This window comes from Podarcis cretensis (genome assembly GCF_951804945.1).
Source record: "Podarcis cretensis genome assembly, chromosome: 8".
NCBI classification, from domain to species: Eukaryota; Metazoa; Chordata; class Lepidosauria; order Squamata; family Lacertidae; genus Podarcis; species Podarcis cretensis.
The window spans coordinates 49,690,515-49,969,068 of record NC_137177.1 but is presented as its reverse complement, the minus strand read 5'-3'; the positions used below and the strand labels follow the sequence as shown (position 1 = coordinate 49,969,068).

The 278,554-nt window shown below is 47.9% G+C and overlaps 15 protein-coding genes and 4 long non-coding RNA genes across 47 annotated transcripts in view; 11 read left to right on the top strand and 8 right to left on the bottom strand.

Moving 5' to 3' along the window:
- WWP2 (WW domain containing E3 ubiquitin protein ligase 2) overlaps positions 1-30,484 on the bottom strand; it is a 37,723-nt gene extending 7,239 nt beyond the window's left edge. The window contains 18 exon segments of the mRNA XM_079988548.1: positions 311-470; positions 1,053-1,141; positions 1,258-1,329; positions 1,508-1,586; positions 1,936-2,064; positions 2,546-2,627; positions 5,040-5,094; positions 7,244-7,418; positions 8,623-8,712; positions 11,256-11,448; positions 12,478-12,599; positions 16,827-16,923; positions 17,958-18,095; positions 24,011-24,132; positions 24,688-24,835; positions 27,205-27,268; positions 30,424-30,439; positions 30,441-30,484. Of these exon segments, the coding sequence (XP_079844674.1) occupies positions 311-470; positions 1,053-1,141; positions 1,258-1,329; positions 1,508-1,586; positions 1,936-2,064; positions 2,546-2,627; positions 5,040-5,094; positions 7,244-7,418; positions 8,623-8,712; positions 11,256-11,448; positions 12,478-12,599; positions 16,827-16,923; positions 17,958-18,095; positions 24,011-24,132; positions 24,688-24,835; positions 27,205-27,268; positions 30,424-30,439; positions 30,441-30,469 (1,860 nt within the window). The 5' untranslated portion in view covers positions 30,470-30,484.
- Positions 30,485-30,662: 178 nt separating this feature from the next.
- On the top strand, positions 30,663-36,376 carry NOB1 (NIN1 (RPN12) binding protein 1 homolog). The gene is made up of 9 exons (XM_079988549.1): positions 30,663-31,009; positions 31,574-31,706; positions 32,157-32,290; positions 33,105-33,176; positions 33,659-33,808; positions 33,934-34,140; positions 34,820-34,917; positions 35,074-35,218; positions 35,780-36,376. Exons 1-9 carry the CDS (start codon positions 30,878-30,880, stop codon positions 36,047-36,049), a joined length of 1,341 nt encoding a protein of 446 aa, XP_079844675.1. The 5' UTR covers positions 30,663-30,877; the 3' UTR covers positions 36,050-36,376.
- A 4,032-nt stretch (positions 36,377-40,408) lies between these two features.
- NQO1 (NAD(P)H quinone dehydrogenase 1) lies at positions 40,409-45,279 on the top strand. 4 transcript variants are annotated; one of them, XM_079988550.1, is made up of 6 exons: positions 40,409-40,645; positions 41,088-41,252; positions 41,495-41,690; positions 42,611-42,724; positions 43,139-43,240; positions 43,715-45,279. In XM_079988550.1, exons 1-6 carry the CDS (start codon positions 40,548-40,550, stop codon positions 44,021-44,023), a joined length of 984 nt encoding a protein of 327 aa, XP_079844676.1. In that variant the 5' UTR covers positions 40,409-40,547; the 3' UTR covers positions 44,024-45,279. The 4 variants fall into 4 exon arrangements, with proteins under 4 accessions (XP_079844676.1, XP_079844677.1, XP_079844678.1 ...); XM_079988551.1 differs by having other exon boundaries at positions 41,088-41,287; positions 41,495-41,625; XM_079988552.1 differs by having other exon boundaries at positions 40,511-40,645; positions 41,495-41,625.
- Positions 45,280-45,872: 593 nt separating this feature from the next.
- NFAT5 (nuclear factor of activated T cells 5) lies at positions 45,873-112,510 on the bottom strand. Of its 10 annotated transcripts, none has more exons than XM_079989146.1 (14): positions 112,196-112,510; positions 85,846-85,971; positions 73,435-73,999; positions 68,541-68,733; positions 67,019-67,209; positions 63,519-63,691; positions 62,345-62,479; positions 62,098-62,150; positions 58,676-58,808; positions 58,204-58,281; positions 56,001-56,146; positions 52,504-54,919; positions 51,524-51,764; positions 45,873-50,692 (listed from the first exon to the last, which is right to left on the bottom strand). In XM_079989146.1, the coding sequence occupies exons 1-13, from the start codon at positions 112,422-112,424 to the stop codon at positions 51,532-51,534; spliced, it is 4,671 nt and encodes a 1,556-aa protein (XP_079845272.1). In that variant the 5' UTR covers positions 112,425-112,510; the 3' UTR covers positions 45,873-50,692; positions 51,524-51,531. The 10 variants fall into 10 exon arrangements, with proteins under 10 accessions (XP_079845272.1, XP_079845274.1, XP_079845275.1 ...); XM_079989148.1 differs by lacking the exon at positions 112,196-112,510 and adding an exon at positions 101,789-102,734; XM_079989149.1 differs by lacking the exon at positions 112,196-112,510 and adding an exon at positions 74,468-74,529 and having other exon boundaries at positions 85,846-85,924.
- Positions 112,511-116,362: 3,852 nt separating this feature from the next.
- CYB5B (cytochrome b5 type B) lies at positions 116,363-131,065 on the bottom strand. Of its 3 annotated transcripts, XR_013842053.1 has the most exons (6): positions 130,804-131,056; positions 125,020-125,148; positions 124,454-124,480; positions 117,586-117,617; positions 116,883-117,026; positions 116,363-116,673 (listed from the first exon to the last, which is right to left on the bottom strand). XR_013842053.1 is itself a non-coding variant. In XM_079989180.1 (5 exons), exons 1-5 carry the CDS (start codon positions 130,963-130,965, stop codon positions 116,622-116,624), a joined length of 402 nt encoding a protein of 133 aa, XP_079845306.1. In that variant the 5' UTR covers positions 130,966-131,065; the 3' UTR covers positions 116,363-116,621. The 3 variants fall into 3 exon arrangements, 2 of the variants coding, with proteins under 2 accessions (XP_079845306.1, XP_079845305.1); XM_079989180.1 differs by lacking the exon at positions 116,883-117,026 and having other exon boundaries at positions 130,804-131,065; XM_079989179.1 differs by having other exon boundaries at positions 116,363-117,026; positions 130,804-131,054.
- A 789-nt stretch (positions 131,066-131,854) lies between these two features.
- LOC307223265 lies at positions 131,855-137,577 on the top strand. Its single transcript, XR_013842055.1, has 5 exons — positions 131,855-132,053; positions 132,294-132,558; positions 133,108-133,290; positions 134,352-134,528; positions 136,851-137,577. It is a non-coding gene; the product is annotated as an uncharacterized lncRNA (long non-coding RNA).
- Positions 134,411-146,150, bottom strand: LOC307223264. The gene is made up of 4 exons (XR_013842054.1): positions 146,017-146,150; positions 145,105-145,281; positions 142,711-142,842; positions 134,411-134,506 (listed from the first exon to the last, which is right to left on the bottom strand). It is a non-coding gene; the product is annotated as an uncharacterized lncRNA (long non-coding RNA).
- On the top strand, positions 138,646-142,520 carry LOC307223267. The gene is made up of 3 exons (XR_013842058.1): positions 138,646-138,755; positions 140,750-140,917; positions 142,425-142,520. It is a non-coding gene; the product is annotated as an uncharacterized lncRNA (long non-coding RNA).
- LOC307223254 (polycystin-1-like protein 2) lies at positions 142,876-155,682 on the top strand. Of its 8 annotated transcripts, none has more exons than XM_079989158.1 (23): positions 143,035-144,144; positions 144,521-144,649; positions 144,773-144,858; positions 145,157-145,229; positions 145,875-145,930; positions 146,150-146,209; positions 146,455-146,616; positions 146,737-146,861; positions 147,127-147,256; positions 147,792-147,920; positions 148,273-148,480; positions 148,596-148,780; positions 149,010-149,240; positions 149,780-149,884; positions 149,966-150,123; positions 150,456-150,605; positions 150,805-151,007; positions 151,448-151,641; positions 152,629-152,773; positions 152,861-153,080; positions 153,169-153,355; positions 154,128-154,210; positions 155,109-155,682. In XM_079989158.1, the coding sequence occupies exons 1-23, from the start codon at positions 143,712-143,714 to the stop codon at positions 155,125-155,127; spliced, it is 3,471 nt and encodes a 1,156-aa protein (XP_079845284.1). In that variant the 5' UTR covers positions 143,035-143,711; the 3' UTR covers positions 155,128-155,682. The 8 variants fall into 8 exon arrangements, with proteins under 8 accessions (XP_079845287.1, XP_079845284.1, XP_079845283.1 ...); XM_079989157.1 differs by having other exon boundaries at positions 143,278-144,144; positions 146,734-146,861; positions 149,969-150,123; XM_079989156.1 differs by having other exon boundaries at positions 143,280-144,144; positions 146,734-146,861.
- Positions 155,683-156,582: 900 nt separating this feature from the next.
- On the top strand, positions 156,583-173,404 carry PKD1L3 (polycystin 1 like 3, transient receptor potential channel interacting; the record flags this gene model as incomplete). Its single annotated transcript, XM_079989390.1, has 31 exons — positions 156,583-156,871; positions 157,532-157,621; positions 157,953-157,993; positions 158,146-158,751; positions 159,055-159,186; positions 159,400-159,564; positions 159,783-159,916; positions 160,696-160,822; positions 160,948-161,073; positions 161,291-161,519; positions 162,324-162,508; positions 162,687-162,917; positions 163,166-163,267; positions 163,563-163,741; positions 164,542-164,688; positions 165,136-165,329; positions 165,731-165,927; positions 166,025-166,193; positions 166,391-166,583; positions 167,527-167,779; positions 168,118-168,220; positions 168,366-168,509; positions 169,665-169,850; positions 170,287-170,578; positions 170,937-171,070; positions 171,243-171,367; positions 171,920-172,080; positions 172,183-172,393; positions 172,508-172,609; positions 172,862-172,993; positions 173,154-173,404. 31 exons carry the CDS (start codon positions 156,583-156,585, stop codon positions 173,265-173,267), a joined length of 5,493 nt encoding a protein of 1,830 aa, XP_079845516.1. The 3' UTR covers positions 173,268-173,404.
- A 1,324-nt stretch (positions 173,405-174,728) lies between these two features.
- On the bottom strand, positions 174,729-182,512 carry IST1 (IST1 factor associated with ESCRT-III). Of its 2 annotated transcripts, none has more exons than XM_079989171.1 (10): positions 182,221-182,512; positions 180,424-180,523; positions 179,563-179,743; positions 179,334-179,421; positions 178,981-179,064; positions 178,436-178,546; positions 178,141-178,347; positions 177,820-177,912; positions 176,205-176,253; positions 174,729-175,807 (listed from the first exon to the last, which is right to left on the bottom strand). In XM_079989171.1, exons 2-10 carry the CDS (start codon positions 180,509-180,511, stop codon positions 175,608-175,610), a joined length of 1,101 nt encoding a protein of 366 aa, XP_079845297.1. In that variant the 5' UTR covers positions 180,512-180,523; positions 182,221-182,512; the 3' UTR covers positions 174,729-175,607. The 2 variants fall into 2 exon arrangements, with proteins under 2 accessions (XP_079845297.1, XP_079845298.1); XM_079989172.1 differs by lacking the exon at positions 182,221-182,512 and adding an exon at positions 181,590-181,891.
- Positions 182,513-182,596: 84 nt separating this feature from the next.
- On the top strand, positions 182,597-188,169 carry ZNF821 (zinc finger protein 821). Of its 4 annotated transcripts, XM_079989167.1 has the most exons (8): positions 183,259-183,329; positions 183,450-183,515; positions 184,319-184,443; positions 184,537-184,695; positions 184,823-184,965; positions 185,492-185,596; positions 185,930-186,096; positions 186,398-188,169. In XM_079989167.1, exons 4-8 carry the CDS (start codon positions 184,581-184,583, stop codon positions 187,065-187,067), a joined length of 1,200 nt encoding a protein of 399 aa, XP_079845293.1. In that variant the 5' UTR covers positions 183,259-183,329; positions 183,450-183,515; positions 184,319-184,443; positions 184,537-184,580; the 3' UTR covers positions 187,068-188,169. The 4 variants fall into 4 exon arrangements, with proteins under 4 accessions (XP_079845292.1, XP_079845294.1, XP_079845293.1 ...); XM_079989166.1 differs by lacking the exon at positions 184,319-184,443 and having other exon boundaries at positions 182,597-183,329; XM_079989168.1 differs by lacking the exons at positions 183,450-183,515; positions 184,319-184,443 and having other exon boundaries at positions 182,598-183,329.
- Positions 188,034-192,937, bottom strand: ATXN1L (ataxin 1 like). Its single transcript, XM_079989164.1, has one exon. It carries the CDS (start codon positions 192,879-192,881, stop codon positions 190,896-190,898), a length of 1,986 nt encoding a protein of 661 aa, XP_079845290.1. The 5' UTR covers positions 192,882-192,937; the 3' UTR covers positions 188,034-190,895.
- A 2,085-nt stretch (positions 192,938-195,022) lies between these two features.
- On the top strand, positions 195,023-222,553 carry AP1G1 (adaptor related protein complex 1 subunit gamma 1). 2 transcript variants are annotated; one of them, XM_079986551.1, is made up of 23 exons: positions 195,023-195,320; positions 203,136-203,339; positions 205,668-205,792; positions 206,390-206,531; positions 206,898-206,994; positions 208,240-208,316; positions 210,921-211,016; positions 211,196-211,276; positions 211,384-211,482; positions 211,787-211,842; positions 212,304-212,417; positions 213,247-213,387; positions 213,856-213,910; positions 214,841-214,963; positions 215,101-215,190; positions 215,296-215,423; positions 218,889-218,993; positions 219,535-219,676; positions 219,981-220,107; positions 220,256-220,345; positions 220,473-220,633; positions 220,992-221,090; positions 221,460-222,553. In XM_079986551.1, the coding sequence occupies exons 2-23, from the start codon at positions 203,139-203,141 to the stop codon at positions 221,559-221,561; spliced, it is 2,451 nt and encodes an 816-aa protein (XP_079842677.1). In that variant the 5' UTR covers positions 195,023-195,320; positions 203,136-203,138; the 3' UTR covers positions 221,562-222,553. The 2 variants fall into 2 exon arrangements, with proteins under 2 accessions (XP_079842677.1, XP_079842678.1); XM_079986552.1 differs by having other exon boundaries at positions 195,023-195,363.
- A 2,793-nt stretch (positions 222,554-225,346) lies between these two features.
- Positions 225,347-228,081, bottom strand: MARVELD3 (MARVEL domain containing 3). Its single transcript, XM_079989173.1, has 2 exons — positions 227,798-228,081; positions 225,347-226,609 (listed from the first exon to the last, which is right to left on the bottom strand). The coding sequence occupies exons 1-2, from the start codon at positions 228,036-228,038 to the stop codon at positions 225,996-225,998; spliced, it is 855 nt and encodes a 284-aa protein (XP_079845299.1). The 5' UTR covers positions 228,039-228,081; the 3' UTR covers positions 225,347-225,995.
- Positions 228,082-228,092: 11 nt separating this feature from the next.
- LOC307223266 lies at positions 228,093-234,869 on the top strand. Of its 2 annotated transcripts, XR_013842057.1 has the most exons (4): positions 228,093-229,018; positions 229,442-229,615; positions 229,735-229,795; positions 234,738-234,794. It is a non-coding gene; the product is annotated as an uncharacterized lncRNA (long non-coding RNA). The 2 variants fall into 2 exon arrangements; XR_013842056.1 differs by lacking the exon at positions 229,735-229,795 and having other exon boundaries at positions 234,738-234,869.
- A 4,081-nt stretch (positions 234,870-238,950) lies between these two features.
- Positions 238,951-247,054, top strand: TAT (tyrosine aminotransferase). Its single transcript, XM_079989165.1, has 12 exons — positions 238,951-239,105; positions 241,127-241,366; positions 241,461-241,565; positions 241,662-241,729; positions 242,230-242,388; positions 242,808-242,946; positions 243,059-243,111; positions 243,374-243,526; positions 244,076-244,204; positions 245,246-245,329; positions 245,430-245,528; positions 246,414-247,054. The coding sequence occupies exons 2-12, from the start codon at positions 241,129-241,131 to the stop codon at positions 246,555-246,557; spliced, it is 1,371 nt and encodes a 456-aa protein (XP_079845291.1). The 5' UTR covers positions 238,951-239,105; positions 241,127-241,128; the 3' UTR covers positions 246,558-247,054.
- Positions 247,055-263,408: 16,354 nt separating this feature from the next.
- LOC307221845 (carbohydrate sulfotransferase 4-like) lies at positions 263,409-267,834 on the top strand. The gene is made up of 2 exons (XM_079986565.1): positions 263,409-263,538; positions 266,490-267,834. Exon 2 carries the CDS (start codon positions 266,503-266,505, stop codon positions 267,697-267,699), a length of 1,197 nt encoding a protein of 398 aa, XP_079842691.1. The 5' UTR covers positions 263,409-263,538; positions 266,490-266,502; the 3' UTR covers positions 267,700-267,834.
- An 8,955-nt stretch (positions 267,835-276,789) lies between these two features.
- Positions 276,790-278,554, bottom strand: part of TERF2IP (TERF2 interacting protein) — a 4,669-nt gene continuing 2,904 nt past the window's right edge. For both annotated transcript variants that reach the window (XM_079987905.1, XM_079987906.1), the window contains exon 3: positions 276,790-277,671. In XM_079987905.1, coding sequence (XP_079844031.1) covers positions 277,210-277,671 — 462 coding nt within the window. In that variant the 3' untranslated portion in view covers positions 276,790-277,209. The remainder of the gene's footprint in view (positions 277,672-278,554) is intronic.

Here is a 278,554-nt window from a genome sequence, read left to right as displayed (position 1 = left end):
AGACACAGTGCCGCTGAGCTATGGCCCTTGCTGTGCAATGACCTGCACTTCTTGGTTGGAAACCTGAGTTTAGAGAAAAAGTTGCCTACACTGTGAGCAAGCACCCACGAAATGCAAGTGGCGAAGCTTGTGCAAATGCTACGGAAAGCCAATGATTTTGCAGTCAAGGTGAAGGGCAGAACTCCCGAGGTAGTGAGAGGCAGCAGAAGCCCCAGCCAGCCCCACGCCGCCCCTGCACAAAAGCCCTCAGAGGCAGAGGCGGCCTTGGCCCCACCCGCACCCCCCAGATGCTAGTACAGGAGATGCTCACCATGGCGATGAACCTGCCAATGAAGCGGAAGTAGGTGAGGTGGTCGGGGTTGATGGACGAGGCAGGGTTGATCTGCAGGCAATAGTTGTTCTTGCCAGCGTATTCAAACAAGCAGTACATGGGGTTGAGCACCTCGTGGGACAGAAGGAAGAACCATTCGCTGTTGGGGTGGAGGGGGGGGGAGAGAAGGATGGCTGATGAGAGCCAGCCCAGCCTAGCCTAGCCACTCAGGCCCAACCATTGTCACCCGTCCTGGGCAAGGGTGGGCGGGGGCCTGCGCACACACGCTCCTTTGGCAGCCACAATCACTGCTCTCTCTTGGCTATCTCCCTCCTTTGGTGCAGAGAGCCCCCGCATCCTGTCCGTGGTTCTACCCTGTGGTAGAACAGCATGACGTAACCTACCATAGGGTAAAACCACTGGCAGGACACAGGGAGATGCGTCAGAAGCTCCTGCAGGGCGGGAGTGGCTGCCGTCTGGAGCTGAAGTGGCAGCCCGTCTGGAACACGCTGGACTCGAAGCTCTGCAGAGGAGGCCACCAGGAGGCCTCTCAAGTCTCAGGCTGCACAGCCAGCCAACCAAGGGACCCTCTCATGCTCTCTGCAGAAGGCCAGGCCCTGTTGATCCCACCCCGATGTCCTGCTGCTTCAGCAGTTTTCCCAGGGGGGGATAAATCCCGAAGGACCAGGGAGGGTGGAAATTTGAAGCTCCCACCCCACCCCACTGTGCTGTGCCGACTCACCGGGCAATTCCACCGTAGTCCAAACCCTCCTCCCCACGCATGATGATGTACAGTCGACGCCGCAGATCGTAAGGCTTCATGTTCATGATCTGAGCAGAGAGAAGTGAGGTTGGCAGGTGCAGTGGGGAGAGGACAAGGGTGCTCTGCCCAAGGGATGACCAGCCTCCCCTCCCCTCCCCTCCCTCTGACCCAGGCTTCACATCACCTGCTGGAAGGAATCTTCGAAGAGTGTTTGCCGAGAGACACTGATCTTGACATGGCTGGGCAGCGCGTTGGACTGTGAAGGAGATAGAGGTTATGAGAGGCCCAACAACCCACATTTGGTCCCTGCATCCTGCCTAGGTTCGGGCATGCTCGTCCCCACCCACTGCCCGCCACTGGGAGCCACAGATTTTCTGGGAATCTCACAGTTTCTCCTCCTGCCCTGCTGGGAACATGGTGAATGAGCAACTCACGTGGCAAAGGAAGCGGAACTGGTGGAACTTCCATCGAAAGCTTCGGTCGTATGCTCCGGGTGACCCACCTTGCTTACTCCTGCAACAGTAAACATGGCCTTAGTGGGGCCCTGGCCACATTCACATTTATTGGCTCTTGAGACTGACTGGTTTCCTTCTCTCCCACAGTTTAAGTTTGTGTGAACATTCCAGATTCCTTCCAAGAATACAGAGTGGATATCCTACAATCTTCAGCACTGTATCTGGAAGGTCCTAAAAGCTCCCACAATGCACTGCACCACCCCTCAAAGCCTGGCTGGCAAACAAGGCTCAGATGGCCAAAAATCCCTCCTCGCAAGGAATCCTCCATCTGGGAAGAAACCCACAGGCACCTGGAGGCTATGCTAGGCAGTGCCGAGAGGGCAGAGCGCCACGCCAGAGGGACTTACCCTGACTCAAACCCGGGACGGGGGTCTTTGAAGGTGGTAGTGCGGGTGTTGTGGTCCACAAAGTAACGCACCCGCTCGTTTGTATACTTCATCTCCCAGCCAGGTGGCAGCGCTGGCTCCTGGATCATTCTGAGCAGAGTAAGAAGTTCAATGGCAACACACACCTTGGCCTGATCTCTTTCCCCTGCCCAGACCCACCAACTGCAGCAGGAGGCAGCGGCAGCTTCTGCTCCTGGCGGCCTCAACCCAGCTCACAAAATGCTTCACCCATGCCCAGTATGCTAGCCCCAGTTCAGTCTTGGGCAGGAACCAGGAGCAGGCAGAGACAGTCTTGCTGGGCACAGTCATTCTGCCTGCTCACCAGGCTTGGAACTCAGGGCACATGCCCAAGGGCCTGAGAAGGAGCCTCCTCTGCCTGGTCCCAGGAGGAACATTCCTTCAGCCGCTGGGAATGATGCAACTCAGGTCCATCTGTGGGGCCTGGTGGACAGCTTGAGACCCCTTGCAGGCTTCCTATGCCCCTCTGCAGGCTGAAGAGACCTCACAGTTGCCCCAAGGCTACTAGACAGGAGTCCCGGAGTGCAAACCAGCAAAAGGAAGCCAAGCCTACCCCTGGGTGCGGGGGTCCTCCCATTGTGTGGTGCGGGTGTTGTGGTTCACGTAGTAGATTCGCCTGTTGTCCTGTCTTTTTTCTGGAAGGAGAAGGAAAGAATGGAGAGGTAATGTTAGTTTCCCTCTCTCTGGCCAGGATGGATTGGGGCCCAGCAGGGAAATCTAATGGGGAATCCAGAACCAGCAGACACACAGCAGCCAGGCTCAGATGGGATGAGCCTGACATGCCAGGGTCTTCCAACATGCTCCCTGTCACAGCAGAGAATAGTGCCTCCAAGTCTTGCATGGAAGAGGCCCAAGACACGCCAGCCTCTTCCCACAAGGAATCCATCTTTCCCCCACCTGGCACCCCTCCAGCTGGAGGTACCCTCTACTCCGCTGGCTAGGGCTGATGGGAGCTGGAGTCTCAAACATCTGGAAGGTCTCAGGTTGGGGACCACTTCTCCTCCTCCTCTAGGGGAACACAACTTGCATGCCAGTCAGCACCCCCTTGGCTCAGGCACAGCTCATCTCCCAGCCTCAGAGGCCTAGCTTTAGGTGCCCATTTCCCAGAGAGGGAGCTGGCGCCTATGAATGAGGGTCTGTGATAACCTCCTTCCTCTGCAAACTCACAAGCAGGACAGCCTCTCTCTCACCCTTCCCTGCTCACTCAAGCTCACCTCTACACCACTACAACACTTTCTCATTCCCCCCGTTTCAGCTCTGAAGCCCTTGATGGTTCTACGACAGCAAGCAACCTAATGCCAGGCCTGCAAAAGGTGTGTGGGGTGTGTGTGCACTGAGCCCTGAACTGCCCCCAAACAGCTGGTCCTTCCTCTGACCTGGCAGCCCCAGCAGGGCTGTCCTGGAGACTCCACTCAGCTACTTGGGTAGGGAGCCTGGCCTGTGTGTGCAGGATCAGCCAAGGGCAAAGCAGATTTGTTGACTCCTAGGGAGAGAGTCTGCTCCCACCCCCCACCCCCATCACCACCCTGAGAGAGCAAGAAGAACCCACAGCCGTGGTAGCCTGTGCTCTTGAGGATCCAAACAGCAAGAAGGTGCATCACCACTGCCCCTTCCCTGCTTAACCCCAGGGCCGTCCTCTCTGTCTTTCCCTGCCCAGGATGAGGGGCAAAGGGTCACATAAAACCTTTCAGGTCCTCATGATGATCTGGCAGATGGCCAGCAGGTGTCTGGCTACAGGGAACTCTGACAGCTGTGTCTGTCCATCCTCTTCAACCTCCCCTGACCACCACAAGGGCACTAGGTCTGCAAGACTGCCAAGAGCCAAACCTTGACATCTGTCTCTCTCTCAGACACTGGGACCCAGTTTCAGTGAGGCTGGATGCTCAGCCCTCTGTAGTAGTAGCAGCAGCAGCAGCAGCTGACAACCTCTCCTCCGTCTCCAGCAAAGGGAAGTTGCTGTTGATGCTCAGGCAAAGATCCCAGCAGCCCACAGTGGCATCGCTGGCCCAAGCCGCAATGATTTCTCTCGAGACTGCAAAGGGTCCCCCTGGTGAGAGCTGTCCCTTTCCAGGCATCCAAGAGCATCTCTCCTCAAGTCCATCCAGTCCTGTTTCTCAGCTCCTGAATCCTTGCAAGCAGTCCCTGCCTCTCCTGGGGCTGCTCTTGCCAAGGTCCTGAGTCCCAAATTGGGTGGGGTGGAGAACTGACCAAACACACACTAAGTTTCAAAAAGGAGCTCTCAATTCCGGATGTTTGGACTTCCAGACCCCACTCCCCCAACCCGCTGGACAGTCCAGTGGCCTCCCACAACATTTCTGCTAGGCCTTTTACAAGAGCACAACACACACACAGTCCAGTGTCAGCAACACAGATCCCATCTGGCCCCTGCAGCCCCTCTGGGCTTCTTCTGAATTTCCTCGCAAAGGTAGGGGGCAGGGGGAGGGAAAGAATGACTGTTGACATCCCTTGGTTTCGTTCTAATTGTCCCAGGGTCCAACAGGAGGCAGCATCCTCTCCCCATGCACACACACTTCCCTCCTTCCCCAGGTGTTAGGAGCAGATCAGTGAGCCCTGACTCCTTTGGCACATCCCAAGCTCCACAGTGGCTCTACATCCCAAGAATCACTTCTACCTGCTTCTCAAAGCGTCTCCACCATGGACAAGCTCTCTCCATCCCCTGTGCTGCCTAGCATCACCTCCCCTTCTCCCCCAGGTACAGCAGGGACAAGGCAGGCTCCAAGGGGAGCCCAGCAGAAGCTCCCACCCCCCCTCCAAATAAGAGAAAGAGAAACAAATGAAGCCAGGGTTGGAAATGCACCACCGGCAGCAGAAGCATTGCTGGACTTGGGAGATAGTTTTGCCATGATATCAGGATTTGAACTCAGAGCCCAGGCAGGTCTCGCTGGCCGAGTAACACAAACTATTTGTGCCTGCCTGCCCTCAGCATTAAGGAAGAGAAGTTCACCCACCCCACCTACACCAAAGGCAGATGCAGTACAAGCAGCAGGAAGGGCAGCCCCAAGCCCAAGAAGCCAGGCAGTACTTACCCCAGCCAGGAGGAAGGGGGCCCAGCGGGTCATTGTCAGACGGGGCACCCGACGACTGGAGGGGGCAAAACAAACACCACGGGGGTTAGCAGAGAGAGTGCTGGAAGGCAGGATGGGGTCCAGCCGTTTTGCCCTCCACCCTGCCTTCTCTTCCCACCGCCCGCCAAGGCTGGCTAAAAAAACAACAGCACACACGTCCCAACCAACTGTGGGAACAGCAAATGCCTGAATGTGTGTGGCTTGGGGCAGAGGACAGGAGCGAAGGAGCTGCAAAAGCCCAGGTGGCAGGCAGGCAAGGGAGGGAGGCAAGAAAGCAGCTGCTGCTGCCCCTGTGCTGGCTGAGGCGACTGAGAGCCCCACCACAGTCCCACCTCCAACCTCCTCCAAGAACCACACACAACCAGGGGGTGGGGGGGAATATTGCAGGCCTTTCCAATGAAATCATTCCCACAAGCCCTGTCCACGCCCAGAGCTTCCTGGCTGGGCCTGCGGGCTGCTTGCCTCCTCCTCCTCCTCCTCCTCCCTCTCCTCCCTCCCTGCCTGCCCTGCCTCCCTCACAGAGGACCGTGAAACCCAACGGCCGGGCGCGAGATGCTCACGGACTGAGGGAACATTCATGCCGCACAGACAGGCGTTTCCCCCACAGCCCCCCACAGGTCCAGGCCCCATACAAAGCACCTTTATCCAACTCCAGGCAGGCTGGGCTGGGGGACCCATTTCAAGCCTGCTGGGCAAGCTGGGGAGGGGGAGACAGTTCCTCAGCAGCGCGCTGTTTAGATTAGGCCCCCTCCCTCACGCGTCTCTGGAGAAAGCCAGGCCAGACAGAACTCCTGGGACCTGGAGGCTCACGTCAAAAGACTTTTCGCTCAGAGTCCCATTCCTGTCACATCCCTCAAAAAGCTGGGGTCACCTTCCTGGGAACAGCAACTCCATTACTGGCCAGCAAAGTCACTACAAGGCCAACAATGGTGCCCTCTGAACACCTTTCCACGTGGAGGGAGCTGCTCTGGTGTGGCAAAGAGCAGTTTTCTCCACACTGTAATGTGTGGTCGGCTGTGGGGTGGCTGTAGAGGCAGAGAATAAGCCATCGGCCCAACAGAAGGGAATAACAACAAGATGCAGGCCTCTATTTTGACCACCACGGTGCTGCCAGGGTCTTGTGCCTCCTGCGTTGTGGAGTGGGGATCAGGTTCCCAAGCCAAGGAAGGCCAGCAGGCTCTCACAACAAGTCCTGACCCTGCAGTGCATCCAGACTGGGGTCCGCATGATATATTCTTGGAGAGTCCTGCCCATCACCATCTAATGCAAGAGTGGCAGGAGGGGAGCCTGACTGACATCTTCCTTCAGGACAGCCAGCAGTACTGGCAATCAAAAAAGGGAGCTTCACACCAGATCTGTTCACAGGACTAGGGAAACACAGTCTCTCCTTACCCCAATTCCCTGAATTTCAACCAGACATTTCTAGTCGCTCATGCCTAAATGAAAACCGGCCACTTTCCACCCTCCAAGCCACAGGCACCACATTCACAAGGCCTCCTTAAGGGCACATTAGACACAGAATAGTGGTGTTCTTACAGGGCCATTGGGCAGAGGGATTGTGCAGGGCCCCACGAGCTCAGGAGCTGTGCCTGCTTCTGGCCTCACTAAGGGGCAGGGGGGTCCTGTGAGTAGCAGCCAGGAGGGGAACCTCAGGGCCTTCTCTTTCAGTTTCATGTTGTTTTACTCTTGGCTGCTCCTTTTTCAATATATACTGTTTCATTGTCTTTTATTACTTGCTGTAAGCTGCCCTGGGATCTCTGTTACAGGGCTGCCTATGGGTAGTGACAATGAAACAAACAATATTAGTAATGGAATCAGGCTCTCAGAGCCCTCAAGGGAAGGCTCCAGAGCAACACTAGACTGCGGCAGGGGCAGGACAGAGGCAGCCAGCAGGCAATGGCTACCAAAGCCACAAAAGGAAGGGTCCTGTCTGCAAGCTAACCAAGTCCCCTTGCAGCTCTTCCTCTGGGTCTCTTCTGCTGTAGATACCAGCAGGTATCAGTAGGCATTTTTGATGCAGCTCCTCCTGGTACCCAGTTCTCCTGGGCTATTTCTCTGCAGCCTAGAGCATTGCTCTCGCAGCCTAGCAAAGGGACTGGTGGCTGTGGGAAGGCGGCAGAGCCGCTCTGTGCAGTTTGGCTGGCTGGGGCTGGGAATACCCTCACCTGGTAGAGAAATCTTTGGCTGAATTGCTGCATGGCTCCTTGAAGCTGGTTGCGCTGGCTCTGCCACTGCTCATAGTTGCGCACGTACTCGGCGGTGGGGCGCTGCCACGTGGTCGTGCGAGTGTTGTGGTCCACATAGTAGTACCTGCCACGGGGATCCACTCGTTTCTCCCAGCTGCAGGGGCGAAAGAAGAGCCTAATCTTTCTGTTTGTCTCTTTCTGTCTTGCACACACAAACACATACGTGGCAGATGAATCCTCTTCTACCATCATGGGAACTTCTTTTGCCAAGGAGCGTTTCTGGGCCAGAGGTGGCTTTTGGGGTTGGATGAAGAATTTTCCCTTCTTCAGGCACCCCAGATGTTCTTCCATAATTCTGTCAGTATCCAAGCAATTAACCCTCTTCAACCCACACACCCCTTTAGGGTAACAGATTTGGGAGGTGGAGTTTGGCCTTCTTTGGCCAGAGCTGCACTCCCCTTACAGGATTAGGTTTGAAGGATATGGGGGGGGCATGTCCTATTAAATCCAGCCCCGTCCTTAGAACCCCGAGCAATTTTCACAGCTTGAAGCACCTTTCACCAGTGATAGCTACAGCGCCAGCTTGATGCCCCTCTTGGAAAGAGAGTGAGCTGGGCTCAGGTACCGCACTGTTTGGCTATGTGCCCTTGAAGAAGACTCAGAAACTTTGACTAGTAAAGAACAAGGCAACAGCGACCAGGTATATGGAAGACACCTGGCCAGTCTTAAAAGCATCTGCACTGGGCACAGCTCAAGGTGTTAGTTCTTACCTTCAAAGCCCTAAACAGCTTAGGGTCCTGTGCCCAGTGCAGATGCTTTTCCAAGCTCCCCCATCTTCTGAAGCAAAGTTGGTAGGTGAGGAAGGAAAGGGCCGTCCAAGCAGTGGAATGCTCTCCCCAAGGAGCCTTGCCTGCTAGACACTCTTTCCAGTGCCAAGTGGACCTTTAAGCTGATTGAAATGTGTTCCAAAGCTGGTGTTTTGTAGGCGTGCTTTTCACGACTATTCCACTACTGCTATTTTAATTAATTAATGCTGTTATTTGCATTTTTTAAAGAGCAAGTAGCTCTAAAAGCCTTTGGACCAAAGAGCAAAATGTGCACTTTTGTAATGAAAACAATCAAGCAGGTTGTCCTTGTACCAGCTGTCTTTGCGAGCCCTGGGCAGCTGAACACTGAGCCTGCCGTAGAATTATGGCCTTGGAGATATACGGTATAAAGTGTGTGTATGCGTATATATAAGTTATCACATATGTTAGGATCTTGTGAAGAGCATCTGCTTCCCACAGCACACCCAGCCACCCTCCTTGGAGTATCTCCAGACCAGATCCTGCAAAGCATGCTCATGTCAGAGCACCTACCCTGGTGGAAGAGGGCGCTCCCAGGTGGTGGTCTTTGTGTTGTGGTCTACGTAATACACTCTCCCATTTGGCAGCTCTCGTTGCTCCCACCTGAAGGACAGAAAGAAAGAGAGGAGACACAGAGTGAGAAGGGGACGGAGGGCCCATTTTGTAAACCAGGGCAACCCTTGTTGCTATTACTTATTTCTAGCATTTTCCAGAGCATGAAGAACTTTGTGACGCTCACTTTGTCTATGACTCCAACAGCCCTGTAAAGTAGGCACAGTGGCTTACTCAAGCTGCCCTATGAGCAAAGGCACAGGACCCCCTCCTATGCACCCAGTGGCTCCAACTGTATAGCAATACTCCAGCCAGATCCAAGGGTGCGTGTCAAGGTTTGGGGGCCCCAACAACTTCTGCAGGACCTACAGCTTCCAAAAGGCATCAGCAGGCACACATAACAGCCCATCTTTGTTTTGCTTTGGCCAATCACAGCAAGATTAAGGAGCAATCCCTGATTGGACAACACTTTCACCAAGAACAGTCTGCCATTTAAACAACAACTCATAAGGGCTAGAAACTTTATTTTTAAAAAAAAACAAAACAGGATATATGAGACGATGTTACTGTGGAGATGCAGAATGCACCTCTTAAATATCCCCAGCCAAACTCCAGGAGGCTCTGCAGAGGATCATAAATGGCCACCAATCTGCAAGAAGGAATGCCTTCCACTCCAGAGGGCAGGGCACTGCCATGCCATAAAGCCAAGACGTGGCTCAGGAAGGTGGCTGCCCAGGCAATCAGCTCGCCATCCTCCCGGGCTACCTCTGCTCTGAATGGAGACGAGGCTTGCTGGTAGCAAAACAGCAGTACTGAGGTCACCTTGCCGTCCAAGCGAGACGCCCTGCCTTACGTAAAGAACCACAGCCCGCGCCTGCTGCAAGGGAGCATAATGCACCTCTTTGTATGCACGAGACGAGGCGCGAACTGGTGTACACGCCGCCGTGTTAATGAGAGCCGCTGTCCCCGACGCAGGAGCAACGCTGATAGGAACCAGATGCAGGTCGGGGAGGGGCGGGGGGAGAGGAGGTGTCTGTTCTGCCGTCAGCCCAGAGGAAGAGGGAGTGAGCAAGAGAGCCTGTGTGGGACAGCAGGATGCCCCTTCCCCACAAGGACCCCAGCTTTGCACAGCAGCACCCCTTCTGGTCCTCCTCACTGAGGGCCATGTCGTGGGTCTCCCAGGAACATGAACACCCCACCCCCACCCGCATATGGAACAGTTTAGTCCCATGGCTTTCCACAGCCTCCTGCACTCCCCGCTCCAGCTGTATGTATGTGAGAGGCTTTTGTGCTTGCCACGTTGAGTGCAGATGTTGAGGGAGAGCAGCATAAAGGCAGTCTACAGCACCCCCACCCCTCTGATGGGCTACCTCCCGGCAAGCCTGTTTATGCCCATGCAAATGGAGTGGCCTGAAGCAGGCGCCCGACGCAGCCAAGCAAAACACTGCCGGGCTGCCAACAGGAGGAGCTGGAAGCGGCCTGCATGCGCGCGCATTCACACCAGGGCTTGGAAGGGCCTGTGGACTTGCCACACCAGAGGCCCTGAGATCCCTCAGCCACAGAAGCAGGGGAAACTTGGCTTGTACACAGCGCAGTCCCCACCCAACACCCACACAAGCTTCTCACTATATAGCAGGCAACCGTCAGCACCAGGATCCTTAAAGGAAGGGTGTCTCGGCCATAGGCTGTGGGATGCGCCCTCCATTTCAGGAGCATCTCTGCATAAAGGCATCAGGTGCCCCCCTTGCCTCCTGGACCCCAGACACACCGCAGTACGTGAGCAGGAAGGGAGGAGAGCTCCAGCAGGAAGAAAGAGCCTTTTGAGACGCCCTGGACTTTTCCAGCTGTCTGCAAACAGGAAGTGGCTGAGGCCTGAAAACAGTAGCGCTCACACGCCCGGCATAAAGGCGCTCTGAGCTGCTGGCCCCCCAATTACCTGCAAGTGATGCAAACACACACATGAGACTCTGAACCAAGAGGCCAGAAGGAAAACAGATGGCTCCCTTCATCGGAAATGCAGGAGTCAGGAGGTGGTGTTTGGGCATTGGAAGGCTCAACAGAAATAGCCACATTGCAGGACCAGAAAGGATGGAAGGAAGGAGAACAGGTGCAGCTGAGGAGCCACAACTGTCGAGTTCACAACTGAATCGTAACCCTGGTAATCCAGAGACTGCTCCCAGATCAGGCATCCTCAGAGCTGGACCTCAGTCACAGCCAGTCCCCTTCCTCCCTAGAACTCCAGGTCTTGCAAAAATACTGTAACATTCCTCTAAGGATGATAATACTTAGCATTCGTATTTCTTAAATGCAGAAGGGGATTCACAGACATGATCACAGGAATCACTGCAACTGTCTTGTGAGGTAGGCCTGGGGCCCCATCCTGCTTAGAAAGAGAGAACTTTGGAAGAGACAAGAGAGCAGGAGTTCCCGCAAGGATAAACTCTACTCCCAGCGAACAGCCTCTAATTCAGAAACATACTTTTTAAAGGTTTCAACTCCCTGGTGACCCATCCCAACCTCCCCCTAGTTGGCTAAGGCTATGGGCATTCATGCTGTAGCCAAGGTGCCCAAACAGAGAGCAGGACACCACTTACCCAGAGGGCAGCACCTCCAGAGTCTGTGCTGCTGGCTGAGAAGGCTGGGCCTCTGAGCTGGGGGCAGATTCCCCTGCCCTTGGAGAGTCATGAGCTGTGCCAGAGCTGGAGGTCGCACCTGACATAGCCTCAGGTGGCACAGCCTGTTCATCTTCAGGGACATCGAGGGTGGAACTGGCAGGTTCACCATTCACTGAAAGAGAGGGGAGCAATTATGGCAGAGTTGAGGGGATGCTGATGCCTCCTAAGAACATAGCAGGAGCCATCAGGCCAAGGGCCCATCTAGTCCAGCATCCTGTTCTCTCAGTGGCCAACCAAATGCCTGTGGGAAGCCTGCAAGCAGGACCTGAGCAAAAGAGCACTCTGCCCTCCTGCAGTTTCCAGCTGCCTCTGACAGTGAAGGCAGAACATAGCCACTTGGGCTAGTAGCCAGCTGTAACCCTGCCCTGAATTTGTCTAATCCTCTTTTGAAGCCATCCAAGTTGGTGGCCACCACTGCCTATAGGGGAAGCAAGTTCCATAGCTTAACTGCCTGCTGTGTGAAGAAGTCCTTCTTTCTGTCTGTTCTGAATATTCCACCATCCAGCTTCATTAGGTAGCCTCATGTTCTTGTGTTGAGAGGGAGAAAAACCTTTCTCTACCCAATGTCTCCATGCCATGTGCAGTTTTAGAAACTCCTTTTGCATCACCTTCTACTCATTTTGTCTCTAAACTAAGCAGCCCCAAATGCTGCAACCTTTCCTCACAGAGGAGTTCCTCCATCCCCTTGATCATTCTGGCTGCCCCTTTCCCAACCGTCTCCAGCTCTACAATATCCTTTCAGAGGTGAAGCGTCCAGAAGTATACACAGCATTCCAAATGCAGTTGCATCATAGATTTTGATAACAGCATGGGCCGTTTTAGTATCAATTCCAGCTACCACGCACTGGGCCAACATCTTCATCAAGCTCTCCACTAGGACCCCAAGGTCTCATTCCCTGTCCATTGCCATCACCCTGAAAAGGGCCCAGAGTTTCCCAATGGCAACCTCTGTCTGTAGAGCATAGCCGGTCAAGTAAAACTGGGGAAGTGACATGGGAAGATAATCTTTCATCTACAGGTAGCACCTCAAAGTTATATCAATGCACGTGGGAGAGCACAAGTGAGGTGGCACACAGGGCTGGCCTTACAGCTTCAGAGGAGAGACCATCACCTCCTCCTTCTCCTCTCTCTCCACTCTCACCTGTGCCATTCACTGTGCCACTCTGGGTCTTGCCTGCTGGCTGCTGCTGGGCTCTGGGACTGGGGCTTTGCTCCCTGTTGGCCGTGCTCTGCCTGGCCACTCCAGCCACATGTCTGTGTGCCCTGCAGAAGAAACAGTCGAGAGGTGAGGGGAGTGTCTCCTGAGTTTCCACAGATCATTATATTCTTTGTAGGCAGGAGGGTGGAAGGCTGATGGCTGGGCCTGTTCTCCATGACATTGCATACCTCGTCCTGCACAAGAATAGCACAGATCAGTCATGCAAACCGAGTCCATGGACATGTAGTTGCAAGATCATGGCGATTATGGTTACATAATTGTCACAACTGCAAGTGGAATGGAGGGAAGAGGGTAAGCAAACATTACAGGGACCTGACACACGCCCCCCCCCCCCCCCGGTTTTTGCGGTTTCATCAGGTTTCTGTCAACAGACATAAGGACTAGAAACATGCCAGGAGAAAAACAGAAGACAAGAGGAGTTTGCGCTGGTTTGAGACATTCCGCATCTCTGCACACAGCAGGAGTGTGTGGAAGTCATACTATGTTATCCTCACAACAAACCTGTGAGGTAGGTGAGGCTGAAAAAGAGAATGACTGGCCCAAGTTTGTAAGAATGTAAGAACGCTTACATTTCTAAGACTGTAAGTAGAACCCTGCTGGATGAGGCCAATGACCCATCTAGTACGGCATCCTGTTCTAACAGCGGCCAACCAGATGCCTGTTATGGGAAGTCTGCAAGCTGGATCCAAGTACAACAGCCACACTCGGCCCACCTGCAATTCCTAGCAACTAGTATTCGGCAGAGGTGGGTCGTTCTGGGGGCTCCACGGCTGGGTGGGAATCTGAGCCTGGGTCTCTCCAATCCTAGCCTGACATCCTCTAGCTGCTATAATACTACCTCCACCTCAGCTGGAAACTCTCCATGTGTCTGTTTTCATAGTGCTCTTATACAATGTTCAAAATGTGGAGAGCAAGTTTATTGGACCTGCGTTAAGCTTCCATGGGCTTGTCTGAATTTTCTTTTCCTTTTTAAAGAAATATATTAAGGGTTAGGAGAACAACGCAAAACCAGGACAAAATCCTGGACAGTTTCATATTAGTGCGCGCAGAGCGAGGTGGTAAGGTTTTTGGCACAGGACTTGCGCAGACATCACTAGGAATGGCTCACCCACCCCACCCTCTGGGGATAAACAACCTCTGGACCTCCAGGGGTGTTTTTTAGAAACCCAAATTGCCCATTTCCGCTGTGTTGCGCAGGTCGTGTAGGCCCAAATTAGCCGTCCTGCCAAGGCTGTCTTCCTACGGGGCTCCTAACTTGGCATCATCTTTTAATAGACGTGTGGAAATAAACCAGAGGAGGTCACATGGCAGAGCTCATGGGGAACAGCAGCTGCTTAAAATAGGAGCCTGGAAAAGGGGGCAGGCAGCACCAGTGCAAGGAACAGGCTGGGGACAGCAGGCGATGGGGCAGTTTCCCCATAAGTAGAGTGAATGTAGGGGGCAGGGAGAAGGCTGATCCTGGGTAGAGAGCGGAGGCACGACCTGTAATAGGCCCTAATCCCCACTTCCAACACACATGCAGAGAAAGCTCCAGAGATTCTGGCTTGGGGTCCAGAGAGTCAGGCTGTTTCAAAGTCAAGGAGGCGAGATCACAATAAGGGCACTGCAGCAGCTGGATCAGGTCAAACAGGGCCCATCTACTCCAGCATCCTGTTTCCACAGTGGCCAACCAGAACCAAGGGATCCCCAGGATATGCTGGCTGATCAAGACACTGTCTAAGCATCTCCCTCCTGCCGGTTTCTCTCCAAGTGCAGTTTGGGGTGGGGTAGGAGCAAAGGGCATAAGGGGGAAAGGAAACCAGCACCAAGCTGACCTTGGGAGGAATGAGCAACCCCACTGGGAGAAGGACTCAGGGAAGTAGCAAGGGGAAGGGGGCACAATGGGGAAGGAGACACCAAGGACAGCAGAGAGCAAGGAGAAGGTCCCCTGTCCCCCCGCCCAAGGAGAAGCAGGAAAAAGACAGCGGAGGAGGGGCAGCCCATGAGGGGACCCAGCAGTGAGAGGGCCCATCTCTGTTGTGCAAATACAGGGAAGCACTTTGCAAACAGGCATGAGTGATCAATCCTGGTCACAGGGTGGTGTTGCCAGCCCTCCTCAGCCAGGGAACAGCTAGGCGGGCAAAGCAAGGCTGAGAAATTCCTCTGATCTGTGCAAAAGGTGGTGGTGGTGGTAGAATGGGAGGGAGGACCACCAGCCACAAGTGTTTGTTTCTGAAAACGGAGCCCAAGGTCCCCCCTCCCATCCCCTTTTCCCCTTTCTTTAGAAACTGTTTCCCAAGACACACAGATCGGGGGGTGGGGGGGGACGGACACACCACACACTCACCCCAAACACGTCACCTTGGAACCTCTCTGATCAGAGGCAGCACAAAAATGAGAGAGCAGGCACCTTTGTTGTAGCCTGTTTGCGAATTGCCCTGAGATGTTCCTCAGCTGCTTATGGAAGCAAATCCCACTCTAATCCCACCCACACCAGTTTCACCCCAAAGCAGCCATCCAGGGAGGGAAATGCTGCTCGTTAGGGAATTTGGCATCCCAGCATCAAAGTTTTCCTGCAAGGGCCCAATTTTGCAGAACAATGAAGAAACAGGCCAGGTACAAAAACTAAACTCCTTGTTGCCTGCCTCCGACCAGCAATGTCAGTAGTAGTAGTGATGATAAATAAATAAATAAATAAATAATCTTATTTCGCCTGGAAGCAGAGGCTTAACCCTTAGAGTGGGTCATGCAGCTAGCTGCCTGGAGAGACCAGGATGCAAATCAAGGTTGCTCCAGACCCTCTTGGCCCATCACTCAGCCATCCCTGCAAAGGGTCTTGTGATCCAAAGGTCAGCTTGAACTTTCCTTTGCAAGAGCTGCCCATTCCATGGGAGACTAAATAAGGCCTAGGAAGGCTCATGGCCCATTCATGTGTCCAACGGAGAAATCATGGGACAGACAGAGGTTTTCACTGCTCCAGAGAACTCATCCAGAATCTGTCCAGCACCCTGATTAGATCCAACAGCTGCACAGGGCCAGGACTGAAAGAATTTGCTGTGCCCCTCGGGGCATAAGGTTCTTTACACCGTTGCCCTTTTTAAAAAGAAGCAAGTCTCTAGACCTTATGGCATCAAGGAGAAGCCTAGAATGTTGTGAGTGCTCTTGCCCTCCTATCCAGCTTGTTGGCTTCCCAGCGGGGCAGCTGGTTGGCCACTGTGGAAGCCAGAATGCTGGACTAGGTGATCCACCGGCCAGGCTCTTCTGAGGAAGTTCTTCTGAGCAGAACCACATGAAGGCTGCAGAAGATGCCTGTGTCTGTTTGGAAGGGCCGTTCCAGGAGCTTGGTGAAGGCCAAAAGTTCAACTCCCTGAAAGCTCTTCCCACCTGCAGAAGCCAATATGTTTTATTCAGGGGAATCAAACTTCTTTTGGTGGAGGATTCGGGGGCTTCTGGGGGCCCTGCACAAACAGAGCCAGGAAGGCACAATGAAGCAGCCAGAGGAAAAGGAGACTGAGGAAGAGTCCTCCCTGGATACGGGACTGAGTGCTACAATGCAGGGAAGAATGGAACCTGGTGAAGGAAGCTGGTCGGCTGGCTGGCTGGCCACCCATCATCTCGGGAGAAGCAGTATGGTTCCCTTGCCAGTGGGGTGCTAATTTCAGCACCACACCGGCAATAGTACACAAACACGACACAGCTGTGGCCAGAGAGTGGAAGGAAGAGCCAAGCAGAGCCCCCTTGGCAAGCCCCTTGCCCTGCTTTCTGGGCAGCTGCTCAGAGCAAGCATTTTTTGCCAGGGTCAGCAGGCTCTGATTGGAAGGAGACGGAGAACTATCAGTCTCCAGGGGACTCTTCTCTAAAGCCAAAGTACCCCTCAATGATTGCCTGCACTTTCCACACACCAGATAATGGGTGGCGCGAGAGCAAGAGTACCAAATGTAGCCCACTACCAACAGTGTCCTGGAGCTGCAATTCCCCTGCTACCAAATGCTTCTCTTGCCACAGAGGGATGCAGTAGCCCTTATCTGGTCTTCCCAACTCTGACCCACATGCACATGGCCCAGCCTGACTCCTCAAAACCTTGCAAGGCAGTCCCCAGTCTCCCCCTGCCCACCCAGGCCTTTCTGGCCTCTTTCCTGCCTCTGTCCTGGCTTACCTCCCAATCTCCCTGTCCTCTTCTTTGTCTCTTTCCATCATGGCTTACACTGCCCTGTGTGCTTACCATCAGAGGCTCCAGAGTGGCCACCTGCAGCCATCCAAAATGCCACAGCAGAGCAGAGGGGAACCCTTACCTGGACCTGCTGCCAAAGCAGTTGGTGCTGGGGGCCTGGGGCCTGCTCTCTGGTGACGAGGCCAGACCACAGGGGTCCCTCCCAGCTGCCTGGGACCCTGAAGGAACAAGGAAGCAAAGAACTGGTCAGAATAGGACCCTGGCAGGCAGGCCAAAAGCCAATCCCTGACAACAGCCAGTCAGCTGTGGGGAAAGGGGACGGATGGCTGGACAAGGATTGAGGCAGCTGCTTGTTCTAAGCCTGCCTTTGTATATATACAAGCAGCTGTAATCTGGAGCTGAGGTGGAGTGGAGGGGAGGGGTGCAAACGATAGCAAATGATACAGGTTATTGTGACAGTTGAAACATGGGAGTCCTCATAGAATCATAAAGATGGATGATCCCAGGGGCCACTGGATAGCTGAGCTCTCCTGCCACCTCTGAAGATTTAGGAACTATAGCAGAGGCTGGTGGGCAACATCCACAACACAGCTTTGCCCATGTGGACCTCCTCCATCTGCCAGTGGTGTTGTGGCATCTTTGGGTTTAATCTCTCAACTTCTCTCTCATCCCATCAAATGCAGTTCCTCTCACTTTCAGGAAAGACTTGGCTAGGATGGGTGAGAAGGAGCCCTGGGTCCCTTCGGGGGGGGGGGCAGCAGGAAAAGACAGACCAGCACCTTGGGAAGGAAGAGAGGTGGCCTCCCCAGGATGGGAGGACCTGATTAACATTTTGCATGCCTGCCAGGTGAGGTTCACTTCCCTGGACACAAGAGCTCCTCGCCATTCTGCCTGACAACTCAGGCACTAAAGGTCTGAAGAGCAACATTTGCTGTGGAGCTCAGTTCAGAGTCTGGGCCCAGCCTCAGAACCTGCTCCCATTCTCTAAGCTGGGCTCAAGGACCTGAGATGCTGCTGTAAATACTGCCTCTGCACATCTACAGAGTGATTTCCCTTTCCTGCCACCAGACCACACATGGCTGGGAGTAGAGTACAGGGGCGGTTTGGCTCAGACCTGCCTGCCCCCCCCTTCGGCTTGAACCCGTCTGCCTCAGCTCCTGTCTTTCATAGGACATACCTCCATCAAAGGCCCCGCTGGCTGCCCAGGACCCTAGTGGCAGGCGGCTCCCCCACCCCACGCTGCCACACTCACCCTCCGTCACGACGTTGCCGTTAGGCAAGCTTCCCACATCAACACTGGGCCCATCCAGGAAAATGGTCAGCTCCCCACCAGAGACAAGGCAGCCTTTGTTCTCCATCTGTAGGTTCAAGGTCAGCTGCTTGTTTTCCGCTGTGAGGTACAGAGAGTGACAAGAGGGGGCAAAGCCATTACACCAGGAGAGTGGCCCTGGTAGACACAGGCCCATAAGTGGGGGCAGTTAGGCAGCCTCATTCCCTAGACCTCCCTAGACCTCCAGCCCTAGCTAGCCTCACCCCAACCCTTTAATCACACCATTCCTCCAGTGGCAGAGTTGGAGCTTAGCCCCTCAGCAGAGGGAACTGTAATGTTGGGGGTTGGGGAGGGCAGGAGCGTATGCTGAGTGCCTTGCTCCCCACCCCGGATGACAGAACCATCTCTGTAACCAGGGAGCAGCGCAGGGAACTCTCCTCTGTGACATTAAAGGCTTTCCAACGTGAGGGAGCTGAACCTACATCCCTGCTCTGCCCAGAAATGCTCAGCAGAACAGTCAGGCTCAGGGCCGCCCACTTCAGGCCCAACACTTTTCCCGCTGCTGCTGCAGCTGCGCTTACTCCCCAGCACATTTCTTAGGCCCAAATCTGCCCTCAGAGCCTCAGTCTCCTTGTGCTGGCTGAAAAGGAAGGCAAGGAGCACAAATGCCCCGAGAGGAGGCTGACATCAAGCTGACCTGGGCCCCTCTATGGGAGAAGGAATTCCTCCTCCCCAGCACCCAGGGCAGGAAGACAAAGAGCAACTGATGTTCAGCCCCTGGAGAGAGAGGGCCAGGCGCCTTGGGCAGGCCCCCAAAGTTCACACCTGAGCTGCCTGGGGGCCTCCCTTTCACCAGCTGCACACGGGGCTCCAGCCTCTCTGTCCGCAGTGGCAGCGGCAGCTCCTGGTGTGTGAAGTGCAGCGCAGCAGAGTCAGGGAGGGGGAGGTTTTGAGCCAGAGGAGCAGGAGGGTTTGGCCTTCCATCTCCCCTTAGGAAGACCCACAAGGAGCCAGGCCCAGCCACGGGGCCATCAGCATGCCTTTGGTGATGCAGGGAGCCTGCCCTCACCCCTTTCTCTCCCTGCTGCCCCACCTTGGCAGCCCTCTGCTCCTGCTGCAGGCTGCACAGAGCCCTTTTGTCCCCTGGCAGACAAGGTGCCTGTGTCTCCAGGCAGGGCAGCGAACACCACTTTCCCCTCCCTCTGCTTTCTTTAAGAAAATAAACACACACGGGCCCCTCCACCACGGCCCATGGCCCAGGCACACATAAAGGGACCTTGCTGTTGCAGCAGCTGAGGGTCCCTTTGCGGCCGCACACAAAGCCAGCTTGTGTGCAGGGGGGACGGGCTGTTATCATTTTGGGGAAGGGGCCGCCCCAGCCTTACATAAGCCTCCTCAGTTCACTACCTCCGTTGCACCGCTTGGAGCCTCAGCACTCCCGTTTGGCAGGGAATTCCTAGCCAGGACATGAGAAGGACCTGCGCTTTCCAGCAGTCAGGCCAGCAGGAGCAGGAGCAAGGAAGGGAAGGAAAAAGGAAGGAAGTTCCAGCTGCTGGACAGGCTCCCCAGTGCCCAGGGTGGACATGCCTGGAGCGATGTGAACAAGACAGCAAAGAGGAAGGCAGCCCAAGGCTTAACATGGATGAGAAGCGATGCTGAGGGGAAAGGAAGGAGAGAGCTCCGCCTCCACCTTCTGGGCACCAGGAGCAGGGATCCCTCAGGGAACAGAAGGAGCCTGTATTTGTGATGTTTAATACGTTCTATCATGTTCTAATTACTTATTGTTTGTAAGCCACTTTGGGATTCATTTGAATGAAAAGGAGCATAGAAATATAATAAATCAAATCAAGATGGTGGCCAATCGAACAAAGGCCAAAGGCTCTCTAGCCAAGGCAATCCTTGTCAGTTTGCACAGGCTTGGGGTATAAGAGCTTTCCAAGCAAAAGCAAGGGATGCAACCCCAGAGTTCCTGCCTCTTTTTTCTAGAAAGGAAGAAGGGGAGGCCTCTTTTTTCTCTGGCAGGGCCTTTCAGCCAGTGGCTCCCTACAGTAAAGCAGTCGCCAAGGGAAAGCACCACTCTAGCCAATGAGGGGAACGCTTCTCTGGTTGGGTGCATAGGAACACATAGGGGAAAATAGGGTCAGAGAAAGCTGTCCGATGAGGGAAAGAAAGCAGAGAAAGTTGGTTTGTGGAGTTCAGGATTGTCTACATTGATTGGTCATGGTTCTCTAGGGTGTTGTAGACACCAGGGGCTGAACCTGGGACCTTCCACATGCCCCTACTGGGTACAAATCCATCAAGCAGTAGCTTCATTTAGCCTACATGCTAGCAGTCTGTCAACCAGAATAGAAGGTTTGGAAGGGAGTTCTGATAGGGAAGGGGAAAGAGCCCTCCAGGCTCGCCAAGGACACTCGAGGGTTTAAAGAGGACAATTGCAGAGATGCAAGGCACCTTTCCGGAAGAAGCCTTGTACACCCAGCAGAACAAGCTTTGCCAGCTGGCTTGCAAGGAGAGGCGCTACTATTACAGGGCTAGCCAGAGGAAGGGGCAAAGCAGGACATGGGACCCCAAAACATGGTTGCCCACACAACTCTTTCCCAGCATCGGCCTGGCCACAGTTCAGTGAAGCCGTCTTTGAGGTTGGCTTTCCAACGAGGAGCCCATCCATCCATCCAGCCTTACAACTTCCTCCTTGGATCCTGCTACTACTTTGTGTGGAGCAGGGAGCAGAAATCAGGACTGGCTTCCTTCTGAATGACTTCTTTGTGGCTGCAGCTCCAGCATGCCTGCCTGGGGCCAGGCAGAATGAGAAGCAAAGTCACAGACCTTTGCAGGAGCTGTAAAAGCATGGGGGGGGGAGAAGGGGGGGCTCCCTAAACAAGAACCTCTTGATGCAACCTGAGAACAAGGGTGATGATTGTAGGGGCGGGGGGGGGGGGGGGAGGTGTTGTTTGCACACTGCAGCCTGAAAGGCTCCAGGCCCCTTGTTTTCACACTCAATTGGTGCAGCCACATGAGGATTTGTTTTTACACACAGAGAGAGATTTCTTTTGAGCCACACCCCCTGCTCTGGGTCCGGCCTTGATTCAGATGCTGGCTGCTTCAAGAGCCTTGGCGGAAGGCCCCATTCCCTGCCTGGCTGGCAGGCGAGAGGACATACGAAGGAAGCTGCTGCACTCACACAGTAAAAATGGGATCAGCCTTCAGGTTGGGGGGGGGCGGGTTGTAAACCTGTGCCCAGAACAGGCTTGAGAACAAAGCGTCCCTTGCGGGTGGGTGGGAATCTGGAGCTGCAATCAATGCATCCGATGGGGGACTTGGGAGCTGCTGCAGCCAAGGCAGTAGCCGGCTGGCTCTTATTGAACTAATTTGCACCCCACCCTCCATCTCCCCAAACAGCCTCTCCTACTGTAGCACTGCTGGGGCTGCCTGGCCAAAACGTTGGTTCTGGCAGAGCGCTTCTGCAGCAGATGTCCAAGGAGCACAGCTAGGCTGGGAAGAACTCTCCACCCCACCACTGCCATTCTGGTGCAGCAAACAGAGCCCACCCGTGGGCCAAGGACAGAAGATGCTCAAGGAACATGCAGGGATCTTCAGGACACACAAAGGCTGCTGACCCAGCTGGAGATCCCAAGAAAACTTCAGATGTGGCCATCCATCTGCTCCAGGAGGCCTAAAGGCAGCTGGCAAAGTGCCAGGAAGGAACTGTGACTTCCTCCTCTCCCAGTGCAGCCCAGCAAGGCCAGTTCAAATCATTCTTCAGCCCTGAGGCTCACTGGGCAGTCTCAGGTAGGCCTCTCACCAAGGCTACTTTGCAGGGAGGAAGCCTCCACTCTCAGCTCCTCAGAAGAAGCGAGGCCACACATGCCACCAGTCCTCAGTGCCTGAGAGATGAGCCACATGAGTTTCCCGTCTTGTGCCTTCAAGACTGTATCCACCCCCAGCCAGAGCATCACAGAGAAAGGCATTTGGATCTGAGATGCCTGTTGGTACAATCAGGTGGCCATTGTAGGTGGTTTTGCAGAGGTCTCAGGGTATTGCTTTCTCATTAGCTGTGCGTTGCTTATCCTGAAATGGGTGCAGAGCCCTAGCAATGAGGCAGGATAGAAATTAAACCAATAAGACCAGCCCCCCACTCACAAGGGCTGCCCTTTCTCTCCTGCCCAGCACAGAGAGAAAGGGAGGGTGTTGTCTTTGGGTGCTTGCTCAATGGAAGGCTGTTGGGGAGCAGACACTCACACCCATGGCAAGGAGAAGTGAGAGTGGCCATTCTCAGTGCCAGCTGTGAATCTGCTCTACCTGGAGTCACTTCCTCTCCTCAAAAAAGATATGGTAGAGTTGGAAAAGGCAAAACAATCAAAGGGATGGAGCAACAGCCCTATGGGGAAAAGTTACAACGTTTGGGACTTTTTGGTTTAGAGAAAAGGCAAGAAAGGGATGGTAGAAGAATATGGAGTTATGCATGGCATGGAGAAAGTGGACAGAGAAGTCCCTCTTTCATAGCACTTGAAATTGAGCACATCTAATGAAGTGGAATGAAGATTCAGGACAGAAAAAGACACTACTCCTTTGCACAGCACATCTTTAAACTATGGAACTCACTCCCACAAGAGGCAGTGATGGCCAACAACTCAGGTGGCTTTAAAAGAGAGTTACACAAATTCATGAGGGACAATGCTATCAACAGCTCTTAGCCATAATGACTATGTTCTGCCTTCACCATCAGAGGCAGTAACTTCTGAATATCAGCTGCTGGAAACCACGAGAGAGGAGAGTGCTCTTTTGCTCAGCTTTCCCACAGGCATCTGGTCACCCACTGCGAGAACAGGATGCTGGACTAGATGGGCCACTGGCCTGATCCTGCAGAGCCTTTCCTATGTTCTTATGCAATTCATACAGGAAAACAACCACAGCAAGCAGCCCTTGCCTCAGAGCCACAGGGAGAAAGAAAGCCTGGTCTTCTGACACTCACCGGCAGTGGCTGTGCTGTCGCTTTAAGAAGCCTCCCCTCACAGCCAGCGCCAGGGAAAATTCCATCCTTTTTGGTACCGAGCGGAGCCTTTTCCATTTGCCGCCCAAAACTACGCCTTGCCTCATGAAAGGAGCATTGTGTCCGGCACACAAGGAGGAAGAGGAGCAGCTCAGGTGGGTGAGGAGAGGGCGGGAGGGCGACTCAGGCCCGCCAGGCAGGATCTCAAACATTTGTCCTCCAACCACACCACAAGGCCCCAAAAGGGCAGCCCCAATGTTAACCCCCCCCCCCCCCCCCCGCACACAAAAGCCACTTCCAGCAACCATGAAGCCCTTGCCACCTTTTGCTCGGAGGCACCAGTGCGACAAGGAGCTCTGACAATGCAAGGGAAGGTGCAGGTAAGCCTTCGCTCATTTTCTTGACCCAGAGCAGGGGGTCTCTCTCCACTCACCTCCAGTCAAAGCCTGCTCACCAAGGCCCAGACATCTCAAAGCTAGTGGACCAGGCCTAAGCCCAGGGAGAAGAGACTGCCCCAGAAAAGTAGCGGGCTGTTGCTCTGACATTGCCCCCACCTCCATCTGCTATCTCCAGGCCCGGCACCTCTCAATACGAGGTCTGTATTCTGTGAGGTGGGGGCCATGCGGGGGGCAGGGGAGCAGTTTGGGCTGAAGGAGATGGAGAGAGCCTTTCCCTGCCGGGAGCCCCCTGAATAGAGGCCTTTATGTAGCAGCAGCAGCAGCAGCGGCTGCCGCCACCGGCCACTCCAGCAACCACAAATGGCAGCAGACAGCCAAGGGCCTCGTGTTGCTGGGCGGGCTGCTCTGCTTTCCTGGCTGGTGAAGGGGTGGCCTCCATCAGACACACCAGCAGCAGCAGCCCTGTGCGCCTGACAGGCCTCCCAGCCGCTCACAATGAGGCCTTGTTTTCTGCCAAGGCCAGAGCATTTCCACCACCAGGTATGCCTTATTTCCCCCTGCCAGAGGGCGCAGAAAAGCTGGTGATGCCCAAACAGGAAGACAGGCCAGCGGAGGGGGCTGTGGAGAGTCTCTGCCATGGGACATACCTTTCCCTTTGCTCTGCTTCAGTGCACTGGGGAGACTGATGGAGGCTGTGCCCAGCAACTCGTTCCGCAGGGTGTGGTAGCTCCAGAGTTTCACGTCAAGGTGGCTTTGTGAGGTGACATTCCTGCAGCGGGGTTGGGGGAGGAAGAGGGTGCAAAAGAAGACAGGTTGGTGAGGCGGTGGGATCAAGTTTGCCTTGCGCCAAGCATGAGGGATGTTCAGTAAAAGCCAATTTGGGGGCAAAACTAAACGTTAAAAGGTGAAAAGGGGGCTCTGCAGAAATAAATGAAAAGAATGTGAGTGCTCTCGACCCGTCATTAGGCTTCCCAAACATAAGAAGAGCAAACTAGGTCATCCCAGGCCCCAGTGAGAGGCCTTCCAAGGCCTAGTCATTTCGGCAAACAGGCTTAAGATGACAGGCAAGGGGAAGCCAAGGGCCTTCCCTTGTTTTGAAAGACAGCTGATAACATGCAGATGCGTCCCTTGCAAGGGCTCCTGCTTCACCATGGAAAGAGCAGCTGCTGCAGCCACAGAGCCCATCCCACCACTTTTGCTCCTACACAGCTGCTAGCCTGGGCAAGCCCTTGGGGCTAGAGCAGACCCACCTGGGCAAAGCCAGTGCCTGCCCCAGCTCTGTTTCACACACACACCCCAATTCCCTAGAGCCCCAAATTCTTACACCACAAGATTCTCGTTCCAGAGCAGCTCTGAGCTCCCGATCCGCTTTGCTGTTTTCTTGGTCTCGCTGGTGAGCCCATCCGCCGTCACCTCCACGAAGCAGGTGATCCGAGCCTGGCGCCCCTGTGCCTTGGGCTTTGCTGACACCACTGGAGGGAGGAAGTGGAGGAAGTTCAGTAGTTGCTCCTCGGCTGGAATGGTGGGTGACGCCTGCCCCAGGCTAGCCTGGTAGGGATTTTGGGGTAGCCAAATCTACTTGCGTGCCAGGGAGAGTGGCAATGCCACCCAACTGTGCCCTTGTAACTCCTCCACTTTACACAGGAGGCTCCATTGCTGGTTCCACCCTTTATGCAAGCACAAGACTGCCAAAGGAACAAGCAGGGCAAAGGGCATATCTATGGCCTACATTGAAACCTCACTTGAAAACAGATGAAGAGCCCTGGATTCCCACAAAGAACCCTGGGAAGGAAACCTGCTGGCTCGTAGGGTGATAGAAGTCCCATCCCATCCAAACAAAGGCTAGAATATGGGCAGCTCAATGTAGTGCCCTCCAGATACTGCTGGACTCCAACTCCCATCATGCCTGACCACTGGCTATGGTGGCTGCCGGGGTTGACCGGAGCTGGAGCCAAACACCACCACTTTGGCTACTGCTGGTTCAAACAGCCACTCTCCTCCCCTCCCCTCCCCACCTTGGGAGCTTGCACTGGACAAGGAGATGAGAGTGCCCCCTTGGCATTACCGAGGGTCTCTTACTTGAGACCCAGAGCCTAGCCCTAGCTGGAGAGTGCCAAGGCTGACGAGTGCAGACTACAGACCCAGGGGCTGACATTTCAGCCAGGAGAGGAAGGCAGAGCAGTGCAGAAACGCTCCTGTAACTGCCAGTGTTGGGAGCCCCCTGGTGGCACAGTGTGTGCAGCTGGCCAGACCCAAAAGCCACAAGAGGCTGCCGTCTGGCCCATCATACACTCCCCCCCTGCAGCTGCTTGAGGTGCAACCAAAGCATTCATGGGGGGGGGGGGCACCAGCTAGCCAGAAAAACAAGTCTGGGGGGGAAAGGGGAGAGTTGCCTCTCAGTCCTTATGAGCAATGACCCAATGGCACATTGCTGTTACAACTGGCCAGAGGACTGTGGGTCTCATTTTTAAGAATGGAGGGCAATGTGAAGAGTTAAACACTCACATATCAGTAGAGTTGGGAGATACCCTTGCCTGAAATCCAGGAGAGCTGCTGCCACTCAGTGTGGACAATATTAATCTATATGGACTCAGTATAAAGCAACTTCCAGCCTTCCTCCTTGTAGAATGAATTTAAGCAGTTGTAGTTAGTTGAGTTCCTGCAGTGTGATGGGGTGGCCTGCAGTGGTGGCTCTCAGGGTGCAGAAGGACCCAGTAAGTAACCCTAACACAGCCATGCCTCTCTGGCCTGGATCCAAAGTTTGCAGGATCAGCAGGTAAAAGTCCATTGCTGTTATGACTAGACGGTAGGGAACACACACACACAAACAAATACTGATGAGAGAACCCATTTGTTCCCCACCCTGAACTGACAGTAGTTAGGAGTGGGGACTGCTAAAGTTCAGGCCATCTTGGCAAGCTGTAGGGAAAAGATCAGAAGGTCACACAGTCATCCTGTTGGCAGGGGTTTTCTCGCAGGCAAGGAAATTCTGGGTCATGCTAAAAAAGAATAAGTCATCCCTACGCTGGGGACAGGACAAGTGGGAATGACTGGGAATGACTGAAAGACCACAGCAAACAAGTCAAGGAACTATCATGGGACCACCCAAATGCTGGCTACAGTGCTTTCTGGAGCTCTTCTTAACTCGCAGCTGCTTAAAATAAAAGCAGTGTAAAGGGGGGGAATCTGTTGCCCTTCAGATGACAACTCCCACCATCCCTGACTACTGACCACACTGGCTGGTGCTGAGGGAAATGAGAACCCAACAACCTCTGAAGGGCCACAAGTTACCCATCTCAATGTAAACTAGCCTCCTCTTCATTTTAGAGAATATTTAGCACCTCCTGGGATACATGAAATGTTCTCATCCAGACTGCTCTGCTCCCTACTGTTTTTTTTAAGCTTTTGCTCAGCATAATTATTTGTGAGTCCGAATAGCTCAGAACAGCACCCATAAAGCAATATAAATGTTTGTTCGGCTCATAGGAAGAATCTCACTTGTTTTGTGGGTTCTATAAGCTTCCTAATATTCTGATCTGAATTTGACTGATAACCAGTCAGTATCTTTAATGCATCGGAAATTGTTTTTTAATATGTGTGATTGTTTTTATATGTGTTTTTTAATGTGTTATTCCTTTAAGATGCTTTATGGAAAGAGATTTGTAAATTAACTGAACACAACCCCACGGCGCAGCTACGCTTACACTAAAAATCCTTGCAGCTGATGGGAATTTCACAGGCTAGCCAAGGAGAAAGGACATCCAGAGCTGACAGAGGGGCAGACCAGAAACAACGATTGCTGCCAAACTCCACAGAGTTGCTCCTGGACCAGAGGACTCACCTTTCACAGTAAGTGGAGATTTCTCTCCAGGCAACCCCACAGAAGCCATTTCATCGCTGGATGCCTATGAAAGCAAGAGAGCAACAGGTGACACATTGTCTGAAAAGTTGGGGCGAGTCTCCTCCAAGTTCCGGTACTGGACACAGAGCTGGGAGCATCAGCACTAGGGAATGGGAGGAAACCTGGTTTATGGGCTCCACCTTCCATCTGCCACAGACATGGGCGTAGCCAGGGTTTTTGTTAGGGGGCAGGCTTTTGTTAGGGGGGACAGAACCTCAGATTTGTATTGCTTGGGGGCAGTTGCCCCCCACGCCTCCTTGGCTATGCCCATGGCCACAGCTAGCATGGCCTGATGGAGATGCTAGGAGTTTGGCTACTTCCTGCTGCTTCTTTAAGTTTGCCCGTTTGGCTCAGGACAGGAAATACCTTGCTCTCACCAACCATACAGATAACTGCACCCTCCAAACTTAGAACTTTTCCAGTTGTTGAGTTCTGAATTCTGGAACAGATAGAGCTCCTTGAAGAGAACCATCAGAAGCCCCAATCCAGCAACAGTTCCGGAAAAACCAGGCCCCAGGGGGTAGAGTGGGAAATTCCCCTCACTGAGTAAGACAGCAAAGACAGAAGGAAGAAGTGAGCTTCAGAGCACAGACACAAAGAGGAAGTGGGTGCAGAACAGCTCAGTTAAGGACTGCTAGCATTTGTTTGCACACAGCAAGCTCTGATGAAGAGGAGCAGCAGCAGCAGCAGCAGCCCTACGGGAACTTTTCATTCAGCAAAGAGGAGGAACTTCTTCATGCTTGAGCTTCTGGATCATAAAAAGTTTTGTATTTTAAGTCTCTGAATGACAAGTGGGCAGGTAAGGTTAGAAGAAGAAGCAGGAACACCCCCTCCTGAATGAGTTTCCTCGCTCACTTTCTATCCCCCACAGAAGAGTGAGTTTGTTGATTTGCACTAGCTACAGATCTCCAAGAGCAGGAAGACAGAGTTGGTTCACAACAGAGTGTGAGTCTAGCAACCACGCAAGCTGCTCAGGAGGAACCAAACCAAGTCAGCTAATCATTAACACATTCAATCATTGCATATTTATTACTCTCCTTCAAACCCAGCACTCTGTGAAGGTGATAGGTGACACACATACTAATTCACTTCATTCCCTCCATGGTCTCAGATGCATTGAGAATGAGCCCAAAATTCAGTTAAACAGAACATAAGGTAAATTATAGGTGGATGGTGTTAGATCAATCCCACATATGGGTACAGTTCTAGTGTACCCAGAGAACATCAATGTTGGTAGTTCCTTTCAACAAAATGAGCAAGATGGAAACAAGAAGTCCAATAGTTGTTCACACACAGCAATGCAAGAGGCAGTGGCAAAAATCACTCAACATGCCTCATGACGTCTCTACATCAGCTGTTATCTGCATGACAGAGAGAGCTGTCGTCTCTCCTTTGTGAAATACTCCCATACTTCTTTGTAGAACTCTCTGGAGCTCCTTTAAAGAGTCCCTATGTTTCTCACAGCAGTCCTTGCCACAACCAGGAAGAATCTACACAATTCATTTACACACACACACACACACACACACACACCTTTGTTTAAACAGTATCACTTAGGCTACAGTAAATCTTTACAAGTAGCTGCAGCAGTCAGCCAATTCAAGAAGCAAACCTGTCTCAATCCTTGCGCTTATGTATGGTGAGCACATAAACAGCAGTTCCAACAGAAAAGCTGAATCCCAAACAATAAGCAACGCAATAAAAGAAGCAATACAAACTTCCCTATAATCTGAGCAAAGCAAATAAGTGGATGAACCTCCTTGCATGTGTCCAAGGAACGTCATGGTGCCCCTAGTAGAGCCAAAGCCTATTCTGTGGGTACCTTAGAAAAGGAGGAAGGGCACCCAATGGTTTGATGTAGCCTCATCATACAGCAAGGCACTGTAGAGCAACACAACTGAAAAGCACACCCTATACAGACCGTCTGGACACTTCCACTGGCACAAAACGTAGCAATTTGTCCCACAGCTGAGTAGGTTAATGGCAGCCCAGCTCTCTGGGGAAAACTCTACAGTGACTGCCAAAAAATAAGTCCAGGTGTCCATAGTCATATGCAAGCAACTCTTACCCAGTGTTAGAAACTGAGATATGAAGCTAGGAGCTAAATGGCATCTTAAACCTAGGTTGTGGGTGCAACAACAGCACACTTTTAAAATAACAATGCAAAGCTGAAAATGAACAAACTGCAGCTAAAATATTATGTTCATTTTTCACATTGTTTGTTGCTTCCCCTGCTCACCCCCCCCCCCGTATTCTTAAGAGGGTCTCTTCTCCAGTCTTCAGAGAGTAGCTGGAAGTGGGGAGGCAGAAAAAGGTCCTTCTTTCCTTCCACTCCGCAGTTTTAATCTGAAATCTTTGGTGCAGTACTGTGCCCAGAGCTCAGAAACTGTTCACACTAATGAAATTCCGTCACAAAATGTGCCTAAAACAATGGGAGTTTTGAACACTGCTCTCACCAACCTAGTATACTCCAGTTGTTTTGGACTACAACTGTACTGGCTAAGGATGATGAGAGTTGTAGTCCAAAACTGCTGAAGGGCAGGCAGCAAGCTAACGTAGTCTGCCTTAAAGGGCCTGAGGCCCTCTTCACCGTAGAGCAGTCCGCCTCATAGAAAGTACGTATCTTAAGGGCACCTTCTGAACAGACGAGCTCAGCTGCTGAGGTACTCAGAGAGACAACCCCTGCCCTCTTTAAAGCTTTCAAGGGACAAGGCAGGCAGGCAGTGGGGCTGGAGACCCAGGGTGCCTGCGGTTTCCAAGCCTGTCGACATTATATACACACACATACAGCAAAAATATTTGGGGTTTGCTCAGGCCTTCCGTTTCTAAAGGTTTTGGCTGACTACTTCATCCCTTTATTTGCCACCTTCGCCTTTTCTGTAGCTTCGCGGGGCGAGGGTTGTTGTTGCTGTTATAACCTGAAAAGCGGGATGAAACTAACAACCCCTAAAAACAAACAAACAACGAATGTTTGTTTGTTTTTAAAAAGAGAAACTCAGGAGTGTTTTGTTTTTTAAAGCTGCCCGCTGATTTTCAAAATGTTGGAGAGAAGGAAGCCAGGCAAGCAAGCAAGCAAGCAAGCGGGTGTGGGTATCTGTATGTGTCAATCACAGCAACGGCCAGAACCCCCGCTTCCCACCCTCAAATCTCCAGACTTACCGGCGACGGTTCCCAGCTTCTTCCCACTTCCACCTCCTGTAGTCATGGGTCATGTGACAAGTGACACGTCACGTGACACATACTTCGGAAGTGGAAAGGGAGGCTACGGAGCCAGGACGGCTAGAGCGGAAAGGCGGAGGAAGCGGTGGCTGCAGGGGCTCCGACTTCCGGTTGTCGGGATGAGGCAGGAGTGGAAATCACGTGTTCCCTTTCCAAGTTATGAGGTCTTGTCGGACTGGAAGTAGAAGTTTATTTCTCCGGGATTCTTTGGAGGCGGGTGGGCGGCATCAAAAGTATTAGATTAAAAGCCCGCCTTCAAACAATGCAATGCTCTGTCTATTCTTTTTTAAGTCTAGGATGAAAGGCCGGTTTTAGAGGGGAACTACAACTCCCAGCATGCCTTTCTTCCTCGAACTATCCTGTGTGAGGCTCACAGTTCCCAGCATGCTCTACAATGGAGAGCGGGGGGGGGAGACTACACTTCCCAGAGTGCCCTGGGAGTCACAGTCTAAAGTGGGGCAAAATGGCTCCCGTGGAGCACGTCGTGGCTGATGCTGGAGCTTTCCTGCGTGGAGCCCCGCTTCAGGTACAGTGGGAGAAGGCTGAGAACGGCTGCCTAGCTTGGCCAGTGGCCCACTGGGGAGCCCCGCGAGAAAGGACCACAGGCCCAGGTGTATGCTTTACTTTGAAGTAGATTTTTGTTGGACCTGGAGACTTTTATTAGGCCATCCCGAGTAGAGAGAGAAAGCTGCTAGACAGAGACTCTCCTTACGGCGCATGGCAGATTGGGGTTGTGGGCCTGGAGATTGTTCCCTATCCCTTGACAGCTTCAGGCAGTTGGGAAGGGACACACACACACCCGCCTACCAAGCCAAGGTGGCTCCTCAGAATGTTGCATGGGACTCCTGGTGTCTCCTCCCTTGTTGCAGGTGGCCCTGTTATGCTTCTCGGTATGTGGGCATCCCAGAACCCCCAGATTAGCTTTTGCTCCTAGAATGTGAGTAGTAGGTCAGGAGAAGTGTGGCTATAGGTCTGCCTCTCTCTTCCCTAACCTAGTTGCACGCGCACACACCCTGGCCCGGCCCCCTTCCAGCCCTCAGGTTCCCGACCCACTTGCAACAGCTCTCAGCTGTGTCTTCCCCACTGGCAGGACATTGGCAAGAACATCTACACAATCCGAGAGGTGGTGACTGAGATCCGAGACAAGGAGACCCGCAGGCGGTTGGCAGTGCTGCCCTATGAGCTCCACTTCAAGCAGCCTTTTCCTGAATATGTAAGGCTTGGTGAGTAGCCTCTATTTCGTGGTCTGTGCTTCCTGCCCCTCTCCCACCCCATCCCCTCTTCCGTGACTTGCCTTTTTCTTTTTGTAAGTAACTTTGAGCTCTTGACTGGAGAGCAAAGGGTGGTATTCAATTCTAGTCCTACTCAGGGTAGACCCATCGAGATTAATGGACATGACTTATTTTCATTAATTTCAATTGATCTACTCTGGGTGGGGCTTTGTTGACTATAACCCCAGCTAACATGTGATACACACACACACACACACACACACACACGCGGTTAGGAGTAGAAATCAAGTTGATCACCTACAATTGCTTCATTGTTACTTGCTCTTTGATGTGTTTTCCTGGTGCCCTCTGGAATTAGAGAAGCACTTTTTCCTCATGACCGGTTGTGATTTCCTAGTTTTGCCTCTGGGCTTGAACACTGAAATCCTCCTTTGTTTCTAGTGACAGAGTTTTCCAAGAAGACGGGTGACTACACCAGTCTTTCAGCCACAGACATCCAAGTCCTGGCCTTGACCTACCAGCTGGAAGCAGAAAATGTTGGTGTGGCTCACTTGAAGAAAGAGCCAGAGCAGAAGGTGGATCTTCCTTCTTTTCTTATTTCTCTTTTGAAGGGGCCTTTTCCAGCAAAATATTTATTTACTATGATGTTGGTTTTGTATCCTGCTTTTTAGGCAAATGTTTTCTTCCAAACAACTCACATTAATTAAAAGACAGACAGAGAGAGGTCCTGCCCTTAGGCTTACACACTTTAAAAAACAAGACACACAAGAGAAGGGGAAATTAGGGAAGTGGGGGGGGGTGTTGACCAGATGGATAATGCCAGGAACCAAGTGGTGGGATGGACACAGGCATTACTGTCTAGTTGGGGCCCAGATAATATTTCCTTGCTTGGACAGAGATGCTGTGTAAATGACCCTGCAGCCCTTGTTCCTCTGGCTCATGTCAGCATTTGCTCCTACCTTTCATCTGTGCACTCCCAGGGCAATTGAAAAGGGTTCTTTCTGCCAGTGAGGAGGGAAGTCAACTCCCTCTGTGGCTGATTGAGGAGGCCCCTTGTTGCAATATTCTTCCTATCCAGTAGGAGGGGGCAATCCAGTTCCACATGAATGCAGGACACTCTTGCCACCAGCTGCATGTGTTAGCAACCTATGTTTTGTCTATGTCTGTTTCCTGCTGCTGCAAATGCCAAACAGACTGATTATGCACTGCCTGAATCCTGTCCTATGCTCTGCTGTGTCTTGAATGCCATTCTTCTTGCCATTACTGCTCAAAAGCTGATCAGACTCTGGGATGGTAGGTTTTGTGAGGTTGCTGCTGCAAAAATCAACACTATGCCCTTCCTGACCCACATCCCACTTTCTTTTCTCTCCCCACCCTGGATCCTTGCAGGTAAAACTCAGCTCAACAAAGCAGCACCCTGAGACACCTGTTCACGTTGCTGGCTTCCATCTACCTTCCAAGGTAATTGCCTCTGTGAGCAATCTGAAACTCTGCCCCACTATTCATGGAAGGAGTATGAGCAGAGGGTAGCACACCTTGATGACTCACTGTCCCTCCCCTCCTCCTGGTTGCACGGGGTGTAATCTGGGAATGACCAGGTGTGCCAGTTGAGCCCTTGTGCTGGGAGTCCTTGATAGGCAGCATCTCCTCCTTGGCTTGTGTGAGGATCCAGTGACCATTCGGCCTCTACCAGAAGCCTAAAGGAAGAGGTAGCCACACACGGCTTTTCTAAGAGGGCCATGGAGGATGGGCAAATCGCTCAGTGGTGGAGCACCTGCTTTGCCTGCAAAAGGTCCCAGGTTCAATCCCAGCCAGCATCTCCAGGTAAACACCCCAGAGAGTCATTGCTGTCAGTCAGTGTAAGCAATCTGGAGCTTCTATATGACTGTTTCTTCTGGCAATTCATACATGTCAGCTTTTCTTCTGCCCAACTTTTCTTCTAGACCAAGTGCCCAGGAGGTGAGAAGAGTCCTTCCATGGTGGGAAGCAGAAACTCTGCAGACTCCACAGGCCCTGAAACCTCTGAGTTTGGTTCCTTCCTGTTCTGGAGGAACCCTCTGCCCAGCATTGAGGAGGACCTACAGGACTTGCTGGTAAGAAGTCTAGCATTCTTTCCTTTCTTCCTGCCTCACTGGGACACAGGCACCACCTTCATCTCTGCAGCCTGGGAAGGTTCCGTGCTCAGCGGATCCTCTCCCAATTGGTCTGTTTTTCGCAGAAAGCGGATGCTGTTGTTATTGTGCCGGAGGACCCCAAAGGCAACAAGAGTAGTGGTGAGGAGGAGGAGCAGAGTGGAGAGGACAGCAATGACGAGGAAGGCTGGATCACGCCTAGCAACATCAAGCAGATCCAACAGGGCATGGGCCAGGCTGATGAGCCAGCTGGTGTGCAGGTTGGCTGTGTCACCACCGACTTTGCCATGCAGGCAAGTGTGGGCTGTGAGAGACCAGGTGGTCCCCAGGGCTTGAGGGGAGGGAGAAGGATGTATGCTTACCTTTTCGTCCTTGCTTCCATGCATCCAGTCTAGTCCTGTAAGCCTCCTGCTACATTCTTGTGCCTGCTACAGCTGCCTAGTCCAGGCTTCCTGGAGGCCTAGCAGAGGTTTTATGGTCTATGTTGGAAGAACATGATGAGAATAGGAGGGACAGAAAGGGTGGCTCATGAGCAGCAAGGGGTGACTTGGGTGGCAGCAGGAAGCTGAGAAGAGGGAATGGAAGTGGCCAGGTGAAGAGCAGAGGGATGAGAGAAAGAGAGGAGAAGCTCCAGGAGGTGGATTGAAGGCAAACAGGCAGTGGGACAAAAACAGGAAGGGGAGAGGGGAAGCAGCCCTTTGTGCTCCGAGTTGAGCAACCTGGCAGACCTGAAGGAGAGGAAACTGGGGACTCTCTTTCAACTGGAGAAGCTTGGTCAGCCCAGCAGCAAAAGAAGAGCAAGCATTTTGTGTTTTTTAAAAAGGAGAGCAAGCATTGCCTTATTTTAGCTCCAGCCCTTTCCAAGACCCCAGCCGATGGAGTATCCAAAGTCTGTTGAGAGGGACTTGCCCTGCACCAGCATCATGGGTGCTGATTGGGCTCCCTTCCCCTTCTCTGGTCTCTTTCCCACAGAACATTCTGCTGCAGATGGGCCTGCATGTGTTGGCAGTCAATGGCATGCTGATCCGGCACACCCGGAGCTACGTCCTGCGCTGCCACGGCTGCTTCAAGTATGTGATGAGTTGGTGGCTGGGCTGCAATCTCTGGCATATGGGCAACAGCTGGGCCTGTGTCTAGCCGTATTCAGGAGGTGCCCCCTGGGCTTGGGCAATGGGCTGCTGCCAAGGTTGTCAGGCTGCTGACCTGGCTTCTCTGCTTTCCTCCAGAACCACATCAGAAACGACCCGGCTCTTCTGCCCCCACTGCGGGAACAAGACACTTAAGAAGGTGGCAGTGAGCGTGGATGATGATGGCAGCATCCACATGCATTTTTCCCGGAATCCCAAGGTCTTGAACCCCCGTGGCCTTCGGGTGAGCAGCTCTGCTCTGGGCTTCAGTGTTCTTATGGGCTTCCCGCACTTGTTGTCCTCTCTGTTGGCTGCCTGTGCTCCCAGCTGAGCACCTGAGGCAAGAAGTAAGAGTCTGCAGCAGGCCATGATGGCTTCTGGGGCCAGCAGAAGAATCTTCTCTGGGCTTATTTATTTCCTCCCAATGGCAAAAGTTGTGTGGCCAGTGCTATCCAGTGTAGCTTTAAGGAACTTGTTCCACTAGCACAACGATTTATGGTTGTGTAGCAATATTTCCCCCTGCATGTGTCCTACGCCTTCCCAAATTTTCTCCAAAGAGTTGGGGGAACCCCATAACAGATTATGGGGGGGAGAAGATGTGGGGGAGTCTGTTGTGCAGCTGTCACTCCTCATGCTACAACCATGAGTGGATTGGATACTACTGTAGGTAAAAATGTAAAACCGTAACTTGGAAAAAAATAGAACAAGGATGAAAGTCAAGTGTGAGGTGTCTTTCCCTGTCAGGAATGTGGGGCAGGGTGCATTGGGCCTTTTGGCTTCACTGTGTGCCTCTTTCTTTCCACAGTACTCTCTCCCAGCTCCTCAGGGTGGGAAGCATGCAAACAATCCCCACCTGACAGAGGACCAGCACTTCCCCCAGCAACGGCTCTCTCGCAAGGCCAGGCAGAAGACAAACGTCTTTGACCCCGATTATATTGCAGGAGTTTCTCCATTTGCGGAAAACGACATCTACAGCCGGGCGGCCAATCTACAGATCCGGGATACGGCGCTGGGTGCAGGCAGGAGGCGTCTGAACCCCAACACAGCCTCCAAAAAATTTGTGAAAAAGAGATGAGGTGGGGAGAGATGCAACCACCCACCTGTCCCATTTGTCAATGAAGGGAGGACAAGACTTTTGTTTCCTACAGCTTGTGTGAAGGCAGGACTTGGCCCCTTGGCGCTACTTCCTGACTGCTTCCAAGGCAACAGACACTAGTGTGAATAAACGGCAAGCAGCAGAAGGTGGGAGGCAGACTGACAAAGTGATCTGGAAAGTGAGAGTGGCCCTCGTGTGGCAGAATCCATGTGCTGTGCTCAGGTCTTGGGTGCATTCTAATGCAAAAGACTCGGCAGCGGTGGCTGCATGTTTTGTTTTGTTTTTTAATAAACCAGGGTGTCTGCACATTTGGTATCTGTGCACAGCTCCTTGTGGTTTAGCTTGTCCCTTTCCTGACAACTAGACCCCTTTTCTCCCATGAGCCTTTCCCTTGTAGTAGTCAAGAGAACAAGCCTTGGCCTTTTTCTACCAGGTCTTCAGCCATACAGTAAGCTGGTTGGGATGGCTAGACTGGAAGCACTGCTCTTTGACTGTCTTCTATCACATTGCTGGCTGCAAACTTTTGAGTTCCACAAAGCTCTTCTGACAAAGCTCTTCCTCAGAAGTGGGTGTTCAAAGCAAAAACAGAAAGGTTTACAGCCTAATAGCTGATTAACCCCAAAACACACATCCATGTGGACTAATAAGAGTAGGAACCTGTAAAAGCCTGTTTAACTCAAAAGATCACTTCCACTATTGTCAAAACATATGACAATAGGTTGCCTAAAATCTTTTCTCTTTTGTGAAAAGGGGTTAAAGAGCCATGAGAAGGACAACTGCAGGAATGTCACAAAAAACTGCAAAAATGCCTGGCAATGAGCTGGTGGCAACTCCATAAGGCCACGTCCTACTCACAGAGAGAGCCGCAGGTGTTCTCCCCCAGCCCTTTGGTGGGTCTCCTTGCAAGACAAGTTGTGTCACATTTTCTACTGCTTCCTGCCTTGGGCTACGGCAAATCCTCCTTGCACTTTTCCTTGTAGAGGAAAGGTTAACGGCCAGTTTGCTGCAGACTGGCCCCTGTTCCATTCCTCCTAACTATGCCCCAACATGCAACAAAGGCCTACTATATACCTGGGAGCAAAACTGACTAGTAAATGAAATTTGATTAGATAGATTTCTAGTGCAAACAAAGGGCCCTGCCCAGTCCTTGCATAGCTCTAGTTAAGTCGCTAACAGTGCCCCACCCTGGCACCACACAAAGTTAATCTGCTCATTTGCAGCTTAAATGAATGGGCTGTCAAAAACATTCTTTGCCATCTTCTAGGGAGGCAGTTGCCAACCTAGCCTGCTTGCTTTGTTCTGAATCTGCCGTGCAAACACCAAAGACCTGCCCTTGGTGGCTAGGACTTAATAAACACAGGAGTGGCTTACACACACACACACACACACACACACACACACACACACACTTTTAGCAAAGTTTGGTGACTTGTACCTTTCTCTTTTACCTGTTCCCATATACCTTTCGCCAAAAGCAGACACTGCTGCTTCCTATTGGAATTGTATTCTACTAATTAATTAATATGAATACCCATATGTATTGAAAATACTCCCAGGAGGTGTGTGATCTTGCCACAGAGCAGAGCATTCAGAGAAATGACCATCGCCCAAAATTCATGTGACATTGCTGCCTCTGGATCCATCCCATTACAGTACTGATATAGAAGATAGCCATGGTTAGCAACAGAAGCTAGTTTGGTACAGCCTGAAATCATTTTACTACTTCCAAATACTGTCCACAGGATTCTTTGTAGTGGCACCCAGAGGCTGTTGGGGAACACCAGTAGCCTCACAGTAAACGGATTCAATGTGTTTGTGAGGACCCAAGTGCCACGCCGAGCACAGAGATACCTCTTAGCAAAGCTCTTGGCCTGCTTGGAGTTTAATTAGCATGTTGTTCTCCTTTGTTTATGACTGGACTAAGAACTACAGCAACATCTAGGGCCCTGGGGACCCCCTTAAAGAGTCCTAGTTCTCTCTGATTGCTTTGGATATCATTTGCCTGTTGTCAATGCCAGCAGTCCAGTAGTCCCTTGATAGGAGCCTGAGCTGGTAAGGCTTTGTGTATTTGCCTAGCCTTCACCCCTATGTGGCAGAAAGAGCAAGAGCTAATTCTTACTATTTCACATGCTCCCATTTTTTCATTTGGTAATTTCTCCCTCCAAAGATCCAAGCAGTAATCTGAACTGTACAAAGAGCTTGATGAATGATGCAGTGGATGGGTGGCGGGAATAAGTTGTTGGCATCGTCTGTCTTGGGAGGCAATGGAAAAGGGCACCTTTGGGTAAAATCAAACTGCTGGAGAGTTACAGCACTTTGGGTGTAGAGACCAATGCGGAAGAAACATGTTTTGTTGCAGCAGGGGCAGATGAAGATGTCTGGTTGTGGTACTACAGAGACACCATGGCATTTCTTCTCTCTGCGCCCCTCCCAGCGGTCATTTCTCCTCTGCTCACTGCTGTGGATCCATGCCCTGACTGTCGTTTTAGGACAGACAAAGGAAGAGACTTCTCCACACAGCGCATAGTTATGCTATGGAATTAGCTTTCACAAGAGGCAATGATTGCCACCAACTTGGATGGCATTAAATGAGGATTAGACAAATTCATGGAGGAGAAGGTTATCAATGGTTATGTTGTACCTGCACTATCATGCCTCTGAAAACCAGTTGCTGGGAATCACAAGTGGGGAGAGTGCTTGTTGCACTCATGTCCAGCTTGCAGGCATCTGGTTGGGCACTATGAGGACAGGATGTGGGACTAAATGGCTCACTGACCTGATCCAGCAGGCTCATCTTTTGTCCTTCTGCCCTGCAGAGTAAATACTGCTAGGCTTGAAGGACCAATGGTCTGACTTTGTATATAAGAATAGCTGCACATCATCAGATGTCCCAAACAGTATAAATTCAAACACTAACTGACTAGGCTATTTGGTGCCTCTGAAGAGGATTAACAGCAGCTGTTTTCACAACTTGTATTTAAATGGGTTTTTGCATTGTCTACATTTCAATTTTCATTGAATGAAAATGCCGTATCCTCCAGAATGAATGCCCATCTCTAGACTTACTTAAGTCTTTGCACTAATGTAGGATTTTTTACATTCATTCCTGTACTGTATGTACCACTAACTTAGGGCATGAATTGTTTAATAGGGATAGCCTTCATTCAATAATTGAGGGATTCTGCTCATTTCAAAAAAAGAGCTAAAAGTCCTTCCCCAAAATGCTGTGGGCAAGGGAAGGGCTGCTGAGATGTCAAAAGCCACCAGCAAGAATGCCTAGCTGGAATCCTGTGAGCGATTCTTGTAAAATTCACATTCTGTAATTTCATTACCAAAGACAAGTTCAAACTGCATCTTTCTAGCAGCTTGGCTTAACACTTCAGCACTGAACCAACATGGGTATCTTCAACTAGCAAGGTGCTTTTTTTTTGCAGGGGAGGGGGTTAAATTGTGCAGGCCTGCTGCATGGATCTGCAAATACAGTAAGAGATCCAGAATGGGAGGAGTCCTTGGCAAGCACTGATCCTTCCCCAAAGCTGCCATCTGCACACGCCTTCTATAGCATCTACCCTGGTACTCACCTTTGCCCCATCCTGGACCAAGCAAACACTCCAATGACTCTTATTAGGAGGTGCTAGAAGGGCAATTTCTCCACCCTTTCAACATATGTTTTTCAGAAAAGGCAGCTGAGGCAGGGCTGGGGCTTGTGTCTTCATTTGCAGCAGGGGTCGGGAGTCATGCAGAATTAAGAAAAGGCAGAGTACAAGGCTGGGTTCATGTATTTCATTTGCACTATGTCAGGTGTTCCAGGTTCACTTTGCAGAAGGCCTCCTATCGTAATTTTCTCTCTCCTTTCTGCCAGCAAATGGGCAGGTGAAGCAGCATGGCATACTCTGGTGCCCTTTTATCTGCTTTCCAGTGAGATAAATTCTGTCTGTGGTTTTGCCTTGGATAGAGCCCCAAGCTGGGACTCCATCAAAGAAAAAGGCACATTTCATGTTGGAAACCATGGGCGTAACCGGGTGTCGATCCTGCTCCCCCCCACTCACACAAAATCCTGGCTACACCCACGTTGGAAATTAAGCTACTGTATTAAGCATTGTCACCAGTCTCCCCTGTAAGGGCTATGAGTGGACGCTTGCCCCTAACAGCATGACAGCTGAATGGACCCTTCAGCATCAGAGACAGTCATTCTCTGAATGCCAATGGCAGAGATGACAGGAGGTTTTGCGTCTTCCTTGTGAGCTTCGTTTTCGGACATCTGGTGGTTGGTCACTGGGAGAAAGCGGGATGCTGGGCCGGAGGCGTGTCTTTAGATGGAGAGCTGCCAAATTAAGGGAGAAGTGAATTGGCTCTCGATGGCTCCTGGTCATGAGTTTCGCGATACAGAGGCAGTCTCCCTCGGGGCGAAGCCTTCCCGTCGGGGCACCAAGATGCAACATGCTGGGTCTGGCCGGAGTGTGGTTTCCCCGCCCCAATGACTCAGCAAATCCGCGCCGCCTCCTCCGCCTCTTATAAGACCCGCGGCGCCGACGGCTTAGTTCAACTGCTGCCCGGCTTGCATCGCTATGGCTGGTAAGTAGCTCGTCTCCTCGGCCCAGCCTTACTCTGGTGGGCCCTAAAGTGCGCACCAGGCTGCCTCGCGGAGCCAAGCGGGCAGGTCGAAAAGAGAGGAAGGACGGGGTGGGTGGGATCGATCGAGTTGAGTCTCCAAGGCACAGGCTCCCCCGAGCCCTTTCCCGCCTCGAGAGCGCCTCCCCTCGGGTTCCCGAGGCCCTGCGGCAGCGCCGGCAGCAACTTGCAAGGAGGCGGGTGGCGCCCACCTGGCAGGGCCCCGGAAAGGCAGGCCGGGGCCTACGAGGCTGCGCTGCCCCGGTGGGAGGCGCCGAGGCGGGAATCTGTCCACTGCAGGCTGTCCGCCTCTGTTGCAGCCCCGGCGGCAGGGCGGCTCTCCCGGAGCTTTGGCCGCCCGAGGCGCCTTGCCTTGCCAGGCTCTGCCCTCCTGCTCTCCTTGCAGCTCGGCAGGCGCTGATCGTGCTGGCCCACCCGGAGCGGACATCCTTCAACTATGCCATGAAGGAGGCGGCTGTCGAGGCGCTGCAGAAGAGTGGCTGGAAGGTGACCGTCTCGGATCTCTACGCCATGCGCTTCAACCCGGTCCTCTCCCGGGACGACGTCACCGGTACATAGGTCTCTGGGTCCCTGTTGCTCCGCTAGGTGTGTCTGCACAGACTGGGGGCGGCGCCAGCTCGGCTGGGCTTCAGGCCGGCTGGTAGGGGGCGCTTTCCCCCAGCCTTCCTGCCTGGAGGAACTGTCGTCGGGGCGAGTACCCGGGACCTTTTGCCGCTCCTTTCCCGGAGCCCCCCGAGGCTCCGCCTCGCCTGCGTGCCTGGACCCACCCTTCCCCCTCTTCCCCTCCCTCAGGCAAGCCGAAGGACCCGCAGCACTTCAGCTACCCGGCCGAAACGGGGCTGGCATGGAAAGAAGGCCGCCTGAGCAAGGACATCGTAGAGGAGCAAAAAAAGCTGGACGCTGCCGATCTTGTCATCTTTCAGGTGGTTCCCAGATCACAGGACGCTGCCTTCTAAGGAGTCAGACCACCTGGTCCATCAAGCCCAGGGTTGTTTAAGTGAACTGTTTCTCCAGGTTTTCAGGCATGAGTCTCCCCCACCCCTTCTACAGCCCTTCTCCAACTATCATAGATGCACACTGGTTTCCTGGGAGGGGATTTAAAGGGGGGGGTGACTTTTCACCTGCATCATAAGTCTCTTCTTGCCTTAGGCTTTTAGTGTTTGACCTGAGTGTGGATTTTGGCCATGAATCTTGCTGGCCAATGAACTCTGGAGAGGCAAAATTAGGAAGTCCTAATTCAGTAAAGAGGGCGGGAGCAACACTGGCAGCTCAGGCTTTAAAAATTGGATTCTGGCAAACATGGAAATTGTCCACAGAGGGCCTTTACTTCACAGGGGGGAAACAATATGCTTCTAACCCCCTGCTAGAGCTTGCCATTGGAACAAAGTTCTGGAACTAGTGGTTCTAAGGGAATGCCATGGGCACTGAAGAGCTTTTGGGGAATGTCCTTTTTGGGGAATGAGCTTTTGAAGGGACGCAGGTGGCGCTGTGGGTTAAAGCCTCAGCGCCTAGGACTTGCCGATCGAAAGGTCGGCGGTTCGAATCCCTGCGGCGGGGTGCGCTCCCGCTGCTCGGTCCCAGCGCCTGCCAACCTAGCAGTTCGAAAGCACCTCCGGGTGCAAGTAGATAAATAGGGACTGCTTACCAGCGGGAAGGTAAACGGCGTTTCCGTGTGCGGCTCTGGCTCGCCAGAGCAGCGATGTCACGCTGGCCACGTGACCCGGAAGTGTCTCCGGACAGCGCTGGCCCCTGGCCTCTTAAGTGAGATGGGCGCACAACCCCAGAGTCTGTCAAGACTGGCCCGTACGGGCAGGGGTACCTTTACCTTTACCTTTTACCTAAAGTACCATGAAATGAATGTGCAACAAGGGCCTCAACCCTTAGCCTGTGGCTCTGCTTCTGTTCCAGTTCCCTCTCCAGTGGTTTGGTGTCCCAGCCATCTTGAAAGGGTGGTATGAGCGTGTCCTCACTGGTGGATTTGCCTACTCCTACAGTGCCATGTATGACCAGGGGCCCTTCAAGGTAGGTATGCAGTGGGGATTTGGTGGGAGTGAAGTCTTGCTGCTGCTGTAGCCGCCGCCACCTTTCATTCTCTCCCATGTTCAGCTCCAACTGGCCAGTAGCTGCAGCCTGTCTGTTGTGCATTTGAGCCCTGCAGTCAGCCTCTTTGGTGCTCTGCATGAAATAATATGGCAGACTCTGGTGGTAGTGGGAAAAGACAGAGGATTCTGATAATGACCCTGTCTCTTGGTATTTTAGAGAAGGGTGTTCTGTGGGACAGAGAAGGTGCAGTTCCTTTCCTCCATATTGTGGCAAGATGATGATCAGCTGGGCTTTCACAAAACTCTGCAAAATGACCCTTGTTCACTAGCTGCTCTCTGCATGACAGTGTCTCAGCTGAAGTGTAAAACATAACTCATATTTGGTTACTTACAGAATAAGAAGACTCTACTTTCCTTCACTACTGGTGGGATGGGCTCCATGTACACCCCTGAAGGCATCAATGGGGACATCAACATCCTTCTTTGGCCAATACAGGTAACAAGGCAACATTTATTGTCAAACCCATAGTTATTTCTAAGAGAGTTTTAAAATTATTATTAAAAGGTGTAAAATACTTAAGTAGATGGTGCAAGCTTCTGCCTTACACAGAATTCTTACAGGTTCCTATACTTGTCTGGTTTGAGAACCTTTGTGTAATCCAGAGGTTTACAATCCTGCATTCCAACCAATTGGCGAGATGACTGTTTTTTCAAGAGCTGTAGTTTACTGAATCCTAGCAGAAAGCCCACATCCCTTGTGTGCAAAGTTGTAGACAAATTTTAGGTTTTTAAAATGAGTAAAAATGTCATAGCAGACATTTAGTATGGAAACAAAAAATAAAATAAAATACTGTACTGGAAATGTCACTATAGAGCTCTTTATTGGTCCTGAACTTGTTCTAATTACATTCCTCCTGCCCTATTTGAATATGTATTTGATTTGCAAATGTTCTTTCTTCCTACTCCCCAGAGTGGCACTCTCCATTTCTGTGGTTTCCAAATCTTGGCACCCCAGATCGCTTTCAGTATTGGCCATACACCACCAGAGGCCCGCTCCCAAATCCTGGAGATGTGGAAGAAGAGATTGGCCACTATCTGGGAGGAGACGCCCCTCAGCTTTGCCCCAAGCAACAACTTTGATTTGAGCTTTGCTGGGGGCTTTCTTCTGAAGAAAGAGGTCCAGGAACAGCAAGAAGATAAAAAATATGGGCTGACAACTGGCCAGCATCTGGGAAAGCCACTCCTGCCTGATAATCAAGTCAAAGCCCAGCAGAAATAGTAAATTCTGTTGGTAAATTGGGACAAAAAAAAGGCCTTTCTGTAGAAATGCTAACAGTTGTTTCCTACTTTCACTTTCTCTGGGTTCATAGGGTCCCTGTAGGGCAGACCTTCCCCAAACCGGCGCCCTTCTGCTGTGTTTGATTCCAGTCCCATCAGCCCAACAAGGATGATGGGAGTTGAAACCCAAACTACCTGGGAGCACACCAGATGGGAAAGCTGGTTGGGCACTCTACCATTAAAAACAGTTAAGTTATACCTTGTGTATGTAATGCAAGGCATATACTCCACAATGGAGCCTGCATTATTACTGTTCTACTCTTTGCAGCCTTAAGATCCTAGCCTATAATCCACGGGTGGGCAACCACCACAGCCTTTCACATTCCTCTTTGCAGCCCCCATCTCAGCAAAGATTACCACCATACTGCCTTGAGCAACAGAAGAGTTGGCAGGAAGGTCCAACCCCAGAGCAAAGTACTTAGAGCTTGGGTCTTGCACTTCTCCAAGTGCATATGCCTGGAGAGCACCATAGGTTGTATCCAATGTTAGTGCTACTTGGAGCAGACCCATTGAAAGTAAAAGGCATATCTAACTTAGGCACACTCATTTCAATACGTCTACACGGAGTAGAATGTAGTTGGATAGAACTGTATGGATCCACCTGGCTGCTTTCTTGCCAGCTCTTCAGTTTCTTGTCATAGTAGCCTCAAGGTAGTGTGGGTGGGTGGGTGGAGTACATTGCCTTTACTTCATTAGCAACCACCAATCCACAATGGGTAAAACAAGCTACTTGGCAGTCAATACCACTTGCACCAGACTTGAGCTGCCAGAGGAGAGGTGCAGTGGCAATCTGTCTGAAGACAAAATAAGCCACAGATGCAGCTGAAAAGAGGGCAGCTGGGAAGAGTGGTGAAGACAACTGGGCTCCCACCTTCCCCAGCTGGAATCAGCCACAGCACAGGAAGGCAGGGCCAGAGTTCCCTGGCAATAAATGGTGCTCCAGGGGGTGGGGGTGGGGAGTGTAATTAACTGGCGGGGAAGGTGAAGGGTTGCTTTAAATCCTTTTAGTTTACTTGCTGGTAGTAGGGATTAATACTACTTGAGATTTTTGTACTTTGGTAATAACTTTCACATGTACTAACAACAAAGCCAGGTGTTGCCTCTATTAGTCAGGTTTGTTGGAATGTCATGTGGATTTATACAAATGTCTCTTGCGCCAGCAGAGAAATTTAGAATAAAATACTTTTTTAAATCTTTCTCTTGCAGCTGTCTATTGAGTCAAGGGCCACATTTTGTGCTAGGCATTTATACAGTTTGAACCTATTACAACTCGCATGACAGCACTACTCAGAGGGGAGGGGTGCCTGTTTGTGTCTCCATGAGAGGTGGTGAAAGGAGAAGCCTAAGTCTGCTGCTTTACCATACACAGTTAGTAATATGGGACAAGCCAGCCCAGACATGGTGGGTTCTGCAAAGGAGGTATTTACACAAAGAAGGTTCTACCTTCCCATCAGTCCAGTGAAGGGAAACCCCTCTCCACCTGCTCCATATACACTGGTGCTGGCTTGCTTATCGGCCACAGAGCAAAAAGGGATGTATAGAATTGTAGGGTTGGAAGGGACCCTGAGGATCATCTAGTCCAAATCCTCTGCAATGCTGGAATATGCAGCTGCCTCTTAGGGGGATCAAACCTGCAACCTTGGTGTTACCAGCATCATGCCCTAGCCAACTGAGCTATCAATTAGTAAACTTCTAGCTAGTGTGTGCAGGGCTCAGCAGACAACACACTAGCCTTGCACTTCAGAACCAAATGACTCCAAGATACTGAAAAGAATGGAGCACAGTAGCAATACACTGCAAAATGAAAACTTTCAAAGTTTTATTCTTGACTGCAGCTGTGTACAGAAATATAGTTGCAAGTATACAAATGTCCCAATAGAAGCAAAATATCTCTCTCTTAATATTCAACAAGTTATCACAGGATAGCTAAAAACAAATGCAAATGAGTCCCCCCCCCGCCCCCTCCAATAGAATAAACAAAACCATTATCAGTGCTCTGAGAAACCCACCTACACAAGCCAGGGACACAAAATGCACAAGGGGCCATCTGAGGCTACATTCACATTGCAGGATATTGGAAAAGGCGGCTTGGTGGCTGGCTGGTCTTGAGTGCTGTTCTAAGCGAGCATGGCAAGAAAGGGGAGGGGGAGGGAGTGTGTTAGGACTGCAGCGATATTAACAGGCCGAGCTCTGGGAGAAAACCTTCATTAGTTGCACGCAAATTGCTGTTGGGACAGGGGGGTGCAATGAGATTCTTGGTCTCAGCAGGTGCAAGCCCAAACTGTTCAGAACAAAACCTTGCCCTGTCCAAATGGGACTTCATTCCAAACAAGTTGGACTCCATGGGCCAGAGCCCCAATACAAAAAAGCTGCTGAAAAGAGGAAACAATGGACCCCAGATGACAGCCAAGCTACCTAAGGGCTTAAGGATCAAAGAGGCAGTGGTGGCAGGGATGAAAGAAAAATGCAGTGGTGGTGGCAGCAGCAGCATCCACATGGGCCATGTCTGGTGCAGAGGTCAGGGTTACACTCAAAAGTTATTTCAATGCAGGAAATCCTCTGCTATGAGCTCAAACAAGAGACCACCATTTTCTGAAGCAGTCACAAGCAGCCTGGACTGTCAAGAAGTTATTCCTAATATTTAGTTTAAATCCTTTTTCTTGCAAAATGGACCTATTGGTTAACACTGAAGCCCTGGAGAAAACAACAACACAAAATTTGCTCCCATGATCAAGAGAGACAGCCTGTCAAATACTTAGTGATGGTTATCAAATTTCCTCTTCATTGTTTCTTGTGCAGCCTAAATATACTTAGTCCTTTCAACCTTTTCAAATGGGACATGGCTATGACCAAGTTGCTCATTGCCAGGGTGGGCAAGACCAAATGAGGTACTTCCTGGCCTTTCAGGCTCTGCTCTGATGCAGTGTGCTAGAAGATTACTCAGGATAAGTAATTACTCAGGATACACTTTCCCAGGCATGTTTGGAGTGGTGCACAAGAGGAGGAAGGAAAGCAAGTCAGGGATGCCTGAAAGGACAGCTCTCTCTTGACCATTAATATGCAGGGAGTTACCTGAAACCACAAGGGCTTTTACAGTTCTACAAAATCTGATTCCCAAAGTGGCTTTATCCAGAGTGTTTGAGGAGGGAGAGGGAGTTGTACATAAAAATGATTGCTTCCTGTAGTTTGAAGCCCTTTGTGGTGGAAAGGCTTAGTTGGATTTTTGTGGACTGATGCAGAGGGGAAAAATGAATGGGGACAACATGAGCTCCAAATGCCATGTGCGGACCAAGAACACACAGGAAACAAGATGCACCTTGCAAGGCTGCCGAGGTCCCATCTCCATGAAACTCTCTAGAATACCTTTTGTAGGTTCTGCTACCACAGGCCCCGCAAAACAAACAAAAAGGGTGTAGGAAAGATGCAGCACCAGCCAGCCACTGAGCAGACCTTTGTTCCAAATACATACTTTTTTGTAACCAAATCACGTTAAAAATGTTGCACATTTAAATATTGACCTAAAATGGACCAAGAAAAAATAGAAATAAACCAACCCAAAAACCCATGTACATCACCGTTTTGAACAGAGCAGCAGCAGGAGCCCCTTTAACAGAATGCAGATGCCTGCGTTGTATGGCTGGAGCAATGTGGGGAGAAGTGACAAGAGGCAGCTCTGAGCAGGAAACTTGGTTCAATAGAGGATTGGTCCCTGGTGACTTAGCACTGTCCCCCGAGGACAGTCCTGATGTCACCGAAGTGAACAAGACACAGCAGCGTACAAGTCAACCTGCTCCTACTCAACCCTCTCCACACACTTCTTCCCCATAAAGCTCCTGCCATGGCCTGGGACTAAGTGCCTCTTCCAGAAGACACAGGCAGTCCCAGGCCCAACTGCAGGATCCCCAGAAGTGAAAGCAAAAGCCGCTGGCTTGGTACATCCCTTTCTGCCTCCTCATTCATAGTTAGGCACATGACTGCTCCTTCCCATCCTCAATACTCTTTCAGCAAATAAAAGAAACATAACATTGTAAGAGAAGCAAGCTCAATGCAGCTACAGACATCATGAAATGAGGAAAGAAGGTTCCAATTGTGAATTTGTAGTGTTGTTATAAATTAAAAAGCTAGCAATAAAATATTAGACATTAACCACGAGTGAACAGCTGAATGGCTCATGTCAAGGGACTCCCATGCAAAGGAAGATGCACATGTGTCACCTCTGCAGTGAAGTTGCCCTCACAGCCAATCAGCACAGAGGCTGCCTGATTATATGAACGGCCAGAGATGAACCAATCACATCTGCTGCAAAAAGTACTCAAATACTTTGTGAAGACTTAACAACAACCCCCCTTCCCCTGGTTCCTAGATGCCATGTTGTGGGAAAACAGACAACAAAACTCACACATTTACCACAAAAATCTGTGGCAAAAAGAATATATGTGTGTGAATATATGTATATGCATATATATATTTATATATATATATTATTTATGCCAATGTACTCACTCAGTACAAATAGCAAAATAGTTTATCATTTTCTAAATACAAAATAGAGCTTTCCAAAAAAATGAAACACACATTAGATATAAACCATCCAAAACCTGAACGATTGAAAACTGTATTCAAAATTAAATGACCTAGAGCAGGTCTCTTTCTGAAAAGTTCTCTTCATATCGGCAAAATAGCCTGTACTACTGAAAACATAACTCAAGCCTCTCAAAGAGAGACGGACAAACAGAACGAATCACTGACTGCAAACATCAGAGACGGACTGGCATTTAACAGGACAACAACAATAACAAAAAACAAGCACAACTCTACATAGCTCAAGGTGGAGCACAAGTTAGAAAAAACACACAAGGGGTAGCCTAAAAAACCAGGTACAAGCTAAATTCTTCTCTACACAAAAGTAACAAAAATGGACACCAATGCTTACTAAAAAACACAACTCCCCAATGCCAACAAGAGTCACACACAACAGCTGTTGGGTGACAGACACCACGCACAGCATTTGATGTGCAGGAGAGGAAGAGAGGGAAATAAAAATCCAGAAGAGGGAAACTGTAGCTATCCCTGGAGAGCACCTGAAATTGAGTTTGCCCCTTGGTGCTGACAGCACACAAGAGCATCTGCCTTTTAAGCCAAAATGGATGCAAATTCATCACCAGCATTTGCATTTTGAAAGAGTGACGTTACTTGTCTCGTATGAGCTAAAGGAGCCATGTAAGAACATAAGTAAAGCCCACTGGATCAGTTCAATGGCCCATCTAGTCCAGCATCATGTTCTTACAGTGGCCAACCAGATAGCTAGTCCACAAGCAGGACCTAGGTGCAATAGTACTCTGCCCACCTGCAATTCTCAGCAACTGGTATACAGAGGCACCCCTTCAAGTCCCAAGGGGAAGCTGCCAAATCCCCCTCCCCCCATGTGAGTTTAAATTTAAGACTTCAAACCTGCACCAATTAGAAAAGGGGTGGAGGAGCAGAAACCAGCATGCCCAAAAATATTCTCTCACCCCTCCTCTACAAACCAAGGAGGTATCAGCCAGCTTGGTCATTCCAGCCCCACTACAATGGACCTTCTGGTCTCCAAAAAACCTATTTCAGATTTGTACAGGTGGCAGCATATTTCACACAAGAGGAAAGAGACAGAAAAGGGATTAAGGGGAACAAAATTCAGCTTATGGCCTATCAAGGCAGGACTCAAGAGGGGGTCTATTGCTCAGCATAGCAAACTGGCCCCTTGTGAAAGGGGAGATGGGCAGAGCACCAGAGGCTCAGAGAAGTCCCTGTTTGAGCAGCCAATCTTCCAGCCTCCCAGGAAGCTGTAGTCACATTCTTGGATATCACCCACTCCCCGCCCCTTGTGGCTTTAGGAGACTCTCTGCCAGTATATGCCACCTTCCTAGGTGCTAATTCACAGCTTTCTCCATACTGCTATGAAGCTGACAGCAGCTTCCGTTTAACAAAGAGTCACTAATTCACACTGGTATGTTCAACACTTGGTAACTGCACCATTAAGCAATGACTGGCATGAGTGAAATGCACAATTGAGGACTGAACACTTGCATCACCTTCACCTCCCCCAAGCAACATTTTTCATTGGAAACCATTTACACCTGCAAATCAAGTGATTGAGTCTTCAAGTGATGAGCACAAATGTGTGAATCAACCATCTGTATATCCCAGTTATTTTAGAACACATATCCCTGTGTGCTTTGCAGCCTGTTCCAAGAGCTGTGAAGAGGAGCTGAAAGAGAGGAGCAGACACAGTCTCAGGTTCTTTCAGTGCCAAGCTGCAATGATAAATGAGCAGCTGCACTCTGCATCCCCACAGCTGGACTAGAGATGGGGGCAACTGTCCAAAGTAGAGCCTCTTTCGCCTCTTCCAGCTTCAAGAAGTCTCTCTCTGATGCTCTCACTCAGCAGCTGTTTCTCATCAGGCTTAGCAAGGGTACTCTTCCAAAGTGATGGTGAAGGCTACATTTCCCCTTGGGTCCAAGGCCGCACTTTGACACAGGAAATTTAACTCCAAACATCCTAAATTCCAGAGTCACAAGAAAGAAAGTCTTGCAAATCTGCTTGTCCATTACAGGATTTCTGAAGTTACAAGCTAAAAGAACACACAAAGACAAAAGTTAAGCGTAGTAAGAGCCTCATTCTTTCCCCCTAAAGCACTCTAATTAAACACCATCCAACAGCTGGTTATTTCCCTCTATGCTGAAGTTACCAATGATGGCTTCTTTGAATGTAATATTACTGCCACCCATCAGTGAAATCTGATTGGGACTTGAAGAGGGGATGTATACTATGGAGTTGGAGTGTGAGAGAGCCCCTCCTAGCATCATGGCTTGGGGAGGGCCATGTGCTGCTGAGCTCTCTCTTGTAACTGCACCAGCAGCACAGAACTTGGTAGGATTTAACATCCTAAAATAATAAGATTTAATGCTTTTGTAAAGCAAGCTCCTAGAGTGCTAATGCCTGAAAGCATTGTTGCAGACGTGGATGACACTTTTATGTCTCAAGAGGCAGAGCAAGGATTCCAATCACTGCCAGTAGAAAAAGGATGATGTAAAAGCCCCTGTTTCCTTTGTATAATTTATTCAGGCCAGAAAAATAAGGCTTTATTTCTGTGTGGAGTAAACACAGCTGACCATGCTGCCTTGGAACTGCATATTTCAGCCTTGAGCTGAAGTCAAGGCAAACGACCCCATATCCACCCTGGGATTTCTGAGCCATGGTAATCAAGTTCAGTGAGGCCACTGCAAGTGTCCTAAGGGCCAGGAGAATGAGGGCTGTGAAGCTCTATTTACTCTCAAGACAGGCATTAATTCTATTATCATTCTGGGGAAGCAGCAGAAAAGATGGCCTTTTATCAGCTGCAAGAAATAAGAAGAGAACATGCTGGCTTGGCTACAGTCTTTGACTCCCATCTCCAACTCACCTGGACAGTTAGAAGGAGCCAGCCATATTGTTGTTCCCCTGGTTTTGTAGAGACACTAGCAGGTCATCAATCTTCTTCATATTCTGATTGGTGGTCATAGCAGAAGGCAGCTGGGGGCTTTCAGACATCTGCTGGGATAGTAGAGTTGTGACTGATGACTGTGCTTCACCCTGTGGCTGACTTATTGTGATCATCTGATCTGACATTGAAGTGGGTCCAGATGTTAAGAGCTGGCCACAGTCTGTTGAGAAAGACAAGATTCATTCAGAGCACCATGCAAATTTATTGAGCAGTGAAAGGAAGCCTATTGCATTTCACATTGTACTGGCCTCATAAACATCTAGAGTGTCCTCACAGAGCATTTTCCCCTAAGGCATTTAGGATCAGGGTGCTGGTATCCCAAGAAAGAAGTCAGACACCGACAGATGCACAAAGCATCTCATACGAAGTTAACAGGCCCTTTGGCTCATTCTTCTTTGTCTATATATAAAATCTACTGCATAGCTAGAGAGCTTTCCCCCACCATATTATGTGCTGTGCTACGCTCTGAAAGCATGCAGATAGGTTTACAGCAGCTCTGCCACAGTTACAGAATCTCTACTTCTGGGAAAATGCTACATAAATGCCACTGAGTGAACGAATTGAATTTGGATGCTTTTGTACACATTTATACACTTAGAATGGACTGATCACTGACTTTTATACTGGCTGGGCCTGATGGGGGGAGTTGGAGTCCAACTCCATCTGGAGGACCACAAGTTCCCCATCCTTGCTTTAGACTGCAAGCAGTCTATGTCAAAATTGCTGTTAACACTGTAGTGTGTTCCCAGATTATATGGGCTTTACAAAGAAAGTCATAATTCAACACAATTTTAGATAGTTTTTCACAGCTACACAGATGTGGCCTCCAACACAAGCTTCACAAAGGGAAGAAAGCACTAAAATTTAGCCAGTGACAATTCTGGATACTCTGTACTTACTATCTTGGATGCCAAACAGGAATATTCCAGAGGTCTGCCGAGATGAAGCGGAGGAGTTCTGCAGCTGGTTCATGGAACCACTTCCAGGTGTGTTATGGAACAAAGCAGCCTGCTGCTGCTGCTGCTGCTGCTGCGGGGGTGAAGAAGCTCCCTGGATGCCAGCCATATTGTTTGGGGAAGAGTAGAGGGGGGGCTGCTGCAACTCTTGCTGGTTCATGCTGTTTTGCAAGGCAGACATGGAAGTCGATGATATGAAGAGGGTGACAGGTTGCTCCTGAGAGCTGGAGGATCCTTGGACTAGCTGGATCTGGGGTGAGTTGTGGAATAAGGCAGGCTGCTGCTGTGACTCAGCTTGATTAGATCCTGGGCTCTGGTTCTGAAACTGCATGGGTTGCTGATCCTGATTCATTGGTGCCATGCTGCTTTGTGGGTGGAAGAGAGACTGGCTTTGTTGTTGTTGTTGTTGTTGTTGCTGCTGCTGCTGCTGCTGCTGCTCCTGGCTGGCCATTGGGTTAGAGTTTGGGTTGTACATCATGTTCTGCTTCTGAGATGTCATAGGACCCATGGAATTCTGATTGCTGAACCTCAAATTCTGCTGCTGCTGCTGCTCTTGGGAGGGTGTGCTGTTCTGAAGAGCCACCATAGAATGCTGTGGTTGGAACATGGCTCCTTGCTGGTTTTGGGGCACCTGTGATTGGAACATGCTCTGCTGCTGTTGCTGGGACTGCTCTTGGGCAAGCATAGGGCTCTGGAGGTGTGAGAGCTGAGCCTGCTGCTGCTGGAATGTCGACTGCTGCTCAGCATTGGCAGATGTCTGCAGTGGAGAAATGGAATTCTGTGTGGCAAAGAAGGGCATCTGTTCCTCCTGTGCAACTGAGCTCTGGGGAAGGAATAGGTTGCTTGCCTGCTGGTCCTGAACCACACCCATGGGACTCTGGGAGTGGAACATTGGAGGCTGCAGCTGCTCTGAGGAAGAGGCAGAGCTCTGGCTGTGGAAGAGAGCACTTTGGGTCTCCTGCGAGATGTTCTGAGCATCCCCAATAGGGCTCTGTGAGTGAAAAAGCTGAGCCTGTGAATGGGGAGCCTGCTGCAAGAAGCTTCCAGACTGGAGAGACATCAACTCCCCACTCTGCTGAAAGAGGCTCCCGGTTTGCTGCTGTTGCTGCTGTGTTCCATTGTCCTGAACGGCCATCATGCTTTCTGAGGAGGAGAAGAGGCTGACCTGCGCCTGGTTCTCCCCGCTGTGCTGCATTTGAACCATAGCTTGAAATACATTGTTCTGCATCTGTTTGGTCTGACCTGGAGCTTCTTCACCTTCGGCAGAGCCAGAAGACTGAAACATGGAAGGGCCGTTGGCAGGCACCACTTGCTGCTGCTGTTGCTGCTGCTGCGATGGAGTACCAGCTTCATTACCAGAAACACTGGTGGGTGAGAACAGCTCACACTGCATCTGTATGTCTTCATTTGTTGTCAGTGCACCCATCAGGTGAGAAGTTTGTTGGTACACTGGGGACTGCTGGATGTTTCTATTTCCCGAAGAGGAGGTTGAGAACATGTCAGACTGCATCTGACTTGCTGCCTGGCAGAGGCCTTGCTGAATCTCAATCACCATAGCTGCAGAAGTCTCCATTGCTTGCTGTTGCTGCTGCTGCTGTTGCTGCTGCTGGCTGGACAAAGAACTTTCAGGTTGTGAATGGACATTCTCACTTCTCCCAGAGAGAAGGTCCTCAGCCCTTGAATGGACAGTGTCAGAGGAGGAAAACATCCCTTGGCTGACTCCGTTTTGGATCTGGCTAACCTGCTGAAAAATCTCTACATTGATTTGCTCTTGAACATCCTCATTGTCAGACCCAGAGAACAAGACAGAGGACAGCTGCTGCTGGGCTTCCAGGACCTGCTGGACCAAATCTACACTTCCATGGTTGCTGCTGGCAGTGCTAGACTGAAAGTTCCCTGCTTGCAGTTGTTGAATTGTGTTCTGCAGCTGACTCACACTGCTGGCCGATGAGAAAAGGTTTGACGACATCTGCTGCTGCAACACTTGTGCCGATTCCTGGAGTGGTGACTGCTGCTGGGACACCTCTGTCAACTGAGACAAAGTCATGACTGCACTGTCTGGCTGCAACACCTCTCTCGGCTGGGACTCCCTGGTGGGGAACTGGGATGCCTGCTGCAACAAGGTGTCACTGTTTTGCAGCTGATTGGGACCAGAACCTGCAGGGAAGCTGCCAGGCTGGGCAAGGTCCTGTGCCTGGAGGGAGGGCATTGCCTCTGGAGTATATACCTTTGGCTGCAGCTGCTGATTTTCACTCTCTGGTGCTAAGTGAGAAGCAGAAGAGGAGAAAGTGCCATTGCCCAATATACTGGACATGTTGGTTTCCAATGTGGCTTGGGGTGGTCCAACTACACTTGTTGCCTGAGGGGGAAAGCACACAGTAATAAGACAGAACAATCATAAGCTTGCATGGTGCCTCAATGAAACAACACTCTGAAAACTGTTTAACATTTAAACCCCACCAACTGCAACATTGGATCCCTATCCCATTAAGGCATGTTGAATTTTTCAATTTACAAATTCCAAAAATTCTAAAAAGTTGTAAAATGACTTAGAAATTCAAAAGATATTTTGATTAAATTAATATGATTTAGTTTTACTTGGCAACTAACTACATAAAATATTGACCTTTTGTTTTTGTACAACTTCAAATAATTTTTAGCTTCTTATAATAAATATGTAAAAATGTGTGTAAAATTGAATATCATAAAAAATGATTGCCAAGTACTTGCAGTTATATATGACCCCGCATAATGGACAATTAAAAAAGCACAAGCAGCAAGAAGGCGGCTTACTAAATATAAGCAGAGAAGTAAGCAGGATGCTTCAATACCATCAAATGAAATTTTTTTTTGGCTGATAGAAATGAATAATAGCCAAGGTGGAAATGATGGAAGTTATGAACTGGCAATAGAAAAATCAAGTACACCTTCCACTTTGAATAAAAAGACAGAGTACAACATATTAGAAATAAATAATTTTGCTATGCAGGGCATTAGATATGCTGTTGACCAGCTCACCACAGATTTGTAGTTGATCACAATAAAATCAAGAGAGCCCAAGAAAAAGATATCAAATCCCTGAATCAGGAATCTGATTATCTTTGTCAGAAGGGTGAAATTGACTGGTTCAACATCAAAGTAAAGCACTCAATGGAAGACCCACACCACATCTTGTTTCAGCTGCAACAAGTTAGGCTGCAAAAGGCGGCTGTGGTGGATGCTGTTTTACCAACCATTCAGCACTCAGAATGGTATGCGTTTAGCAAAATGATAATCCAGACATTCTTGGGCTCAGAGAGCAGTGGGAAGAGGAAAGCTTGTGTCTGAAAGATCATTAACTTGAGGGGTAGAGTTGATCTTTTAATAAAAGTTTTGTCAAATAAAAGTTTTGCAGAACCCCCCCCCCCCCCAAATCACCAGCTCTCTATGCCACCACTTACCTTAAAGACTGGAGGAGCCCTTTTTTCAGCTGTAAGTGCCATGGGAGCAGCCTCTTCACTCTTGATCACACTGTTTGGCCTGAGTGGCGTTATCAAGGCACTGGGAAGAATATTTACCTTGTCCAGGTTACAGCCACTGGTGTTCACTGCAGCAGAGAACAAACACAGTCTTACTGGTGTCCTGAAGGATAGCCACAGGGGCTGAGAATAAGAGGACTGGTTGCTAGGGCTACCCCTCCACTCTCCAGAAATTAGGTTGTAAACAGCAACAAACATCTGAATACATAGCACTGCCACAGAGAGGATAATACATCTGGTAAAATAAGTCCCTATATGACAAGGACTATACTAGTATGCTACAACAAATACAAGGCCATGTGGCAACTCACATTTGACAAAGTGATCTCAAGCCCATTATTCCACAGTAAGTTTGTTCATCTTTAAGATGCTACAAGATTGTTTTGTGAGTAATTTGATGGAAAGAGTAATCTTGATGCTTTCAGCTCTCCTTACCAAACAGGGATCTAGGAAGTTGCCTTATACAGAGTGAGACCATTAGTCCATCTACAGTACTTTAGCTTTACTAATGGTTTTCCAGGGTTTCAGACAGTAAACGTTCCAAGCGCTACCTAGAGGTGACAAGGATTGAAACTGGGACCTTCTGTATACAAATCAGATGGTCTACCACTGAGCGACAGCTCATCTTCTGAAGAGCCATAAAGTTGTTATTACAGGAAAAATCACCCTGATCTCTGATGTCCATCCATTTGCAAGCCACCAAGTTTCCCCATTCCCCAAATTGCATCAGCTTTTGCCAGAACACATCAAATGTTCAACTTCTTGCTTATATTAAGGGTTTTAAGTAAAGGTGAAAGTAGTAAAATAAGGGCATGAAGGAAATAGCAGTAATTTGCAAGTGTCTTTTATCAGCTGAAGAATAGTTTTCTATGGAAATAATCCAACAAACAACTTGTACAAGCCTGCAAATGATGAGCACCAGTTGTTTGAGCCAAATGGCATCAGCATTTCACTGTGACTGATGAAGCATATGTAATTAACTGCAAGAATTCCAGGCTGATACAAGGAAAGGAGAAGGGATGAATTGGGATCAAAAACATAATCCTGCACACAGAAAAGTGGGTGAAATATTTGACTCAAAGCATAATGAAGAACAAACTAAGTACAACACTGCCACATTTATCATCACACACTTCATGTAGGCCAAGTCACACAATTATACTGGTCAATACATAAATTAGTTCTGGAGAAAGAACGAATATGCCCTACACATACAACAAGCCGAATGGGAAACACTCAAATGCAAAATTGAAGCCAAGATTGGAGAAGTGTCATAAATTCAATGGTAGCTGCTCTGCATGCAGAAGGTCCCAGGTCTAATCCCCACCATCTCTAGGTAGGACTGGGAAAGAATCCCGTCTGTGACTCTGAAGAACTGCTGCCAATCAACATAGAAACTGCTGAGCTAAATCGACAAATAATCAGTGAATGTATGAGAACATCTCCTGTTCCTAGTGAGTTGGAAACATTCCAGAACAGCTATGCTGAATCTTTTCCAGCTGCAGCCCTGGAAGCCTGACAAACTCATGACCTTACTATTTATGCTGCTTTGCTTCAAAAACACATGCTCTTGAGCAGCTTCTGAAACTTAATTAGCTTCAGCAAACAATTCACTTAGTAAGAGCACACAAACCAACAGGGCCTGCCACTATAGTACACACAGAGTAGTAAAGACAACTGCAAAGCAAGTACTATGAATAATTTATTCTCTATTTTTATTTGAGTGGTGAGCTTTGCACTAGCAATACAACTCTTATGTCAACATTTTCATGAAACAGTTTAGCAAGTTATCTGCACTAACTTCATGTTTAGTCAGGACTTTTAACCACTTGTGGAATTAATATGTATTAGAAACAGCAACACTAGAATAATTGCAAGATTAAAGCCCCAGCATATACCACTGTCTCTGCGACCAGGAGTCTTAGGCTGCAATCATATGCACACTTACTTAAGAGTAAGCCCCACTGAGCTCAAAGCGATTTACTTCTGAGTTGACATGCAAAGGACTACACTCTTAATTAGTGATCACAATAAAGCTCTTAGGAAAATCTCTCTGAAAGGTCTGCAGAAAATTGGTGTAAGTTAGAACTCAAAGAGATTAATACCACTGCTAAGAATTAGATACCTTTGATAGCATCATCAAAAGAGCAAGGCTGGGTTGGACTGGGTATTTCCTGCTTCACGTTCACATTCAGAGTACCAGCTGAAAATGCAAAAGACACTGCTGACTTTCAGAACAGATGTAAAGCAAAGTGTTCCCCCGTAAGGTGAAAGGTACATTTTAAAAGTTTATCTCTATTTTCATGTGCGCAGTGGTGGGGGAGACCTTAACTCAGATCTTTGTAATACGTTGTAGCCCCAAACTCATCTTCCTCCCATAAACCCGTCAAGCTTCAGAGAGACAGGCTCTCTTCAAAGAATGAGAGCAAATCCCTGGTGTGTAGCTATCAGGTCAAGTAGTGCAAGAGGTGTTGCCCACCCAACAGTCTTGCTTTCTTCCTCAGTCTCTTCCAAAGATATAACAATTAAATACAAGAAAAACTGTGCAGAAGTATTTGCCAAGGGCCATCTCTACAGCTTCATCATTTTCAACATACATGTATCAGGAGTGTAAGTAAATGGCTGTATGTCATGTGATCTTCCAGCATTGGTCACCACATAGATCCCCACAGAAACCGGGGCAGTTATTTGCTGGTCGTGATATGGCGGCACCTTCACAATAAGATGATTCTAAATCCAAAAAAAAAAGAGAAGTTTGTTAGAGCAGACACCTTACCAACTTATATCTTCACAGACTAACACTACAAGACCTAAACATAAGAAGTAAAGATTGCATTGGAGGTACAGTGGTGCCTCGCAAGACGAAATTAATTCGTTCCGCAAGTTTTTTCTTCTTGCGAGTTTTTTGTCTTGCGAAGCACGGTTTCCCATAGGAATGCATTGAAAGGCAATCAATGCGTTCCTATGGAAACCGCCTTCAGACCAGGTCCGGGGACTGTCTGTCCCCCGACCTCTTCTGAAGGCTGGGGGGGGGGGGACAAGGGCTTTTCTTCCCACCGCCAGCCTTCTGAAGGCTGTTCTGAAGGTTTTAAAATGCTGGGGGTCGGCAGAGAAGTCTCCGCTGTCCCGGGGGCTTTTAAAATGCTGGCGGGCGGCAGCAAAGCCCTCCTGTCCCCGGAGCTTGCGGGGCGGGAGGTGGGGAGAAGGGCTTTTCTTCCCACCGCCAGAAGGCTGTTCTGAAGGCTGGCGGTGGGAAGAAAAGCCCTTCTCCCCACCTCCCGCCCCGCAAGCTCTGGGGACAGGAGGGCTTTGCTGCCGCCCTCCGCTGCCGCCCTCCGACTTCTCCGCTGTCCCGGGGCGATCTTAAAATGCTGGCGGGCGGCAGCGAAGCCTTCGCTGCCGACCCCCAGCATTTTAAAAGCCCCCGGGACAGCGGAGGTCTTCTGAAGGCAGGCGGTGGGCGAAAGTCTTTGCTCCCCCCCGCCTGCCTTCAAAAGCCGTCCGGGATAGCGGAGAAACGCGCTGCGCTTCTCCGCTATCCCAGGAAGGCAGGCGGGGGGGAGCAAAGACTTTTGCCCCCCGCCGGCCTTCAGAAGAGGTCCAGGACCTCTTCTGAAGGCCGGAGGGGGGGCAAAAGGCTTTGCTCCCCACCGCCAGCATTTAAAAGAGGTCCCCGGAGATTTCCCTATGGGCTTTCTTCTTGCGAAGCAAGCCCATAGGGAAATTTGTCTTGCGGAACGACTCAAAAACGGAAAACTCTTTCGTCTTGCGAGTTTTTCGTTTTGCGAGGCGTTCGTCTTGCGAGGCACCACTGTACCAAGAATCTGCTGGGAAATCTACCCAGCTACAAATTGTAAAGCTGAATCTCTTGAACATACCTATCAGTAGTGAGAGCACACAGGAGAAAAGTCTTTACTCAGCATAATCTTCCTATCTCTGCTATTACAATCTTCTTAATTTCAGAAAACTTGCACATAAACAGCAACTCACTGTTTCCTTGTTTTGCTTTGCTATAGCTTCCACTGCTCATCCACCAAAATGCCACTCAGGGACTTAGGTTGTGCAGTGGCAGCAATGAAAAAACTACAGGGAGGTGATTTTGAGGTTCCGCAGCAACTAGTAGTATTCTGAAGCAGACCAGACGTAGTATTTAGCCACAAATAACCTTATTCTCCATTAATTTGTCTAGCCTCCTTTTAAAGCTGTCAAAGTTGACAGCCATTACCACATATTGTGATATGAAATTCTATAGATAACTATGCTGGGGATGGGGAGGCAGACATAATACCCAGCAGTTTATCTGAATTATTTGTGACTAGATCTGAAATAATTTCCTCACCCAACAAAAACCTAAGCTCAATTTATGATCCATGATAACAGCACGTTATAAAATTAAATCATAGCCAGAAATATTGGGAACTAATATTTCTGTTTTTAAGTAGTAAATAGCATATGACATATATGCAAAATAGAAAAGTAATCATATCTTTATTTGGGTACTTTATCATCACAAAATCTTATAGAAATAATTAATAGTAACTTGGTCTGTTTGGTCCTGGTAGCTAGGGATGATGGGAGTTGTAGTCAAACAACATCTGGGGACCCAAGGTTGAGAAAGGTTGCTCTAGATATTTTTCCACTGTCAACTGTATTTACCCTAGATTCTTAAAAACATAATCACCACCTTGCTGGATCAGACATTGACTCAACTAGTCCAGCAGCCTGTTCTCACAGTGGCCAATCAGATGCCTCCATGGGAAGCAGGGCATGAGCACAACAGACATGTTATATGGTTACCTTTTTTAAAATAAAAAAAGTTTCAACAATTTTATCTTTGTTTTTAATTAATGATGGTATTATGTATATTTGTTTTTATTGGTTTGTGGATATTAACCATGTTTATATATAATTTTATTTGTATACCACCTGGAAAAAACTTTGATCAAGTAATTTGTAAAATTTCTAACTAAATAAAAGAAACAGTACTTTCACCAACCACCTTCTCCAACAACTGGTAGTCAAGAGGCATATTGCCTCTGATAGTGAAAGAAGTTAACACCCATCATCGGTAGTACCCATTGATAGGCTTATCCTCCATTAATTCAAGAAATGATCATCACTAAATCATTTTGAATCCATAAAGTAGCATTGTAAAAAGAGAGAAGATATTAAGATTCTAACTTTACGGATTCAAAATGTTTTGGTGACAGTAAGATTTCTTGAAGGAAGAGATAATTAATGCATCTTTAACCCTAGTACAACAATGGATTTGTGTTTGGATTCCCATCATTAGATGACTAGAAGAGAGTTAACCATTGTTTATGGCAGTCCTTATAGTAGCAGCTGCACAAAAGCCAATTTTTGATCATCCTACTTCCAAAATGAGGGTCAGCACACCTAGAAGAGGAATGACTGATTGCTGCTTACACAGAAACCTTTGCTGTTCTGTATCTCACAAGCAGGGCAGAGGCGGGAAGTGGAGAAAGAAATTGCCCTGATAAACAGAACAAGTATAGTGCTCACTCACATAATCTCTGTGGTTAAAGGCTGCAATGGCTACCACTACATGAAAGAGAAGAGACTGCTTAGGTTGTGAAAAAATGTGAAATGTACCACAGTCTTGCAACTCGGGTTTAAGGAGTAGGGAGCAAGAGAAGAAATGACAACTTTGCGCAAACTATTTGTACACACACAAAAAGGTGACCCAGCCAAATACTATTTATGTCAAAATATCTGTCCATGAAGATTGATCCAGTCTGTTGGTCATATGATTGTCTGACAAAAAATTAAGCCACATGAAGGCAGCTTTTTTGGAAATTTACCTTTTTAAACTTGGGCATAAAGTGCTTGGAACTCGTATTTCAACTTCATATATGCTTTCTAAATCCTCCCTTCCAAATATATGATAAGAGAAAAAATTCTTTAGCAATTCCTCAGGCATAAATGAACAACTGTATCCCAACTATGAACAAGGAAGATTTTACATCTGGATTTCTGTGCATTTTTAAAAAGCATGTACCTGATGAAACAGCTCCATGTCAATTTCTGCTTCCCCTTTCCAAGAGTTTTCATCTGTTTGAAAGCAAAAGAGAGTAGAATTACTGCACAAGCTCAGCTAAGTTTATTCATTGTCAGGGAAGCTGGTCACAGGAACCACCTACCTCCTTGGCTACCAGCAGAGGCAGTCGTTAGCCCAACTCCATCCACAATGTTCACCCCACCCCTCACCTCCATTCTCAGCCTGAGTATGTATGTATGGTTCTCACCAGACATATTCTCTTGAAAGATCACTTTTGTTCCCTTCAGAAAGTTCTTGCCAATTAAAAAGACTTCCTCTTCTCCCTTCACAGAACAACTGTGCAGGCTTTTCTTTAGAATCTCTGGTACACCAGCTGGCTGAGCTACAAATTGAAAAAGAGAAGGCATATTTATTATATAAACCCCCACACCTGCAACTTAATGCCAAAATGGGCTTCTAAGTGGTTTAACTGACAACGTGCAAAAAGTTGGCATCATCTCCCAAGGTCTCAATCTGGAACTGGTCATTTGGCTTGCCTGACATATAGGAAAGCAGAACTTACAGAGATTCTGCTTGGGTGTAGCAAAGCATGCCCATCCTTTAATTCATCAGAGAAAAGCACAGCACAACTCTCCTAGGAATTGGCACATGACTGCAGTCTACTAGAATGTGCTCATCATAGCATTTCCCCCCTAAGTAACACTGAAGTAAAATAGCACTGGTTTTCTCTTTTATAAATGGGCTAGTGCAAGGGGTTTCAAAAATCAACCAACTGTCATATACAACATCTTAGTGGCCTTTAAAATTTGTCTCACAACAAGGTCCATAACAATTGGCTGGACATGTACATACAGTCTTCAGCAAGTTTCCAAATACAAATAAGCTCTATATCAGTATTACGCAAAAGTTAGTCATTTTGCCCAGATGCAAAAAGTTGGCATTTTAAACACAACTGTAGTTTTAAGCCTCAAGCCAGCAACAAATAATTCAAACCACAGAAGCAGGCTATCTCAGGCTAGAAACAGTAATTTTTCTTTGCCTGTGATACATGCCACACTCCTATTCCAACTATGTGCACTGCTTGGTGGATTGACAGGGCACACTGTTAATTTGGATGTAGACCAGATCCCCTACACCCAAGTTTTGGTTAACACTGAAAATAGATCAATGAGGAAACCAATTAGATATGCTATAAGCCTACACAGAAAAAGTAATTTCATTTAAAGCAGCATGAGGACTCCTAGCAACACAGACACACATGAAAACTAAGTTTGTTTAAGGTCTAGGCAATTTATTTGGTTTATTTGGGTTGTTCATTCTATTTTGTTATTAAAGCAGAAAATGAAATGCAGGGCAACTGAATTAACAGGGGACCCAAAGCCCCAGCAAGATGGAACTCAGAGTTTGACTTTACAACTTACTGCACAGAATTGGTGAGGACGGCGTCTGCAGGGTCAGAATGGAACCATCCTTCCGAGTGATGTTAACACGGAACACTAGCCTGGCCCGAGTGCTTTTTTTCTTGGAGCCAGCGATGCCTATTCGAGCTTCAACATCTGCATTTCTCAGTTTCAGTATTCCAACACAGTCCACCCTAGCAACACAAGATTAAAGTTACCTACGCAACTTGCTTTCAAAGAGGCCACTTAAGTTTTGCCAAGGTATGTAAAACAGCAAGCTTCCTAGGTCTCCTGGCACATGGGTATTTAACCCAAGCGAGAGTTGCCCATATAAACACTACAGATGCATGTGCCTCTACAGCTGCAAAGATGATGGAAGCAGCCACAAAAAGCTCCCTCACCTCCAAGCTCTGCAGCAACAGCTACTGTCAAAAGAGCAAGCCTTAAATTGGAGAGGGGTGTGTGCTAATACCTCTGCTAAGGCAAACAGTCACTTGCTGGCCTTGGGAAATTCATTTTCAGTCTCTCTCCACCTCTCCCATAAAAAGGGGGCACAGCAGCTTGCCTACTAGGTGTGTTAGGATGGCAAGCAATCACTTTGCATTTTATTCAAGGTAGCTAAAATGTTATTTTAAATGTGTTTGTGAGAAGGGGGGTATTGGTTTTTTGTTTTTGTTTTTATTATGTATTTTGTATTTTCAATTTCTATTTTTATGCTGCGAACTGCCCTGTGATCTTTGGCTGAAGGGTGATATACATTTTTTTTTTAAAAAAAAATTAATCTTAACTACGGAAGTGTGAAATCCAAAAGAGGCTGCTTTAGGCAAAGTTTATTTGGCTTCCATGCAAAGTGCCTCTAACAAAGAACAGCTACAGGTGGGTTCTTAAACCTATACACAAATTTCTTTGGTACAATAGTTTGAAAATAGAAATAATTTTAAGCTTTGTCATGCAACTGGCACAAATAAAAACAAGAGCCATGACCCAAGAATCCTCAACAATGGCCAAAATAAGCAATTTGTATTATGGCCAAATACTTCCAAAATATATTTTTTCAGAAACTAAAATAACCACCTAAATGCTACCTCCCCATAACATTTGTTATAAAATGCATTCATCCTAAATATTCAGAGAGAGTTGGCTAATGCATTCAAATATACCAGAGGAGAAAATAGCATCTTTAGAGAAAAGCAAAAGATGGCAGTAGCACTTCAGATTCAGCTGAGGCATCAGAAGCTCACAGATCAGATTTGGTGGCAGACAAGGAAGAGCAATGAATCTGGACAACCCAATTATGCTGGCTGGCTGAGTGCTCATCACTAGAGCAACCAGTCACTATTCTGAGACTCTTTTGCATCTCTTGCTTGCATAAAGCAAACAGAGAAAACAATGAACTAAGGAATCAGTTCGTCAATGAAGTGAAAAAGCTTTTCAATTCAAATTATTCTCTCTGGTTCCCAGAATATACATTCTGCATTTTCCCCACCCAACTCCCCCACCCAGTAAGGAGAAAGATGGCCGCAGAAAATTCATTTCAAATGCTGTAGAGGGAAGTACAAAGCTGCTGTACTTCTTATTCACCAGATATTTGAAAAAATTCAAGCTACACTATGATGCCGACATTATTATTAATAATATTTATTAGTCACTTTACTCATAAAAATGGCTCAAAGTGAACATGAACAGAAATACTAAAACCAATAAAAATAATCACATCAATAAAAAACTCACATCTATACAAATAAAAGACAGGTCTAACCCTGCCCCCCACCCACAAGAGGCCAGAAATCCTTCAAACTAAGGGCTAAAAAGCCCAAGCAAAAAGGGGGGAAATGCTTTGCGCTGACATCTGAATAGAATTGGACAAAATTTTTGTGTTACCTGCCTCTAGTCTATGGGCCACAGCAGCTATGTCAAAATAAACATGGAGTTTAAACTGCAGGTTTATTCGTTGATACTGCCCCCCCCCCCACATCCAGCCCTACCCATGATCAAAGCAGGAAATGGCAAATCTTTATCTAACTGGTCTTCACAAAAAGGATCATGTAATATAGGTCTCAATTCTTCCCACTTCAGACAATTCAACAGATGAGGCCTAGCTCAAAACCAGCTACATGGACCAACAGGTGAGGAATGACCTGGTCTCGTCTTAGTACACTATTATATCCCATCAATAGACCACAACAGCTTTTAAATTAAAAGGTTGATCCATTTTAGGGAGGGAGTCAAAATACAGATCCCATTACGGAAGCTGAGACTGACCAAGTCACAAGCAATACAAAACTTCCTAGTGCACACACACAAAGCTCCACATGGCAGACAGTTTATAAGAGCTTTGTGCTCACTGAAAGACAGCATTGTTTATTTCACCAGCAGAGTCACCGCTACTGAGCCAGCACTGTGAGAGCACTTCATCTTACAAAACTCTGCTAGTTTCAGATAGCAGCCCAGTTAAGAGCATTTTGACAAGAGCACAGCTGATGCATTCACCTAGCCTTGCCATCAGTTCACTGGCAGCTTTCACAGTGTTAACTGGGGAGGGCATACTTTAGTCCTGCCTTCCACCTACCTTGTCGTACAGCTGTCAAAAGAAAAACACCCCACAAGACAATGAAAAGTGGGGAGAGCTGCATTTTCAAGAAGAGTCTCTACAATGTCACTTTTGCCAATCAGTTATTTGTTGTCGTTTTTAAAAAAGAAGGATCTAAGAGTTCGGAATAATATGCCATATTCTCTTCATCTTATTTCCATGTATCTAAAATGCTTTATAAACATTATATTTATATACATGGTCTTAAAAGTTTTCATTGTATACAATGTGTCAGCCTAAGCAAAGGAGGGAGCAGACTGTCTTTTAGCATCCAACATGCTGGCAAGTACTCCAGAACAGCTGTTAAGATGTACAGTGGTACCTTGGGTTACAAACACTTCAAGTTACAGACTCCACTAACCTGGAATTAGTACCTCGGGTTAAGAACTTTACCTCAGGATGAGAACAGAAATTGCACGTCAGCGGTGCGGCAGCAACGGGGGGCCCCATTAGCTAAAGTGGTACCTCAGGTTAAGAATGGTTTCAGGTTAAGAATGGATCTCTGGAATGAATTAAGTTCGTAACCAGAGGTACCAGAGTGTTGGTACATGAAAGGCTCCTCCACATTCACAGATTTCTAGGCAAGCTGGGGCTGCCCCATTAACTTCAGCAGTAGGGGATGTTACATGCACTGAAATGCTGTGCATATAGCGTTCTGACACGAAAGTGTCTGCCTACATGCATTTTGTGCAGACCAGAATCCCAAGAGCTCTAGATTGGGGCCAGTGTACAGGAAATAATTTAAGTATATTCAAGTAGTTCCCAGATTTACTGCCTTTTATTGCAATTAAAAATGCCTGATCTGAGTAGATACAGAATCATAAAGAGCTGAAAGGAACCTTAAATTGTCACGTAATCCAAAGCAGGAAATATATTTGCTACAGAATCACTGAGAGACCCAGAAATAGTACAGTGAAAAACAGTGACTTACGCCAATGTCATGTTGTTGTTTGGATCCAAGCCCACCTCAATGACGGTGGTACCCTCTATGTCAACTTCTTTGCAGGGTGTGGTGTTTCGTCCTGTAACCCTGCAGGCCTGATAGAATCCATGAGGTTTCACCCGACCAGAGTCATTCCCCACAAAGACCTGCAGTGTCACAGCCTCATTGTGACCTTCCAGCTACAACCATAAAACAGGCAGGAAAGCGTTAATAGACTACAACAGGCAATGCAAATAATTTGCAAATATTACAATGTAAAGGTATTTTGAACATCAAAACACTAGTTAGTGTTAAAACCCAGTGGTGCACTGAAAGTCTTCTCTTTTCCAAAATAACAGCTCAACTCTTCAGTTGTTGCAGGCTATGTTAAACCAATTTAATTCCAGTTAATTATGCAGTATCTCAGTTATACTTCCCCAGGTCTATCAAGCAGGAATCAGAATCCTTGCTTATAAACAACAAATCTGCAATTTAGTCCCAAACTGAAATCCTTTCATCTTTATTCCAGTGTGTTTATTGTATTTAATTATGTATCCATTCAGAAACAGTGGCATTTTCAAAAACCTATTAGAAATTAATGGACTTTCTAAACATGTAGTTATAAAATACAGAAACACCTCATCACAAAACAGTCCTAAACACTTCTAGATTATAAATTCTTCAGAAACTGTACATGCACAAAACCATATAAAAGCAATTCAATCTGTACACTATTAGGATACAACATCTTTCAAACTTTATATTTGCTCAAAAAGTGATGTAGTTAAGTGATTGAAATATCTCTCCCCAAATAATCCATGCTAATTTTTGTTCTATTAAGTGTTTAACACCCACAAATATTCAAGGGCAACATGAGCAAAATAGAGAGCAATGATTTCCCCACCAGCTGGATTAGTAGCATTTTGTAATTCCTTGGTGCACTGTGGGGCTAAACATTGATGTCCCAGAAGTCTGTCCATACTCCAGGCTAAAAGTTAGAAAGCCATTGTAGGCACAGAGCCCCATTCAGTTTTAACACAGTCATTGAGGGCTTCCTCACACCTTTTTCTGATGCACTACATCACAGCTTGCCTAGTTTCTGATGAACAGCCCCACAGACAGTGCTCTGTGCATTCATTTAACTGTTAATTGTTGAGAGCAGCTATTGGTCTATATTTACACATCCTCCACTCAACAAGAAAGGCTGCTCTGTACTAAACTAAGAAACATCCAGACCTCTACTCTCCAAACAACACAAAAGCCACATCCCTGAGAAATATGGAACTATATACACAAGATTCTAAATTAGTGCAATTTAAAACTTAGTATGACAACATCAGTGCTGAAAAACACACCATGGCACTGGCAACAGTTTGTCACTGCAGGGAAACCCATGAAGCCCTGGAGGACCTAGTATGTCTGTCTTTTGGCTGGAGTCAGGTTTGGCTGGGGGTGAAGAACTGGATTTTCACTTACCATAAATGGCAGCACACTCCTGAATTGGCCCACCCCAAAAACTGAACTGGCCTACCTTTACGGTGGGGAATCCTTGTTGTGTTCTGTCTTTCACCGAGCCCCGACTGCCCTCAGTTAGGTAGCGAGCTCTGTGCTGTGTCTCTGGTTGCACCATTATCTTCAGCTCCTTGCCTTCACTTTTACCAGGGTACTGACCACATAACATAGGACTCTTCTTGCCTCCAGTTGTTTTTGGGGTTTCTGATGTTCTAAAGAGTTAAAGCAGACCAGTGATTTCAGTTACCAGAGGCTTTCTTTAAAAAACAAGCACAACTGGGGTGGAGAGGGGGAAGAGAAAAGAACACAGATCTGGGCCATACTTAAATCTACCAATATAAAATCACAACGCAAGACTGCAAACTGGGAAGAAATGTAGAAGGGGGTGTGTGGTTTCATGTACCGTACTCACAACAGAAATTCAGTAACTAAACCATATAGCCTGAAATTTAAGCCCTTTTAATCTTTGTTTTATGTAAGAATGTAAGAAAAAGGCACACTGCTATTTAGGCAAAAATACCTGTATAAATATAGTCAGCTGGCATGAGATGGCAGCCATCTTAAAACTGTTCATCATGCTTTCGTCACTAATTATAACCATTTTGACCAGTGGTCACTGTAAATCCCTAGACTATGTAATTAAATGCATACAGCTGAGCAGAACTCACATTGTATATGCAAAATCCTGCATTCTTTAAGTGAAACATGAATTTTGAAATGGATATAGTTAGGCCAATAAATCCATTTTAGGACTATTAAAATACAATATTCCTTTAATGACTATATTGATTGTGATAAAACTATTTATATTCTGGGCATCCAGGCCATATCCCAGACCACATGGCTGCTGGATGCTACTTATTTGTGTCCTGAGATTACATTTGCTTCACTGTCCATTAGTTTTTCCCCCCTTATATACAAGTGGCCCAATCCAGCAGCACTTGAAACTTTCCACCAAATTAAAGAGAGCATAAGTAACTCTCCCAGTGAAATCAATGGCACTTAAAATAGGATTGATTGTGCCTACATTTTTTCCTGTAGCGTAAATGCAATTATTAAAATTATAAAACACTGCACATCAATCTTCACCAGGCTGAAAACATTAAATGTTTTATCACAATGATGCAGATTTAGGAGGGGGAGCCACTCATGGACTGACCTGATTAAACATTTTTCTATTTTGCAACACAAATAAAGGGGCCTCTGCCCTTTTCAGAAGTAGATTAGACAGAACAGCATCTAGCCGTTGCTAATGTACATTCTGTGTAGCATCCAAGGTGAAGAGAAATATTTCAGTGGTAAAAGGAAAGGCTTGCTTTGCTCCTGACCTTGCAGCAGTTCAAGTTTACAGACACTATATAGTGACGGATCAGTCTGATTTATTTCTTTTAGAACCATCTCTTTAAGCTGCTGAGTCTGCTCTAATGAAGTAATACATGCAACACGGCTCAGCCTCTAACCAGCAACATTGTAAATGAAACCAATTTGAAGAAGGCCCCCAAAGGGCACTGTCTTTCGGACATCCCTAGCTTCAAGATTTTTAGGAATGCTGTTTCAACATGCCCTATCCTTGATGTGGGCTTCTGTTTGTACAAGTCCTCACTGGCTCACAGGGAGAATGGGAATGAATTGTGTGCTCTGCAGATCTGAGTATATTTCAAGCTTGTCCTCTGTGAACTAAAAAGTACTTGTCTTCTTTTTTGAACACCAGCATGTGCACCATAACATCAAACCAGGGGCATGGGCAGCCCTAAGCCAGTTCTCATAATACAGCATTGTGAAAGGTAGAACAAGTCTACATCAGGACCTCAGTATCTCAGCCCACAAAGGCCTGGAAAATCATTCAAGAACAGCCATAATCAACACAGGAGTTTCATGGCTATTTCCAGCACTACGGATCTTTTAGTACTTAGTACTTTAGTACTTTAAGCTTTGTTAGTAAAGCTTCGTAGAAAACACTGCTTGAAATGTCTGCTGTACTAGTTTGGAATGCCATAAAACCTGCATCCACCACTGTGCTCCTGCTACCAAAAGGCCCTGAAAAAAACGTGTTTAATGCTGATAAGTGTTCTACCTCAATCAAAAAATCATGGGTTCTTTTGTGTTTTCGTGAAAAAGAAAAGCTCAACAACTTTGGGGCTTGTCTAAAAAAAACCACAACTCAAATCCTGGCAACCCTATTTTAGGACTTCTCTCCAGGCTTCACGCACAGTGTGGAACACTGCTACGTAACAAATTAATGTACAAATGAAATAGAATCTAAGCATGAAAAAACTCTCTCAGTGGCACTTGGCAGGTAAGATATTCTATGTTTAGCTATAGTCTAGCTCAGGGGTTGTGAACCTGGTCCCTACCGCCCACTAGTGGGCATTTCAGGATTCTAGGTGAGCGGTAGGGGGTTCTACGGCACAAGCTGAATCCTCCTTCCATCGAGCACTGGTGGGCAGTAAGGAAATTTTGCCATCAAGAAAGATGCATTAGTGAGTGGTAGGTATAAAAAGGTTGACTAACCCTGGTCTAGCAAAAGTAGCAGCTGTAGGAAAACCTATTTTTAAAAAGATGTTTAATCTGTTTTTGCATCTGAGGACAGGTCTGGATAAAATAAATATTTTAAATCTCATGAGAGTTTCAAGTACATGACGGCAGGCCTATAACACAGTAAACAAGAATCTGTGTTCACAATTTCTACCTAAATCTGCTCGTTCATAAGCAGTATGCATAAATCAACTGCACAACTAGAACTTCTCCTTCTCATCCTTGAGAAACTGACAGTGGCATTTTAAGAGCCTTTATGAATTCTCCAAAATTCTATATGCTGAAGGGGTCATCACAGTGTCACTCTGCTAAATACTCCTTCTCTTCCCGTTTCTCATCAATGTCCAGGGATCTAAAATCTGAATACACACTTAGGTGCTACTGGTTAATATAAAGTCCAGTAGGTTAGACAGGTATTTTATGAAAACCAGAACCATGCCTCTAGTGGTCAAACACAGTAGTTTTCTTCGTAGTACTTTGCCTTTTGTGATGGCAACATTTGCACTGAGCTATTCAGGATGACTCCAGATATGTGTCTTGAATAATAATAAATTAACAACAATAATTTCTGTTATATTATCATTATTACTATAAATGCTACTGGCTAGCTGCACTACTCTTCCATGTACCACCTTGTTGAAAGAAAACTATATTGAGGTTCAAACCTGTCTAGGTTCAAACCTCTGCTTAGCCATGAAGCTCAATGAGTAGTCCTTGAGCAAGTCACCAGCCCTGCTTGTGCAACAGAGTAAACCATGGTTAATGGTTGACCATGATCACACCTAAAAAGGCTTGTTTAGCTTCTCTCTGCTTATGGGACAAGGAAACAAACACCAATTCCTCCTCACTTTGCACTGCTTCCAAAGCAGGGAGCATGGTTTGTTTCACTCCAACAAGCCACAATCAGTAAGCCAAAAACAAACCCAATAGGGCTTACTTCCAAGTAGACACACATAGGATTACACTGTTAATCTCAAGAAACCGAACTTACTTCTTTGAAGAACTCACCACTTTAAGAAAACCTTCCCTGTATCTATTTTAGTTTGAATAAATTCTGGCAATGTTTGCCAATTTTGAAATTTGCAAGACAAGCATAAAACATTTTACTTTATGTCTGTCCTCTGAGTTTTTAATCACCTTTGTCCAAGGAAAACTCTCTGCTTTGTTGCAAAGGATACCAAATTATAACAATGCTGCAGTGGCAACATAAAATATACTCTGTAGAGTTTATTATAATCTACCTTTACAAAGTTATATTTTAAGTATGGAACTGGAACAACAAAGTGTACACAAATTGAAGGTGATTTTCCTACAGATGGGAAGGTGTTTCCTATCTGCACAATATTCACCAACCTAAGGATAGCTTTGTGAACATACCACAAACACATACAGAAAATAAAATAAGCCCACTGTTTTATTATGAGCTACAAAAATAAACATTACTGGAAACTAGTGGGCAATCACTTGGATCCCAATATTCCCCTGTATGAGCAGTGTGTGTGTGTGTGTGTGTGTGAGAGAGAGAGAGAGATTCTTCAGGCAACTGCACTCACCTCTCTACTCTGAAGGTACCCTATCCTTCTGTAGCCTGTTTTAAACTGACACTGAGGTTGCAGATGGAGAGAAACAGTGACACATACAACCTTATGAGTGGAATTGTATTCTGCTCATGCAGCAGGACCTTTGGATCCAAGCCACTATTTCTAAATTGAGATGCAGTTAAGTGAAAAGTGTGAAGTGGAAAAGATGAGAAACCACCACCCAGGCATGACTACAGACAACAACAGCAACACACACACACACACACACACACACACACACAACCGAGAAGCACACAGCAAAACAGGATTAGAGATTTATTTCTGAAAAATCAAATACATAACTGAAGTGACATGGAACACAAATTTGGTTCAGCATATTTTAACATTTTAGTAAGTGTTAATATAATAAGATCAAAATCAGCTGTCTTTAATTGATGGAGAGAGTGAAACAGTAGTAGGCGAAGTGCAGATCCCTTATAAATAGCTTTGTATGGTACTGTTGAGGAAGACATGGAGGAGCCGATCTCAGCTTCAGGGATTACATTTTTAACATGCTTTTATTGAAAAGCTTCCTATTCACTAATCAGTTTCCACAGGGAAGAGCTAGACAACAATTCCAGGACAGATTAGTTCAATAGTTGCTAAATCAGACTAGAATATATATTCATATGTAAACCTTGCATTTTAGCATAAGAAACCATTGAATTTAGTTCCAGATTATCACCTCTCCTGTATTTCTCAGTGTGAACCTGAGCTGAACACTAGGGAAAAATTAAGGTAATGCTTTTAGCTTGTTTTTTAAACATATGTTGATAGAACTTAAAGGCAGATACCAACCCATTTCCTGCTTTCGAGTTGCTTTTGCTGTCCGTGCTGAGCTGAGAAAGGACATAATGAGGCGCTTTGGCACTGTCAGCATCAAAGATATCCATGGTTGACTCTTCACAATCTCGCCGTTTGATCCCCGGTCTCTGCTTTGGATTTCGTTTACGTGATTTACGTGGCACCTCAGTGTTATCATTGTAGGAACTGGTGCTCATGTTACTGAAGTTGGAGGGGGAATCCTCCATCCACATACTGCAGCTCTGCTCAGATTCCAATCCGCACCCCTCATCCTGGCAGGACATCCGGCTGTTGTCCAGCAAGTCCTCCGGTGGTGGTGTGATGTACAGGACTGTGTGCCTCTTCGGTGTGGACTGTTGTTGCTGCTGCTGGGCTGTGTTATTGGTTAACTGCTTGTCACTTACCCCTCGGTTACTTACCCCCATGGCTGAGGAGCAGCTCTCCACTTGCATAGCTTTGCTGTCAGTGACTGAGGTAGAGTAAATGGTGGGACTGGAAGAGGTGGTAAAGGAGCTGCAAGCACCGCCCATGGAGGAAGAGGAGGGAGCTGAAGAAGCATCTGCGGTGTACAATTCAGAAGTAAATACAGGGTACATGATCCCAACTGTGCTGGCTATAGCAGTCCCTTTGAAGTAATGTGATTAGTGAACTGATTTTTCCCCCAAATGAATGTTTTGGAATTTGGCTTGTTTTTGAATTTAAACACTTCAAGTGATATAAGGCTTAAGCAACACAGAAGTATTCTGAAAAGTGTCCAAATGATACTTCCATTTTTGTGCATGTGGCAATCAGACTTTTTTCTTTAAATTTTCTTTAAGTCATAAAAAGGCTGTAAGCAAACAAGGGCGCTTTTATTGCCTCAGCTGGACTATGAGTTTAAGCCATTTTATCTAAAATGATAGGAACCCCAATGCAAGACATGTGTCAGTGCTTTTAGGCCACATTTCATGCCAATCAACCAGCATCTGAAATTTTTGAAAAAGGTGGGACTGTGCTTAGCCACAAAGTATTAAAATAAGTTTCTAACCTATGAAGCAGAGAACTACAGGTCATTTTTAATGCAGACACTCCCTGCTTCAGAGGCAAATCCTGGAATAAAAATATGAGAAAATAAATGAGAAGAGAGCTGCTCATTATTCCAGATATTAACTATTAAATGAGAAATGAAAGACAAAAATAACTTAACCGCAACAAAATGGAACTGGTACCAATCACCATTTATGGCTTAAAAAAAAATATTCAGCTGAGATTTGAAATCAGAGCATGCTGGTAAGAAAATGGAAGAGGCATGATCAAGTCACCTCCTTATGTGTTACTTCAAGTCCATAAAAATATAAAACGAATTAAAGCCACCCAGCATTACTGATGGCATAAGTAGCAGCCCATGTCTCAGCAAAAGGAACATTATTAGGGTTGATGGCTAAATAACTACCAGGGTAGGTGCTGGCCTAAGAATTAGATATCTGTTTGCGACTAGGGCTTCTTAAAAGCAGGTTAGGCAAGAAGAATGCATAGATAAAATATATTTAACTGCCCACAAAGCCTTCACTCCTCAACAGTGTCCTGAAGTCAAAGTGATTGCTCTGAGCTAAGGAGATTGTGGGCTGCAACTCTTTGCATATATCTGAGAATGCTACTAAATAAAAAAATTACCCACCAGCTTAAGACATCTCCCTATTCCAGAATAATTAGCTTAAAAAATAGCTGTATTAAGTTGATAGCACTACCTGCTGAAGGGAGCAAACAAGATTGGTAAAACTTATGTTAACTATAAAAAGGAAGGTGGCTTCTGATGACTCAATGAACAGAATTTCTGTGTATAAACTGAAAGGGTCAGAAAAAGGAATTAAGATTGTTGCAGGTTCCTTTTCTTTTAAATGCATTCAACAAGCAATAATATACTTAAGGTACAGAAAAAACATAAACTGACATACTGACCTAGTGAAAATGTTAGTATTGCATTAAGAAGCCCAAGAAATATAGACTAAAAGCAAAACAGATCAATCTTCTGTTTAGTTTTAGTTATGAAGGTTTCAAATGTGAACCTATCAGTCAGGTAACAGTGCACTCTTCCCTTAGAACTACCCCCATCCCATCTCCAGCCAATCTCTGGAATAATCTGGAGCCACTGACAGATACCAGTTCCATTTTCCAGCTTGTTCCTTGGCAAATGCAGTGGCTGAAATTGGAAGTTTCAGTCACTCAGAACTGCATTTTAATTTAAAAAAAAAAAACCAAAACATTTTCCAAGTCCTTTTTGTATCATGCATTAATGCAATGTTTTCCCTAGAAAGATGTAAAGTTTGCTAATTTCAGTGACTATATATAATTGCTGATTTGCAGCCACTTTGAGTTGAAAAGTTTGCTATGGGACATTATTTTTTTAGCTAGCTTTTGTTAAAATAGCACTAACTTCCATTTGCTTTTAAATAGTCACCCACCTAGAAATGCAAAAATGCGGCTAGCATACTGCATGCACTGTAAAACATGCAGGAAGAATGCTCTAAACTTGCATTGCTGCAGACAATCCTTTCCCCCTCTCTAGTAGCACCCCACCCCGAAAGGAAACTCCATGCAGAATATGACCATCTCTGGATTCTTCCCCAAACAAAGATGATCATACTGGGTCAGGCGTTAGTACGGAGGCTGCCTCATCTTTGATTTAAGATGCAGAGAGTTTACACACTTAAGCTGTGTGTTTGGCACCAGCCCATTATGCTGATCTGTGAATAGTGTGGATAGAAAAGTAACCATGTTCCTATCTAAAATGGAAGAGTTTGGAACTTTCACATCAGTCCACACTGGGGTAGTTATGCCAGGCAGGATTAGCAGCCTGAAGAGGGAATTCACATAAAATAAAATCCTACCAAGAAAGCCAAGGTATGCTAATTTTATCAAGCAAAATATTAGCACCAAGTTAAAGCTTGAAACCTGTGTTAAATAAATTGTAACTTCCTTAAAAGGAAATTCTCCAATTAGTATAGTTTTGCAGATAATTTGAAAAACACAGACTACCAGGACCCTATTTTTTTGCTACCCCTGTGAATCAGTCATGTGGACTGCAACCAAATAATTGTTTGGTTTACTTAATCACAGCTGTGCCAAGTTATAAACTTGAAGCTTTAAAGCTTAAAAAATAGGCAAGTTTAGTCACACCAATGAAAAAGAACTAATTATATGTCCTTATACCAATATTAATAATATAACCCAGGCCCAACATCCTACTATTGCATTTGAAGTTAGGCAGGCGGACCTCTTTACTTTTGTAGCTGAAAAGGCTCAGGAAATGATTGATGCATTACACATCAGTGAGATAAATGCTATTTTTTCAGGTAGTGTATACATAATTTGGATGCAGTGTTAAATTCAATCTGAAAAAGTAATGGCAATCCCTTGACTGATCACTCCATACTAAAGCAGTCTCAAACCCTTTTTATTATTAACAAAATGTCCTTTCAACTGAGCCCAAATCATGGCAATAAGAGTGCCAGCCATTAGGAGTTAGCCAAGTCCAAGACATAAGGAAATTGGCTTTGTCTAGGAAGGTGGTCACCAGAAAGTAACCCCTCATATTCCCACTTTGCAACCTTAACCCAGAAACACAGTCCTCCCACTTTAAGCATTTTCCTCTTACTTCTTGAATAGAATTTACTCACTAGGACCCAAGAGACACAGCTCAATAAGCACAAACTCGATGTTTGGGGAGGGTTGGATATTTTTACTGCATTTTGTTAAATACAAGATTACAGTCTAACAAGGTTCAGTTTCAGTTACATTTTAAAGCCATTTTAGAATTACAATCACATGCCAAGAATGTTTTATTACAGTCTCCAGAGGCATGGCAACAAAAACTACAATACACAGTTATCTGTGCAAGTCATTTTATAATTAGCTCATCCAAGATCCAAACAGGAGAGATCACACTGGAAGTTAAAAGCCCTTTGAGCTCCAATACCATCAATAGTCAAAGATGAAATAAAATATGTAGTTCAAGAAAGAACAACAAGCTCCTGCACCCTTATTGGCATCTGCTTCAGTTCTGTCTTAGAAACAAAAGGACTCAAAGCAAGCCTGTGCAGTGCATTGCAAAGTAATGGCCACCCCTGCTCTGTGCTACAAGTGACAGCTCATGTCAGTTTGCAAAGACCCTTTGCTTTCCAGGTACTAGTAGCTTTTAACCTAAATAAGCATTTTGTTTTTATGGCAGTGAGGCAGTTTTTTAAAGCCTCTCCTCTCCTCAGAATAAGATTTAGGAGATGAGAATCAAAGAGGTTATGGGCAGCTTGGGTTACTAGCTAAAGCTACAATAGCTTTATACAACCTTGGGAGACTAAGACTCTAAGATTTTAAGCCCTTTTAAAATTCTCTGTCCTCCATCAGCTCACTGCTAGTTTCAGAGAGATTTGCTATCTTTAGGCAGGGCTTAAAGGAAGCCATTTCTTGCCCTAAGGTATTTCTCTTAACATAAGCCCTTCAGGGCTACAAGGCTTTTCAAGAAGACCAAACATCAGTTCAAGTGATGAGAAAACTAACAGGCAAGCTACCCTGCAAGGCAAAGTCACCTTGCAAAGTGGAGAACATGAGAGATCAAAAGCTAAGGCTTGGGATGCCACCTGTATATGAACCACCATTATGCACAAGCAGCTGGTGGAAGAATTCATAGCTTTCCAGAAACTGGCACACTTGCCATGCTATTTGCTGTTCAGAAAACAGAATGAAAACAATAAGCATTCAACAACACAGGGTGAACCCTTGGCATTTTGATAGACTCAATCCCCAGAGCCTATCCCTACACAAGTGTCATTTATGAACCTTGCATTTTCTATTCTTGGCAGTCTCCACTTCCAATATTGCTCAAATCTTTCTGTGGGTTAATTTTGCAGGACCAGTGAATTCAGAGCGACAGTTTTGGAGTAAAGACAGAAGGACACGAGCCCTTGTGTTGTCAAAGGTAGAAGTATGAACCGGGACAAAGTGGCTGCAAACCTGCTTCCGACACCTTCTGTGTCAACTTTGGCTGCTTACTTTTCTTCAGCTTCATTTATTGATGTAAAATCAAAAACTTTATTAAGAGTTTAACTTCAGTCAATCCACTATTTATAACAAAACAAAAAGAAAAAGAAAGGAAAGACTTATGAAGAAGTCTGAAAACAAGACCGACCTATACCCTGGGTGAGATTGGATGGGTTAAGTGTCTCTGGTACTATTTGTCTTCACTATTGACAGACACTGTCACACAACCCACCACACGATGCCTGTCTCTGAATGGCGGAGCTAGAATGCAAGTTAAGTGTATTAATAGAGAAAACAGCTAGCATCCCAGCAAATATCATAAAAGCAATCCAATTTACTTTAAAAGTTCAAGGCAGATTCAAAGTAGGTTGGTTACTTACATTAAACCCCAAACAATTTTAAATTCCCCATTACATTCACATGCCAAAACAAGTATTATTTAACACAATTAAAAACAGGATTCAGTCTGCTTTGACAGACGGGAAATCCATAATTTGACACTCATATTTACAGATGCACAAGTGGTTATTTCTTACCTGGAACTTTTGTTGGGTGATTCATGTTCACCAATTCAGACTAGGTGGTCTGCCACTCAAGAGCGACAATCAGTTGCAATCAACCAGCAAGCATGAATTCAGGGCCCTCATACCTATTTATCCCTGCCCAGTATTCCTCTCCAGACATAAGGAAATGCTGCATTGTCTTGATCAATAAACTTAACATTTCTCTAGAAAGGAAATAACTGTCCTTTCTGGTCCAATCTTTACAATATGCGATAATTAGTTTGGTAAATTTTTCACACTAGTCATCATTCTACGAAGCTGGTAAGAGATACGTGATAATCTCACAAGTGTTCTTACCATAGGTAACGGTAAAGGTACCCCTGCCCGTACGGGCCAGTCTTGACAGACTCTAGGGTTGTGCGCTCATCTCACTCTATAGGCCGGGAGCCAGCGCTGTCCGCAGACACTTCCGGGTCACGTGGCCGCGGTGACAAGCTGCATCTGGCGTTTACCTTCCCGCTAGTAAGCGGTCCCTATTTATCTACTTGCACCCGGGGGTGCTTTCTAACTGCTAGGTTGGCAGGCGCTGGGACCGAGCGACGGGAGAGCACCCCGCCGCGGGGATTCGAACCACCGACCTTTCGATCAGCAAGTCCTAGGCGCTGAGGCTTTTACCCACAGCGCCACCCGCGTCCCTGTTCTTACCATAAGCATAAGCAAAACCCTGCAACTACTGCTCAGTGGAAACATAGACTGACAGCTAACAAACTCACCCCAAATCTATCCTATTAAAACAAATGTGTTTTATTCAAGAGCAAATATAACTGATCAGTCAAGAAAAAAACGCAGTAAAGCATGAGACTCTTGATCTCAGGGTCATGGGTTTGAGCCCCACATTAGGCAAAAGATTCCTGCATTGCAGCAGGCTGGACTAGATGACCCTTGCGGTCCCTTCCAACTCTACAATTCTGAGATTCTATGAGAAGAGAAAAGAGTTTTAACAGGATAAAAAGAGGTAGGCACTGGCAAACCACCTATTTACTTTTACTGGATTTAGTGCAAAGAAGAAAGCAGGTATAATGTATGTAGCAAGGGTCCTTGTGCAGTGTATTGTGAAGAACATGACTAAGCTTAAATTGCACAGCAATTCAGGCAGATGAGGAAACCATCCCTAAAGCAGCCACCGAAGTCTCATAAAGCTAACTGGACAATGAACTCTGCTATGCCTCTCTGGAGCCGTATGTGTGCCAGTGTGTGTCTAAAACTATTGATGGTGTCTTGTTAGATCACGCAGCACAATGTCAAACAACATAACCTGCCTTTAGAAGACAGATAAGAATCCCTTCTAATCCCCTTTTTGCCAAATACACACACAACATAAATCACTATCTTAAAAAAATATGATTTATCTCCTCCTCTTTCCACTGATATGTAGAATCTTGCCAGTTTTTAAATTATGTGAATTTGAAACTTTGTCAGAATTATATTGTACTCTGAGGTATAATGCACATTATCATGCAAATTAAGCCTCATGTCACATTAACCATGTCAAAAGAGAAAGTATAAAAAGAAGCTACAGAAGACAAATGAACCCTTTGCTATTATGGACAAATATAGTCAAAATGACCTAAGATGTGTTTTTATACTCAAGTTTCTGAGCAACTACTTGCTCCTAATATGATATTTCTAGTTTAAAAGTGCATTCCTTGCAAAAATTAAAAAATAAAATTTTACCGACTTAGGGTAAAAGTAAAGTAAAGGAGCACTTATTGTTGCTTTTTTTTTTACCTTCAAGCAAATCAAAATGATTAAAAACAAGGCACTTGAACTTTCTCCACCTTGTGAAAGTCATGGCCCCTCATTCAAGAGAGATTTGCATGGTGTTTTTAAGACAGAGGTAGGCAAACTAAGACCCAAGGACCAGATCCGGCCCAATTGCCTTCTAAATCCAGCCCGTGGACGGTCCAGGAATCAGTGTGTTTTTACATGAATAGAATGTGTCCTGTTATTTAAAATGCATCTCTAGGTTATTTGTGGGGCATAGGAATTCATTCATATATTTTTTTCAAAATATAGTCCAGCCCCCCACAAGGGCTGAGGGACAGTGGACTGGCCCCCTGCTGAAAAAGTTTGCTTACCCCTGTTTTAAGACATTTGTTGTGATGCTATAAAGTTTAATATCAAACTGTGAAAGGGAGGTTGGCAGATATGTGTTGGGGGTGAAAAAGCAACCGATTTGAGACAGGTCATTTCTCAGACCCATTCTTGAAGCACTGCTTCTTCCTACTTAACAAACACAGCATTTCACATTAAATGCTAGTATCCTGCTAAGAAACACCTGTCTGCACCTTCTGGCAAGAGACACTTAGAAATAAACTGGCTGCACAGAAAGGATAAGCTCTCTCTCCCTCTCTCTCCACACACACAGAGGTGTTATCAAGACGTATCTGCCTTCAAGAGATAGACAACTCTTCCCAGCTTAACTATATATAGTTCATCATGAAAGTTCAGAAATAAGCTGAGAACTATGTTAAAATTAAGAATTCATAGCTGGTTAATTTACAAAGAAACCACCTTATGTTTGGATTGATGAACATGAAACACACCTTTTATGTTAAAATAATCAAATGTGCTCTTAAAAGACCAATTACCAAGACTCAGTTTTAAAATGGTTTAGACTGATTTGAAAATTGGAAGCCAAACAGTAATAGCAGAACTAGCAGTCTGTTCCTGCAGGCCCTCATACCTGAAATCAGCCAATCCTGTTCCTCCAGAAATCTGAAGTTAACTGCAGAAAATCTTTATGTAACCTGCTTATGTGTCCCAGAACCTCAGATCAAAGCACTGAAAGAAAAACCTGGGGCAATCTGATTTGCAGCCAGATACTGTGTCACCCTGTGGCTAGGGAAGCAGAGAACAAATGAAGTAAAGTCTTAAATGAGGAAAATATTTTTTACCAGCTCTCTCCTCTTAATCTAGTCATTGGCACCAGTAATGGCAACTGTGTCAGAAAGCTTAAATAAAGGAGAGGGAGCTCTACATGTAGCCAAAACACATAATATTTGCTTGGGTCTTCATGAAGAAACTGCAACCAGCTTTAAAAAGAGTTGCTTTTGGATTCTTACTGATTATAAAAAAGCAGAAAACTGTCCCTTCAGGATAAATAAGATTAGATACAACAGATTTGCACAAAACAATAAGGAGTTTTGTTTTTTGGACATAAAAGGAATGGGCTCCTGCAGTTCTAGATTGTCCAAGGTCACCTTCCCCTCCCAGCCACTTGACAATGTGGCTGATTGGAAGCTATCCTTGTCTGCCTGATGAAAGGACTAGAATGAGTGAAAGTGATGCTTTGTCCCATTTTATAAGTGATTTCAATCTCATAAAACCCTCCACAATCCCACAGCCATAACTCCCATCTTCCCAAAGTCCCTAGCTAGATTGGGATGGTTCAGTCGGTAGAGCACGAGACTCCTAATCTTAGGATTGTGGGTTCAAGCTCCACGTTGGGCAAAAGATTCCTGCACTGCAGGAGGTTGGACTAGGTGCCCCTTGTGGTCCCTTCCAACTCTACAATTCTATGATTATTTCTACAGAAGAGAAGGCCAGGCACAACAGTTCTGTACAGAGAGCACAATACCCTGAATGTTAATGTGGTGGCTGATTTATGTCCCCCTCTTCATCTACAAGTAACACCTTAAAGAACTCTGGCATGGTTCAGGGTCAAGCAGAATGACCTCTGCATCCAGTTTTGGGGAAGCTTAGTACACCCAGCTGTAAAAGCCAAGTCAACCTGCATCTTCAAAGAAGGAGTGTGTGGCCCACACTCTGAAATGGGAAGAACTCCTGGGAAGAATTAGCCCCTCCATGATAAATGCTTTCTAGAATTCCAGAATTTCCCAATGCCAGGTCTTCCTAAAACTCAACTACTAGCCAATGACTATAATATATTCTTTTTGTGCCTTTTGCCTTGCAGAGTCACATGAATGCTCTGGCCCAAAGTTTCAGCTGGGACTTTAGCTTATCCATGTCGGAGGAGAAGGATCCTCTTTGGGTCTATGGTACAGTGGTGCCTCGCAAGACGAAAAGAATCCGTTTCGCGATTCTCTTCATCTAGCGGTTTTTTCGTCTTGCGAAGCAAGCCCATTGACGGCTTAGCGGATTAGCGCTATTAGCGGCTTAGCGGCTTAAGGATCAGCTGATAAGCGGCTTAGCGGCTTAGAAAAAGGGGGGGGAGAAAAAAAAACCGCAGGAACTCGCAAGACATTTTCGTCTTGCGAAGCAAGCCCATAGGGAAATTCATTTTGTGAAGCGCCTCCAAAACGGAAAACCCTTTCGTCTAGCGGGTTTTCCGTCTTGCGAGGCGTTCGTATTGCGGGGCACCACTGTATTGAGTCAATCCCAAATGGCAGATACATGCTGCTGAGAAAGAAGAGATACACTATCATACCAGCAGGGTCTGTGGGCTTTAAGCTGAGTGACCTATTCAACAAGATTCCTTGTAAGCGTTTATGTATTTGCTGAAGGTTTTACTCCTCTAAGGGCTTTCTCCTCAGTTTCTCCAATATCCCGAAGTAGCAGAACTCTCACTTCCAAGATTCCAGACATGCTTGATTAATATTGCTCCTACCTGCACACAAGGTATTTTCCTTCAATATATTTTTAATGATTGGGGGTGGCAGAACTGCAAACCCACCATGCAGACCTTCAAAGTGTCCCTATTTTCCAGGGACGTCCCTGATTTAAAGAAGCTGTCCCGGTTTCTGATTTGATCCCAGAATGTCCCACTTTTCCTTAGGACACCCCTATTTTCATTGGAGAAATGTTGTAGGGTATGGAGTTGCTTGACTCCTGAGCCATCTGAAGGCAATCCTGTACAGGGAAGATTTTTTAAAATGTTTTATGTTTTATTATAATTATATATTTATTGAAAGCTGCCTAGAGTGGCTGGGGCAACCCAGTAAGATGTGTGGGGTATAAATAGTAAAATTATCATTATGGAATGGAGCATTCCTATTTTCACTGGAGAAATGTTAAGAGGGTATGTTAAGAGGGTATGCACCATGTGAATTCAAAAGAAATCTTGGCAAACTTCATATTGTTATCACAGCTATTTTGTCTCTGTCTCTCTTCAGTATCCATCTCTGCTTATCTTGACTGATTCTCTTCCCAGCATGTTAAGGCTGCAATTTCTGAGTTAGCCTTTACAGCAATTTGATTGTCCTCTCTATAAATTATCTGGATTTGGAGCCTACTGTATCTACATTCAGCACTGCTGCAATATAAATAACTTTTTTAAATTTTGGTCTATGTTCACTCACTTAAAACTTTAAAACTACAAATCTAGGGGCAGTCTCTATGATGAAAACTTAAGTGTGAACCACCCCTTCGGAACAAACTGTAGGATGCTGACCACAGTAATTGTAATTATTCGGATTTAAGTTTTTAAGTTTTTTAAGTCAGAGAAACATTTAATCAATTAAACATTTAATACTATTAGCAAAGAGATAGAAAGAATATTGAAAAAGTATTCTTATTCAATTAATATGGTCCCCTGTATAAATACCATATTGTGGAATATGCTAGTTTTCTTTAGTTTTTGTTAATATGAACTCCCATAGGTTCAGTTTTTGAATGGAAGTGGATTGACTGTCAGACAACTAATGCCTAGAAGTAACAGACACATAGTTCTTCTCATCAACTATATCAGATGCTTGAAAATGATCTCAAAATATGAAAATCAACAGTAAAGTATTTCTGTGGATTTAAAGTGCTAGCAGTTTTCAAAATATCTTGCAACTGTTGTTCTCTTTTGACTGAATTAGCTTCTGAAGTGCAGAATGAAGCTACACTGGATGATTTGTTAACTAAAGTAGTCTTGGATCTAATTACCAATCTCCCCAATACACAATTAAATCCACAGATTTCATTAGGGAAAGTATTCAAATATATCAGCATTGAGCAGTGCTGTAAAGTTTTACCCTAGACTTAAGCCTTGTACTACCAAACCAAGAGGCTCATTTTCAGTGTTGAACATACTAGAGAAGGCACTCCTATCTAAACTGAATAATGCACTGAACACATTGCTTAGTCCAGCTATGCTCTGATAAAAAATAGCCTTATGGAGAAGGCTAGACTAGGACAGACACATGATGTTCTATTACAAATATTACATGGTCAGTCAAGCAATCTCGGCCCATGAGAGGAAAACCCTGGAGCACATCCATTAGTGAGGGTATTATAAAGTTGGAGGCATTCCAGATGAACAAGAATTTGAATGCCAACTGCCAATTCAGGTTTGCCCCTTCATAACAAAAACAGTCGTCATTCCCCTAAACAGAAGAAAATGATCCAGCAAAAGGACTTTTATTTTAAAAGAACAAACTGTATAAGGCTGAGTAGGTGATAACTTAAGTTTAAAAAATATTTTGGTAACTGGATTCAAACATACCTACATTTAGCAGGTATCAACTATCCCTTCACACATCATCTAAACACTTTCAGGACCAAACAGAAAGTCATGTAGCTGAATCATTCATGGTTTCATCAAGCCATGTGGTGGTGGGGAAATGAAAGCAGAAGCCACAAACCCAGAACACTGCTGATTTCATTTCTGTCCTGGTTTGCAAGGCAGCATTCTCTGGCCCATTCAAACACTCCCATTTAGTTCTATACTGGCAACTACTACATCAAAATATAATATATCTGAGGAGTCCAGCACCACCATAGGGGCAAAAGAGAAAATGTGCAATAAAATTTCCCCTACTTCTAAGTCTAAGTTAGTCTTGTGGGGTTTTTTTTAAGACTGCAAACTTTTCCAGCACTGCTCATGCTGACAACAAGATTAATATGCATTAGGTCCTTAATTTTACTCAAGTGGAGTACTTACCAGCAGCAACTACACCCGGAGGGGGCGAACCTGCCTCACCACCACTTGTCTGACTCATGGATGCTACAGAGAGTTCTCTGGAAGGTGGTAACTGCAGCTCCTTTGGGAGAAGGTCATAGACAGATTCTAAAAAGAAAGAATAAAGATGTTTTAAGAAAACAAACAAATGTCCCTATATTTTGCTACCAAAATACCAGGAATTCTAAAAATGATGTTGGTATGCCTCAAATCTCTGATAGAAAGAAAAGGTTGTATTACCTCAGTACCAGAGATAAGAGTCCAAAAGCACTGAAAGAGTTTAGCAATTACACAGGATATCAGTAAAAGACTAAATCAAATCTTTGCCATTTGTAAGAAATTCCATAGATACTAACTTTCCATCACAATTATGGCAATGTATGCCAACCAATTGCATTCACCAAATTTTACATGGTTTTTAAGGCTTTGGACAAGCATCTGAAGAGCACCAACTGTACCCTGCCAAATCACAAACCAGCTTTTGGTGTGTACATGAACACTATCACACACCTCCCTTTGCATCCCTGCTCCAAACTATATAAAATTTCTGAGACACTAAAGACTAATATTGGGTAGTGCAAGAGTAATGGAACAAAACCTATATGGAAAGTATTACAAAGATTGTCTAGGAAGGAAATATAAGCAGGACACAAGCTCCTTGCTGGTTCCTGTTCAGATTTTTCCAGTAAGAAGCACAATTCATTTCTACGGAATGGTTAGAATTTGACCCTTAACAATCAACTCAACTCTTATAACTGACTCAATTTTCCTTTTTACTATGTTCTGTTTCATATAAATCCATGTTTTTTTCATAAAAGCAGTCTTCAATATTCATGCCAAACAGCAACTTATTTACTTTAACAGAGATAATATATGTTTCTGATCCAGACAATCCACTTTTCTGATTCAGATAATGCACTGTAACATTTTTTTTATTACATAGATCACTAAGTTCTGGCAATTTTCATTCATTTTGCTCAACTATACATTATAAACTATCACAAAAAACAGATACCCAAAGACGTCCATTTATCATCTGTTACATGATTTTGTATTATTGTACAAATGGCAAGTTTTTAGCCTCCAACAACCCTGGATAATAATGCTCCTAAACACCAACCACAAGGAGAGGAGATTTGCATGAGACCAAGAGGAGGGTATTCCATGCTGCCTGCCTCCCAAATCAAAATACCAATGAAGTTCTCCTGAGCTGGGTTCACAGAGTAACTTCACAGAATTGTAAAATCCAACCTCAAAAGGAGAAAGAACGCTACAAACCCCTGAACACATTCCTGGCTTGGATTAAAATTTGGAATGAATCATCAATTTAGTTTTCATTACCTTCTCCAAGGAGTCTCATCTAGCATTAATAATATCTTTCCATACAAGGACAGGCCCTTTATTCAGGTTTTAAAATCCAGGAGGGAAGCAATGGAATGCAGCCCACACAAGGCAACAATGGGCAACAGATCCAGCTGTAGCCTTTGAACTGCAGTTGGCACTATGACTAGTAGTACAGAGTGAGAAGATACTCTGCTAACCCTAACTCTTGAGGCATGCAAACAAGGTGAAATGTTACTCCTTGCAGGGGAATGAATGTGAGCATTATCTCCTTGCCAAAGCCCCCTAGAATATTCTCAAATCTGCCCTTGTGTAGGCACAGAAATCTTCCCCATTAAAATGTGTGTGACTTAGAGAAAATAACTCCACTTAGATCTCTTTTTAAACAGTGATATAACAACCTCTTTAAAACTAATCCGCCTTTCAACTTGGGCCCCCCAAATTTCCTTGTAAGAAAAAAACTTACTTTGGATAGCTTACTTCAATACGTTTGTTGTTACAAGTTAACACTTTGCTTGCAGAAGGCAAAGATAGGGTTCCAAGCAGACTTTACAATTCAAAGTAGCTCAAGCGCACAAACAAGGAAAATGGCCAGGCACTGTTGGAAAGAAGGCCTGCCTTAAAGGGCACAGCAATACAATTGTGGCTACTTTGCCCAGCCTTACATACCAACCACAGCTTACACCCGGTGTCCAAATGTTCTTGTCAGCACAGAGAAGAAACCTGGTGCAGCTGGGAAGGAGGGCTGTGAGCAGAGGAAGAAAGGGGGTAGATCAGTGCAGAGCCTAGTGGGGGGGTGCTAGTCAGGTTTTTTTTTTTGCCTCAGGTGAAGTTTCCAGAGGGGCATTATTGAGGCTCCCAGCCTGTGTGTGTTTGTATGGGGAGTTGCCAAACTGGGTCTTCGACCCAAGGGAAGTAAAGCCTACTTTCACCCCTGGATCAGTGGACAGTGCTTTTATTGCTAATTAAAAGCCACTACAGCTCATCTAGGGAAGTAGTCTCAATGAGAGCTTACTTTTAGTGATTGTACAGGCAATACGGGGCATTCAACACCCACTTTATATATACATGCAATTATATATAACTGCAGATTACCCTTTAGAAAAAAATCTCTACCTTATTTGGGTCACTGAAGGCAGTATCAAACAAAGTAGTTCCATTAACACAATGACATCTGGTTGCACAACAGAACTTCCCACTACTCTCCTCAAATCTCCCTCCTCCCAGAACCAATTTAGGTGCATGGAAAGGAGAGGGGAGTTCTTTGGCACAGCCAGAAGATATTGTCTTAATTAAGTTACTTCGTCAGATACTGCCCTAATTTATTTAGTTTATGTAGAGCATTATATGCACAACTCACCCAAATGATTCCATTGAAGAAAAAACTATAAATAATGATGTATTTATATTGTAGCACACCAAAATATACAATAAAACCAGGCAGTAGTTATGATGTTAGTGTACCTCCTTAGCGAAGGCATTCCAGTAACAGGGGTAAAACTCAGCAGTTTGACAGAGCTAAGGGCACCCAACACTCTGACAAATAAAGCATCTGGGATGACACAGATCCCTATCATGGAGGTCTCATTTCTACTGCAGTTTCTGAACAGGGTAAGAAACAGAAGGAGCCTCTTGCAAAAGCAGGATGAGAAGCTGTTTCTTATATTTCCGGAACTCCACACAAATTAGGTATGACCATGCCTTTGTCCCATGCCCTCAGCACATACTGGAGTACTCAAGGGAGGGGTGTAGAAGTAGCTACAAATAATGGCTGGCTCCTTAGCCAAGTCACGATTTGTGGATCCCTTGTGGACAATAATTACCTAATTCCAAGATTAATGTTAAGAAAGTACTTCGTGCCACAAGGTGTATGTCAACAGCCAATAGTTCAGGTGTTTAGTTCTAAATAAATATTTTATTGCCAATTTTAATGTTTGTTGTTGTTGTTGTTGTTGTTGTTGTTGTTTGTAAATCACTTAGAGGTTCTATTTACAATCAAGCAGTATAGAAATTTTGTTAAATAAATAAATATATATATATATATATATATATATATATATATATATAAAATTGGCAGAATCGTCACATCTTTTTGCCCAGGAATCTTTGCTGATTTTTGCTTCGGAATGCTGACGGCAATTGTTTTGGAACATTTATTCTGCCAACAGTTTCTGCCCTGCAAAGATACAACATTCTTGTCCACTTCAAGCTTGGGTCTCAACATGACTGGCAACTGCACTGGAAAACATACCAGTTGCATGCCTGATGCGCATTAGCTTTCTAAAAGATTATGACGGCCAAGAATAACTGCCAGAATTCTACACAGAATCATTCTAGCATCTTACTACTGTACTGCTTGCTGAAATAAGCACATCAGCTTCTAGGTATAGGACCTTGTTCTAAGAAGAGAGAATATCAGAACTTCCAACTATCAAGCAACACCAGTGAATCTGAATTGATTGTCACCTTAGCTAGCATACTTTCCAAATGGGCTTTGTTATCCACCTTTGTTATATCTGAAACTAGAGGAGCACTTTCCCCTTCTTAAATCATATTTTTCACATCATATATATCTTCAATTGCTGAAAGGGTTTAGAAGGATTCCATCCCTTTAAGTAAAAGCCAAATATCTACCATCTGGTCAACATAATCTGTACACATCTCTTTTTCTGAGAACAGTAGAGCAAGTCAGATAGCCATCAGAGCAAAACACAACAGTCAGAATGCAAAGAATTGCACAACTGAGCACATGCAACCAATATGGTTGTGGGCTTCTGCTTCTCTGTCAGAAGGCTACCATGCTATAGAGCAAACCACTCTTTTGAAATGGAGGAAAATGTCAAAAGTAGTCAAAATGCCTTCTAGGCATTTTTCATGGTTAAAATATTCTCTGGATTCTAATCAATATTGTTTAAATATTTCCCCTAATAACATAATCGTCCCTAAAATACAACTTTACATATATATTTTTGTATACTTGAATAAAATATGCTGATTTTCTTAAACATTATTTCAACGTTTTAAAAGTAATTAACTTATAAAAACATGTTTTGAACTAATTATATACAATATAGCAATGTAGTATCTTGTTGGCCAACTTTTGCTGCTTTTATCATCTTGATAACTAGGCAGCTTTCTTCCTCCTATCACCGCTACCAAAATGTCTGTTTTCCTATTCATTTCTTTTGGAACATACCACAGAGGTCTCCCTTAATGTGTGTTTTGCTATTGGTGCGGGTCCAATTGTGACTACGTGGAGATTTCTGGGTGCCAGGTTGGTGATTGACATATCCGTCGAGCCAGCTGACTCGCACACAATCCTCCATCATCACATCAAGGGAAATAAGTACAGTTCTGAGTACAGATGTATTTGACTATGCTACAGCCATTCCACCCAAATGGAACTCATAAACCACAGTTAAAAACCTCTGCCTTAGTCCATTGTTAATACCATTTCCATTTCCACAGTGAGTTTCTCCTTCTTGCATACTGGGATAAATGAATTGTTGTAAGAACAAGCAATGTAGTTGAGATCATAGAATCGTAGATTTGTAGCGCTGGAAGGGACACCAAGGGTCATCTAGTCCAACCCCCTGTCAAGCAGACATTCCGTTGTGGTGACTGTAACCTACATTTAAGGTGCCATTTGGTGCCCAGCTAATATCTGAGTTTCTAGCACTATTCCTTCTTCCTTTTGCCATTATTGAATTACATGTAAATTCTCCTTCTGAACTTGACCCCTCTACTTGGTTTGGAAACAGAAGCAGAACTTCAGAGCCAAGAAATGCATGCTGTTCGTACAAGCATACTCTCATCTGATTCACCAATTCCAGGAATGGGGAGCCTTTGGTCCTCCAAATATTACTGAACTACAACTCCCATTAGCCCCATCAAGTTCAGCAACATTTGGAGGGCCAAAGGTTCCCCACATCTGAAATATACCTTCTCTCATTCTTATTATGAACTTCATCTGTAATTTTGATTTCTATGAGGGCCATACTGTAGAAAAACAAGGCCTAAGTTCAAAAGTAAGCAAACCATTCTGAACAAGATTAAGGTATTCAGGAGGTAATTTGCTTCCTCTGTATTAATGGAAAGCAATACAGCTGGCTCAAAACTAATGACAATTGCTGCCTGCATGAATGCCCATCACACCAACTATGAGAGCTTTGCTGTAAGTAGATGTTAAACCAATTTTAGAATCTCAGAATTGTAGAGCTAGAAGGGTCTCCGAGGGCCATCTAGTCCAACCCCCTGCAGTGCAGTAATGTCAATTAAATAATAATAATAATAATAATAATAATAATAATAATAATAATAATAATTTATTTATACCCCGTCCATCTGGCTGAGTCTCCCCAGCCACTCTGGGTGGCTCCCTATCAAATGTTAAAAACAGTACAGCATTAAATATTAAAAACTTCCCTAAACAGGGCTGCCTTCAAATGTCTTTTAAGGATAGGATAGCTGCTTATTTCCTTCACATCTGAAGGGAGGGTGTTCCACAGTTTGGGTGCCACTACCGAGAAGGCTCTCTGTCTGGTTCTCTGTAACCTCACTTCTCACAATGAGGGAACTGCCAGAAGGCCCTCGGCGCTGCATCTCAATGTCCAGGCTGAACGATGGGGGTGGAGACGCTCCTTCAGGTATACAGGACCGAGGCAGTTTTGTATCATATTGTATATGACAGATGGCCATCCAAAGGGAGTCCACCACCTCTCGTATGAGTCTGTTCCACTGTCAAACAGCTCTTACTGCCAGAAAGTCAGGATCTCCATTCTTATATCTTGAATTCATTAGTAATTTGAAAACATTGAATCCATTATTTTCAAGCCAACAAACCCAAGTTATCATGCAGAAACTTAACTTTCTTACTGTGCTTATGTAGGAAGACATGGTTTACTATTAACACACCCTAGTATGTATAAGGTTTTTACAGATACTTGAATGTTTACTCAAGAGTGTTAGTTGGAACAAACAAAGCTAACACTGGAATGTGCTATACTGTTCCAACCAAATACATACTAGGCACATGAAAAGGCGCAGAAGAAAAGCAGTACATCAATGGAAGCTTTTAAAACCTAAGGGGATTAACCTTTACCCCATCTTATGATATGCTGAACAGACTAACAACCTCAAAATTTTCATTCTAGAAATTCCTAGCCCTTGACACATTTTTATAGTTCTTCTCTGCACCATGCACAATTATTTTTACTCAGCTGTGAATATTGGAAGTACCCTACCTAGTATTACAACTGAGTCTTCACTGCTACTGTGTATAGAAGCCAATTGTTTGAAAAATCATTTTAAATTCTGTAAAAAAAAAAATCTAGCAATAACAGCTGGGATAAAAAATGGAAACAAAGTAAGAGGGAAATGGAGAAGCAGCATGGATTAGGTGCTATAATTAATTATTATTATTATTATTATTATTATTATTATTATTACACCACCCATCTGGCTGGGTTTCCCCAGCCACTCTGGGCAGCTCCCAACAGAATATTAAAAACACAATAAAACATCAAACATTAAAAACTTCCCTAAACAGGGCTGCCTTCAGGTGTCTTCTAAAAGTCAGATAGTGTTTGTTTCTTTGACATGTGATGGGAAGGCGTTCCACAGGGCGGGCACCACTACTGAGAAGGCCCTCTGTCTGGTTCCCTGTAACCTCACTTCTTTCAGCGAGGGAATCACCAGAAGGCCCACTGGACCTCAGTGTCTGGGCTGAACGATGGGGGCAGAGACGCTCCTTTAGGTATACTGTAGATCTTTCAGGACTGGGGTTATATGGTCTCCTCATATGGTCTCTAGTTATATGCTAGAGCCTTGTTCAGTGAAGCGAGGCCACTAAAAGCCCAAGTCTGCTCCCCCTATGAACAACAAATATGTTCATATTTGGCCCCTACAAAGCCACAAATGCTTTTGTCCAAACCACTGTTTTGCCTTTGGGTTGGGCTAATAACGGAACAGCCAGACAGCAACTCTCAGAGGGATTTCATTTGCCAGTTTTAAACCTGAGAGAACAAGAAGCCCAGTGCCACTTGAAAGCATCTATTAAGCAACCACTAGAACCCTACCCAAGACCCTTTTGCTCTCTAGCAATTCCAGCACACCAGTTTTTCCTTCACCACTATGGATGCTGGAACAGAAGAGAGGCGAAAATTCTCATAAAGACCAGGACAGGTATCCAATGCTACTCAGAGTAGATCCTTGAAGTTAATTGGCACAACAAACTTAGGTTCATTAATTTCAATGGGTGTGCTCCTGAGTAGGATTTAGTTGGATACAACCATAGGTCCTCACCAGATTCTGCAATTTGTGCTTCTCAGCACAGATGCCTATTAATAGCATTTACTACTGCTCAGTCCTTGCCAGGTTACAGTCTCCTGTTCTGTAGTAAACACAGCCTACGTTAACAAGTCTATCAATGTAACTTTCCTGTTATGTCAAGACTTTTAGCTGGCTAATGATGACCATGGATACAGTGGTGTAGCTTTAGTATTTATCTTTAAAACTATTTAAAAAAAAAAAAAATCAACCATAGTGTTACAAGAACTACTATTTGCTGTGGAATTAATTTTTGACTGCTGTTTGTGAAAAGCAATAGTATGCAAAGAAATAAAAACACCAGCAAGCTTGGAGGAATTGCAGGAACAGGTCAGAAAAAGAATAGACCTGTAGCACTTTAAGACTAATAAATTTATTATTGCATAAGCTTTCATAAATAAATCTGCTAAATCTTTAAGGTACTATGGGAGTCTGTTTTTGCTGCAACAGAATAATGGCTCAAAATCTGAAGTTCACACTCTGGATGGAGTTTATTCTGATACAAGATGTTGGTTAGAACTTCAGTCAGTGAACCTTATACCATGCATCTCCCAAAACAGTTGTTTGTTTTTTTTGGCTGATGAGTTTTATAAGTTTCTTGGTCACCTGAACTTCCAGCAATATTTACAAGCAAGTTTCTTTATCTATTTCCATCAGCTAGGCTTTTTACTTTTTAAAGAAACAAGGGGTTGTAGGCAATGCTAGTTCTACTCAGAGGAGACCTACTCAAATTAATAGATATTAGTTCCATTAATTTCAATGAGTCTACTCCAAATAGAAAGTAAGGAATCTATGTGGGACAGAAAACTGATCCCAACTGTCCTTAAGTATTTATTGACCCCAGAGAAATCCAGCGCCCACAGGACAATACAACTCAGTTACAAACTAGATTCAACCAAAACAGCAGAGGCAAGATCTATAGACCTCTCAAATGTAATCATTCTTAACACACCCTGTAAGCAATTTAGAATATAGGAGAGCTACAATATGCTAGCTACAGCCTGCAATGAATTCAGTTCGATATACCAAATATGTCAAAGTTGACTAAGAGGATAAACAAGATCAAGAAAATGTTAGTACTCACTCTCTCTTGACTTCAACTATTATAATTAAGGAAAATTCGTTAAGTACTTGCCTGGGAGCTACAATTTATAAATAATTACAAGAATGAACAGATCTTTCTTTTTCTTTTTCTATTAAGTTTTCTTCTTTAAATTTCCCCGGAGACCCCCAAAAATACATTATGAAAACTTGTATTCCTGTACATACTGTATATAACAGTATACATATACATATACAGATCTTTGTTTCTATGGGTCTTTGCAAGTACCCATCACCCCTGCTAATGAACATAAATATTCTGTATAAAAGTAATGAAGATGTTACAACTCTTCTAAAATTTTCAGAGTTTAAACTTTACAAGTAAGAAGAGATTACTCTGATTTCTGGTGTTACTGCAGGGGAGAAGGAAGCCTGCCATCCACCTTGTAAGGCAGCTGTCATACTCCTTACCAGATTTGAAATCAGTAACTTTTATTATCTCAAGACTTGACTAATACAAAAGCTGCTGCATGGACTCAGAAAACCGTTTAGTTAAATGATTGATCGTGAAAATAATTCATGTATATTCAGAATCCTGTGTTTTATTACAATTCTTATTTAAAAGCACCTAAAATTCTAGACACTGTACAAAAATCAAAAGGCATAGGCTCTGCCTATAGGTTTATAATTAACAGACATGATAACAAAAATCATTGGAAGAGAGGAGAAAAATAAGCAAATTTAGAAACAATTCATACATACAGTTTTAGAATTGTCATAATGATTAGGTAGAATGTTCCCTAAAGGAGACAGTTCTAAGACAGGAGGAGCCAAGTTATACCGTACTTGGCCCCAGCCAATTGGCTGTGTCACTTTTCACTTGCTGGGTGCAGGTGAAATGGCTGCTAATGAAGACAGTACAATGAAGAAACAGTAAAGTGTAAGAATATTATAATGTTTGCTAATTGAGAACAGTCTAGCCCAGATTTTCCTAACTGGGGGCTATATGGCCCACTGGGACTCCCCAGGATATTTCAGGGGGGCCACAGGTGAAGATCACATAAATGGGGCCACAGCATGAGGCTAGGGGGCCACAAAGGAAAGTGAGAAGTGAAGGGGGGGAATCATTTTAAAAATCTGATTGGCTGGCTATCTGCTTGGCCAATCACAAGCGGGTATGTGGGTGCCCCACCAGGGCCTAATGCTCCTTTTTGCCACGTGTGTGTCCTGGTTTGTTTCCAGTGGGAGAGGACGATCACTGAGGCTCCCATTTAGACCAGTAGAGCCCGTGATCCAGAACCCCCAGGTCAGAAAACTGCAGTGGTGGAGTGGCAATGGGTAAGACTGGGGTGGATTTCACCCTGCTGCCAGTGCTGGGCCCAGTGGCAGCTTGGGCCTGACTCTGCAAGGTGCAGGGTGAAATCCACCCCAGTGCCTAGCCGAGCGGGGTCATCTGGTGCTACTGACTTGCATCTAGTAAATAACTAAGCATCTACTCAGAAGAAAGCCACACTGAGTTCAGTGGGCCTTACTCCCAGGTAAGGGTGTGGAGGATTATAGTGTGCTATCATCCAGGGCCCCTCTGGATAACAAGATCTTTTTGCACCAGGTCAATGAGGACCACTTGCTTTTTAAAATTCTCCCATACTGTATATACAGCACTCCTTGTGTTCCTTTTGAACTGTATCTATAGGTTTCCCCCTCTGTGTCAAATAACTGGGGTCAAATAAGTGTTTATTTTTGTAATACATGGAAGATGGATCTCCCTTGGGATGTTCTGGACTCTCCTTCTTTAGAGGTTTCTAAACAGAGGATGGATGGCCATCTGTCATGGATGCTTTAGCGGAGATTCCTACATTGCATGGAGTTGCACTAGAAAGATGACCCTGGGGTCCCTTCCAGCTCTATGATTCTATGTTATTCTCCTTCAACAATATTTCATTATGTTCCTATCATTTTATGTAATTGTATTTTGTAAAAAATTATAACTAAAACGTGTTCTATTCACAATCAAAACATTTAAATAGCTACCTTTCTACCAGTAGGATTTGTGGGGGGGGGGGCAGAACATCATATTTGTAGTGGTTTTTTAAAAAAAAAACTTATTGTGGGGGCACAGGAAGGAAACAAGATTGGAAGGGGACCACATTCGGAAAACGCTGGTCTAGCCAACAAGAATTGAAAAATAACTGCTTAGACTACAACAGGTTTAAAATAAAATAAAGACCTCTGCCATTTATAATCATTGGTTATAAATCAGCACACTTTTAAAAAGAAAAAAGTAAGAGAACATTCTAAAATGCCTCAAAATAAGCAAATAAAGTTATTCACCAGAAAAGAAGAGACTGAGGAGATATGATAGCCATTTTCAAATATCTAATGGGCTGTCTCATGGAAGATGGAGCAAGCTTGTTTTCTCCTGTTCCAGAAGCTAGGACCCAGTCCAATGGATTCAAGTTACAAGAAAGGAGATCTGAACTAAACATCAGGAAGAGCTGTTTGACAGTGGAAAGGACTCCTTCAAAAGGAGGTGGACTCTCCTTCATTGGAGGCTTTTAAGCAGTGGTTGGGTGGTCATCTGTCATGGATGCTTTAGTTGAGATTCCTGCACTGCAGGGGGTTCGACTAGATGACCCTCAGAGTCACTTCCAACTCTACAATTCTATGATTCTAAGACCTATGCAAAAGACCAACGAAAGTAATTACTCTAGAATGACAATGGTAGATTTCAAACCACCACTACAATAACCATGACTGAATCAGCAAGAACCAATGAAGTTACTAGGAACTGTTGCCACTGCATAAGAGTAAAACACACACACACACACACACACACACACACAGAGCTGACACATATACCAAGGCAGCAATTCTACGAGACACGGTGGGACTTACTGCGGAGTAAGCATGCAGAAGATCACACTAAGTTTCCTGGGTACAGTAAATTAATACACTGCAGGCATATAGCATTTAATAATAATAATAATAATAATAATAATAATAATAATAATATCTATCCAAGAACACCAAGTGTAAAGCATAGTACTATACACATAGTTTAGTTTACTTTCTACTATTACAGACAAGGCAAACACATTCCAATCAAAGCAATTTCTTGTCTTGGCTTACTGCCACATCTCTTTTGACCCTTATCAGGAGCCTGCAACCCTCCTGCTATAATAAGTACAAAGATTTGACTCCACAAAAACAACAAGTGAATTGCCAAGATCTTTTAGAAACTGCACTCAATTTGCCACAGCAAGGGTGAAATATAAATATGCAAAGGAAAAAACCACAAATACCACACTATTTTAGATTGTGATGTTCACAACTCTCAGATAACTCAAGGAAACCTCTCCTTGGTGAAGATTCAGCTATGACAGAATCAGTGACGGTAGCGTAAAATGTTTTATCTTAGTTTAGTTTAGGAAGTCATCTTTAATGGGTAGATCAATTAGCTAAAGCATTAGATGATTAATTGGTAGGAGGTTCTTTTAATTTGTTCATTATTTAAAGCAACTTTTTCTGATGTGTTACTATAAAAACAGCAAGGATAAAAAATGAAAGTAAATAACAAGGCTCTTTATGAAGGGTTGGTAATATGTAAATTTAAGTCACTGAAAATAAGTCATGAGATAACAGATTCATATGCTTCCAATGCTGCTAAGTTATCTTTGATGACCAAGTTCACTTTATTTTGAGTGACCGCTCTGCAGTTTTGAGCCACAGTAGGTTGTATCCAATGTTGCTTCTACTCTTTGGTAAAACCAATAACACTGGGACAGTAGTGCTAAATAGCACCAAGCATTAAGGTCTGGTGTAGAGTCTCTGTTCATGATCCCAACCAGTGCTATTTTCCTAGAAAAAGAGGTGCCAAAACTCACCATGAACACCTCTCCTTTTCTCTTGGAATGACAATGGTGCTCACCAGAGAGCTGCCGGAACTGAGTTCCTGTGAGTTCCCCCTGGAAAAAAGCCCTGGTGGGTTGTGGGTTCGAGCCCCATGCTGAACAAAAGATTCCTGTATTGCAGGAGGTTAGACTAGATGACCCTCAGGGTCCCTTCCAACTCTACATTCTATGATTTATGGAACCCTTCTCAATTGAGATAATAGAATTGTAGAGATACAACAATCTTTCATATCAGCTACTTTGAAACAGCAGGTAAAAACATACCCATTTGTCCAAGTCTTTGGAATTTGATGTTTGTGTTAGTTGTACTTGAAGTTTAGTGTTGTTTTTAGAATGGTTTTGTCTTGCATAATTTTCCTATATTCATGTTTATACTTTATTTTGTGTTGCAAGCTGCCCCGAGCTCTGCTCTGGAAGAAGGTGGATATTAAAACTCTGAAATAAATAAATACCTATTTTGTCATAGTAAAGAACAAACCTACAGTGGTGCCTCGCAAGACGAAATTAATTCGTTCTGCGAGTTTTTTCGTCTAGCGAATTTTTTCGTCTTGCGAAGCACGGCTATTAGCGGCTTAGCGGCTATTAGCAGCTTAGCGGCAAGACGTTTTCGTCTTGCGAAGCAAGCCCATAGGGAAATTCGTCTTGCGAAGCACCTCAAAAACGGAAAACTCTTTCGTCTAGCGAGTTTTCCGTCTTGCAAGGCATTCGTCTTGCGGGGCACCACTGTATTCTTTAGTTTCTGAATAGGTATATAAAAATGTTAACATATTAGCTAGAGTTAGATAGTGTACACTAATCCACTGCCAATTTCACTACTTTGAGCTGCAGTTCTATACTTACTTTCTTGGGAGTAAAGTAAGCTCAATTGAACATGATGGGACTTACTTTCAATGGGAAATGTATATGATTGTATTATACTGTTAAAGAGATGTCTGTTGGGTCTGGGAAGAGGAGAGACAGGATTAGTATTTACCACTGTCCTGTCCAAAACTAGTTTTTCACAAGAAATCATTCTCATCTGAGCATTTTCAGAATGTTCAATCCTTTCTTTTCTATCCTTGACTAACTTTTTTGTTTATACATTGAACAAAAATTGAAAACAAAATAAGCACTGGTTATAATCAAAGGCTTTAGATAATTTTCCTAATCTAAATTTTACACAGACTTTTGACATATTTTGACAACAAAAGTCAGTATTACTAACTAGGCCATATTTTCAGTAATTTTCTTCTATCCCCCTCAATCATATGCCTCTAGTTTATTACCAAAAAGCGGGAGAGCACAAACAAGAACTGCATCTGCTGTCCCTGGGCCCCAGCGTTCTTCCACAATCTAACAATTGCTGTGTTCACTGTCATCCACACAGAAATGAATCTTCAAGGCCAGCCCTGGCTAAAGGAGCAGTTGACACATCCAACACGCTACAAGCTCCAAATATTGACAAGGCCAAGGGAAGCCCAACTATAGTTCCTACTTCTCATACTAGAAAACAGGAGAAATCCCATCCTGCTGAGGAAGCCAAGGAAGGCTTAATAAACACTTCATTCAAAGACTTGTCATGCTTCTTTTCCCTTCAATTCAAAAGTCAATCAATAACTCACACAGCTGCTGCATTTCTCTGAAAGCAGAGATTATTAGAACTTTTGTAATCCCACTCAGACAACCTCACCAACTGCCCATACCCTTGCACATATTTTAAGAACCACAGACCTGCCCTTTTGCGAAAATGGAACAAAAAAGTGTCAAATCACATGTTGAAAATCCACAATTTAAGTGAACATTTAAGTGGACAAAACCCCATCGTATAAATATAACAGTAAGGCCTATAGGAATACAAGTGGGCCATTGGCTGCCCTGGCTCCATATTTTCATTACACTGATTTATTTTAGCCTTGGGGGCCCATTCAGATATTAGTCTAACAGTGCAAGAAATGCTGTGAAGAAATATACTAAGTAAACCTGAAACATTGGTCTGAATACCCAACAAACCTATTTGTCGCTCTAGATTTCACAAGACCATTGGAGAGTCTGACCTATTTTCCTTGGGGGCATGAATGGAAATAACTCCTGCATTTTGTGCAGAAAATGAGAAACTGAGTTGAATCAACACTTTGTTTCGGGAGTTTATAATGTTTGCTTTGAGGCAACTGCAATATTTTTACATTTTTTAAAAGTCGTGTTCTAGTTGTACAAGCTGAACTTTAACATAATATCTTTTTCTCATACCATGTTAAAACAACCTGCTGGATTTCCATAAGTACACTGCTGTTTTCCTTTGAATTATCTCTTTGTGTCTCTTGTGTGATAGGTGTAAAGGAGGGAGGGCAGTGTGGCAAGCTAGTTGACCCTGGCCATTATTTTGAGGGCAAAATATTTTACAGGGTTGCTAGCCTTACTTCAATGTTTGCTTCTTGTTTTCTCCCTGTTGGAGCTCCTTCAGAAGATGAACCAAGGATCAAGGTGAAGTGAGGGAAAAAGAAAAAATCTACCATTTCTCTCTCTTTCCTCCTAGGAGGCCAACATACACTACTTCCCCACTTAACTCCTGCATTTTCAGGCCAACTCTCTGTGGCATTCTACACTGGGCCCAATACCATAGCTGGCTGCGACAGACTCATGATCATTTGTTTTTCACAATTTGTTCATCTACAGAAGTAGGAACAAGGAGAGGCAGCATCAACCTACATTCAGCCATGGAACTCTTCAAGCATCTTTGGGGCAGTTGAAAGGATAAAATGGAGGGGGGAGGGCCATGTAGGGTGCCTTGAGCTCCTTGAAAGAAAGGTAGGATAGAAACATAACAAGCTAATAAACAGACCTATTGATGGCAGGAAGGAACGGAAGCAGATGGGAAATTCAGAAGAATAAAAGTGAGAACGGGGCCCTATTTAGAAACTCACTCTCGGTTCAACGAAACATGAGGGTTTTGGACCTTACTTGTGAACCGCCACCGCCGCCAAAAAGAAAGATGCTAATCTGGCAATTGATAGACAGCGAATGAAAGTAGGGGGCACTGCCTCTGAGCACGTGTAGAGCGCAGCCCCGCCCCCACCCGAAAAGTGACCTTATTAACGGCGACTGCGCCCCTTCCTCACCTTGGTCGAGCGGGGGGGGGGCAGCCCCTCGCCGTCCCTCCCCAGCGGCCTCCTTCTCGCACACGACCCACAGGGTCGGGACAAATTCCTGAGAAACAACGGTGATCGAGCGAGCGAGGAGGCCGCTCCGGAGTCCAGAGTCGTCGATGCAACGCGGCGGCGCTCTTTTCCTCCCACCGCCCCCCCCCCCGAGGCCCACCAGAGACTCACCCTTGGAGTAGAGGGACTTAGGGGACTCGAGGTCGAGGTCGGCGCTGAGGAGAGAGATGAAGTCCGAGGGCATCGCAGCTCCGCGGCCCGGCCGGGGGGAGGTGGCGGCGGTGGGGGGGGCGGGACGGGGGGGCGGCGGTGGGGGGCACGGACGGATGGACGCCGCAACGGTTGCTGACCACAGGCAAGGGGAGCGGAGGGGGCTGTGCTGCGGCGGCGAGAGGCGGGACCAGGGACAGAGGAGGCGCGGGCCGGGCTCTTATTCAGCCACCGCCGCTCCTGACAGGAATTCGGTGCCTGTCGCCCAGCAGGACCGCCCCCTCTCCGTTGACATTGCGCATGCGTCGCCCGGCTCTCGAGCCACGGCAACGGTGAAAAAGAGAGAGGAAAACACAAAAACCAACGGGAAAAGGAGGCGCATGCGCAAGGCCTCAGACCGCGGGCGGGGGGGGAGACGGCGGGGCAGCGGCAACAGGCGACGCAAAATGGACGTTGTGCGCGTTTGCGCCGTGCTCGGCAAACAAGTGCCCTCAAGCCTTCGACGCATGCGAGCCTCTCGCGTAAACGAACCAGAGGCGGCTTTAATGCGCATGTGCCAGTTCTTGTATGGACAGGGGCTTCGCGCAGTCGAATCGAGGGTGGTTTCTGCGCCTGCGCTACAGGGGATATTCGCGAGAGAGAGGCGTCTTTGTCAGAGTGGAGGGAGGTGGCTGTTCAGCTTCCATTTCAGCTCGGGGGAAGAGCAAAGAAGAGTCAAGGCAATCTCTTTGTAAGAGGAGCTGTAGGCTGTGCCGTCGTCGCCGGCTTTTTTTTTTTGTAATTGCTACTTTTGTTTTAACTGACGTGCTTGATCACTGGTGCGTTGTATTTATTTCGCATCTACTGACCAAAAAATGGGGACAGAAATATTTAAGGAGAGGAAGAATTAAGAGGTCCACTTCTGCGTCAGTTTTCAGAAGGGTATTGCCCTTTTCCAGGCTGCAGGGGGAAAACAGCTACGCCACCGCCAAACACCGAATGTCCTGTGTTCCCTTTGACTTTAAGCACCCTTGCCTTGAGTGGTTTTATATCACATTTATTATGGCAGAAGCTTTTGCAGCCTGTGCTGTCTGACCATTTGTGCTCCACTAGTCCATCTATCTTTAAGGCGCCACAAGGCTGTTTTCGGTGAAGGAAGGTTGCTCTGTGGCAGGCAGCGCCACCTTTGCATGCACAAGGACAGAGGCTGAAGTCCTAGTTAAAAAATCATAATTAAGTAGCAAACTACTGGGAACGTCCACTCCCGTTGGAAACCACGGAGATCTGTTGGTTCACTGGGCTTAAATGGCCTTATAGTGCAATGTGTTCATAGAGTGGCTTCTGCCTGCCCCTGCCTTCTGAATCTCAGGTCCTTATAATTTATTTTAAAAACCAAAAAAAAACCCTGGGGCTTCATCCTCTGCCATTGTGTATGCAAAGGTGTACCCTATAAGGAAACATGGAGACTATAAAATGATAGGAGGTGAAGTGCAAGCACTAGAGGGAAAAGGTGCAGAGGCCCCACTCTCAATAGGCAAGTTCTTGAGAATCAGAATGTACAATTATGAGTTTTCTGTTCCCTCTTGTACCACGGAAGCCATAGGATAAATAAGGGGGGCTCTTCCAATTAGTTCACAGTGGGGAAAGCCAGGTGTATCTCCTCAGTATGTTGCCTACGTAAAGGAGTAATAGTAACATATTGATTACATAATAGCTTACCCTGCCCTTGAGTGGACTACAGTCAAAGATCAGAATACTGTACAATAAAACACGTGAACCTATAACCTAAAATAACTTGGAGAAGGCAGCAAAAGCAATAAAACAAAAGCATAAAACCATCAGCAGACATAAAATAGACTAACATTAAAAGGTCATGGAAAACAAAAAGGTATTTGGTGCTAAACTGACATCCAGATGACTCACAGGTGAGCCTCTCTGGAGAGACCTTCAGCAACTAAGGCTCCACCACTGAGAAGGCCCTTTCCTCAAGAGCCACCCATCATACCGCAGCAGAGAGAACCTGGAGAATGGCCTTCACTAAAGGTCTTTATGTATAGAGAGGCCCAACTGGAGACAGGTGATACTTTGAAAAATGCAGGCAAGCCATCAAGAAGGTGGAAGTTGTCATACTGGGTTTGAGTAATACTTCATGCAGGTAAACAACATGACAGTTGTTGACTCCATATTCCACCATCACCAGTGATTGTTTTATGTTTTTGACCCTGTTCTACATGTCTGAATCTTCTGAATTTCTGTTTTATTTTCTCTTTATATGCTTTCTGTATTTTTATATTTCAGATTAACTGGTTTCAGGTTGTGGTTTTGTTTTAAAATATTGCTTGTTTTAGACAGTAAACTGCTCAAAGATTTTTGAAATGATAAGCAGTATGTAAATTCTTTTAAAAGAAATAAGAATAGTGCAAACACTGAAAAACAACCGTATACTATCGTTTACTTTGGTATGCAAGTATTATTAAATCAGGTCCAAACCATCCTATTGGGTCTGGCCAAGAATAGGGATATAGACAGTTTTCCTATCATGAGCACCACCACTTGTCAGGTGAAGGAAGTGGCTTTTGGAGAAAGTGAGGGGGATGTGCATTCCAACTTCCCCCAGGCCGTCAGCTATGCCAGCCCTCGTCTGTTTAAACCGCAGACAGGAGATGACTACAAACCACATACTCTGTATGGTTGAGTCACATGTGCACACACATACTTTCTGTGTGTGACAAGAGGCACCTCCTTTGCCTAATTTCCTGCACTTCTAGTTCAGTTCCAGAGTACAGAAAAAGTTCGTGTGGGTATGCAAACCATCTAAAATGTGAATGTGTTAAGTCTCCTAGCTGTCTTGATTCTTGCCATTCTGGAATCTACTTTTTCCTCACCAAATCCTTGGCCTCAATTACACCCAACACAGCCATGAATCTGCTGCATTCCAGTTAAGTACCACAGGGGAAATATTTCTTCTTATCAGTTGTGAATTTTGCCATTATTCATTTTCTGCAAATGTTCCCATGATTGTAGGAGATAATCAGTTTTCTTCATGCCATTCTTCTCTCCACCCCACTTGTTCTTTTTAAAAGAAACAAATCCAATCTTTCCAATCTGCCTTCATTCAGAAGGCTTTTCATTTTTGTTGCCCTTTTTCTCAGCCTCCTCCGCACTTTGGGAGGCTGCATTTTCCCCCAGCTTTCCTCTTCATCCTCGATCGCTTGTTCTTAAGCTTAGACATACACACAAAAACTGTGTCTGTAACTGAGAGAAAGAAACAAATGCTACAGCACGCACAATAAAACAACTTGATGCCATTCTAACACTGCTGACATTACTTTCTCCTGAAAGCTGTTTAGAGAGTCCATTTTTAATGCCATTTTAATCTTTGTTGTGGAATATTTTACATTGTCTTAGATTAGTGACATTCCCATGTTCCCATGAGGGATGCCAGTCTTGTATGTTTCTAACCCTGCTCCAAACACCCATTTCAACATGCTGATGAGGATCAGGACTGGACTGGACTGTTAGACATCACTTTTTATCATTAAAAACCTCAAGTTATTCTAAACTGTTAAGCAGGTAAGGGAAATGTGCCATACTCAATGGGGCTGATAGTTCAGCAACATCTGGAGGGCCAAAGGTCCCCCACACCTGGTGTAAACAGTACTAAACTAGACGGACCAATGATCTGATTCAGAATAGGAAAAGTTTCCTCTGTTCCATTTTAATTGCTTTTCAAAAACATTACAATCCTATTTGTATAATTATTAGCAATTACATATAAGATAAAACCAAGAGCAACTTGAATGTTTGCCTTATGATGGAAATAGTGCATGCATGTTATACAAAAGGCAGGAAATAATTGGGATGAGCCAATTAACAATTTAAGCCAGTCGTTATTTTAATCAAATTGTGGGGGGAGAAAATAAGCAGGTGTTTCCTTAATATACCACTAGCTGGAGCGAGGCAGTTGATTATTTTCCAATAGTAATTGGAAAATAATGTGCATCTGTCAAGTGCTCTGGTGACCCCAGGCCATGCTGGCACTTCCTGACTTGTTGCTAAGCTTGGCAGGGCCTTTGTTGTGTTGCCGCCTTTTCCCCTCGTGGCATCCTTAGAGGAAGGACAGTGGTGGACCTGTGAGACGAAGCTAACAATGCCTTTGTGCAGAACCCAAAGAGCTGCTGCTATAGTTCTGTGTACAGTGATTTTTTCTTTTTTATAAAAACCCTACATCTATAGAGTTCACCTACTACAGTACTGTGTGTTCTCTATTGCTAGAACTTGACGCGAAGAGTGGGGTGTCAGTTCTTTTGTGATGAGCGGTCAAGAGCCTTCCAGGAATAGAGATGCGTTTACGCAAAATGCTGCTTCCATTTTACGATCCTTAGCAGTCTTTTAACCCTCACTGAGGGAGGAATTAAAGCAGGTGTGGGGACCCTCAGACCAAGGGAATCCAAATTCAGCCTACCAGAACTATTCCCATTTGTCATTATTATTATTCATAGTTGGAAGAGACCACAAGGGCCATCGAGTCCAACCCCCTGCCAAGCAGGAAACACCATCAGAGCACTCCTGACATATGGTTGTCAAGCCTCTGCTTAAAGACCTCAAGCCTCTGCTTAAAGGCCTTCCATATCTGTAAATGGTATATATATATATATATATATATGAAACATATATCTTGCTAATATACAGAATAAAACAAATATTTTTTTAAAAAATACAAAATGGACACTTGTGGCAGAGATGTATTCATCCAGGTGGGAAGGCTTGTCAGAATAAAAATATCACCAGTTTCTGGAAAAGTGCAGATAGTGAGCACCTGTTGCCTCTCAACAAAAATGTTGTTCCACAGAACAGTGGCACCCACACTGAAAGCCCTGCTAGTGTTCTAACTTTGAGGTGCAACATGTGGAAGTGCCTTTACCGTAGGTGTGTCACACTAGCAAGGAAATAATTTATGTAATTAAATTTTGAATCGGTCAAGTACAAAAACTGATGCTAGTGCTATACCTTTCAAGTGCCCAGAAGCGCTTCTCTCTCACTCTCTCCCCCTCCTTCTGTCTTGCCACCCACTTATGCTCCCCCCCCCAAGTCCCTATTTCCCTTCCCTATTTTCCTAGAACAGCTTGGACCAGCTTTCCCAAAACTTGTGCCCTCCCAATGCTTTGGACTACTAAGTCCCAGCCAGCATGGGAGTTGTAGTCCAAAACATGTGGAGGGTATCAGATTTAGAAAGACTGCTGTCATAATTGTATTCCTTAAGGTCCCCAGGATCCTTGGAGCTGCAGGTTGTCTCTTTTTGTTAGGGACCACCTGGTGGGACTTTCACCAGTTGAGCTTAGGCACCCATATCATATCAGGACCTCTGTGTTATCCTGCTTTTCTTAGCATAGCCTTTCCTACCTACAGCTTCTAAGATTTTCTCAAAGGTAGTGGTTTCCATGCCTACACTTCGTCTTCTCCTTTTTGCTCTCCTGGCTTGCCACTGGGCTTACTAACCTTTATCCCTGCTTATAACCCAACTACGGTAATTCTTCCCTAGTTTCACTTTCCTTGCTCTGTAGCCTGTCTGGGGCTTAGAAAAACCCTCAAATAGCTGCATTTTCTTGCTCTCTCTTATTCTATATCCCTGGGACTTTTCTCTGATGTTCCAGTGCATCTAGGTAATGCTCCAGAGCTGCCACCATCCCATCACCTCTGCCCCCCCCCCTGTATATTTATTTCAGCTGGCCTCAGTCCATTATACAGTAGCTGTGGAAATGCATACCATTTTCATAACCAAGGGCAATATTCTCCTTACGACAGCGTTATCAGCTGCCTTTAAACAGTGTTTTATTGAAGCAGGCCTTTAAAAGTTTTGTAATACCATAAAGACGGGTCCCCACCACCACCAGCAACAGTCTTTTAAAGATCTCATTTACTGCTTTTTACACCCCCAGTTGTGGTTTCCTGGTTCCTGGTTCTGACATGGAAAGCATACAGTAAAATCCTTAAGTGGCAACAGAAGCACTAGTCAATATAAAAGCAGGCAGTAAATGAGCCACACTGGGGCCTTTGGCCTCCTCTCTTCCCCACTGACTGGAATTGCTTGCACAAGGCTAGTGCAATATGCCCCTTGCACAAAGAAAGTGCTCTCACAAGCCAGGGAGGGTTTCCTCAGCGGACAGCCTTACTTGGAGGAACGCCTCTTTCCCATACAAACCTGCCCACTCACTAGGATTGTTGGATAAGACCCTCCTGGTCATGCGGTGATTTGAAGAGGTGGTCAGAAGAAGGAACTTCTGTGGGGTAGCCCCCTTCCTGTAGAACCATATCCCATAGCTGTCAACTTTTCCCCTTTCTTGCGAGGAATCCTATTCGGAATAAGGGAATTTCCCTTAAAAACCGGAAAATGTTGACAGCTATGCCATATCCCCTCTGAATAGAGGCCAGCCTCTACATCAGAAGTGAGGAAGCACCAAGCCACGGCCCCTTCCAACTGTGTTCAGCTGGAAGGTGTCCTTGAACTGTGTTAATGCCTCTTGCATACCTGGGTGGAGGATGCCTTAAACCAGTGCTTTTCAACCAGTGTGCCGTGGCACCCTTGAATAATGGTCAGGGGTGCTATGGGCCTCTGTCCCTCTTTCCTTCCCTCCATCCTCTGGTGCCTTCTTGGGTCTCTGCCTCCCAAAGGCTTGTGTGGCTGTTTGTTGCAGCAGCCCTGGCTACAAGCTCCCCAAGTGAATGGTGCCTCTGGGGCTGGTCAGGGGGTGCTTCCCAGGCCTCTGTGGGGCACTGTGAGGAGGCACCTCTCTTTTAGCTCTTGGACCAGGGTTAGCAGCAGTGGCTCCCCAGAGGACTCCCAAGGAGCGAAGAGAGGAGGCTGAGGGAACACTCCACAAGGGAGGGTGTTTGAAAAAGGGTGAGGTGCTGTCAGCTCGGCAGGCAAGGGGTGACATAACTGGGCTCCTGAGCCCCACAGGTTGCCACAGAAAGAATGTAGTTGGTCAAGGGAGCCGTGGACCCAAAAAGGTTGAAACCTCTGCCTTAAAACCATAAGCTCATTGGGACAGGTACTGTCCATTTAACTCTGTGCAGGGTCATGTGAACTACTAACCCTGTATTAAAATAACTTTTATTTTTATTAAACAATCATAGAATTGTAGAGTGTGATGGGACCCTAAGGATCATCTAGTCCAACCCCCTGCAATGCAGGAATATGCAGCTGTCCCATACAGGGATCGAACCTGCAACCTTGGCATTATCAGCACCATGCTCTAACAAACTGAGCTATGTGATATTATTTACAGTGGTACCTCTGGATGCGAACGGGATCTGTTCTGGAGCCCCGTTCGCATCCTGAAGCGAACGTAAGACACGACTGCGCGGTCGCGTCTCGCCACTTCTGTGCATGCGCATAACGTCATTTTGAGCATCTGCGCATGTGCGAGTGACGAAACCCAGAAGTAATGCACTCCGTTACTTCTGGGTCGCCACGGAGTGCAACCCAAAAATATTTAAGCTGAAGCGTATTCATCCCGAGGTATGACTGTACTTAGTAACAATATTTGTATGCCATCCCATAAGGTAAAGTTCTTCCAAGTTCTTGTTCTTGTTCTTGTTGCTGCTGCTGCCGCTGCGGCTGTTTACTTACTGGAGAAACACCTTTGCAAGCATTCATCTTTGCTATAGTCCTGTGAGACTGACAAAGCAAGAGGATGCTGTGGTGTAACACATGATTCAAGGGCTGTGTCCCAAGTTTGTTGCAACAAATTCTGGAATGTACCTCTTGGACTTATTGCTGCCCTCTCTAAAAAAAAATCTCTGCCACCCCAGGAAACTGACCTTGAGTTGCATATGCAGACAAACAATGCTGACACCACAGCCACATAGTTTCAATCCCCTTTTCACAATGGCCCTCTCAAAGTAGGTTAGACAGAGAGTGAGCTTTTTGGTTGAACCAGGATTTGAACCCAGGTCTTCTCACTCTAAAGTTCTACACTCAGTCCTTGTACCATAGTGGCTGTCTTTGAGCCTGAGCATCAAAACAGGGAAATGCCAGGCCTCGCTAGCTCTTCCTAAGATATTTTGCATGAGCTCACACACTTCTTAGTACTTGTGTCTGAGGTTATAGCACCAGCTGTTCCTAGCCATGCCTTACAGATTAGCAATAAATACAAAGTTGAGGTGCACAGGGACCTTTGTCATAGTAAAAAGTGCCCCTGTTTCTCTTAAGGAATCAAGAAAGTTGCCACAGTGCACCCCCCCCCAAAAAAAATGTTGAATACAAACAGACACGTACAGAAGAGTTTGAGGACATTGCCTTTATTAGAAAAAGCTCTGAAGGTTGAGAGAATGCATTCAGGTGACGGAACAGAGAGGAGAGAAATATGTATTTTGGAGGCAGGGGATTAGAGAAGAAGCTGTTTTATATAGTACTCCCTTATTACAGCCTTTGTTGTTCCTGGAAATATTCTGGTATTATAAAATAAGGTGCCAGATTGTCTCAATTAATTCTGCGATTCTTTCAGTTAGGGGTTTTGTTGGTTGTTACATAGCAGCTATGATGGAATATTTCAGAAACCTTGAATAATGTGGAAAAAGAAGGTTTTCAGCTCAACATACCCACTGCCTGTTCTCTCTCTCATTTGTTTGTGACAGTCCCTCTGAACCAACCAAAAATAAAAGCATATTAAAAATTACAGGACTAGCATCATATACAGTAACTTTTGCACTCCAATTACTCACAACTCAGTCCTATCAAGCTGCATTTATTAATCAAATGATGAGACCAGAAATCAAATCTGTTCTACCCCATGACTCTCTGAAGTTTAGCTACAGCCATGTTAAAAATGATGTTTCAAGAACTATCCACATGTGCTTTGTAGGATCTAATATTCAACTACAAAAATGGTCTGAAATCCATGCATATGTCAGTCACTCCACTGTGGATAAAATCACCCCTGAACAGGTAACCTGACTATGAAACTACTTGGTGCTCCACAGGCCATTGGCTACATCTAAATTTTAAACAATGTCAGGGCTTGGAATTTCCCTCCTCTACATATCAGAAAAATGTTCAGTTTTGCTAGCGTGAAAGAGAACACCAACCTGCAATCCTCTCCCTGGTAAGCAATTAGATTGGTGGGGTGTGGAGAGTGACTTTCAGAATATAATAGAATGGGGTGGACCACAGACCCCACTCCCATCAAATGCTATTGCTATAACTACCAAATCTCTTGAGGACATGCAGGGCTATAGCACTCCTTTGCAAGATTGCATTTCTAATTAAAAGCGTAAAGTTGCTGGTTGAAGATCTTTTGCTAAGGCTCCTGCAGTCAGAACCATATTCAACAAATCTGACTTCCAGGGAGATATGCCTTGGACAGCAGTTGTCATGTGCTACAAGTTACTCTTCCTTAAATTTTGTAAAGAAGGGCGTCTTTACACAACTGCCTGCATTTTTGGACTCTTGTTGAGGATAATGTGTGGCTGGGGTAAAGGCACTTCATGGATGAGCTGCTGCACTTTAAAATATACCTGCACCCCATTGCTAAAAGAAAAAAACTGACATTCATGGATACATGTTTTTGATTTGGGTGAGGGTGGGTTTGAATCTAAAGTTTGTCCTAGACAACATTATAGCTGCAAAGATCTTTTATTAAGGGCGACTCGAGCCAGGTTTTGCTCGTTGCTCACCCTCCCCTCCTTTTTTGGTAGCCTTATCCATTGGCGTTTCCTCCTGGCCGCTCTATCTGGCTGGTCTTTAACCCCGCATTAAATTAGCCCAGCAAGAAGCTAGGTGGCCACGTTTCGTGAGCAAAGGCGTCCGTCGAGCCCCCTTGGGTGGCTTGGCGAAGGAGTCTCCGAGGAGGGCATTTCAATGACCCCCCCCCTCTCTCTCAGACTGAAGAGCAGGAACCCCCCCCCCGGGAGTCTCCTTTTACAACCCTCTCCGAGGCACTCGGGCTTGGGAGAGGGTGGGAGCGGCGCTGAGCCAAGGAAACTCGAGGGAGCGGACCTCGTCGGTGGGCCAGGGGCACGGAACGCCCCGCAATTCCCGCGGCCCAGAGCCGTTCCCTCGGGGGCAGTAGCGCGGGGCAGTAGCGCTTCTGACAGCAGGAAGCGCTCTTCTTGGAAAAAACTGTTCCGAGGAAGGGCCGCGGCTGAGGTGTGCACGTAGGCGGTCCCCGGCTCCATCCAGACCGGACTGGGGAAGACTTTCGCCGGTGCCCGGAAGTCTGGAGAAGTTAACCGCTGCTGGTGAGCGTGGACAAGACTGGGTTAGCTGGAACCCAGCAGCCTGACTTTCGGGCGCCGCGAAGCAAAGGCAGGCGCTGCCTTGGTGGAAGGGCTGGAGCCCAGAGGCTCTTTCCGTGGCTTGCTCGCTCCAGCCCTGGGCCGGCTTACCTGGGGGGGCGGCGGCGACGGCTCTCCCTCCAAGGGCGCTCCAAGGCCAGTCGTGCAGCGGCGCAGCGCAGAAGGCGCTCTCGTCGGCCAGCATGGAACGCATGGCGGCCACGTCGTGCCAGGGGCGCCTGCGCGGGTCCAGCCTGCTCGACGGACGGGCAGAAGGGCGTCTCAGCTGCTCGGGGCTCGCGCGCTCCTCTGCTCGGCCGCGTGCGGAGCTGGGGACCATCGGTCTCCCCCGGGGGGAGGAGCTCAGCCGCGTGGCGCCCTTTCCTCCGCCCCGGCAACAGGTATTTATTGCGCAGTCCGGGCCGCGGGCCTGCGGATTAATGGCCACTTGGCACCAACACCGGGGCGGAAGGGGGGGCGCACACTGTGTCCTGCCGCCGCCCTCCCGCTTCAAGCCCCACGAGAGGGGCTGTTCTTGCCCCCCAGAACAGACGAGCAGAGCCCTCTGACCTTGAGCAACGCGGGGAACGAAGACGCTTCCCCACCCCAAGCAAACGCCGCTTTCGGTGGCCAGGACCGCCAGACTGCCGATGCCGCCACTTCTTTCTCCTCGAGGGGGCAAAGTGGTGTCCAGAGGGTCTTCCCCTGCTGCCGCTTCGTTCCCTCATGGGAGGGGAAGAAGAGGCTGAGCTGTTGCTTGCGAACTTGGTCAGCGGCTTCCCGATCCTGGCCCGACTGCTCTGTCAACTAGGTTTCCAGGCCCGACTCAAAGTGCTGGTTTTTCCCTATAAAGCCCTAAATGTCTGAGGTGCACAATACCTTAAGGAGTGCCTCTCTCCATATGAACCTACCTGGCCCCTGCGATCATCATGCGGCCCTTCTTTGTGTGCCTCCTTGTGTTTGTTGGGTTAGATTTTGGGTTTTATTATGCATTTAGTGTTCTCATTTTGTATTTTTATATTATTGTTTACCGACGTGATCTTCAGGTGAAGGGCAGTATACAAATTTAATAAATAATAAGGAAGGAGCTCAAACTCCCTCATCATTTTAGTTATCCCTTTTCAGCACCATGATAGCATCTTTGAGATGGGGCACCACAGAACTTGCCCCCAGGGCAGTTGGAGAGAGAAACAAAACAACCCAGTACTGAGGATGGTGCCAAGCTTGCTTTGCACCGTTTGTTTTCCTTTTAAGTAACAGGGCTAACTTGAGTAGTCACTTTTCTTCTTGAGGACTGCCCACTTACTACTCCATGGCATAGCAACACCAAGACCAAGCACAGGAAGCTGTCTTATCCAAAATCAAATCTTTTGGTCCACCTTGCTAAGTTTTACAGCAACTTGCAGCAACTTACACCAACTTGCAGCTGCTGTCCATGGTTTCAGATGGGATTTTCCTAGCCCTACCTCAAGATGCCATCTGGGATGCATGCAAAGCAGATGCTTCTGCCCTGAGCTGTGGCCCTCCCCTCCCCCCTTCAACGAAACAGGGTCAGAAGAAAGGGCGAAGAGTTCCATTTTCTTCCCTGAAATAGGCTTCCCCCATAGTGTCCCAACAGCACTCAAGTCAGGCAGGGCTGGTGGCTAATGAGGAAAAAATGAAGGGTTACAGGGGGCTTGCGATGGGAACCAAAACCCAAATTTCACCAACCATTATAATCACCCTGTATTCCAAGGGTAGCCAGCATTACACTCTTCAGGTGTTCTGGACTGCAACGCCCATCATCCCTGACCATTGGGCATGTGGGCTGGGACTGATTTGACTTCTAGTCCAAAACATCTGGAGGGCAATAAATTGGCAACCTCTGCCTAATTTCAGTTCAGTTCTCTTAGTGCCATCACACATGTAATAAAAGCAGCAAGAGCCACACTGAAGTGGGAAGTAGAGTGGGTTATTGTTCATAAAAGCTTCCGCCACAACAAAACAGCTAACCTTTAAGGCAGCAAAACACTCTTTTGTTGGTTTTGTTGAGAAAAAGTGGGAGATGGAATAGAGTGGAGGACAGAAGAGAACCACAAATATGAATGCACCTGCCAGTTCCCTTCCTCCCTTCCCAGCTGACACCAGGCACCTGTTCCTTCACACTCTCACTGCGTCACTTTGGACAACTTCCTGTCTTGGAAAGGAGGGGTTTGAAGGCTCCACACTTACACACCTTTTTTGTGGGGGCTCCATTTATATACACTACTACTGAATTCATTATCCAGCCACCAGACATTTTGTAGGCAGAATAGCACCATCCAAGGGAGGTACCAGCAGGTGTGGGGTAATCCTAAAATATGCAGAAATGCAAAGGGGGGTGTATAAAATAACACAAAACCCTTTTATAAAAATATAAACAATGGGAGAGAAAGCCCCCAGAAGAGCTTAGTGAGACTTGAGCATGCTATGGGGGCACAGAATGCTGGTTGGCTCTTTGGAGGGATGAAAGGGAATGAGTGGAAACCTGAACAAGAGCATTTCACACTGCAACACTTTTTAACAATAGTGGTGCAACCATAAAACTGCTAGCACATTTGCAAAGCTGAGCAGCATCCAGTATGGGTTCAAATAGGATGGGGGACCACGTGTTGTGATTCCAGCATTGCAGGGGATTGGACTAAACGACCCTCAGGGTCCCTTCCAACTCTACAATTCTATGATTCATATATATATTCTGTTGTGGTCATTTATATTGGTACATGACAGGTTTTTTCTCTGCCTCAATTGTTTTTCCTCTTCTTCGGGTTCTCTGGTGTTCCTGTATTTTTGTTTTTGGATTTCCTTCCTTGAAAAATCAATAAAAATCAAGTTTAAAAAAATGTCTTGTGGATATAAACCAGGCAGATTAGCCTGCACAAATTCAACCAGATTTATATTTGTCTTCGGGATCACCTTTGGGAAATGAAAAAATTAATTTCTAAGATGCTGGTGCAACAGCAACAGCAAGTTCAACTAACATAGTCAATGACAACTTTTAACACAGGCCCAGGGTTTTAAGAAAGGAACCCTGAACATGTAGAATGTCTGCACTCCAACCCCCTCCTCCGAACCAGACAGCTTCTTGAGTGTTTACCATCATAACTGCTATTCCAGACAGATTAGTTTCCAAGACAACAAGATCTGAACCTTGGATTTACAGCGAGGGAGAACTGAGATACATGCATATATCTAGCTCCCTTATCATCTAAATTCAACAGACACAAGAACAGACCCAAGCCTGTCAGCCAGTCTTCAGAGAATCACCCATAGAACCAATTTAACTGCTGGCTGCATTTTTTCTTCTTTTTACATTGATGTTTTTAAGTCTTTTATGTTCTCTCAGATATATATGTAGGCAAAAAACTGTTGACCAAACATTGCTAGAAAACTAATTAAAAAAAAACATGATTATGCATATCTGTTTACGAGACTCTTTCCAAAACAGTGTAAGTCACCTGGCCTTAGCATAAACAGCCTTGATCTCAGCAAACAGTCAAACTGGTGAGGACTGTGGACAGCCTAGTAACAGACAAGAGAAAAACCCTGGAGGGTTAGTTTCAAACTGTCAAGATATGTAACTGAAGATTATACTAAGAACTGGGTTTATTCAGTGCTTAGGCCTGAGGGGTTCAGAGCCATAAATGAACTACTCTAAACCCCCAAAGTTATCCAATAGAAAACTGCCATCTCAAGACAAGCCACTAGTTTTACACTAGATGTTACTTATGATGCCGAAATTTCCTTTAAGAAGCTATAGTTCTTGACCTCCCATGAAGAAAGGCAACATTAAAATTATATTAGTGGATAACTTTAGCTTCATGGCTGTCCTTCCCCTTAACACACTAGATTCAAACTTAAGGCAAAATTAGGGGAAGTATGTGAGAAGGAAGGGAATTATCCCAGCACAATGCCTGTCTTGTGCTGCTTGCTTGCATTGTTTCAGGCTTCAGAGCAAATGAAAAAGCACAACCCTTAAAGGTATCCTCATCTCTTGTTTCAACCCTAGAGGCACAATTTCCTTCAGCTTCCTTCTCTCCCTCAGTGTTGATACCAACTTGCTTGCACTTAGAACATAGCAAGCTTTTCTGGTACAAAGTTGGTGAAAGAGCCACTAGCTTTGTACCACACCAGCTTCTTGGAGTTCTACGCTCAAATAGGGCATTAAGAGCAGAAGCAGAAGGGCAGGCGAGTGATGGCCAGTTCCAGCTTTGCCAGAGGTAGCAGAATCAGTCAGGAAAACAAGGCCGCTGACCAGAGTAATTGGAGAGTCCTTTATTACAGATCAGGCAGATTAAAAAGGCAGACAGTTAGGACTATGTAAACCAGAAGACTGAAACAAAAATGTACCATTTAACCGTTTCAAAAACCATGTACGGAAAGAAGCTGAAGGAAAACACCCGAGAAGAGGCAGGTGTGCCGCCGTTCCCAGTCTGCACTGTGCTGGTGGAGCCATTTCTCTTGCTGGTCTCCTGCTAAAGAGGAATGTTGACAGCATGCCATCTCATTCTGCTGGTACTTAATGGGACAGGCTGGCATGGATCAGAGGCACCATCACGACGAACCAGAAGCTGCTGGATGAAAAGTGACTCATGGTCAATGGTGACAGAAATGCCATGCCATGGAATGGCAGGAAGTTGCTGTTTCTGCAGTTACAGGAAAGATAACAGTGGGCCCCACCAAATTCCCGCTTGGCTTTGCAGACACCAGGGCTGCTGGACTGACTGATACAAGTGAAGGACAACATCTAGGTGTTCATCAGAATTTAGTAAGACCCCACCATTTTCAGTGGCAAGGCATGCTTTCCAGTCCTAAAGGTTCAGCAAGGTCAAATCAGGAGGACTTTCCATCCATCACGTAGTAGCGATACATCAATCCCAAGACTATGGCTCCCAAAACAGGGATCAGCCAGACTGTCCAGAAACTGAGGAAAAAGGCAAGGGGGGGTAATAAAGTTACATTTATGTTAAATGCACTTAAAACAGGAGAATTCTTTTCTAGAATCTTTTTCTGTCATAGTTCTGTGAGCAAAGTCTTAACAATTCTATCCATTCATTTATAGGTATAGATAAAAACCTAAGGCAGTTCATTCCTACCCAATAAGTATGGTTGCTTCAGAACTTTCCGCTAGTTTCAGCCTGCATGTGGCTACCAGTTAAATACATTATCATGGCTGAGTAAGGAATCTCATACAACACAGGAGCAGCAAAGATGGCACAAGATTAGGAACTGGCCTCAGTCAAAAGTGGGTAGATTTATCTCATTTACAGATATGTAAAAATAAAATATTTATAGGACTAATTTAGATGGTCATTCCACAGATCATAGTATGTAACAACAAAGCCTAGAATGATGCATGATTAAGATGCTGGTGCAGGAGGCTGATCCATACAAATGTTGAAGTACCATAGATCTATTTAGAAACCAGGCTGACTTAGAAAAAGCTTGTTTGTTTACTCTATTGGCAGAGCAGAATACCATACCTTGATTCTTTCGAGGGAGACTTGCTTGGAACCTGAGAAGACAAAACAAACACACATTTCGTGTACATTTTATAAAACATGCAAGCTGAAATTATAGGTTACGAAATGGTCTGGTTCACATGTCATGGCAACCTATGGGCTATGGCTTGCAATGAATATTTAGCATGGCCTGGCTGGACAAATAAACCACCAGGCTTGACTTAGGGTCCCCCCTCCCACTTCCTAAACAAACCACATGCCTCAGTTTGCATGTAACGCCAAGCCTTCTGGTTTGTTTGTTTCTGTGCTAGCCAGGTTGGAGTAAAGTGGGAGTGATTAAACAGCCTGCACCAGCTTTCTGCTCATTTACAATATACCATGGTTTATTGTTTACTGTGACATATGACCAGTCCAATTTGAGCAAAGGTGGGTAATAGCATTGAGATGACCCTGGAAGAAGGAACGAATGGGAGGATTGTTTTCTGGATCTTCATTCTCTGCCCTGGTTCTTCACCTATTCATTTAGTGCTCCCTTGGGTTACATACGCTTCAGGTTACAGACTCTGCTAACCCAGAAATATTACCTTGGGTTAAGAACTTTGCTTCAGGATGAGAACAGAAATTGTGTGGCAGCGGGAGGCCCCATTAGCTAAAGTGGTGCTTCAGGTTAAGAACAGTTTCAGGTTAAGAACAGCCCTCCAGAATGAATTAAGTTCTTAACCCGAGGTACCACTATACTCTCTCGACATGTTCCATTCTTCCCAACAACTATGTCTGGGCACACATTTAGTTTCTCTTCAGTCTCTCTTCCATGTTCTATAAGTACTTGGGCACTTTTCATAGGGAAGCTCTTCAGGCATCCCCAACCTTCGGCCCTCCAGATGTTTTGGACTACAATTCCCATCATCCCTGACCACTGGTTCTGTTAGCTAGGGATCATGGGAGTTGTAGGCCAAAACATCTGGAGGGCTGAAGGTTGGGGATGCCTGTCTTAGACAATCACTGTTTGCCAGTTGCTGTGTGTTCCTTTGCTTTCTTATTTGCTGCTGTGATCAATAAGGTTCCTCTCCATGACTACAAGGCTCAGTCACCAAGCAGAGACTTCCCATAACAATACAAGCCATGTGTTGTGCTGCTTTTTTGCCCTTGCTTGTTGGCCTGAATTTTGAGTTCCCCACTGTTTACCATCCAGACATGTCTTAACAGCAACTCTATGTAAAGTACACAGCTTGGTGTCCTTAAGACACATTCCACATACTGGTTTAGCCTCACACCCAGCAGCCACACATGGACTCTTCATTACAAGCACAACACTTGGCCTCAATTCAAAATGCGACATCATGAAAAACCAGCCTGAGCAATTGCCTCTCCATGTAATGGAAGGAAGTTACAAAAAGGTGCCTTTGCCTTTAAGATGTGAATAGTTCCCTTATTGCAAAGCTGCAAATGCCAAGTGACAGCAGCATCATTGTGAAAAGGGCTGTCTAAAGCAGTGCTGTTCACTGGCCAAATCTCCTAGCCAAGCGTGAAGAGAAGCCAATTGTTAAACATGCACATAACTCCTTAATGAGATTCCATTTAACACTCCCAGCGCCAGCGCCAGCCCTAAGCCTTCCTTTGGCACCCATCCCATGTCTCTCCAATCTGTCGCTTGAGCTCTGAGCAGCAATGCTAAAGGAGGCTTGCTGAAATAATGTAACTTCTTTGCTTTACCAAGTTCAGGTAGCCTTTCTGTGCACCCAATGCAAGCAGCTTGACCACAAAGAGTGGCTGGCATTCTCTCTTGTACCTCGTGTTTGGCAGATCACTTTGCTTCTTGTAGCAAAGATAAGAAACTGGGATGGGGCAAAAAAGCCCAGGGGAGAGGAGAATCTTATCCAATTCCCCTTGGAGGATGCAGGCATAAGCCAAGAGGGATTGTATGGCAAGAAGTGACTATCAAATACTTGTTCTTAATTTATTTATAATTTGTATTCACCTTTAGAAAACCATATGTATTTACAAAGAAAAGTTAAGAAAAAATAAAGAAATTGCAAGTATTACATTAAAAATAATGGTATATATTATGTCATCTCTAATAAATATTTTGGATTATGTCAAGAATGTGCCTTGTTATACCTATCGTCAATAAACATTGCCCAATTCTGTCTGAACTTAATAAGTTTCTACAGAAACAGAACCTTGTTTTTAACTTGTTAAAATTACGGTGGCCTGTGGCAGTGCAAATAAATATACTGACCATGAAAAATGTTGTGAGCCTAAGACACCAAGCACAGAAGCAATTTGCTTGCAGTATTGTACTATGTGGTAGGCTATATGACTGCTGTTTGTTTCTACATGCAAAGGTTATTGAAAAAGGGAAGGCTACAAGAAGACTGGGAGAATCCCCGCCCCACACACACACTCCGTATTACAGCATACAGCAACCAACTGTGCTAGCTAGGAATGATGTGGGTTGTAGTCCAAAATATCTAGAGGAACGGAAAATAAGGTTTTGAAATAACTAAAAGAATTAGTGGTGAGGATTTGCTAAACAAACAAATTGAATTGGAATATAAGAAAGGGAGGTATGAGGAGGTCTGGAAAATGAAACTCTATGTGTTTTTAATTTGCTTTTATTTTTGTATTTTTGTACTTTTGTATTTTTGTGTTTTCTTTTCATTTTGTTTCACAATGTATTATTTTTGAAAACTTTAATAAATATCTTATAAAAAAAACCCAAAATATCTAGAGGACATCAGGATGGGGAAGGCTGAAATACAGAATATCAGAGCAGATATCAAAGATGGAAGTACTACTGCCAGAACAAGGAATTTTTACCTGCCTCTAGGAGTTGCCCTACTTCTGTTGATCAAAGAGATTGTTCAGTACAGAAATTATGGATAGCTCCTTTCAGGGGGGCTATATGACAAAGAGTCTTCTCATCATTTCCCCCCTATAAAATAGCCCAACATAAAGTGCAAAAAGAGATGCCCAAGAGAAATCCACTAATCTGCATTCAACCTACAGATTAAGCAATGCTGTATTTCAGAGGTAGTGGCAAGAAGACAGTTGCATTTGTGGTGAAAAGCTAAGAACCTTGTGGAAAGTTGAGAAGAGATGCTAAGAGACTTAAGGACCAACAACACTGAGCTGAATTCCACAGGCTGAGACATGAAGCTGGAAGGACAATGCAGCAGACCGTCTGAGGTGCCCCTGTAAGTCAGAGAGGTCTGCTTTGGAAACCAAGAAAAGCCTTTCGCAAACAGAAACTTGCCGCACCAGCAAAGAAACCCAATCCATGAGCGGGAAGGGTGCTATTCCAGTAAGGGCAATTTAGAAATAGCCACATTTTTTGGTGGCTACTCATGACAGACAATGACATCAGCAGAGAGAGAGACAGCACAAACAGAGAAGTCTTAAGAAGAGATCCAAGTCTATATCAAGTCAATCCAATCAAAGGCTTTCTGTGAAGAAAGCACTATAGCCCTCAGTATTGAAGGCCCTCTCCAATGGATCCCTGTTGCGATTGTAAAAGCCCCCTCTCTCTACCCCAATCAGCTCTTTCCCTCCACTTCACCATATTCCTAGTCTGCCCATTTTGTATGAGCTGATTTCTTGTGGGCTGTCTATCTCTTTTTGTTCCCTTCTCCTCACACCAAGCCACCTCCTGCCATGCCACTATTGTGGGGGGGGGGGGGAGGTAAAGGACCCCTGGATGATTAAGTCTAGTCAAAGGCAACTATGGGGGGTGGCGCTCATCTTGCTTCACACTGAGAGAGCCACCGTTTTCCACAGATAGCTTTCCGGGTCACGTGACCAGCATGACTAAACGGCTTCTGGCACAACGGGACACCGTGACAAGTGCCAGAGTGCATGGAAATGCTGTTTACCTGCCCACCGTAGCAGTACCTATTTATCTATTCACAATGGTATGCTTTTGAGCATAGCATACATTCGAGTGGGTGGCGCTGTGGTCTAAACCACTGAGTCTCTTTAGCTTGCCGATCAAAAGGTCAGTGGTTCGAACCTGCTCAAGGGGGTGAGCTCCCGGTGCTCTGTCCCAGCTCCTGCAAATGCCACTATCTATGCCTGGATCAAACTCCCACTCTCTATGGCTATGAAGGCCCTTCCTCCATGTCTCCTTACCACTGGAAGAGGCAATGCCTGCATAGGCCCCCAGGTGAAGGGACCATTTTCCTTCTTTAGCCATGATGATTTTATTTATTTTTAAAAAAGGAAAAAGCAGGAGTAAACACTACTAAACACATTGAGTTTTCCCCTACAGAAGATATCATTAGCTTTTGAGACCCACACAAGTTGCTTTTGCTGAGTATGCAGAAAACCAACACTGAAGAAGCAGCTAGGGAAGAAGAAGAAGCGGTGAGCAAACAAAAGCAACGCCTTTGGTTAGGCCTGGCAGAGGAAGAAAAGACAGAAAACAGGCTCAAAGGCTTGAGGAGCAAAGGGGGGAGGGGGTACCTCAAGTTCTGCAGAGGCAAAGGAGACAGAAAACACAGGGGCCATTTAAATATGACATATATGCAAAGGGCTAGCACTCATTTGTTGGCTCTGCTACAAAAGGACCATGGTCTCCTATGTAAACAGTCCAGAAAATTATGATGCAAACCATGCCATCAGGATCCTGAAAGGGGAAAACAGGACTCCCTTTCAGGGCAAGTAAAGTGTAGGTGGGGGAATCAGTGTAAAGGCAGAGGACCAGAAACGTCATCAGCTTCTTCCTCAGTGTCTAAACCCTTCTTTTAGTAATTGTTTCAAGTAAGCCATTAGACAATGCAGAGCAGACAGAAGTCATTTCCAAATAATAGGGTATGCCTGGGCACATTTCTTCAGATGGGCCAACCAGGGCTTTGCTCCAGGGATAGGGCTGAGGCCACCCACAGTACTCCATGCCTCTCCTAAGGAAAAAAAACCCTCACTTGTCAGAAAGGAGTGACACCTAGACAAGATTTAAGTGGGACTCACTTTTTCTTTCTTTGCAATGTTCCTGCCACAAAAGTTTGCCTGGCATTCTTCTTATGAAAAAAAGTACAAACATGTTTGCCTGTAGAATTTTGTTTTTTTCCTGTTTTCCCCCCCTTCAAAATGGGGACCTATACGTAGAAAACCCAGTAACTGTCATGTTGGCTTGCATCAAACTGCAGTAATCAAACTAGCCACACTCATCTAGCTAACACGCACACACCACATATTTCCTTGTGCACCAGTCACTCTGAAACTTTAAATCTGGGTGGTTCTATAAATGAAACTACTGCAATGTGTTTTTATGTTTGTAGGAAAAACATTGTGAAGACTCTTTTTCTCGCCCAGGTATCATAAATCACAGAAAGGTATTGACTTTACAGCTTCCTGAGACACTAACACAACAGATGAAGGACAGGGAGTGGGTGTTTCCCATATAAAGTCATTTCCAACTCTGGACCAAGAAGCAAGGCAGCTGAGAAGCTACTTAGGTCTTCTGTGAATAACCTGAGGTTGCTCCCTGGTGGCAGAGGGGCACATCTCTGGGCAAAGTGTAGCACAGAATCAAATGCTTAAGTTCTCAGGACAAATTCAACAAGTTGCTGGCTGGGACCTCATGCTCACCCCAAGCCTTTGTTGACACAAGTCAGGGAGCATGACGAGAGAGAGAGGATAATACACAGAATGGGCTTCGAGTTAGGTAGGAGAAATGTTATAATCCTTTCGTCGTAAATGATTGAACTGCTGGGCACCACACAGTGGGACTTGGGCAACCCACAATGGCTGTGTTTACATAGCCAGCGGATGGCTCCCACTGCTCCTCTCCAATCGTGGGAACTGCTCTTCAATGACAGGCTCAGAATTCTCCCAACAACTGCAGCACAGAGTTTGCCAGGTCAGCTCCCGGGTAGACTTGCTGGGAAGGGGCTGCTCAGGTATTCTGATGTGTTCCATACCTAGAGTGCTTTCAGCCCCACCCACTCAACCAGCTACAACTGAAAGCTGTTGTGTGCAGAACAAAGAAATCCTCTTTCCTCCAGCAAAGGTAAACAGTCCTGAAACCCAGGACCTTTAACCCAGAACTTAATATCTTGTGAGGGAAGTAAGAAGAGCCCTGCAGCTACTGCTGGATCAGGCTGAAGGGGGCCCAGCAGACTCTTTCCTACAGTGGCCAACCATATGTCCCATCAAGAAGTTCCCAAGGGAGGGCAAGGGAGTTGGTAGCCCAGAGGGACTAAGCACCAGGCCTCAAATCTTCTGCTTCCTTCAGTCATTTAAAAAACTTAACACACACACACACACACTGCCCAGAGACACCTACACATATAAATTAGCATATGCACATTTTCATTCCACATCCTTTAAAGACCTAACAACAACCCTAGTAAGACCAACAATCCATTCTTATTCAGCTTCCCTGGCAACTTGTACTTTGAGGAATATCACCTCTGAACACAGATAGGCATTGATCTGCCTGTACTGTGCTACAGACAATTTTATAGTCAAGTTTGAAGGCAGCATGGCACAGAACCACTGCAGAAGGAGAGTTCTTCATTGAACTGAAGCCCCAAGGTAGAAAGAGAGGACGTGAGAGGCAGAACACAAGACCTGCAGCCAGAACACCAGTGGCCTTGGGCTCTCTAGAGGAAAAGGCCCACAGACAGCACCCCCATCCCCAATCTGACCAATTAAGGGCAGAAACCAACCAAACACCCCTAGTGCAGCAGGGCAGCTCTCATTGCAGCACCCTATGTTCAGCTGTTTTACCACTGCTGAAGTCAAAGTGAGGCGAGCTCTGCTCACCGAGGAGTAGGTGCATTCTACTAACACAACATGCCCATTCTCACTGAACCTTTTCAAGTGCCCCAAAACCTTTTCCATGCTAGAATAAAGAGAGGTAGGGGAGATCACCAGGATAGTGACTTACCTTGGAGGCATTAGGATTACGGTCACACTGTTGAGAGAAGAAAAGGAAGAGAAAGAAGAGAAAGGATGTTAAGCTCCTGGAAGAAAATATTTCTGGCATGCAAGAAAGAGCCCAAGCCACGTGAGGTACCTGGCATCCTTCACTTCTCACTCCCAGAAATGAACTGGGAGCAAAGTTCTTATTTACTAAAACCAGGACATTAGCGCTGCCTTGCCAACCTGGTACTCTCTAGTTGTTTTGGATGACAACTCCCACCAGCCCCAGCTTGCATGGTCATACTTTCTACTCCAACACAGTTGTGCTGGCTGGGGCTTATGGGAGTTGTAGTCCAAAACTGGAGGGCAGGAGGCGAGCAAAGGCTGAGTTCAAGTCATTTGAGAGCACATGCTGCTACATTAATCAGCTCCCCCACCCAAACCCACAACAAGCTCTTTGACAAAAGAGGCAAAGAATAGTTTGTGCCTCACCTTCTCTCTGGAGCTCCACAGCCTGTACCCAAAGGTGGATATTCTTATTAAATAAAAGCTACAAACATTCCCAATTTCCCCCCCATAGTAGGACCTCACCGGATGAACCTCTCCTATAAGGTATTGGTCAAGCATCTCTCGGGCATCCATAGAGTGGCCAACGTCTTCAAAGTTCTCAGTGGCATCTTTACCAGCTTGTTCAAGCAGAACCTCCTCTCCACCTGGATGCTGCAAAGAACAACATAGGAACTATGAAAACGAAAAGCAGCAAGAAAAACACACCAGCTTCTCTTCCTCAGCATATACACAACTGACAACCCAAGGCATGTCCCACTGAACTCGGTGGGAATAATATCCAAGTAGACATGCAAAGGACTGCACTCGGTTGAATCCTATACTTATCTACTCAGAAGTAAGTCCTTATGAATTCAATGGGACTTACTCTCAGGTAAGTGTAGTTGGATTGCAGCCTTAATGTCCCATCTCCACTATGGGAAGCCTCAAGAATTCCATCCAGTTTCCTTAAACATGCTTGAAAAATTAAGGCCCTGGCCATCCAAGAACCTGGAAGCCTAGTAGTGGCAAGCAAGAGGTCCGCGGATTTTACTCCTTCTACCCATGGTCTGGAAATGCATTAATGTTGGTCCCTTAAACACACATCAGGTGCCTGGAGATTTACAGTACTGTATTTGTATTTTAATCATGTGCAGCCTTGAGTATTCTTTGATATAAATGTAAGATAATAAAAGAAAACAAATGCTATGTTTTTCAGCACCACTTAAGACCCATCTGATTTTTTTAAACTGTACCTCTGATATTAACAGCCATTTTTCCACCCAAGGACACCCATCTGCTCTGGTCCAGAACAACTGTGGGAACCACCAGGTCGGTGAAGATTGAGTTAAAGAGTGGGATGGAGGGTTGCCAGGATGAGCAAAGTAGAATCGCTATGATTACTACGGTGCTTTCTGGTTCCACAGATGCAAGGAATGAGCACGTTTTACATACAAAAAGTCGCAGATTTAATCCCTGCTGGCATCTTTGGTTAAAACAAAAACCCTTTACTTGATCCCAACATGGATAGCAGCAGGCCGGAAAAGAGCATTCTCTAGGACAGCCCCATAGCTATTGAATTCCCTCCTCACATAGATGTGTCTATCTTCATCTGATTATCTATCTGTCTGTCTGTCTGCATTTGTACTCAAATTGATATTTGGTCTTTTATTGCTTGTGTGTATGTTTGTCTCCCTGGGCACCCTTAGAAGGAAGATATATAAATTCAATAAATAAATGTTTTAGGGCCCACCCTATACTTCTGATTCAAAGTTGTTTTTAACTATATTTTACATTGCTGCAGCCCATCCTGGGACCTTATGGTGAAGGGCAGGTAAGAAATCTAAACAATAGCAATAATAGTGGACAGATACTTGCAGCTGGAATAAATAGTGTGAGGCTAGGTGGTCAATTGCCCAATGTGCTAAAAGGAGAAGCTTCCTACACTATCTGTGTTTTACTTCCAATAGTTTGGACTCCTGCTACCTCTCCCTTGGGTTGTAGATGCCACTGACTTTTGGCAGAGCAGGAGCCACATACAGCATCTCAGGTCAGAGAGTACAGTGCAGTCAAAACATGCCCAGGCACACCTTCAATGTGCTGGAAGGATCCCTGGGGTGGATATTGCTCCCAGGGTAAAAAAAAGAAAAAGAAGAAGCCTCCAAGGGCGAGGCAGGGGGCAGAGGTGATGAGAGTAATCTCTGATTGACGTCATCAGCTTCCCCCTTTGGCAGCTCACATTTCTCCCCAGAATGACACAAGAGGTGTGGAGACTGAAGGCCTTAGAAATGGACAACAAGCGAAAAGGGCTTGATTTAAGCCACCAGCAATTGACTTCTTTCCTTTGTCTTTATGAACTGCAAAGTTAAGGATGGGCATGGAAAGAAGTTAAGCAAAGCTTATTTGAAAATGGATAGTATTCAGCCCTAACTAATCTCTCAGGCATTGAATCTGGTTTCCATACTACCAGAGAGAAGGAGAGAGAAGACAAATACAAAGGTAGCTTTTGAATTAGGCTAGTGTGTGTCATGCTGCCTTAAGTTCTTGGTATCTTCTGGTTTTAAGTTTCTCCTTAAAGAACAGTTTTGGCGTTCCATGTCACTTAGAAAAGCTGGATCAATAAGATAGATGATCTGATATACAGTCAGTTTGAGAAGTTGAATTCATCCACAGCCAAAAGGCCATTTACATCCAGAAAATTTTTCTCCAAGTGATCAAGCAAACAGTAGAGAACAGAATGCCAAACCAAGTTGGAAAGTACCCAGCAAAGATGCCCCCAGCCTAGGGAAGAATAGGAACCCAAAGCTCTTTGCCGGAGCTAATGCTATTCAGACGTTTGATTTTAAATCTTCCAAAGTCTCGTAGCAACTTGCATTTAGAGCAGGAGACATAGTGAGGGCCCAGAATTTGGCACACAAGAGAAGGGGCACAAAAGCAAGCATTCCTGTGCATCCTCCCTTGAAATACATTATGGGTACCCATCTGGTGTTCCCAGGCAGCTTCTGAGCTACCCAGGAATTCAATTCCTAGCTTTCTGGAGCTCCAGGTCTCCCTCATTCCAATGTGCTTCTATCACATGAAAGTCTAACGTCTCATTCTTTAATATGTAATCTTTGCTGCAACATTACTAAACAGAATTGGATTTATGTAATCCCTGCTGCAATTGGCAGGCTTCAAGGACTAAATCAGCATCTGGCCCATTGACCGACAATCTGCTGGAGCCCCAGGAGCAGAACACAATTATCTCTTTGCAAAGAGGCCTCCTCTGCTTTACGCAACAAGCCTGTGGTAGCACTTCAGGCTGAACCACAATCTCACTCATGTATCATGCAGCAAGAAAGCACAAAGAGTTTCAGGTTGAAGAACATTGCAGTACAATTGCTAAAATAGGCAGAAAGATCAATAAGTGGTCCTCCAAGACTACAGGAATTTTTCAAGCAGTCCATGGGGGAAGATGTTTAGGAACTACTGAACTAACTAGGAGTCTGAAAGGTACCATCTACAGCTTCAACAGAAGACCTACAGAAAGCACTTCTCTTTCCTTGTGAGCTCATCCATCCTTTCAAAACAGTAGAAGAGGCCTTGGTTAAACTCACACACAGGCACACAAGTGTAAACACACAGCGGGGTCTTCTCAGTGGTGGCCTCAATCCATTAGACTACATTATCAAAGAGGCCAAAGCATGTAAGTAGCTAGTAATTGGCCTAAAGGCATTTTATATTAGGACAAACCTATGAGGCTCTTTTGCAAATTTACAATGTTTTCATTAAATTTCCTTTTATCTCTGTGATTAGCTATCGATTTTTTAAAAATGAAGCACTAATTACTTTAATATAGTTTTATGTTGCTTTTATGTGGTGATTGTTAACTGCTCTAGATAGGCAATAAAAAGAGGTCTAGAAACTTAAGTGAAATAAACAGTAATTTAGACCACCCACAGTCCTCAGTCTCCAGACTACTCTTTTTGCAGATGGTATTGCAATCTAGATCTGATTCAGATTATGGTGTGGATGTGCATTTACCAGAAGCTTAAGACTTGTCTTGTCTTGTCTTAAGACACTGTGGACTGCTGGGAAGGGAAAGAGGAAAGTGATCATGTGTGTCTGTGTGCACACACAATTCCACCCCCAACCCTCTTAATCAGTACTTCTGGGAAGTAAACAGCAACTTCAAAGTCACTGAGTAGCCAGAATTGGGAATTAGCTCATAAGCAGTTGAGGAATTAATCAGACTTAAGACAATATTATATGTTAGGTACCAGACACTGAAATATGGATATTTCCAATACAGTGGCCACTTCCTGCAAAACTTACCTTGCTTTTTAAAATACTGGCATCTATTAGGTATTTTGGAAAATGGTTTGTCTGATTGCTATGCATTTGGACACCTCTTAAGACACTGTAACCAAATTTTGCAAAATGGTTCCTGAGATCAAGGATGCGTTTTTTATCTTTGTTTGGGTACAATGGGAAGCCATTAGAAATCAAGATGGCACACTGAACTGGACCTTTCAAAACTGCACTGATGTTTTGATTTCTTAGAATTCCTGAGCAATTCCAGGTACAAGGCTGCTAGCAGTTAATAATTATTTCTATAACATTTTAGTGTTCCAAATAGTTGAAAATCCTTTTCATATAAATGTTCACATCAACCCTGTGAGATCCTAAATCTTAATAGAGGCTGCAACATAAGATATGTTCACACAGAGGGTTAGCTGAATTTTGCAAACCGTTAACAAGCATTTGCTCCTATCCTGTTCTCATTTAGAGAAGTCAATAAGCAGTTGTGTATGCCTACAAAGCCGCCAAGTGGTCAACCCCTGGGTCCACTAGCCTAGTACTGTCTGCTTCAAGGGGAAGGGAAACTTGCAGCCTTCTAGATATTTTTGGACAGCCAGTGTGAAATAGTTGTCGGTGTATTGAACTAGGTCATGGGAAACCAGGGTTCAAATTTTCACTTGGCTATGAAGCTCCCTGGGTGACATTAGGCCATTCACTCAGCCTAGCCTACCTCACAGGGGTGTTGTTGGGATTAAATGAGGAGAACCATGTAAGCCACCTTGAGCTCCATGGAGAAAAAAGTGAGATATAAATGCAATAAAGAAGTAAATCAATGAGTTCCTATTATCCCAGGCCACTGGGATAATTAGGTCATTAGGGTTGATGGGAGTTGGGAGCCTGAAAATACTTATAGGGCCTCAGATAATTTCCTGCCCTTCCCTTTATCTAAAGTGTCATGCAGTGGGTCTCCAAGGCTTTTCCTAGCCCTTTCCCCCTCACACTGGCCATCCAACATCTCAGGCAAGAATGTAAAGGTAAAGGAACCCCTGACCATTAGGTCCAGTCGTGACCGGCTCTGGGGTTGCGGCGCTCATCTCGCTTTATTGGCCGAGGGAGCTGGCGTACAGCTGGTCATGTGGCCAGCATGACTAAGCCAATTTTGGCGAACCAGAGCAGCGCACAGAAATGCCGTTTACCTTCCTGCCGGAGTGGTATCTATTTATCTACTTGCACTTTGACTTGCTTTCAAACTGCTAGGTTGGCAGAAGCTGGGACTGAGCAACGGGAGCTCACCCCATCACGGGGATTCGAACCGCCGACCTTCTGCTCGGCAAGTCCTAGGCTCTGTGGTTTAACCCACAGCGCCACCCGCATCCCTTTAGAGTGTACCACCCTTTAAACTGGAGATGCTGCGGACTGAATCTGCATGCCTCCTACATGCAAAGCATTTGTTTTATCCCCATTCCCATGTGGGTCCTCCAATTGACTCTGGCTGACTAGATTTACTCTCTGTGTATTGCTACTTTTTATGTATACATTTTTAACATTTTCAAAGGATAACTGAGGAAACTCAGCCCACTGAAGTTGTGGGAACGGGGTGAACCTGCCCACAGCCTTAGAAGGAAGGCAGGGGATGCTATGGCAAAGCAACGCCCTGTGTCTGTCAGGAGCTGGAAGAAGTTAGCCTGGACATTATGACGTTGTGTTCTGCCTTTCCCAATCTACAGGCCGCTTGCAGTTGAAAGTCCAGGAGGCTGGAAGAGGCTCCCTCGAGGGCCTAGCCATCCCTACCACCACCACCCCGCCATGTTTAGCCTGCAGGCTAGCCTTTTCCAGCCCCCTCACCCCGTCCGGCAGAGGCCAGCTGGGGTCTCCCCTTTCGGCCCCTCCAGGCCTTCATGATCTCAGCAAGGCCCCGCATCTCCCTCCTTGCTCCCAGGAAGTCCCTGGGCGGGAGTGGGTCCACCCACAAGCCCCCGCTCCCGTATCGCGGAAAACAGCTCCCTCCTGAGGGTGGGGGGCGTCATTTGCATAAATTAGCATAGCCACCTCGCTGAGGAAGCGGGTCACGTCATAGACGCGCCCGCTGATGACCAGCCAGGTCTCCTTGTCGGTGTTTCGCTTCGCCACTTCGTCCAGGGTGAAGACGGGCCTCCTTTCGGGGGTCACCGGCGCGTCCCCGCCGCTACCGTGCTCCTTCATCGACCCCATTCAGACTCGCTCGCCTCGACCGAAGGGGATTCTTGGGCTTCCGAGGCCGCCGTACCTTAGGCCACTCCCACTCATCAAACAGGTGGCGAGGCGGGGGGTGGGATGAGGTGGAGGAGGGCATAGTGCTCAGAGGCCAATCGGAACGACGCGCCGTTGACTTTGTCAGCCAATGAAATAGTCTACTTTCATGAGGCGGCCGACGGGGGTGGGAAACAAAGCATGTTTTTCTCTTAGTAAATGCGTACGACTAGGATGTGCTTCATACGGGACTTTTGAGAGGAATGGCATCAGCGTAGACAGGCAGATAGCATATTAATTGGTTCCTAACCTGTATGGAAATGATGGATTGATTTTTTGGGGGGTGTATGTATGATATTTTCCCACTCTTCAATATAAATTATATACACATACACAGGTCTGAGAAGCTGATACACTAATATATACTCAAAACAATTTAAAAAATCATAAAAGCATAACCATTTTAACACAGATTGAAAATAATAAAACTTAAAACATATAAAGGTAACTATATATGTCTAGAAAGGCTTACCAAAACAAAAAGTCTTTCAGCAGGTGTCATATAGGTAGGAGGATGCGTACCTTATGACAATGGGTATGTGTAAGGACTCTGCTGGCAGGGAGGTTTTCTGGATCCAAGAAGGGGACCATCAATATTACCTAAGAATATCTTAAAATAAATCACAGAGCCTAGGGCTTGCCGATCAGAAGGTTGGCAGTTTGAATCCCCACAACGGGGTGAGCTCCCATTGCTCGGTCACTGCTCCTGCCAGCCTAGCAGTTCGAAAGCACGTCAAAGTGCAAGTAGATAAATAGGAACAGTGTTTCCGTGCGCTGCTCTGGTTCGCCAGAAGTGGCTTAGTCATGCTGGCCACATGACCCAGAAGCTGTACACCGGCTCCCTCGGCCAATAAAGCGAGATGAGCGCCACAACCCCAGAATCATCCATGACTGGACCTAACGGTCAGGAGTCCCTTTACCTTTACCTATGTGTAAGGACTCTGCTGGCAGGGAGGTTTTCTGGATCCAGGAAGGGGACTCAATATTACCTAAGAATATTTTAAAATACAGTGGTCAGGTTACATCCGCTTCAGGTTACATACGCTTCAGGTTACAGACTCCGCTAACCCAGAAATAGTGCTTCAGGTTAAGAACTTTGCTTCAGGATGAGAACAGAAATTGTGCTCCGGCAGCACGGCGGCAGCAGTAGGCCCCATTAGCTAAAGTGGTGCTTCAGGTTAAGAACAGTTTCAGGTTAAGAACGGACCTCCAGAACGAATTAAGTACTTAACCCGAGGTACCACTGTAAGTGAATGAGAAAATGAGTTATATCCTTCCACCTCTGCCTTACCTGGGATTTGAAGGGAGCACCAGGAGTCCACATAGGAGTTTTCAGAAGAACCCTCAGGCTGAAATAATTCTAAAGAGCTTGAAGAGTGCAACACTTGCTATTGCCGATTTCATCAACCGGGTGCCCTTCAGTTGTTTTGGACTACAGCTCCCATAACAGCCAAAGATGTCATCCAAAACACCTAGAAGGTACCAGGATACCAAAGGCTATGCAACTGAATGTAAGTGGTCTATGTAGATGCCACCTCCACTACATTGGGACACACAACAGAGCTTCAAACATAACTTAGAAAACACTAATCAACAATCATTTCACAAACACATTAGAACAAACCTGTTTCAAAATAATTTCTTGTTGTTTTTAGGACACCCCTCACAGAGCCACAATTCCCAGAACACTTAACAAACTGGTTTCCAGGATTCTTTGGTGGGAGCCATAACAGTTAAAGTGCTGTGAGAGTACTTTCAACATATGGTGTGGAAATGACTGTCAGTCCTAAATACATTTATTTATTTTATTTATGTAACAAAATTCATATACCAATTGATTGAAAGAAAATATCTAAGCAGTTTACAAAATTACTTATATTTAGAATATATCTTGCTAATTTATTTGGATTTTCTTTAAGCTTAGTTACAAACCTAGGCATGCTTTCTTAGGATCAGTACTGATTGAAATAAATGTGACTCACTTGCCAAATATTTTTACACTGTTAATTATTCTTCTGTACATTTATCCTCATACAACACCACAACCATACCCTCTGTTTCCAGTCTTCAGGCTGTGAAGCTGGTTTCTTATGCAGTCAAAACAGTAGCATCAGCACAACAGGAACTGATCAGCTGGGAGAAACAAAAAGCTGGGAACATGGTGTGGACCCCAGAAACAGCCCTATCAGAACTGAGATGGATTGCAAGTTGGTGGGGGTTGGAACAGGAAGACGGAGGTTGAGGAAGGTGAAGAGAAACCAGAACCCTGGACTGAAACAGTTGCTGCATGTCCCAGTTTAATCTATTTTGGATTTTTTAAAAAAATACAAATTGAAGGTGTGGGGCAGATATAAATGCTTGAACCTGTATCCTGAGCAGCCGGACACACTTTTAAAGCAGATACAAGCCTAGGAGTTGTGCATGTCACTGTTTCCCCATGTATACATGGGTCTCTGAGCAGTGAAATGTTTGAACTAAATGATATAAGGGACTAAGTTAGAAAGAATATGTGATAAATGACTTAATTGGAAAGGAAAAGAAACCAAAGGTATAATAGGTTGAAATGCATAAATAGGGTATAAGATTGGAAAGAGGGTAGGAAATTGCTGAATTTGATTGTGTAAAGGGGAACACAGAAAAGGGAGATGTGAGGAAGTCAGGAAAGAGGGTTACAAAGATAGTAAGTAAGGAATAATTTTTTCTTTGTTTTTTGTTGTTTTTTGCTATGGTATTTTTGATTGTCTTTTTCTCTGTTTTTTCTTTTCTGTTTTTTGATTGTGATATTTGTTTTGTTGTGAAAAACTCTAATAAATATCTTTTTTAAAAAAGAAATGTTTGAACTAAGGACACACATCCATTTGAAACTCACCAACAAAGTGCAGCTACATTTCAAAAGCTTTCTGGGCTTTGGCAATTGGTTAAGCTGAATTGAGCAATGATTCACATCACTGCACAAATGGATCTTGGCATATGAGGGCAAGAACGCGATTGATCCAAGTACATGCATTAGCTTTCGGAGTAACATTACACGACTTTGCCAATATGCTGAGTATTTGAGACGTGATCTCTAGTTCTTCATCTGCTCTTATTGACAAGGGAGATGGGTGGGAAAGGGGCCCCACCACATTCAGATACAAAAGTTGTATGAATTATGGGGTGTGTGTTTCTCTTTTTGCCTGATTATCCCCCTATGACAGCCTTGCCTTCCTGTCTTCTGTTTATTCAGTCACGGGAAATATTTTCAGGTTGAGGGGAGTGTGGAAAGCCATCATTTTCACAGGAAATGTGCATTTCTCTTTATTTTCCAGTTAAGCAAGTTAAACCACATGAGCTGGAGGGCAGCCCAACAGCCTCTTCATTTATTTACCATCAAGTTGCAGAGGGTTGGAATGGGCTGAGATAACAACAGGCCAGAGACGCACAGTCACGATGCTTCCATATCTGCACGGTGGCTCCAGCTTATCTGCAGTCATAAAAACAAAAATGTAGGTAGGGTAGTTCTATTCCCTTCATTACAGCAGTTGACTTATTTGTTGAAAGATGACCTGAGTGTTGTTATCTGGGGCTTCTGGAAAGCCCTCCAAGGGGTGGAGTGAGTGAGGAGGGGATGAATTTGCCCCCTTGTCTTTCAAACCATATTATGAGATTCTTTGGGGGAGCAACAATATTTCTGTCTAACTCACCAATTCTGTGTTGAATTACTATACAGTGGTACCTCTGGTTATGGACTTAATTCGTTCCAGAGGTCTGTTCTTAACCTGAAACTGTTCTTATCCTGAAGCACCACTTTAGCTAATGGGTCCTCCCACTGCCGCCGCCAGATTTCTGTTCTCATGCTGAAGCAAAGTTCTTAACCCGAGGTACTATTTCTGGGTTAGCGGAGTTTGTAACCTGAAGCGTATGTAACCCGAGGTACCACTGTAGTTATAAACATTCACATGGGCTCAGGTATGAGTGCTACATCTTAAAGGCATCAGTCCTTCTATTTCAAAACATTTCTGAAAATTAGCTCTTAGATCTTCATGAATATTACTCCTTCTCTGCTGGAAGCCTTCCACACATCCTGTACCTAATATCTGCATTGTTGATACCTACTCTGATGGCTACATAACAGGTGCTGCTTTGAGATCATGGGAGTTTCAGCCCCACCAAGGGTCAGCCATACAAAATGCCTTAACAGTTCCACATTCCTTTCACAAATTCAAGCAGAGTGAAATGTAATTTATGGTTGTCCTACTCAGTCTTGTGCTTTACCACAGATTGGACTTGGATCTTGAAAACTACCCATAGGAATAAGACCAGAGCTGTCAAATGAACAAGCCCATTGAGATCATAATTGTTGGGAAATAACTGGGGAATGCTAGTTATTCCTGAAGTCCCATTTGTGTGGGGAACTACAAAGAAAATACGGCTGACTGCTTAGAATAAAAACAAACAAACATGGGACTTTACGCACTCTGTAGCCAAAACAGCCCCCAGAAGAGTTTAAAACTCAGATCTATGCAGCATTTGCAAAGTGTGGGAAATATAGCTTATTAGACCTTTAAATGTCCAAGTGCAATGTGCTTACAGTTCTCTTCTGCCTCTAGCTTTCTCGGAGTGAATAGACCACAAACTTTAGTAAGTTTAAATGCTTTACTTACAGTAAACACATGTCTCACTCATGCATTGTTCAATACAACAGCAGAAACAACTCAGGCAGTAGATTATTGATTACAAAAGGCAAATACTAATCTCAAACATGCGGCCTAAGTCTGGAGTCCAAGTCTCAAACCTCTGCTCAGCTTACATGGTTCAACAGAAGAAGGAAAGGAACAAGAAACAGACAATACTTATTCCCAAATCTGAGGGGGTGTGACCTATCTGTCCCTTCTCTAGTAATTTACAGCTCTGTGGTCTTTAACCCCTTCATTTACTAACTAGCATAGGTATGCATTGTTAGCTTTGACTGCAAACAACTCCCACAATAATTACCCAGTTGAAATGGACAGCGACTTGGCCATAGAAAACATGGAGGTTACCAACTTGGCTCATGTTAAAGGTAAAGGTAAAGGCACCCCTGCCCGTACGGGACAGTCTTGACAGACTCTAGGGTTGTGCGCCCATCTCACTCAAGAGGCCGGGGGCCAGCGCTGTCCGGAGACATTTCCGGGTCACATGGCCAGCGTGACAAAGCTGCATCTGGCGAGCCAGCGCAGCACACAGAAACGCCGTTTACCTTCCCACCAGTAAGTGGTCCCTATTTATCTACTTGCACCCGGGGGTGCTTTCGAACTGCTAGGTTGGCAGGCGCTGGGACCGAGCAGCGGGAGCGCACCCCGCCACGGGGATTCGAACCGCCGACCTTTCGATCGGCAAGCCCTAGGCGCTGAGGCTTTTACCCACAGCGCCACCCGCGTCCCTGGCTCATGCTAGTGGTAACCAAAAATCCAATTGTACTTATAAAACAGATGATAGCAGCAGCTGTAAAAACCAGACATGAAATCAATAAGCCCCTAAGTAGGATGCAACAGAACAATTTCCCTCAACCAGGCACCCTCCAAATGTTTTTAAGCACAGCTTACATCTGTACTAGCTGGGGTGGGTGGGAGCTATAGTACAAAACATCTGGAGGACACCAATTTGTGGAAGGCTAGAACAGAGAATTATGCCTAAATAATTACACCAGCAAGGTCTACCTTATTTGCCATTTTGTCTTTTCCTCTACGTAGATCTGCTAATTAGAGGTAGTTGCTCTTGCTTAAGTCCTTTTACTACCTTCCAGAGTTACACTTTTCTCGTCTGTGGTTTGATGTCTTATGGAGTAGATCAAACCTTTCCTCAAACCAGTTACTGTCCTTGTTCCTGTGGAATACTCTGGCAGAAAGCAGAAACTTCCTCTGACATACCAAATAAATAGTGGCTTATTACTAATAAGAGTGGTTCTGGGGCATGATCCTGCTGGAAATCATTCCATCAGCAACACCCTATACATGTGCTCAGGGCCCTTCAAAGGCAACAAATTTCTGTCATGGATAAGCAGACATAAGGGAGAAGTGGTTGACTGAGCCAGGTAAGGAGAAGAGATGGCAGACTATTTTTCTTTCTGATGATAATGCTGCTGACCTTTGTCTCTCTGATGTTTACTCCTCAAAAATCTCTCTCTCTGATGTTCTTATTCTTTAAGTAAAGATTATTTCCCTCTGCTTGTTAAACCACAGCCATTAAACCAACCACTTTCTACAGCAACCTTAACTATGTTCCTGCCCTTCCCTCTTGTTCACAGTTAAGCATGTGGTCTTATGACAGAGAAGGATCGAAGGAATTTGGCATTTGGGCTGAGGATCATGACCATTGTCAACTTTGTCATACAGAAGAATCTTCTCTGGCTAGACCTTTAAGCCCACTTTCTCGTTTCTCCACATGCAAACTCCTCCGTCTTGGCTGTGAGTCCTAGATGTCCTGATCCCTCCCTTGCAGACTTTTTTTCCACCTGGCCTGGGAAGGTGGGCCCCTGACTGACTCTAGCAACAAAAGCTGAAGCTTCACAAAATGTTCTGGCGGGGGGGGGGGCTTGCTCTTGGTTTTTCGTATCTTTATTTTAGATCTTGTTGTGATTTATGTGGACATTGTTCTGTTTGGTTCTGTGTATTTTTTTAATGTTTTGTTTATTGTTCATGACTTTTGTTATGTTGTAATTACATATTCATGTTGTAAACTGCCTTGAGCGTGGTTTGAACTGTGGAAAGGCAGCATACAAATACAATTATGTATCTATATATGCATGTAGCTTACTCTCCCATGTTGCCTTTATTGATGCCAATAATTGCATAGCTGTTACCCACAGTAGGGCCTAGAAAATGCTCTTGATTCTCTCCAGGCAGGGATAGTTTCATACAGCAGCAGCCACGAGGCACTTGGCACCCAGTATATGTGCTCACCAGTGTGCCCCTTGTAATTTTCCTTTTGGGAGGGTGGGGTCACTTCCTATGACCCCCTCCCTCCCGCCTGCTTTTACAGTAACTCCTGCAGAAGGCCAGGCACACAAGACCTTAGCAATGTGTGGGTCCTGGGCCTGGAATGTTTTCTTTCATCTCTAATCGCTGCACTGAGGCTCATAAATCATGTAGCCAAGACAACAAGCAAAAACATGACTGTAATTTGTTTCTTCCTGGCCCATTTTTGGCACAGCAAAACCAGAGACTTTCTTGGCTGGGAATGATGATGACACCATAACAGAAGGCGAGTGAGTGGACATCAACCTGGTGACTCTTCCCCCACCTTCCCTGCTTTCTTTTTAGAGGTGCCAGGAGGTAGTAGGATGCTGACAGTTATCTCACTGCTGACCATGCTGGATAAAGAATAACACAATTAGCAACCGGATTGTGTGTGTGTGCCACTTCTTTGAGGGAAAGAACGTCATACTGTATTCATGTGTGTTTATTGTCACCAAAGGCACCTGATCAGATGGTGGAAACAAAGTTTTCAGATAAACGAATTAATTTTTTAAAATTTTTCCTTTTGGAGATTGGAGACAAAACAGGCCTGGTGGTGCAAGAAGTTTATGGACTGAAAAAAAGTTATGTTTTACACGATTGTCCTTATTTATATCACGTCTGCAGCAATCCTCTGCAGAATTAAGTGGAAGCAAACCTCACTGAACACAGTTATATTGACTTTGAGGCAAACATCCATGGGAATGGGCCACTGTATCCTAATTCCCTGATCCACAGGTGACATGTTCCTGCTCCTAAGTAGTTTAGTGTATGAGTTCAAAACTGTCTCCCATGAATACATAACAATTGATTGACTGTATTGTGATGGGCCACCTCATCCAGAACTGTTTCACGAAGTGGCTCTGGGAAGCTCTCAGATCAGAGCTGACAGAAAGCACCATCCCATGTCTGTCTCAAGCAAGTACACTCAGGCATTGACAGCTGGCCACCCCATTAGCCTCAAGCAGGCTTCACTACTGGATGCAACCAGATGTTGTGGACATGGCTCTTATAAGCCCCAGCATCATAGGGCCATGCTGCCTGGGGTTCATGGGAGCTGAAGTCTGAAACATCTGGAGAGCGACGGGTTGGCAAAGACTGTCCTAGGGTAAGCAGTGGCACCACTTGAATGGGCTGTGCTGTTGGGCCAGTGCTACACAATCCCACATAATTCTTCAGTTACTATTAAAAAGAAAAGAAAAAAGATAGAAACTGTTTTTTGTTTTTTTTCCTGAGAATGCCACTGCCTTTATGAGAACAGAGTTTCTACACAACTCCTAGTTGGGAGTCCTGGGAAATAAAGGCTTGGGATGTGTGTGACTTACTCATTTCTGACTAGCCTGATAAGACCCAAGATGGACCCCACCACTGTTGTCTTCCTCCTACCCCTTTCCCTCAGTGGCTGTCAAAGAATATGAAGGGGGAGGGAATTCCACAGATCTCTCTTGGGCCTCAGCTGAAACTCCCCATTCCATAGCTCACTGGAAGAAGAATGAGGAAAAACACATACTTATACCAGAGCCTGCCAAATGGAAAATTATAAAACAGTGGGGAGAGGAGCATGATTGACACACAAATAAATAACACTTAGAATGAGACACGTTGTTTAAAAAGAAGGGAAGTTTTCTTTTCGCTCCATTCCTACTGCAGAAGTTATGACAAGCAACAGCTGACATCTTGTCAAAGTTGTTGGATCCAGTATGTCCCATTGAGTTCAATGGGCCTGCTCTTACGGCTGTCTGGATCCAGCACCTTATTTGCTGCCAATAGCTACAGCTGCTCTCTCTAACTCTTTTTCTGCATAACGTGAACTGGTGAAAATGTGCCTCCTTTAGCTTAATAGATAGTGGTATAATGGTAAATTCTGTAGTACAAGAGCTCATCTTGACACAGATAAATTTATAAGTGATGAGAATAGGTAAAGGTAAAGGTAAAGGTACCCCTGCCCGTACGGGCCAGTCTTGACAGACTCTGGGGTTGTGCGCCCATCTCACTTAAGAGGCCAGGGGCCAGCGCTGTCCGGAGACACTTCCGGGTCACGTGGCCAGCGTGACATCGCTGCTCTGGCGAGCCAGAGCCGCACACGGAAACGCCGTTTACCTTCCCGCTGGTAAGCGGTCCCTATTTATCTACTTGCACCCGGAGGTGCTTTCGAACTGCTAGGTTGGCAGGCGCTGGGACCGAGCAGCGGGAGCGCACCCCGCCGCAGGGATTCGAACCGCCGACCTTTCGATCGGCAAGTCCTAGGCGCTGAGGCTTTAACCCACAGCGCCACCTGCGTCCCATAGTGATGAGAATAAGGTGGTGCAATTGGGGCAGAGTGAGGCAGCTGCATCAGGCAGCAGGGTGGGCAAAAAAAGAGGCAAGTGGAGCTCTCAGAGGGTGAGCTTGGTCTGGCAGATGACCATCTTCTGGAGTAGAAACAAGCCTTTTTCACTGTCTTTCTAATTTACACATGGTGGGCAAGCAATTCCATTGGTGGGCATTTAGCCCTCTCGGTACCCCACCCTTCCCCAGTGCCACCCGTATCCCAAAGATTTTATAGCATAAAGGAAGGAAGGCAACACCTCTGCTATCTTTGTTATCTGCAAACAGAACATGCAGCCCCCAGAAAGGGAAATACAACAACCTTTCAAACATTAATTAAAAAGTAATTCCCAACTACAGCGTTTGAAGCTTTCATGATTTGCAATTGCACGTTTAATTTTTTAAAAAATACACTTTTCCAACAGGACTAGATATGACAATGCTGCAAGCAAGCTATTTCTGGAACTCCGCAAGGCTATGGAAATGCAAAGCTCACATTGAATTTTAAACGGATATTTTGCTTGTGTAGTAGGAGCACAGTTAGGATCTCTTTAAGTGGATGACAGCAGGTGTTTATTTTAAATGCAGAACAGGTAATTTATTGGTGTTCCACCCATGTGCTCTGTTCCCTGCGGGTATCCGCCCTGGCCAAGGATAGTGTTCATGATTCATGTAATAAAACCAGTTTAACAAACCCGTTCTGGTGCCCAAGGTGAAAGAGTCCTACACGTGAGGTGTTTCGCCATGTTTAAATGGCTGTTCCACTTTCATTACAGCCTTTTGGAAGCATAACAATGTGACAACTTTCCCCAAAGACTTTTTGAAAGATCTGTTAGTTGTGCCAAACTAGAGCCTAACAGCAACCTCCAGTATGCGAATAGTCCAGCATCATGTTCTCATGATGAAGAAGGTGGGCATCCCTACTAGCTGGATCCATGATGTGACTTGTATTGTTTTTGATGTTTTAATCTTCTTATTGACTTCATGTAATTTCGAGTCAGTATTTTGCTACACCCTGCTCTGGGATTATTTTAGTGAAGAGCAGAACATTTCCCCATCCCTGAGCTAAGCCCTGAATGTTATAGGAAGTGTGTGCCAATAATAATAATAATAATAATAATAATAATAATAATAATTTATTTATTTATATCCCACCCATCTGGCTGGGTTTCCCCAGCCACTCTGGGTGGCTTCCAACAAAATATTAAAAATACGTTAAAACATCAGTCAAATAATAATAATAATGCCTGTTTTGTAGCAATACACTCTGGCCAAGCAGGTCTCTGGCCATTACTCCCTTCATACCTACGACCAGACTAGATTCAAGCGGGGGGGGGGGGGAACCATCCATGATGCTGTTCATCTGTTGGCCAGAGCCAAGGCTAAACGGGTTAACCCTCAAGCCTTTGCTGGATTGCCAAGAGAGGAATCATCACCTGCTTCCTAGTCCTGCTCTTCAGCACCCTCTTGTGGGATATGTACACACAGCAGTTTAAAGTGGATTCAGTGCAGCCACACATTGTCCTCATTCAAATGGCAGCCTGAATCCTACCCACAGCTGCTTTAATTTGGATTTCCCCAATATACAGATAACGCAGCAAAGGATATAAAGAAAATTTCGTAGGGGGAAAAAAGGCCAACATTGTGTGGACGAGTATTTTTATTATAAAAAAAACCTGGTGATGTTTTTTCTGGATGCCCTCTATTAACCCTCTAGTAACCCTCTGTTACTAAGTCCTGTACTTTCATTGGCAAACTGCCTCCATGGGCCTGAGGCAACACACTCACTTTTTTAAAAAACCACTGTTTTGTGCAAGTGTGGTATATTGGAAAACTCGTATCTCAAAAATTAAAACAAATTGCCCAGTTCACAACAGGCCTCAGTTTTCCAGAACTCAGGGAAGATGGAGAATAACTAATTAAGAGAGAGGAACAGCAACAGGTTGATTTCGGTAGACAACCTGTTTATTGAACGTTCTTCCTGATTTGTTTGTGGGAGGTTGTATGATACCTTATCAAGCATTTTTTTTATACCACACTCTCCAGGGCATTGCCCCAGCGCTTTCCTTACTACAAAAATCCCTTTTTATTTGGAAGCAGCTTTCATATGTAAGAGGGCCCAATCCACTTGAACTGCACCACCTCAATTTGCCAGGAATGTATTGAAGTCCACGCCCCAAACAGTAACAGCCTGGAGACAGGTAATTAATAAAAAATAATAATTTTATTATTTACATCCTTCCCATCTTAAACCATTAATGGTGTTTGTACTCAATTCTTTCCTTCTACTCTTGTCTCTGGTTGACCAGGTTTGCCAGGTTTTTGAAAGGGGGGAATAAAAACTTTGTTTACTAAAAGCAAGGTGAGCACAGTCAAAAAAATTTACCTGCCTCCAGCTCCAGCCTGTTGTTGTCACAGTTCCTGTTGTTTTGCAAACCACACTTTCCCAGCCAGATGCATTCCTAGCCTCCCCTTCCTGCAAATGTGAGACTGGGGAGCCAGTGCGAGAGCAATAAACCTGGGAGTGAGGAGGAGGAGAACATGGCAGCACAGTGAGAGAAGCAGGAGCAATTGGTATCAGATCAACCTCATAACATTTTGGAGGGCATTATTTTATACTAATCGATAGGAACACATACTTCTGAGGGTAACTTTAATTATTTAACAAAACCCACATGCCACTTGATTGTAATAAAATATCTAAGTGGTTAATTAAAATTAAAGTCAAACAATAGGAGACTGTTAAAAACAGGAATTAAAAACATTCAAAAGATAATGCTCCTGTGTGCTGGTGGAGATCTTGAATTTCACTCAGATTTTTACAGCAGAACTGTTGCTATCTAACCACTGTGATCAAAGAAGCGCATTCAATATATGAGGCTGAAGGCAGGGGTTTCTCCCCAGAAAGGCTGCTGTGTGTTTGGACTATATTTTTAAAGGGAAACAACATGTAATAATGCAAAACAGCCTGGGACTTCAAGGTCACATTTGACATACATCAACCCTCTCCCAGCTGGTGCCCTGAAGATGCTTTGGACTACAACTCCCATCAGTTCTAGTATCACAAGGTTGTGCCAGCTGGGGACTAGGTGAGTGGTAGTCCAAAGGGTACCGGCTTGGGCAAGGCTGGTATACATAATTTTAAAGAGAGAATAAAGTAGAGAAGCTTTCTCTGGTGATGGTGTCCACACTCTGTTTAAGATGGCAAAAAATAATGTCAAATTTCCCTGGAACCTATTTCCAAAAAGATTGCAGATGTGATCTATTCCTATGTGCCCTCCCCACCACAATCTCGGCCCACAAGCTTTGTCATCCTCCTCTTCCTCCTAGAGTCAAATTTCCCTGCCCAGTGTTTGTGGAAGCTGCCCAGCTGCCCCCTTGATTTCCATGGGCAAACAGAGACACCGGGAGGGCTTGGCCTCTTCCTTCTCCTGTGTTTCATGTGGGCTTCTAGCCAGAGGAGCAAGCAGATCCCTGCTGGGACCATCTTGCCTATCCTGCCAGGTTGAGATGGCACTGAGGCGACAGACAGCTCCCGGCTTAGCCCTGCTGCTCTGGGCCCTGTGCAGGACTGCTGTGCCTGTCACCACGCCTGAGGCTGTGCTAAGGGAGCACCAAGGATATTGCTACCAGCTTGCTCAGGAAAGACTGGCTTTTGAGGATGCCCAGGCTGCCTGTGGCCGATGGGGAGGGCACTTGGCACAGGTCCCTTGGGAGGTGACAGGGACATGGGGTGTTCTGAGAAGGAGGAGGGGGCAGCTGAGAGGGCCCTCTGGAGGCTGGTGGGTCTCCAAGGGCCCAACCAAGCCTGCGGTGGCAGGTAAGTCAGTCCTGTGGGGGCACCAGAGAGGGCTGGGCAGAGGTGGGAAGTTGTTTCTACTCCAGAGGGTGGAGGGTGCGTCCTGGTTTCTATCACAAAGGCCAGGTCCCTTTACACAGCTGACTTGGCTGTGGTTAAAGGCTGGGATTTGGGGAGCCACATTGAGGGGCAGGGTGTGGAGGTGGGGGGCACTGTGCTGCAGAGAGCTGGCTCTTTTGCTTGTAGTGTAGAATTCTGCTTATTTTCATCTGCTCTGTCAAGGGCATACCACCCCGCTCTGCCTACTGTGGTCAGATCTTACAAGAGGGCAAGGCCCTCACCTTGCCCTGCCCAGCTTGCCACCATGCCCATGGCAGCCTCTTGTGTCTTTGCCCAGGAGCCCAGCCTCATCTGCATGGGGCTCACCATCAGCCCCCCACCTGCACCTTCCTCTCCAGCCTGGGCCTGCTGCAGGAGGCTACCGGGCCCACGTGCCGCCAGAGGCATCCTTTCATCTGCGAATTTGGTGAGAGGCCAGCTGGGCTGCCAGGGTGGGATTGTGACACCCCCACTCCACCCCACCTCTGAGGACAGAGATTGCTCCTCCTGACCCAGGAGGGGCTCCCTTTCAGGATGGTCTTTTTTGCAGGTCCTGTGGAGGGAGGTGAATGCCCAGTCAAAGTGGCCAGGAGTGCCAACAGCTCCAGGCCTTGGCAAAAACAGAAGGCTCAGCTGGTAGGTGATGGTGGCCAGTTCTCTTCCCTCCAAGTCCAAAGCAAATAGGCTTTCCCTCCTGCTGCCTGAAACCAAACTCCAGCAGATGCACCAAGGCAGGGGGGGGGGGGCAATAAAAACAGCCTGTCTGCCACCTCTTAGCCACCCTCCAGACAATTCCTTTGGGCATGATTCCTGGGCAAGCTCCTAACAGGGAACTCTTTGCCCTGCCCCTTCCAAGAAAGCTATTTGGGTGACATATCCTACCTGGCACAGTGGCACTGCTCTGTCCCACTCTTTTTTCTCTGTCTGCCTCCAGGATCTGACCTCCATGGGGCAGAGGCCACAAAGGCTCATGCGGCGGCATCTGGGTGATAAGCAGAAGTACCCAGGTGATGTGGGGATTTATTGATTTCTGAAATAATGCATTGAAGAGTAGGTCATCTGCAATTATAAGCAATTGTGAGAGGCTGATCATCTTGGGTCATTCTGCTTATTTTAACAAACCCTTTAAATGCCCTAAAATAATATTTGTGGGGCTGAAAGGGGTATTTTATCTTATTTCTCATAGACCATCTTTTCCAAAAGATTGTAGATGTCAGCAAAACCAAAATATATGTTTTCAGTCTGCCTGTACAGAATTACAACTCCAACATTTACAAATGGTATTTGTTTAAGCTGTGCCCAAGGGGCAAGGCACCCGTGATTAACTGTTTTTAACAAGTTTTATTTCAGATAAACTTTTATTGCCATGTTCTACCTCTTCCATGGAAAGAGCCTGAAGCAATGCTCAGGATGAAAATAAGCAACTGTAATAATGTAAAAGCAGGAATATAACTAGTAGCCAGTGGTTCCCTTATCATGAGGCTGATCCTTTTGCCGGTCAGGGCAGTGGTTTTCCCCTGAAAGGAAGCAGCTTGTTGAGACAGGCTCACCGCAAGGAGTTTGTGTTTATGGAGGCCAAAAAGCCTGTTTCTGTGTAGGCAGACCCTGAGGGGAGAAAATACTCTTGCTCATACTTCTCCTCTTGCCTCCAGAGACATCAGCAATCAGGGAGGCATTGCAGGATGTTGTTCCCAGGACCTGGCAGCAGGTAAAAGAGCCCCACTGGGAGGGAGTATCTGGGGAGGGGACCCCCTTCAGCCCAGCCCCATTGAGGCCCACAGCAGAGCCACCAACCTTCCTCTGGCTCAAGACAGCCAACCTCTCTTCTGGTGGTTAGCACAGGCCTTATGTAGGCCGGGAATCCCTTATTCAGTGATCTGCATTTGCCTGCCAGCATTTGAGCCCAAACTCCTGATTCTGCCTGCAGGAGCTGCTCCAGCGACTGACACTGCCGGTGAACAATGGTGCCTGGAGTGCCTCTGAGCTGGTATGATTGGGCCCATGGGGAGGGCGGATGCCCCAGAAGGGACTGAGCCCCAACTCCAAAGGCTGTGTAGCTCCCATGGGGAACCTGAAGAAAGAGTCAGGCCAAGTCCTAAGAAGCTCTTTCCTCCAAGAGAGGTAATGGGGAACATCTCATAGAAGGAGTCGAGGGATCCCCATTAGTGCTGAGGGTCATGGGCAATGCATGGGCATGGAGGAACATTAACATTATGTGCCTTTGCGTGCCAGGAAGAGGAGGTGGGGTTTCTTCAGGCTGTCAGTGAGGACCTGCTGAAAAGGAGGCCTCCAGCCTCCCCACACTGGCACCTCCTCAACCTCCTGGCAGTCCATGGCACCAGCCGGCTCCTGCAGGTCATTCTGGGCCCCTGCTCACCCAACATCAACATCCAGGTGAGGATATGCCACACTCCCGGGTGCCCTGGTGGGGAGGGACAGGTCCCTTCATCCCATATTGCCCCATCTTGGATGGAGATTGAGTGCCCAGTAACTGCCCACTTCTCCCTCCAGCAGCATGAGGCCCTGACTGGCACTCTGATGCAGATCCTTCACAAGCTGGAGCAAGCTCTTCAGGAACTGGGGGGCAGCAGTGATGCCATCACCATGGAGACGCCTCTCATCAGCATCTATACACACAGGTAAGCTACCAGGCTTGCAGCCACTGGGTAACGGGGAAGGTAGGAAGCTTGACTGGTCTGGGAAGGGAAGGGAGAAAGATCTTGGCAGGAAGTGTCCAAGGGAAAAGGCCTTGAGGTAGCCATCTGCCCTTCCCTCATCATGGCAGCTGGCTCACATTTGCCTGGCTGTCCTGCAGATTGGCAACTCTCCTAAGGCACCCTGATCCCAGGCACCATCTGCTGTGCCCTGGCTCTAACCCTAACTCTCTTTGTCTCCCTGGCTCAGGGTGAACTCTTCCAGGCTGGGCAATATGGCGTTCTCCTTCCCTGGCAACCCATGGGCAGCCAGAGTCATTTTGCCAGGGCAGTCTGCACTGGGCGCCGTCATGCCACAGAATATCCCAGTGGATGTGCAGGTAAGACGGAGCAGGAGTGTGTGGCTGGCCCTCTCCTTTGGACTGGGCACAGGGGCCTTCCCTTTCCATGAAACGCAAACTCTCCTCTGGCATCTGCTGCTACCCCAGGAGGAGAAGGAAGGCAGAGAGCACCCAGGCAACGAGTCACTTGCTGTGCTGTGGAATGCACTGGGGCCCAGCACTCAGAAGCGACTTGGCTCCTTCAGATCAGCCTGATGATGCACCCAGAGGCATCTTCCCTCCCTCCCTCTTCTGGAGCCTCATGCTTCTGGGTTGGACTCCAAACATTTCATGACACCCCCTTGCCAACACCCCTGCAACCAAGGCCCCCTGACTTGGCCCTACTCAATCTACCTACCCAGTGCTTCCAACAGTAAGCAGCCATGTTTCCAAAAATGGGGAGCAGAGCGTGAGGGGGGGGGGAGCGCCCAGCCATCCTGCCGAGTGTGGCCATGTGGCCGAGCAGGCATGGCTGGTGGGTCAGGCCCCCTCAGCAGTGGCGCTGCCCTTTCTTCTTCTCTCCCTCTCTCTTTAGATGGTGAGCTTCCTGGGCAGCCCCTTTCCCCCGAGCTCTGGGGAAGGGGCCACAGGAGCTGTAGCTGAACTGAACCTCCTTTCTGAGGGCAGCCAGATCAGCGTTAGCAACCTGAGCACCCCTGTCCAGGTATGTCCTGCCTAGAGACTTTGGGCTGAGTGGAGCCTTCCTCCCTGTAAGGGGGTGGGCTATTGAGCATCTCCAGAGGGCAAGGACAGCCCTCCAGGATCATTTCTCATGGCAGGATCTCATAGTGTGGAGATCAACTGGATTAGCCACCAGGTAGGCCAGCCGCTTAGCCTGGGAGAGCCTACAGTACAGGGTCTGGTCTCTCTGTCATCATCTTTCCCTCTCTCCCGCTGCAGCTCACCTCCATCAGTGAGGCTGCCTCTGCTCCGGATGAGAGCCTGAGGCAGCTGCTCATCTCACTGTGGTGGTGCAGTAGCAGCCAGTGACATCCTGCTCTCTTTTCCCATCCCAGATTTTCCTGCCCCGGGTTGGGCCTACAGCCCCTGCCGAGCCAGCTGCCTTCCTCTCTCCAGGGGAGGCCCTCCTTCTGACTGCGAACGTGACATGGACAGGGGGATCCCTGATGATCCACGCTCACCTGGACCCTGTGGGGCCTCTGGAGCTCTTCCTGCAGCCAAGCGAGCAACTCCGGGAGCCCATTGAGCCCAACGTTGGCCTGGGTATAGCAGGGGGACAGAAGAGCTGGCTTCTGCTTCCACTTTTGGCCTGGGGAGTGTGAGGACCTCTTCCTAAAATGGTTTCCCTTTTGTGTTGCCCCCCCCCCATCTCCTGCAGATGGCTACACTTGGCTAGTGAAGGAGGAAGTTCTTCGTGACCTGAGAGGAGCCCTTCAGTTCCTGGTGGTGCCACTGAACCTCTCTGCCAGCCAGGGTCCTGCCACCTTACATGTCAGCACCTATGGGATCCAGTGCGTCTCCCGGCACCTGCCTGATGCCCAGTGGCGAGAGGCAGGCTGCAAGGTGAGTCTTGGCGTTCAAGAAACAAAGGGAATCTGGGTACCTTGCGCCCCCTACTGCCAGAGGCAGGGAAGAATCAGAATAGCTGCCTCTGGTCCTTAATAACACTTCTATCCCATTTCAAGACCATACTGCCTGCTTCTTTATTTAAAGCATCTGGATCTCTGTTTTGTGAGAAATATCCAAGGTGATCTGCTGCCCAGAAGCACCCTTAATCCCACCCTGTTTGCAGGTAGGAGAGAGCAGCAGCCTGGCGGAAGTCCACTGCCTCTGCACCCACCTCTCCTTCTTTGGCAGCAGCTTCTGGGTGGCGCCAGTCCAGCTGGATGTGGTGCGCACAGCAGAGTACTTTAGCCAGGTGAACAAGAACCCAGTTCTGGTCGTGGTCCTGGGAGTCGTCTGTGCCCTCTACTTGGTGGGGGTGGCCTGGGCCCGCTGGTTGGACACACGCCCCCTGCACCAGGTAAGTTGTTGGGGGTGAGAGGGCCGGAGGTAAGGGGGGGCCGGTTCTGGCAGCAAGCAGCACAAACTCACATGCCCTTGGCAGCTCTTAGGTAGTGATGCTCTCAGAAGGGCAGGTCATGCAGCAACAGCCACCATTTGGAGACTGAACTCTTGGAGGGTCTCCAGGGGCTCTCCCACGCCATGTGGAGAACAAAGGACTCTGATCTCCTCACCCTCCACCCCTAAAGGGTGTGGCTGGCTAGGGGCGGGGAAGGCTTCTTATTTTCTACAAATGGTCATGACTGCATTTTGCTCTCTATAAACATACAGCTGAGTCAGATGCAGCTAACTCTGTTCTGTCTAACGATTCCATGTGGATTTAAGGTTTGCACATCTCTTCACCAGCAAAAGAGATCCCCTTATTCTGGTCTTCACTGGGGCCAAGTGGGAAGGACAACTGTATGTATGGGGCCTCAGCGCTCTCTGCTCTCCTGTGCTGCTCCATGGCAGAGCATGACCCTAGAAACGCCACCCCTCACGCCCCTCTCCCTCTCCCAGGCAGGGCCAGTCCTCCTGTCCGATGATGATCCCTGTGCCCAGTATGGCTACCTTCTCCAGATCTCCCTGCATGGGCAGCAGAAGGCCCCCGGAGGCAGCCCCTGTGTGAGTGGTCTGCCCTGAGTGATGGAGGGGGTGGGGTGCCTGGTCTTTGCCCCAGAGCTCACCCAGCCCCTTCATCTCCAGCAGGTCTGCATCTGCCTGCAGGGATCGTCTGGTGTCAGCAAGCCTCGGCGCCTGCCCCTGGATGCCAGCCTCTTCCTCCTACGGGAGCCATACCCACTGGGAGAGCTCCAGAGTATTTGGTTGTGGCAGGAGCCCCACTCCACCCCACAGCTGCCCTGGTCAGTCTGCCCAGAAGTAGGGTGGGTGGGTGACATACCACTTGGAGACATTGTGCCGGCATTCGGACACTGCCCACCTGCCATGGGGTGCCAGCCTGCCTCTGCTGGACATGCCACAATTCCCCCTCTCTCTGAATGGGGCAGAGGTGGTTATTGTGTCAGGGTGACCATCCTCAGGCATCCGAGAGGAGGCGGGGCTGGGGGGGTCAGCACACCTGGCACTCATCCAGCAGGGAGGCCTCTTGCCTCTGCCTGGCAGGACTTTCTTCCAAGTGGGGCACTAGAAGCACCAGCCTCCTGCCTGGCACTCACTACCCATCCCCTTCCCTCAGGCATACCGCCCACATCACAGTGCGAGACCTGCAGCAAAGTAGGAGGTTCCATTTCTCTTGCCAGCCGTGGCACATCCCAGCAGCAGGCGCCCCACACAGCACCGCCCAGCATTTCCTAGCAGCTCCACAGCACCAGCTAACAGCATTCTGGTAGGCTTACCAAGAGACGGGGGAGTCTGTTTGGGTGTCCTCAGCCCCCACCTGCCCACTGTGCATGAACTTAGCAGGGATCTCCGAACCCCCTCCTCCCAGGCAGAGCTGGAGACTCCATCTGTCTTCCTCCTCTGGCTCTCCCATAGCCTGGCCTTGGGTCCTGCTCCCACCCATCTATCTACCACTCTCTCTGCAGGCCCATCTTCCGGCAAAGGACTCTGAGCGGTCTTCGGGAGGAGCACACAGTGCTGACAGTGCTACTGACCCGAACAGGCCATGGGCGGCCCGTCACGCGGGTCCAGGGCCTCTCCTGCGGCTTCTGCCTCCTCCTCTGCTCTGCCCTTGTCAGCCTCATGTTCTGGGAGGTGCCCCATGATTCACCCGAGCTCCTAAGTGTTGGTAAGGGTTGTGCCACATGGGATATCTCCCAAGGGCCACTGGCATGGAAAAGGGGGCTGTGCAACTCCTCTGCTCCAACTTCTGCCAGTAGAGGAAAGTCCCTCCTGCCACAACTGGAGAGACAAACGCAGTCATACCCTTGGGGCCGGCCGGAGGGACGTTCATGTATTAGGACTTCAGAAGAGCCTGGGTGCAGCTGGATCAGGCCAACTGCGGGTGGGATCTTCTCACACAATGGCTACCCGATGCCTCCTGGGAAGCGCACAAGCAAGGCTCCTCTCCTAAATTTGATCCCCCACCCCCTGAATCTAGAGGTATCCTGCCTCTGATTGTGCAGGTAGCAGTTGGTGCCTCCTTCCAGCTTCCTTGGGGCACAAAGAGTAGTGACTGGTAGGTCCACTTGCAGGCACTTTCACCCCCCCACCCCCGTTGATACACAGGCAGCTGCTTCTCCCTCTCCTGGAAGGACATCATGATCAGTGTGGAGAGTGCCTTGATTACCTTCCCCGTCAACTTGCTCCTTGTATTCATCTTCCGCCACGCTGAACCACGCAAGAGCCATGCAAAGCCCGGCCTGGCAACGGCTGTGCCCAGTGCCCCTGCCAGCCCAACAACCCTGGACACTGTGCATGAGGTAGGGACAAGAGCTCTCCAGGACCCAGGGCATTTTCCCCATTGTGCCTCCCCTTGGAATAAGGCCACGGCTGAGCTGGCAGTGGAGAAGAACCCCCACCCGATCCCCGAAGCCCCACGTCCCCCAGGATCCTTCTTGCACCAGTGAACTTGGTCCCAGGGAGACGTTTTTGCATTTGCAGATACAGCAAGCACTGGCTTGCCAGAGATTTTTCTCTGTGGCAGTTATGGGATGGCTTTTAATAGGTAGGAGAGGATATGTTAATGATAATTTATCCCTCCAGGTGCCCACATTTGTGGGCTGAACATACAAAGAGATCAGCTTATCGCTTCGTTTAAAGCACAGGGCTGAGCAGAGTTCAAAGTCTCATCCTCAGCAGAAAAATAGAAAGCATAGGAAAAGGCTGTGAAGCATTCATTAAATTCAGTGCAGCCACAAAGCAAGCTGGTTGCCCCTTAACAAAGAACCAGACACAGACTGAGAAGTAAGTTTAAAATATGTTTACTTACTCATAGTCATGCAATTGTTCTCAGCAGCAACAGCAGTAAAATAAATGCAGGCAAAATACTTATATTTACAGTATGAACAGCTTGAGGCATGTGGCCAATGCTGGAGCGATAGGATATATGTCTGCTCCATCACTGGCTGAAGAGAAAAGAGAGAGGGAAGGAACAGGAAATACTTTGATTCTTCATTTCCAAGAGAGGAGGGAAAATGACCTCACACAGAACCATCTCTACCAATTACATTTCTATGGTCCGAGTCTCTCTATCAATAATGTGACCCTATGGTCTTAACCCCTTCACATGCTAACTCACAAAAATATGCATTGTTAGATTTGGCTGCAAATCTCCCACAGCACTTCTCCTATCTGCTACATCTTCTTGTGCCCAGCTTTGCCCACCTTACCCTCAGCCTGTTGGGTGCATTTGTGCCCCAGTCGCCTGCCACTCTCCCGTCTACCTGTGCTTGTCTTTCCCTCCCTAGAGCCTGCGCGGGGCAGTGGAGACACTGAGCAAAGCCAGCAAGCAGAGCCAACAGCTGCTACATCCCGACATGGACCTTGAGGAGCTTCTGCAGTGGCTGGCTCGTTTTATCCACCCTGATCCTGGGGAGGAAGAGGAGGCAGCAGGTGAGAGCCCAGCCATGCCTGCCTGCCTGCCTTGGGCAGCCCTGCTAGACCCCCAGAGGATGGTGACGCTGCGGCTTCTGCTTGCAGGGAGGGAGCCCAAGATCTCCAGTGTGGCGCCCAGCCCTGATGCGCTGCACCAGACCTACTGCAACCGCTACCTCCTCCTGAAGCTGCGGCACATCTCCTGTCTCCTGGGGGAGCTGGAACCAGGAGTCCCGACAGCCAAGCACCCTCCGGCTCTGCAGCAGCGCGTGGAGGAGATGGCCAGGCGTCTCGAGCTAGCAAGCCCCATCCAGTCTCGCTCCATGTAGGTAGCTCAGACAGGCTCTGTGAGCAGGCAGGGAAGCCTATCTTGCAGAGCCTCTTCCTCATGCCTTCCTCTTGTTCCTCCACAGCCTAAGGTGGCACTTGCCCTGGTGGGGCGCCTGGGTGGGGTGGGCCCTGCTGGTCTCCCTCAGCGCAGTGGCCACCTTCTTCTCCTTGCTCTATGGCTTCCACTATGGCAAGGAGAGCACCGAACGCTGGCTCATCTCCACTGCCATCTCCATGGGCCAGGCCCTCTTCGTCCTGCAGCCCCTCAAGGTACTTCCCAGCCAGGCTGAGCAAACCCAGCATTCCAGGGGGGCCTTCTCATGAGAGGTCGGGTTGCCAGACCTCTAAGTCTGATCTGAAGTCTTCAGGTTTGCCTAGTACCCTCCAGGTGGCAGGTGAAGGGCTTGAATCGCTAGATGGGTGAGAGTTCCAGTGGTGTGTGTGTGTACACAGAAGACTGTGTATAGAGGGTGCACACTTTGGACCAGCAGGAGCTGGATGCAAATTATAGCATAGACACTCTGGAGGACTACCTCCACTCTTCTCCTAATTAACCTCTGTCTCTAGGACCCTTGTGACTATACGTACCAGGGTCTGTGCCCCTGACACCACCAGGGGCAGCCCCTAGGTCTCAGTTTTGGGCCCTGAAATCTCAGGGTCTGTGATACTCCTCAACTGGCAACCCGTAGGGGAAGGGACATCTCAGCAGCAGCAGCAGAAATCATGGTGCACATACTTCTTCCTCATCTCATGTATGTGTCTGCCACCTGCCTGGCTGGGACAGGTGTCTGGCATTGGAGCACTGCAAACACCCACTGCATCTCCTCTCTTCCTCCCATGAATTTCAAGGGGGTGGGGGAGAATTTAACCAAAGCACCCTCACACATACACCAGTTTGTTGTGGTGTTTTGGCACAAAGTGAGGGGCTTGGCTCATCTGGAGAAAGGGAAGCCTGCAGATGCTCCCTCTGTTTTATGGATGGGGGGAGGCAAAATGGCTGCGGATCCTGCCCATCCCTCTTCTTCCATGAAACCCAATGCAGGTGATAAGCTTTGCCATTTTCTGTGCCCTGATACTGAAGAAAGCAGAGGATGAAGATGAGGCAGCCCTGGACCTGGAAGACCGGTAAAGGGAGGAAGGAGGCTTGCAGAAGTGGAAAGGCAGGATGAATTGAAGGAGGGAAAGGGAAAGGGGCCTCTCCAGAGAGGGTGGGGACCTGGACTGCCTCCATGTAGAGAAAGGCAAAGGTGGCACTGAGAATGTCCCGCACCAACTGCAGAAAACAAACTCAAGTTCAAAAAATTCCTTTCAAGACAGGGGCCAGACAAGAGGAAGGGTTTTCAGTACTACGTCTGTTCCCTCTTCCACCTCCCGTAAGGGAAGGTTATGCACACACAGAGAAGAATCACGCCTCTCCACTTTGGATCGGCATGACTAGGAGCCCACCTGGACCATTCCTCTGCTGCTTTGGCTGGCCCGGCAAGGCATGCAGGCTTGGTGGAGGAAACCAGTTGCTGGTGTGGGCACCTCTGGTTGCCAAGAGCAGGTAGCCCAGGGCCTGCTCTGGGAGAGGCAGAGGATGCAGAGTGGCTACACTAGGCATCTCCTGGGCTTGCTAAACAGGAAGGAAACACATTGAACTGGAGCCCCTGCAAGGGCAGGACTGGGACTGTCCCCTGTGGAAGGGGAGAAGATTGGGGAGGACTAAAAGGTAGTGACTGGCATGTACACAGTGGGGGTGGAGAGGAGTCACTACCCAGTGGCAGAGCAGCTGCTTTGCAGGCCCCCTGCCTTCCTAACTCTTGACACTCCCCATTAAAAAGATCTCGAGTAGTCTCTCTTTGCTCGTGGCCTTGAAACGCCACTGCCAGTCAGACTAGAGCAGACATATTAGGTTACCAGTAATTTAACCATCCTAAGGGACACTGCAGCTCCAGGACTGGGGCCAAGGGAGTAGAAAATATGCTGGGAAGCAGTCCTAGGGCCCCATCCTGACCCACATCTTCGACCTCTGTGATTGCAGGCTGTGCTCTTTCCAGTGATGGGAGGACAAATTTCTGCGAGGCCACCTTGGCTTTTGCCACGCCATGTGCCCAAGACCTCTAATCAGCCTCTCCAACATGATGTCACCCACACCTGTACAAAGGCCAGGACCATCTCTCTGGAGGAACGGGAGGGCACAGCATGGGAGGGGGACAGCGAAGTCCCATTCTGTAACCTGCCAATGGAGCCAACCCTGAACTCACTGAGTGTTGAAAGAGTTGGGATGCAACTCAGCTTGCTGAGGGTTTGCATGAGGTTAAAGTGGATAGAGAAGGGAACCTCCAAGATTGTTTAACTGCCCTTTGATCTCTGTGATGACCTTTCCTTTACTATTAGACTGATTTTCTTAGGGTTCCTGACAGTGACCAAACTTCCTGCTTCCCCCTCTTCCTTCTGAAGCTGAAGGAGAGAGGACATCTATGGATGTATCTCTGCCGAGAGTAAAGAGCAAGCATGACTCCCTTGCAGCTTTAAGATTAATTAGCTAAAACTAGTAACTCTTTTCTATCCAAGTATATATTTCTTATAATAAATGGAGCTTTATTATATTCCAATTTTAAGTACTCTGTGTGTGATTGCAATGAAGGCAAGCCTCCTCTCCCCAGTAAGAAGTCTATGTGAGGTCAGCTTCCAAGCTGTGTGCTATCTTGCAAAGTGATTCAACACTAGGCATGGCCCACACCGAATAAATGGCAGGCTACAGGTCAGTGGTGTCTGTGGAAGCTCTCTTTCACTCTCTGAGGACATCATAATTGGTTGCTCAGGGGCCCAGGCCCAGATCCAGACACCCATTCCCACTACAAACACCATGGTGGCCCCCTGGCAATGACATGCAGTAAACTGTAAAACCTCATGTGGCTGGCTGGAGACTCGCCAGCACTTGTCCAGAAGAATCATAGAACTGTAGTGTTGGAAGGGACAGTGAGGGTCATCTACTCCTACCTCCTGAGGAATCCCACTAGCACAACCTCCCTGGAAGGAGGGTCCCTTCACCTCCGTTTAGAAACCTCTAATGAAGGGGAGTCTGCCACCTTCCTGTCTGCCCCACTCCCCAACCCCTTGAAATCCCATTTCTTGTCACCCGAACTGCTTGGTTATCATACTGTTCTCTGGAGCAAGAGGAATGGCATGTGCCACCTGGGCTCTCAACATTTGCCTGCCAGCGTGCCTTTTATGCAGCAGACAATGCAGTTGCTCCTCCTTTCTTCCTAGCAGGGGTGCAGACAATGGCATCCTCTTCTTTGCAAACAAGAGGGCCCATCTCCAGCTGGAGCGCCAGGTGCTGCACCTGTTCAGCCTCTGGGTGTGGCGCTGCTCTGCTCCTCTTTTCAGCAGCTCCCCCACCTGCTTTCTCAGTTCGTGGGCTGAGCGTGCACGGTGTGTGTGTGGGGGGGCCCCCAGTTTAGACTATTAAAGGGTGACCCAGGCCCAGCTTGCTCCAAAGAGGGAGCGGCATGGGGCTCCCTATAGGGATGTGGCTCTGGCTCTGGGCCGCACAGGTCTCTTCGGAGGAATCGGAGCCCGCCTGCCTGCCCGTGGCAGGAGAGGACTGCTATCGGCTGCTCCGGTGGCCACAACCCGCCTTGCGTGCAGTGATTTTGTGCGGACGATCCCACGGCCGGCTCCTCCACACGTGGAACCAGCAGATCCAGGACGCCCTGCGCGACCGCCTGGACGACAGGAGCAAAACCTGGATCGGGGCTGCAGCAAAGGCGCTCCCAGAAGTGAGCCACCCTGGCAAAGGTGAGAGCGGGGCGGGCGGGGGCGCAGAGGCCCAACAGCAGCACCGCAGAAGAGGGGCAGCAGCAGCCAATTCCAGGATACTCTCCCGGGATGTGTGTTATTCCCCACTCAGCATCTCTGACTCGCCCAGACGCCAAACCCCTCAGGGCAAGACCGCCACCCTCCCTACACAATGTGGGACCACCGTCTCCTCGTGGGGATCGAGGCGGGGCAGCCAAGCTTCTCACTTCAAGGGCCCAGCCAGGCCCTGCAGACCCTTCCCTCCGTCGAGGGACCCCGCCCACCAGCGTTTCAAGGACACCCAGGGTGGCAACCATCCTCGCATGCCAAGCCCCGCTGCTGATGGCTCAGCTCTGCAGTCTGTGACAGGCAGTCAAGGAGTGGGGAGGGTTAAAAATAATAATAATGCAAGGCTGTCCGAGGGTTTGCTACCAGGCACTCACCCTATGCAAAGGCTCCCCTTAAACCACTTGCCACCACTGGGAGACTCTAGTCTGGAGATGGAGCGGAGCCCTACAGGGGGCGCTCAGGGCAGCCTCAGCCGGAAAGCCTTATCCTAAGAAAATCCCTCAAAGGCAAACAACTGGCGGGCTGGTGCTGAGTGTGGGGTGGCGGGGAAGAGGGATAACCGTGTCTGACGGCGGCGCCTACTCTCCGCAGACCACTGCAAAGTCCTCGTCCGGAATGGGGACCAATTCTATACCCGGAGGGAGGAGTGTGACCAGAAGCACTTTTTCATCTGCCAATCTGGTGCGTGAGTCTGCCCGCCCCCCGGGGTGGGAGTTCGTGCCCTCATTCCGCACCCACAGGGGCTTGGGCAGGGGGCCTCCAGCTTCAAAGAGCGAGAAGGACCTCGTGGCTGAGCTGAGGATGAGACTCTCTGGAAGCACGCCTCTGGAAGACCCCCACGAAGCACGCCCTTTCGAGGTGGCTGCAACCCCGGAGGCCGGGCCAGGGCCAGGCTCTCCCGAGGCGGCTGGGCTGGGCCGTCGCAGGTCCTAGAACCATCCCTGCCGCCCCGGAAGCGCCGCTTCCATGAATCCTCCCGAGCTCAACCCCTTCTGCTCTCTGTCCGCTACAGGCCCCCCGAGGACGCCCCGAGAGACTTCCACGCCCTGGGTGGTAAGTTCCCGCCAAAGCAGGTGCCTGCGCAGCCGTCGAACAGGAACGGGCGAAGGCTCTCTAGGCCGCCGTCGCTGCGCAGCGCCCCCTGGGCTGACCGCAGCGCACCACCGAGCAGCCGGCCCTGGTGACTCTCTCTCCCTGTCTCCCAGAGAACGACCTGCCAGCATTTGACGTGCGGCCCGACGGAGGCGACGCCCATCCTCACCGAAGAGCCGACGGCGACTGCTCCTCTGAGCGCCCAGCCCTCCGCCGCGACTCCTCCGCCGCCCAGTGCTCCTCCAGGAAGCAGCACAGTTCGCCAGCCGACCACCGCTGACATCCAGTCATTCCTTGGGACCAGGCCAGAACTCGGCACTCCCCGCCATCCGCCGAGCAGCCCCAAGTCGGCATCCAGCACCTGGCCAGCCAGCAACAGCAGCCAGACCCGCCCCAACTCTCAGACCTCAGCCCCAGGGCCCAGCACTCAGCCGCTGCCCACCAGCAAAACCACCTCGGGGGGTACCAAAAGCCACCAGTCCAACACCAGCCTGGACTCCTTCACCTTCAGCCCTAGAGACTTCCCCCCTGAGGACCAGGGGAAGGTAGGGAGACATCTGGACTGGCACCTGCCCCCACCCTGGTGGCACATTGTCCAGACAGGCTCTCCTCTCTCTCTCTGTCCCATACCCCACACCCTGCTCCGGAGATGCCAGGAGGTGGGGGTGTTGTGTGCGTTGCAGGATTCTTCCTTTGCACCTGGAAAAACCAACGCTGAGGTGCAGATCAAAGATGAGTGTGACTCGTATGTGATTTCCCAGGGATCCAAAGTCACTTAGTGAGTGATTTCCAGACTGGTTTTGCCCACAGCAGAAAGGGGGGCAAGTGGCTCTGGGGAGGTGTGGGGGGATGTGTGGCTCCCTCCCGCCTAGCTGCCTTTTCAGTTCTTCCCCCTATAGGGTAGAGGAGCCTTCCTAGAATTAGAGATTTAGCGATAAGTTCTACTTGCAGGCTCACTGACAGCGTAATAGGGCAACCAGGCCCCCTTCTCCCCCAGCCCCTCACTCAGGGTCTTCCCACAGGCCCTAGAGGAGGTGCTGCACCAGTTCAGCCAGGCTGTGCAGACTCCAGACCACCCTATGGCACTGGAGCAGGCAGCCCGGATGCTGGAGAATTTGACAAATTTCCATGCTCTGCTCTCAGACGATGCCCAGGTACTGGCATGTGGCAGGGAGGGAGGGAGGGTGGGTGGCTGGCACCCCTGATCTAAGGGTCTGTCCACTGCGGCCTATTCTCCCAGTCCTTGGTTGAACCAGGCTCTACCCAGGCTATGTACAGAGGCAAGCCTGCCGCTTGGCACAGCCAGCCTCGCCCTTGCACCCCCAAATCAGCCCCGCCAGATGACCAGCCCTGCCTTGTTCCTACAGGCCTCTGCCAGCCAGGCACTCCTCTCCCTGAGCTCTCAGCTACTGAGGGACCACCCTGCCAGCAATGCCTCCTGCCTAGACCTCGCATCACAGGCTCTTTTCCAGGCCCTCAGCAACCTCCTCCAAGCCTCAGGCAGCCAGACACCCAGCTTCGGCCCGCAACAGGTGGGGGAGAAAGAGGACCTGCAGGGGTCGGGTGGAGGAGGCTATTCAGAAGGATGGGGTTGCCAGCTCAGGCCTGCTGCATGGCTGGGTCTCATTCTGAAGGCACCCCCTTTTGTCCAGGCCTTCCCATTGCTCTGAGCCCATGGGAAGGGAGCTGAGCTTCCCGGCTCCCCACCCTGGCTCTGCCCAGCTCCTGACCACACCTGGCTTTTCTGCAGCAGGAACCAAAGGTCCTGGAAACAGCATTGGAAGCCCTTCCTCTGATCCAGACGGGGCTCCTGTTGGGAAGCTCCACCATGGAGGAATCCACAGTAACTGTGGTGTCTCCTGTGCTCAGCACCACCCTCAGCAGGTACCAGTCTCCTCTCTCCTAGGCACTGAAGAAGGGGGGGGGGCTTGCTCAGGGCAGCTGGGGAACTGAATGAATTGTTTGGTTGCCAATTACCTATTGGAATCCTTTTGGTACGCAGAGTAAGACATTGTTCAGAGAATGCATCTTGGTTAGGGGACAGACTTTTATGAGTTACAGTCTCACACACAGGGATGTTTGTAGTTAAGATAAATAATAAAGGAGTCTATTACATTATCTTTAAAATTATTACTACATTTATAACCCACTTTTTTTCCAAATAGCTCAGGATAGCTCACAGACTTCTCCTTTTTTCCATCTTATTCTCATAACAACCCTGCGAGGTAGGTTGGGGCTGAGAGATAGTGACTGGCCCAAAGTCACCCATTGGGTTTCATGGCTGAGCGGGGATTTGAACCCTGGTCTCCCACGTCCATGTCTCGCACTCTAACCACATAGTTGGATAGAAAAGTTCCAAGTTCTAGCCTAACAAGTCTGTACTAGAGCATGGTAGCCATGCTGGCTCCTGTCTTATCTCAGAGGATAATTCTTCTTGGAGAGAGAAATGTGAGAGGAGCAGGAAGTTGTGAAACAGAGTGCAGCCTGAGAATATCAAAAGAGATAGAGAGGTGAGCTGAAGAGGTTAATGACACAAAGGTAGTCTGGGAATCTGGAGGTCTTGAACTCTGTTCTATCTGTCCTAACCTACGCAAGACCCCTCTTCTGAAAATGGAGTTGCACTCAAACTTTCAACAGTAACCCCTCTCCCCACTCCCTACCAGGTGTGACAAAGCCTCCCTGCCCCATGCCTCCTTCCACCTGCTTCAGCCAAGGGGCCTGAATGTAACCTTCCCATCCAGCTCTGCTCTGGAGCCAGTTCTGAGCCAGCACCCTCATGTACAAGTCCAGGTAAGGTGGTAGTGGCTTGCTGTCCACTGGGTCCTTGTAGGGGGACATAGTGCAGGGCTGGCAGGGCGTGGAGATGGGGCAGAGGGCACCCCCACAGCTCGCTCTTGCTCTCATCTTCACTCTAGGTGGCCTCCTTTGCATTCAACCCTTTCCGGCACCTGGATGAGAAGCCAATCAAAAGGACGGCAAGTATCGCTCTCATGGCCAGCGAAGAGTCCATCGGTGTCCACAATCTTGCAGAGGAAATAGAGGTGAGAATGGATACTGTACTGGAAAGTTCTCTCATCAGGGGGACTCTTCTCTCAGCACCCAAGTGGCATGGAGAAGCAGCACTGTCCAAGGTCCGGCTCTGGATCAGAGATAAGCCCTTTGTGCTGTATGGCCTGATGGGAGACAGTATGTGCTCAAGGACCAGTGGGGGGACGGACGGACTGCAGGGCTGACCATAGGCATTCTGTCTGCTTCCAGATTGGGCTCAGTGCTGAGGCTAGTGCTGAGGCCCCTCACACTCACTTGACTGGCAACGTCAGGAACTTTGACATTGTGGTGAACATCACATCAGTAGAGGATGCCCTGCTAGTATCGGTGGAATCCAGCACAGTGGTCCAGATCACCTTGCACCTGGGCCTCCGACCTCAGCCCAACAAGAACAGCAGCCTCCTCAACACCACCCTGTCCAGCAGCGGATGGCAAGAGGGTGAGGACTTGTTAGAAGGAAGCTAGAGGGCAGGTGCTGCTTTGGGACTTCCTATTGGAGCATCTGACTGACCTCTAGGAGAATAGTGCTGGACTAGAATGGCCATTGGCCTGATGCAGCAAGTTCTTCTTATGCTCATACATACAACACAATGCTGCATGTATCCCCTTAAAAGTAAGTCTCATTGGAGTTCAGTGAGGTAACTCTCGGGTAAATGGGCATAGCTTTGAGCTGTTAACTTCACCGGCTGTTCTGGGTTTCAACCATAAGACATGACCTGTATGGCAGGCTTCCTCAAACTCGGCCCTCCAGATGTTTTGAGACTACAATTCCCATCATCCCTGACCACTGGTCCTGCTAGCTAGGGATCATGGGAGTTGTAGGCCAAAAAACACCTGGAGGGCTGAGTTTGAGGAAGCCTGCTGTACGGGAACAATTTACCTCTATAAATAAAAAGGGAAAGTTGCAAAAGTATACAGATTGAATCAGCTGTGTTTCAATTATTTAATTGCCCATTAAATTCATTTAATTGCAAATTAACATGGTGTAGTGGTCAGATTTGCACTGTGGGAAACATCAATGGGAAATTTGATTTAAATCGCTTAGTTAAATCAGCCCGTTTCTTTATTTACATAATTGACCAAACCACTTTGATTTAAATCTGTGCACCTGGGAGTAGGCACAGAGGGAGGGGCTTGAAGAGCTGGGGCCAGGCAGGACTGTTTCCCCCAGTGGGGGAATGTGTGGGTGAGGTCAGTGGGTGTGGTCCCTCTTTGCTCTCTTTGACTCATGCTCTTGCTTCAGAGGATACCTACACATGGGTGATTCCTCCAGAGGAGCTGCAGCATCATGGCCTGGGCACCTACTACATCTCTGCAGAGGTGGCTCCCCTCTCTCAGGGCCCCTGGAACCTCTCCATTCACACCATCATCTCCGGATGCTACTACTGGTCCAGCCAGCATCAGGCCTGGAGAAGTGATGGATGTCGGGTATGCAGTAGGGTCAACCAGGCCAGAGGGCTGCAGGGCAGGCAAGCAAGCCTTTGCTTCCATGCTGGGAGAAAAAAAAGTAGGGCGGAATGTCATGGGGAACCAAACGGAGCAGAACTATTGGGACCTCATCCTCCTGTGTTGGTTTCTAATGCATCAGTGCCTCCCTCCCTCCCAGGTGGGCTCCCAAAGCACCCTCCATAGCACCCAGTGCTTGTGCAACCACCTCACCTTCTTTGGGTGCATCGCCTTGGTCCTGCCACACCTGATTGACCTTCACAACACTGCAAAGCTCCTGAGCACTGTGGGCCAGAACCCTTCCGGGCTGGCCTTGCTAAGCAGCTTGTTGCTGGGCTATGGAGTTGCCCTTGTTTGGGCTCGATGGAGACAGAGAACGGATGTTAAGAAGGTGAGGGGAAAGGGCAAGCAAAAGATTTATGATGGTTGTTTGGGGTTATTAGCATTTGCAGGCCAGAGACACTCCCCCCATCTGCCCTCATTCAGGCCATTCTTGTCTGATGTGCTGAAATGAGGAACAATGAGATATTTATCCAGCAAACAGCTGAGAGCCAGACACCCTGGAAAAGCCAACTTGCTGAAGTGGGGCTTGGCCATTTCTAGGGCCACCCACCCCATGTGTGTCTCTCCCCCCTCCAGGTGAAGGTCACAATCCTAGCAGATAATGAGGCCACCGCCTGCTTCCCTTACCTGGTGCAAGTCTTCACAGGCTACCGCCGAGGGGCTGGGACCTCTGCTAAGGTAGGGGAGGGTCTCACTTTCCTGCAGGCCCACTTTGTACTGTTGATGCTACAAGTGCTGCCCATCAAGTTCCGTGACCTCAGGCTCCTGCCCACAGAATCTGGGCCGAGTCTGGCAGATCTCTCCCTATCGGGGAGTGGGTGTGTGGGGTGCAAAAGCCTGTCTTTGATGACATCCTTCATGTGCTCCCTGCTTGGGCAAGGAACTGAGGAAAGGAAGGAATCCATGAACCCCACCCAGCACCCACCCTCTTTTCCCTTTCCTTGATTAACCCCTTCTTCCTCCTTGGCTTGAGGTTATCCTGACCCTCTATGGGGCAGAGGGCCGGAGTGAGCCACACCTGCTACAGCACCCCCAGGGGCCCTCCTTTGAGCGAGGTGGGCGGGATGCCTTCCTCCTTGCCACTCAGAAGTCCCTGGGCAACCTCCACGCCATCCGCCTCTGGCACGACAACACTGGGCCTAACCCCAGCTGGTAAGTCCATGGCCCAGCGAGGGCTGAGGGTGGGGGCCGAGAGGGTGGGGTTAGAGTGAACCAGACTGCAACTGGATGCCAGGCAAGGAGGAGGTTGGAAGCACATGACTGGTGTGGGAGAGTCCGTTGGCAGCACCAGACCTTATCAGATGCTAGTAGGCGAAGGGACACTGCAGCTGGCATACCTAGTCCTCCCATGCCATGGGGTTGTGCTGCCAGGACCTGGATACATGCAGAATTCTCAGGTCCTCAAAGATACCTCTTTCAAGCCTATGCTGAAGAAATTCACAACATCCCTGTCCAACTGTAGCAAAACTAGCTGCAGGTCAGTTGGACATTTCAGGGGGACGATGGAACTGTGGCATGTCTTGTCCCACCCAAGGTTTATGCTCACCATGTTAAAGGCCAGCTTTGGCTCCAGAGGCCACATTGTCATGTAAAATAATGCATTATGACCCACCTTTGGTCTGAACCCCCAAACATAAAGGATACATCAGGGAGGGAATACCTTTCCATCTCCAGTCTTTTCCCAAAGCTGCTGGGCAAACGACGCTTTATGTATAGGTTAACTTGGAGCAAAGCTTCCCTTGTGCTTGAAGGAAGCCACATGCAGCTCTCTGCTTTGGCAAGGTGATGAGGGCAGAAGGAAAAGATCCCCACTGCTTCCCTTTAACCTGTAGCTCTTGAGTGATGGGGGAGTGGGGGCAGATCCCTTGGCTGCAGCTAATGGGCACCACATGACTGCTTGGCAGTGCCACCCATGTGTGGGCAAATGACTGAAAGGCCTGAGCCTCCTGCAGGTTTGTGAGGCGGCTGGTTGTCTGTGACCTGCCTGCCAAGAAGAAGTGGCATTTCCTGTGTGACTCTTGGCTGGCAGCTGACCTGGATGACGGCCATGTGGATAAAGTCTTTGCTGCTGCCTCTGAGAGGGATCTCCTGTCCTTCAGGTAAATATAAGCCCCACCCACCCACCACCTGCCAGTTTGTGGCATCTCTGGAATGTGTTTTTGCCCTTGGGGTGTTTCTGCCCCTGATTTACCCAACAGGTACCTTGCCTTTGACTGAATTATGCTAAGAACACCTGTGTGAAAAAGCAATAATCAGACATCAAAAAAAAAAAAGTCAGGGAACGGCAGGCTCTGTCCCAGAATCTGCTTGGAATGACAAATCTCAGACCCAGTGCAGAAAGTTCCTTTGACTATACACAGAGAGGGCCTTTCTCTCCCACTCATCTGGGAGTTGGGTCTTCCTTCCAGGTCAGAGAGTGTGATGCAGCTTCCAGCTCCTGTCCATTCAGAAATTAGGTGCAGCAGGAAAGGTCCCACCCTGCTCCTGGCCCTTGACCCTCTCTGGCTCAGCCCCCACCAAATACATCTCTTATCCCACTTCACCAGGTACCAGTTCTGGTCAGGGCTGGTGGACAAATTGACGCAGGAGCACCTGTGGCTGTCGGTGGTGACCTGCTCGCCCTGGAGCCCCTTCACCCGTGTGCAGAGGCTCTCCTGCTGCCTGGCCCTCCTCTGCTGCACCTTCCTCATCAACATCATGTTCTGGAGAAAAGAGGCAGCGTCCAGAAGCCCCGAGGCTGGTGAGTCAGCTGCCAGCTGGAGACTAGCATAGCCAGTGCCTTTCCTTGTCCCCCACCCCAACACGATGCAGGTGGGCGCTGGGCTGGGGGCAGGTGAGTGGGTGGGGTAGGGAAGAGGCTGGTTTCCCACCACTTGCCATGGCTCACAGCCCCCAAGGCAGAGTCCTGTATTTTTGCTCCTGTCCCCATGCTCCACCTTCCATGCATAGGGCTTGTATGTCTCTAAGTTGCTCTGAGGATTCTAAGCTTCACAATGGAGCTGGGAGTCCCCCTTTGGACGCCGCCCAGCATTTTTGGCATCGAAACTGCCTCAGCCACAGCAGTGATCCTTCTGGCCACCCCCTCCTCCTGACTGAAGGTCTCTGTCTGCCCCTCCTCTCTTCCCCCTGCTTCCGAGACAGGGCCTTTTATGGTGACTTGGCACGAGCTGCTGGTGAGTGTGGAAACAGCCATCTTCCTAATGCCAGTGAGCCTACTGATCAGCCACATCTTCCAGCTGGTCCAGCCTCCAGCCCCAAAGCCTCCGGCTGCCAGCTCCGAACTCCTGCAGACTGTGATGCCCCCCAAGGAGGTGATGCCCATCACACGAGTCAAGCAGGTGAGACCCCCTCCTCACAAGTCCCTCCAGTCAGCAAGAGGTTCTGAGCGGTCAGCCTCCGCCCTGATGAGTGCTTGCCCTGCTCTCTCCATTGCAGGAGCTGGAGGAGACCCTGGGCTTCCTCTACAAGAACAGCCTCTGCCAGTGCAGAGCCATGGACAAGTTCCCTGGGACTTGTGAGCAACTACCAGAGCTTGTGGCTGCTCTGTGTGACCTCATTGAGTCCCACCTCCAGCACCAGAAGGACCTGGAAGGTCCCCCTCAGGGTAAGAGTAGCTTGCCTTGGCAACGGATGCAAATACCACTCCCTTCCTCTCAGACAGAGAGTGCGCCACCCTTCCTCATGCTCTGTGCACCAGCTTGCACCTTTGGGGAGCTGAGCAACCCTTGACTCAGTTGGAAAAATGAGGGGGAATTAAGGCTCTGGAGGATGAGAGTGATTCCTCTTTGTACTTGTTTCCAGAGAGGCGCTTCAACCTCCACAGCTACCTGAGCCATGTGCTGAATGACTTGGGGACTCAGCTCTGCAGCCTGGATTTGTGCAGCTTCCCTAACCCCTATGACCATCTGCATGCAGTGGACCAACTACGAAGAGTCCAGCAGCACCTGGAGCAGCAGCAGGCCCAGCCCTGGCCCAGCCCTGAGGGGCCTGGCAGGTAGCCCCCATCTGGAAGCTCCGCTCATCTATCTCTTCCCCACTCTCCTGGCCCCATTTCCTGGTCAAATTTGGCAGAGATTGCTCCAAACCCAAAATAATACTTGGGGAGCAAGATCCTCATTTGTAAGTCACTGTGAAACTCTGCAGCATCTACTGTACACACCCTACGTATGTACACAAAGAAACACACCTAGCTAAGGTCAAAGTTCCTTCCATGAAATAGCTTGCAGGAAGAAACTAACCAGATGTCTTCACACTCCAGGGAATGCCTTCAGGGGCTGGGCGAGGAGGCAGGTCACAGTTACAGGAGATAGAAGTTACCCCCCCCCCAGGACTCACCAGTGAGGATGGGGGTTGCATATGCAGCAGAGCATTCAAATGTGACCCAGAAACAGAGTGAGGCAACAGCACAAGGTCACCACCGCAGTCGAGTTCAGGCAAGGTACAATGCAGCAAGGCAGGGCGATGAGAATCAGGAAATAAGGCACCAGAGAGCTGTATTATTTCCTGCAACTAGAAGGCTCACTAGGGAGGCTTTATATATGTACTCTTGTCTCCTAAACTACACTCAACCACAGCCACTGACTGCTTCCTCACAAGCAGACTGCTGCCTCTGATTCCTGAGACTGGCAGGGGGAGCTGTTCCACCTCCTGTTCTGACAGTTCCAGGAGTTTTTCATCAGGTACTAACCTGGAGGGCCCCTGGATCTATAGGGTATCTGGTTCATCTTCAGAGGACTCCGCGTCTGGTCCCGTGTCACACGCAGACCCAAAGCCAGCCAGTTTTCCCAGCCCACCCAATAATGGTCTTTTTCTTAACTGCCTATTGCTTTTTCTGCTTGGTCTGTGGGACATTTGCCCTCCCCACTGCAGAGTTCCCTCCCTCCACTGGTGTTCCCAAAGGCTGAGGTGCCATTTATTCTCCTGTCTCTGTGTCTCAGGCCCACCGGGCCCAGGAGCGAGCTCAGCAGTTTCCCACTTGAAGACCCTGACAAGGAGAGGCCGCCGTTCTCCCACTGTCTCCCCAGGAGATTCAGCTTCGCTTGCTGGCTCACAGTGGGGAGCATCAGCCTGGTTTCGGCCTTCTTCACAGTGCTCTACAGCCTAGAAATGAGCAGGGACGAGGCTGGGCACTGGGCCATCAACATCCTGCTCTCAGTGCTACAGAACATCTTTGTAATGCAGCCCCTGAAGGTAACTTGGTCCTATCTGGGGTGCAGCTAACCTCTCCCCACACCCTTGCCAGAGCCAGCATCTCCCCTCTTCTCCCTGCCTCTACAAATGTCTTTGGTGTTCTGTGATTCTGCAGCAACACAGCAGGGTCAGAGGTCTGCAAGGATCCTCAGACCCCACCTAAGTCCAGACTCTGGGTTTAATACTTGTCCATCTCTCCCCCAATCTGCACTGGTAATGCGTGTAGTGTTACTAACCATTTGTGGTGGGGCACCTCCTGCATATTCTTCTAAGAGGGGCCCCAGACACCTGCCCGGTGGGGCCCCCCCAATGGCAACCCTGTTCTCCCTCCTTCCCAGGTGTTGGCTCTGACCTTCCTCTTCTCACTGCTGCACAAGAGGGAGTTGTGGAAGGACAAGGGGCAGGAGCAGCAGCTCTGGTGGGCCCTGGGCCTCGTCACAGGTAATTCAAGCTCTCCAACCCCACCCCACCCCACCCCGCGCCTCCATCTGCAATGCTCGATAGGGCATCTGACTGAGTGGCCTCTGACCAAAGGGGGCCTTTTTCCTCTTGGTTGGGACTGACTCCAGCTTTCCTCTCCCTCTAGCAAGGGGCCTACAACTGGAAGCTTATGGGCGGGGAGACTGGGCAGACCCAGCTTACAGACCCCCTGCCCTCCAGCCAATGGTGCGGCCAAAGGAACGAGCCTTGAAAGACAAGAAGTTGTACTCCTTGATCAGAGAGATTGCAGGTGAGACCAGGCGTGAAGGCCAGTAAGGGCGTGGATGGGTTGTGCAACACTTCCTGCTCCCTCCCCGCACCAAGCAGGGGTGAAATATGCTCAGCATTCACACTCCTAAGCATCAGTGGTTAAGGAAGCAAGCAAGACAGAGAATGATACCAAGGCCTAGGTCAGAATGGTGGGAGCGGCAGTCACTTCTAGGAACATAGGAAAAAACTGTCGCATACCATGTCAGAACATTGGGCTTACCTTACATTTTCATCAAAAAATTGCTTTGCACAGGTAACTACCATAGAGTTAGCAAAATTTTCAAAAGTAGGGGGTCCATGGCTTGGCTTTTGAAAAATAGGGGGTCCTCAGTACAGTGTTACCTCGGGTTACAGATGCTTCAGGTTACAGACGCTTCAGGTTACAGAATCCACTAACCCATAAATAGTACCTCAGGTTAAGAACTTTGCTTCAGGATGAGAACAGAAATCACACAGCGGCAGTGGGAGGCTGCATTAGCTAAAGTGGTACCTCAGGTTAAGAACAGTTTCAGGCTAAGAACGGACCTCTGGAACAAATTAAGTTCTTAACCCGAGGTACCACTGTAATTAGCTAATTGGGAACCACTGCTATAAACCATACATAACTGAGTGGGTGCAGAATCTGCTCATGACAAATCTTCAGATGTAATATGCAAAATTTAAACCACCAGCAGGGAACATCATACCCAAGGGCGTAGAAAGGGGTGTGTGTGCGGGGTGTGTGTGTGGTCTGCCCCGCGTGTCATTCCTGAGGGGGTGACAAAATGGCACACCGCAGGAGGGTGACAACGTGAGGCCTGGCCTGCAGTGCGCCCAAGCCACGTGTCTTTCCTGGGAGTGATGCAGTGGCTCAGGGCCCTGCGCTGCCCAAAACGGACTCCATGGGCAGATCACCACGCCACCCCCCAGGCGGATCACCACGGCGCCCCCATGGGCGGTGCCGCCCGCTCCCGCTGCTCCGGGTGTCGGAGCAGCTAGCTACGCCCGATCATACCTGCAAGCGGGTGGGTTGCTTAGATCTGGATGGGATTATAATTTGGCCTGTGAGGTTGTTCTCCCCACGTCGTCTGGCTGTAGGGATGCAAAATCCAACAGGACAAATTGTTTCGATCCACTTCCCTTTTCTGACACCCAGTGCAGCTTGTGTTCCTGGCTGTGCTGATGGTCCTCAGCTATACCGAGAGAAGCCCCAATGAGTTCTACTTTAACAACGCCCTCCAGAGGACCTTCACATCCCACCTGGAAGACATCCTTACCCCAGAGGAGTTGTACGGGTGGATCAGGGTGATTTTGCTGCCTGGCCTCCATGGCAATTCTGAAGGTGAGCAGCACAAGGAACAGAGATAAAAGAGACATCCTTCTGTATACAGGCAGCCCTCTGCTTATGGGCATTCTACTTGTGTGTGACTGCTTTTATGCGGGTCACCACAAAATGAATGACTGAATAAATTGAAACAGTGTTCCTTCCCTTGCTCAGAGCCGCTGCCTGGAAGTCTCTTTTTGCTGCTCACTCACTGCAATGGGAGGGATTGTGGGGAAGGCTCAAGGCAGAAGCCTCAAGTGAGGGAAGGTGTGCCGGCAGTGGCCCCAGCGGCACACACTGTATAAATTATAAAAACATGGCCTCTTTAGGCTTTTTCAGTGTTGCCAAAGCTGAAACCTGAAATTTACCCAGCTTTTCACATCTGTACAAACAGGTGTGCGTCTGTGTGTTTTGCTTCTAAGCAGCACATTTCTACCCTCTCTCGATCTCCCAGGTTTGGCCATGGATGGAAACTCTTTCCTTGTGGGCAGCGTGCGGCTACGGCAGATCCGAGCCACAGGAGCCCCGCCAAAGCCAGAGCCAGCTTTTCTCCCGCTCCAAGAGAGAAAGCAGGGTCCCACGGCCAGCTGGGGGCCTCCTGCTGCAGGTGGGAGAGGTCAGGCGAGTGCCTGGGTCTTCCAGAATGAGAGCACCCTGCAAGAGTACCCCATCTGGGGGAAGTTTGCTCTCTATCCGGGAAGTGGCTACCTGGCAAACCTTGGCAGAAACAAAAGCTATGCCATGAGGTATGTGGACTGAAGGAGCTGCAGAACAGGCATCAGGTCCCGAAAGCTCCAGGGGCTTTTTCTGGGCAGGTGTATCTCAGTCTCTGCCCACTATTTCCTGATCTGGTGAAGCTGTGGGAGAGGCAGGTGAAAGCTAAAGACCCACAATCCTGGCTAACAGTAGTGAATATGGCATGGCTAGCTGGAGTCTGGCAGGTGGTACTTGGGGGAGAACTGATCAACTGGGCAGGGCATGCAATAGTAAACTAGAGTTGTTTCTCTTCCCTGCCGCCAGTAGATTTAGGTGCAGCCCTTAAGAATTCTCTCCCACTGCAAGGTGGAAACACAGTACAACTTTTTCTGCACCATTCCCCACCAGAACCCTTCGCTATCTGGAACGGAACAACTGGCTGGACAGAAGCACACGAGTCGTCTTCATTGAGTTTGTTGTCTACAATGCAAATGTCAACCTCTTCTGCGCAGTCACACTGATCTTGGAGGCCAATGGGATAGGCAAGAGCGTGTAGTAGAGACAAAGGGGGCCTAGCCCTGCAATGGGCCTCAGAGGCAGGATGGCTGTCCTGGGGCTGTTGGGGAGGGAGAAGGAGAAAAGGCGTTCCCTCTCCCTGGGAACCAGCCTTGCTTGCAGCCTCCGTGCTTGACCCTGTGCCTGTTTCTGTGGCAGGGGCCTTGTTCAGCAAATCAGAGTTGCAAATTCTCCGCCTCTATCCAGACCTCCAGCTCGTCCTCCAATTTATCTGTGCCCAGATCACCTTTCTCCTGCTCATACTATACTACATCTTTGTGCAGGTGAGCCAGCTTAGTTTCCTTAGCCTAGCACCCTCCGGATATTGCTGGACTACAACTTCCATCAGCTTTAGCCAGCACTCTCAAGGTGCCGAGGGTTAGCGGGAGGTATCAGCCAGCACCAGCTCAGGGGAGCTGAGATGTGGAACCTGCGGGGGCCCTCTGGGTGCTGCTAGGCTCTCATCATTCCTGACCATTGCCATTGGCTGCCTAGAGCAGTTGGGCATTTGGATTCCAGCAGCACCTGGAGTGCTGCAGGAGGGTCATCCCACCCTTGTTTTAGGGCAGTGTCAACCTTGGGTCCCCAGATGTTGTTGGACTATAACTCCCATCATCCCTGAGCTCTGGCCTTGCTAGCTAGGAATGATGGGAGTTGTAGGCCAAAAGCATCTGGGGACCCAAGGTTGAGAAAGGCTGTTTTAGAGGGTGGTAGTGTGTGGAGGTTGCTGTATTGCCAGAGAAAGAGCATCACACCACCACTGCTCCTTCCACTTGCATTCCCCCCCCAACATGTGGCTGCCTGAGTCAAGCCTGCTTCTTCCATGGGGCCAGCAGGGCCGGCAGTTGAAGCAGCAGAAGTGGAAGTACTTCAGCAGCAAGAGAAACCTGCTGGATGCCAGCACCATCCTCATAAGTGTGGCAGCTATTGGCCTTTATGTGAAGAGGCGCGTGCTGGCAAAAGGCATCCTGAAGCAGCATCGCCAAGACCGCAACAAGTGAGTGTCTACCATCCGAAACAAGGGGCAGGGGCAGACCCCCACTCAGCAGAGGCGGCTTTCACACACCCTAAAGCAAATCTCCCTCCACACCCCTGCCAGGTTCATCAGCTTCTATGAGATGGTGGAAGTTGACTCTGCTCTGACATACCTCATTGCTTTTCTGGTGGCCTTGACAACCATCAAGCTGTGGAACCTCCTGCGCCTAAATCCCAGAATGCACCTCATCACACAGACACTGCAGAAAGCCTGGGATGAGGTCCTGGGCTTCCTGCTCACACTTCTGGTGCTGCTTGTGGGTTACGCCATTGTGGTAAGAAGAGACCTGCCAACTGCAGGGAAACCAACCAAGGGCGGAGGGAAGAGCCCCCCCTTCCTGTGTCCTTATACCCCTCCCCCTACATCACCTTCACTCTCTTGCCATCAGTGCAACCTCATGTTTGGATGGAGCGTAGATGACTACAAGACCTTCCTTAACTCAGCTGTGACCATCGTAGGGCTTCTCATTGGAATCTTTAATTATGAAGAGGTGAGTGCCATGCAGCCCCACTTTAGGCCCAGGCACACTGCCAGGCTGCCCTTCCAGCACACCACAGATCACAGCAGACCCCCAGCCCCATTCAGCTCCCAGCTCAGCACCCAGAGAGACCTGCATGGATTTCAGCTTTCTGGGTCTAGAATGCCATGCTTCCCTGTGCCCTGCAAAGCACAGCACGGCCAACAGCTCTCTGCTAAGTGCATATATAGACACAGGGGACATAATTGTGCTCTTCATGCTTAGGTCATTGCTGTGGACCCTGTGTTTGGTGCTGTGCTGATTGTAACCAGCGTCATCTCCATGGTGTTTGTGATCATCAACCTGTTTGTCTCTGCCCTTTTGACGACCTTCAGTCGGGAGATGAAGGCTGCCAAGGTAGGTGTAAGCCCAAGCGGCTGGTGCTGCTCATCACCAGCCACCAGCCAAGCTTCAAGCAATTAAGCCTTCATGAGAAGCTGCTTGTGCCGCAGCCACCCCTCAGGATCCGAGTTCATATATAAGGCATCTCTCTCTCTCTCTCGGTTCATCACAACAGGCCAGCAAGGAGGAATCCATGTTGCAGCTGATTCAACTGAAGATTTCCACCTTGTTTGGAATCAAGAAACAGCCACCCTTCCCAGCAGCTTCCCGAAAGGAGCCACAGGACTGAAGCGGCATCATCCCACCTCCCCATTTGGACAGCTCTTTTCTATTCTAAAATGGGAAGGGTCACCATTTCCCAAGTATCACTAATGTACATGCTATCTTTAAGAATATCAGAGGTCAGCTGGGCTGGCAAGAAAATCTGTATAGCTTTTCTCCCACTTTTAAGCTGCCCCTCCCGCTCTTCAGCTAATTTACCATGTGATCTTGACTCAACATTACCTCATGCTACATCCTACTTCCTTTATCCTTGACACGCCTTTGAGTTGTTGGGACTAACCAAGGCAGAACAAATCTGACTGCCCAGAAATCCCCTGCTGCTGCCCTGCAGATTGAAGAGCAAAACCGATCTTACTGGCTTCCAGCCCAAAGGCCGGTCAAGTCCCTAAACAGCAGGAGCCAGTTTCTTCTCTGCCCAAAGAGGCAGAGCAAAGGAGGGCTGTTCTTATTTATTGCCAATCCCAAATACTCACTGGTGCTTAACATCAATTAAGCCTTACAAATAAAGTTATTTTTAATGTCGCTGAGGAACTCTTTACCTGTTGCAGGGTTTAACCTCTGAGGAGACAAACAAACAGGGAATTGTAGATTACACTCCCCTACCCAGCCACAGATTTGAAGAATTTACATGACAGGGGGGGTCTGTTGAGATGCACAAAGGATACACTGTTTCAAGGTGAACCAGAGGGAGGAGATAGAAGGGTGGGTGGGGAAGAAGAGTGACTATTGCCCCTCCCCACCCCACCCAGAGAGCTCAGTTTGCCCAATGGGAGAGATCAAATCCATGACAGGAATCCAATCCTGCCTTTCCTTAAAGGCAGCCAACCTCTAAGATGCAAGGATCCTTAAGCAGCCCTTACCTTAATCCAGAGGGGACCCTTCAGCCTGGCCCAAGCAGAAAGCACTCATCCCCCTACTCCAACCTGTAGAGGTCAGCATAAATCCTACAAGGGCTAATTTCTCGAGAATGGTGACTTGACAGTTCTATCACATCACGGCAGTGAAGGACAGCTGCTTCAGCACCCAGGCACTTCCCCGTGCCCTGCAGGTCAGGTGGCCCGCTCTTCTGAAGCTGTCACTGCTGCCACCACCCACAATGTCTTGTGGGAAGCAAGTCTAAAGGGAGCCTCATAAATTCGCCTGTGGGAGGTGGTTGTGGGCTGCACTGCAGATCCTCAGGTATGTGATCCAAACTGACAGGACTTGTTCTGAAATATAACTGCAAAGCCAAAGTGAAGGCAACACATTTGCATGCTCCTTTTAGCCAATATTTCCCCTTCCCTCAATAAATAGTACTCCTTGTTTGACTGGAAGTGTGACTGTCAGTCTGAAGGAACACCCATTCTCTCCATGGTAAGAACTGGTGGCAGCTGCCTCTCCATGTTGTAAGCATACCATGCCTCCTTTGCTTCTCCTCCACCACTGCCAGAAGCCAGGAAATATTATGTTTCACTTGAGACAGATCCAGTCAAGGCTATTCCTCAACTTTATTTAGAATTAATAGAGAAGATACAAACCAATCAAATTGTCCCAGAAAAGCCACATGAAAGAGTTACATACAGAGTGTTACATGGGAGAGCTGAGGTTGGCTGCTGGCAATGCAGCTGGTCTGTAAGAGCAGCAGAAGTTGCTGGATGTGTTGCTGCTGCTGTCACCACCACCACCCATGGCTTTGCCCTATAGGCAAGGGAAGAGGCTAGAGAACCAGGAGTGATGGCACATGTCAAGCAATGGCCCTGAACCCAGCCTGATGCAGAGCCACGTTAAGGCAGAACTGGGCTCACTCAAAGCTAGGAAAATGTGCCTGCTGCTCTGCAAGCCAGAGGCAGGAGGACCACTGAGCCACAAGGAGTGTAGACTGGTCAACTTCTGTGCCCCACAGCATCCCTCCCCAAAGGAAAGTCATAATGGCCCCGGAGGGCTCCCTGAGAACGCGGCAGGCAAAACAAAGCTATCAGGGGCCCAGAGCAGCTCCCCTTCCACAGCACATGCCTGGAGGGGGGTGCGCGCTTCTGTCCAACTACGTTGCCCAGAATCTTCAGGTTGGTGTCCCTACACCACTGTCTGTCCAAATGAGAGGCCACCTACATCACTCCCTTTCCCCTCTAATGCCCGGCTGCAGACTGCAGAGCAATGCATTCGGAGGGATTGTTCCTGCTCCCATCTCAAAGAGGCTGTGCAGTCCCCCACTCCTGGAGCAGAATGTCAGAAAAGCAGTGGCATTTGGTGTAAGTACAGAAGGAAGAAAGGCCAAGCGGAGGAAGAGGAACGAGCACTTGGCCGTGCTAAGAGGGAAGGAGGAGGCAGCAGCAATCAGGCCCATCGGCCCCCAGTTCAAGGGCTCTTTTTAAGTTTTCTTCTTCAGTTCCTCAAACCTTCGAGAGAGGTCATCGAAGTCAATGTCTTCTGAGGCGGAAGTGTTGGCACCAGCAGAAGCGGCAGGCAGCGTGTCTGGCACAGATGGCAACTCTGGCAGCACAAAATTATCGCCCGAACTAGGAACTGCAGCTGGTGGCCTCCCCCTCGGCTGTGGCTTTGGGGCTGGTCCTGCAGCAGACAAGAGTGACTGGTTACAAGCAGCGGGCAGGCTCAAGGCAGCGAAAACAGTAGTCTACCTAACAGTAGTAGGGGCAGGGGTAGGACCATTCTTCTTTTTGCTATACTACAGTTAGTATATGTCCTGCAGAAGCGAGCACTTGCTGCACTTCAGTTGAGCCTTGCAGCTCCTACCAGTTGCTAAAGGGGCCCAAGCTCTCTGCCATGCAGAGTCCCAGTCTCTGCCCGCAACACACACACACACGCTTACCTCAGCAACTCAAGAGCGAACACGAGTGAAGGGGACCAACAATAAACACAAGCACCAGCTTTCCCCTGACATCACCACCTCCCTCCCTCCTCACTGCCTTGCCAGCTCCACAGCCTCCCCCTCTGGCCTTGCACTCACCGGTCACCTGTGGGGATGGCAATTCCTTGTCAGCACCCATGTCATCAATCTGAAACAGAAAAAAGCTGGCTTTGCATGGAGCACCCCACACAGAACCACCACCTGACAACTCCCCAGAGGCCTACATGCACAGCAGAAGCACTGTATCTGGTGTTCCCATCTTCTTCATGCAGCCTTGCCAGACAGCAGAAGGAAGGATGAAATGAGGGATCTGGAGGAGGAGGAAGCAGTGGTGGTGAGCCTGGCCTGGTGGTGCCATAGGTGAGGGAGAGCCATTCAGCATGGCTGACTACCTGACTAGCAAGCGGCCCTGGCTACGTCCCCCAAGGATGGCCTGTAGCTCTTCACCATCACTGGCAGTCTCACCTGACATGAACCACCACCACCAGCAACCACAAAAGTCTGGAGAGCAGCAGCTGAACAAGCACAAGGGCATGAAGGTGGACACCCCCCCATTTCCACACTCTCTAGCTGCTCAACCCACCCCCACATCTCATCCTCCACCCCTGCTAGCCAACGTCCTCCGCTCATGCCTTCCATGGACAGCAGCCTGGACTCTGAGACCAAGGTGACCTCTGAGTCACTGCCTGCAAGCTCATCCAGGCTGCTGAGATCATGCTGAGGCTCCCTCGGTATCATTATCACAGCCCCTCCCTCCTGCTTGGTAGACTCAAGTAGCTGCCCTGCTCGCTCCCCTCAGTGGCTGCCTCCTCCACCACCACAATGTCAACCAAGGTGCAGCTGAAGAAGCTGGAGCAGTTCCTGGTGGACAGGCTGCAGGAGCACTGCTGGACCTCCTGGTCGGCCTCTATACCAAGTGCAGTTTCCACTCACTGCTTCAGAGGGACAGGCTTGTCTTGGATTTCCTCAAGTGGGAATGGGACTCCTGATTATTGAAAGTGACATTGGCAAGTTTCTCCTCAACAATGCCTAGGCAGTCAACATTCACCTTACCACTGGCAGTAGGCCTAAGAGCCCCACCATCTCCACCATGGCCCACTACTTGAGGACCCCAGCCAGTGCAACATCTGGCATTATGTGCATTTATGTGTATTTTAATGAACTGAACAGAGTGAAAGATTATGAGTCATGGGGGTGCAGAGACTGTGTGAATGAACTTAGTGCTTAGCTTATATTTTTAATTGCTATTTTGTTAATGTTTTTAATATTGTTTTATAGATTCCAAATGCCGAATTGATTTGTTAATCACATGACTTGCTGTAATTGTGAGGTTTAGCTTATTTTTTAGTTGCTGTTTTGTTAAGTTTTTTATAGATTGCCACAGCTTTATTGATAATTTTTAAATTATTTTATATGATGTACGCTGTATTTGCGACATGCTATTATGTTTTATTATGTTATGGCTATTTATTGTTTGTAAGCTGCTTTGAGATCATTTGAATGAAAAGCAACATAGAAATGCAATAAATCAAAATCAAATCAAAGGTACATTAAGTTTGCTGCAAGCCCAAATCCAGTGGATGGCAACTCCTCAGTCAGTCCAAGTGGGAAGGCCGGCCAATACCCAGCACTAGACTAGGGACAGCAACAGTCCCAGCAGAGAGGACTTGCCCTCCCAGCAATTCATCTTTTGTTTTTCATCAGCAGTACTTACAGACTCGTATGTTGGAGGTGTAGCTGGAATCTGAGGTGGGTGAAGGCTGGTGAAAGGCTGGTAGGTGCCCACCGGTAGCCCGTTGAAGTGCTCCTAAAGGGCGAAATTGTTACGTCAGACCAGCACCCCTTCCTAATGGCAGAATCAGATAGGCAATACCTGCCAGAACAGCTGGAAAACCTTGTTCACACAGCAGGTATTGAGGTGTACTCAGATGCTAACTCACCACAGTAGACTGCTATCCTTTCCTCCCCACCCCCACCACCCCCAAGCCCAACTTTACAGACTCCCCTCCTGTTCCAAGCAAGACATAGGACTTACTGGTCCCTTTGGAGGTGGGTATGCAAAAGGGGGAGCTGGAGACGGCATGGGCATGGGCATTGGCATTGGCACTACTCCATCAGGACCAGCCATCGGGGTCATGAAGCCGCCGCCGCCGCCGCCGCCACCTCCACGGCCACCTTTCTTTGTATCATCCACGAATCCCACATCAATCAGGTCAGCTTCCACGCCTGCGGGAGCCTCAGCCTGGGAAGAGGAAGAAGCTGATGTCACATGTGGGAAAGGGAGCTGCTAATGAGGGAATTGAGAGTGGAACCACCTCCCAGTCACTCACCATGACAACAGAGTCTGGCTCATAGGGCACGTTGTAGTTCTTTGCAATCTCAATCAGGTACCTCTCCACTAGGATTTTGGGAGGTGCCTCTACGCTCAACTTGTGCATCAGCTGGAAGGGAGGGAGGGAAGAGTGAGCCCTTCACTGAGCTGGGCAGGTCAAGAACACTTAGCTAAGAGATACCCAAGCCAGAAAAAAGAAGTTTCTACCTTGCCTGGTGAAGCACCACAGACAGGACCTCCTGCTGCAAACAACTCATCTTTATGAAGCACTGATGTCGTTCCCTCCCATAAGAACAGCCTGCTGGATCAGGCCATCAGCCTGTCTAGCCCAGCATCCTGTCCTCACAGTGGCCAAACAGATGCCCCAACAAGAAGCCCCTGAGTGGAGCAGCAGCAGTGCTCTCCTTCACCTGCGATTCCCAGCAACTGACTTCAGGAGCAGATCACCTCTGACAGCAGAGGAAGACGTAGCCATTGTGGTTAGTAGCTCCTGAGAGCTTTACTGCCATCTCACCCCCATGATGCCCTTCCCATTCCACTCACCCTGTCATTGACGGTCCCAATCTGGTTGCTCCGGCACAACTTGCCATACTCTTTGCTGTACTTGGCACAGAGCTGGTCAGCAACCTAGTATGGAAATGGCACACTCAAAACAGAGTCCAGGTACCACTGACTCCCCTCTATTTAAGACAGGGCACAGCAACTATCGCAGCACCCCTGGACAAAAGGTTCAGGAGTTTGGAGACTGGAGCCAACCTAAACTCCCAGATCAAACAAGAAAGTCACCAAGTTCTCTGAGCATCCTGTGAGGATAGATCAAAGTGTTTTCCCAACTGCTGCCCCCAGATGTCCAGGAAGGCTGAGCAGCCTGCCAAGACACAACTGGCACTACTCACCATTTTCAGCTCAGCCACCTCCGCTTGCAGTCGGGGAGCAGCCCAGATGAGGGTGGAGACAGCTTCTGCCAGGCCGGAGTCCAGCTCCCTGAAGGGACACAAAGTAAGGCAAGAGTGAGCAAGTAGTTGAAAGACAAGGAGGACAAAGAGGTCCCAGACCTAGCAGACTGAGGGGAGGGGACACGTGGCAGGCACCCAGCACCCTCTTCCCCATAGGCCAAGACCTTACTTCATAGACTGTATGAGGCCAAAGCGTGTCAGAAGCAAGTCACAGTAGAGCTCCAGGATCTCCATGGCCTCCACCAAGTAGTCCTCCCGGATGATGTGCTCCACACGGATGCGAGCCCGCTCATCTTTGCCAGCAGACAGGTAGTCAGCAATTTCCTTCCGTGCCTTCTGGGCTAGCTCAGCTGCAAGAAAAGGGTTCATCATGGGGCAGCAGGGGAGGCCCACAAGCCTGCCCTGGACCTGCCTGGGGTGTTTGTGTATGCAAAGAGAGGGGCTCCACCAAGAAGGACTGTGGGTTGTCTCCAACTAAGTTATACTCAGAGTAGACATATTGAAATTAAGTAACCATGTCCATTCAATGAGTATAGTGGGGCTAGAACTGGACACAAGTCCACAAACCTGAGAACTCTTCACAGAATCCACACCCCCATCCCAATGACCACAATTCTCAGCATCTTTGAAATACAGTACACACACACAAGCAATTCCACACTTACACTCTGACATGTGAAAATAAATTAAAACAATTCTTTTAAAAGACACTTCTTAAAAACCTAAAAACTCCCTTTAAAAAATCAAGTCTTCAAAAAAATTATATGATCTAAGAAAGTCTTTAAAAGAATCCTTCCAAAAGAATTTAAAAATTATAATGTAGCACCTTAGAGACCAACTGAGTAGTACAAGCTTTCGTGTGCATGCACACTTCTTCAGATACACTGAAACAACATGTGCAGGCTATAAATTAAGCATCTCTCAATTTATAGCCTGCACATGGTGTTGTGCGACACTACGACTACCAGAAACCTCCTGAAGCACTACTCTGGTGATGACGTCAAGGAATTAGGTAGGAAAGTCCACTCACTTTTCTTTTTCTCCAACAGTTTGAGGCGATTGATGACAAGACGTAGGTTGACTCGCAAGCGCTCGGCCTTGAACCCAGAGCCTAACATGGTGTAGAATTCCTGCCAAGAACACAAGAGAGAAAAAGCCTACTGTCATGTGTGTTAAAAGCAGACAGCTAGCAGTTTCCTGTGTAGATATATTCTACTTGTAATATTTATATATTGCTTTGCACATTCAGAGCCATTCCAGAGTTATTTAGAATAAAATACAAAATACATTTAAAATTCAAAAAAGTGATACAAATATAAAACACCAAAAGTGCTCAAAAATTAATCTAAACACAATATTCCCTGCTCTACACAAGCAGGACACCAGTATTCTCAAAAATCTCAATCATCAGCGCTGTCCAAATGCTGAGAATAACTTTTTGCATGGTTCTAGATTCAGGTAGGTAGCTGTGTTGGTCTGACGCAGTCGAAATAAAATAAAAAAATTGTCCAGGAGCACCTTAGAGACCAGCTAAGTTTGTTCTGGGTATAAGGTTTCATAGGTATCTGAAGAAGTGTGCATGTGCACGAAAGCTTATACCCAGAACAAACTTAGGTAGCCTCTAAGGTGCTACTGGACATTTTTTTAATTAATCAATTTATTTTTTGCATGGTGCTGGAGCATTTCACAATTGGAGGGGGGGGGGAGATCTGTTCTCTTGTTGCTACCTGCTGAACATCTTTTGGAGAGGCAGACAGTGAATGGTCTCAGATCTCAGGATCTGGATTGGTTTGAATGTGGAAAGGTTGCGAGCTGTAATGTTTTATCTCCGCTGCAAATATATAATAAAGCAAACAAGCAAATATAAGAAATTTTAATGTGAATTTTTGTATACAGCAAGAATAAATGTTTGAATAGACTACAAATGCCAGCCATTTTTAAACAGAGTCCATACAGACTCAAGTGTGTGTAATAGTACAGTATGCTAAAACCTATTTATCCACTTAAGAAATGCTTTGTGTGTGTGTTTTTTGTCTGTATGTATGTGTAGAGCACTTTCATCTGTGCAAGCAACAGATTTCTGGTTTCCCCCCCTTTTGTACATGATTTGATCAGCCAGGCCCAACCATATACAGCACAAGGGGCAGCTCACAACCTTGGATCTCTTTAACCAGTTTCAATCCCTGGAGGACAAACCTGCCCCGCTTTTCAGCACTGGAAGCGGTAGAGAGCTCAGCTCCCACCTATGTGGGAGCTGGTGGAGGATTTGCTCCAAGAGGGTGGAGGAGTTTGCAGGTAGTTGAACTACAGAGGCACGAAGGCAATTCCCAACTCTTCTTCCGGCAACGGCTTCGCTTTCGGCTAGACACAGGCAGCTGCCCGCTCCGGGTTCAGAGACCTCAAAGGCGAAACACCAGCGCCGCCCGACCCGTGGCCCAGACTGCCAGTTTCGATGTGCTACAGGCCCCAAGGAGGAGCCATTCCCGGCCAGCGGCAGGAGCAAGAGCCGGAAGGGAAGGCGAGCGGTCAGGCTGGGCAGAGGCCAAGCCCGCCAGCCACGGACCAGGAAGCGCCGCTTCTTCGCCCGTACCTCCCGCCACCGGCTGGCCGAAGGCAGCTTCAGGCGGCGGACCCTCCGGGCCTCTCTCGCCTTTCCCGGGGCCCTTCCCTGCCTCGGCCCGTTCCTCGGGCGAAAGGCGACCGGGAAGGCGGGGGAGGCTTGTGAGGGCGGCGGGAAGCAGGACCTCGAGTCGTCCAAGGAGGGCAACGGCCCCGCTCCCCGGAAAACGCAGAGCCGAGCGAGGGCGGTCAGCTGGGGCGGCCTTACCCGGGGGCGGGGGGGAGTCTTTTTGTTTCCGTCTGTCCCGGCAGGCAGCGAAGGTGGCGTTGGCGGCGTCACGGGTCCAGCCTCAGCTGGGCAGGCGGAGGGATACGTCTCTTCTCTGCTTTTCAGGAGGAGGAGGTGCGCGACAGCGACAGTAGCAAAAGCAATAGTCGTAGTTCTTAGCAGCGTCCGGCCCTCTGTCTGCGACGCGGCTTCTCCAAGATACAGTGCAGCGACGCACGGGGCGCTTTGTGTTTGTGCGGAACTACTTTACGGGCGGAGGGATCTCTCGCCGGAGAAAGAGGGACCTCAATAAAAGTCGTACTTCCTAAAGCGAGCGTTACCTTCATTGAGGTCCCTCCATAGCCCTCAACCGCGGCTGGAGAGTTCCGACCTCGTCGGGTACGACGTCGGAGAAGGAGGAGGAAGAGGCGGCGGCCCCGCCCACTGCCCCCCTCCCTCCGAGCTGCTTCCCATCCCCGGGGGCGTCGCTCGGCAGACTGGAGCCCTCCCGCTGTAGGGGCGCTCGCGTGAATGGCCGGGCGCCTTGCAGGGCATGGCGGGGGCGTCAATCGGGTCCCCCTGCTCGTGGCTTGAAAAGAGGCGGGGACGGCGGCAGCCCCGCCACTAGCACCGCGGCGCCGCCGCTCCGACAAGAGGAGAAGCGGCCCCGTGGAAGCAGGCGACTCGGGGCAAGGGAGGAGGGTTGCAGCAGCAGCAGTTGCTCCTGCTCCTGCTCCTCCTCCTCGGTAGCCGGGCCCGTGGAGAGCGCCGAAGGACACAACTCTGGCCCTGCTGGCTGGTCTGGGTGCGTGAAGCCCCCGGAGGCGCCGGCCTGATGGCTGCGGGACCCCCTCCCGGCTGAGCGCCTGCGCCGGCCTCGGGATCGGCGCCCCTGCTGCCAGGCAAGAGGCGCGCTCCGCTCGGAGGGGAGGGAAGGGCTCCAGCGCAGCGCGCCCCCGTCCGCCTGTCTGTCCGTCGGTCCCGCCGTGCACGAGCCGGGCGCTCCCGCCGTGCCGCCATCTTCCTCTGTCTGTCTGTCTGCCAGCCTGGGCGGCCCTTTGTCCTCCTGCAGCGCTGCTGGGCGAGCCCAGGCCGGGCGACGGAGTCAGGTAAGGGCCGAGGCGGCAGCAGCCTCCTTTCGAGCGCGGGGTGGGGGCTGATCTCTAAACGCCCCCCGCTCGCCTACCCTGGTCATCCCCCGCATGGTGACAGGGCTCTTCTTTCCGCAGGTGCGCCCCCCCGGGGGGGGGGAACCATGTCCCGTCGGAAACAGACCACCCCCAATAAAGTCCACTGTGAGTAATAAGGGGAGGGGGGCTGTTGTCACTTCCACCTTCACCCCCTTCCCCCGCTCAAGCGAGGCATCCTCATCTGCAAAATGATGGGGGGGGGGGACAGCCCTCCCCTCCACTATTTGCTGCATTCTTCTCCCATAGCCCTGGTGGGGACTCCCTGCCCAACATCGAGGATTTGTTGGCTGAGCTGAGACATGTCCACGTACCACGTATTGGAGCCTAAGGGCTCCTTAGGTACTCTGGGGGCTCAGAACCCCTCTCCGCCATTCTAGTGGCATTCTGTCTCTCATTGGGCCACCTTACCCACTGATGTTTCTTCTGCAAATGAACAGCTTTTCAGCACTAGTTGGGAATGGCTGGCTAGTCTCCCTTGCACAATGAGGAACAGGGGACTTCCAGGCACCATGATAGCTTTAGGATCAGAATTGAAATAGCAAAGGCCCAGGAAAGAGTCTGGCAATTTCAGGCAAGCACTGCCCACTTTGCACAACTTAAGAGAAAACGTATCAAGGAGGAACTAAAGCAAATAACTAAACCTGGACCACAAAATCCACAGAAGACGTCTCCCACCACAAATTTGGTTTGCAAAAGTAGATAAGTAGGTTTGCTATTGCCTACACTAAAGCATCTTTTACACACATGTAACAGCTTTACCCCTGGAGGAGAACCTGTATGGCAGGACAAGCTCTTCCAAAATATGGGCCCCGGGGGTGGGGGAGCACATGCAAATTCTAGGGCGGAGCCAGGGCACGCAGGAGCCCTCCCTGTGTGCTTAATTCTGCTGAAGACATTTGTATTTCCAGGTCATGTTGGAAAGGATGCGAAGGGACGGATTGGTCAGGCCACCGTTGCTTTGCAGGAAGGGTTTGGGGAAAGCTGTTTTGGGGAATGGAGCCCAGGCATTAGTCCCATTCTGGGCCATCTTCAGGTAGGGGAGACCATCACTGGGCATCTGAGGAGGGGGCAAGGAATGATTGGGCTTGGGAAGGGCAATGGGCTAATGCGGCTTCTTCCTCCCCAGGGGAGCAAGTCTTTGCTGGGTTAGAAGAGCACACACGTCAGGCCATGATGCGAAGAGACTTCCCTGGGCTGCTTGGAGCCCAGTCACCACTCATGCAGCAGCTGCCACCTCCGCCACAAGAAAAGGACTCCAGCAGCAGCAGTAGCAGCAGCAGCAACAGTGAGTTTCCCCATCTGGTACAGGAGGGCAGCTCTGGGACACCTGGGAGAGACCAAACACCTGCATGCTGCTTTGGAATCCTGTCAGCTGGTCTGTGGCAGAGGCCTAAAGCTGTTCTGTATTCCAGGTGATAGCGAGGGGGATGAGACAACACAAGATGAGGTCTCCTCCCATGCTTCTGAGGAGGACGGAGCATCAGCGACAGTGAAAAAGGAACTGGAACTTACTGAGCAGCTGGGCTGCAGCAAGCAGGTCGCTCGAGGCCATGAGGCAAGTGCATCACATTGGCCATAGTCAACACATAGTAAAGCAAAAGTGCAACGCTGCTGTGGTTACTCGGTGGAAGGGAGAATAGCAATAGCAGACTCTTGGATGGCCTTAGCATGGAGAAAGAGGACTGTATAGCCAACTCTGGGATTCCTGGGCCTGGTCCTTTGATGTGCCCATGTGATCACTGCAGCAGGCTCAAGTGATTGGGTCTAGGCTTTTTAGCATTAGAGTTCCCTAATGGTAATGGGGGCAAGGGGAGTGATAGAGCTGTTGTCATCTCATTCTGGGCTTCCCAGAAGAGGCATTTGGTTGGCTGCTGTGTGTTAAAAAGACAACACACAGCTAGGTAGACCCTCAATCTGATTGCGCAGGGCTAATCTTACATTGTAGAGAATCTGTCAACATGGTTTTAAAGGGTCTGGTGCAGCATCAGTTGGGGGGAGGGGTATGTGTATGCGTGTGGCAGAATACCAGGCATGGGTCTTGTTCTCTGCTCTTTCCTTAGCCTGCCTTTCCTTGCTTGCAGATGGGTTTAAATGCCAGCCCAGATACCCTGATGGGACTCTCCCGTTGTCCCCTCTGCCAGCTAGAGTGTGGAAGCAGGGAGCAGCTTGTCACTCATGTCTATCAGGTACTTAGAGGGGGCTTTGATGAGACCATCACGCAAGGCTAAACCATCCCTGCCCTGGCTCCCCCTTTCCTTCCAGGCTGAAATTAGTAATCCTGGACTGGGAAAGGGTGGGGATGGGGGCAGGGGCTGTTGGCATTGGATGCAATTTGAATCATCCCCCCTGGTGGGTTTGCACCACATCCCAGGGAAGGCCTTGCGGGTCTCTCTCCTTCTTTCCCTAACAGAAGAGGGAGCTCTTCCGTGGCATGGCCTTGGCTGCCTGCCCTCATAGGGACAGCTGAGAGGGGGACAGGGCGGCGGAGCCCTTGCCTCACAGCCCGGCCTCGTTTGCAGCATACGGCAGCTGTGGTCAGTGCCAAGAGCTACCTGTGTCCCGTCTGTGGCCGAGCACTCAGCTCCCCGGGCTCCTTGGGCAGGCACCTCCTCATCCACTCCGAGGACCAACTGTCCAACTGTGCGGTGTGTGGGGCTCGCTTCACCAGCCATGCTACTTTCAACAGGTGAGAAGTGGGCATCTCTGACGGTGGGACTGGGACAACGTGGCCCAGGCCGCATTTTGGAAGTCCTGGAGGGGCCCTGTTCAATGGAAGCAATGGAGGTTATACCTGGCAATTTCTGGAGGCAGCTGGAATAGGTGACCCCAGCCAGAAGCGTTATGCAGGCCATGTGGGTGGGGTGGCTTGTAAGCATGGCCAGAGGGATGGGGAGGGTTACAGCTAAGGCAGTGGCTTGCAAGCCTACACAATGGCTTCTTACGATCTGTGCCGACCACCCGTCATTTCTACTCTTTGACTTTCACAGTGAGAAGGTGTCAGAGGTGCTGTGTGGAGATGCCCTGCCCATTCCCCTCCCTGAGGCTTCTTCTGGTGCCGAGGAAAAAGCAGGTGGTGGTGCTGCTGCTGCTGTCAGCCCCACAGTGTATCCTGCTGGCATCCTCCTGGTGTGCAACAGCTGCGTGGCCTATCGCAAGCTTCTGGAAGCTCAAGCTCCAGGGGTTCGCAAGTGGGCCTTGCGAAGGCAGAACGAGCCCCTGGAGGTGCGGCTGCAGCGCCTGGAGCGAGAGCGCACAGCTAAGAAGAGCCGTCGAGACAACGAGACGCCGGAGGAGCGGGAGGTGAGGCGCATGAGGGATCGAGAGGCCAAGCGGCTGCAGCGCATGCAGGAGACGGACGAGCAGCGTGCGCGCCGCCTGCAGCGGGACCGTGAAGCAATGCGCCTCAAGCGGGCCAACGAGACCCCTGAGAAGCGGCAAGCTCGGCTCATCCGGGAGCGTGAAGCCAAGAGGCTAAAGCGGCGGCTGGAGAAAATGGACATGATGCTGCGGGCACAGTTTGGCCAGGACCCCTCGGCCATGGCTGCATTGGCAGCCGAGATGAACTTCTTCCCACTGCCAGTGGGTGGGCTAGAGCTTGAGGGGCAGCTGCTTGGTAAAATGGCCTTTGAGGAGCCGAGTCCCAGTGCCCTGCACTGAGGAGGATAAAAAGGAGGACCTGCTCTTGTCTGCTGAGGCCCCACTTGCTCCGCCAGTGAAGCATGGAACTGGAGTGTGACAGTGGTCTGAGGGAGGGAGGAAGGGGCAGGCGCACTGGTTGTGATCAGAAATAAATTAATTGTACATGTCCTCAGTCTGTGCCTCGTGGGCTTGGCCAATTCACTGCAGCAGCTTGAAAGGCTGCTGCTGCTTCTGCCTTGCCCAGCTTGCTTCCTTGCTGGGCAAGATCCAGCTGGAATTTTGCAGTTCTGTAGCCTGCCCCTTACTACATCACGCTGGAGCTCTTAAGTGGGGACTAGCAAAGAAGGTGGAGTCCTGAAGAGGGAGGTGTATAATACGGCTTGGAGCCTCACAAGTTACCCACGGGTGTATTAGGCCTAATCATAGTGGCTGCTAGACTTAGGTACAGCAGCACCAAATGGGAGGTTTGTGGAAGAATTTTACATTCTGGGGGGATACATGTTGGGGAGGGAGAAAGCAGCTAGATTTGAGTGCTGCTGCTCTTCTTGCCTTTGTGCTTAGAGAGATGGTGGTGGAAGGAGGCAGTTTCTCCCTGGGAGCACCAGTGAAAGGCAGACTTCTAAACAAAGGCTAGAGGAAGGCCCTAATGAGGGGTATATTTCTTTTCTTGGTCAGCAGCCTGTGTTGTCTCTTGCCCAACTTCCAAACTAGGTAAAAGGGAGAGACTTTGCTGCACAAGCGAGGAGAAGTTATCTCTGTCTTGTTAGCCAGGTCTGTTCTGTCCTATTAATCTTAAATCATAAAACCTATGTGCAGCCTGTTAAATTTTTTACACAACAGAACAGAGCTAATTGTGCCAGTGTGAAGATTGCTAATTGGGGCTTTAGTGACCATCATATGAATTTAAGGAAGTTTCCTTTATGAGCTTTGGGGTTTCTGCCAAAATTTTCTCCAGGAGACAAGTAAGACACAGACACATCAAAGGAAAAGCTATTGGCTTATAATTATATAGATATATATATATAGATATAGATATATGTATATATACTGTTTACATAAGTCAACAAGTTAAATGCAGTATTCATAAGAGCATTAACAATAAAAATACAATCTGTGTGTACAGAGACTTTAAATGGTAAAACAGGAAAAAGGATCTCACCCAAAATACAAATATACAGTACAAATTGATTTATTTAAAACAGGTACAAAAAAAGCACAACAAAATAGATTATCCTCCTTAGATTGGTAATGCTTCATTAAAGATCAGGTAGGAGAAAAGGGGCTGGGCACTCGGCTAGTCCTAAGGCTTTAGAGATACGATGCAGTGGGTTTCGGAGTGAAGATGACTGGTGTTGGTTGCAGGGCTGCTACACACTTGCCCCTTGCCAGCTGCATACAGGAAGGTGACCCACCCCAACTAAGGTGCTATGCAAGGGATTGAAGGGTGGCAGGCTGACTATGTTTGCTTTCTTCCTCAGTGCATCTTGAGAATATAGCAAAGGAACTTTTTCTACAACAAGCCACTGGGTCAGGCCATCGCTCAGTGTTTCTGGGCAGAGGTGGGACTTAATATAAGCGGATGTTTGCTCTTGCAGGCAAGGGCTACAGAAACAGCCGGCAAGAAGGGACGGGAAACCTTTTAGCTGGAAAGGGTATCTGGTTGGTGCCCTTCTGAAGAGCAGGACCCCAGTTCATCACCCCCTAGTTTGGCACCCCACACTGAAACATGTCTCTTTTAGCAGCCCCCTTCCTACCCCATGGAATGGCCAAATGGACACAGCTGTGCAGCTGCCAGTCCCACAGTATTGCATATTAGGGAGCCCTTCCCAAATATTTACTAGGGCTTGGAAAGGGGTCATGCTGTAGTGTCACAAGAGAGAAATAGCTTATTGCTCTAGGAAGCTGGTTCTCCCAACCCTCCAGCGGCCCCAGATGGAGTAGTGCCCAATGACACTTCCATATTTTGCAGCTCTATTCCTAACTCTAAGGGCTGTGCAGCAAGCTATCCTGAAACAGCACTGGACCAGGGTGGCAGCGGTGGCAGTAGTGTTGGGCGGTCCAGATGAACTGAGGGGAACTGACCCTCAATAGCCATGGAGGGCCAGAGTTGGTGCCAATGAAAGAGGTGGCCAATCAGGCTCTTCTGCTGTGATGCTGTGCAAGTGATCCAGCTCCCATGAAGCCCTGGGAGTAAAAGGGCACTCTGCCCTAATGGCATGAAGCAGACATCTCCTCCCTGGTGGCAGGGGAGCTGAAGGACAAAGGAGAAACCTAGGCCAGCATTTACATGGAAATGAGTGTTGGTCTAGTAAGCACACAATCCAGGGGAGCCCAAGAGCAAGTAAGGAAGGCAGAGGGTGGTTTGCAGGGAAACCTGGCTCGGAATAGTGCAAAGTGCCGGGCCTTCCAGAGGAGAACAGCAAAGTCTTCCACCTTTCATATAGAGAGGGCTTGGAGTGGATGAGGTGGCTGGTCAGACAGGAAAGCAGTTCCCGTTGTGAGCCAGGAATGCCTGTAGGCAATGGCCTAAAAGCAACAACTGTAGACAAAACATCCAAGGGAAACAAGCCAAGACTGCCCATTTGGAGCAGTGGGAGGAGCTTCCTGGCTGCTATTCTGGAGTGGGACTTGGATGGCACTGATGCAGAGTCACGGCTATGATTCAGAGCCCTAGAGCTCACCCCTGCTGAGTTGAGGGCACCAGTGCAGGAGAGGGTACTCAGCCAGCGTCTTGAACCCAAGCAGTTCTACAGCTTTCTCAGCTCAAAAACTGTTAACTACTTGCACATTTTATCTTCTTTCATTCTGTTTGAGTCACCAGTGCACACAGAAGAGCAATTTTCATCTTTATCAGAAGAACCTGAATACATTTTTCTAATATCCAAAGAAATCTTACACATGTAGTGGGGGCCATTCAAGCTGGTTACAGTGGCCAGAATGTCCCCTCTCCAAACTCTCAATAGGAAATGCTTTAATCACCCCAAGGAAAAGCAGGAGTGTCTGTATGTGCACTAGCATGCTCTTATATACAAACTGCCTTGCACTTTTCAAAGGAGCTGGCTGTAACTTGAGGCATCCACCTCTGTGACAAGCCTTAGTCAGCCCAGGCCATTCAGACCTGGCTTAGCTGTGAACATCTAAGGCATCTGCAACAGAAGTGGATGCAGCCTTTCTAGAAGATGGAGGTGGGGACTTAACAGCAGGATGGAGATAGCTGAAGAAGCCAGAGCTAGAACATCCTCTCACACGTACACCTACACCATTCTCACCTATGGGATTCGAGTTCTACCTGGCTGCAGAGCTGTGAGGCAGCACACTGCCAGGTTTGCAATTTAACAGACTATTAACCATTTCCTTTCAATCTAACACATGTGAGGAAATTGCATACAAATACTACCTCCCTGAGGAGAAATCCAGGCTCCCTTGACTCGGTGCCTGGAGAGGGGCTGCTGGGAGGCCCAGACAAAAATCCTTAACTTGGGACCCGAGCAGAAGAAACCTGGCAAACTCCCTCACTGCTCCCTTGCCCTGGTAAAAGCACCCTCCTGCTATGTGTGAGCAAGTGTCCAATAAAGTGCTTGAGTGAGGTGGTGGGGGATGTTGAGCCCTTGCTCCTCTCCTCACAGAAGCAGCGCAGTCACTGCTTCCTTCAGAGTCTCCCCTTGGCTGACCCCAATCTACCCTACCCAGGCTCAGACCTCCCCTACAGGGGGTGGAGAGAAGGAGCCTCTGTCAGTGGAATGATTCTAGGCACACAACTGGGGGAAGGGCCGAGCATCTGAGCAGTGGCCAAACTGGAAGGAACCCAGTTAAGCGTGGCACACAAGTTCGCCCACCACTGGGGCTTCACTTCCCTGCATTTGAACGGCCCTCGATGGACAACTTGACCTCCTGGGGAATGAATGAAGGGCGGAGGAGTGGTGGCCGGGGCTCCTCCCCAGACCTTTGGAAGCTGGGGCCTGCCCAACCATGCAGAGAAACAGGATCGTGGTGGGTGGATTCCTGGGGGGAGCCCACTGCCACTCCACCCTTCTCCAATGGGTTTTTCTGCAGCTCCTGGAGATTCTCCCCACCCCGCCCTGGTCTCTCTCGGGTAGCACTCTGGGGGCTTGCCTGGGGCACAAGCCTCCCATTCAGACTCTGTAAACTGATGGAGATGCAAACATCTCCCACCTGCAGCCTGTGGCAGGAGAGTGAGAAGAGCCGATTCGTCCTCTCTGGACTGCATGAGGACCAGCCCTGTCCATACACAAAGAAAGGGTGCTCAGGGGGCACATCGATGCTCACTTTGCTCTGCTGCTCCCCCACCACAAAATGCAGTGTGACGAAGCCCTGCCAGGGACTCTCTTGGATGTCCACCACAGTGCTGGAGTCAATCTTGAGGCCACCACTCACCTCTGCACTGCGCACAAAGTCCTGGGTCTGCAGGTCCTCCACCCTCTTTAGCTCTCCTGTGGCCAGCTGGATGATGGCTCCTTTCATGAAGTGGGAGGGTAAGTGGCTCTGGGAATGGGCACATTCCGTGTCAGGTAGTCCCTCATGGGCTCTTCCCTCAGGACTTGCACCTCCCAGGCCATCCTGAGCCCCAGGATGGAGGGACCCTGAGACTGGCCGACCATTGGCCATTGTAATGCCTTTCAGTATTTGCCGATGGCGGAGCTGCTCTTCAGGGGACTTTGCCGACAGTCCCCGAAAGTGGCTTTTCTCAGCAGTAGCAGCCACCACAAGTTCCACTGGGTTCCTCATTGACTCTGCCTTCTGCTCAGGAGGATTACGATGGGAAAGGTTTAGAGGGCTCAAGCCATCCTTCTGCTGAGCAGAACAAACAGGGTAGTCCTGGGAAGCAAGCACTCCAACCACCCTCTGCACCTCCAGGTCTGTATCTGGGGTGCTCCGCTGAGATGGCACAGAGATCTCTGTTCTCAAAATCTGACTGCTTGTCAAGAAGGTACCTTCAGTGCTGCACTCTACCGTTGTCCTTGGCCACTGTCCTACAGCCTCACTTTCCTTCACCCCCACGGCAGACCTTTGCACCCCGTTTGCTGTGACTTTAGGATCTAGCTGATTCTCCTGCAGAGACTGCTCAGTGTTTGGGCCAGCAACAGAAGCTTCAAATGATGAATAGCCTGCTGGCAGACGTGACATCTGATAATAGACTGGAATTCGGCCCTGTGTAACATCCAGTGGCTGACCTCCAACATGGGGCTGCAGAGAGCCTGAAGGCAAAACTGAGGCACTGGTCTTGCCAAAGCTGTGGGCTGCCTGTGGAGAAGAAGCAGAGTCTTCAGCCAGGAGAGGTGCATAGGGCACAAAGTGTGGGATATGAGAGGCAGCAAGGCTGGCTGAAGAGGACAGAAGGTGGCTGGGCAGGAAGCCAGGAGGCACAGCGGCGGCATAGGGTACAGAGTAGTGTGATCCCACAAACTGCAAGGGAGCAGGAGGAAGTTGAGTGTAATGGATAGGCGAGTAGGGGATACCAGGGTGCGGGATCAGCTGCGAGGTCATACTGAAGGCTGGAGGCAGCGGGCTGACATTCACCACAGGTGAGAAGGTGGCCGGGGGCATCGCCACTTTGTACAATAAGCCGTACTGGTCCACGGTAAGACTGGTCACTGTGTCGGAGCTGCCACCAGCCTCCGTGTAACGTGAAGGTGCCTGGCTCTGCCTGCCTGTTGCTGAGCCCCGGGACCATTCCACAGAGGTCTCGCCGCCGCCACCGCCCACCAGACCCGACTCAGCCGCCCGCCCCGGCTCTTCGTCGTTGGCTGCCACCGGCAGGTCGCGCTTCTTGGGGGGGAGGAATTCCTGGCCCCGCTCCTGAGCCGCTCTCATGGCGCTCGCTTCGGGAAGCTGCAAGGTGGGCTGCTGCTGTCGCCTCCTCCTCCTCAAGGGGGGATCACCTGCAAAGACACAGAGAAGAGCACAGGGGTCAGCTGGGGGGGGGCAGGCGGGCGGCTTCCGCCCGGCGGGGGGAAGGGAGCCCCGGACACTCCTGTCGCTCACCCGCCGCCACCGCCGCCGCCTCCACGGCTGAGTGCCATCCCTCTGCCCGCCGACTCCGCAGCCACCCCGGGCCTGACCCCGCCCTCTTTCTTCTCCGCCGCCGCCGCCGCCTTGCACGGCGCGCCGGAACTGCCGAGGCTCATGACGTTAGGACGGCGCGCGCACAGCGCACAGTGATGACGTGATCGCCGCCTCCGGTTGTCATAACGACAGCCGAGGAAGCGGCGGCGGCATCGCTATAGCGACAAACGCACCTGCCCTTCCCCTCTGCACGTGACGTCGCGCCCCGGCATCCCCCCGAGCTCTACTCCGTCGAGCCATAACTGGTCTACCTGTAGGGTTGTTGTAAGGACTGCTGAGGTCTGGCTTGAGAAATAATAAGCGATTCTTGTGCACTTGAAGCGGTCTCTCCACTGTGTGGTGTGCGTCTTTATTAAGATGATGAAGCCGCCAGCCTCGTGCCTTTGCGGCAGGAAAACCGAAGCGCCCCCACGGGGCTTGCTGGTATTAAACTGGGATTGGAAAGGAACGAGTAAGCTGGCGCTGCTTCTCGGCTGGCTATTCCAGGCCTTAAACCGGGAAGATGCGTAAATTATGGCCACAGTCAAAATCACGCTAAGCAAATCAAGAAAGGGGAAGCAGAGAGGAGAGACCTTTAATAGGAGCCTCACGCTATCCTGGCAAGGAACCGGTCTCTGTGTGGGTAGGCAGCCAGTAAGTGTTTCCAAAACCGCAAAGAGCCAGGCCGCTTCAGTCACAGACTCTGCACGACACGAGTTCCTTTTACAAGGGCAACAATTCTCGAAGCACTTTCCAACCTTCAAGCATAAAAGTGGCCTTGGCCTTATACTGGCCAGGACAGGAACAGCTTGCTGGTGCTATGTAGATGGGATGGGATAGAGCTGTCACTCGATGTTGAGTTGATTAATTATTTTTCCTTTGTGTCTGTGAGAAAGAGAGGAATGCTCTCAGTGGGGGTTCTGTCGCCCATCGATTTGCAAGTAAAAAAAAAAAAAAAAGCCGCTGTCTGGCGAGATCCTAGGAAGAGCTCTGCTTGTCCGTTAGATCAAACTAAGTGGAGGAGGGAAGAAGGGAAGGGCTGCATGTGCTTTTGCGTGCAGACAGGACCAGACTTAAAATCCTGGAGGGAATTTCAGGTAGGTCAGAGTGAGGAATCCTGCCTAAAACTGTGAAAAGCTGTTGACCACCAGTGTAAGCAATACTGAGATAAGTGGACCAAGAGACTGACTCAATTTAAGACAGCTTCCTACAGTATCCCCATCTGTTTCCCAGCGATTAGCCAGATGCCCTAATGGAAGGCGGAAGCAGTGCAAAAAGCCGCCGACGTTGACTATCAGAGATAACGATTGAAGTGACCAATATATTCCGTGGCGAGGCTTTCTAGTCCCCAAACCTTAATACTAGCCGCGGAACTGTAGAGCCTTAAGAGAGGCCAGAGCTGAAATGGATGTATCGGCCACATTAGCGAAAACTGTTCCACGCAAATCAGAGGAGGTTGAGCCGGGAGGCTCTCCACCTTCAAACAAGGCGCTTGCCAGCAAGCTTCTTCGTCTCTCTGCGACCTCAGAAACGGGACACTGGAGCTCCGTGCAAAGCCTGCAGTCCTGTGTATGTCCAAAGCACTGGGATATATTTCCGAGTAAACTTGCTTAAGATTGAGCTTGCTAGGAAAGCACGTGCTCTGTACGGACTTGGCCCCGCTACTGGCCCCCGGCAATTCGCAATTGGCGAAGACGCTTCAGTCGCCCTGACAGCTGGTTTTTTCCTCGAAGGACGGGCAGGCGCTTCGCTTCTTGGGCTGTGGGCAAGTTCCATATCCAGAACGGAACTTTAAACTTCGCTAATACGACCCGGCCGGACGCATGTCGTGAGCACAGCCGCAGCGGTGACTAGGCAGGCGTCTGACGTCATCACTACCTGCCACGGCGCAGTCTCACCGCTAATCGTGTGACACCGCTACAGATACTTCCGCGGAGGAAACGAGTTCTGGGGCCAGTTACCGCGGTTCCAAGCGCCGAGCATTCTGTTTGGCCACGAAACGCGCCGGCCGGCGGCGACGGAGGACGCAGCAACGTTAATGGATGCAGCAGGCTATCGCCGCGCCGTGCTCTGAGAGAGGGCAGTCAGTGAGTCCCGGTCTCCAGATTCCTCCGCCTGCGGTATCGGTGCTGAGGCCGCGCCGCCGCCATTTTGGATGCCAGGCTCTAGCTACTGCCGCCGCCGCCTTCGCCGTAGGGATCCGGCCCGGTGAGTGCCGCGCGGGGAGAGAGGAGGGGCGCTGCCAGGCAGGGTAGGTGTTGCTGCTGCTGCTTCTACTTCGGCGGTAAGATCGTGGGCCCGCCGCCGCTGCCCGGGGCAAGGCCCAGCCGCCGCCGCTTCCCGCCCCGCCTCCCGGGACTGACTGAGCCTTGGCCGCCGAGGGCCCGGCCGCTTTCCGGTCGGTGGGTGGGTCGGCTGGCTAAGGGGAGAAGCGCCGGTTCCTAGCGCAAGAAGGGAGCGCGCTACCGTGTTCCGCGAGGGTTGCTGCCGTCTGACTTGCCAGCTGGCTCGTGAGGCCTGGCGGGGCTGCTGCTCCTGCCGGAGCGGCTCTTCGCCCTCCCGGGCAAGAGGTGGCTGTTCCTTCGTCCGCTTCCCTTCTCCGCGCCGCCGCGTCTCGAGCAAAGACCAGCCTAGGCGGTGCTCCTTAGCCCATGACTTCCCTCCCGCTATTCGAGGCGTTTTTCTCCTCGCCCGGCCAGTTCTGTCTCTGCTGTCGGCGGAAGTGCCTGTGGCCTCTTCTGTTATAGACGAGGAGAGTCTTCTCCCCGCGCCGCGCCGGAGTTCACCCCGTATAGCTCGCCCGGGCTTCCGACGATCGGATCGGCTCCTATCCGAGGCATGAAGAAAGAGACTCGACTCGCCCCTTGACAGGCTTTGTGAACAAGGGGCTTAGGAACACCTCGTCGGGGAAAGAGACGTGAGAGTCACGCCCGATTAAGGCAGGGTCGACACTAGGCAAAGGCTCAAGGCTGTTGGATGTGGATTCCGACGCTTTGCAAAGAATGTCTGTTCAGTGAGCGCTGGGGAAAGGGAAGGCCAAGACCAGGAGTGGGTGCTGGGAAGCGAGAGGGCAGTCCAGCCAGCTGGCTCACCTGTCAACTTGACCTGAAGAAGCCATTGCAGTTCCTTTTCTTGCCCTCCTGTTGAGAGGGAAATTTTTTAAAATTATTATTTAACAAAAGTTTTATTCCATTTGATTGTAAGAATTCCTAAGGGTCTTACAAATGAGATAAGCTGCTTTCCTACTGAGGTTAATGATTGTGAAGGAGTTATCTAGCAATATTCTTGTAGATGAGTAACATTTGGAAGAGGGTTACTCAACATCTGCAGACCTTCTGAAACTTAACTTTATTTTAATATGGATATTCTTACCCATATCCTTAGTTGCTGCAGCTTGATTGCCCAGTTTTCTGTCCCCTAGACTGGAACTCCTTGCAAGAAACCCTTTGTGACACCCTATATCTCTTTCTCTTCTCCTCTTCAAACACTTCCTCAAAACACATTTTCACTTTGAAGCCTGTTGTTTAATGCCTTTGGTTTCACCTTCATTGTTGCAACATGGAGTATTTGCTCACATTTCTCCTTCATCTGCCATTTAAAATTTAGAAACTGTAAGCTCATATTGATGTGATTCTCTGCTAAGCATCATGTGGAATGATGGTGCTACCTTATAACTAATGATTAACAGGACCTGTCTGGCAGAGGGCCTCTTTTTTATAAAATGTCTAACTAGTGTACGGTGAAAATCCTGTTTCTCTTGAAAGAAATTGTGACGATTGGGCAGAATTGTTACATTGACTAACTTTGGTGTAGTTCAAAGATAAATCATGAGATGGAAGATTTGCTTTTAGATAGTATTGCAGCTAGAGTCTGCTTGTCTTTTGTCTGAATACAGTGGTCTTAACTTTTGTTGAATTTCTGTTGGCTATGGGCAAGTGTCCAAAATTAGCCAGGTGCATTTTGCACCTGACTGTTGACCACTCGCAACCAAGTGAAGATGCCCTGATGCTAGGATGGCGCCTGGCATACCCACCATCTGGAGATGTATGCCTGGGAATCATTGGCTCTTGGCTGTTTTCACACATTAATACCACATCCTGTAGAATTCTATGAGTTATATTTTATCTGCACAATCAGAATGAATTTCTGGAACCAAAATGCTTTTTCTGTGCAGCCTGAGCAGGAGCAACGTTAGTTAATTATTGTAGTTTGTCTTCACTTACCCCACCCCACTGACCTTGTCACAGTTGTGAAGAACATTCCTATGTTCTGAATGGTCAGTGTCACCATTCAGAAAAAGACGTAGGAATAGGCCAATATGTATGTGGACTGTCCCTGCATCAAGTGACTTTTCTTCTTTAAGTTCTCAAAGTTCTTAACCTAGTTCAAGGTAGTCATCTGAACTAGCCAGGTGTTTCATTGATAATCACAATTAGTCTGCCATTTGAAAAATAAGACTTTAGAGCCATCTTACCTTCAAAGACGCAGGTGGCGCTGTGGGACGCCTCAGCGCCTAGGACTTGCCGATCGAAAGGTCGGCGGTTCGAATCCCTGCGGCGGGGTGCGCTCCCGCTGCTCGGTCCCAGCGCCTGCCAACCTAGCAGTTCGAAAGCACCTCCGGGTGCAAGTAGATAAATAGGGACCGCTTACCAGCGGGAAGGTAAACGGCGTTTCCGTGTGCGGCTCTGGCTCGCCAGAGCAGCGATGTCACGCTGGCCACGTGACCCGGAAGTGTCTCCGGACAGCGCTGGCCCCTGGCCTCTTAAGTGAGATGGGCGCACAACCCCAGAGTCTGTCAAGACTGGCCCGTACGGGCAGGGGTACCTTTACCTTTACCTTTTACCTTCAAATGGCAACTAGATATTCCGTTTTGGTGACTGTAACCTTGGTTTAAGGAACCCTTTGGCACCTAACTTACATATCATAGTTTCTAACACTGCTGTGAGCTTATTCTGAATGTTTTTGTATTGGTAGTACACTTTCTTTCCAGCAGTATGGTTGCACTGTCACTGTTTTTGTTAACAATGTCTGGCTGTTAATTCAGGGTGTACCTGCATTGAGGTGGTGAATTGCGTTCTGTGTCTCTCCTCCCAAACATAGTTAATAAACTTTACTTTGTGTGTTGGCTTGCATGTTGACCATCTTATGGCATAGTTGGATTTTAGGAGTAGTTGCAAGTGTTTTTGAACCAAAGACCTGTTTTTTATTGTTTCCTCAGGTTGGGCATCTTCTGAGAGTTTTTTTGGGACCTGCAGTCAGAAACTGTTTGTAATCTGAACAGTGCTGTCTTGAGACCTCTTGCTGCCTGAGGTAGATCTCAAATTTCTGTTCTGTAGGGCTAACCCTGTACCATTCAAACAACAGTACAGCCTCCCTCTAGCTTTGGCCACTCCCATTATGTTGCCTGAAGTGCGCTGCTTCATCCTGCTATGTATCAGGGCCCACCCTCATTGTGAAAGTTCCGTTAAGAGTGTTGCTACTTTGAAAGAGTTCTTATATTTGGTTTATCTTGTGACTCATACCTTGGAGTACCTGAAGAGAGGTGGGGTCAACTTTAGTATTGCAAGATGAGCTTTAGGACAGCCTTGCATGTAACAACTCACCTGGTAGTCATAGGCAACCAGAAATTCCATCCTGGTGAGTGAATGCCACATTAGACAGATAGCTATCAGAGCATTTCTTACTAAACATCTGTTTACCAGAGATTATTTTTAAAATGCCATCGACTTAATAAAGGCACTTGTGGTATGTTGGCTACTCTGGAAGGTTGTGATTAACTAAGAATCTCTTCCAAAGCGTCTTAGTAGAAGTTGGATCATGAGTACTTCTGGATCCTAGAAGCAGCCTGAGAGCCTCCTTCTTAACTGGGAGTGGGTTTGTTCATTTAGCAGAGCTTTGGATGGAAACTCAAGCTGGCTCATGAAACATGGAAGGAGCTGGCTCACTGTGGGTCGTGTGCTTGCTCTGATCCACCAGGATCCTCCTGTGTAATTATGGCAACAACTTCCTTTCCTAAGGAATCCACACAGATTTGGCAGTAAGTGGGTTGGAAGGCATGAGATGGAACAAGACTCTCTAGCAGGTATGGGTCTACCCTGGTTAGCACTTGGGAAAAGGGAAATAATTCTGCTTCTCTGTCGCCAGAAGATCAGACCTGAAAGTCTAGTCAGTCTCCATTATCCTGCAACACCTGCAGTTTGTGCTGTGGTTTATTTTCCATAAACCACATTGGATACTCTGTGGAGGGACATAAATCATCTAATAACATTCATGAAGGAATAATGGCATGGGGAAGGAATTCGGCTCAGTAGTGGAGCACCAGCTTTGCAAGTAGAAGGTGCCAGGGTCAATCTCCAGGTAGGGCTGGGAGAGACCCCCTACCTGAAAGCCTGGAGAACAACTGCTAGTCAGTGTGGACCGTTCTGAGCTTGATGGACCAGTGGTCTGACACAACAGAAGGCAACTTACTATGTCCCTATGTTGGTGGCAAATGTAAATTGTGGAATGAAAGAATATATAACTGTAAATATTCCCTTAATGAGAAGCCTCCAGTTTGGAGACTGGTGGCTATAGAGAGCTCTGATGAGATCTCTCTGCCTGAACAGAGTCCTCTGCTTTCAGCCAGCACATGGACCATCTCTGAAGGGAGGCTGCAGACTTCTTGTCGACTTCATATTGTGTTGTGGGGGGCAGTGCTAGAGGAGTGTCTTGGGAAGCATGTTTGTTCTCAGTAGCAGAAAGGGAGGCTTTTGAAGAAGGGGAATTGTTTTTGGATGTTGATTTGGAAGCAAAGTCCAGAAATATAGTTAACAGAATGAGGTTGGTTGGATAAATGTAAAATCACCCAGTATACAGGACCGGGATAGGGGAACTATTTCTGCTAGCAGGAATGAAAACAGCCATTTGATCCCAAGAAAGGGCTTAAGAGCATATTACTGTATTAGAGTTCAAGAAAACTTGACCTATAGTCAGTCCCTGCCTGGATAGTTTGGAACTCCATGAAATCAGCTCCTTTGTAGGTGACTGCCTGCTTGCTGCAGATGCTGCTGAAGGGAAGCCCTGCTCTGGGCCCCACCTATGGCATGTGGACATAGGCGGTTAGGCTTTCTTGGTGATGGTGGAGGCTCCTTGGTTATGAGACTCTTCTCCATGGGCTCAGCCGATGGCCTCCTTTTTCTCTTCAGGCAACAGGTCAGAACAGTATGGCTTGAGCCATGCATTCTTCAGATGTTTTTCCTCTGTGTACGCCTTGGATTTTTATATTGCTGCTGCATTAGAGTGAGTTGTGCTGTTTTATTGGTATTAGGATTTATGATGGTGGTTCAGTGGTTTGAACATTCTGTTTTGGGATGGAAAAGCGGGAAATCAATGTTAAAGGAAAAAAATTAATGCTGAAGTTTTCAAATAATAATAATAATGCCCCACCCATCCGGTTGGGTTTTCAGCGCATATAAAAACATAAGATGTCAAGCATAAAAAACTTCCTGATACAGGGCTGTCTTCATAAGTGAAAGGTTCATCAGAGACCATGTCTTTCACCCACAGTCTTCTTGACAGGTAGGACTGTTTAGCCTACCAAAGAGATGCAGTTCAGAATACCTTGGAAGATGGTGGCCATCCAGCTTCTGTTTTAAAACCTTCTGGGGCTGGTGTGTGTAGTAATAGGTGTCCTCCATCCATCTGCAAGAGGTTGTACTAGGATGATTTGTGAGGTCCCCTTCCAGCTCTGTAGCTAGCAGCAGCAGCATGACCTGAAAGGCATGTGTCCTTCTTTTGTTTCTCCTACTTGACAGCCACCTTCTTTTGAAGGTGGATGTGAGGAGGCCCTTACAAAATCAGCTTGGGAAACCAATGGGCTGGCACAAGTGGATTTCACAAGCAATAAGAGAGAACTTGCAGTGGTTTCTGTAGCTTGTTGAACATCTAACCACATTTTGTAGTTTTTATGAAATGCATCAGTCAAAAATGTAGGCATCTACAGATGCTGAGTGCTCAGTCTAGAGCTGCGTAGTTTAGAATTTCTGACCGTTATTTATTGCACAACCCTTAACAAGTGTAATCTCTGAATGGATTGGTGTAGTCACAGTTTGAATGCTCAACTAAAAGAGAGCCACAGCCCACTGTAATGTGACTTGTACTGATGAAGCACCTTTAAAAGAGGCCTTGAGTTGGGCTACCTAGCATCTTCGCATGGTTTTAAATAATAGCATAGACTTTTCCTGAGTTTCATCGTTTGGGCTCAGTGGCTACCTGTTGGGCCTGCAAGTGCATTTGGAATCAGCTCTGGGTTCGGTCACATGTGAGAAGCAGCAGCAGTGCTGGTGTCCATTGAGTGCTGGGCTCAGTTTTTAGTCACCCACTGGGCTGGGAGTATACTGGAAGTAGTCTGCTTAAGGCTGTACTGGGAAAGTGGGGGAGGGGATGTCCCACCCTTCTGGAACTGTCCCACTCAGGCTCTGCTGTCCTTGCTTTGAAAAGGCCTGAGAAACAGCCATAATAAAGAGCCTGAAAGGGGCAGAGCTGTCTGCACGAAAAGGACTTGAATGAAACCCTGATTGTCTCCATCAGGTACTCAGGAGTAAGATGTCACATCGGCATGAAAATTGTCTTCACAATGTTAATGACACTTTCTTGCTCATGTTTAGCTGTGCTAATTGAAACTAAGGTTTGCGTGTTTGACTGGTCTAAAAATGTGTCCACTCTGTAAGTATTATTACATCATGGTAACAGTAAACTTGGATATAATTTACTGTGTATGAGATGTATTTACAGACACATGCATTTTAAATTCCAAAGAACAATACAGTCGTACCTTGGTTCTTGAACAGAATCCATTCCGGAAGTCCATTTGACTTTCAAAAACTGAGGCACGGCTTCTGATTGGCTGCAGGAGCTTCCTGCACTCAATTGGAAGCCGCGCAAGCCTCATTGGATGTTTGGCTTCCAAAAAAGTTTGTAAATTGGAACACTTCTGTATTTGCGGCATTCGGGAGCCAAAACGTTTGAGTCACAGAGCATTTGAGAACCAAGGTACAACTGTACAATATCAGAATGACCATTCTCATTCGTAAAAGTAATGTACATATTAGTATTATGCAGTAGTGTATGCTGGGCCTTGAAAATAATACTTTTTCCTCCTGACTTGTGGATAATTTATTTCAGTTTGTTTGGCAGATGAACAGACCAGGGTAGCAGAGAGTGACCCATGCATTGGGGCCAAAGGCTGCTTTGAAATATAATGGGAGTTTCCTTTAGTTGAAAAGCAAATCCAGAGTGAAGTAGAGTATTTGGGTTTAAGCCAGAGGTGTTCCTGTGGTTTGCTAGATCCTGTAAATAAGCCTTCACCTTGGTGCGGGCAGATTCAGATGCTTCTATGGCTGCATAATTTGGTTTGCTTCAATCTCAGGTTTGTTTTCACAAGCAGGGCTTAATCCAAGGCTCAGGAAGGTTGTGCAGGGTTGCTGATTAATCTAGGACTTTTGCCTTATTTGGGGATGGCAGAAGGAGGGAGGAGGCTCCTATCTGTGCTGGTATGCAAATTTAGGCAGAAATTCCTGGTGATTAGGGACCAGCCACAGGGAGAAAGAAACAGTTTCTTGTGTTTGCCATGAGAGGTGAGCTGTGTGTGTTGTAAAGAGCACATGCAGTCAGTTCATCACCAGCCTTGGTCTGCCACCCATTCCGCCATGCAGTAGTGGAGACAGCTGCAGTAAATACATCATTACATACCTTGGCAACAGAGCCATATCTCTTTCCTTACTACAGATATCTTAAGCCACTTGGCAGGGAAGACAGACTTTTTGAGGCTGAAGTATTCTGGAGTCCCAGCTGTGGCAGAGATGGCTGAATTGGGATAAACACCGTGGATTGAACCATAGAGAGTTCTGTCAGTATAACCAATGCCAGCTAGGAGACCCTACCAGCATCTACAGTTTCTCATGGGGTACTGTTTGAAAGACTTAACTGCTGAGGTTTAATTCCCTGCTCACTGTCTCTCCCTCCCCCCATTATCTTTTTTCTCAGAGGATGCCAGCCCCCATCAGACTCCGGGAGCTGATCCGGACCATCCGGACAGCACGGACCCAGGCAGAAGAAAGAGAGATGATCCAAAAAGAATGTGCTGCCATCCGATCATCTTTCCGAGAAGAGGACAACACTTACCGCTGCCGGAATGTGGCCAAGTTGCTCTACATGCACATGTTGGGCTACCCTGCACACTTTGGACAGGTAGGCCCTCTTCTGCAGCAGCCCTTTTGCAAATTCCTAGCTTTGGATGTTTAGTGGGAGGCTCATCATGCTGGCAAAGTGCCTTCAGAGTTGCAACCTGTAGGAAACTGCACAGTTGTCTTCCTCTTGCTGTGTATTACTAACTCAAGTGCTTCCTTGTGCTGGAAATCCTTTGTGGAAGAGAAATATTTTCATGTGCCTCACAGAAACCTAAGGAGGAGCATGTCACAATCCTCATGGTTTTATTCCATCATCTTACTTTAGCAAAGGATATATTTTGTGATCTTTAAAGTGCCCAAGCTGTTCTACTCTGTTTTGTCGCCAGGGAGTTCATCTCATGGCATTTAATTTTGCTTTCTAAGTTGCTTGTAAATTGACTGGTGTGTGGTGTGATAGGTTCACAGGAAGACTTATGAGAGGCCTTAGTTTCCAGGTGCTGGTTCTGCATGTGATGAGCAGAAGTTTCATGATGGAGCTCTCCAGCCACAATGCATGGCTCTTTCATAGTGCATCAGCCCTCTGTTGGGAATTAAAACCAATGGGCCATTCAATCCTCTGGGCTCTGTGCAAGGGCACAAGGCTAGGGGGACAAAGGTTGGCAAAAGGATAATGGGCAGCTCTTCTATGGGTAGGGAAGGTGTTACTGTGTTCTTGCTGCTGCATTGCCATGTTTCTGGGCCATTCATTTGAGAACTGGAAAGGCAACCAGACCAGCAAAAGGCCCTTCCTGAGCCCAAGCTACCAAGTAAAAAGGCCTGAAAGAGTGGGCCGTGGGAAAAGTGTGGCTTGTTTCTCTTGCTCCAGCTGAAATGGGATATATTGGTGTCAAAGTTGCTCCTCCTCTGCTCAGCTAGCTCAAGGGAGCAGCTCACCCAGATCAGGTTACTGAACTGAGCTCTGCATGTAGGAAGCAGGCAGGCATTTGAACAGGCTGTGTACAGGTAGAAACCTTTCTCCTTTCCGTCCAAACCTGAAGTGCTGCTGCTGCTGCTGTGCCTTGTCTTCCTGGCATACCATGATGGAGAGTTCGTTCAGAACACCAGGAAGGCCTAGGAGGTGGGCCACAAGCTCTTGGCATAATTGCCTCTTCTTCAGCAGATGTGTTTTTCTGCTAGACCTCATACAGGAGTTTCATAGAATTATAGAGTTGGAAAGGACCCTGAGGATCATCTCGTCCAACTCCCTGCAGTGCAGGAATATGCAGCTATCCCATATGGAGATAGGAACTTGTGACCTTTGTGTTACTAGCACCATGCTCTAACCAACTGAGCTTATCAACCTAACCTGAAACTTCAGCCTAAGCTGGGTGCTGCGTGATTGGGAAATAACTGGATTTAGAAAGCAGAACGAATGGATTCTTTAAAAGCAGCTTTGCCATTGCTCTTCTGCAGTTGTAAAGACTGGACAGATCCTGTATAGATTCATGCTGTGGTGCTGAAGAGATTGTGAGTGAAGCATTATCCTGCCATCATTTCCCCACCAGCTTTAATGACAGGCAAACTTAGACCAGCACCAACATTCTTCCTACAGACAGCCCCAAGGCTAATTGGGACTTGTTTTTAGCCAGGATTTGCGAGCAAATTCAAACCTTGATTTTAAATGACATTGAAATATTTCAGATCCCGTGAGGCATTTAGCTGCCACAGAAGTGCTCAGTTTTAGGATCCATTTCATTCTCACGGCTGAACCCATGTACTGAAGGGGATTTAAGTAATGGTGTGTCTGAGCATTGTAGTAACTGTGCTGAGCCCTGGTTGAACCCTCAGGTTTCATTACAGACTCAGTTGTCCACAGCTACAGTTCATTCTTTTCTTTCGACCTTTCTCATCTGGCATCCCTCACAACCCGAAGTCAAAAATTGTTGTCACCAGATTTTTAACTCCCACCACTGTCTTTCCTGCAGGAATAGCAAGCGGGAATATCCTGGCTAAGGCACTGCTGGACAGAGGTGCCCTGAGCACCTCCACCCAGCACCTGCTGCCACCCCCACCCCCTGCAAGAAAGGCCACTTATTTGGTCCCTGCTCAGGGTGCCTCCAGCCAGCAGCAGCCACTGCCAAGGAAGCTTCATGCTGGTCTCTCCTCAGGGGACTGCAGGAGAGCAGCTTGCCAGCATGCTGCTTAGAGGTGAGATGTGCTCGACACCTTGACAGTGAAGCAACCCAACAACTGTCAGTCTTCTTTCCAGCCTAAGAGTCATGGAGGGAGTTGATAGTAAGGCTAATCAATCACCAGGGTGTGGTAGCACAGTTGCCATGGTGAGTGTGACAAAAATGTTGGAAGCATTGGGGAGAGTCACTCCCTCTGGCTTCTCTGCCCCCTCTTGCAGTTGGAGTGCCTCAAACTGATTGCCTCTCAGAAATTCACGGACAAACGCATTGGTTATCTTGGAGCCATGTTGCTGCTGGATGAGAGGCAGGACGTCCACCTTCTCATGACCAACTGCATCAAGAAGTAAGGCCTTTTTAATTTCTAGGGTGGGAAGAGAGAGCTATTCTGCAAAGGTGGACCTGCTGGCAGGGCTTGGAATATTCTTGTTGAGCCTTGAAGTTCAGCACACCTTATTCATGCACCCTCCTCTGAGGATCGCAGCCAGAAAGTGGTGGTGGAGGTTTGGGAAGGCAGGTAATAAGCTGCTTGCCTTGTAGAGCTGAAGCTACCTTCTATGGGAGCAGTTAAGATGCACCACCATGCTGCAGATAGCTCTCATCCTTGTTGCTGTGTGTCTCTGGACCTGGCTCTGTAGAACTATGGAAGGCATCTGGGCGGGAGTATCTGTAATATGACTTCAGTAGACACTTAAGTCATTTTTTTTCTGGTGTAGTAAAGATGCCACTGAACTTGTGGGGACCACAGATGAGTTAGTGTGGTGGACACAGTTGCGTTGTCATTGAGTGAGACAAGTGTTGGTTGTTCTTTGTTCCTTGGAAAGCATTCTAGCCCATTGCTATCCCCAGGGTTATCTGACACGCTGTCAGCTTGAGGCCGACTGCTTTGTATCTGGGAGTGCCTTATCCCAGCCATTCCTTGCATTGCTGCTTTCTCTTTCAGTGACCTTAATCACAGCACACAGTATGTGCAAGGCCTGGCACTCTGCACCCTGGGCTGCATGGGCTCCTCTGAAATGTGTCGTGACCTAGCCGGGGAGGTGGAGAAGCTCCTGAAAACCTCTAATTCTTACTTGAGGAAAAAGGTATTTATTTATTTATTGGACAAAGGTACAACTTTAGGGGACCCCCTCCCCAAAAGGAGGGGGAGTCCTCTAGATCTGTTGAACTGTAAGCTCTTCCCTTTTCTTACATTAAGATTGTGGTTTGCTTCCTCTCAAATGTCAGCAGGAAGTTGCACTGCCCAGATCTTTGCAAGGAGTTTTTGACTGGCCCTTGGCAGTGGGTGGTCTCTTTGTGCCCACAGTGAAGACTTACCAGGACTAGAGTTAAAATGCAAATAAAGTACATAGTGTTTCTCTCTCGAGGGATCCCCTTTAGGGGTCTCTGTGTACAGGGCTGCCTGCACATCTGCTGATCACTCCCCCTTCCACCCCCCAATTCCTCAATAGGCAGCCCTGTGTGCTGTTCACGTCATCAGGAAGGTGCCTGAGCTCATGGAAATGTTCCTGCCAGCCACAAAGAACCTGCTGAATGAGAAGAATCATGGTAAGGCCTGCTGTGGCAAGGGAAGGCCAAGGCACTATGTATTTTTGGGGTGGACTAGAGAAATATGAGGACCTGAAGGGCTATGATAAGAAAGCTTGGGCAGTTTGGAATGGCATAGAAATCCTCATGTAGATAAATGCCATGTGCATCAAGGCCAGGAGCCAAGCATACTTTTTGTGTTTCTGTGCTCTGAAACTCAGTTCTGGTGGACTCTGAGTTGCTTGCTCCCTCCTTCCCTTAGAACAGTGGAAGCTACCTTGCACTGAGTTGGCCCACTAGGCCACCTATCTCAGGTGACTAACTGGCAGCTGGATTTGAAACAGGGAGCTTTCCCAGTCCTACCTAATGGTGGCAGGGATTGAACCTGGGACACCTTCCACTGAGGTACTTTTGGTCAGGGGGGTGAAGGAAGCCAGATCCCATAACAGGGAGTTCAGTCAATCTCAGGGAGGGAGGGGAGTGGGGTTAATGGAAGGAGACTCTTGACTGCTCAGTCAGAACAAAACCTCACCTGTTCCGGTATCCTGTTCTCACAGTGGCCAGCCTGGTGCCACAAGCAGGACAAGAGCACAACATTGCGTTCCTAGCAACTGGTATTTAGAGGCATAGCCCCTATGAAGCAGTAACAGTATGCAGCCATCATGGTTTGTATCTAGCAGTGGACTGCAAGCCTTATGGGCTTGGCCCTTTGAGGTATCTTGTGCGCTAGTGAGTTCCAGCCTGCTGCAGTGTGTGTTGTTGGCATGAAGGAAGCATTAACATGGGCAATGGGGAGAGCCGACTTCAGCCTACTCTGCAGCATCTGCCTCACTTTTGTTTTGGCTGTGGGGTTGAAGGAGAGAGGCGTTTGAGGCTCCCTTTGCCACCAAGCTTTGCTCATGTTTCTACAGCCTACAGAGCTCAATTCAGTGCTGCCTTTGGAGCGGTCTAAAGAGTTCCTTGCAGCTTATCCTTTTATCAGCCGTTTCTCATAGGGAAAAGTAAAAAGGCTGGCTGCTTTGGCTTAGGATTGAAGTCTCTCTGCTTTTTCATCCACAACCACTTCTGGCTTCCATACAGAGGATTATCTTGTGTATAGAGGATCCTGGCCCAGAAGTGCTGAGGCTCAGAGGGCAGGTTGCTGGTTAGAAGCTGCCAAGCTGCTGCCTTAAAAGCTTGCAGTCTCTCATAGTCCATCTTCAACTATGGCGAGCCCTTGGTGATGGCCATGTAAAGCATAGGCTCCTTCTTCTCTTTTCCTGGCAGGTGTTCTTCACACCTCTGTGGTCCTCCTTACGGAAATGTGTGAGAGAAGCCCAGACATGCTAGCCCATTTTAGAAAGGTAAGTCCTTGTCGACGTCACCCTATTGCATGTGCCCCTCTGGGCAGAGTTTTGAGGCAGCTTGGCTCCTACCTTTGAAGGACTGACGTGGGTGTCAGTTTCCAGTCGCTGATGGGTTGGCCTTGCAGGAGAGAAGCATGTGTCCTTCCTTGGCAAAATATCCATTTGGTTGAATGGAAGCCCTGCAGCTGGGAAGCCCCTGTGCTTATGCCAGGGTATGTCTTTTCTACCCTTACTGTGGAACTGAGTGGCAGGGTGGTGCACTTGGGCCAGGCCACTCCAGCTGCTGCTCTTGCAGAGCAGATTCTGTTTTCTCCATTTTATAAAGTGATACCACCTCAGCAATGATTTGAGGGGAGGGAGCCGAAAATTCCTCAAAACCCAGGGAGATCCTGAGCAAAGCAGGAGCCGCTGCTTCTCCAGCTGCTTAGCCATGGAGAGGGCCACCTCTGCTTGCCAGCCTGCCTCTCACTGTTGGGGCTGTGCGTGGAGAACTGTTTCCCAACACAGAAGGGACCTGGCCAGGGAGGTAGATGAAGCTGTCGGTCCAGCTGGGGAGAGTTGAGTGCAGTTGTGCTTCAGGTGTTGTTGTCCTGGTTACCCTTCCTGCCCTTTGTTTTGCCGCTGCTGCTGGTGGAGGTGGATGAGGTGGTTGATGTTGTGAGCTGTTGCTCCTCTCCCTAACGCCTGCTTCATCTCTTCTGTCCCTTTTGTCTGTTTGGAATCCTGCTGTGGTGGGTTAGAATGAAAAGGTAAGAGTCACTCACTTTTTCTTCCTCCCCTATGCCCCCCATGCATGCTTTCATTGGGCCTGTTGAGGTTTGTGCCAATCCACTGCTTACTGCACTAATACTGCAGCTTGACTAATTGTGTTTGTAGTTGAGTTTATTAATGCCCTGATTAAACCTAATACCTAAGGCAACCTTGGATCTTTGTTACAGTCCTCTTGAAACTCAGGTGGTTCTGCTACAGTCTCCCTCTGCTACAGTTGGATGGATCTTTGAGGGATGTAAGGGGGGTTTGCATCTGTGCTGTTCATGGTGGGTGTTTTCCATTGGCTTGGTACAAGGCTTTTGTAAGGTGCGGGATGGGTAGTAAGCAGAGAAGGTGGAAGAGTGAACTGCCCCTGTTCAGAGCAATTTGCCTTCATGCTATGGGCAGCTGTTGAAGACAGAGATACTCCTCTTCCTTCCCTACTTGCTTGTGCTTGGCTGGAGACTGATCTCTACAGCTGTTTCTGCCCCCCATGCTTGTCCCATCATCACTGGTTATGACTTGTGCATGGTTAGAACAAAATAATGGTGGGTATGGGAAGCCTCAGTGACATGACATGACTAAGCAGGGTTCCAAGCGATGAGATATTGCAATGAGATTGAGCAAGATCTCTGTCTTCCTAAAAGATTGTCTAAAGTTTGTATATTTGGCCAACTGCCATATCTTAGCAGAGTCTTTCATTTTACAAAGGCCCTTTCACTCTCTGTCCCTCAACTTGAGGCACTGAGAAGGGAATCCTCTTTGGGGCTTTATCCTGTCTTGGCACCAAGTTAAAGTTGTTAACCAATTTAAAATTATTGGGTTGCAGCCAATGCTAGAGGAGATCCATTGAAATTAATTGACATGACTAAAGCAAGTCGGTTGATTTCAGTGGGTGGACCAAGAATAGGACTTGGATAAACAACCCATTTAGGTATAATGCATCCATTTAGAAGTTTTAAAATTATGCCCAAATATTTAGAATTCTTACTAACATGCTCAAAACAGCAAATGGTGCAGAAGTAGGAAGCTAGGCTGAGAGTGAAATAGCAGAGGCCTCTGGTGGATTCAGAGTTGACCTGGGATTTTGTGTCAGGCTTGGTTGGTTCGTCCAAACAGAGCCTCTCCCCTGGGGGAACTACATCAGCATTCTAAGCTTGGAGACTTCCCTCTTATTCCTGCCACGCCCACATGCCTCTTTGCGGCCACATAAGTGAGCACCAAGAGCAGGGGGATCTCTGTGCTGGTGTGCTTTCTACTAATCACAGAAGGTTAGTAGGGTTGTAAAAGGAGACAGGCAAGGGAAAGAACCTACAGGGTTCTGGAAGTTGTATGGTTTACTGTTAGAGCCTGGCTGTAAATGGATTAGGACAAAGAGGAACTACATAGTTTCATCTTCCTGTTTTCCTCAATGATCAACCAGATACCCCACTGGGAATCCCACACATAAGCATGTGATAGACAGCAGCCCTCTCTCGCATTCATATTCTGCAGCAGCTGGTATTCAGAGGCACACTATCTATGATACTGGAGGCAGCTTCAGCCAGTGGGAGCCAGGTCAAAGCCATTTGCTTCCTGTTAGTAGTCTGAGGCATCAGTTGCCCACTAGACTACTCATATGTATATTGCAGCATGGCTGTGTAGGGCCAGCAGGCTTATTTGGCTCTGTGCTGTGGAAAGGTCAGTGAGGTTGGGCTGGGAAGCAATGAGAGCCCCTTCAGCTCTCACCTGCAGATGGTGAATCTAATACCCTTTTTTCCTGTGAGAGACTCCTCCTTGGACCCCTTCTTCATGTCAGGTACAACAGCAGGGCTGTAGATCAGATGGCTGATGGCTCTTTGTCCTCTGCAGCTTGTGCCCCAGCTAGTCCGTATCCTGAAGAACCTCATCATGTCTGGTTATTCCCCCGAGCATGATGTTTCTGGAATCAGCGACCCCTTCCTGCAGGTAAGGGCTTTGGGGCCAGGCACGTGCTGGGCAGGGAGAGGAGTGAATGTTGGCCAGGGAATGGAGCCCCCGCCCCAGCCTCCTCCCTCAAGTATGAAGAGGATCCTGCAGTGACTGACTTCAAGACCAGAGCCTTCTGGGTCCATTGAAGCTCAAAAGGAGAACTTTGTCCTTTTCAGGTGCGAATCCTACGATTGCTGAGAATTCTAGGCCGAAATGATGATGACTCAAGTGAAGCTATGAATGACATCCTTGCCCAGGTGAGGTGTGCAGCCTGCCAAATCATTGTTGGGAGGCGGAAGGGAAGATGGTACATTGGTCTAGAGGAAGGAAGCTAGAAAGTGAGATTGTCTGTCTTGTGTTCCAGGTGGCCACGAATACTGAAACGAGTAAAAATGTGGGAAATGCCATTCTTTACGAAACCGTCTTAACTATCATGGACATCAAGTCTGAGAGTGGCCTGCGAGTACGTAATCTTGGGTTTGTGGGATCCTAGGAGAGACACTGAGCAAAACAAAGCTTTGTGGCCCATCACAGTTTCTCCAACCATAGCCAAGCGTTCCCATGGGGGCTGACCTCTAAATGATGTTTGAGTCATATGAAAGCAGCTCAGCGCTCTTGCATGGAAGCAGACCAGCTGACAAGGAAGAACCTGGGTCACTGAGGTTGCTCATAGATCCAATCCCCTTTGGGAGTTTTTTGGCTGGAGAGTGAAAAGTAGCAACAAGTAGATGTTCCTGAACCATGTCTTTTTGCTTGTCTCTTTCTAGGTGTTGGCCATTAACATCTTAGGCCGATTCTTGCTCAATAATGACAAAAATATCAGGTAGGTCAGAGTACAGGTCCAGGATGGAAAACATGTTCTGGTTGGAGCAGGCACAGCTTTCTCCAGGTCTCTTGTGGCAATATTGGTTGTTTTTGAGGCGTGGCCAGGGCAGCCGTTGCAGGTGAAGTGGTCAGTCCTTTCTACTGCCTGGGTCTGTACTGCCGCAACCATATGCACCATGTGAAATTCTGGGCTCTTTTTTCCACATCCTATTGGTCTAGCAGGCTACCTGGCTAGAATTGGTTCTGAGAGAAATTCATTTTCACTCCCCAGGTGCTCTGATACAGATGGGAGGGTTAGAATCCATTGCCTAGAGGTTTGCATTGGCTGCCCTTGCAAGTCACTCAACCTGCTTGCTCCATCTCCCTTTGCTGCCTGGCTGTGCTGTCTTCAAAAGCCTTCTAGTGTGCTGTGACACAGAACAGCTGCCATAGTCTAAAGCAACAGGTCTCTTTTTTCAGATATGTAGCTTTAACATCCTTGTTGAAGACTGTGCAGACTGACCACAATGCTGTACAGCGGCACAGAAGCACCATTGTGGACTGCCTAAAAGATCTGGACGTCTCCATCAAACGGTGAGTCAGATTGGTATGCTAGGACTGTGGGTCCAGGTGGCCCAACCATCTAGGATTCATTCTTGTGTCACCCCTCACCTGTCTTCTCTGCCCGCCACTGTGAGCCAGAAGCTACTTTTGAGGCATTGTTGTTTAAAGCATGGTCCCTTTTCCCACAGGGAACACCCTTATGACTGTCCAAGTTCGTAACCATCACTGCTTCTTGTGGGAGTAAATATCATCATTTAAGTATACACTGTGTGAAGTACTTCCTTTTGTCTATCCTGAATCATCTAACATTCAGTTTCATCGGATAACCCAATTTGGTTCTAGAGTGAGAGAAGGAGAAAAAATACTGCCCTGTCCACTTTCTCCACACCATGCATCATTTTATATAGCTTGTGTCATCTTGCTGTCATCCCTAATACTTATTCCCGCCTAAAGTAACCTACTTTCTAGCTTTAAAGGGTTTGGGTCTGCAACCAAGAAGCTTGCTTCTCCTTGCAAACTCCTGCTCTGTCTTACTACTTGTTTTTGAACTTGGCCACCCCTTAGGTTTCATACTGGGACCCTGGAGTGATGAGAGGTGGGAGCCTTCTGGCTTGGCTAGTGCTGTTGTAGGATGAAGCTTAAGAGTGATCCATCAACAGAGCGCCTGGCGCAATGATGACACTCAAGCAGCTGACAAAGCACGTTTGTGGCCTCTGGAAAGCTCCTTGGGGTGATGGGGAGACTTGTCTGTATACGGGCTGCAAATGTGTATGCTCTTGGTAGTGCTCAGGCCCAGGTCAGCAGAGCTGCATCCCTTCCTCTCCCCTTTCTCTGAATCCCTTCTTCTCCCCTTCTCCAGACGGGCGATGGAGCTGAGCTTTGCTCTCGTGAATGGGAACAACATCCGGGGAATGATGAAGGAACTACTGTATTTCCTGGATTCCTGTGAGCCAGAGTTCAAGGCGGACTGTGCCTCGGGAATATTTCTTGCAGCAGAGAAGTAAGAAATCCAAATAATTTGTGTTTGTTTCATCCTTTGTGGCCCTCTTCCTCTCCTGCTACCCCCCCCCAACTGCTCTGCAGTCACAACTTCGGGAAGCCACAACTCACTCCCACTTGCTGCTCACAGCTACAGCTGGGGAGGAGCATTTTCAGGCTGGACCCATCTCTGCCAATGCTGGTCCTTCTGGTAATGCTACCTGGATACCATCAGCCTGTGAGCCAAATGGCGGTAGTGGTCCTGTCACTTGCCCCTGGTGGAATGCAGGGATTTAGCTTCATCCTCTCTCCTGTGCAGTCAAGCACATTGCACCTAAGGAGTAGATTTATGCAGGTGTAGCCAAAGCAAGTCAGGCTACGCAGTTGACTAATCCATGTCTGGAAAACCAAAACGGCCTTACATTTGGGAACTGAAGGAGCATTTGGAGAAGGAATGTCCTCACAGCTTTGCATCTACTGTGTTTTTCAGATATGCTCCTTCTAAGCGCTGGCACATAGACACAATCATGCGAGTCTTGACAACGGTGAGTGCTGACCTTGTCTGTTGTTCCTGTATCCCCAAACAGTTGTTCTGAGCCTTAGGGCCAGTTCTGTGTGTCCAAGAGCCACCAGTGGAGGTGGTGGACTTTCCCAGGGGTTCTTGTTTGGTGGGGATAGAGGGATTTTTACATAGTTCTGTAACTCTTGAGGACTGACTGCTGCAATGTATTTTGCATGGGGGCTGCCTCTGATGTGAGAGCTTACACTACAAGTGCAGGCTGCTGCTGCTGCTGCTATTGACTTAATGAATGAAGGACAAGGGGCTGCCTGAGTTCTTCTGGGCCCAATTCGCGGTGCTGGTGCTTCAGGTTAAGATCATCCTTTAAAGCAATGGCAGCCCAGGACCAGCCTCTATAAAGACTGTCTTCTGATCAAACCTTGCTCTATTGACCCTTGACACATGAAGGAAAGTCATTGGCAGCCAGGAGTGGAGGTTTTGCCACAATTCCTTCTGGCCTGATTGTCAGAGGGAAGTCAAGAGTAGCTCATCCCCACTTAGGGCTCGCCAAAGACTTGCAAAAGTTGTAGCCTTTGGAAGCTGGTTTGATTTGGGGGGGGGGGCGTGCTTGCCAAATATGCAGTGGTGGTGCAGTTAATTATAGCTTTAAATCTTACTGCATTTTTATGTAAGCCATCTTTACCCTAAGAAAAATGGTATATAAAAAAACTAATTGACTACAGCAGTGTCTAGAAATCTGCTTTTGAGTACCACTCCCTGGCTTTCTTGGATGATGATGATGATGATAAATAATAATTTATTAGTAGTAGTAGTAGTAGTATTGTTATTATTTATTTATTTCCCACCCATCTGGCTGGGATACCCCAGTCACTTTGGGCAGCTCCCAACAGAATTAAAAGCACAATAAAACATCAAATGGATGGCTTGTAAACCTCTCTCTGGGTCCTCTTTCCAGGCAGGGAGTTATGTTCGTGACGATGCTGTACCCAACCTTATCCAGCTAATCACCAACAGCATGGAGATGCATGCTTACACTGTGCAGAGACTCTACAAAGCTATCATGGGTGACTATTCCCAAGTAAGTCCCCAGAGTGATGCTGGTGGTGGGTTGGGTTGCAGGGGAGAGGGAGGGGAGGCATTGTGTCAATGAACCTCTGTTACTTTGGGTAAGAAGATGGCATTGCTGAGTTCACCTGTCCTCCTTCTCCTTGGTAGCAGCCCATGGTGCAGGTAGCTTCCTGGTGTATAGGAGAGTATGGAGACCTCTTGGTGTCTGGTCAGTGTGAGGAGGAGGAGCCAATCCAGGTAGGCCTACTTAAAGGGATAAAGATTTTACTTGACCTCTGGTGAAGTTTTCTCCCATCTGGCTCATGGTCCATCCTTCTTAACTCTGCCTTTTGGCTTGCTCAGGTCACAGAGGATGAAGTCCTTGATGTATTGGAAAGTGTCCTAGTCTCCAACATGTCTGTGTCTGTCACACGAGGCTATGCCCTCACTGCCATCATGAAGTTGTCCACTCGGTTCACTTGCACTGTCAAGTGAGTATTTTCAGGGGGGGGCGGGGGGGGGCTCTGCCTATGCTGCTTGATCTTTATTGCAGTCCTTGAAATAATCAGGAGATAACTGGATCCCATTGCTTGCTGCTGTGCAAGCTTCACGAACTCTTACTTTGTGGATCTTAACCAGCCCCCCCCCAAAAAAAACCTAGCCACATGCATATTTCCATGTTCTCTCATCCTGAGAAGACAGTGCCTGGTGAGGGGTCCAGCTGTACTTCTGTGTTCCAGAGGCCAGGCATTGCCACTAGTCATAGAATCATAGAATCATAGAGTTGGAAGAGACCACAAGGGCCATTGAGTCCAACCCCCTGCCAAGCAGGAAACACCGTCAGAGCACTCCTGACATATGGTTGTCAAGCCTCTGCTTAAAGACCTCCAAAGAAGGAGACTCCACCACACTCCTTGGCAGCAAATTCCACTGTCGAACAGCTCTTACTGTCAGGAAGTTCTTCCTAATGTTTAGGTGGAATCTTCTTTCTTGTAGTTTGGAACCATTGCTCCGTGACCGCTTCTCTGGAGCAGCAGAAAACAACCTTTCTCCCTCCTCTATGTGACATCCTTTTATATATTTGAACATGGCTATCATATCACCCCTTAACCTCCTCTTCTCCAGGCTAAACATGCCCAGCTCCCTTAGCCGTTCCTCATAAGGCATCGTTTCCAGGCCTTTGACCATTTTGGTTGCCCTCCTCTGGACACGTTCCAGTTTGTCCGTGTCCTTCTTGAACTGTGGTGCCCAGAACTGGACACAGTACTCCAGGTGAGGTCTGACCAGAGCAGAATACAGTGGCACTATTACTTCCCTTGATCTAGATGCTATACTCCTATTGATGCAGCCCAGAATTGCATTGGCTTTTTTAGGTGCCACGTCACACTGTTGGCTCATGTCAAGTTTGTGGTCAACCAAGACTCCTAGATCCTTTTCACATGTACTGCTCTCAAGCCAGGTGTCACCCATCTTGTATTTGTGCCTCTCATTATTTTTTTATAAATATATTTATTAAGCTTTTACAGAAAAAAACACATAACAACAACAAAAATAAGGAAAACAAGCACAGTCAAAAATACACATAAAAAAAGAGAAAGAACAAGAAAAAATACAGAAAAATAAAATTACAAAAATAAAAATAAAAACTCCAACTTTTAAATCCATACTTAATTAACCTTACTTGACTTCCACACGTCTCCCTTTTTTGTGTTCCTCTTTACCCAATCAGATACAGCAAATCCTTACCCTCTTTCAAAACTCATTTCTCATTATTAGAGTCATTCTGTTATGTCTCCGATCTTTCCTCCTTATTTTTTAAACACCTTTAACATATTGTTTACTTTTGACATAACATAACTTTAGTCTTATACCCTTTTTCTATTACATTTTTGCATACTTTTTCAAACTGTATCACTAATGCCATAATTTTATCATATCCAACATCATATTAACATTCATAAACTTTGCAGTGTTTCTGCAGATAATCTTTGAACTTCTTCCAGTCCTCTTCCATCGATTCTTCTCCCAGGTCTCGGATTCTGCCAGTCATTTCTGCCATCTCCATATAGTCTATTACTTTCACCTGCCATTCTTCCAGGGTGGGCAAATCTTGTGTCTTCCAATGCTTTGCGATAAGTATCCTTGCTGCTGTTGTTGCGTACATAAAAAACGTTCTATCTTTCTTTAACACCAGTTGGCCGACTATGCCCAGGAGGAAGGCCTCTGGTTTCTTAAGGAAGGTATATTTAAATACCTTTTTCAGTTCATTATATATCATCTCCCAGAAAGCCTTAATCCTTGGGCACATCCACCAGAGGTGAAAGAACGTACCCTCAGTTTCTTTACATTTCCAACATTTATTATCAGGCAGATGATAAATTTTAGCAAGCTTGACTGGGGTCATGTACCACCTATAAATCATTTTCATAATATTCTCTCTTAGGGCATTACATGCCGTAAATTTCATACCGGTGGTCCACAACTTTTCCCAGTCAGCAAACATAATGTTATGACCAATGTCCTGTGCCCATTTAATCATAGCTGATTTAACTGTTTCATCCTGTGTATTCCATTTTAACAGCAAGTTATACATTCTTGATAGAATCTTAGTTTTAGGTTCTAACAATTCTGTTTCCAATTTCGATTTTTCCACCTGGAAGCCCATTTTTTTATCCAAATTATAGGCCTCTCTTATTTGATAGTAATGAAGCCAATCTCGCACTTTATCTTTTAATTTCTCAAAACTCTGCAGTTTCAGTTTGTCGTCTCCTTGTTCTAATATCTCCCAATATCTCGGCCATTTGGCCTCCATATTGAGTCTTTTCAGAGCCTTTGCTTCCATGGGTGACAACCACCTTGGGGTCTTATTTTCCAATAAATATTTGTATCTTATCCAGACATTAAATAATGCTTTCCTGACAATATGGTGTTTGAAAGTTTTGTGTGCTTTAACCTTGTCGTACCACAAATATGCATGCCATCCAAAAGCATTGTTAAAACCTTCCAAATCCAAAATGTGAGTGTTCTCAAGAAGCAGCCAGTCTTTCAACCAGCAGAATGCTGCTGATAGCATAGTAAAGTTTAAAGTCTGGCAGGGCAAACCCCCCTCTTTCCTTCGCATCAGTTAATATTTTAAATTTTATTCTGGGCTTTTTGCCCTGCCAGACAAATCTAGAGATATCTCTCTGCCACTTCTTGAAACAATCCATCTTGTCCACAATCTGCAAAGCTTGAAACAAAAATAACATTTTTGGCAGTACATTCATCTTTATAGCTGCAATTCGACCCAACAAGGAAAGCTTCAATTTAGACCATATTTCTAAATCTTTTTTAACTTCTGACCAATATTTCTCATAGTTGTCCTTAAATAGATTCAAGTTTTTAGCTGTCATGTTAATCCCCAGATATTTCACTTTCTTAACTAGGGTCAAACCAGTCTCATTCTGAAACCTTTCTTTTTCAATCTGTGTTAAATTTTTCTCTAAAACATTAGTTTTTGACTTGTTCAATTTAAATCCTGCCACACGATCAAATTCTTGAATCAGTTCTAATACCCTTTTCGTACTAGATTCTGGCTCCTGTAATGTCAAAACTAAGTCATCTGCAAAAGCCTTCAATTTATATTGTTTGGCTCCGACCTGAATTCCTTTAATCAGACGGTCCCTTCTAATCATATTCAGCAGCACCTCCAGGACCGAAATAAATGTGCCTCTCATTTTTTTTGCCCAAGTGCAATACTTTACATTTCTCCCTGTTAAAATTCATCTTGTTTGTTTTGGCCCAGTTCTCTAATCTGTCAAGGAGACATAGTTGATTCCCCAGCACCCCAAAGGCTGGGCCAAGGCACACACAGCTGCAGAGCTACAGTTGCAGAGCTGGTAGAAGTACTTGCTCCCTGCTAAGCTGCAGCCCCTGCCCTGCTGCCACTTGTCACCATTTCTTTCCTACATTTCTAGCCGCATTAAGAAAGTGGTGTCCATATACGGCAGCAGCATCGATGTGGAGCTCCAGCAGAGGGCAGTGGAGTACAATGCCTTGTTCAAGAAGTACGATCACATGAGGTAAGTGTTAGAGGACACTGCTGTCCCCATGCCTTTTGACCTTCAGCCTGGTGGGTTGGAAACCTGCAGGGTTGCAATAGTATCAGTATCACCACCTTACAAACATATGGTGGTAAATTAAGAAGTGGGTCCCACACCTGAAGAAGGTGAAGACCTCTTGGTGTCTGGTCAGTGTGAGGAGGAGACCTCTGCCTGGCTTGACACTTGTTGGTGAACATTTCACAAGAGCTCACAGGGGACAGTGCTGATTGCAACCAGCCATTTCTAATACGTGACCTCTATAGGCCTCAAACCATTAGTCCCATAGAAGAGACAGCGTAGAGTCTCTTACATTGGTTCATGTGACTGGGGGAAGCTACTGGTTGCCTCAGCTGGACCTATTTGCATAGCAAAAATAGAGGACTTGAACTGACTAAAGATAGATTGCCTCTAACATTGACTGGTTGGGAGCTCATCCCTCTCTACACCAGATCTGAGGAGTAACTCCTGTTCCTCCTAGCCTGTGAGTTGTCCAGGAGATAACAGCATTGCCACTTTGCAGGTCAGCCCTGCTTGAGAGAATGCCAGTTATGGAGAAACTAACCACCAATGGCCCCACGGATGTCACTCAACCCAATGGGGAGGCAGAGCCAACAGTGCTGGAGACCAAACCTCCCCCTTCTGGCCTTCAGCCCACCAGCCAGGTAAGAGAAGGTGCTGCCAGTGCAACACTCAAGATAGCTATGCCTCCCTCCCTCCCTGCAAACAAGAGAGCCACATTGCATGGGGTTGCTGCTTTCTTAGACAGCATCAAAGACTCCTTTGGGAACTGTTGCTTTGTAGCCCACGGCTGGCTGCAGGAGCAATTGTGGAGCCCCCACAGGAACAGGAGGCAGCTTTCTCTGCTGGCCCCCTCCAGCCATCAGAAGCTAATGCTGCTCAGGGAGGTTTTGAGATGGCTTCCTTGGCTAAGTGCCTTTAGCAGTCTAATTTGGTGTTTCCTACCAGGCAAACGACTTGCTGGACCTGTTGGGAGGTAACGACATCACTCCCATCATTTCAACAGCCCCTCCAAATAAACCAGCTTCTGCTGGTGGGGAGCTGCTGGATCTCCTGGGGGATCTCAACCCAACAGGTGAGGTGCTGGACATGTGGAAGTGAGATTCAAGGGTGCAGGGAAGAAACTGGGCAAGATCTCTTATTTGTTGGAGGCACTGGCACTGGTCCTTGCCTTGAAGAACTTCAGCCTAACCCTGCCCTTTCTTTCATAACTGCTCCTGTAGGACCTCCAGCTCCTGCCCCACAGATAACGCAACCCCCATTTCTGTTGGATGGACTTTCTTCGCAACCCATCTTCAATGACATAACTGCTGGTAGGACTGTAGAACCTCGCTGTTTGAGCAGCGGCTGAGGTGGGCGGGGAATGTGTACTATAGACTTTGTAAGGGCCAGTTGGAGAGGGCACCTTCCAGGACTCTGACCAGTACTGCATCTCCACAGGCATTCCCCCAATCACGGCCTACAACAAAAATGGATTGAAGATTGACTTTGCCTTTGAACGCTCAAACACCAACCCCAGCGTCACCGTGATCACAATACAGGCCTCCAATAGCACCGAGCTGGACATGACAGACTTTGTTTTCCAGGCTGCGGTACCAAAGGTGAGGCTGGTCTTTGGGGTAGGAGCATCTGCTTTGGTGGCCTCCTAGCTGCAGTGGGACAGACAGTGTTTCCAGGCAGACTTTCAAGCTCCTGTGGCTGGCTTGGCTCCAAAACTGTAGATGGACCCTTAGGACCAGCCCTTTGCCTTTGACATGGTCATAAGTGTCTTGCTGTGGCAGGAAAAAGGAGCACATTCTGATGAGAGGCAGAGGGCTAGGTGCTGTGCATCATTTTTCACTGTACTTGGAGTTGAGCCCGAGCTTTGGGCCTCCTGTCTCCTGAAGCAGCAGCAGTAGTTGCAGCAGAAAAACCAGGTGAAAGTGTGCCCCCTTCTTCCTTTTGTTTGCCTCCCTCCAGACATTCCAGTTGCAGCTCCTGTCTCCCAGTAGCAGCGTCATCCCAGCATTTAACACAGGGACCATCACACAAGTCATTAAAGTCCTGAACCCCCAGAAGGTGAGCAAATAAGCAAGTGAGTGACCTACTACCATGTTCAGCATGGAGGCTGAAGGAGCAGCTGGGCTGGGAGTGGTGCCCAGCCTCTTGAGTGCTTGATGGTACAGTTCATGCATTGGTTCTGGAAGGCCTCTAGTTGTGGCTGTTCTGTTCAGTGGGTGGGGGGGGGGATTGAACCTTCATGGGCAGAATCTTAACAGCTGTGTGGTGCTTTTAGCTTCATAGTCCTGCTGGATGAACTCTGTGCCTTTTGGCACCCATTTAACTGAATGAAGTTGAGGTGGTTCCACTGCAGCTTCTGCAAGAGTGACCCCCTCACCCCTCCTGCCCAGATCTTCTTCACCTCTCCTTGTTTCATCCCGTTTGTAGCAACAGCTCCGCATGCGGATCAAGCTGACATATAATCACAAGGGCTCAGCAATGCAGGACCTGGCAGAAGTCAACAACTTTCCCACTCAGTCCTGGCAGTGAGCTCTGGCCCCACCCTCCTCACCCCACCTGGTTGGCCGAAGGAACGCTGGGCAGAGCGCTGTGACTCCAGAAATCCCCCCACTTGCACCATGGCCAGGGGAGCTGACGAGAGCAGCGGCTGCTGCAGAGCAGGAGGACTGGCCTTGCTCACCTTGATGAAGCATATCTCTTAAGACACTTGCTGGCTCGCTCTCTCTTCTCTCCTCTCCTGGCTGCTGAGCCACACTTGCCACAGAAGCCACGTTCCCCTTGTTTTGGAAGAGGGGGGAGGGGAGGTACACTGTGGCACGTGCGACTGTTTCTCCCCGCCTGCCATCTTCTCTCCTCCGGTGGGCGTGGGCGAGTGAGTGAGTGAAGCGAGTTTTGTTTTGGCTCCTTGCTAGCCGGGTTACCACCTTCAGGCACTTTTCATCCAGATTTCATGTTGGAAATGTATTCCAAGGATGCTGGTGACCCTTTCTCCTTGGAGTTCCCTGACGTGGGGGGCCTTTTCTACGCTTGACTGCACACCCCGAGGGCAGTGGCTTGAGTCTGAGAAGGGGATGGATAGGTGGACCTGCTGTTCTGGACAGAAGCTCTGCTTTGGAGGATTCAGTGGTGGAGGCAGCAACGTCAAGCTCTCTTTGGCCAGTGCCTCCCTCTCAGAAAGCATCATGATGGACGAGACTGGCTGCTCCCTCCAGCAAGTCGCTCTTCAGCGTGCCCCCACCCCAAATCTTGGAACTCCTCTTGTCTGATCCTTGGCTGTCAGCTGTGGTAGGTGGGTAGAAAGGAAATGTGTGTTGCTTAAAGATGGAAAGGGGGGGCACCATTTGCCTGCAGAAAGACTCATCTCAAGACTCCACTGCAAAGCTGCTTTCCCCCCTCAGCCCTTTTCATTTCCTGAGTCTGTCAGAGTCCTGGATTCCATTTGAATTCGTTCTCCTCCTGGGACGTTTGTGTTGTATCTGTAATATTGGCACTGAAAATAAAGACCATGCGGTTTAATGAGACCTTTCCTGCTTTTAGTAGCTGGTTTTGCAGCTCCTTGCATAGATGTTGAGCAGAGGACATTCCTGTTTTTGAAGGCCAAGATTCCAAAGTATGACAACTCCCTAAGAGAGATGTTTTCAGGGCAGAGGTCAGTGGGTTAGGGGGGCATGTGTAGGATTCCAGGAGCAGCAAAGAAGGGGGAAACACTTTAGAGTTCCCATCTATGATTGGCTAAAGTTCCTAAAGCTCATTGCCAGCCTGTTTGCCTTACAGAAACAGGTGGTGTGTCTGCACCCGCTGTTGGGTTGCGTGATGGGAGAGGGGGAGCCAGGCAGAAGCACTTCAAGAGCCACAGGAAGTCCTCTAGACATACACTATCCTAGCAAATGATTCGCTGCTGAGGTCCTGTTGACTGGGGCTGTGGTCAGCTGCCTCTCTCATCTACCCCCCAGTGAGACTTGATGTGTGTCCAGCTGGCCGTGCTGCTCAATGAAGGACAGGATGAAATTGAGGCAGTGGGGAATGGGGCTTTGTGCTCTCACAGAGGACAGGATGAAATCAGGGCAGTGGGGAATGGGATTCTTGTGATTCTCCAGCCGACAATTATTATGCAAAGCTCACCAGCTGGATTGCTGGAGGTGGAGCTTGTGGAGTCCAAACAAGATTCCGAAGAAGTCTGCTCTTCACCACCACAGCAAAAAGAGCCTTGGGGATCCCCGAAGACTAAGAAATGTATTTGGTTTGAGCTTCCTCTTCCTCATAGGATGAGCAGAGTTGGTAGTATGGCAAGACGCAGATGGCAGCACCGAGGACTCTTTTCCTGTTGCAATCTGAGCCTGTAAGATGATGGCTTCTGTCCCCTCCCTTACCCCTTACCCCCCCACACAACTAATGATGGCAGGTCAGACAGCTGGGAGTTGGGGGTTGGCAAGTCCTTTCGTCTTGAACAAACAAGTATCCCTTCAGGGGACACAGAGTTGAAGTAAGGTCACCTTTCCCTGCAAGGAGCTCAAAGTAGTACTGAAGGGTGTCACCCCTCCCCCCCAATGTCCTCAGAGCAACTCTGAAGGAAAGGATAAGACTTTGGAGTGACTGTCCAAAGTTAAGTCATGGTTGTAGTGGAGATTTCAGCCCAGATTCTAGTCCAACCCTTTAACCCATAGGTTTTCAACCTTTGTGGGTCTACGGCTCCTTTGACCAACTACGTTCTTTCTGTGGCACCCTTGTGGGGCTCAGAAGCCCAATTATGTCACCCCTTGCCTGCAGAGCTGGCAGCCTCTCACCCTTTTTTTGAACACCCTCCCTTATGGAGCGCTCCCTCAGCTTCCTCTCCTCCCCCCTCTCCTTGGGAGTCCTCTGGGCAGCTGCAGCTACCACCCCTGGTCTCTGAGCTGTCCCCCTCCGCCCCAAAAAGAAGTGCTGCCTCACCCTGCCCCACAAGGGCCTGGGAAGCACCCCCTAGCTAGCCCCAGAGGCAGCATTCATCTGGGGAGCTGCTGCAACAAACAGCTGTGCAAGGCTTTGGGAGGCAGAGACGCAAGAGGGCATCAGAGGAGGGAGGGAAGGAAAGAGGCACAAAGGCCAGTGTTGCCCACGGCACCCCTTGCCATCATTCAAGGCACCCCAGGGTGCCACAGCACACTGGTTGAAAACCACTGCTTTAATCACTCCACCATCTCCTTCCCTTGTAAGAGGCAGCCAGGAGCTCTGATGACTGTGCTGGAAATGAGATATGACCCACCTGTGAACTCTACAGCTGCTTTTATCATGGGCTATGCTGTCTGAGGCAATTGAACCTGTGGCCATCTAGGTGTTGATGATGGGAGCTGGGAGTTGAGCATCCCCACCCCTCAACTGAAGGATCTTTTTACACAGTGGCCCATCTTCCTCTCCCTCCATTTCCCACGGTGGAAGGTCCAGACTTATTGTGAAGGGAGAGCCTGTGTGGAATAACTTAACTATGTTGCGCTTTTGTTAACACAGGCTGGTACCTAAACCCCAGTCTAACTTGAGGAGTTGCACGTTGAGTATAGGATACCTCTATGCCTGCAGGAGGCAGGGTATAAATAGGTTGAATAACACAATTCCTACAATAATTGTGCTTTCTGGCCCTTAAAGTAGGCATAGCAGAGGGTAGCAGTCCTACTGGGTTGGGTGTTGCTCAAAAAAATGTCACATTAAAGCAATGGCCTTCCAGATGTTGCTGTACTAGAATCATCATCCTTGACCATTTAGCATGTTGCCTGGGGCTGATGGGCGAACTACATGTGGAGGGCCCCTGTTTCCCAGCTCTTCCTTCAAAGGTTTCTCAAATCTCGCCTTCCTTTCTGAGGGGTGGGCGTAGGACTAAGCTACAGAAAAAGTTTTATTGGACAAATGTTTTTGGATATGCAAAATTGTCCTTTGGGGACCACAGTAACTGCCAGGCTTTGGGAGACAGCCTTCTATGAGCTGTTGAGAGAATGTTGGTGTAATGTGCCAAAAAAGCTCTAGAATTTCAAGGAAGAGAGTACTAAATGCTCAGTTAAATAGGACCTCAGGGAATGTAGGTGTTCCAAGATGTTGCAGTTCTTCTGTGTGTATTGCTGGAAATGCAGTTAAATGCACCCCTTGGAAGTGAGCTGGCTTTTGCTTGGAGGATGAGTTTCCTCTTCTGCCTCATCACTGCACATTACTGGCAGGTGTTTTGTGTGTGTGTGTGTGTGAGAGAGGGGGGGGGGGAGATGCTTCTCTACATTGAGGCGGTCAAATGCAGCAAACCCAAAGCAAGGAACTCCAAGATCTCTAGTGTCTTTTGACATATGCATTTAAAGTGAATTACCAAGGTAGTGGATTTATTATTGTACAAAAGTACTATATTCCATAATGAAAACAATTTGAAACAAGACTGCACAGAACATCTAATAGATGCATTTGCCATCAAGGCAAATGTGTAACTTCCTCATGAAGGAAGCAGCTCAATGAGGTGAATGGAAGAAGGAATGAAAAACGTTTTCTCTGGCATTGTAAGAAGGGGTGGGTGGAAAAAGACACAGATTTTGCTTTCTATAAGAGGACTGGAGTTTTTTCTGGGGGTACCAACAAGATGGCACTTTGCCCCAAGGCATATATTGAAAGTCTCTGGTCAACGGTCTCACTCTAAGGGCATGATCAGAAAGGAAAAAGGAATGCAGAGGGAAGAAAGCAAGTGCTGGTTGGTGATGGGACCAAGTTGGTCTTCTTGCCATTACAGGTGACGTTCTATATTAAAGAGGAGCAGGGAGTAGTCTTGCTAGACTTTGCATCGGTATGTATGATGGGAAAGAAATAGGAGCTTGGAGAATGTTTACAAAACTGTGAAGGTAGGGTTTAGACAGAAAGTGATCACTGCCACCACTGTACATGGTTCAAAGGCACTGCTTAGCTTGGCTTAATAAGCTGCTCCATCCTGCTCTCCCTTCAACTCAGGCAGCAGAGGCCAAGTTAGGGCTCATAGCTGTGTGATGATGGTTTTGCTTGGAGGGTCCGGACAATCTTGAAGCCACGGACAGCCAACACAACAGCAACAGCGAAGGCCACAATGGCCGCCCCAGCAAAGAAGCCCACAGCGATCTCTGCTCCATGCAAACTGCAGCCAAAGCCCCTGTAGCCTTTGCTCTGGTAGAGGTTCTCTCGCTCTTTGCACAGAGAGGAGGCATAGATCTCGTGAAGGCGATGGTAGTAGAAGTACAAAGCTGGCACAAGACCAATTGCAATGGCCACATCCAGAATGGCCTCCGCTATCAGCCAGGCTGGGCAATGCCAGGGCACTCGGAAGAGACTAGCCACAATCTGGAAGCAGGCAAAGGCCATCAGCGCCCCTCCAACCGCCATGGCCACCTGGGCCGGTGGCACCTTGAGTTGGTGGAACTGAGCATCCAACTGCTGTGCCTTCTCCCCGTCAGCTCCACTGAGGCCACTGTAGGCCCCGCCGTATTGGTAGTAGTAAATGCTCCCCAGACTGAAAAGACCAGTGTAGCCACCTGTCGAATTGTAGGAGACTGAGCTGCAGATAACAATCAGCATGCAGAGGAGGAGCTGGAGCTGTTGGCAGCAGGCTAAGAAGAAGCAAGGGCAGAGGGGTGTTGTTAGTGCCATTTCTCTAACGCTGTGGGGCTCAGCCTGTGTGGAAGATGGAGAAACGGGGAAGGAACTTGGCCCCTCCAGGCCCACTCATAGAGGTCAGCTTTGTGGGTGGATTGGATCCCAAATCTTGCTGGGGTTAAGGGAGCGTATCTGAGCAGGCAGCGACTATCCTTCCTTCCATGTTTCTGCCAGGGCATCTTCTGCCCCAATGCCACATTGAAAGACTTTTCATACGTGAGGTTAGTGACCTCGGAGCTCCCCTCATGTTTCACCCTTACTTTTAGGCCAGGGATAGGGAACCCCAGGCATCAAATATGGTTTCCTGGGTTTCTCTACATGGCTTTTGGGACTTCCCCAGGCCATGCCCCATGCAAGCCTCACCTCCCCCCTTGAATTCTGATAATTTATCTTGCTCCCCTGGTGGAGACACAGGGAGAGAGGGATGTGTGAATAAATTAACATTTGTTGCCCCACCCACACTGGCCATATGGCCCCTGTAAAGTTGACTAGAATGGAATATGGCCCTTGGGCTGAAAAAGTTTATTCACCCCTGTTTTAGGCTGGGAGGAAACTGGGGTGACCTGGCAGCCTCGTGGGTGCCACCTTACTCCCTGGAGGGAGCTTGTGTTGACCACAGAGGCCTGAGGATTGTGAAAGAGCAAAGTGGTTCAGTCCAGGTGGGGAAAGGCCTTAGGCGTATTAAGGACGTGAGCGGGCAGCAGTGCAAGCCAAGCAGCTGGAGTGGGCCCTGCCAGGCAAGGCGGGGGGGGGGGAACCTGCCCATCTGCCTTGACGGCTGAGCAGCACTCACTCATTGCCCCCCTTGCCAGCAAGCTGTGGGGCCACAGGCCTGCCCCTCGCTACTTTTGGGCAGCCTGCGAAGGGGGGGGGGTGGCAGCGTCTGGCTGGCAAGCACCCCGTCCCCGCGAGGCAACAGCCTTTTTGCCCGCCCCATCAGGGAAGCTGTCAGTGGCCTCGCCCACATCGAGCTCACCAGCAGCAGGGGAGGAGGAGAAGGTACAAACGCAACCCCCCCCCCCCCTCATCGCAGCCCGGGCTCCTCATCCACGAGGGGAAGGGGGCGTGTCGTCGACATCGTACCGCCCTGACCCACCCCTTTGCGGGCCAGTAGGGACATCTAACCCGGCCCGGGCCCTCACCTCTGGCCGTGCACAGGGCGCGACATAGCGGTTTGTCCAGAAGGCCGCCTCCGCCTCGGGCCTCGGCAGGGGCGTCCAAAGAGGCCAGTGTGGTGCCTCGGGAGGGAGGGGGGCGGTGCTGCTGCTGCTGGTGCTGCTGCTGCTGTCGCCACGGCCACGGCTGCTCTCCTACCGCCACCACCGCCGGCCGGTCGTGACGCCAGTCCCGCGGCTTCCCGGGTCTCTTCCCGGCGTCCGCCATGGCTCGTAGCCTGGTGGCGCGCAGGGAGGTCTGGGTGGGGCGTCGCAGGTGAGCGCGGCGGCGCCGCCTCCTGGGCGGAGATTGGCCGGGGCTGGTGTAGGTGGGAGGCAGGTGTCCATGTCGCCTAGGAGCCGCCGCCCGACAGAGGGGGCTCGTCGCTGCCGGCGCTTGCCGAGGAGCGCTTCTCCAGCAGCCGTCGAGGAAGTCAGGGCGGGTCTGGAAAGGCCCAAGGCAGTCCCTGGACAAACCGCTGTTGCTGCCCGTCCAGGCCCGATGTTCGGTCCCTTCCTGGTCCCAACACAAGATGGCTTTTTTAAGGATGTAGCGGGAAAAGATGTCCAAGGGCGCCAGGGCTTCTCCGCCATAGGTGCGCCCCTCCCTCCCCCGCCCGACTCGGCTGCTTGCCCATTTCCCCAACCAAGCACTGCCCCACTAAGCAGCAGTCTCTTGGCACTCTTGGCCATACCTGCCTCTGGTAACAATCCAGGATTAGAGGGAAAGGAGAGAATCGGAGATCCTTCTCAGCACCCTGGTGGTGGCACTGCCCTTTGCAGCCTTGGATGGTCTCCCTCACTGGCTTTGTGTTGATTCTGAGCATCAGGGGGTGCAGAACTTCCTCATTCTTGTGGGACTGCACAGAAACCACAGGACAGGAAGGAATAGAACCACTGCCACTCAGTGCTTGTCCATCCATGGCTCACCCTCTGCACATCCAGTTGAGCAGGACAATAAAAAGAGTCTAAGCCCATGGGAAGGGCGTGGCTGCTGCCAGCTAAAGCAGAGACTAGATGATCCTCTGTTCTGACGGTATTCATTCATTCATTCATTCACCTGTTCAGCTAAATGCAGGAGGCAGGGATGAGGAATCTACAGCCCACCACAAAATCCCTGTCACCATCAGGCATGCTGGCCAGAGAAGGCTGATAGGAACTGGAATCCATCTTGACACCAGAGAAGCCCAGAAGATGGATCAGGCCAAGGTGAGCCCCTCTAGCCCAGCATCTTGTTTCCAACAATGACCAGTCAGACACCACTGAGAGTCCCACAAGCAGGATCAGGATGTTGCCCACCCACAGCAGCTCAGATTTGGCCTCTGGACATGGAGGCTTAATTCAGTGCTCATGGGTATTTGCAGTTGCTAGACTTCTTCTCCTCCATGACTTCATTTTATGATCCTGTTTAAGCTGTCTGTCTGCAAAAAATGCAATTACTTTTGGTACCTTCATTATTTTGAGCGTGGAACAATTACTCATTTGCTCTACCCAAAAGTAACAAGGGGAAGGGATTTACTTTCTCTCTGTCTTCTCTTACACAAACATAACCCACTAATCTGGGCAATATAACTGTGTCCCATGATTTCAGAAGCTGATTTCAGAAAAAAGTTAACAGTCTTTGTATCCCAGGGGTTCTCACCAAATGCAGCTGGGACAAACCCTAGAAAGCAACGGAAGCCCTTCCAAGGAGGAGACCTTTTCTGTGTTCTCTCCTCCACCTGGCTGCCACCTTCACCACCTTCCTCCTCTGCTTTCCAGCTGGAATTTCAACCAGAGGCTCTCCCGAGAGATTCTCATCCCCAGGTACCATTATCTTGGCTGAAGGCACCTTGTATCTCAAGGGTAGGCAAGAGCAGAGAGCATTGTGCCACTATGGCTTGATGGGAGGAACCTTTCACTTACTGTCTTCTTTATATTTCAAGTGGTTGTCATGCCAAAGGCCTGCCTCCTCTCCGTGGCCTGAAGTTCCATGATGCCTTCATGGTGAGGGTGAGGCAAGCATGGGCTCAGGTGTGTGTGAGTTGGCCATTGGTATCTGGGTTCTGAGGGCTTTGGGGAAATGCTAACCTAGTGGCCAGTCAGTGCTTCTGCTTCCCCCCCCCCCACTGCATTTTTCTAGTCAGATGGTATCACTTCAGGTGAAGCTGGCGAGATTTGGTTCTGATACACTTTTCCCTTAGCTCTGAATCCTTCATTGAATTATTTTGATGAAGGAGGAAGAGGGGTTCTTTTGCATTTGGGTACTGGCATTTTAAGGAGGCCTCCTCCATAGCAATTTGTGGTCACTGATTCAGCATCTTAAGAAATGCTCCTTGCATTTCTGCTCAGGGGCATTTTGTCCATCTAGGTATCTCTTGGAGACTTGTGGGACCGAAGTACTTTAAGCAGCATTTCTAGAGGCAGAACTTCTGCTTTGCACAATGAGAAGGTCCAAGTGGAATGGTGGAGGCTGCTCCATTAGGGTGAATGGAGTGCAACCCTACCAACCTCACTCTGCCCTCAGCCAGCCCCACCTGGACTTGTGGGTGGGTGGGGAATATGGGGCTTTAACCGTTTTGTCCCCTGTATAGACTTGATTAAGATGGTGTATTTGCATACACACATGCTCAAGCCAGCAGTCTGCATGCCTGTGTTTGGGTAGGGGAACTTCCAAGGCCCAAATCCAAATTGGAACCATAGCAGGGAGCAGACAGATAAAGCTGCTCTACCCTGACACCATGGTCATGTTTTGGATTGGGGCACCCAGCCTGGCAACGTGTAGAAAACAAAAAAACTCCTTCATTTAAGAGCACAGATTCTGTGATAAAATAATTACCGGTATCCTGTTGGAACACCATCACCCCTACAGATGTGTACATTGCTAGCTGGCATTGGTGTATTGATTACCATCTTGGTTGCAAAATGTACTCTGACTGCTAGAAAATTAAGAGCCAGAAAGAAAGGCGGGGGCTGTGTGTGAATGGGATGTACTTTTGCTCTGTTATGTTTGTAGTGTATAGGCACTAGTTTATATGGAGGGTACATGTCCCCTTTGCTTCTGAGAGAAGTTGTACTTAAATTAAGCGCGAGGTGTTTTTATGCAATACTGTATGTTAAGAAACCTGCATTTTCACATGTATTCTATATTACCATTTTTGTATTGAATTGTGGTGGCCTATGGCTTTGAACAAGAAACAGTTACTGTAGTTGGACCCTCAGGGCAGCCTGGAGCCAAAGTTATGAGTCACATGCTCTGGACAAACAAAGCTGTGTTGTCCCTCCCTCTGGGCCTTGCTAGGGATTGCTGCTGGGATTTTCCATGAAACTGTAAGAGGGAAGGTGGAAACCGGTATAACCAAAGCCCAGGGTATTTTGCGGTTATCTGGATCTGAAAAGACAAAGCCAGAAGGAACTTGTGTGCCACATAGATGGCATCCTTGCATCTGATTTTAGGAAGTGGGAGGAGACTGGGCAGCAGTGCCACGTGGAAAGGATGTTAGGACGTATTTGTAGCAATGTCATTGTGGGAAGCTCCCTGCAAGATTTGCTGTTCCAAACTTGAATGATACTGAAGCATAAAACAAACATGATTTGTGCAACTCCTGCTCAGACTGAACTCTCTGGGAAGTGTTGGCTGCCCTTGGTCTCCATTCTCAGCTGGTGCTCCCCATGTTCATTCCTCCAGGCTGCCACTTAACAGACGCATTCCCATTTCCTATCATTACATCTTCCATAACTCTTTATGAAATAAAATATTCTCTTGCATTCAAATAAGCCCCTTCGCATCTCTGCCAAGATTGTCACAAAATGTCATTAGTGCATTGTGCATGGGAATGGGGGTGTCTAGTATTTTATCTGAAACTGCTTGACTTCAGTGTTTGATTACACAACCTCTGGATATACTTTTGTTCATTCTGTGGGTTCTTAAGATACATTAGTTCTCGCTGGTTGTAACAAGCAGCATTTTCAGCCACCGTGAATGGGATGTTTTGCTTTAACATTATTTCCTGTAGGCTGAGCAAAATCATTAAAACATCAGCAAACATGTTTATAGCAGAATGTTCTCCTAACTAGTCATGGTTCCTTTCACTTTAGTGTCCTTTCATGTGAATTTGGCTGACTCTTTCAGTAGCAAGCAGTCAGCCTGTTTAAAGGGCATCTTCTTAGATTTCCATGACCTGCCCTACTGTGAGGTGAGGTCAGTAAGGTGCATGTCCATGAAAGGGGCAGTAAGCCTGCCAATCTTACCATGGAACTGGGGTGGAGAGAGAGAGACTTAATTTATCTCTACAGACACTATAAACCTAATGGGGGAATAAGAGCTGTTGGGAGTGTTTATGCTTAGAGTCCTTCTGCCTTATGCTCTGCCTGCACATACATACATACAAATAAATAAATTGTGTATCCCAAAGACACCACAAGCTTTCACACAGCAGCCTTCATTCCAAAGAAACCAAACCCATGGTATGTGTTGGGACCCCTGAAACTTTACCGCTTGGAGATTGGGTTGCACATAACAACACTTCCTAGAATCTGCAGAACTTTCTGAAATTCCACAAGTTTTGATTTTGAGATAGGCAATTGGCACAATGTTATTGTAACAACATCAGCTTCCTTTGAGTCCATCAGCTTCTATCATATTTTCCCATCTTTTTAATGTATTTATTTATTTATTTATTTGTATTGGTATTGGTATTGGTATTGGTATTATAAGGTTGCAGGGCAAGTAAGGAAGGCACAAAAATAATGGTTGGTATTTGATGCTAGTTCCACTCTGAGCAGACCCACTGAAGCTAATGGTCATAACTAACTAAAATTCATTCAAGGTGATGGAAGGTCATGTGAGGAAGACCTGCTTGGTAGTGGCTATCAAGTTCAGGAACACACTTCCTGGGAATTCAGCTACCACCAACATCAACCCAACTTCTTTCATCTGCTTTGCATGTAGAATGTCCCAGGTTCAATCCCTTATAGCAGGCTTCCTCAACCTTGGCCCTCCAGATGTTTTGAGAATATAATTCGCATCATCTCTGACCACTGGTCCTGCTAGCTAGGGATCATGGGAGTTGTAGGCCAAAAACATCTGGAGGGCCGAGGTTGAGGAAGCCTGCCTTGCAGCATCGACTCAGGAGAGTGTACATGCAGAACTGCAAAAAATGCTAAAGATCTCTTTCAATAAAAAACCAGATGCCTACCTCCTGGGAATAACAGATTTGGATATTCCACAAAAGAGGAAGGGTATCTTTTTATATGCAATGACGGCAGCAAGAATTTTGATTGTAGCAAAATGGAAAAGTAATGAAATCCCCTCTATACAAGATTGGATCCAAAAGCTGACAGAATATGCCAAATTAGATGGTTTATCAGAAAAAATAAAGAATAAATCAAAACAGGAATTTGTTTCAAAATGGGAGGTTTTCAAAGAAAATCTGAAAAATAAATATAGTAGTTTAAATTCTGTTGCAGCATTTGAGGAACTTCAGTAATAGTTGCAAGGTAGATATAAGAAATTAGATTTATTGAGAATAAGTTTAATTATGATAAAGGTGTGTATTGGCAATAAGTAATATGAATTTGAAATATGGAATAGACGGGAGGTTGGGTCTTTAGTGTTAAGACCAATAGATGTTTTATTGTTTGCTAAGAAAATTATGTGTCTATGGTTATTTTTGTAATTTGTGTGTAATTTGGTATTTGTGGTTTTTTTCTTTTTTCTTGTTATATAAATAAAAAACTTTATTAAAAAAAAAGGAAACCTGCTGTAATGGTATTGTGTGGTTACTCGTGCGTAAACTGCCTCCACTTCGATTAGGTGGTTTGCTCAAACATGTTCAGGGTTAGAGCTCGCCCTCCGTGACCTGTTAGTCACTTGCAGAATCTGCCAGTGGGCGTTTCTTGAATCTCTTCCAGCATAAAAGCTGCTTGACCCCAAGTCTCCGCCTATGTTCCCTGCGCGGAACACGTCTGCGCAAGTAAGGGGATGGCAAGGGCGTGCCAGCGCTCTCTCCGCTGGTTTCGGTTGAAGGGTCTTGGAGCCCTGACACCGATTCCTCCATCTCCTCTCTATTGGTGTCACACTGAATTCCTTCCCCCCCCGACTGGTTCCCTCTCCGGCATCGCTCTGGAGCCCTGCCTCCGCTTTTCGCTCTGATGTCAGTTCCCTGACACCTGCCTTACAGCATCACCAGGTAGGGGTAGGAGAGAACCTCCCTTCCTGAAACTTGGTGAGCCATTGCTGCCAGTAGCTGCAGGCAGTATTGAGCTAGATAGACCAATGGTCTGACTCTCAGGCAGCTTCCCATGTTCCAATGACAAGTGAAAATATTTCTCTTGCATTGGGTACTTGCTTAGAACACTTGTTTCATTTTGTTCTCCTTTCTGTGATTTTTGCTGGTGTTTATACTGCTCTAGCATTAGGTATTCCTTTTTTTTTGTTTTGTATTTGTTTGCTCCCCCAGACTTACCATTTTTGGTGCTGAAATAGCAGCGGATGCTTCTTCTAATACCCAAATGTTTGACTGCAGTCCTGTAAGATGGTTGCCGGTGCTTGGGAAGGGGAGCAGGTACAAAAGACAAGGCTTTCAGCTGCAGCAATACAGAAGGATCCCTGTTGCTGGTTCTTTCAAATCATGGCACTTTGCTTTTTCTAGCAGCCCCTTGAACTGCCTGAATGTTCCTTTGCAGTTTGGCATCCAGTGAAATGCAGCGTCATAAGCCAATAACTCTTTCTGTGCTGTTGTGATTGCTGTTGTCATGTCTGGAATAAACTTTGCTAGATCCTGGCCATTCCTAGAAATCTTTGTACATCAACCTTATTCTTTGGACCAGGCATTCCAATGCTGGCTTTGATTTTAGTTGCATCAGGTATTAGGCCATCTTTGGTTAACCTATGTCCTCAGGATTTAATTTCTGACATGACAAATCTGCACTTTCCATTCTGTTTCAGGTTCCTCTCCCAATACCTGTCTGGAATTGGCTTCAGGCATTCTTGCTGATGTTTACCTACTATGATGTTGTCAGTTCAACATATGATGCCGTCATACAGGGGGCCTCTTCAGTCATTACCATTAAGTGGCTCTTGAAAACATTTCTTGTTTTGTTTGGCCTTTTATTGACTTTCTATGTGAGTTAGTAATGTAGTTGCTGCTGCTTTACTGTATTTAGTGGTGACTGGTTTAAACTAAATGCTCCTTTTAAAATATTTTATTGTTTGCTAGTTTTTGTAAAGTTAATGTGTAAATGTATTAAAATAAATAAAATGGCAACTGGATCAGCCTTTGGTACCTATATGGAGCTGAAGCGATACCAAATGGTAATTAAGAGAAAATTAATCACTAATGATCCAAATGTCCTAAATGGGAAGCATGAGAGAAGATCCTGCAAGAAGGAAGTTTCTGATTAGTAGCCTTGAAGAGCTGCAATGACACTTGGCTGTTCTGCAATCAACAGCATGAGCCAGTGTGGTGTAGTGGTAAAGAGCGGTAGACTCGTAATCTGGTGAACTGGGTTTGTAGCTCCGCTGCTCCACGTGCAGCTGCTGGGTGATCTTGGGGTAAGTCACACTTCTTTGAAGTCTCTCAGCCCCTCTCACCTCATAGAGTGTTTGTTGTGGGGGAGGAAGGGAAAGGAGAACGTTAGCCGTTTTGAGACTCCTTTGGGTAGTGATAAAGCGGGATATCAAATCCAAACTCTTCTTCTTCTTCCTGCAATTGCATACCGTGAGAGGAAATTTCCACCAACTAGCCATTCCTAAACTTGAAAAAAGAAGAAAGGAAATATGGACAATCTAATATGAGGGTGGTCCATTCTGACAGAGGATCTGTATTCCAGTTTCGTGGGTGCTGGTGGTTCTCTGCCTTCAAAGTTTTGGGAGATAGGTCAGTCAAGGAATTGATGGGCAAAACTTTCAGAAGCGGTCCTTTAACCATGGTAATGACACCCAGTAGTTGTCCTGATTTTTGCATAAAGTTCTTAGGGAAATATTTTGGCTATGTGGGGAACAAGCCTCTGAAATGCAGATGGTTTTAATGAGGATCCAGATACACCATCCACATTAGAAACAATTTCCAGCCAGTGGAAACTCACTATGGACTGTTATATGGAGCAGAGCAGAGTTGCAGTTATGTAAACTGGGGAGAAGGAATCCAAGCAAGAGTCACAGGGACCACAGCAGAAAGGAAGAGTCCAGAACGAAGTTCAGTGGAGCACCACCCTCCCCGCTCCCTGCCAACAGCCTGTGAGTTTCTGAGGAAAATACACATCCCTCAATCTGAAATCTCTGTTGTGACATGGGAAATTTGTGTTTTCAAAATTATACACACAGTGTGCCAAATTCAAGGAATGTGTTTAGCTGCACCCAAGCAACCGGCTGTGCAATTTTATCCCTGACTATGTGGAATACAATTGTTTTTGCTATGCTATGTGGAGCCGGAGGAGTGGCTGGGAACCTGAGGTGGTTGGTGCCTGCCCTGTTCCTGGCAATTGCGTAAGAATGACACCTGAAAAAGTGGGTGACATATGTGAAAAGACGCCCCTTGAAGTCATCCGAGAGCCTTCCTGTTGTTTGCTTGGCACCTGGCTGCTCCAAGGCCATGGAGGTGAAGAGGGCAGAGGCCGCTACACAACAGGCCATGCAAGAGGATGAGAATGTGAAGTCACTAACCAAACATTGGTGATGAAATTAGCCAATATTGACTTGGCTTCAAAGGAGGGGGGGCGGGAGGGGGGTGAAAGCTCTCCACAAATGGGAGAAAGTGGTTCCTGCTGCCTTCCTTTCCCCTCCCTTCCCATTGCACAACGGCTTGCTGCGGAGAGTCTCATAACACAAGTCATGGTAACCTTCCCCACCCATCAAGGCACGGAGTTCATTGTCCTCCATGGGGGGCCCTGTGCAGATCTTTGGTGCTGGATAGAAATAAGGTCTCTTACTGGTGCAGCTTGACGGCAGGTAGAGGAGGGAGTTAAATCCAGCTAAAAGAGAGTGAAACCCAAGCACTGCAAAGGGGAGAGAGGAATGGGGGACCACCACCCCCCGCCCTAGTCTATGAAGTGGCATCTTGATAAACAAAAGGCTGGAGAGGCTGCTGTTGGGTCTGCAAGCAGGAACCTCCCTAGAGCCAGTCCTCATGTTTGGGGAGGAAGGAGGTGATGGAGGCAAACCCCCAGAAAGTGAACGAAACAGCCAGAGGATGCTGTGGTGGCTGAAAGCCTGATGGGGAGGGGGGAATTCCCCAAGGTAGGCCTTGCAAAGAACCCCTTAGACTGCAGCCCATTTGCCCCTTCAAGAGCAGAGAGGCAGCACGAGCCACACCCACTTGCCCAACTTCTGCTTCCTGCAGCAGCATCACCAGGGCCCCTGCCAAGCTGTAGGTGCCTTCCTGGTTGGCAGAAGGGGAAGGGGAGAGTTTGTGGATGCTGCCGGCTGTGCTGTGCATAAAAAAAAACTCCGAGGATGGAGGAGACTGGATGGAGGATAGAGCCTGGGTAGGAAGGTGCCAGAGAGTCTGCTGCTGGCTTTGCACTTCTGGGGCCGAAGGAAAGGGGAGCATCTGGGATGGGTTACTGGAAGAGCTGCTGATGCATTCTGTGTGCATTGCGGGGAATCTTTCTCCCACGGTGCTAAATAGATCCCTCACCATTCTCTGTGCTCTGTCCAGGGATTCCTCCCCACAAACGAGGTTTCAGGTGGTGTTGCCCCCATAGCATGCCTGTCGCCCAGCCTTTCTGAGGGGAGCACTTTCTGGAGGCTTCTTGGGCAGCACCTGTGAGGTCCCAAATGTTTAGCAGTCCTCCCTCCCGCCTGCAGACTGCCAGCCTTACGTAACTCAGGCTATCAGTTGATGCAAAGTTGAACCAAAGGGCTCCTGTCGACTGAACCTTGCAAGGTGACATGCAGAGTCATTGCTTGCATCAACTGGGAGGGAGGGAGGGAGGGTGCCTTGCCAGGCACATTATGGTGGGGGAGAAATGTCTCAAGGCCAGCCTCACTCTGCTGCAGCTACAGCCTGCAGAACTGGGCAGATCTTGGCACCTGCAACGCTTCAGGGCAGGCAATGGGGAAAGGAGTCACAGAGCCTGACGCTTGAGGGTGAGCCTGATGGGGCCCAAGAATTGGCCTTGAGGGACAGGTGTTGACCTGGCACTGCCAGTCATCCTGTTCTCTGTCCTCAGTGTTGTTGTGGCTGTGGAAGAGACCTTGTGCCACTTGCAAAGCTGGGAGGGGGGCTCCTTGGCACAGAAACACTATTGGTGCCAGCTAGAGAAGGCAAAGCCTGTAATTATGGGTGCCTTGCAATGCCAGTGACTATACCTTGACCAGCTATACTGACTGGTGGGCATTGTTTGCTCATGGGTGCCTTCTGAGCCAGGCTGTTCAGAAGCTACCAATTTCTTTCTCTCCCTCTAGGCCCGAGGTAGATACACATCCATTAGCTGCTTAAGTTAGCTCTCCACCACTCCTCCAGCAATGAGATCTGCCTCTTTGCTGGAGATTAATGGGGTCCTCGCCAGGCAGGTACCCTTTGATCTTCAGCTGCTGGGGGTGTGGTGGGGCCGGCTGCCTGTGGTTGGAGGAGGGCGGTAGGACTGTTGTTGCTATCGGGACACCTCCTCTTCGCTTGCTTGCGTGCGTGGATGTGGGTGGGGGGGAACATTTGGGACTCATTAGTGCTTTGCAACGTGGAGCTGGAGATGATGGGATGAATGCAGCTGATTGCATCAGGCCAAGACTGCCAGGCTAAGCCTTGGACCACTGAGGCACTGAGGAAATTAACACACCCCTCTCCACTGTGGGCACCCAGCCTCTGCAGGCCCAATATTCTCCAGCAATGAGGGTTGCAATCTGGCTGCCCCTGGTACTGGAGGGGTGGCATACTCACCTGACCTGCCAAGGCCAGACTGGGAGGGCTCTACCCCAATTTTGTGCTCGCACTTCACAAACGGGATCAGTGAGCTGTGGGGGTGTGGATGGCAGTCGAAGGGTTAACATTCAGGCAGTGTTTGCTCCAGATGTTTGGAGCTAGACTATTCCTGAGTTGGTGTGTCTGTGTGTCCTGATGGGAGGGGGGGGGAGTGCAGCCCTCCCTATCAGCCAATCATTAAAGGACTCCAAGCTGACACCCAGTTCTTGGCTGGGAATCTGCAGTGGGGCCCTGTTGTGCTCCTGCCCGCCTATCCCACATAAAAGGGCCCAGGGAAGGCTCTGATCTCCCCATTCAGCAGCTCCAGAGCAGGCAGAGCGGCCTGCCAGGTTCATCAGAGGTGCCTTGTTCGCCCACCTTTGCCACCACACAAAGCTGCAGCTGCTGCCACATAGGTAAGAGGCTCTTTGAGGTGCCACTTGTAAGCCTGACGGGGTCTGAGCTGGTGTCCACGGTCCCTGGGATGGAGTCCTCTGCGGGGAACAAGCACCGCATGAAGGGCTGCAACAAAGTGGCTGAGGCAGAACTCGGGTGCTTTTCCTGGGACACCCCTGACCCAGCATGTACACCCTCCGGAGACCAGGAGTGACCTGAGCAGACACAACAGAGAACCTGGAGGTGGACAATTGCAAAGGGGCTGGCCTGGCCTCTTGGGCCAGCAGAGGCTCTGGAACAAGGAACCGAGGAATTATGGTGTCTGTGGAGAGTGGTTTTGACGTCTGTGTAGTTTGTTCCAAGAGGAGCCAGGACTTGAGGTGGCTCGGGGCGGAGGGTGCAGGCTGGTTTTATCTTGGGAGGCAGGTGGCACCACACCTGCAAACAAATTTACTGCCATATTATGATTATTGTCTTATTCTGGGAGTACAGAGAGGAAATGACTTTTCAGCCAGTGTGAAGAGGTTCCTTGGGCTTTTGCAGCTGGCACAGACTTCTTAGTTGTGCCCCTGGCTCTCATGTGCCCTTCTTGCCCAGGGAGCCACGAGCTGCCTCTCACTCACCTTGCTGCTTCCTTTGCCACATCCCACCAGCTTTGCCTTCTCAGCTCTCTCCAGCTGTGCCAGATTCTTTGGAGCGAGACAGGGGGACAGAGGGAGGGAAGGGGGCAATGCAAGTCATAATCCTCCCAAGGCAATTGCAGGGCCCCTTCCCTTCTTTCTCTCCTGGTCCAATGTTTGCTGGGTTTTCCCTCAGTGTTTTACAACAACAGTGGCTGACTTGGATTTTGCCCATAAGATCCCTTGGTGGTGATACTCAGGTTCTGGTGACACTGTTTGGGCTTCTCAAATGGCATTTGAAATTCCTGACAAATTATTCCCTTTTGTTCTTAAATCCGTTTCTATAATTAATCAATTTGACTTTTAAAAAAATACCGTAATCATGGCTTAAAGACCAGCAGCCTAAAACACTTTACAATATTTTTCATAGTAGACCAAAATTCATTTATACAGTGGTACCTCAAGTTAAGTACTTAATTCGTTCCGGAGGTCCGTTCTTAACCTAAAACTGTTCTTAACCTGAAGCACTACTTTAGCTAATGGGGCCTCCTGCTGCCGCCACGCCGCTGGAGCCTGATTTCTGTTCTTATCTTGAAGCAAAGTTCTTAACCTGAAGCACTATTCCTGGGTTAGCGGAGTCTGTAACCTGAAGCATATGTAACCCGAGGTACCACTGTACACCCCTTTTTGAGTTCTAACAGTGCTTCAACAATACTCTCGCATTCATCCTAGCAGCAACCCTGAAAGGTAGGTCAGGAGAGAATGGCTTCCCTGAGGTCACCCAGTGAGTTTATACTGGAGATGAACTCCAAAGTGAAGAATGGGGGTGTCCTCCCACCTCCAGCACTTAGGCACAACTAGATAAGTATGTTTTGAAAGAGAACTCGGTCAAAGCCTGCCCAACACACACACACACACAGTGGTGTCTTGTCATTCATATGCCAAGTACATACTGTCCCTACCACTGTGGGAAGAAGGGCACAGAGGGAAAACACATTTCCCTCATCCAAGTTGGCCTCTGGCCCAACTGCAGTTCTTGCCCCACTCCTCGCACATCTCCACCCCCTTTTACCGGCTTCCCTGCTGTGAGGCTTGATCAGGGTCCTGCTAGGGGGATGTGGCAGCTGACTTGGCTCCTCCTGAACTAAGAGCTGCCTGCTCAGGACTGGTGCTTCCACCCATGGGTGTAGCCAGGATTTTTGTTGGGGAGGGGCAGAATTGACATGATTGGTCAGTTAAGTATTTCTATTGTTTTACTTGATCTGGGGGGGGGGGCAGGTCCCCCCACCGTCGCCCCTTGGCTGCGCCCATGTCTCCACCCAATTCTGCCATGGCAGTGGCCTTGAGCAGACAGCAGCCTTGAAGAGAGGATTGTGTAATCAGGGATGCCGGCCCACCTGCTCTTTACACTTCCTTTCCAGAGATGGAATCCTACCTGATCCACGTGAATGGCAAGACGTCCCCGCCCTCCATCCTTGATGTCCACGTCAGCCTCAATGGCGGGAAGGGCCCTTCTCTGGGCAAGGGGAAAAACCGCAAGGCCCACTGGGCCGTCAGGGCTTCCGAAATGTCCAAGAGGACCTTCAACCCCATCCGAGCCATTGTGGACAGCATGAAGGTAGAGCCCAACCACCAGAAGCCCCTGATCTCTCTGTCCATAGGTAAGCAGGTGGGCTATGGAGGGACCATGAGGTGGGGGCTCCTGCCAATGCCCCACCCTCAACTGACATGGATTCCCCTCATGTTTCCCCACAGGGGACCCAACTGTGTTTGGGAACCTCCCAACAGATGATGAGGTCATCCAAGCGATGAAGGAGGCCCTGGATTCTGGGCAGTATAATGGCTATGCCCCCTCAGTAGGTAAGTCCTGGGAGATGCTTTCAGTGTATGCAGCCCCTATTTTGCTTTTGCTGTAAAAGTCTAACATGCCAACTCTTCTGGGAATCCTCTGCACAGGTTACTTGTCTTGCCGGGAGGTGGTCGCAGGCTACTACACCTGTCCAGAAGCCCCCTTGGAAGCCCAGGTAACTGACCCTGACTGCTGCATGCATTGCCATCTGACCTCGATGCTTGATGGGGATGTTGCGAAAATTAGCTTTTGCAAACCCTGGCCAGGACCTCCGCAACTCACTGTACTGGAACTGGAGCTTGCTCAGAAAGGATCCTGGGCCTGGAATCTTTATTAGGAAGCCAGGAAGCTGCTTTATACTGAGTCAGACAACTGGTCCACCTAGCTTGGTATTGTCCACACTGACTGGCAACATCATCTCTCATGGGTTTCAGGCAGGGAGTCTCTCCCAGACTAAGTTGATGCCATTGGGGATTTAACCTGGGACCTTCTGTATGCCAGCAGGGACCCCCACTTCATTCCAGGCTCCTGGCCAGGAATTCCCAGAAAGAGCCAGTGAAGAAACCTTTCCCTCCCACCTCCCTCCCCTTCTGTGCTTCTTCTGGGCTAGTCTTTCCTGGTAGTTGCTACCCGCCAGGCTCACGGCTACCTGCTCTGCTCCCTCTTCCTTTGCAGGACGTGATCCTGACAAGCGGCTGCAGTCAGGCCATTGAGCTGGCCCTGGCTGTGTTGGCCAACCCTGGGCAGAACATCCTGGTGCCACGGCCTGGTTTCTCCCTCTACAAAACCCTGGCTCAGTCCCTGGGCATCGAGGTCAAATTCTACGACCTCTTGGTAAGCTGGGGCAGGAGGTGGCGCAGCATACCCTCCCCACTGCCTGCAGAAAGGCATGGCACAAGCAGGAAGACATGCAGGAGCTCCCTTGCAGGGCTCTGCCTGCCTCTCCACAGAGCTCAGCTGTAAAGAAGGGCTGCCTGTTGACCCGGGTTCAAGGCCTGGGGACCTGTTCTCCATCTCCCCTTCTTTGGACTGGGCCCAAACCCAGGCTGGGAGGTTTTGCAGGGCTCTTGGAAGAGAAAAGGGAGGTCAGTATCCTGACCAGTTGACAGTTGCTCCAACCGCCATCCCTTTTCACCTGCCCAGGACCTCCGGCCCACCCTGACCCCAGCAGGAAGCCTGGTCCATGGGTACCAGGCTGAGGCCCTGAGGTGGGGCCATTCCTCACCTCTTCCTCCCTTTTCTTCTCCCTGCAGCCAGAGAAATCGTGGGAAATTGACCTGAAGCAAATGGAGTCGCTGGTGGATGACAAGACAGCTTGCTTGATTGTGAACAACCCATCTAACCCCTGTGGCTCCGTTTTCAGCAAAAGCCACCTCCAGAAGATCCTGGCAGGTGAGGATCCCCCACCGTGTGTGTGTGTTTCTATCCCAGGCCTTGCTCTGGGGAAGAAAGAAGCAAACAGAGTCGGGGGCTGACTAGATTTCTTTCTGTCTGTCTCTCTTAGTTGCCTCCAGGCAGTGTGTCCCCATCTTGGCCGATGAGATCTATGCTGACATGGTGAGTGAGGCAGAAGCGCCCCTGGTCCCTCGGAAGGCCAAGCACAGCAGCTGGAACCCTTCTTCCCAGGAGAAGCCCCCTCCCACCTTCTGACACATGGCTGGGAAAGCAGGGAGTGTGGTGGGTCTGCCTGAGGTGGCTTGGTCTTCTCCCCAATCACAGCCAGCTGCACTAGCATCCCCCTTACCTGCTTCACACACCCATTAGGTGTTTCCATCACTACTTACTCTGGTATTCCTCCTTCTGCACTCCCCCCCCCCAGGTGTTTGAAGACTGCAAATACGAGTCCCTTGCAAAGCTCAGCACCAACGTGCCTATCCTCTCATGTGGAGGCCTCGCCAAGCGGTGGCTGGTGCCTGGCTGGAGAATGGGCTGGATTCTCATACATGATCGCAGGGAGATCTTTGGGAAGGAGGTAAGTTAGCAGAACTCGGTGCTGCCCTGACTTTCTGCACCCGGTCCAGGAGCTGGTGTGATGGAGGAAAAGAGTTCATGACCCTCACCACTTCACAGCCACGCTCTGAGCCTGATTCATGTAGCCTTTGTGCCCCAAGGCCCACTGTCTGTGCTAGGATGTCAAGGAGGCAGTGTCCCCTGCCTCCTGGGTCTGGTCAGTGAAAGACTGCCCAAGATGCCCCCTACTGCAAATGGACTCTGAACAGGAACAAGTTGGTTTGAGTAGCAGCTGCTTCTTGAGAGGGCCAGGAGATCCCTCCCCCACTTCCTGTGCCCTCTACACTGGTGCGAGTTCTGCACAGGTTCCCTCCATTGTACCCATGGTAGGATGCAGACTCTCTTTCCCACCTTCCCAGCTCTGCCTTTGGTTTGGGGGCACACTGAGCCACAAGAGGGCTCTTGGTGTGACTGCGGAACAGGTTGGGCGATTTCACTCTCTTAGATCAACTTGGGGATCAGGTAGTGCCCCTCCCTACTGAGCTCTCTCTCTCCCCTGTGCATCTTTCAGATCAGAGATGGCCTCCTGAGGCTGAGCCAGAGGATCCTGGGCCCCTGCACAGTTGTCCAGGGAGCTCTCAGCCGCATCCTTCGCCAGACATCCCCGGAATTCTACCACAACACCCTCAGCTTTCTCAAGGTACATCCCTCCTCTTTGAAAGGAAAGGAAGAAAAGAAATAGGAACAACACACGCATAAGTAAAAGCAGGACTAGACCAAAAGAGCTATTAAAAACAGAGTGCTCAAGCTTCACAAAGCCCCTCTTGCTTATCTCTCCCAACTCCTTGGAGGGCAACAGGGATGCTCCCCAGCCCATAAACACCACTTGGGTGGTGGGAGTGGACAATGTGACTCCTCTCACCGTGGGGAGCGGCACTGGCCTGGAGGGGGCAAGGAGGTGCTCAGCACAGCACCCACAGCCCCTCCCTGTTTTGCCCTTTGGAATTGATTGGTTCATTTAATAATCCAGCTTGGCATGAATTGGTCAGTGAAACTGTTGCAGTTAAAATAATGTGCATATTAATGAAATCTCTGCATAGATTCCTTTTTGAGATTCCATTGATATGCTAGTTCGGAAGGATGGACCTAAGCTCAATGGTAGAGCAATCTGCTTTGCACGCAGAAAGTCTGAGGTTCTACATCTCCAGGCAGAGCTTGGTGAGACTCTCTCTCTAAAACCCTGCAGGGCTGCTGCCTGTCAGTGCAGGCAATACTGAGCTGGATGGGCCAATGGTACAAGGCAGTTTCCTATGCTCCTGTGAATGTTAGGCGTCCCTATTTTATATTTATCCAGTGTAGTAATATATACTCTGAACTATTCCCCACCACATAGCACATCAGAGCCAAACACTGTGTCAAAAGCTTTGCTCTTTTCAGCACTGGGAAGACCCAATATTCATGGCAGTGAGCATGGAAAGAAATGACAGCTGTGGGATGGGGGGGCACTCTGGAATGCACACACCAGGAGCACTGGGAAAATAACACAGTGCAAGTGTGGACACAGCTGGCAAGCAGGTCACTTTTGTGGTCCCATCAGATCCCTGGGTGGGCAGGTTTTCATTCATCAACAATGTGCCCTTTTAAGCCTTTATCCATGGTGAACGTGTTGGGTGGTCCCAGTGGGGACCCTGGGATGCTTGTGTCTGCAATGTGACCTGACTCCTCCTCCTTCCCTTTGCAGTCCAATGCTGACCTCTGCTATGATGCCCTTTCCACTGTCTGTGGCTTGCAGCCTGTCCGGCCGTCGGGGGCCATGTACCTCATGGTGAGTGGCTCCCTGTCACTTGCAGAGCTTTGACCCTGAGATGGGCAAATGCCAGGCAGATCATCCCTAACTCTGTGTTTCCTCCTCTTCCTTGCTGCAGGTGGGCATTCAGATGGAACACTTTCCAGAGTTTGAGAATGATGTGGAGTTCACAGAGAGGCTCATTGCTGAGCAATCCGTCTTCTGTCTGCCGGCCACGGTGAGCATCTTTATTTGCAAGAGAGTTATGGGAGGCCCTGGGAGTTACTGGAGCCCCGGGAGCTGTACTTGGCAGAGAAGAGGTACTCAGCTTGGCTCCACTTTCCTTGGGCCTCTGCTGCTCAGCTGGCCCCCACCTGCCTTTCCTCTCCTTTAGCTAGTCTTTCTTCTAGATGCTTGTGATTCACAAGGCACTCCCACCATGCATGGCATGAGGGGACATTGCTTGCATTTCACAATCTCAGTGCCAGCTGGCTCAGCGCCCACACCCCTGGCTGCTGAACAATGGCACCTTGTGAGGTGCCGTGAGGCTCCCTTCCCCAGATCCCCAGCCACTTGCTCCCTCCTGCTACGTGGGCCTTGGAGAATGGCCATTGCACTTGCTGGCAGCACCATTCCTTGAGACAAGCCTGCTGGATCAGGCCAATTGCCCATCTGGTCCTGCATCCTGTTCTCACAGTGGCTGACCAGAAGTCTGTGAGAAACTGGCAAGCTGGTTTCTCAGCACTCCTTGTGTGGAACAACAAGCAAGGCAGAGATCCTCCACAGGTGCTGTCACCACGTTGCTTGCCCTTGGTCGACTCTACACCGACTAGCAGCAGCTCTCCCAAATCTCGCTTGGAGAGAGTGTCCCCTTGCCCAGACTGTTCCATTGGGAAAGGCAGGGAGATCAGCCAGGAATATTCTGCCCACCCCAAACTCATTCACATTTATCCTACCCGGTCTTGGTGTCAGAGTCTGGTGTGTGCAGGATTTCCAAGGCACCAGAGATGGTCCTTCGAGGCTCTCTCGCCACTCCTTAGGGAGTCAGCCTTGTAAAGGATCCACATGGTGGCTCCTGGCCCCTGATGCCATCTCAATGGTCCTCTTCTGCTTCTTCTGACAGTGCTTTGAGTACCCCAACTTCTTCCGTGTGGTGATCACAGTGCCCGAGGAGATGATGGTGGAGGCCTGTCGGCGCATTCAGCAATTCTGCGAGAGGCACTACGAAGGCGGCGAAGGATCCCAGGACCTGGAATGTGACAAGTAGCTGAGGGTCCCTGCCTGCCCGCCTGCCCTCCTGCCTGCCTGCCTCCACTCCTCCTGCAGGGAGTTGGGCTCACAGGGCCTGTGCCTCGCCAGCCCCTGTCCACTGGCTCAACACCACTTCTGTGTGCCACAGCCTCTGAAGCCCCCGCACAACCATGACACTTGCCTGGAAGTAGATCCCCACAGAGACACTCCTCCCCTGCAGGCCCCCTCCTGCCTGTGCCCAGGGCAGCCAAAGAACTCCAGCAGGTGCTGCTGGCACTGGGTGCTCCTGGCAGCCTCTGCAGTGGTGTGGTGTTGCTGGAGCCTCCCAGATGCCCTTGAGAAAGACCTGCCAGCCCTCCCAACCTGTCCTTCTGCAGAGACCGTGCTGAGTCCTGGGCTGGCACAGGCCATCGTGGGCACCCGTCTCCCCCTTTCCCCCACCCATGTCCTCCTGTGCCTGTTTGACATTCATAAGTTATTATACCTTTTGTATGAATAAATGCATGAAAAATACCTGGCCTTGTGACAAGATCTGGCTTTCTTTCCTCTGTGTGTCAAACTCTCTTCCAGCAGCAGCAGCCACAAAGCAAAGGCCAGGGGAAGACTCAGGGAGGCCTGGGCACTGCAGGAGTTCTTGGGACTCCTGACCTGATATGGAGTCCCAGCAGGAGTGACACCTGCTTCTCGCTTTTCCATTTCGGCCAAGGGCAGTGTAGAAGGAAGAAGGGAGGAAGTCCCAGAGACATACCCATCTCCTCTTCTGAGTGTCCTTCACACCTTCAGACCTATAATCTGCAATGTGGTTTAATAATAATTTTCTCTTCCAAAGAAAACTCTGAGAACTGTGGCTCTGTGAAGGGAATAGGTGTCATCTAGCAGGGGTGGAGGAAGGGGGGTGGTGCGCCCCGGGTGTCACCACTGGGGGGGCGTGTGACAAAATGTCAGGCAGCACTCACCGCAGGGCCTGCAGTGTGCCCGAGCCATGCGTCTCTCCTGAGAAAATGCCCCAAATGGTCCGCCAGCTGCCTCCCCCTCAGCTGTAGGGCAGCAGAGTGGGAGGAGGCAGGCAGACTCCTCGGAGGCCCCACAAAGCATCCTGCCCCAGCTGCCCTGCCCCGCGGGTGGCTGGCCCTGCCCTTGGGCGCAGGGCACGCGCGCCGCCCCAGGCGCCTGATTGGCTTGCTTCGCTGCTGTACCTAACAAGTCTCAATACCCTTAACCAACTAGATTGTTTCCTGGAAACCACGACTGTTTAAATTGGCATGATACTACTTTTAATGTATAGGAGAAGATGAGAAGTATAGTGTACAACAAGATATACCAGCACTGAGCAGTTAAAATAAACAAAGGTAGTGCCAGAAAGGCAAATAAAAAGTCATTCACCAGGTGTCAAGAGTTTCCTGAGGGAGAGCAGTCCCATTTCAGGGGTCCAAACATCCTGAAAGGTCCTTTCCTGGCCATCTGTACTTCACTCCAAAATGAGGTGCTTTGGGGCAGCACAGTTGTTAGTAGCCCTTTACTGCAGTAGTATTAGCCCTGCAGTAGTATTAGCCCTGTGGGTTAAACCACAGAGCCTAGGACTTGCCGATCAGAAGGTCGGCAGTTCGAATCCCCGCAATGGGGTGAGCTCCCGTTTCTCAGTCCCTGCTCCTGCCCACCTAGCAGTTCGAAAGCACGTCAAAGTGCAAGTAGATAAACAGGTACCACTCCAGCAGGAAGGTAAATGGCGTTTCCGTGTGCTGCTCTGGTTCGCCAGAAGCGGCTTAGTCATGCTGGCCCCATGCCCCGGGAGCTGTACGCCGGCTCCCTCGGCCAATAAAGTGAGATGAGCACCTCAGCCCCAGAGTCGGTGACGACTGGACCTAATGGTCAGGGGTCCCTTTACCTTTATTAGCCCTGCAACCTAGCATGGGCAAGTTCGCCTCTCTGGAGATGGGGATATTATTATATTTAATCAATTATTATGGGAAAGTTAATCTAAAGCAGAATGCAAACTGGTCTAGTGTAATCGTTTTCTCAGTGAACTGGGCCTGCAATGGCAAAAAAAGGAGGTTGGGTGGAATCTCTTGTGTTGACTGAGCACCTGTTTCCAGCAGTGAACAGCCAAACTGAGCAGGACTTAATCTCCACTCACCAGCTGATTCAGGAAATGGTTTGTACTGCAACCTCCTGCTAAAACAGAGGCCTCCCCCCTGCCCTGTTTTAGCAGAAGTTTCTATGCAAACTTGCATAGGATCCCCTGCTAAAACTACGGCAACCCTCTCTTTTTTAGCAGGGAGTTCTGAGACACACCCATTCCTGAATCAGGAAAGTGTGTGCATCAGAATCTCGTACTGAAACGGATGGATTTTTAAACCATAATTTTAGCGGGGGATCTATAGTTACACCTGCTAGGATGAGAAAAGAAACCATCTCTTTTGGAAGCACTTTGACATCCTGATTTTGGGACTTCAAAGTACCTTGCACATGACTTTGTTGTGCCATCATGTGATTGACAAGTTGGTGCTCCCACTCCACCAAATTTGGCCTGTGAGGCTGATTTGGATAAGGATCTAGCCCATGGAGTCACAAAGGTTCCCCTTCCTCCCGCTAATAAAAAGGTTAAGGGATCTTTGCATTTTCCCCTCTCTGCATTTGTTTCACAGTGATATAGGAAGCTGCCTTGTACACAGTGTCTAGCTCAGTTGTCTACACTGACTGAGTGTGGCTCTCCAGGGTTTCAAAACGAGGACATTCCCGGCCATACCTGGCGATGCTACTGGGGAAGGTGTGTTGTGTTTGAATGTGGCACAGCTTCTGCATGCCAAGCAGCTGCTCTGCCACACAGCTATAGTCTTTCCTCCTAAGAGAAACTTCCTGTTTAAAAGAAGACAATATTCTTACAAAAGGTCATATTTTACAGAAAGCTGTAAACACTGAGTCAGTTTATAACTCTTTATGTGCTTTTTTAATATGTTGACATATTTTATTCAGGGGCTCTGGTGGCACTCCCTGGCAAATAACATATAACTCGGCTCCATCAAACATTAACAGGAATCTCTCTCAAGCCCTGGCACAGGACCTTCCCACCGGCTTGGCACAGAGGCTGCTCTTCTCCTGCTTCTTCCAGCACTGCAAAGCAGCCCAGTCCAATGGCACTGCGTTCCTCTCCATTCCGACATTTCTGGCTCTCTAGAGTCACTTCTGGGCTGTTCTTCTGCCTCTCCTGGCCCTTTGATAATAATAATAATAATTTATTATTTATACCCCGCCCATCTGGCTGGGTTTCCCCAGCCACTCTGGGCGGCTTACAACAAAGATGAAAAATACACTAAAATGTCACATATTAAAAACTTCCCTGATGGCAAGATAAAATTCCTGGGATACAGCCAAGGGCCCTTGCATATCCTGTCTGGTGCTGGGTGAGATGAGGGCTGATTTGGGCCTGAGGGAAGAGCCCAGCCCTGGTAGGCAACCTCCTTGGGATGCAGCAGTGGCGTACCACATGTTGCCAGCACTTGGGGCAAGGCAAGAATGACTCCTCCTAACCTCATTGTGGGCATCACACTGGAGGCAACAAGTGGACTTCATTTGCTGCACCCCTATGGCGCCCGCTCCTTACAGAGGTCGTTGGATGGTCACCATGTTTGCCCTCTCAGCTCAGTGAGGTCCCGCTTGGTGGCATCCCAGCAGTGCTGGAGCCACAGCTGCAGCAGGTCTAGGAGCAGGGTGAAGGAGAGCAGACTGAGGTGCCAAGCGCAGCCCTTCTTCAGCCGCCACCTCTTGGTCATGCAGCGTGAGGACGAGCACCAGCGGGTTCTAGGCGAACGGGTGGCTCTCCTCTCTGTATTCCCACTGCAGGGTACATGCCTCGTCCAAAAGCACATGCTGGGAGGAAGACCCCAGGGAAGGTCAGGTGCCAGCTGGAAAACGCCTGAGCTCCCTCTGGTGGGAGGGGGTTGGTGACCCTTTGCCAGCTGCAAGGAGATGGAGGCCTGGGCATGGCTCACCTCCTCACAGGTTTGGGAGGTGGCAGCCGTACAGCCTTGGCAAGAAAGCCTGTTGTAGGGGAGCTGGACTGCTCCCCCTCAGAATTCTGCGCCCGGGGCCATGGCCACCGTTGCCCCCCACATGATGCCACTGGGATGCAGTGAGATTCTGGTTTCACTTGAGGGCATCAAAAAGGGGAGCACTGTGGAAGCTTTTCCATTGTTATGTACTGAGCTGAATCCTTTTTTTTTTTTTTAATAATTTTTATTCGTTTTTCAAACACATAATAAAAACAGAACAAAACAAAAAAAAACAGGAAAATCAAAACACAGACAAAAACATACAAAACAATTAAACCAATATAACTTCAAAATTATAATTTCATGCCCTTCTTTCTTTTGACTTCCCCATACCTCCCCATCCCTGCATCCTTGTTTAGTGATTCTTTAGCAACCCTTTAGTCAATTGTCTTGATTCCCTTTCATTAAATTTCCTTTAGTTTTTTAGTTACAGCTGCAATTCTCTGCTTCTTACCCCATGACATCTTAGCATTCCTCAATTTTACAATAGTTTTTGAGATATATTTTAAATTTCTTCCAGTCCTCTTCCACTGTCTCCTTCCCCTGGTCGCGGATTCTGCCCGTCATCTCAGCCAGTCCCATAAAGTCCATCACCTTTGTTTGCCATTCTTCCAGAGTAGGTAGTTCTTGCATCTTCCAATACTTTGCCAGTAGAATTCTTGCTGCTGTGGTGGCATACATAAAGAAAATCCTATCCTTCTTTAACACCAATTGGCCAACCATGCCCAAGAGAAAAGCCTCTGGTTTCTTAGGAAAAGTCCACTTAAGGACCTTCTTAATTTCATTATAGATCATTTCCCAGAAAGCTTTAATCTTTGGGCAGGTCCACCAAAGGTGGTAAAAAGTGCCTTCAGTCTCATTACATTTCCAACACTTATTGTTAGGCAAATGATAAATTTTTGCAAGCTTGACTGGGGTCATGTACCACCGATAGATCATTTTCATAATGTTTTCTTTTAAAGCATTACATGCAGTAAATTTAATACCGGTAGTCCATAACTGTTCCCAGTCAGCAAACATAATATCATGGCCGATGTCTTGTGCCCATTTAATCATAGCTGATTTCACCGTTTCATCCTGTGTATTCCATTTCAACAGCAAGTTATACATTCTTGATAAGTTCTTAGTATTGGGTGTACTGAGCTGAATCCTAGAACAATAGGATCCAGAATACAGCAGTCTGATTGGTCCACAGGAGCCACCCAATCCAGCTCCAGGTGGAAGTGAATCAGCAACCTGATTGGCCTGCAGGAGCAGCCAATCAGGCTCCTGGATGAAGTGAATCAGCAACCTGATTGGCCTGCAGGAGCAGCCAATCAGGCTCCTGGATGAAGTGAATCAGCAACCTGATTGGCCTACAGGAGCAGACTGGAATCAGCCAATCACGCGGGGCCCATTGTGTAAATAATGTATATATAGCTAGACATTTTGGGGAAAGTTTCATTCATTGCTACTATGAGCTGAATAAAGAGCATGAAATTCACACTCGACTCCAAGTGTATTTCATCCACCATCCATGAACTTGCCCAGAGAAGCTTACCCTTACGGATAGCTCTCCCCCAAGCAGCAGCCGTTGAAGATTTCATTCATTCTCCTCCCATCAATTTGCTTGTATTTGGGTCCCTACCTTTGCGCTAATCTCTTTTTCTGTCATTTGATCCAAGAAGTTAATCTTCCTGTACTTTGTGTTCACAAAGCCAGTAATGTCAGACAATCCGTTTCGCAAATATCACAGTTAGAGGAGGAATTTTGTCAAGCGTCAGGACTGGAAGAAAACCATTGGGTCATTTTGTCCAACGCCCCACCATGAGCTCACCCCACTGTGAGCTCGTCCACACTTCTGCTTGCTCCACCGCTTACCCCCAGGGAAACCTGTTCTTTACCACTGAATCATAGCAAATGGCAACTGGGTTTTCTTCAGGTTGATGTTTACTCCGATTCAGCTCTGAAACAGTGGGTTTTCTCAGGGAAAGCAGCAGGCCAAACAGAAAAAATACTCAGACCTGTGCCTAGAAAGCATGGGCCTAGTGGAAAACCTAGGCCAAGGGTGAGAAGTGTATACAAAAGCATGGGAGATCTTGGATACCTCTGTTCTTCCAGACTTCTGTTTTTTGGGAACATAGGTAAAGGTACCCCTGCCCGTACGGGCCAGTCGTGTCCGACTCTAGGGTTGTGCGCCCATCTCACTTAAGAGGCCGGGGGCCAGCGCTGTCCGAGGACACTTCCGGGTCACGTGGCCAGCATGACGAAGCTGCATCTGGCGAACCAGCGCAGCACACGGAAACGCCGTTTACCTTCCTGCTAGTAAGCGGTCCCTATTTATCTACTTGCACCCGGGGGTGCTTTCGAACTGCTAGGTTGGCAGGCACTGGGACCGAGCAGCGGGAGCACACCCCGCCGTGGGGATTCGAACCGCCGACCTGACGATTGGCAAGTCCTAGGCGCTGACGTTTTACCCATAGCGCCACCCGTGTTTGGGAACATAGATCCCAGTAATTAATTTGGCTGGTCTGCGACTCACCAAGCTGACCACCACCAGGGCCCTGATGTGGCTCAATTGGCTAACTGATTGGGAAGGATCTGGGAATTTTACCTATATCTCCCTGCAGGGAAATAGTATGGTGGACTATATTCTGATACCCACTAATTTGATGCCCTACGTGGCTGAGCTTTACATAGGTGATCCTATGCTCAGTGACCATCTCCCTCTACATCGCAAACTTGTCTTTACATCAAGGAAGTCAGAACAGTTAATTAATCCATCCCCTCAGGAACCGAGTCTCCAGCACGCAAGGATACAAGTTAACGAGCATACACTATCTCTTTTCCAAATTTTGACCATGTGATTCATTTGTTTTCGGTAGAGAAAGGTGAACTTTCCTCTGTTGTTGGAGTGACTCGGTTTGAGGAATTTATTGACACTTTAAGAACTGTCTCATTTACACTTGCACAGGCCACCTAAGAAGAGGGGGATTGACGATTGGACTGACAAAGAAATCATAGCAATTAAAACTGAGGTCAGGAGAACCTATAGAGAGTTCAGAGAGACAGGCAGCTCTCGATTGCCTGACATTTACTTCTCCAGATCTCGACAACTTAGGGAAACTATCCAGCTCAGCCGGATAAGATATAGTCAGGCATGTTGGGATATGCTACTCTCAACCATCCTAAAGAAAGATCATAAGAAATTTTGGAAGGCTGTAGCAGACTCCCCACAGACACAGGATGATTTGCTGACGTTGATTCCATCATTGTCATGGGTAGAGCATTTTAGGGCGGTTTTCTTCAATGACTGTATTCCACCTGATAGTCAGGACCATGCCAATTTTACTTTCGTGGATGAGTGGGCCCCTGTCTCCATCACCAAAGTTATAACTTTAATTGACCAGATGAAAGCAGGAAAGGCTGCCTGCCCTGATGCTATTCCATCTGAATTGATCAAAGCCAAGCCAGAGTGGTGGGCTCCGATACTAGCGGAACTATTCACTATGATAGATAGATCTGGTATCATACCAAACTCATGGCAGCAATCTATAATTATCCCAATCTTTAAAAAGGGTGACAAAAAGCTGCCATCTAATTATCGACCAACAAGTCTACTGTCAAACATTGGGAAATTGTATGCTAAATATCAGTTAAATAAACTAACTACCTGGCTTGATGAGAATAATATCATAGGTCCAGAGCAGGCAGGGTTCAGGCCGAGGAAATCTACTTTACGCAACTGTTTGGTGTTATTTCATTTAGTCACTAAGTACAAGCGACATTCTTTATGAAGTCGCTTGTACTTAGTGGCTAAATAAAGCGACTTCATAAAGAATGTCTTTATGTGGCCTTCCTGGATATCAAGGCTGCTTTTGACACTGTCAACAGGGGGCTGTTATGGTCCAAAGTGGAGACAATGGGCCTAGAACCTAGATTACTTTACTTGTGTTTTTTTTAATGCATATTTATTAAGGTTTTTGAATACAAATGCGTAAATATTAAACAACATTACTTATATCATAACATAATTTTGTCGCTTCTTTGGACTCCCTCGCATCTCCCGCTCGCACTTACATCGTTACAAAAAATCTTTTTTCCAAGCAAATTACCCACTTGTTTACAATATTATCTCTGCTCATTTAAATAAAATCTAACAATTCTCCAAAAAATTTATATTTTCCTTATTCTCACTTATCGTCAAAATCAGATCTAATTCAATGGTAGGCAGTTATTTATGATCTAGCATCCTTCTTAGCATTCAACCAAATTACAATATTTTTGTAAATAAATCTTGAATTTCCTCCAGTCCTCCTCAACCCTCTCTTCTCCCAGATCTCGGATTCTACCAGTCATTTCGGCCAGTTGCATATAGTCCATCAGCTGCATCTGCCACTCTTCCAGTGTGGGTAGATCTTGAGTTTTCCAATTCTTAGCGATGAGTATCCTTGCTGCCGTTGTTGCATACATAAAGAATGTTCGGTCCTTCTTTAACACCTTCTGGCCGACAATACCCAGAAGGAAGGCCTCTGGTTTCTTAGTAAAGGTATACTTAAATACCTTCTTCAGCTCATTATATATCATTTCCCAGAAGGCCTTCACTTTAGGGCAGGTCCACCAGAGGTGAAAGAATGTTCCTTCATGTTCTTTACATTTCCAACATTTATTATCAGACAAATGGTATATTTTGGCAAGTTTAACTGGGGTCATGTACCATCTATATATCATTTTCATTACATTTTCCTTCAGAGCATTACATGCAGTGAAGTTCAGCCCAGTGGTCCACAACCTTTCCCAGTCCTCAAACATAATATTATGCCCAATGTCCTGAGCCCACTTTATCATAACCGATTTAACCACTTCGTCTTGTGTATTCCATTTTAACAGCAAGTTATACATTCTTGATAATACCTTAGTCTTTGGTTCTAACAATTCTGTTTCCAACTTCGATTTCTCCACCTGGAACCCTATCCTTTTATCATTTTTAAAGACTTCTTTAATCTGAGCGTAGTGTAACCAGTCTCGCACTTTATCCTTCATTTTCTCCAAACTCTGCAATTTCCAATTATCTTCATCTTTTTCTAATATTTCCCAATATTTTGGCCATTTGGCCTCCATATTGGGTCTTTTTCGGGCCTTGGCTTCCAGAGGTGAAAGCCACCTCAGAGTTTTGTTTTCCAATAAGTCTTTGTATTTTGTCCAGACATTAAATACTGCTTTCCTGACAATATGGTTCTTAAAGACCTTATTGATCTTAACCTTGTCATACCATAAGTATGCATGCCAACCAAAAGCGTTGTTAAAACCTTCCAGGTCCAGTACATCAGTGTCTTCGAGAAGTAGCCAGTCTTTTAGCCAGCAGAAAGCTGCGGCTTCATAGTACAGCTTTAAGTCTGGCAGGGCAAAGCCCCCTCTTTCTTTTGCGTCAGTTAGTATCTTAAACTTAATTCTGGGCTTTTTGCCCTGCCAGACAAATTTAGATATATCTCTCTGCCACTTCCGGAAGCACTCCGTCTTGTCCACAATCTGCAATGTTTGGAACAAAAACAACATTCTTGGCAATACATTCATCTTAACAGCAGCAATACGGCCTAACAAGGAAAGCTTCAATTTTGTCCAACTATCCAAGTCTCTCTTAATTTCAGACCAGCATTTTTCATAGTTGTCCTTAAATAGACTCAGATTCTTTGCTGTTATATTTACCCCTAGGTACTTTACTTTTTTAACCACAGTTAGTTCTGTTTCTCTCTGAAACCGTTCCGACTCTGTATCTGTCAGGTTTTTTCCCAGCACCTTAGTTTTCTGTTTATTTAGTTTGAATCCCACCACCCGACCAAAATCTTGAATCAATTGTAATACTCTTATTGTACTAGATTCTGGCTCCTGCAGGGTCAGAACCAGGTCATCTGCAAAAGCTTTAAGTTTATATTGTTTCGCTCCGACCTGAATCCCTTCCACCAACCGGTCCCCTCTAATCATATTCAAGAGCACCTCCAGAACCGATATAAATAACAAAGGGGAAATCAGGCAGCCTTGTCGTGTTCCTTTTTCAATTTTAAACTCTTCTGTAACCACATTGTTTACTATCAATTTAGCCTTTTGTTCTGAATATATTGCATCAATCCCATTCTCAAAACCCCGACCCACTCCCATTTCTTTTAAGTTTCCCTTCATAAATTTCCAAGAGATATTATCGAAGGCTTTCTCCGCATCTATGAAAATTAGCACTGCTTTTGTATTTATGTCTGTTTGCAAAAGTTCCAAAATGTCAATAATGTTCCTTGTATTAGCAAACATGTGTCTACCTGGGAGAAAGCCTGCCTGGTCTTTATGAATTACTTCATTTAAAACTTTTTAAAATCTATTTGCCAGGACATCTGCAAATATTTTGTAATCCACATTTAACAGGGAGATGGGACGGTAGTTCTTAAGTTGTGTCTTTTCAGAATCCGATTTAGGTATTAATGTGATGAATGCTTCCTTCCACGAATCCGGTGCCCTCCTCCCCTCCATAATTTCATTGCTAACCTCCATCAATGGTTGTATCAAGTAGTCTTTTAGTGTCTTATAATACTTGGAGGTTAGCCCATCTAGCCCTGGAGATTTGCTCAATTTCATGTTCTGAATGGCATTTTCAATCTCTTGACATGTTATTTTACTGTTCAGGAGTGATCTATTTTCTTGTGACAGTTTTTTAAGTCCATTTTTCTCCAAAAATTGTTTAATCTCAACCTCATCCTGCGGCCCTTGAGTATATAATTTTTTGAAATATTTCTGAAAACACTTTCTAATCTCCTTGGGGTTCTGAATGTTTCTTCCTTCAATTTCCAAATTTGTAACTGTATTTAATTTTTTGTCTCTTCTTCAACTGCCAAGCTAGCAGTTTCCCACATTTGTTTGCCGATTCAAAAGTTTTTTGTTTCATTAATTTAATCTTCCACTCTATTTCCTGGTTTATCAGTTTAGAATATTGTGCTTGATGAAGTTTGATTTCTCTCAAGATCGGCTGTGACTTCGGATTTAGTCTTAACTTCTTCTCTAGTTCTTTTATTTTCTCCAAAATCTTATCTTTTCTGTCATTTTGTATCCTCTTCCTTACAGCATTCTGTTGTATCAAGAACCCCCTCATCACAGCTTTACTTGCGTCCCAAATAATTCTTTTTTCCACCGTAGTGTTCATATTTATCTCAAAATAATCCTTCAATGCTTTCTGGGCCTTCTTAATAATCTCCTGATCTCTGAACAAATTGTCATTCATCTTCCATCTAAAGGAGCCGGTTGGTAATAGTATCATGTCCATTTTCAGTGCGTTATGGTCGGAGCAGGTTTTTGGGCAGATTTCCACCTTTCTGACCTTGGGTGCCAGACCTCTAGTTATCCATATTTGGTCGATTCTTGTCCAAGTCAGCTGGGCTTCAGAGAAAAATGTTCCTTCTTTTCCCAAGGGGTTCTTCGTTCTCCAAATGTCAATCCAGTCCATATTGTCTGTCAATTCAAAAAAGGTCTTTGGTAGTCTGCCATCTTTTGTAACATTTTGGCTTTGTGACTTATCCATGTTAGTTGATACGACCCCGTTCATATCTCCCATCATGATGATGTTGTCATAATCCAGATAATCCAGCATAATCTCATGCAACTTCTTGAAGAATTCCGATTTCCCTTCATTTGGTGCATAAATTCCTAATATCAGAATCTTTTCTCCTTGATGTTGTATTTCGATTGCCAAGATTCTTCCATGTTCATCTTTAAATAAAAATTTAGGTGACAGGCTCTCTTTTGCATATATCACCACGCCTCTCTTCTTTACTTTGTCTGAAGATATAAATTCCTGACCAAGTCTTTTGTTTATTAATACTTTTCTATGGAGCCTAGTCACATGTGTTTCTTGTAAGCAAATAATGTCCAATTGTTCCTTCTTTAATATATGAAAAATTTTCCTCCTTTTTTCCGGGATGTTACAGCCATTTATGTTCCAGCTCAAAAGTTGCAGAGACATCCTGAATAAATCTGGTTATTTTTCTAGGGGTGGTACCTTGTTCGCTGGATCTTCAGGATCCGAGGGTGCAGGCACCCCTGGTGCTCCAGGCCCCGAAGGTAGTTCAAGTCCTTTTTGAAGGTCCTCTCTGTAGGCGATCAGAAACTTGTCTCTATCTTCCAGTGTTCTGATTTTAATCTTCTTCCCTCTAAAAGTGAAAGATAATCCTTGAGGAAACTCCCACCTGAAGATGATTGAGTTGCTCCTCAACAGTCTTGCTAGTTCCAAATAGTCAGATCTAAGGTCCAACAGCTGTTTAGGAATATCCTTGTAAATTTCAATTCTTTTGTCCAGAATATCCAGTGACTTTCCGTAATGCAGGCCTAAAATCTTGTCCCTTTCCTCCTTTTGATCTCAATGTTATTAAACAGTCTCTGGGCTTCTCTTTCTTTATAAATCTTCCAAGCCTGAAGGCTGATATGATTTTAAAATCTTTCTCCTCTAAGTTCCAAAACTTGGAAAATTCCTTAGTCAGAAACTCAGCTAGGTTGTCTTCTTCCACCTCTGGTACCGACCTTATCCTTAAATTGGTCTCCCTGTTCCGCAGTTCTATCATAGAAAGATAGGTCTGGTGTTCACCTACTTGCTTGCTGAGTGGTCTTACCTCTTTTTCTAATTTTCCCAGTCTTTGGCTGGTATCCTCAGCCAATTTCTGATTTTCACCTGCAGTCTCCTTTAATTCTCCAATTGCTTGTACATTCTGTGCGACTTGTCCAGTTAATCTATTTAAACATTCTGTGTTTTGGTCAATTTTAGCTATGTGCTGATCAACTTTTTTATCCAAAGATTCCAATTTTTCAAGAATTTTCTCTAACATAGAGCCAGTTGCTCCTGAGGCCATCTCTTCCAATTGTAATTCCTCAGTTTCTGCCCGTGGCAGAACAGCAGCTTCTTCCTCAGAAGTCAAAATAGGCAAAGTAGGCAGAGTAGGCACAGATGATCTACGTGCCTGAGAGGCTGCGGTTAAAGTTGTTAAAGTTGTTTGTCTAGTTCTCGGTCCCTTTTTTCTTGCGCCACTCATTCCAAAGTCATCTAAGAGTCAAGGTCAAGCTGAGTTTTTCCCATGAGAAAACTACGGCCCAGATGGTAACAGTCAAACAGGAGGCCGGGAAAAGGAAAGTAAAACAATGTCACTGCTGTAAATCCCAAATCCTCTAGGGGGAGCTTAAAATGTCTTTAAGGAAGAAATCAATTCCAATAGAATTAATAAAGTCTAATTTAATGTCCAGGAGCCTTCAATAGGGTAGGTTTTAGCAGAGTTAATATTTAAAAAGCCACAGTGTTTCAAACAGTGCTTACTGGTGTTCCAAAAGGTGTTTCAAAATAGCCAGTCCAAACTCCCTCAGATTGTTTCAAAGTTTAAATTCAAAGTATCCAGCCCTGCAGACTGACTGCTCAGTTACTCAGGCAGTTCCAGCACCTGGGTTTCTTGCTTAAATTGTAATCCAAATGGAAGAAAGGTATCACAGTCCAGATAGAAGTCATATAATCAATTACTTAGAGTCCTTATTCTGCTTAAAAATAACTTCCACGGATGCCCAGATCAATTAAGTTAAAAGTTCACTCTTTGCCTCCACTCCTCCCGCTCTTTGCTTTAAAGTTCAGTGTCAGCGGAAGACGGACTTCCCTTTTTTCGTCACTCCGCTTTCAGCCAAATTCAATATCTTTAGGTCTCGAAGTTTGTAAGATCCTTATTACTCACGGATTGTTGCTTTCCGAATCAGAAGTTTAGGAAGAAAGGTCAGCGCTCACCGGCAGCAGCAACGCGGCTTCGCTCCGTTGATCGCAGAACGACCCACAGCGCCACAACCCCCTCCGCGATCCGGAGCCCCTTACGGGGTTCCTTCAACGTTTTGGGGACTGCTCCTGGCGCCCGCCGGGTCCCGGGACCACAGGCTTCTGCCACCTGTGGTTTTCCAAAGTGGGTCTCCGCTTCGCCGCAGCGGACGACCCGTTCTCAGCGGAGCTTCCCTCTCCCGGTTAGAAGAGGGTAGCCATTGCCGTTCGCGCCGCCTCCGGAAGTCTAGATTACTTTACTTGATCAAAAAGCTTTACACAAAGAACACCTGTCGCATAAGAACACCACCAGGGAATGTAATGACAGATCCGGTCGTTATAAACAGAGGTATAAAGGGCTGTGTACTCGCTCCCTCTCTTTTTAATCTTTTTCTTAAGGACTTCGCTTCTTTACTAAAACAGGTGGATGCCCACAGCCCAAAACTCAACGCATCAAGCATTCCCATCCTTCTATACGCAGATGATATGATTTTGCTTTCACAGACAAGAATTGGGCTAAAACGTTTGTAAAATTACTGTATTGACTATCTGTCCAGAATGAAATTATGCATGAACTTTGATTAAAGCAAAATAATGGTTTTGGGGAATTCATGCAAAATCTATAGCTGGGTATTTGGTGGAAAACACATCCAGCAGGTATTCGAATTCAACTACCTGGGAATCACATTCCATAATGGGCTACTATGGTCCTCGCACCGTGCAACGGCAGTGAATGCCAGTAAGATGTCTATGCAGGCCATAATGTGTTTCTTTATAACAAGAGGTAATTCACATATCCCCTCTGCCCTCAAGGTCTTCAGTGCCAAAGTTATAGCTCAATTGCTCTATGGCATTCCAGTCTGGCTGCCAGGGTAGAACGAGTGCAGGCAGCTTTCCTTTTTAAGAATTTTGCCGTCCCACATTGCGTAGCCTTTGCAGCCTTGTGTCTAGAGGGAGGTCAACACAAGATAGAGACCATAGCTGGGCGAGATTTCTTACATGCTGGTTAAACATCTGCCTCACAACAGATAAAGATCCTCTCCTTAGTGAAGTTTTGCTAGATCCCTTTCTTTCCCTAGGGCTACAATGGTTTAACATAAAGGTACAGCAACTTGGGCTGTCAGTGGAATCTTTGCAATCAATGTCTCCACCATCTGCCAAGGCTATAATAAAAACTAGGTTGTGGGACATTGAACACCAGGAACTAACAGCAGCAGCAGCAGCAGAGAAAACATGCTCCCCTCTTAACTTTCAACTTTCTTGGGCACATGAAATTAACCACAATTATCTTGAATTTTTGCTTAATCCTCAAGAAAGAAGAGCTTTTTTGCTGGCCAGGTTTAATTCAAATCCTTCAAACCTCCTATGAGGAAGGTTCTCGAGAATGGTAGAAGGAGAAAGAATTTGCCCATGTGAAGACCATCAGGTGGAAACTCTTACACATATGGTTCTTAAATGTAAACTATATGTTGGTCTCAGCCAGCAGTTCCTAGATCAACTCTGCATCCCCAAATGGAAACTAGAGTTAGAGGTCATATATTTTCTATTTTTGGGGAATAATCAGGAGCTCACCAAGTTAGTGGCTAAATATCTTTATCTGGTTTTTGCTGTCGAAACACATTGCAGACGTCTGATCTCCCTGGAGACCTAGACATGTAATGTTAGACTTGTCTGCCTCCTTCATCTGACAAATGTTTTGTGTCACTGGGAAGGCGGTAATTCTGTACTAATTTGCTATGGATGTTTGTATGTGATGCCAATAAAAGGTTTGATGATGACGATGAAAACCTATTGGACACACCTTTTAGGCACAGGACAAACAAAGTGTGGACAAATCCTTAGGCAGTGTGGATGCCTGTCCTACATCAGTAGCCACCAGCCGGATAGCTGAACAAAAACAAAAGCCCAAGTGCGGGGAGGAAGCCTCAGCCTCTGTGCTTGGCAGTAGAAGGAGCCCGGCCCTTCCTGCCCATCCATCACTGCCCATTCAGCCACCCCTGGGCTCTCAGCCTCCTGGAGCAGGCCTGGCTGCTTTCCAGTCTCCCAGCATAAGGTTACTGTTGGACGGAGACTGATGTCTTAGCAGGAAGGGTTTGGTTTACAGGGTGTGCTAGATCCCCGCAGAGTCAGATTTAATCTTCCTATAGAAGCTTCTGGCTGATGCCAAGTTCAGGGGCTGCTCACTTTTCCTGCCCCTTCCCTTGCCCATCCTTCTCCCTCCAAGGCCAAGCCTTCTCCTGCCCTATGCAGACTCTGCTAGATCAAAAGGCAAGGCATGCCCGCATAAAAGAGATCACAAGAGTCAAAGAGGGGAGGGGGACAAGGAAAGCTTCTTAGCATCTATGTTTCCTAGCATTTTGGACTACAGTACCAAGTTACCCAACCAGTGAGCACTTGCCTATGTAGTGCCCCCCCCTTTCTGCATTTCTCTGCCCATGCACAGACCCATAGGCAAATGCCCAGCAGCAAGGTTACCTCTCCAGGGAACAAGAGGCACGGCCTTTCCCTGGATCTCAATGTAGCAGCCCTTGCAGCTTGCCCGGCTCCCACCCTGCTGGGAGGCACCTGGGCAGAGGGCAGCAGTAGGGCAGCGCCCTCTGGAGCTGCTCTTTTGGAAGTCTGTGACCCAGAGAGAAGGAGCACCAAGGGTTGCCAGAGAGGGTGTGGACATTGGCCATGAAGGTGGTCTTGCAGCTCTGCTACATCTCTTTTGCCAGGTGGCTCTGGGTCTCTGGTGGTGGCAGTCAAGAGGGGAGCCTGCCATGCCTTGGATGCTGCACCAGGCTGCAGTGAAGCTTTGGGCTGGCATGGGTGGGCAGCAGCACCTCAGGGCATTGTGTCACACTGCCCTGGGATTGGGATACAAACCCTCTTTCCTGCAGGCATCTTTTGTTTCCTCCGCACAGAAGAGCTGTGCTGGCCAAATAGCTCTTTCCTACCCCCGCCCTCTCAGCACACACCTCCATAGGTTGGAGCAGGTGACTCTCCTGGGAGTTCCTTCCTTTCCTCCTGACAGCAGCCTTCACACCACACAGCACCCAGCAGTGCAGGACTGGGCTGATCTGCTGCCAGGGAACAACCAGCTCTTCCTGTTGCTTGTGGCTCCTCAAGGAAGCTGGGCTTGCGACCCCAGGAGGCCCCTGGATCAACGGGAGGTGAGTGAGACGAGAAGCTCTGTGGGAGAAAAGTGTGCGCCTGCCAGTGGGAGAGCATGTGTCTGTTTCCGCCATGCTGCTTGGATGCCCAGGATCAAAGAGGGAGACACTGACTTGCATTAACAAGTGATCCCTATAGGATGAAAACTCTGCCAGGGACCTGGCATAAGGAACAGCAGAGGTAAGGGCCTAGGGGTGCGTTGCAGGGTATTTTACTGCCTGCTTAACAAGTGAAATAAAACCCCACCCTTCTTCCCACAAGATGGAAGGCGTTGCCCCAACGGCCCCTGGAAGATGAGAGGCAAAGAGGGCAGTTGCTTCCTTCACTGCAGAGAAGCTATACACTGGCCACCAGATGTGCAGCCCTGGGCTGTCCTCTGCTTAAGCAGCTGGTGAATGCAGTGGCCACAGAAGGAGAAGTCCAAGGGAGGGTAACGGGGTGGGAGCCCAGTGGAAGATGCAGCAGGGAGGGAACTGTTCCCAGCCACACAAAAATATTGTGGGTACATTCATATAAAGGTAAAGGTAAAGGGACCCCTGACCATTAGGTCCAGTCGTGACCGACTCTGGGGTTGCGGTGCTCATCTCGCTTTATTGGCCGAGGGAGCCGGCGTTTGTCCACAGACAGCTTCCAGGTCATGTGGCCAGCAAGACTGGCAAACCAGAGCAGCACACAGAAACTCCGTTTACCTTCCCGCTGGAGCGGTACCTATTTATCTACTTGCACTTTGTGCTTTTGAACTGCTAGGTTGGCAGAAGCTGGGACCGAACAACAGGAGCTCACCCCATCGCGGGGATTCGAACCGCCGACCTTCTGATCGGCAAGTCCTAGGCTCTGTGGTTTAACCCACAGCACATTCATATAGGCCTTCCTAAAACTCCCAGGTGTCAGATCCGGACTGCTGAGAGCCCGTTGGGCAGAATATGCTCTTGCAGCTTGTTCTGACACAGCTGCCCCTCTTGGAATTAACCCGGCAGTGTGTGAAACTGACGTGTGTGGAAAGGGGAGGGAACACCTTGCATGGTTCGTCTGTTCAAGAGGCTCTGTTTCTGCTCCCGTGTTGAGGCTGCCAACAACCTGGGGTTTTGCTTTCTTGACTGGATGTTTTCATCTGTGCAGAAGAGGCATTGCTAGCTAGCTAGCTAGCTTGCCTTCCCAGATGCCTTAGGTATTAATTTGCCCTGGCTGCACGAGACTGGCTTCTGAGATTGAAGGGCTGAGATAGCAGGTCTATTGCTTCTCTGGAGGAAGCTCAGAAGCCTTTAGTGATTCAGGAGCATCTGGTGAGGTTTTTTGGATGTAGTGTGTGTGCATGTGTGCGTGTGCGTGCGCATGTGTGTGCGTGAACACATGCTTTATTTGCACTTGGGGGTGTTTAGGTGCTTGCCTATTGTTGATTCTGAGGCTCACCAGTTCTTATTATTTGACACTGATATTTTGTGATGATCATAAGAGATTCTTAGATTCCCAAAAGTGCCTCTTGCACCTGTTCTGTGCTATATTGCTTAATAATTTTATGTTTGATAATGCTTTCCACCTGTTTACTCAGAACCAACATTATGCTAACCAGCTTGTAATTCCCCCTTGCATTCCCATTTTAAAAAGGTCAGGTGGCATCTATAATGCAAGCAACACGGTGGGATTGGCACTGCATGCCACAATGCAGCCTCTTCCCCACCCCACAGGTATGGAATTCCCAGAAGGATGTCTATTTTAAAAGCATAAGGGCATTGATTTCCCTTTGGGGATGGCAGCATTAGTGGCTATAGGCATTTGCTCCCCTGGTCTCTGAGACAGCTCCCACCAAAAACCTCAGAGACTGCCAAGCTCTGACCCCTCCCCTGCCAACTCCTCACTCAGTTCAGGAACTAGCGGTATGTATGTTTCTTCAAAACCAGTGAAATGAACATGGTGCCCAGGAATAATTTCTGAGCAATTCAAAGAGTTTAAGAGTAATAATTTGGAGTACTCCCTGCTAAGGATAGCAGTGATATAAATGTGGGAGAAGGTCTTTCCAAAAGTCTCATCTTGTGTTCTCCCTCCCATATATGCTGTGAAGAGAAACCATGTGTCAACAAAATGGTCGCCCTGCACCGCTCTGCATAGAATTCTGTGTTCTTGCATCTTTACTGCTTCTGTGTTACTTTTATGATAGTGCAATTTGCCATACTTCATCCAACCTGAGACTGCCACTGATGAGCAATTTCCAGACGGGTAAGATCCAGGAGAAATACCATGAGATAGCTATGACAAAATAGGGTAGTAAAGGACTACAGTGGGATCAGGATCTATTGGTTGCTTCATAATTCCTGCAATTTCAGCAAGAATCCCTGCCCAGAGCACACAGATCCAGGGGCAATGCCACCATGTGTAGCAGAATGTCCTCATTTTGCTGCCACCCCTCCAGCATTGTGGAGAAAGGTTTTTGTTGATGTGCCATAATGGGTTAATCAGGATGCTTGGGATGCAGTACCATCAATATGCTGTTTTGAGCACATCTTTATGAAGTGGGGCTCTCAGGAGCTGCCTAGACCCATATCCCCTGCCATTTTGTCTTCTGCCCAGACCCAATTCCCAGGTTGCCATCAGGTCAGTTGTTTCTCTACAATTCCTATTTAACCTTTCTTTATATGACTGACAACACACCCTTTCAAAGTGACAGCTGAATATGCACATGTATATTTAGAAAACATCATGGACCTAAGAACATTATCTGTTCTGGCCAACTTATTTGCAAAAGCCAGAATTTGTCCGAGTTGTCCAAGCTGATCAAAACCAATGGATTTGATCAGCCCTTACTTAGCCTGTCTACAAGTGCTTTTCCAGTTAGCGCTCAAACAGCTCTCCAGTTCTGAATACAGGATGGGTGTTGAAAGGTCTTAGCTCTAGGAGCATAGTGGTTCAATTCTCTGAAATGTGTTCTCTTTCTCTCTCTTTACCCACCCTCAAGGCTTTGGGCTGCCATGCTGAAGCTGACCAGGTTAATAGTTCTTGTGATCTTGGCGATACAGGTCATTGCCCTCACCTTCTGGTTTCAGCTTCATGGCAGGAAATGTCCCCTGGTGCAGGAGCCATCCCAGGTGCACATTCTCATCGTCTCCTCCTGGAGGTCAGGGTCTTCCTTTGTCGGGCAGCTCTTCAGCCAACACCCTGATGTCTTCTACATGATGGAGCCAGCCTGGCACGTCTGGGCAACCATGTACCAAAACAGCGCCAAGGTCCTGCACATGGCGGTGCGGGACCTCATCCGGTCAGTCTTCAAGTGTGACATGTCAGTTTTCGATGCCTACCTTCCACAGAAGAGAAATGTGTCAGAACTCTTCCAGTGGGAGGTCAGCCGGGCTTTGTGTTCCCCACCAGTGTGCAACTCCTTCCAGCGCAGTGACTTCATCTCCAAGCATGCCTGCAAGATGCTCTGTAGGAAATCCCCCTTCAGCAAAGTCGAAGAGGCCTGCAGGTCTTACAGCCATGTTGTCCTGAAGGTGGTCCGGATCTTTGACCTCAAGGTGCTCTATCCTCTCCTTAAGGACCCCTCTCTGAACCTCAAAATCATCCACCTGGTCCGTGACCCCAGAGCCGTTTTCCACTCTCGCAAGAACACAGAAGGTAGCCTGGCCCGGGACACAAGGATTGTGCTGAGACACAAGAGGAATGCAATGGATACCGAGCCCTACGCTGCCATGCGGGAGATTTGCAAAAGTCATGTTGAGGTTTACACTGAAGGCAGACAGGCCCTTCCCAGCACCCTCCAAGATCGCTACCTCTTGGTGCGGTATGAAGATATTGCCAGCAATCCCTTGGCCAAAGCTGCTCAGCTCTACAGTTTTGCAGGACTGCCCTTCTCTCCTAACCTTCAGTCCTGGGTGCACAACATCACCCATGGGCAGGGCCTTGGCAAGCAGGCCTTTGATGTTGACTCCAGGGATGCAGTGAATGTGTCACAGGCTTGGAGGAAGGCCCTTCCTTATCTCCAAATAGCAAAGCTGCAAGAGGTCTGTAAGGATGCCTTGAAGCTACTGGGCTATCCACTAGTTAGGTCTGAGGAAGAGCAGAAGAATGTGGCCTTAGACCTCTTTTATGCCCAAACGCCTCTTGTCAATCAGGAAAGCAAAAGGAGCCTGGAAGCATCACCTGCAATTTATTGGACTTGGACCAGATGAGACATCAGAAGCTTCCTAACACTATTGGTCCATTCGGCTCACTATTTTCCACACTGACTGGCAGTGGCTCTGCCAGCAAGATGGCAGCTTGACTTGAACTGTTCCTGAAATACAGCAGTCATGCAAAAAAAAAAAAAAAAAAAAAAAAAAAAGATGCAAGAGCCCGCAAGGGAGAAGTCTGCCCAGCTCGTCACAGAATCTTGTCACTTCCATTTCTGCAAGTTTGCAGCATGTTACAGCTGAAATTTTGCCCAGGGACAGGGATCTGGACACAGCAATGGAATCACCTCTTCCCTTTCTGTTTGAAAAGCTGGGGGGGCAGATGGGCTTGGCTTACATTCACGCCCTGAATCCAACAAGCACCCTTTCATAATATGGTCTCTAAATGGTAATATGGTCTGTTTTGCAGACTAGCACACTTATTAAGGCATAGGCTGTGTTAATTGGATTACCAATGCCAGAATGTTTGTGTGGTAACTAGGTTTTGTGGGAATGGCCAGTGTAAATGACATAAAAATCAATTTCTGTACTTTTCTGCATTTTCTTCACTCCCACTCCCACAGGTGAGGTCACTCCCACCTCTGGTCACATGTAGAGGAAGTTTGCCCAGGAGGAAACAGGAAGTTCCAACTGGCTGGTCCAGACATCCCCTTTTTTATGTCCCCTCTAGGAATGTTGTATTTGACTGCTGTTTCAAACCCTACAATCCCACCCCACAAGCCCTTTCTGATTCTGCTCCCAGTCTTTGTCTCCTTGCATCCACTCCCCAAATATGTTTGCTATGCATCTAGGCCTGTGATATAGTGAAGGCCAAAGAAAGAGAGAAAGGGCTGGCCTTTCTGTTAGGCAGGGAGACGAGGCTGCTTCAGGTGCTAAAGTAGGGGGGCGGCTGGAAGGAACTGGAGGACAGAACCGTTTGGGGGCCATGCAGGCTACACTGCAGCCCCCTAAGCTAGTCTGCAGCCCCCAGAGTTGGTGGAGCTAGAATAAAACCCAGTCACCCCTCCAGCTGGACTCCGTACATGGAACCAGTGTATGTGTGCTCCCTTCTTCCATTTCAGGGGGATATGTGGGCTAGATGACCCTTGGGGTCCCTTCAGCCCTACAATTCTAGGTTTCTCTGTCACCACAGGCAGAAAAATGTCTCAGGCCAAACAAAATGTGTGGGCACCAATTCGCATGGCTTCATAAGAAGACGAAGGAATGGAGGGAATGGTTACCAATGGCTACCAGCCAGGATGGCTCGGTCGGAGGCAGTGATGCTTCTGAATGCCAGTTGCTGGGAACCACAGGAAGGGAAAGGGCTGCTCTTGTGCTCGGATCCTGCTTGCAGGTTTCCCAAAAGGAGCATCTGGTTGGTCACTGTGAGAACAGGATGCTGGACTAGATTGGCCACTGGCCTGATCCAGCAGCAGGCTCTTCTGATGTATGTGTGGTATTTTGGTTGCTATTTTCCCCTAGAAAGGCCTTAGCAGGGAAGGTGATGATGGCCACAGAATACAAAACCCTGAACTGACCAGGCATATTCTGGTGTGAAGGGGTAGCCAGACAGAACTGTTTGTCCTCTCTCGGTGCACAGCAGTGGTTGACAAGTTGACAGTGGCAGAACAGCTGCTTTGCATGCAGACGGTCCTGGGTTCAATCCCTACAGTCAGTGTCTGGGTGTGTGTGCCAGGAGCAGGTCAGTAATAACTCACATGGCGTCAGTAAAGTTAACTTATTCAAAGAAATAAACAGCTCAAGAGGCCAAGCCTAGTGAGCACAGCAACTCTTGCCGGTTGATCTGATTCTGGACTGCTCTCTGCCACAGACTCTTTGTCTGGGCTGGTTCACTCCAGCAGAGATCCCTCTGTGGGCTGGATCGCGTGCACGCCTGCAATTTCCGGCGTCTGTACAGACACGATTTTCAGTGCCACGGAAACAAGGCGCCGCACCGGTTTAGCACAGCGCGTCGGGACTCGCTGAGCGGGCAGCTCGGTTTGGGGGCAGCTCATGGGCCATTTAAATTACCCCTGTGGCCACTTGTGGCCCATGGGCCTTAGGTTGCCGACCCCTGCACTAAGGCCTGTTACCTCTTCAGCTTCTGACATTTCCTCCTCCCTGTCTGCTCCCTCTTCTCCCTCTGACCATTCATCATCCGCTACCCTTCCCTGGGCTCTGAGCCTTCGTCCCTTGGATCTCAACTCAAACATCTAAGACAGATGGCCCTCCAACCTCTGCTTAAAAGCCTCCAAGGAAGAAGAGTCCACCACCTCCTGAGGGAGACCGTTCCACTGTCACACTGCTCTTAACTGCCAGAAAGTTCTTCCTGACATTTAGTCGGAGTTGCCTTTCTTGTAACTTGAATCCCGTGGTTTCAGTCAATCCAAAAAGGTTTTCCCTCCTCTGTCACCTCATGCATTCAACTGGAGGCGTCTGGTGTTGGAGCTGGGATCCTCCTTGCAAGACACAGGCTGCCCCAGAAGCCCTGCCATGCCAGCAGTCACTATGTGTTCCATCAGCAGAAAACGTTAGTTGAGGTTACTGCCATGCATAAAGTTTATTTTATCCCCACAGCAGCCTTTGTTCAACCTTAACAAAGGTCCTTTCTGCATCCAGCCCAGATCTAGCACCAGCAATACCCAGCATCTTGGGTCAGCTGCTGGAGCTCCCCCACTGATGCCTGCCTCACCCCCCCCCCCCACTGCTGCCGATATTGGGCTGTTGCATGAGGAAGCTGTCTCTGTGGTTCCTTTGCATGCCAGATCCAGGCTCCGATTGGAGAGGAAGGAGCTGCTTCCCGTTTGTCTCCCTCATGGCACCTACCCAGGCAGGCAGCTCCCCATCCCGGCTGATGTCCCCAGAAACAAGCAGGTTGAGGCCTATGCATGTCAAGGTCTGAAACATTGTTTAAATATTTTATTTTGTACAGTATATTCATAGTCTGTTTTTTGATCTGAAAAATCTACTAGGTGGCTCTCAATTGATTTAAAATCCACAGCTTGGCTGGAACTAGAAATTGCTTCAGTCCCCCGGTGGATTATCTACACTGGGAACTAGATACTGGGAGTGTGCACCTTTTGGCTCTGACCCTCAATTTAGTAGCCCATATTACATATCATAGTACAGTCATACCTCGGGTTACAGACGCTTCAGGTTGCGTTTCTTCGGTTACGGACATGCCAAAACCCAGAAGTACCGGAACAGGTTACTTCCGGGTTTCAGCAGTCGTGCATGCAGAGATGCGCTAAATTGCGCTTCGCGCATAAGCACTGAATCGCAACCCGCACATGCGCACACGAGACACTGCAGGTTGTGAACGTGCTTCCCGCACAGATCACGTTCGCAACCCAGCGTCCACTGTAACCCAATAATTACATTTTATCCTCACAACAACCCTGTGAGGTAGGTTAGGCTGAGAGGCTGGCCTGAAGTCACCTAGCTGGTTTCATGCCTGAGCAGAGACAAGGTCCTAGTCCAACACTTTAACCATTATACCACACTGCCTCATGACTGGATCAGCCAGCGTCAGAGTAGTAGTAGTAGTAGTAGTAATAATAGTAATAGTAATGGAATTTGTTGTTGTTGTTGTTTAGTCGTTTAGTCGTGTCCGACTCTTCGTGACCCCATGAACCAGAGCACGTCAGGCACTTCTGTCTTCCACTGCCTCCCGCAGTTTGGTCAGGCTCATGTTTGTAGCTTCGAGAACACTGTCCAACCATCTCGTCCTCTGTCGTCCCCTTCTCCTTGTGCCCTCCATCTTTCCCAACATCAGGGTCTTTTCCAGGGAGTCTTCTCTTCTCATGAGGTGGCCAAAGTATTGGAGCCTCAGCTTCACGATCTGTCCTTCCAGTGAGCACTCAGGGCTGATTTCCTTAAGAATGGATACGTTTGATCTTCTTGCAGTCCATGGGACTCTCAAGAGTCTCCTCCAGCACCATAATTCAAAAGCATCAATTCTTCGGCGATCAGCCTTCTTGATGGTCCAGCTCTCACTTCCATACATCACTAATGGGAAAACCATGGCTTTAACTATACGGACCTTCGTTGGCAAGGTGATGTCTCTGCTTTTTAAGATGCTGTCTGGGTTTGCCATCACCTTTCTCCCTAGGAGCAGGCGTCTTTTAATTTCGTGACTGCTGTCACCATCTGCAGTGATCATAGAGCCCAAGAAAGTAAAATCTCTCACTGCCTCCATTTCTTCCCCTTCTATTTGCCAGGAGGTGATGGGCCCAGTGGCCATGATCTTCATTTTTTTGATGTTGAGCTTCAGACCATATTTTGCGCTCTCCTCTTTCACCCTCATTAAAAGGTTCTTTAATTCCTCCTCACTTTCTGCCATCAAGGTTGTGTCATCTGCATATCTGAGGTTGTTGATATTTCTTCCGGCAATCTTAATTCCGGCTTGGGATTCATCCAGCCCAGCCTTTCGCATGATGAATTCTGCATATAAGTTAAATAAGCAGGGAGACAATATGCAGCCTTGCCGTACTCCTTTCCCAATTTTGAACCAATCAGTTGTTCCATATCCAGTTCTAACTGTAGCTTCTTGTCCCACATAGAGATTTCTCAGGAGACAGATGAGGTGATCAGGCACTCCCATTTCTTTAAGAACTTGCCATAGTTTGCTGTGGTCGACACAGTCATGGAATAGGACACCCCTATTTTCATGGGAGAAATGTTGGAGGGTATGCTTGATGTCGCCACATAAACACCAGCAACAAATGTAAGTATGTATTGGACTACTGCCAGACCGAGAAAGCCGTTTAATAGCCTGTGACAAAATTTCCCTCTGGGTTAGATTGGTGGGGGATCCAATGGAGGCTAAGGCCCTGAAAAAACTCAATATGGAGGCCAAATGGCCAAAATATTGGGAAATAATAGAAAAAGATGGAGATAACTGGAGGTTGCAGAGTATGGAGAAAATAAAAGACAAAGTGCGAGATTGGCTACATTATGCTCAGATTAAAGAAGTTTTTAAGTTGGACAAAAAGATAGGATTCCAGGTGGAAAAATCAAAGTTAGAAACAGAACTGTTAGAACCCAGCTCTAAGATACTTTCAAGAATGTATAACTTGCTGTTAAAATGGAATACACAGGATGAAACGGTTAAATCAGCTATGATAAAGTGGGCACAGGACATTGGCTATAACATCATGTTTGCTGACTGGGAAAAGTTGTGGACCACCGGTATGAAGTTTACGGCATGTAATGCCTTGAAAGAAAACATTATGAAAATGATATACAGGTGGTACATGACCCCAGTCAAGCTAGCAAAAATATATCACCTGTCAGACAATAAGTGTTGGAAATGTAAAGAAGCTGAAGGAACATTCTTTCACCTCTGGTGGACTTGCCCTAGAGTGAAGGTTTTCTGGGAAATGATTTATAATGAACTGAAAAAGGTATTTAAGTATACCTTCCTTAAGAAACCAGAGGCCTTTCTCTTAGGCATTGTTGGTCAGAGCGTGCAAAAGAAGGATCGAATCTTTTTTATGTATGCTACAACAGCAGCAAGGATACTCATCGCAAAAAGCTGGAAAACTCAAGAATTACCCACACTGGATGAATGGCAGATGCAACTGATAGACTATATGGAACTGGCAGAGATGACTGGCAGAATCCGAGACCTGGGAGAAGAACTGGTGGAGGAAGACTGGAAGAAATTTAAGGACTATCTACAAAAATATTGTAAACTGTATGAATGTTAAGAAAGATGTAAGATTAGCAAAAACATGGCTTCAACAAACTAGTTATAAAGAATACAAATTTAAATTTAATTGGAAGACGAAAAGATAAATTTTGCATAAGTAATATTTTATGATTAAGTTTCAACAAGAGTATGTTAAATCCCAAAATTTGAGATATTAATATTGGAAAATTATATTATATGGATTAAATCAAGTTAATAATTTGCTGGTAAAATTTATGAGTTTAGAAAGCAGGAACAAGGGTTGTGAGGAAGTCCAAAGATGAGTATGAAATGTGGATATTGGAAAAGATTGTGTTATTATCTATGTATTTTATTGTTAAACTAAAATTTAATAAATATTATAAAAAAAAAAAAATAGATTGGTGGGGGATCCTGAAAGACAACAGCTCTGAGGGGACTGAGCCCTGGATCCCCTGAAGAGAATCAGGACTGTAGCATAACTGAGGCAAGCGGAGGTGGATAAAACTCTCCTCAGCATCTTTCTTTTTGGGGGTGTTGGTGGTAGCAGAGGAACCACTGTAGGTGCTTGTTTTTTACACGGAGGCTTCCTAGCAAGGAAGTTGGCTTTAGCGCACGTGAGAGGAGAACAAGTCCATTTTCTGGGCTTTTTTCCTCCCCACTGAGATTTGCAGTTAGCCGAGCTGCTCGAGAGAAGAGATGATGCCTGCCCGCCACCCCATGAATCTCCCTGGGTGGGAGAAAGGAGAAGGCAGGCGGGGGAGGGGCGGGGGAAATAGAACAGTGCGCTCCCTCGCACATCGCTCCTGCCTCCACCTGAGCCCAAACCAGAGGCGCGTTCCCGGTCCAAGGCAACGTGCATGCACTCAGGCCATCATGTGGCCTCCCTGAGGAGAGGAGGAGGGTCGGTGTCCTGGAGGTTCGGGCTCACACTGACCTCTCCCCACCCTCAGCCTCCACCCCCACCATATCCTGCTTCTCCTTTGCCACCAGGGCAACCGGCGGTGGCGGCAGGATCGTGGCAGCATTGTTTGCCCGAAGCTACTTTCTTTTGGGGGCTGGGAGCGGGCGCGTTGAGCATTCTGTCACCCCCCTCATGATGACACCTGGGGTGACTTGCCCCCACCGCCCCCCACTTTCTACGCCACTAATCCTGAGACCTCTGCAAAGGAGTTGAAATGTAATTTAGTCTTGAAGAATTAATGGGTAGCTTTTGTGTGAAAAGCCCTCTAACGAAGTTCACACATCCGATCTGTTTCAATAACCAAGTTCACATCAAGCCTGGTTCCAATCAATGCGGTTGCTGTTCTACTTGCTTCAGCGAGGTATGGCTGGATACAAGATGATCAAATTAGCCATTTCCTTTTAGGGTTTATGATGATTCACATGTGCTCTTATTATACAACTGTCATGATTTTTACAGTCCAAATGAATTTTGCAGTGGAGAATTGCATCAATCCTGACAGTGCTCCCTTTTTCTGTTTTCCACTACCATTAAGGACCATTTTTGTCATGGTTTCCTGCCATCTCCTTTCATCTCTGCTGACGTTTTCTACTATTTACAGCAGTTTTCCATCTGCCTCATAGACACAACACTGAACGTTAACACCCTGGTTGCTCCCACATTTTCTTTGAGAAGTTAAGAATGTTTGTGAAGATTCCACAACATCACCATCATACAGGGACAGGGATGGCCAAAAGTGATGGTCAGATAGAATGTATTCATTTCATAGCATAACCTTTTGAGGCTGGCGAGTGCCACATCTATTCATAGTAGGAGCCTTTGATAGTTCCTTAAGGGCCAGTTCATGGATGAGTGATCAAGTTTAAGAGCATGTGAAAACGTATATACTTTGGCAGTGGCCAGTGTGGCTCTAGTCAGCTGTGTAAACCTCCTTAATCTGGCTGCATTGATCTTTTAGAGCTCCTGGATATTTGTATTTCACAAAACTCTTGAAAAACCTGTCAAAGAGATAAGTTACGGTTGGCACCTATAACACCTTCTTGCCGCATGATGTGTGGATTTCCCGTTCCTCCACTAAGTCCAGATGGTTTCCATATATCTCCTTCGTAGATAACATCACTTTTTCCATCGTAAATTTTGGCATTTGTCGCTCTTAAGTCCCACCGAGGAGTTGATTCACGATATGTAAACAACTCTATTTCTCTCTTTCTGCTCCCAGACCCAAGAGCTCCCACAATGCCTCACAAAATGGCGAACGGCATTTTTTCCTGACTGCGTCACTCCAAAACTCTTAGCTTTCCAGCTTCATCTTGAAACATTGCTTTGGATCGAAAGTTTATCTCCACACAGCCTTAAATCCACAGCTTAAGTCCTTAATTTCTGACTCATTAGGGGAGGGGGATTCTTGTTAAGTCACATAAAAAGGTAGAGGCAGGTTTTTCCCCCCCTCCCCCCTCAGTCATTACCGTATCTTGACGCTCTTCTCGTATTTTATTGTTGTCTTGTTATCAGAGATCTCTTCTATCAGCAGTATTTACTCCCCTTTTTCCTTGATGTATGTGCAATTAATCATGTCCAGATTTTTTCTTTTAAAGATCATTGCAACCAGCGGCGCGAATCGGGGACGGCGTCGAGGAGTGCCGAAAATCCCACAGGAGGGCTTTGTGCCTAGTGCCCCCACCCCCACAAATTCAGGGGTGGTATAGGGCACAGCAGGCAAGGGCCGTCCCCCCCATAATCCTGGGGGGGGGGGGGTTAAGGAGGCTAATTACCCCCATCATAGCCTCCAAATTACCTCGTGTGGGTCGGAGAGATGTTATTGTCAGCCATCTTCCGATGCGCCACCTAGTGGCCCCCCGATGTGGCAGAAATTTATCACATACTCCAATACCATCATTCAAGTTGTTTGCCCTTCTTTACATCTATTTTTTAAAAATTAAATATGCAGCCTCTGTGTCATCTGCTACCTTATTTTAACCAGATAAACTACCCTTAAAAGTTAGGTGGGTTTTTGTTGTTGCTGCTGTTATTGATTTTCAATTTTTGTATCTTTATTTTTAGATCTTATAATGATTTGTGTGGAAATTGTTCAATTATGGATGTGTTTTATTTATTGTTTATGACTAGTTTTGTTATGTTTTAATTATGTTTATCTTTTCATGTTCATGTTGTACGAAAGGCGGCATACAAATTAAATGATGATGATGATGATGATGAAATGTTCTTCTACAAGGAATCCCAGGCTGGTGTCTGAATAGCCAAGATGATGAGCAATACTATGCATTTGCTACAGGACATGTAGGTGCTCACCCTCAGCACTCGTTAGCCTAAATGTTGGGGGTGGGGTGTATGCGTATCTATCTAAGTGGGGGTGTTCTGGCTCCAGAAATCATTCCAGTGACTAAGTGCATCAGTGCTACTGAGTATTCTTGACTGGGTGGAAGCCTCTGGAGACAGGGATGGGGGGGGGGAGACGACCCCACAGGAAGACCCAAGCAACGCTCCAACTTTAGGGGTTTGGCTAAAGTCGAGCCAAAAATGTGTGGCTGTCTCTGGCCAAGTACCTCAGAATCAGCCATTGCCACACCTAAGTTCCAACTTAAGGCAAGCTGGTGAAGGGAGAATAAAGAGGCTGATTGTGCCAGGTCCACATAAATCTCCTGTGAAGTAAATAAAGGCTTTGTGTACAAATGGAAGTAAGGAGAAGGAAAATCTCAAAGAATGGTGTCTCCATCATAACAGCTTGCTATGCTTTCAGTCACAGAAGACAGTAACCACAGGTTGCTGGCCTCCAGAGACTTTCCCTCTAGCCTGACACTCAGAAAACTCCCTCTGAAGAAATGTGTGTGAGAAAGAAGTTTGCTTCCCTCCTACAGTAAACCATGGCTGTTGCAAGCTAACTTTTCCTGAATGCCACACGCCTGTTCACATTCTCCGCTCCATATTTTGCCACTAGCTTGCTTCTGAGGTCTTCATCCCCCTTCAGCAAGTCCACATCATCCTGCCTGCTCCAAAGAGGGCAGCCACCCAAGGACTGCCCCGTCTGCAGGCAACATTCCACAGCTGCCACTTCCCCACTGTTTTTCAAAAAAGCTTGTGTCACAGTTGTCAGGTCCACGTCAAACTTCTTCATGAAATACTTTATGTCCTCTACTGCTGTGGCGACCTCCACAGCTGAGGGAGCTGCAGGCTGCTGCTCTGCCACTGGGGGCTGGCTTGGGGGCTCAGCAGAATCTCCACCAGATACAAACTCAAGCACCCTGATTTTGGGATTAGGAGGTGCTTCCTCTTCAGAGGTCTTGAGCTCCATGTGTTCTGAAAAGGTGTCTTCTGTGGAGCTGGGGCTCTCACTGTCTCCCTAGAAGGAAGGTGAATTAGGACAGTTCAAGATCACTGTTTCTTTCTATATTTTGTAAGCCTATAAAAGTGCAGATTAGCATCAGTTTCTGGGGCCTGGTACTCTGATGGTGATGGGGCAATTCTGTTTCAGTCATTCCATCTCAAACATGATAGTGAAGGGTTAGAGAACGTACAGAAAAGAAAAAAATGACAATGGGTTTGGAGAAGTTTCCCTCTGAGGCTTCTGAATCTGCCAGGTGGACAAAGTTGACCAGAGGCCCCTTCCCCACTAGAGTCCTTCGGCACTGCAGATGCACTGCTTTTTCTAATCAGCTTGAAGCAAATTAAAGGGAAAGCTGCTTAGTACTTACTCACAAGTAGCCCCACCAGTAATGAGTCAGGCTGGGCTGCAGGTAAAGGTGGGCAGCGAGGCTCAAGGCTCCCACTAATGGTTTATAAGCCTCAGAGACAGTCAGGAAAAGAGCCAGAACATGCCTCTTTTGGGAACATGCCTCTTTTGGGAGCATATAATACGGTAAGTTGTACCAGAGTGTGGTAGAGGTGGGTTATATTTTCCCCAACCTACCCCCACAGTTGAGCAGGGCTTCTCTGGTCTGAAAGAAGGCAGAGAGAGGAGTGCAGCCCTGCTCCTGAAGGCAACAAGGAACAGCTGCTTCAACTCTGAAGAGTGAGAGACCCCACAACTGCAACACTAGACAACACACACTTGCTATAGTGCAGAATGGTCTAGCAATCAGCAAAGGTGAAATAGAAACATTAATCAGAAGCCTCCTTCAGCAGCTTCTACCTCTGAAATGGTTCCTGTTTAGCAGGCTGCATCATTAGTTAATTGGTTAATCCCTGTTCCCCATGTGCGGGAGGCGGGGAGGTTAATGACTAGT

What these genes read in the sequence shown, in the direction of transcription:
- NOB1 (XM_079988549.1), top strand. Translation starts at nt 30,878, where the DNA reads ATGGAGAGCGGGGGGGGGAGACTACACTTCCCAGAGTGCCCTGGGAGT. An exon ending in TGCGTGGAGCCCCGCTTCAG is followed by an intron (nt 31,010 to 31,573) that starts GTACAGTGGGAG and finishes CCCCACTGGCAG; the next exon opens with GACATTGGCAAGAACATCTA. An exon ending in TGAACCCCCGTGGCCTTCGG is followed by an intron (nt 35,219 to 35,779) that starts GTGAGCAGCTCT and finishes TTCTTTCCACAG; the next exon opens with TACTCTCTCCCAGCTCCTCA.
- NQO1 (XM_079988550.1), top strand. Translation starts at nt 40,548, where the DNA reads ATGACTCAGCAAATCCGCGCCGCCTCCTCCGCCTCTTATAAGACCCGC. An exon ending in GGCTTGCATCGCTATGGCTG is followed by an intron (nt 40,646 to 41,087) that starts GTAAGTAGCTCG and finishes CTCTCCTTGCAG; the next exon opens with CTCGGCAGGCGCTGATCGTG. An exon ending in CTCCCGGGACGACGTCACCG is followed by an intron (nt 41,253 to 41,494) that starts GTACATAGGTCT and finishes CCCCTCCCTCAG; the next exon opens with GCAAGCCGAAGGACCCGCAG.
- NFAT5 (XM_079989146.1), bottom strand. Translation starts at nt 112,424, where the DNA reads ATGGTCCCCAGCTCCGCACGCGGCCGAGCAGAGGAGCGCGCGAGCCCC. An exon ending in ACATGGAGCTGTTTCATCAG is followed by an intron (nt 58,809 to 62,097) that starts GTACATGCTTTT and finishes TTTTGGATTTAG; the next exon opens with AATCATCTTATTGTGAAGGT. An exon ending in TTTTGATGATGCTATCAAAG is followed by an intron (nt 56,147 to 58,203) that starts GTATCTAATTCT and finishes TCTCTGCTGCAG; the next exon opens with TGAACACCAGTGGCTGTAAC.
- CYB5B (XM_079989179.1), bottom strand. Translation starts at nt 130,965, where the DNA reads ATGGGGTCGATGAAGGAGCACGGTAGCGGCGGGGACGCGCCGGTGACC. An exon ending in TTATAGGAGAGGTTCATCCG is followed by an intron (nt 124,481 to 125,019) that starts GTGAGGTCCTAC and finishes TTCTCTCAACAG; the next exon opens with TGTGACCGTAATCCTAATGC. An exon ending in GTAATCCTAATGCCTCCAAG is followed by an intron (nt 117,618 to 124,453) that starts GTAAGTCACTAT and finishes TTGTCTTCTCAG; the next exon opens with GTTCCAAGCAAGTCTCCCTC.
- LOC307223254 (XM_079989156.1), top strand. Translation starts at nt 143,712, where the DNA reads ATGGGCAAACAGAGACACCGGGAGGGCTTGGCCTCTTCCTTCTCCTGT. An exon ending in TCCTTTCATCTGCGAATTTG is followed by an intron (nt 144,650 to 144,772) that starts GTGAGAGGCCAG and finishes TCTTTTTTGCAG; the next exon opens with GTCCTGTGGAGGGAGGTGAA. An exon ending in ATCAGCATCTATACACACAG is followed by an intron (nt 146,862 to 147,126) that starts GTAAGCTACCAG and finishes TCCCTGGCTCAG; the next exon opens with GGTGAACTCTTCCAGGCTGG.
- IST1 (XM_079989171.1), bottom strand. Translation starts at nt 180,511, where the DNA reads ATGTTAGGCTCTGGGTTCAAGGCCGAGCGCTTGCGAGTCAACCTACGT. An exon ending in ACTGTTGGAGAAAAAGAAAA is followed by an intron (nt 179,744 to 180,423) that starts GTGAGTGGACTT and finishes CTTTTCTTGCAG; the next exon opens with CTGAGCTAGCCCAGAAGGCA. An exon ending in CACCTCCAACATACGAGTCT is followed by an intron (nt 176,254 to 177,819) that starts GTAAGTACTGCT and finishes TTTCTGTTTCAG; the next exon opens with ATTGATGACATGGGTGCTGA.
- ZNF821 (XM_079989166.1), top strand. Translation starts at nt 183,476, where the DNA reads ATGTCCCGTCGGAAACAGACCACCCCCAATAAAGTCCACT. An exon ending in TTGTCACTCATGTCTATCAG is followed by an intron (nt 185,597 to 185,929) that starts GTACTTAGAGGG and finishes CCTCGTTTGCAG; the next exon opens with CATACGGCAGCTGTGGTCAG. An exon ending in AGCCATGCTACTTTCAACAG is followed by an intron (nt 186,097 to 186,397) that starts GTGAGAAGTGGG and finishes TGACTTTCACAG; the next exon opens with TGAGAAGGTGTCAGAGGTGC.
- ATXN1L (XM_079989164.1), bottom strand. Translation starts at nt 192,881, where the DNA reads ATGAGAGCGGCTCAGGAGCGGGGCCAGGAATTCCTCCCCCCCAAGAAG.
- AP1G1 (XM_079986551.1), top strand. Translation starts at nt 203,139, where the DNA reads ATGCCAGCCCCCATCAGACTCCGGGAGCTGATCCGGACCATCCGGACA. An exon ending in GCTGAATGAGAAGAATCATG is followed by an intron (nt 206,995 to 208,239) that starts GTAAGGCCTGCT and finishes TTTTCCTGGCAG; the next exon opens with GTGTTCTTCACACCTCTGTG. An exon ending in TGAATGACATCCTTGCCCAG is followed by an intron (nt 211,277 to 211,383) that starts GTGAGGTGTGCA and finishes CTTGTGTTCCAG; the next exon opens with GTGGCCACGAATACTGAAAC.
- MARVELD3 (XM_079989173.1), bottom strand. Translation starts at nt 228,038, where the DNA reads ATGGCGGACGCCGGGAAGAGACCCGGGAAGCCGCGGGACTGGCGTCAC. An exon ending in CGCCCTGTGCACGGCCAGAG is followed by an intron (nt 226,610 to 227,797) that starts GTGAGGGCCCGG and finishes GCTTCTTCTTAG; the next exon opens with CCTGCTGCCAACAGCTCCAG.
- TAT (XM_079989165.1), top strand. Translation starts at nt 241,129, where the DNA reads ATGGAATCCTACCTGATCCACGTGAATGGCAAGACGTCCCCGCCCTCC. An exon ending in AAGCCCCCTTGGAAGCCCAG is followed by an intron (nt 241,730 to 242,229) that starts GTAACTGACCCT and finishes CTTCCTTTGCAG; the next exon opens with GACGTGATCCTGACAAGCGG. An exon ending in TCAAATTCTACGACCTCTTG is followed by an intron (nt 242,389 to 242,807) that starts GTAAGCTGGGGC and finishes TTCTCCCTGCAG; the next exon opens with CCAGAGAAATCGTGGGAAAT.
- LOC307221845 (XM_079986565.1), top strand. Translation starts at nt 266,503, where the DNA reads ATGCTGAAGCTGACCAGGTTAATAGTTCTTGTGATCTTGGCGATACAG.